At 41.5% G+C, this 288,358-nt stretch overlaps 3 protein-coding genes, 2 long non-coding RNA genes, 1 other non-coding gene and 1 pseudogene across 14 annotated transcripts; 2 read left to right on the top strand and 5 right to left on the bottom strand.

The window, feature by feature from the left end:
* Positions 1 to 80,818: 80,818 nt before the first annotated feature.
* DUSP6 (dual specificity phosphatase 6) lies at positions 80,819 to 85,387 on the bottom strand. The gene is made up of 3 exons (XM_058741833.1): positions 84,537 to 85,387; positions 83,454 to 83,891; positions 80,819 to 82,348 (listed from the first exon to the last, which is right to left on the bottom strand). Exons 1-3 carry the CDS (start codon positions 84,934 to 84,936, stop codon positions 82,041 to 82,043), a joined length of 1,146 nt encoding a protein of 381 aa, XP_058597816.1. The 5' UTR covers positions 84,937 to 85,387; the 3' UTR covers positions 80,819 to 82,040.
* A 209-nt stretch (positions 85,388 to 85,596) lies between these two features.
* LOC131519131 (uncharacterized) lies at positions 85,597 to 88,072 on the top strand. The gene is made up of 2 exons (XR_009265485.1): positions 85,597 to 86,843; positions 87,606 to 88,072. It is a non-coding gene; the product is annotated as an uncharacterized LOC131519131 (long non-coding RNA).
* A 5,734-nt stretch (positions 88,073 to 93,806) lies between these two features.
* LOC131519130 (uncharacterized) lies at positions 93,807 to 142,790 on the top strand. Of its 5 annotated transcripts, none has more exons than XR_009265484.1 (4): positions 93,807 to 96,756; positions 106,664 to 106,759; positions 122,036 to 122,129; positions 142,194 to 142,790. It is a non-coding gene; the product is annotated as an uncharacterized LOC131519130 (long non-coding RNA). The 5 variants fall into 5 exon arrangements; XR_009265483.1 differs by lacking the exon at positions 142,194 to 142,790 and adding an exon at positions 123,796 to 124,301; XR_009265480.1 differs by lacking the exons at positions 122,036 to 122,129; positions 142,194 to 142,790 and adding exons at positions 107,043 to 107,122; positions 108,259 to 108,357.
* LOC131484159 (U6 spliceosomal RNA) lies at positions 103,104 to 103,210 on the bottom strand. The gene has a single exon (XR_009248069.1). It is a non-coding gene; the product is annotated as a U6 spliceosomal RNA (small nuclear RNA).
* A 5,124-nt stretch (positions 142,791 to 147,914) lies between the features above and the next one.
* Positions 147,915 to 244,531, bottom strand: POC1B (POC1 centriolar protein B). Of its 5 annotated transcripts, none has more exons than XM_058741829.1 (12): positions 244,397 to 244,530; positions 243,651 to 243,735; positions 222,785 to 222,956; positions 217,953 to 218,132; positions 200,452 to 200,559; positions 200,201 to 200,316; positions 198,662 to 198,795; positions 196,423 to 196,491; positions 195,563 to 195,715; positions 188,120 to 188,200; positions 152,189 to 152,407; positions 147,915 to 148,279 (listed from the first exon to the last, which is right to left on the bottom strand). In XM_058741829.1, exons 1-12 carry the CDS (start codon positions 244,409 to 244,411, stop codon positions 148,175 to 148,177), a joined length of 1,437 nt encoding a protein of 478 aa, XP_058597812.1. In that variant the 5' UTR covers positions 244,412 to 244,530; the 3' UTR covers positions 147,915 to 148,174. The 5 variants fall into 5 exon arrangements, 4 of the variants coding, with proteins under 4 accessions (XP_058597812.1, XP_058597813.1, XP_058597814.1 ...); XM_058741830.1 differs by lacking the exon at positions 244,397 to 244,530 and adding an exon at positions 226,910 to 227,048 and having other exon boundaries at positions 243,651 to 243,719; XR_009265479.1 differs by lacking the exon at positions 147,915 to 148,279 and adding an exon at positions 184,193 to 184,378 and having other exon boundaries at positions 152,299 to 152,407; positions 244,397 to 244,531.
* Positions 238,349 to 243,379, bottom strand: GALNT4 (polypeptide N-acetylgalactosaminyltransferase 4). The gene has a single exon (XM_058741828.1). The coding sequence runs from the start codon at positions 243,104 to 243,106 to the stop codon at positions 241,358 to 241,360; it is 1,749 nt and encodes a 582-aa protein (XP_058597811.1). The 5' UTR covers positions 243,107 to 243,379; the 3' UTR covers positions 238,349 to 241,357.
* Positions 244,532 to 278,462: 33,931 nt separating the features above from the next.
* On the bottom strand, positions 278,463 to 279,268 carry LOC131483951 (small ribosomal subunit protein eS12-like; annotated as a pseudogene).
* Positions 279,269 to 288,358: the final 9,090 nt, after the last annotated feature.

The following is a 288,358-nucleotide window of genomic DNA, read 5'->3' as shown; positions in this document are numbered from 1 at the left end:
AACAGACCTGGGAGTGATAACAATAAAGTTGCTATTTAAACCCTGCCTTTTAACCTTTCATCTCAGGGCCGGTATCTGAATCCCTTGTCTATTAACCTGATAACGCCCTCACCACAGCTTGTCTTTCAGTTTTTCTGAATAACCAACCACCTAGGAGGAAGCACAAAGCACTTGCTCAGCCGCCATGGTGGTCTTTGGCTGTTCCGCCATCCCCAAATGATCTTGGTGGATGTACAGCTGCAGATATGACAGGGCTGTGTGTACTAATTTCAACTGTTGGACTCGTTATCTAAATTCTGAAAAATGCTGCACAATTGTGCAAACACATAAAACCTGGCAAATAAACTGCCTTCTTAAATATAATGGATTCTCTCAGATCCACTCGCCAGGAAACTATATGGTACAAATAACGATTACAGCACCATGGCTTATAGCCAGTGGCTTCCTCAGAATCTTCAGTCCAGTACCTTTTTTTTTTTTTTTTTTTTTTTTTTTTTTTAATTTATTTTTGGGACAGAGACAGACAGAGCATGAACGGGGGAGGGGCAGAGAGAGAGGGAGACACAGAAACGGAAGCAGGCTCCAGGCTCTGAGCCATCAGCCCAGAGCCTGACGCGGGGCTCGAACTCACGGACCGCGAGATCGTGACCTGGCTGAAGTCGGACGCTTAACCGACTGCGCCACCCAGGCGCCCCCAGTCCAGTACCTTTTAAAGAAAATAAACAAGGTTGCTAGAGTATTACGCTGGGAAGAATACCCTTGTTTGTACAGGAAGAGTGGAGTTTTTTGTGAGATATTTTTTTCCCTTTGTTTCTTTCTTAGAATATTTACATGCCTGGGCGCCTGGGTGGCGCAGTCGGTTGAGCGTCCGACTTCAGCCAGGTCACGATCTCGCGGTCCGTGAGTTCGAGCCCCGCGTCAGGCTCTGGGCTGATGGCTCGGAGCCTGTTTCCGATTCTGTGTCTCCCTCTCTCTCTGCCCCTCCCCCGTTCATGCTCTGTCTCTCTCTGTCCCAAAAATAAATAATAATTAAAAAAAAAAAAAAAGAATATTTACATGCCTGTAAACTCTTTATCTCACAATTACAGAAAGCTTACATGTTTCATTTCCAGTAGAAAACAAGTCAATAACCCTTCAATAGATAAGGGATTGAAACTAAGCAATTATCTAATAAAAGTGTTTAAATTAAATTGCTAATTAAGACTAATTTCATATGTAGAAATCAGGAGTTTATCATTCATCTATCATAATGCCTAGAACAAGTACATCATAATTACATAGTTTAGAGATATAATTTGTTGACTCATGTATATTACAAACAAATGCCCTTTCCCCTGATTTTAGGATCAACAGGAAGGTGCTGTGATTTTACCATTTACTTAAGTCCACTGGATTCATAAGTCACAGATACTTAGAACAGACATGATCTTAAAGGATTATCTAATCACAGGTTCGCTTTACAGATGAAGAACAAATCTTAGAAAAAAGACAAAATCCAGACTAGATTTCTCCAGTCTAACTGTACCTGTTTCTCTTTCTTCATCCCCCATTTTCCAGCTGCACATCAATAAAAGAGGGTGGTTTATCTACGTATGCTTTGGGAAACTGGTAACTAGAAAGATGTTTGAGTGATAAGAATTCATAAGGACTCCTAAAGAAGCAAGAATTGTTGGCTCCAAAGTGACCCACTGCCATTGACAACTTTTCGCTCATCTGTTGAAATGCAGTTATCTTAAAAATAACATTTTTCACTTGTCCCTAATTCATTCTTGTTAACAGTGACAAATGACTCATTGAGAAATTACTTTTGGCAGCTTCCAATCTCCTGGTGAATTTTTATAACTGCCTTTTACCGGGTCAAGGAGCAGCCATGTGTAACCCTTTGGGGCCATTACTGGGTGTAAACTCTGTGGCAACTGCACTTGCTACATCATACATTTAATTGGTTCAAGTCTAATACCAGGGAGACCAAAGTTAACATGCTCACAGACAGGATGCCTCATCACAAGCAGGAAAGAGAAATAACAGCCCTTGGCTCCAAAGAGACTCACATCAGAGAACATGTGGATAAATGGGAACATATCCACTATCCATAGTACAGCTCTAACCCAAGAGCATGATCTACTGACTGGGGGGCCCTTGCACTTTTATTTCTACATACAAAAAGTCTGCATACATATTTCCACAGAATTATACAAAATAGAATCCTTTGAGTCATAAGACTTTAAAGCTCTAATGTATTATTTCATAGTTGAGAAAAGAGATACAGGAAGTCTAAAGTATCCACTCAGGATCACACAAGTATTTGACAGTAGAACTCAGACAAGAACCCACTTCTCCTGATACTTATTCTAGTGTATTATTTTTCATCACACTATGGATCACAATAATTCTCTATTATTTCTAACAGGTTTGAGTGTTAAAAAAAAAATCTTGTGGGGTACCTGGGTGGCTTAGTCGGTTAAGTGTCCAACTTCGGCTGAGGTCATGATCTCCCAGTTCGTGGGTTTGAGCCCTGCATCAGGCTCTCTGCTGTCAGCATAGAGTCTGCTTTGGATCCTCTGTCCACCGCCCCCCCCCCCCCAACCCGCCCCCATCTCTCCTACATGCTCTCTCTCTCTCTCTCTCTCTCTCAAAAATAAATAAACATTAAACAATAATCTTGCGGGGCACCTGGGTGGCTCAGTCGGTTAGGCGTCTGACTTCAGCTCAGGTCATGATCTCGCACTCTGTGAGTTCGAGCCCCGCCTCAGGCTCTGTGCTGACAGCTCTGAGCCTGGAGCCTGCTTCAGATTCTGTGACTCCTCCCCTCTCTGACCCTCCCCTGCTCGTGCTCTGTCTCTCTCTGTCTCTCAATAATAAATAAGTGTTAAAAATAATAATAATCTTGCATGATGGCAACATTTAGATTCCTAACTGTATTCTAATCTAATTTTAATCTATTCTTGAAAATTCTCTTCTATTTGAACAGTACTTTTGTGGCTTATTGCTATAACTTCTCTTTTTCTCTTCACTAAAAAACTAGTTTAAAACAGAGTGACAACTTTATTGCCCTGCCCAATGGTGTTAATAATGCCTGAACTAAAATAAAAATTGTTTTGTCAGCTATACAAGGGATATATTTTTAATTTCCTTTTAGAATGTTTTAAAGTTGATCTCAAAATAGTTACCTTTTGAAATATAGCTTATGCTGTCACTTTGAAAATTATTATGGGATATTTCTAAGGAAAAGGGAGGACCTGAATTGAAGATTAACTTTGAGTTAAAAAGGAAAGCAAAGAGATAAGATCAAAGGCAAAATTGCCCCTAAGGGCTTCAGGATCTCTGGGGAAAATTGTTCTCTTCCCCCAAAATCTCATCAATTAGAAGAAAGCAAATGTACAGCTCTTTACTCAGCCAGATACAATCAAAGCATTACATTCTGTATCCATGAAACAGGAATTTCCACAAACCGACAGAACAGTCTGTTTGGATATAAGGTCAAAGGAGTTCCTTTTACGTTTGCTAGAACTTCTGTTAGTACAGTTATCTTTATCTCTCTCTCTCTTTTTCCAGAAAGTGGATGATTAAGACTACCGTGCTGAAGAAAAATGCCCCACTGAGTCACAAAGCTAAGGATGTCTGTAGTCACTGTCCTAATAGAAGTTTTTTTTTTTGGGGGGGGGGCGGATTTATACTTGTGCTGATTCACAGCTTCCCACACACTGAGGTGATGAGGAGAAAGTTTCCTCCTCTTCCAGTTAATTATAAAATGCATGAAACTAAATATATATATATATATATATATATATATATATATATATATCATATGGTTATTTCAGACGTTGGACTCTCTGTATTTATAGAAATTAAGATTCCCCAATTAAATATATTTTACAATGAGTCATTTTGGGATGGAGGAAGATAGACTGTGGAGAGAAGAGAATACTCCCTCTGGTTTTCTATTTAAAAAAAAAAATCACAAAAACAAATGCAAACCAAATCACACAGTTAAAGATTATCCCAAAGGATGAATGGCACTGGCAAAGAGACCCAGCCGTGACGAACATTTAAACATATCACTAGTTAATATGCTCTTTCCTTCACAAGCAGCAAATCTTCTCCAGGGTAAGGGAAGGGAAACTGACATTTATTTAGGCCTTACTGTGTGCTGCGCCTGAGGCTTGTACTTACTGGATGCCTTTTTTAAACCCCAGGTTAAGCCTGTAGTGGATGATTCCCCCCACTGCATACAGATAAGAAAGGCTCAGACAGGGAAAGGCGAACAACATATACTAACTACATTATGGACATTCTTTCAACAAAGAGTATTTGAACAATTAAGTCCACCTGAAGTCAGGAGATGTGAAAATAGACTGAGTTTGCCTAAAACTAAATCAACAGGGGCGCCTGCGTGGCTCAGTCGGTTAAGCGTCTGACTTTGGCTCAAGTCATGATCTCGCAGTTCATGAGTCCAAACTGTGCGGCATCAGGTTCTGTGCTGACAGCTCAGAGCCTAGAGCTTGCTTTAGAATCTGTGTCTCCCTCTCTCTCTCTCGCTCTGCCCCTCCCCTGCTCGCGCTCTGTCTGTCTGTCTCAAAACTATAATAAAACATTAAAAGAATTTAAAAAAATGAAATTGACATACTTAATATGCATGGCTCAGAGATACGAGGACTAAGGAAAGTATAAAACACCCATCTTAGTTTACCACCTACAGCATCAAGGATTATCAATCATGCACAAAATACATAAAAATGAACGAGTTGTTCAGAACCCACATCTGTGTGTGAAACCATTCAGCGTTGTGCACTCTGCAGTAAGAGCAGCCACTGGTAATATAGAGCAATTAAATCTAAAGTTAAATTATGTAAAAGTCAATAAAGTTAAAATTTAGTGCTTCAGTAACAGTAGCTACATATCAACTGCTCAACAGTCACTTGTGCTGAGTGGCTACTGTGCTAGACAGCATAGATATGGAACACGATCACTGCCGAACGTTCTCCTGGATTCAAAGCCTTCTAAATTAGGAAGAGAAATTAACACATAATCTTGTTTCAGAGGTTTGTGTTTTGTTGTTTTTGTTTTTGTTTTTGTTTTGAAAAATACTACTTTACGTCTCTATAGGACTCCCTGTTTCCCAAAGACTGGAAAAGATTATTTACCTGATCCATGCTAAAATTGCTCCCATACTGTGGTGAAGGAACAAGAAATCCAGAGAAGGCAAGTGACTGGCGAGTTCACATTTCAGCACCCGAGAGCAGAGGAGAATCTAGGTCTGTTAATCCAATATTTTCAAGGCATGGTGCAAAAATGCACACTCCAAAAGCAAATGTGGTTTTGTTTTGTGTGTGTGTGTTTTAACGTTTATTTATTTTTGAGACACAGAGAAACAGAGCATGAATGGGGGAGGGTCAGAGAGAGAGGGAGACACAGAATCTGAAACAGCCTCCAGGCTCTGAGCTGTCAGCACATAGCCTGACGTGGGGCTCGAACTCACAGACCACGAGATCATGACCTGAGCCTTAGTCAGACGCCCAACACGCCCCGCAAATGTGGTTTTGAATCTCAGCTCCAATACATACATACCAGTTTTGTGACATGGAGCACAAGAAGTGAAATACTTTTCTGGGCTTCGGTTTCCTCCTCCGGAAAACTGGGGTGATAACGACAGCCCTACACAGGGGAGCATCAATCACCAGATGGCTAACCGGATATGCTACCCAGTGAGACAGCGGCCCTCTTCTTGGACATCGAGCAAGATTTTTCCTTTTAATCTTAATTGACACTTTTCTTCAATGTTATATGCTACAAATAGAATCAACAGAAGTGGTTCACAATTTAGGAAGCTGATTTTAAGCACGTTGACATTTCCAACTGTTATATATACTCTCCTCCCAGCTGCTGTATTTGTGTTACCTCAGAATTGTTGTCAAGTTTAAACGAGAGTTTAAATAGCATATAAATCTGACATGTATATGTTCCATAAATGCAAGTTCCCTCTGCACCTTCTTCCTCTGCCTTAACTCCCTTTAAGCTTTCCAGGTGTCTGCTTATGGCACCACACAATTTAGGAAGCCTAGATTCTATCCGGAATGGACAAATGACTCAGCAAACTTGTTTGCAATCTGATAATGTAACATATAGTTTCCATAAGAATATAGGTCACATATTACAGTAGAAATCAGTAGTGAAATAAGATTGACTCTTCAGAAATCCATTTACAGGAAGCTTTAAGAATGTACCTGCTCTGGGCACCTGGGTGGCTCAGTCGGTTAAGTGTCTGACTGGCTCAGGTCATGATCTCACGGTTTGTGGATTCAAGGAATCTGACAGCTCAGAGCCTGGAGCCTGCTTCGGACTCTGTGTCTCCCTCTCTCTCTGCCCCTCCCCTGCTTGTGCTCTCCCTCTCTCTCAAAAATAAATAAACATGAAAATAACAATAATAATGTTCCTCTTCCACATATTGATTATCCAGCTAATGGAGATGTATGTTCTAAAATGTTTCCTCTATTTGATTTAGAAAAGCATCACAGGATGACCCTAAAGTAGGATTATCTTCCTAATTTTGTTGGGTTCAGGACATTAAACTTAATCTACATGCCCTAGGTCAATGATTTATAATTCTAGGTCAGCTCTGAATTCTTTGAGCAACTCCATTTTATTTCCCTTTAATTTTTCAAAGTGGATTTGTACTATATTGCTCCTCCAAAAAATCTTGACCCAAGGAAGTGGTGAGAGAATGATCAGCCCGAGGAGTAGATGCTTTAAGCATCTTCTGGCTGGTGCTGGGACCAGCTGGCCTGAGACTAGGTTGACAGATGTGAATCTATAAATGCCTGCCAACAATCTGTCATGGAGAGCTAACATTCTGCCTCTATGGAGGCTCCACATAGACATTTCACTGGAATGTGATACCGAGTCTGTAAAGCCTGAAGTAGGGTAGATATTATCCCATTTTTTCAGGTGAGACCCTGGGCATTCAAGAGATTATTATGTGGATAATTATCAAATGAGGACTAGAATTCATGTTGTTTCCTCCATATCTGAAGTTTTCTCCATCATCGAAATCACCAAATTAAGTGAAGCTCTCATAAGAATAGGCCTAAACATCCTACCTATATCTCATCCATTAAATTGAAACCAGTGTGCAGGGAGTGGCCACATGGCCCAAACCATAGATAACCAGGAAATGGAGCCCAGAGAAACCCACCGAGCTCAGACAGGCAGTTAAAGAGCATCAAATTGGAATAAAGTCATTTAGCTCCATCCCTCCAGCTTCATGATCCCTTTCATTTTCTCCAGCATTTTTACTAATCAATGGGAAGAACCATATATGAGCAGAAAGCATATTGAGTTTATAGATGGCACAAATTTAGAAGGAATGGTACGAATCCCAGTGAACAAAATCAACACTGAAAAAATTCTTGGGGCACCTGGGTGGCTCAGTCAGTTAAGTGTCTGACTTTGGCTCAGGTCATGATCTCATGGTTTGTGAGTTTGAGCCCCACGTTGGGCTCTGCACTAACAGCACAGAACCTGCTTCAGATCCTCTGTCTCCCTCTCTGTCTCTGCCCTTCCCCTGCTCTCAAAAATAAATAGACATTTATTTTAAAAAAAAGAAAGAAAGAAAAAATTCTCAATGAATGAACAACAAATCAAATCTAACAAAAGGGAAATTTTAGTGAGATAAATGTGAGAGCCTCCTGTTATGAGCTAAATCGTGTTCCCCCAAGATTCATAACTTGAAGCTCTAATCCCCAGTACTTAAGACCGTGACATATATGAAGATGAGGCCTTTAATGGGGGGGGATTAGGTTAAAATGAGACCATTCGAGTGGGCCCCAATCCAATTTTGATTGGTACCCTTATAAGAAGAGGAGATTAGAACACAGCTCACCCACAGACTGAGGGGTGACCACGTGAGGACACAGCAAGAAGGTGGCCAGGCCATCTGCAAGCAAAGAAGAGAGAGGCCTCAGAAGAAACCAGATATGCCAACAACTTAATCTTGGACCTCCAGCCTCCAAAACTGTGAGAAAATAAATGTATATTGTTTGAATCACCCAGCCTATAGTATTTTATTGTGACAGCCATAGCAAACTAATCCACCTGCATCTAGGCAACAAACAAACGGAAATACCTGTTGAGTAGAAGAGGGATGATGTCTTGCTTAACAGTGTGCAATGGTGGAGAGAAAGGGAGGCTTCCTTTAAGGGTAATCCCTGCATAAGTCTATGTGTCTGACTACCAACCACGGATAAATTAGTAAAGGTCTAATATTATAGGCAGCAAACTCTCTGGTGTCAGACACAACAGATTATTCCAACCCACTCATTTCTTAGTTGTGGTCTTGGGCAGGTCGTCTGTTTCCATGCTTGTAAAGTGAGAATACCTACCTACCTCCCGGGGGGGTCAAAAGGATCTCAGTATCAAGTGCTTAATACAAAGCATGGCATGAGAGAAGCAATAAGTGAAAGCCACAGTTTTGCTTATCAGTATTGTCCTCACCATCAGTGTGGGAGGATGAGAGTCTCGCTCTGCTTGATGATGATCAGATCACATCTGAGCATCAGTGTTGGTTCTTCAAAGCCTACTTCTAAAAACATGATGATAATAAAAAAAAATAACAGCAAATGCCAATTTATTTGAGTGTCTGCTCTGTGTCAGGTGTTGCATTTTGCCCCTTTAATTTAATCGTTCAACGCCCCTTTAAACCCTGTGTCTTTATCAACATTTGACAAAAGAAGAAACCGAAAATGGAACACATAAAGCCAGCAAATGGAGGAGGCAGCATTTAAAACTGGGTGTGTCTAACTCCAAATGATCTTCCTTTCCCTTTCCTGTGTGCCTACACCAAAGAGACTTGAAACAATATCTAATAAGAAAAATCACATGGAGATAGAGATTAAGAACACTCATGAGAACATGGCATTGCTTTTAAATATTATAAACTCTGTTACTGAGGAAATGGATTAGGTTTCGTATAATCAAAACTAGGGGTGGAAGTTATGGGGGAGGAAGACACCTCAACATAGAATGGTCTAGTAGAAATAAGCAAAAGGAGAAATGGATTCTTCAAGAACATTGACATAACCACTTGGGAGGAATGTTTTCAAGTATCAGCCAAGTAGTTGCAATCGGTGACTTCTGGGGTCGCTCCCAGACCTAAAACAATCTAGGGATCTATATGCATACACCAGGGATCCATAGGTAATAGGAATACTGAGAGAGGCAGAGATCTAAAAACCTGCAATTGCCAAGAATCCTAGAAAACAGTGATCGGCAAGAATATGTACTAGATACTCAACCACAGGGACTAAGATGTGCAACCCAGGACCCAGAAGAATCGGAATGGTAGACAGAGAAAGAGGGATGGTCACAGGGTGAAAGGGCATGGCCCAGGGCTCTGGCTACTGATCTATAGACAGTGGGCAGAGGAAATAAAGCAGGGGCCTGTCTGAAGCAGGATGGTTTCGTGGCTAAGAGCAGTGAGTAGTGTAGATTTAAATTCCTGTCTCACCACTGACAAACTGTGTGTTTTTGGCCAAGTTACACAGTGCATGCTCACATTATTATTACTCCTAAGTATAGATTTTGTTCCAGGATATGGAGCAGAGCCTAAGCTAATCATATGTTCCCCTTTCTCTGAAGACTATAGCGACACAGAAGTCAAGTCTTCAGTAAACCGTGGAGCACTCTACTTTAAAACTAGAAAATACGAAAAAGCTTGAGAACTTGTCTACTTCTAAGAACCAATACCTACTCACAGAAGTTTCTGAACTTAAGAAAGGATTAAGCTTAAATTGTGGTTAAAGTTTCCTGCCATGGTTCTTCTCTTATGTAAAATAGTTTGTATGCGTAACTCAATTCAAAATCCATTCACTGGTAGGGCGCAGTGGTTAAGGGTTTGGGCTGCACAACCACGTTTTCTGTGTTCAAATTCCACGTGGATCATAACTAGATGGATGATCTTCCGAAGTTATTTAAGATGTCTGGGCCTCGGTTCCTTCATCTATAAAGTGAAGATGGCCACTAAACCTACCTCAGAGGATTGTATGAGGATTTATAGAGCACTTACAAAATTGCCTGCCAACGCAGCAAGAGCTAGTTACCCATTATTACAATTGTGGTTAATTTTCGGGCAACATGATATGCATAAGAGACACAATAATAAATAAGGCAAGGTTTTGGATCCTAGAGGAGTTTCTGGGCTAGTGAAGAGACAGATTTATAAGCAGAATTCCAATAAAATATGCCAAGTGCAACAATGGCTTACCCTACCACCTGTGTAATGGGGGCAGAGAGAAGAGAGAGTTAATTTAACTTGGGAAGGCTTCCTGGAGAAGGGAATACCTGTACTGCCTTCCAGGTTGAGAAAATGGCAAAGTTCTGGGAATCTTTTAGCCTAAAAACATTTCACCCAAAATGTGAGCAAATAAAATCCGTTCCAATTGCCCTAATTCATTTAATAATAACAATAATGATAATAATAATAACAACCAGCCACTAGATTAAGAGAATTCGATCATAGCAGTTGAAGCAATCTTTTTGTCCGATTTTTAGCTAATTATTGCCCAGTGATTTAAGTGAACGGATTTTAATTGAGAAGTATTGCTCAGATAATTAAAAAAAAAAAAAAAAAAAGTCACTTGGAAAACATGTACTAATGCTCATATCTCAGAGTACTTGAGAAAGGAAAGAATATAACAAAAAGCTCATTTATATGCAGGTAAATACGAAATAACTAGTGAAATATAACCTGTGAATGAGCCAGTAAACTGGATTCTTCTTAAATTTTTTAATGTTTATTTTTGAGAAAGAGACAGAGACAGAGAGAGCACAAGTGTGGGAGGGGCAGAGAGAGAGGGAGACACAGAATCTGAAGCAGTTTCCAGGCTCTGAGCCATCAGCACAGAGCCCCACGTGGGGCTTGAACTCTCGAACCACAAGATCACGACCTGAGCTGAAGTCCGACGCTTAACCTCCATTATGGAGACACCCAGTTGTTCCTGGATTCTCTTCAAAGGCAGGGATGTTTCTCACTCTCTTTGTAGCCCCATTTCCTAATGCAGTACTTGGCAATACATGTTTGATTAACTAACATATGAACAAATAGTGTTGAATCACTGGCTGCTAAAAAATGAGAGTGATAAATCATCTTTGAAATGAACTCCATAATAATTACCAGCTTTTATTGACTGCTTATAATATGCCAGGCTCTGTACTAAGACTGCCTATGGGTTGTCAAAATTTAATCTTGTGAAGTTAGTACAATTTTTATCCCCACTTTACAAATTTATTCGCTGATTTAACAAATATTTATTCGGAGATTAATACTTTCGGGTACCGTTCTGGGAGCTGCGGACAGAACAGTGAACAATGGAGATGATGTACTTGTTCTCAGAGGTTGCATTCTAGGGAGACAGACAAACCATAGATAAGACAGTATCATATAATATAGAATGTAAGGTAAGGTAAGGTCATTAACAAAACAACCCAACATAATATAATGTATGGTAATGTAATTAACATAACATAGTACAGTACAATACAATATTGTTTCATGGTGAGTTCAGCAAGAAATAGACTGAGATGGGTGGGAGGTGGGCATGGAAGTAGACTGGGCAGAGCGAGAAGCTGAACTGTGATTCAGGCTGAACAAAGTCCTCAGCATCCCTGCAAAGAGCCTTCATACTGGAATGGCCTTGAGTCTAGGCATCTGGGCCTTTTTATCTCCATAGTCTTCAGATGCACGCTGCACTAGGAAGAATCCATGACCTTGGGTGAGGTAGCTCTCTTCAGCCAAGGGCAAATCCCAAAGTGGGTTGACAGCTGAGGGCTGACAGCTGGCAACGCTCCCAGCAGCTGGAGATAAGTCCCTCAGTCTTAATTATGATGCTCCTGACTCAGTGTCCATCTCTCATCCACTAGAATGTAAGCTCCAAAAGAGGAATGACCTGATTTTCTTCTCTGAGGTGTCCCAGGTGCCTAGAACAGAGTACCTGCACATGACAGGCTCTTCGCTGTGTTTGGCAAATTGATAAATTAATGGCAATAAATTATTGTACCATAGAACTTAAACCCAAACCAAAAGTTCCTAAAAGATAAGGTCAGTTGGAATACAGGATACTGTTAAATCATTTGTATTTATTATTGGCACTAAACTTTTAAAAGTATGCTTCTTTTTAAAATCTTGTTTAAAAATGTGATAAGTGATTTGAAAATCTGTTTATAAGTTCAGTTAATTTTTAGTAGTTGACTTTAATGGCTATTGTTATGGACTGAATTGTGCCCCAAATCCATTTGTTAAAGTCCTAACCACCCCCCACCAAGTAACTCAAATGTAACCATCTTTGGAGAAGAGATCTTTAAAGAGGTGATTAAATTAAAATTAGGTCTTTAGGCTGGGGCCTAATCTATTATGACTGGTGTCCTTATAAGAAGGGGACGTTTGGACAAAGACACACATGCACACAGAAAAAAACCAAGTGAAGACAGAGGGGAAAAAACAGCCATCTACAAGCCAAGGAGAGGGACCTCAGAAGAAGTCAACCCCTCCCCCCACAGATACCTTGATTTGAACTTCTAACTTCCAGAAACTTAAAGAAATAAATCTCTATTGTTTAAGCACTCCTATCTATGTACTTTGTTATGGCCCTGGAACACTAATATAGCTAAAAAACCAAAAAAAAAAAAAAAAAAAAAGGTACCCTACAGGGGTTCCTGGGTGGTTCATTCAGTTGGGCATCCAACTCTTGATTTCAGCTCAGGTCATGGTCCTTGCATCATGAGATCAAGCCCCATGTCAGGCTCTCTGCTGGGCATGGAGTCTGCTTGTGATTCTCTCTCCTCCTCTCCCTCTGCCCCTCCCCTCCCTTTCTCTCTCTAGAAAAAAAAAAAAAGGTACCCTACAAAGGCACAAATGCCCATTATACGTATAAACTTGGGGTGAGGACCATCAGACAACAAAAGACAAGAGAGACAATGAATGCAGGTGAGGATGTAGAGAAAAAGAAACCCTTGTACATTGTTGGTGAGAATGCAAACTGGTACAACCACTGTGGAAAATAGTATAAAGTTTTCTCAAGAAATTAAAAATAGAACTACCATATGATTTAGTCATCCCACTTCTGGATGTCTATCCAAAGGAAATTAAATTATGTCAATGAGATCTCTGTACTCCTGTGTTCACAGCAATATTATTCACAATAGCCAAGACATGGAAACAACCTAAGTATCTGTCAAGAGACAGCTAGATAAAGAAAATGTAGTATATGTACACAAAATGTAGCACAATTCAGCCTTTAGAAAGAAGGAAATCTTGTCATTTGTGACAACATGAGTGAACCTAGAAGGCATTATGTTAAGCGAAATAAGCTAGAGAGAAAAAGACAAATACTTTATGGTATCACTTTTATATGGAATTTTAAAAAATTGAACTCAAAGAAATAGAGTAAAAAGGGGTTGGCAGGGACGGGGGGGCGGGGGAGAGGGAGTAATGGGGAGCAGCTGGTAAAAGAGTGCAAACTTTTGCTTATAAGATGAATAAGTCCTTATGATCTAATGTATAACATGGTGACTATAACTGATAGTAACATGTATTGTATAATTAATGTTTGCCAAGAAGGTAGATAGGACTTGTGTTCTCTCTCAAACACACACACACACACACACACACACACACACACACAATGGTAAATATGTGAGGGGATGGATACGTTAGTTAACTTGATGGGGGGAGTCCTTTCACACTATATACATATGTCAAATCATCACCTTGTACATTTTTAATATTTGACAATTTTGTTTGGCAATTATAACTCAAGAAAGCTGAAAAATAGTGGATGTGAACCCACATTTTAAATAATATTCATGACAAATGAAAAAAAAAGTAACCTTACTTCTTCATTGATCTGATTTGATCATTTCCTCTTGCCATGTGGCTCATATCAGGAAAAGGCAAAAACACCACCATATTATTATTGTCCACTTGTGCCTACATTAATAGTATTCATTTGCAATTCATTTGCAAGGGGCATTTTCAATCCACCTATTTAGTGGACATTCATTAAGTTAAAACAAGATAGAATAATCTGAAAAGCCATTTACTAGACCCTACTTTAAAATATTCTGAAAACCAACAAAAGAGTGAGAATAATGGCCCCCTGCCCATCTCCCCCCTTGTGGAATTCTACTTCCCCACCTCAGTAAAATGTCCACACTTTTCAAGACACAAGGCTGTCTGACATACAGACCCAGGAAGGGTACGGGAGTACCAGTCCCAACCATTCTAATAATACGTGCTAGTAAGCTGAACGCCTTTTTACATTTTCAGATAAAAGTAAATAATAGTGCTAGTATTTTCTTCCCAGACCCCAGATGATGTCTTTAGTCAGCCTCTGGGATGCATGAACCCCCACCTTGGAGACCAGCCTACTTGAGTAAATGAAGAGAACAGCTGTTTCTTGAATCACTTCTCAGACAAAAGCCATCTCTGCCTTGTCTATTCTGTGTAGAATCACTGAGGCCCAGAGTGACCTACCACTCTCTGAAATGCCTCTCAAACAACAAATGCCAGCTTTTGCACTCCTTATTCAAGGGCATTCCCTCTCTTGTGAGCTGCGCCACCTGATTGCCCTGAAGTGTGTCCTTCCCTGGCAGATACAAAATTGTGAAATCACTCAGCATTCCCTAAAGAAAATCCAGGGTCAAGTGTTATTCTTTGGTATTTGAATCTCTGAGTTCAACCCAGAGGATGCACAATTTAGAAGCAATATAATTGAATTTCCTTTCACCAGCCTGCCTGGGCTTGTTGTCTGTCACTCATCAAAGCCAACATCTTTGTAAAGGGCTTTAGGAACCACATCTTAATGTCACTGAGCAGATAACATATTAACTGTTAATTGACACAGGAAAATGTTCCAGGATTGTGTTCCTGTCTTTGTTAGGAGAGGATAAGTGACTTATTATTCACCAATGCCATTTTTTCTTAGTTTTCAGCGAGGTTATGATCTTAACTCCCCCACCCCCTAAGTGTTGATTTAAAGCAAAGTGTCTCTTTTTGTGGCAACCTTGGTTTTATTATTAAATTATACTAATATCTTTCAGAGTTGAAATGATTTTTAAACTAATTTTCCCTTGGGGTGATGGTGTTTTATTTTGTTTTGTTTTGTTTTGTTTTTAAATAACACCAACAAAATTTCCCTTGAGAGAAATTTTCTTAAAATTCTAAAAAGACATGATAAAAAAATGTTCAAGCATTGTTTGTAAACCACTTATATTTCGGGGCGCCTGGGTGGCGCAGTCGGTTAAGCATCCGACTTCAGCCAGGTCACGATCTCGCGGTCCGTGAGTTCGAGCCCCGCGTCGGGCTCTGGGCTGATGGCTCGGAGCCTGGAGCCCGTTTCCGATTCTGTGTCTCCCTCTCTCTCTGCCCCTCCCCCATTCATGCTCTGTCTCTCTCTGTCCCAAAAAATAAATAAAAAACGTTGAAAAAAAAAAAATTAAAAAAAAAAAAAAAACCTTATAAAAACCACTTATATTTCTTCAAATTATTTCCCATTCTTTACTAAGCTCTTTATGTACATTCATATGAAATGTTATTTAGAGTGTACATACATGATCTTGTCTTCGGTTTTTTTCAATTAAATATGCATTTTTATGTAAATATCGGCTAACTAAATGGGGACCCTTTAGTTCCCCATCTTTAAAATATGAAAAATATCTACCTCTCAAGATTGCTTTGTGGATTAAATTATGCTAATGAAGGTGAAATCACGCACAAAATGAGAGGAACATGATTAAATGTGAGTTTAATGTAAATGTACAGACTCCACAAAATTATAATTTTAATAATTAATTCCCTCATTGTTTTGAAACAACTTATTTAGCCAGTTCAATGTCAATGCCTACAAGTGAAATTGCTAAACACATTTACTATATTCATAAATTGTATCCCACTTGCTTCTGAGAAAGATACAAAGTAACTGAAAATTGTCATCTTTGTTATTAATCTGTCAATAAAAACAGGAAGAAAAACTTACATATATAAATGATTTATCATTTAAAAATTTCTTATTCGCTTATTTGAATCCATTATAAACCTTATAAGGTTGATAGCTATTATCCATGCTTTACAAAGAGGAGATAATTGAGCTTCAGAGAGGCCACAGTTTCAGGTAGATTTCAGTCTTCACAATGCAACATTCTTTCCACATATAGCCTGGACACATGGCTCTCCAGAAAGAATTGAGCTTTAGGGTTTTCTTACTGTTGTTTATTTGTGTGAGATTAATAGGTTTTCAAATATGCCTTTTGTATTTCATTGTTTGCAAACAAAACTGTATAATTTGCCACATGTGAGCCTCCTGAATGTTCCATTATGTAAGCTGTCTATTCACGCTCTTTGAAGAGACAGGAAGTCGAATCTTTCACCACATCCTCTTTAGCCTGTATCTTTAGCCTTATAGTAAACAAAAATTCTTTTGCATTCCTGTCATGTTCAGTTACCTGACAATTATCTACCAGTGAAATTACATTGTTGGAAAAGATCTTTCTCACAAACCTAAGACGTTCAACAAAAGTTATGGGAACCAAAGCAACTAACAATTTGTCCTGTACCCTAAAGCCCACAGATCAGTGACTCTTCGGGTTTGGCTCCTTAGGAAGCAGAATGCTTCTTTCTCTATGGACCAGCCAAAGCCCCGCTATGTTAGTCCCATTTCTGACCATTTTGGCACTGCTCTGGATACCCAAACAGGTTTCGCACATGTCTTTCAGAGAGGGAATTTCCTAGAACCACAACTGACCTCCACTACCCCAGACTGTCTACACTCTCAGGGTTTGTCTGGAGCCCATCTGGCTTTTGAGATGGAGGAATGGGGGAGGTGGTCAGTTCCTGAGGGCAGTCATTCCATACTGTCTGATTCAGGGAGGGACTTTTTCTGTTGTTTGCTCCCAACCTGTAAGCCCCGCCCGCTTGCACATTTAAGCAGTTAGGCAAAGTGATGTTTCCCAAAGGGAAAAGAAGGGAAGACTGTATCAAGAAAATCTCTCTCTTTTTTTTTTTTTTAATTTTTTTTTTTCAACTTTTTTTTTTATTTACTTTTTGGGACAGAGAGAGACAGAGCATGAACGGGGGAGGGGCAGAGAGAGAGGGAGACACAGAATCGGAAACAGGCTCCAGGCTCCGAGCCATCAGCCCAGAGCCTGACGCGGGGCTCGAACTCACAGACCGCGAGATCGTGACCTGGCTGAAGTCGGACGCTTAACCGACTGCGCCACCCAGGCGCCCCAATCTCTCTCTTTTTTTAAACTCCTGACTTGATTAAACGTTTGGGAGGACAAAAACTGTTGACAGTCTTAAATATATTGAGCACAATAAGCCAAAATTAATTCTCAAAGCTAAGTCTTGGCTGTCTAACTTAAATGATTTGGTCATTACCTTTTGGAAAGGCCAACATGAACAATTGAATTTCAATAGTTCACTGAGGCCTAGAAAGAAACAAAGAATTGTTTCAGCAATAGAAGCTAGCATTGTAGACTATAACTGTAAATTTCTAGCATAACAATAATAGTGATAAATTATTTCTTGATTGATATTGGTACATTACCAATACGTTTACCATGGGCTGATATGCATCATCTTATCTGACTTTTGTGGGAAGTGTCGGGAAATATGATTCCTCTCCATTTTTTTAAATGAAAAAAAAACAGATTCAGAAAGTTAAGATGTTTTGTCCAAGGTCACAAGCTAGGCAGATACAAGACTAGAAACCAATTATAATGCTCTTATAAGTATTCTGATTCATCTCCTACCTACTAAAGGGAAACATGTTGCATATGTGTGTGAATATGTGTCCTTAAATCTATAAAACCTCCATCATAGCAACAACATACTTCTGTGTAGGTAGGTTTTTGTCAATTTTTTTTTTTTTTTCTCATTAGAAGCTCTTTTTAAAAGAATTATCTTTTATTTTTTGTTATTGAGAGAGAGACACTGGGGAACAGGGAGATTGAATCCCAAGCAGGCTCTGTGCTCAGTGCAAGCCCAACACAGGGCTCCATTGCACCAACTGTGAGATTAAGAGCTGAACCAAAATCAAGAGTCAGGCACTCAACTAACTGAGCCACCCAGGCGCCTCTAAAATGTTTTTGTTTCCCTGTCTATTAACACCATTATGCAGTGCTAATAGCACTCTGTGAAAAGCATTCATATTAGTTAAATAGACAAACAATTTGATTCTAAATCCAAGAGCACAGTCGTGATTGATGACGATGACATTACACAAGGGTTTTAGGTAGTCACTGCACAATAAGAAACATACTCATCACTGCTGTTTGAATTAGGCATGAATTATAAAGGATAAAATTTTGGGGACCAGTTTTTCCCCTTTCATTGTCATGGCTCCGTTTTCAAAGTTTTCCCTGTTTTACTCTAAATGCAGTCTTTTTGGCTGTGCTTTGCTGCTTTTTCCATTTCTATGTGAAAACTTAAAGAAAGAAAGAAAGTCATCTAAGTCTTTCCACCTTGGAAATTAGAGCAGTTTTGTTCCATCCTCTAGCATTCAAATTTTGTTCCTTCCTGTTTAAGGTGGACAACTTTTCACCTAGAGGAACTGAATGCGTTCCACCGAGTTCTGCCCCTGCATTCTCCACCATGTGCGGTCAATTAAATCCCAGCAGTATGGAGAGTTTTCATTTAAACCGGTGCACTTCCTGGGAAACAGCGGGGTTTACATCCAGTTTCTAAGTACTGTTGGATTTTGATGGGGACGATTTCTTCTCAACAGCCTCAGCACAGAACACGTTGAGTTAGACGTGACCTCACCTCTATCTAATTTGGCAGCAAATTGCTCTTAAGAAACCTCACTGTTTTCATTAAAGATCTCAGTCGTTCTTACTCGTCATAGATTATTTTCTGCAAATGCTTTCATGCAGATGCATACCTGGATTTTAAAGTGGATGCACCATCTAGAAAAGCCTATAAGAAATTACCCTTAGCAAAAAAAAAAAAAAAAAAAGGAACACAAAACCATGCCTGGAAGGCAATGATGACAAAAATGATGAACGTTAAATAGTAAAAGAGATTTTGCACTTATTTTAGAGGAGATTTTGTTGGTGGTAGTGCTGGTAAGTGTAAAACTGTCAAAATCAATTTTTAAAATATGATGGAGTGATACAATGCTTTGTGGTTCTTTTTGGGAAGGGTTCCTTAAATATGGTCATTGCAAAGTATTCTCTTTTGGTTTTAGACACTTAGTTAAATGTACCTGAAGTAACCTGATCGTCATTAGATTACACATAGGGGAAGAAGGCATATAATTTATATTGGAGAAGTATTTAAAGAATGTTTTTTACAATAAAACTGTACTAACATGGATTTCTCTCTGACTATATGCAGCCATGCATCCTGGAGATTTTAGCATTTAATAATTACTAACAAATTTAAGTATAAATTGGGTTTCAGGAAATATGTTTCCCTACTTAAAAGAGCAAACTGTATTCTAGACTTTGGCTCTTTTTTTATATTTATGTTTATTTGTATTTCATTTTATTTGTTATTTTTTATTTTCTGTTTTTATGCAGAAGAGCATCACTCATTATACTGGAGGGTCTGTAAATTTCAGCTGTTGCAACAAACAACCACCATGTTTTAGTAACACTTTATCTTGTATATGTGCGTTTTCAAGGAAAATTGTTTTTCTATTAAAATCACATAATCCCAATAAACCTTCCCTTTAAAGTGTTTCAATTAAAGAAGGTGCCTTGTTCCTGCTTTAAAATGGCAAGATATCAAAGAACAAAGCCAAAATAGGAGAAACATCAGCTTCTAACTAGAAAAAAAAATTTACTTAGCTCAATTACAATTGCATGTGTCCCCACACTTGGGTTAAAAGCCATGCAAATAAGAAGGTCAAATTAGGACTGATATTCTCAAGCAGTGTCAGAGTCCATTGGGGCCCTTACTCCATCATACAATGACTGAAACACAAAAGAAATGTCTTCAATACTGCTGATCTGAAAATAGTCTTTCCATAATAAACGTTTGCAAAGAGCTAAAAAAAAATCAGGCTTTTTTTTTTTTTTTTCTTTTTTTGAATCAGGCTTTTTGAAAGCCCCTATTGCTTGCTATGGTCCAGCAGCACTGGCATTCAATCTGTTCCTCAGTTAGGTCCAGCTCTGTCCCAGCCAAGCATTCCCAAAGTCTATTCTCTCTTCCTAGGATACTCCTATCCCTTCTGTTCACCTAACCAGATCTGGGACCTACTCTCTCCCCAAGTGTAAACATCATCTTGTCCAGACGTCTTTTCACACCATTCAATCCAAAGTGGGTTCGCAGTTAGTTTCTGTCATAACACCTTTTCTTCATAATACTTGATATAATGTATGCATACAACACCTCATCAAATTTAGAAGGCCGGCAATTGTTAGACATGCCACGGAATTACATATCCCAAAGGTGTGGGGGAGGAAGATGCTATGACACTGTCAGTTTTAGGATGTTTCCAGATACATTAAAATATGGGGGGGTGGGGAATGTGTGCCTTAGAATTGATGGGACATCATCTATGTGTATATGGATCTGTGACTCTCAGTGGTCAAAAGCGTCACCCTCAAGGGCAAAGAACACGTTTAATGAATAAATAAGTGGATGGCCAGATGGCCATGAAGATATTTTGTTGTGAAATAATATGTTGTGTGAGAAGGTCTGATTCTCATCCACATGTCCATATTTTTCACACTCTGAAATTATAGTAAAAGATATAGAAAATAGGAAATAAAAGGATTTCCTGGTAGCGCTCCTCTTAACAAACAATATCCTTTTATAGCATTATAATATATATTATGTAATATACATAAGACTTGTACTGTTTGTTCATCTCTAGTTCAACTCATTTCATAAGCTTACAGAACCTGATCAAAAGAGGTTAGAAAGGTAGTGTGGCGCAGTTAATTTCTTTAACCATAAACTACCTCATTTGTACCAAGGAAAGATTAACTTAGACAATCTCTACTGTCATTCTGAGCTCTTAGACACTGGGTGGTGCAGAATTTAACAGCTTATAGTTTACGGGTTCACTGTCTATTCCATGTTGTCTGCATTGCCTAAAAAAAAAAAAAAAAAAAAAAAAAAAAAACAGAAGAGGAAAAGATTATTCAGCCAGCCAATATTTAGACTCACACTGGCCTGTGGATCCATTTTTTCAGAGATTAGCTACATTTTCTTAATTACTTGGGCATGTTCTACCTGGGAAGTGAACATCTGATACCTCTGTAGCCCCCAAGGAATTCCCCCTGGAAGCTAAAAAGAAGTATAAATGCCTATTCAGCTTGTAACATTACTGCTTTAGCAAAATAAAAAAGCTCTTGGTGAAAATCCAGCTCTACTGAAACTTTCATCAATGTTCTCTAGACTTGACTACATGTAGGTATAAAAATACATATTAACAGGAGATTAAGTAAGTCATAGTAACAGCAGAAGGTGTGTATTTTGGCATCCTCTGTAATGATGTATTAATTGCTTTGTGGCAGCATGCCTCTCTTTCTCCTTATTTTCAGTCCATAAACCATGACCTCAGCTGATCTAGGACAGTCACAGAGGCAATGTCTTGCTAACATAATGAGGACAGCACCAACGAAGTTGCCTGGAAAAGATTCCAGGTTACTGGACCGGTTCAACCTAACGCTAATTTGGGCATAGAATTATTTTAAAGCTCTTCAGTATTCTTAGCTAAAAGGCAAGATGACAAGTATGGCAATTCAAGCATTATTGTATTGCTCCATTGCCTTTTTGCTAGGTGCGAGACAACGCTTTGCCCTGTTAAATCAAAGCAAATAATGTTACGAAGTCATTCCCAAATGTATAGCTCAACCCAGAAGTTTGATGCTTATTGGGAAGTTTCCAGAATTGGATCAAATTTTCAATTCAAATGAATAGAGCAACGATGCGTCCCATGCCTCATAAATCTCCAAATTTAACTTCAAGCCTGTTCCCTTCTTCCAGATGGCTGGGGGGAAAGAGGGAGGATTAGCAGGCAAACCCAAAGAGACACAGTTCCTGTGTATTCAATAATGTCTCCCTTGCAACTAGCTTGTATTGAAGTTAGGCATTACTAAACAGATATTACCCAGATTAACAATACATCTGAAGCCTGTGGAAGGTTTTAACCCCTCAGGGAGTGCCCTTCTCAAAGCCATTAAACGAGAGGATTTTTTTTCTTCAAAACTCAAATTTTACGTGGACAGAATCAACGACAAAAAACCATTTGCCCAGAAGATATGTAGTGTCACCTCTGCTCTGTTCTAAGACAGTACTTGTCTTCTCAGGGATGGCTTGTGTCCCCTCACATCAGGGACTGAGCTCAGGCCTTTGGAATTTTGTATGATGAAGAACCCTTTCTGTCACCCTTACTTCATGCCCCGAGGGAAAATGTATGCTAGGCCAAGGTTAAAGAAAGCATGAAGGGAAAGAGCAAAGCAATGAGGAGGAAGAAATCCAATATAGCCTTTTTCTCCTCTTCTATCTCCAAAGCTTTTTAATATCAAAAATATGTCATGGTGGGGGGCACCTAGGTGGCTCAGTCAGTTAGGCGTCCAACTCCTGATTACAGCTCAGGTCAGGATCTCACAGTTTTTGAGATCAAGCCAAGCATCAGACTCTGCACCGATAGTGCAGAGCCTGTTTGGGATTTGTCTCTCCCTGTCTCTCTCTCTCTCTCTGCCCCTCCCCTGTTCTCTGTCTGTCTCCCTCTAAAAATAAATAAATAATTTTTTAAAAAATGTGTCATGAGGTTATATTTATGCATTTGGTGAAAGTAGCAGACAGTGAAGATACGCGAGCATACGTACAAAAGATTTAATGCTTACTACTTGCCTTCTAGACTCTTCCAATGATGTTTTGGTCTTACATAAGCTCTATTGATTTTTTTTCTACATTTGCTTACTCTTTTTATTTTACTGTATGTTTCTCCCATCGGCATATCTTTATAACTCAAGAATCAGAGCCTCAAATCAGGTGGAGGAGATTTTCTCTGGAAGAAATTGAATTTCACTTAATTTTTTCTTGGGTGATCGAAATGTAACAAAATTCCCTCCGCAGCTCACTCAGGTAATCTTCCCCTTCTTTTCTTTGCCTCGTTCTTTATCTTCTCTTCCTAACCTTTCTCATGTTTCTTCTCCATGTTTCCTATCTCCAGAATCTTCACTGATCTCAGAACACTGTGCCTCATGAACATGGCAGATGATAAAAAGTTATGTGTTGGAACTGAGCACAGGGTGAAAAGTGGAAATATCACATGTTTCCAAACACATGGAGCAAATGGGATGCCATTTACTTCTGGTTCTCATTAGCAGATTGGTACGACAATGTTGGAAAACCATCTAGCTGTATCTATTAAAGTTGAGCATATGCATACTCTCTGACCAAGAATTTTATTCATAAACCCTCAATAGAAATGAACATGTATCCGTACCAAAAGACATGTGAAAGAGTGTTCATAGCGACGTTGTTCATAACAGCCAAAACCTGGCAATTGCCCAGTTGTCCATCAATAAAATGGATAAATTATACAATGAAATATCATATAAATATTGAAAGAAGTTATTGCTTCACATAACATGGGTGAATCTCACAAGTATAGTATTAGATTAAAGCAAACAGAAAAAAACAGTGAGTATTACGGAAAGCAAAGTTTCAAAAACTGGCAAAAAAATAACCAGTGAAGATAAAAAGTCAGAGTAACAGTTATTTAAGATAATGGGCATGAAGGAAGTTTCTGGGTTATTGGTGATGCAGTATATCTTAAACTGAATATTGGTTACTTGAGTATGTTCACTCTAAAAATTCAAAGACCCTAAGATCTGTACCTATTACTGTTTGTAAATTATGCCTTGGGTTTTTTTTTTTTTTAAGCCATATTAGCTTGGATTCTGGTTTCTCCACTATAAGAAAATGCTCTTTGTATCCCTCTCTTATAGATCTTCGAGGTGTAGCACTTGAATAAACTTTGTCTCCATCCTGAATTTCTCCCTAAATTGCACAGCTCAGAATTTGACCTATTATCTGAATGATCTGACTGGCATTGTCTCTAACGCAGATCATTAGATAATATCAGTTGACTTCCCAAGCCAAGCTTGATCCATGCATGGTGCTGAAAAGTAAAGATTATCTATGGTAATGAGCTAATAATTTTTAAGTGGAGAGAAGAAGGAGAAAGCAATCATCATAATTATACTGTACTTAATAAGTATTAGAGGGATAGCAGTCATACGTACAGATCGAGTCTATCTTCTGCCTCAAAGTAATTGGCTAAAACATCCTGAATTACGTTCCCCTAAAGAAAGGTTGAGAGGACGATGGTTGCTAGAAGTGAGAAAGGTAATGTGATGATGACTGCTCACATTAGCACCAGATGCCCGTGTTTATCCATCGTTGTGCCGTCTCCCCATCCTGCAGCGCTCTGGAATTATTCTGGCCATGCAGCATCCACACTTAGATTTATATATTCCAGTGTGTCATGTTTGACCTTTATCAACAACACTCCAATCCTGACTTATGCTCAGCTTAGTGTCTGCTCTAACGCCAGATCCTTTTCTGACAGAAAAGTACTTTTCCACAACAAATAATATAAAAAAGTTCATCATCGGAGTGGACTACAATACTGTGTCTGAGTGAAATTAATGTGTAGTTTATTTTTATGACTGTTGAATGTACTTCACTATTATTCAGATTTGGCTTCCAATCTAACGTGGGACTGAGGTGACATAGACCATTTTTGCTTCTATAAAAAGCGCATGAGGGCCAGTGGGCCTGCTGGGACACAACACATTCTTGAACGATACATATCATGAGGTTTACACTGTGAAAGAGCCACAAGAAATTTATTTTATTTTATCTTATTTTATTTTTCGTGTTTATTTATTTTTGAGAGAGAGACAGAGTGTGAGCAGGGGAGGGGCAGAGAAAGAAGAAGACACAGAATCTGAAGCAGTCTCCAGGTTCAGGCTCCGAGATGTCAGCACAGAGCCCGATGAGGGACTCCAACCCACCAGCAACGAGATCATGACCTGAGCTGAAGTCAGATGCTTAACCGACTGAGCCACCCAGGCGCCCCAAAAGCCACAAGAAATCTTAACCCTGGAATAAGTCTCCACCCACTACCATCATCCATTCTATAATTTAGGATATATGTCAACTAATACTGATATAAATCTAAGAAAAATATTTTAAAAGAAAGTTTCCTAAAATACACTATATATTTGCAAACTATATGCTTGCACATCCGAAGCCAAATGGAACTGATTTCTTGAAATTACCACGAACTGGGGTATATCCATCCCACTCGTATAAGTGGCTAACACAGATAATCAAAACAAGGTCAAAATTGCTTTGGTGGTAAGAATTTTTCTTTTCCCACCATCTTCTGGGTCCTTTTTTGGTTATTAGTTGTTATTCTAAACTATAAAACAAGAATCGTCTTATTCATGGTTCCAATTCCCATTGATAGATATAGTTTATTCTCAGAGTTACTCATATATACCCATATATAATACTCATCCTGTAGATTAGCCCCTTTGGGGCTTCATTATGCATTTCTTAACTTTATATTCCCATTTCCTAATTTTCCATATCTATTTTTTTTTTAATGTTTATTTTATTTTTGAGAGAGAGGGAGCATGTGTGAGCAAGGGAGGAGCAGAGACAGAGAGAGAATCCCAAGCAGGCTCCTCACTGACAGCAGAGAGCCCGATGAGGGGCTCAAACTCACAAACCATCAGGTCATGACCTGAACTGAAGTCAGACGCTTAACCAACTGATCCACCCAGGCGCCCCTCCATGCCTATTTTAAATCTCTCGTCACATCGCTGGTATCTGTGTAAACCATTTTACATCCTTTTTCTGGAAAATGGCAGTTGTGCCAACTGGAGTCCTCTGAGAAGCAGACAGCAAATGTGATCAGACACGGAAGAGACTTCCTTCGGGGGCATACTGGGGAAGGATAAAGAAGAGGAAGCAGAAGTAGCCAGAGAGAGACTTCCACTGTAAGATGCAGATACGACACATTTGAAAGAAAGGGAAAAGGAAGGCTCATTGGAGAAAGAGAGCGTCTGCCCGCACAGCAGCTCTATGAAAGTGTCAGCCAGATGAATGGGGATTTGCTGAGCTAAAACCGATCTTTAGAAAGGTCCTAGATCCTTCGTGCACCCATTGGCTGGAGGCAGCCAGGAGAGTGCGACCACTGTAGTCGATTCTAAGGCAGGTGGCTGTGGCTCTCCTTAGCTACGCTCCCCACAGTAGGTTCTCTTGAAGGAGATGTCAGTGGCAAATTTCCATGGCCATCACAGCAGTATACAAATAAACGAATAAATACACAAGAAAGTATTCACAGACAATCTTGCCTTGGACATTTTGAAGTTGTCACAGTGATTCTATCCAAACACCTATCTATTTAAACCTAACGTTTTAATGCTTTCAGGTTACAATAGATAAGAATCACCCTGGGATTTATAGTGGCTGAGCCATGTTCCAGTGCCTCCCCTTTGTAATAGACAAAAATCCGTAGGTCGTGCCTTCCTGACACCTGGGATATTGGATTTGTTGCAACGTGTAATTGTTCTCAGCTATTTCCACTGTGGTTATTTTTCATTGTGCCACACGGCACGATAAAAAAAGGAAGGGAATCTCAGGTTTTGCTTTCCCTTCTGTTTCCATGGACACAAGTTTATAATTTTATATGAAAGTCAAAATCTGTCACTCTCATTAAGTCTGCTCTTGGAGCTTACTTTGCTAAGAGCTTAGACTAATGCAGAAAAAAAAAAAAATTAGCAACCAGCAAAGAAAATACTCAAAACAAAGGAAAATGAGCCTCTTCTTAAAAATGAACGGGAGAGTGGCTGTGGAGTGAGCCCGTGTCTTGGGAAAGGGGTGAAAAGGCAATAAAGTACTTAAAGAATGCAAGTGTTACAGAGCATGGGATGAAATCTCAGCATGCAGTGTGGATGTAGTTTGCTTTTAAACCAGAAACAATAGAATTAATGTTCCTTTTAAGCATAACGCATCCTAATGGTTAGCACTATACCCACCTCCTACTGTCTCTTACACAAATATCTGAATGTATCAGCAGAGCAGTTTCAAGAATCTTGCCATCAAAACATTTACCATTCCAAAAAATTCATAATTATCTTCAGCTTAATTGATTCTGGCTAGTCTACCATTTTGCATGTACCAGCAGCATGGATCTGTGTCATATTATTCTCATCACGTAAGATTTACTAAGGCCTTACTGTGTGTGAGGGGCCCTGGCAGACAGACTACAATTTAACAGATTTATTTCACTAATGCCACAAAATTAAAATGACTAAATTTGTAATAGACAAACATCTATAGGTTGTGCCTTCCTGACACCTGGGATATTGGATTTATTGCAACATGCAATTGTTCTCAGCTACCGCTGTGTGCTACCCCTGTCCCTGAAGTGTTTGGTGTGGAACCGGTTTGTGCTGTTATGGATTCCTATATTCAGAGCTGCCACCTGATTAGGTCAGACCCACCCAAGATAATCTCTTTTGTGAGTAACTTAAAGTCAACGAATGTGGAACCTTCATTCCTTTTGCAACATCCCTTCACTTTTGCTATATTACTCCTAATCACAGGAGTAAAATCCACCATAGTCACAAACCACCCTCAGGAAAGATTTGGAGATTACACAGAGTACCTACTCCAAAGGCTGGGAATCTTGGAAGCCATCTTAGAATTCTGCCTACTACAGATGAAGACTAACTTCTCTTGATAGATAGTGTAGAATTTTATTGCAATAATGAAATCACAACTGGATTTAATTATCTGTCCAAATACTATGCTGCAGGAGCATCATTACACATTTTTAGCTAGATTTAGGAGTTCCCATACATATAGACTTTGATTAAAGGTAGCCATGGTAACTGGAAATTTCATTACAGTCTTAGTACCAGCATTTTTTCCCTCTGAGTATCATCCCAATCCTGAGACAGTGTGCTTATGTTACGTGTGTGTGCAGTATTGGGGGGTGAGGGTTAGGGGATGTATTTGTCCTAAGTAGAAAGATTGCTATTTAAAATAACTCAGAAACATATCACCAAATGCTTAACAGGTGACAAATGTTGTTCAGATAATATTTTTAATGTAAGAATCACTTCAACTTTTCTTCTTCAGAGAATATGAATGATCTCATCCTCCATATGAATATGAAGATATACATAAATATCTTCTATATACCATATGTATTGGGTATATGGTCTGTATGTGTGTGTGTATAAATATATATTTTTTTTCTATGCAAGTTTAAACACTACTCAAGGATTGGTCTTCATTTTAAGTTACACATTTAACACCCCTTAGGCTGAAATTACCTCTCCTTGAGGAAAGTCACTCTAACAAAGTTTCTCTGACATAAAACTTGCTGAATGGAATTCTCTATTAAAATAAGCAACATACTTTGCAACAACCTTTCAAACATCAGGGTTGAAAGTTCATCAAGAATTATTTTCGAGGGGCGCCTGGGTGGCGCAGTCGGTTAAGCGTCCGACTTCAGCCAGGTCACGATCTCGCGGTCCGTGAGTTCGAGCCCCGCGTCAGGCTCTGGGCTGATGGCTCGGAGCCTGGAGCCTGTTTCCGATTCTGTGTCTCCCTCTCTCTCTGCCCCTCCCCCGTTCATGCTCTGTCTCTCTCTGTCCCAAAAATAAATAAAAAACGTTGAAAAAAAAAATCAAAAAAAATAAATTATTTTCGAGACCTATTGCGTGACACTGTTCTAGGCTCTGGAAAATAGATGTCTATGTTCTAAAGAAGAATTTAAGCAAGTAAAAATAATAATAATAAAGAGACAGGAGAGTTGCAGATAAATGATACATGCTATGAAGAGAATAAAATGAGCTGATTGAACAGGACTGAATTAGGAGCTGCCGAGATGAGGGGAGGTTATTTAAACTATTTGTGACAGAAGTTCTCACTTGAGGAGTTTAGGTTGTAACCTGGAAGACAAAAATGAGGCCAGTTGAGAGAAAAGTTGAAGACAAGAACTTCCCGGTAAAGGAATCAACAGGTGCAAAAACTCATGGTAGAAATACTCTTGGTGTTTTCAAGGAATACAAGGAAAACCAAGCAGTGTTGGAGTCCAGTGAAGGGAGAAAAGAGGAAGAATGGAGGTCAGATTATGGACAATGATTGAGCTTTTGTTTATAGGTGCAATTGGTGACTATTGTAAGACTGATTTGAATTGCATTGTTTTTTTTTAAATCACTATGGATGCTGTATTATGAATGATATTTGATAGCACCTCATCCATATTTGTTGATTATAACTGAAAACACAAATGCGTTACTTGTCCAAAGGAAGCAGTCAATTATTTTGTTTTCACTATTTAGTACTTATTTTTGTTGTTTAACATACCTCTCAGTTAGCAAGGTATCTTCCTATTTGGCATAAATCCCATAAGAGTTATTTCTGATAAAAACCTTAAAAGGGAAGAAATGTTATAATTTTTTTTTTTCTCCACTGACTGTTATTTTAAAAAATCCAAAAGAGGGGCACCTGGGTGGCTCTGTCGGTTCAGCGTCAGACTCTTGATTTCAGCTCAGGTCATGATCTCACACAGTTCGTGAGTTTGAGTCCCGCGTCGGGTTCTGTGCTGACTGTGGAGACTGCTTGGGAGGTCTCGCTCTTCCTCTCTCTCTCTCTCTCTCTCTCTCTCTGTCTGCCCCTCCCCTGCTTATGCTTGTGTGTGCGTGCTCACTCTCTCTCTCTCTCTCTCTCTCTCTGTCTCTCAAAGTAAATAAAGTTAAAAAAAAATAAAAATAAAAAATCCAAAAGAAATGTGAAGCCCAAACTTGTCCCTTCATCAATTCGTTCTTTTTCCTCCATGGATACACTATAGTTTGTTATTTTAGAGCTGCTAAGGAGTACAAATATGATGATATTATGGCCTTCTCCTTTTTTAAGTAGAAAAACCAACATTAGTACATGTATTTCTCAGTGGAAAGGAATACAATTTTTTCATGATACAGGAAAGTCAAATTTGACAGGATTTTTTTTCTTTTTAATAGCCTGTTTCAACACTCAGAACTAGTTTTTCCGGCTCTATTTTGGTTGCATCAACATGTCCAGTTGTCCCCTCCAACAAACCTCCTCATTTTGTTCACTTTAAATAGTTAAGATTTTAAACATCCAAGCAACTTACTTTGCAGTGCTAAAACAAAACAAAACAAAAAAACCAAACAAGAATATGAGTAGATTTCAAAAGATTTTCACTTCTTCAAGCAGTATAGAAAATGGAGCCCAGGAAACCTAAAATCAAAAGTCAGAAACACAGGGGCATTCTCAGTTCAGTAATGGCAGACTACATACTGAGGCCAAGCTCTATGGTATAAATTCTTCCACCTAAAGACATTGAGGAACCAAAACAGCAGTGAAGAAGGACAAAGATCCAAGAGAAGGCAGAAACCCAGAAAGAATAATTCTGCCCTTTTAGGGGCCACTCGTTGTGCCAGTTCCAGATAAAGTGACCTCGAAGCTGAGAAACCGAACTGGACAGCTTTTGCCAGTCTACCAGAGCTTGGGGACAAAGTTTGGGGCCAGGATTCACCAAGGAGGAGAGCCCAGGTAAACTCTTCTTGCTTCTGTTAAGACCCTGAAAGACACATCTTATGGATGAATCCAGAGTAGACAGGCATTTAAAGGACTGCAGCACTCCTACAACTTACCATAGTGCAACCACAGTCAGAAGTCTGGGAGAAGAAGGTAGCATGATCCAAGACCTCACATTATTTTTATCAACAGTTGCACGCAAATACAACAAAATACAACCCAAAATAACCAAGCACAAGAGAAATAAAATAACATACACTTAAAAGACCAGAAAAAATAGACAATAGATATCAAGTAACAATGACACCAAGGGATTAGACTTACCAGACACAGATTTCAGAATAAGAATATTTGCTATGTTGAAGAAGATAAAAGTCATGAGTGAGAATTTTGGCAGAGAACTGGAAACTATTAACAAAGAGCCACATAGACGCTCTATAAACTTCACTGAAAAACACAATTGAACTTCAGAATGTAATGGGTGAGATTAACAACAGATTAGATGAGGGGAAGGGAAAATTGTGAGATGTAGGTCATATCAAAAGTAATATCCAGAATACAATGAGACATACAAAAATGTAGAGACGTAGCTGAAGCAGTGAGAAATTCTAATGTATAATAGGACTCACAAAAAAGATACAGACAGTTGGGACAGAAGCAATATTTGAAGGATAATGGTAAAAAACACAAAACCAAGCATTCAAGAATTCCTCCTAATGCTGCAGTATAATAGCTTTCTCTCTGAGACAAGACCCAAGACAATGAAGCCCCCTATTTCCACTTTTATTCAACATTGAATTAAATATTCTAGCCAATAAAATAAGGCAAAAAAAAAAAATAGAAGCTTTAAGAATAAAAAGGAAGAAACGTAGCTGGCATTATTCCAGACCTGATTATCTGAATAGAAAATCCAAAAGAGGGGCGCCTGGGTGGCGCAGTCGGTTGAGCGTCCGACTTCAGCCAGGTCACGATCTCGCGGTCCGTGAGTTCGAGCCCCGCGTCAGGCTCTGGGCTGACGGCTCGGAGCCTGGAGCCTGTTTCCGATTCTGTGTCTCCCTCTCTCTCTGCCCCTCCCCCGTTCATGCTCTGTCTCTCTCTGTCCCAAAAATAAATAAAAAAAAAAAAAAAAAAAAAAAAAAAAAAAAACGTTTAAAAAAAAGAAAATCCAAAAGAATCTATAGTTAAATTATTAAAATGACTGTACATACTCCAAGCTGAGTCACAACTACAAGTATTGGCTGAAGATCTCATGCTGATTCAGATTGTATCAGGCACTGTGGGGGCTGGAGAAGTGGTCAGAGTTGATCTTTCTTTACCAAGAGCTCACACTGTTTAGAGATGACTATAGATGCCATCATTTGCAAACCAGTGTAAGGTTTCATTTATTCACTTGGGCGTTTGCTCATTCAACAAAGGAATATCCACTTCCTGCCTATTGTGAATCGGGCATTTTTTCTGAGACACTAAGAAATATAAAGATGAATAAGACTTGTTTAATATTTGAAGGATCCTGATTTAATGCGGGACCAGGAGTGTTCAAAGAGCTAGGCCACAAAGCCCGATGGAAACAGGGAATGCTTCATGGAGGACACAGAACCCGAGCTAGGCTTTCAAGGGTGGACGGAATACGGATAGAGTCAAGACAAGGGGGGAAAAATGGAAATAGAGGTGGTGTGGTGACACCTGCAGTGTCCTTAGACCAAAAAGTCCAAAAGGAAATTAGGAGAAATAAATATGGCTTTGTTTTTTAATTAAAAAGCCTGGCAAAGGAGTGTAGAATTCAGGCCATACAGCAATGGGGATGAATTGTGGGTTTTTTACACATAAGTAATGTCAAGGCATACCCATAATTACCTTTACTCTCCATTTCCTAGCATTGACAAGTAGTCACTGCATATCTATTTTAGGTAGATGAGCATAGTGGTTAGAAACATGGATTCCAGAGCCAGACTGCCCGAGCTTGAACCGGCCTCTCCACTTACTAATTGTAAGGAACTAGACCCTTTCTTCATATGGAAAATGGGATAATAATAGTATTGCCTCATAGATCGTTTTTTAAAAGCTAAATGAATTAATCCACATTATGTTGTTAGACCAGTGCCTGGCGCAAAATAAACACTATATAATTCAGCTATAATAATAATTATTATTAACTGCTTCAGGTACAATATTACCACAAACACTGTGGTAGATGTATTTTTTTTTTTTTAAGTCTCTGCCCTCAAAGACCTTATAATTTGCCTGGGGTTCTGGGATTAAAGGAAGTTGCCACCAAAATGTATGATGAAGGATACTTAATATCATGAGGAAATGTTCGAATATATTGAGAAGAGAAAAAGACAAAAAAAAGGTATATTACAGGACAGAAAGTATAATCCCAAATATCTTCGAAAGTACAGAAAATATTCCTAAAATTTCAGAAGATTCCAGCTACTGCCTCTGGGCACTGGGATCACGAGTGATTTTAAGAAGCATGATTGGATTATGAACTTGAAAGAGAGGCAGTGATGTCCTGGAGTTCACAGGCTTTGGTATTATAAGGAAGTAAGTACATATCTCAGCTAAAGCTCTTATCCGTTCAACCTTGAAAGAGTTACTGTTCCTTTTGTTTGTTTGTTTTTAGCTTGGCCTCTGTTTCTTTATCTACAAAACGGGAGAGTGCCTGGCACCTACTAGATGCTTTATACACTGTGGTTATTTCTACGGGGTAAACTTAATTTCCTTACAGCATTCATTGATAGCGTTTATCACAAGTCACCCATACTTAAACCCTGTCTATACCAATGGCTACTCGTTGTAACCAGTGCTACACCATGATCATTTGGCCTCAGACATTTTAAAATATCTAGTGATGTCTAAGGCAGCAGAAGAATGCATTTGTTTCTTATTCGTCCAGAAAGAATTCATGTTAAAAACCTGAACTTGCAGTGCTAGGTGCTGGGTGGTCGATTTCGTAAACATCTTGCTTGTCACAAAGTATGAAATTAATATTCATTCCTACTAACATATTCATTCACTCAACAACTATTCGTGACTTGTGTTCACTATGCTAAGCAATGAGTATGAAATTAGTTTATCTCCAATTCATTTCTTCTAGTCTCTTACAGAAATTACATTTGGTTCTGCTTGTGGTTTCAAAAGGAGACCTAAAATTGTATTTACCTTTGACTATAAATAGCATTGGAATAAGCACAAGTCAAATAGATTCCCACTGATCAAATCCTAGCAGCTCCTATGTGACATTTCAATCCTACCATGCTGTTTTTGAGCTATTTGTGTTGAGGTATTTTGGGTTTGCTTATTTTAAAAGCCAAGATCAGATGCTGTCTCATATTTTGTCACAGTTTCAGGCAACATTGGAAGTAAAAGAAAAGTTTTGATTTAATCCAAAAGGCTGTTATTTAATAAATAGCCTTAATGCCAGGTAACCGGAACTTGAATGACATTAAAAAGAAGATATTTAGTCTTTTTCTTCACAGCAGTTTTTCAGATAATATCTATTTCAGAAACCCATACAGAAATAGAAAGATTCAAGAAATGTTCCTCCTGTGAAAAGTTTGCCATCCATTTATGAAGATATTGTTCACAGAGTTGTAGTAGAAAAAAGTTCAAAACAATCCAAATGCGTAGTAATAGAAGCCTGGTTAAAGGAATATGCAGCCATTGAAATGTTATAGAAAAAGTATTTAATGACATGGAGAGTTCGACCAGATAAATTGTTACACACAGATCACATTACAAAATAATATTTACAGGACATTTCAACCCCTCTGTTTTTGTCTCAGAGAAAATTTTGACCCTGAGGATGTTTGTAATACAAACACGGTGACCATATTAGGCCTATATTGATAAAATTTTCATCAAGAAATTGGCTCCCAGAGCGAATATCACCAAGCCAAAATATTTCCTTGATCAAAAGAGTATAATAACCATTTACAATGTATTTTTTTAATTTTCTTCTTTATTTAACTGAGATTATTCCATGGCCATTTGTTGTTTGCCATTTAAATTATAAAATTGCATTTCATTCATCAGTAAGTATTTTGTCATATCAGCTTTTATTGATTCCTTTCTATCCTTATGAGTTTTCCTCTGTGGTCATTATTCTTACTAAGTTCAGTATTGCTAGATGAGATTTTACTGATCTAAATTTTGTCAAGAAGATCTTGTTCTTCCATTGATTTTTAGCCAATAACAAATATTGCCATGTGCAACTTAAAACATTGTCAGTTTTATTCCATGGAGATTATTTGTACTAGTAATGTTTAATGCAAATATTGCAATTACGTCTCAGTTAATCCATATGAAAATTGTAAGCAACTTTTTAAATGTTTATTTTTTACTTCAAGAGAGAGAGGGGGGCACAGAGAGAAAGGGAGAGGGAGAGAGAATCCCAAGCAGGCTCTGCACCGTCAGGGCAGGCTCCACCTCACAAACCATGAGACTATGACCTGAGCAGAAATCAAGAGTTGGGGCACTTGGGGGCACTTGAGTGGCTCAGTCTGACTTCGGCTCAGGTCACAATCTCATGGTTAGTGAGCTTAAGCACCACGTCGGACTTGCTGCTCTCAGCACAGAGCTGGCTTTGGATCCTCTGTCCCCCTTTCTCTGCCCCTCTCCCGCTTGCTTTCTCTCTCTCTCTCTCTCTCTCTCTCTCTCCCTGTCAAAAATAAATAAACCCTAAAAAAAAAAAAAAAAGAGTTGAACACTTAACCGACTGATCCACCCAGGCACCCCTGAAAACTGTAAAGCAATTTAATAAAGAGGAAAGAAAGAAGTCAAAGAAGAGAGAGAGGATGGGTGAATGGCAGAGAGAATAGGTGAATGGAGAAGGCAAGAGAGAATGAGGAAAGGGAAAAACAAACAAAGGTAGATCACCACATCTGAATAGTCAAAACAGTGGGATCAAAATGGTGGGGTAGGATATGACAAAAATATAGCTTAACAACACTATCTCTTCAAACTTAATCATGCTAATGCCTTCCCTTGACAGATAAATTCCTGAAAGACTCCTACAGAACATTCCTGAATTTCTTACTTTCAACCTCCCTATCCACTGATATGTATCAGAGAAACTGAATTTGCCACATCAGTGAAGGATCTTTCCACGTGACCATATAATAACCAGTTAAAATATGTAACATTTAATAGTGTCTGCTCCACATGCTAAACAGTTAGCTTAAAGTTGTTTATCAAAATGACTGGGTATTTTGACGTTAGCCTGTCTGGGGTATGCAGAGGTTCTGTTGAATCCCCGATATACCATCTCTGAAAATATAGACAGAACTCCTCATGAGATCAAAGATCAGCCTAAGATCAAGAGTCAGTGAAACGCTGGATGTTGTTCTGCAAGTAAGGGTCAAGGCCATGGAGGTGAGTGAAAGAGTAAGGAAGAAAAGCACAATGAGGTAGAACCCATGAAAACAAAGATGGGAACCCTCCAACTGATATCCTAACTTCTCTGGGCCACCCCTGAGAACCAGGCAAGTTCTTGGTCTCTGCTCTGTCTCTGCTCTTATCACCAGTCCCCACACATTTACCTTTACTGTTCCCAATTATAACTTAGACCGACAGTGTTCAAAACTCTCACCCCTTCTCTGAAGGCACGGACTCTTAAAATCTTACAATAAAAGCCTAAATTTTGAAAGCAGGAAAAGTTACTGCTCTAGAATTATAATGGGCCATAAATGGAGCAGGGCTGCGGGAGTTGTGGGTCCCCTACACTCAGGTTCCCGGCTCCTTCCCGCTCCAAACATCCAACAGTGACCTCAGACAGGGTCCCACAGAACCCGGTTTGAACTCCACTAGCTTAGACTTTATGTGCTATATTCTAGAATCTCTGAAGGCAAATTCTGTGAGTATAGGATTCTAGGTAAATTCTGCAAGGACAAATGTGCCACTGATTTCACAGAGCCTCAAAAGGTGAACCAACCTATTATTTTTTTAGGGTTTGTTTGCTTGTTTTGTTTTCTAGCTAAAAATTTAAATCTGAAACATTTCTTTAAAATTCACCATTGAGGGGCGCCTGGGTGGCTCAGTCAGTGAAGCATCTGACTTCAGCTCAGGTCATGATCTCACAGCTTATGAGTTCGAGCCCCGCATGGGGCTCTGTGCTGACAGCTCAGAGACTGGAGCCTGGATCCTGCTTCGGCTTCTGTGTCTCCCTCTCTCTCTCTCTCTCTCTCTGCCCCTCCCCCACTCACACTCTGTCTCTCTCTCAAAAAAAAGTAAACATTAAAAATTTTTTTTAATTCACCATTGATTTTTACTTTAAATTATTAAAAATAATGATGATGGGGTACCTGGGTGGTTCAGTCGGTTGAGCATCTGACTTCAGCTCATGTCATGATCTCATGGTTCATGGGTTCAAGCCCCGCATCGCATCGGGCTTTGCCCTGACAGTGTAGAGCCTGCTTTGGATTCGCTCCTCCCCTCTCTCTCTCTCTGACCCTACCCCACTTGCTCTCTCTCTCTCAAAATAAGAAAATAAACTTTAAAAAAAATTAAAAATAATGATGATGATGAAGATAGCAAAAAATTATGTAGCACCTTCTTTTTTCCTGACAATGCTCTAAGTATTTACATATATTAAGATATTCTCTCAACACCGAGAGGTCAATACTAATATTATTCCCCATTTAGAGATGAAGGAACTGAGACAGAGAGAAGTCAACTAACTTATCAAAGATCATATGCCTTGTAAGTGAAGTGGAAATGGATTAAAATCATAATCTGATGCAGTCTCCATTTGCAGGAGATACACATTATGCTTGAAACCAATTATGGAAAAGTTTCTCCAGTGATTAAACAAATTATATGAAATCTTCTTAATAGTCCTTCCCAAGCAATTTCCGTAGAGTCATAGAAATTAATTCTCCTGGCTCAACTCATAGAAGGCCATGAAAATTTGGTCTAAGTGATTTGTAATCTTTGTAGGAATCTTTGAATTTCAGTAAATTCGTTAGATATGAGTAATCTATGGCAATAATGCAAGTCTTCTTTTACAATCCATCAGTAGAATAAAATATACTCCCAAATACATTGTTCCAAATATTTGCTAAGTGTCACAGGGGAAACTAAAGTAAAAAAATTGCCATCATTGGGATGTAACATAAATCAAGAGAGAATAATATGGGAAGATATTGTGACTAGATTACAAAATAATAAGTGCAATGGAAGATAAGTGGTATGGGTGGAAATTATCAATAGATAATTTACCTGAATTTTGAAGAACCTCTAGCATTTCATTAATGTATTTAATGATTAATACTTATTGAGTGTCTAACAACAATGAAAGCTTTAACCTTAATTTTGAAGAGCTATCATAATTTTATTATTCATTCAAAAATCAACAGCTATTTATTGACTAGCAATAATAATAACTAACACTGTCTTGGTAATACAGAAGTAAACCAAAAGATTCTGCTTTCTTGGGGCTTATATTCTAATGGAGAGGCAAATGATAAATGAATAAGAAAAGCACTGGATAGTGACAAGGGTATACAGAGATGGTGTGATATGACAGTCAGAGTCTGGGTGGCTATAGTAGGTAGATTGAGCAGTCAAGAAAAGCATCTCTACAGAAACCCATGGGGGAGGGGAAGGGAAAAAAAAAAAGAGGTTAGAGTGGGAGAGAGCCAAAGCATAAGAGACTCTTAAAAACTGAGAACAGTGATGGGTATTGAGGAGGGCACCTTTTGGGATGAGCACTGGGTGTTGTATGGAAACCAATTTGACAGTAAATTTCATATATTAAAAAATTTAAAAAAAAAAACTGAGAACAAACTGAGGGTTGATGGGGGGTGGGAGGGAGGGGAGGGTGGGTGATGGGTATCGAGGAGGGCACCTTTTGTGATGAGCACTGGGTGTTGTATGGAAACCAATTTGACAATAAACTTCATATATTGAAAAAAAAAAAAGAAAAGCATCTCTAAGGAAGTGATATTTAATCTGAGATCTGACTAACAGAAAGGGCCAGCGTTCTGAAGTTGCGAGAAACAGTAGGAATAGATAGCGGAAAAGCACTCAGATGTGGTCAAATGGGTTTATTCATAGAACAGAAAGAGGGCCAGTGGGACTGGAACAACCTAGTCAATGGCGGAGCATTATAAGAAACGAGGTTGTTTTTGTGAGCCTCCCAGAGCAATGATGAATTACATGTAGTGAGAAACGCTGATAAACAAATGAAATAATACTTCCAATGGATAATATGATACAGATAAATATGGACAGCATCCTATTAGAACATAGAAGCACCTAACCAAGACTGGGAAAAGTGATATTGACTTTGAGCCCTAAACATGAGAAGCAAGGCAAGACCAAAAAGCGTTCCAAAGAAAGTTCAGAAAAGCAAATAGGTAATTACAGCCAGAGCCTAGGGTTGGAGGCAAGAGTATGGTGAGTGATGACCTTGGATACACAGGCAAGGACAAAATGATAGCCACAAGAACTCAAAACACCCTAAAGTTAATTTTGTTTCTTTTGTTTCTTTTTTTCTTTTTTTCTTCTCTTTTCTTTTTTCTTTTCTTCTCTTCTCTTCTCTTTTCTTTCTGGCAAATAGGGAGTATTTACTTACTTATTTTAGCATTTTTTTTCTAAATTTAAATTCAAATTAGTTAACATAGAGTGTAGTTTTGACTTCAGGAGTAGAATCTAGTGATTCATCTCTTACATATAACACCCAGTGCTCATCCCAAAAAGGGGCCTTCTTAATGCTCATCACCCATTTTACCCATCCCCTCATCACCACCCCTCCAGCAGTCCTCAGTTTGTTCTCTGTATTTAAGAGTCTCATGGTTTGCCTCCCTCTCTGCTTTTATCTTATCTTTCCTTCCCTTCCCCTATGTATATTTGTTTTATTTCTCAAATTCCACAAATGAACGAAATCATATGGTATCTGTCTTTCTCTGACTTATTTCACTTAAATAATACCCTCTATTTGACTATGAATGGATAAAGAAGATGTGAGATATATATAGATATAGATATAGATATAGATATAGATATAGATATAGATATATACATACACACACACAATGGAATAGTACTCAGTGATGAAAAAGAATTAAATTTGCAACAATATGGATGGAACTGGAAGGTATTGTAAGTTAATTTTTTAACTGAGTGTGTTGAACAACAAGCACAATGAATATGAATGTAATACATACCTCAGAAAGTAGCCTTCAAGAGCCTACTGTTCTAAACAGTGACACCTGCTACCCTATTTCTAGCCCCACAGAAGAAATAAAAATAAAAAAGAAGATACTAGTTTTTTGCCAAGCTCAGTTACAAGTTTCAGCCCTTGTCTGGAAATTTCTACGTTCTGTTGACATACTGTCAAATGAAAGTCAATGAATCCTCACTGTAGTAGTTTGTTTGCCAAATATGCCAGTTCCCCACCCTGAAGTGTCCCTCCCTGAGGGAAGAATATACATCATTGCTCTGATGAACTCAGAAGTGACCAAGTGACTTGCTTTGGCCAGTAACATGTAGACAGAAATAATGTGTGTCTCGTCCAACCAGAAGCTTTCAGATTTGGCAAATGATTCCCCATGTTCCTTTTCGCTCTACTAAAGTGACCAAGTGTTCCAGACCGAGGCTGCTCCATCAGGACAGAGAGTGGAACAACAGCCAATCTGGAAAGGATATGGTACAGGAGACATCCATCTATAAGTCGTTGAAATTTGGGGGTGGGAGAGGTGTTACTGCTACTGCGACACAAATTGGCCTATCCTGACTAATATGTTCATAAACCCAGACTTCTAGAGCAGAAGGGGTGAGGCAAGACATGCTAGTAACACCATACACCTATAAGCCTTTGGTCAGGTGAGCACCTGGGGCTTACCCTACTCGGGAATTTCCCCCACAGATTTCACACCAGAACCATGGAAATGAAGCATATTGGATTTTACATTTTCACTCTCTCCCTGCTCGTGACCAAACAATTCAGTACTAATGACTAACTACTCCAACCAGAAAAAAAGTGTGACATGGGATGTAGGCAGCCTGTCTGTGCTCCGTTCGCACAGCCCACAACTATAAATAATACCAGTAGGAAAGCACACATTGCCTTAGATGGAAGGCACAAAGAAAAGCACTTTCTCTGATAGTTTAGCAACACATTCAGATTTCATGTCTCTAGGTAAAAATAGGCCTAACAAATGAATTAAATTTGGAAGCTGAGCCGAAGTGAAGAACACTGGCATTATAAAGATGCCGTGGGAGGGAGAAGAGACTTATAAGGTGCTGTATTCTCTCTGCCGGTGAGCAGGATAGAAGGGTGGAAAGAAAGGATTTTCTTGAGACATGAAAATAATCATCAAGAGTTTGAAGTTAAAAATATCATCTTTATTAAACTAGTAACCCAAAGGAACTCTGAAAACCATACAGGCTTCAGCAACGGATAAAATAAAACTCAACAGTTAGGATTTTCTTCGGTGCACTTTCAACGTTAAGAAAAGGGGGTGGGGGGAGGGAAATAGATCCAAAGAAAATAGATGTCAAATAGATGTCAAAGAGTGTCTAACAATACATAAACTTCCAACTTAATAACCCACATGGTTGGTTTGTTTGCTTGCTTGTTTCAATAAAACCCATCCATTTCTATTATAATTTTCAATGCTATTTTTTTAAGATCTTATTTTCAAGTGATCTCTACACCCAATGTGGGGCTCGAACTTTAAATCCTGAGATCAAGAGTTGCATGCTCTACCGACTGAGCCAGCCAGGCACCCCTCAGTGCTATTTTTAATGTCTCTGGTACTTGGGCAAAGGAAGCATTAGGAGATACTATATCTTCCAAAAGAAAAAAAAAGTATCAATCATCAACCTTTCTTAATGCTGTAGTCTAAGGCAAGTACACCTCTCTATCTTATAACATCTGCAAACAAAAAAAATGCTATATTATCTTTCTACATCAAAATATATGCTATTTATTTCCAAGTAGAAATGCGTCTAACATTAGATCATAAGCTTCTTGAGGGTATCTCAAGGCTGTCTTCTGCATCTCTCTCAGAGCCTACCTAGTACAGGGGGTAATACCCAGCAGGTGCTTCAGACACATTTTTTAATTGAATAGAGTGACTTTTCTCCATGAGCCCTTCTTTGCTCTAAGTAGCCTACTGTCAACAAACTATACCCTATGTTGATAGACAATTGGTGAAATCTTTAGGCCAGCAAAACATCAGCAGATAATAACAGCACATTCTAACTGTGTCCAAATCTGTGGCCTGAAATGTTCCCTAAACTGCACCGCTGGCATCATCACATAGTGAGGTTAACTCACTTGAATCACCTCCCTGAGCCACTGGAGAACTGCCTGCTATGCCAACAGTCCTATGGTCATGGTGATTTGGCCAGATCTCAGTTCCCCAAGGGTAGGCCCTGAACACAGTGAGGCCTTTCCAAGAGATCCAAATGGCTTGAGGATGAAGCTGAGATGACCCACAGCTGTGATCACAAGAATGCAGAGGGCCTTGGGTTTGTTGTAGATACAGGCCTGAAAAAACCTATTCTTGGATATACGCACAATTATTGGGGTCAACTTACCAAGAGTAAAAAATCTAAGTCATCAATCACCTCCTGCAGTCAACACTGTTGTGTAAGTCCTCAACTCCCACAACAATGCAAGGGCTTCTTGATTAACTTGTGGATAGTCCTGTTGTGCTGCTTTAAGACCAGCTAACATGTTGGAACAAAGCATTCTAATATCATAAACTGAAGTGTCAATGGTAAGAAACCTTATATTTTATAATTGTTAGAGTACTAGCAGAGACTTCCAGCCGGACACCCCAACTTCGGCAAGGCCTTTTTCTAGCTGTTGTGATGTGGCTCAACAGCAGGACCTAAATTAAGACAAAATAAAGCAAACTTGGTTCACAATCCTGGTTTTTGTGGTTTTTTAGAGTATACACATCATGAACTGTATAGTTTTATCTGGGGGTTAGTAACTTCAGGATCATTTATGCAAAGACTTCAAGCAAAATTGGAAGTTTCAAACTCACATTTCATACTGAAATAATTCAACACACATTAATAAATACTATAAGTCAAGTCGTTGGGTTGGCCACTAAGATATAATGATGCACAAATGAATAGGGTGTTATTAAAAGTATATAGCCCTGGGGTGCCTGGGTGGCTCAGTTGGTTAAGGGTCCAACTCTTTATTTCAGCTCAGGTCAGATCTTATGGTCATGAGATCCAGCCCCATGTTAGGCTCTGCACTGACAGCATGGAGCCTGCTTTGGATTCTCTCTCTTCCTCTCTCTTTCTGCCCCTTCACCCCTCAAATAAAAAAAAAAAATGTGTAGCCCTTGTTGAATGTTGCATAAGTTTATCTTCCATTGTTTCCGCAATCAGGATACCACCCAGAAACAGGCTCTTCACAAATCTATGAAATTTTCAGGTTGGCTTTTAGTTTTGTTGATTGTTTCCTTCACTGTGCAGAAGCATTTTTATTTTGATATAGTCCCAGTAGTTTATTTTTGCTTTTATTTCTCTTGCCTTAGGAGACTTATCTAGAAAATGTTATTATAGCCAATGTCAGAAATTACTGCCTGTGCTCTCTGTTAGGATTATTATGGTTTCAAGTCTCGCATTTAGGTCTTTAATCCCTTTTGAGTTTATTTTTGTGTATGCTGTAAGAAAGTGGCCCAGTTTGCATATGTTGTCAGGTTTCCCAACACCATTTGTTGAAGAGACTGTGTTTTTCCCATTGTATATTCTTTCCTCCTTTGTCGAAGATTAATTGACCATATAATTGTGGGTTTATTTCTGGGTTTCCTATTCTGTTCCTCTGATCCGTGTCTATTTTTATGCCAGTACCATACTGTTTTGAGTACTACAGTTTGGTAATATAACTTGAAGTCTGGAATCGTGATAACTCTAGTTTTGTTTTTATTTTTTAAGATTACTTTGGCTACTCAGGGTCTTTTGTGGTTCCAGATAAATTTTAGGATTGTTTGTTCTAGTTCTATGAAAAATGTTGGTATTTTAATAGGGATTGCATCAATTGAGTACATTGCTTTGGGTAGTATAGACATTTTAACAATATTTATTCTTCCGATCCATGGGCATGGAATGTCTTTTCATTTCTTTCTGTTGTCTTGAATTTCTTTCATCAGTGTTTTTTATACTTTTCAGACTACAGGTCTTTCACTCTTTGGTTAAGTTTATTCCTAGATATTTTATTGTTTTTTTTTTGTGCAATTATAAATGGAATTATTTTCTTAATTTCATTTTCTGAATGTAACAGATCTCTATACATTGATTTTGTATCCTAAGACTTTACTGAATTCATTAATCAGTTCTAGCAACATTGTGGTGGAATCTTTAGGATTTTCTCTATATAGTATCATGTCATCTGTAAATAGTAAAAGCTTTACTTTTTCCTTACCAGTTTCCTTTTATTTCTTTTTGTTGTCTAATTGTTGTGGCTAGAATTTCCTATACTAAGTTGAATAAAAGTGATGAGAGTGGGCATCCTTGTCTTGTTCCGAAACTTAGGGGGAAAACTTTTTCAGTTTTTCCCCATTGGGTATGATGTTAGCTGTGGATTTTTCATATAAGGCCTTTATTATGTTGAGGTATGTTTCCTCTAATCCTACTTTGTTGAGATTTTTTATCATGAATGGATCTTGTACTTTGTCAAATGCTTTTGATGTATCTATTGAAATGACAACATGATGATATGTGATCTTAGTGATATGATGTTTCAGGCTCAAAAAAATTTTGAAATAAAGACAAAGTTCAGACTTAACCTCAATGAATATGATTGCTTAGCTATCTATAGCAATATTATTACTATAGATAGTATACTAATAATATTAGTAACAATTAGACATCACTAATAAGCCTATGCAAGGTCAAATTCTGCAGAGACATGGAACCTAAAAGGAAGAGCAAAAAGTCAATTTACTGCAGTTTTTTAATATGGATTCATTCATTCATTTATGCATTTTTTTTTTAATGATTTTTTTTTTATTTTTTTATTATTTATTTTTTTGGGACAGAGAGAGACAGAGCATGAACGGGGGAGGGGCAGACAGAGAGGGAGACACAGAATCGGAAACAGGCTCCAGGCTCCGAGCCATCAGCCCAGAGCCCGACGCGGGGCTCGAACTCACGGACCGCGAGATCGTGACCTGGCTGAAGTCGGACGCTTAACCGACTGCGCCACCCAGGCGCCCCAACATTTATGCATTTTTAATAAATTCACTTATTCAACATATGTTTATTGAGTCCCTAATATATTTTTGACATTGGAATAACATCATAAAAGAAACATAAAGTCTTTCTCTCTTTGAGTTTATACTTTAGTGGGAGAGATAGAAATTATAAGGTGACATTTAGTTTCCATTTTAATTAGCAAAATATCAAGAATATTGCTGAAGCAAGGGGGCTACAGGAAGAAAGAACAGGCCCAACATGTCTCAGCTCAACTGTCTGAGACTTCCCAGTCCTCAAAGGGATGTCACAGCTGCCTGTGATTCTCTTCATGCAAGGTAGAGACTAGTGTTTTTTGCAGAACAAATTCAGAGTGAAGTAAAGTATTAATTAGCTTCTGAGATGCAAAATAAGATAATGCCCTAAGACAACAGCGTTACCAGACATATGCATTGGGAAAAGATTTTTTAGATCACTCTATGTTTTCCTGTAGTATATCAAGAATTGAGTTGGCCAGAGTTGTGGAAGAGACATTTCTCCTTCTATCATAGCTAAGTCATCCCTATGATAGACAGAGGATGTGTCATAAAAGAAGTAAAACAATGTTTATCCTGGACACAAGATTGGTGAAAAAGAGAAGAGAGGGGGAAAAAAAACCCAAACAAACAAGCAAGTAAACATGCATCTCCAAATTTGTCCCATCTTTGCTTCCAGCAGGAAAGAAGGCAATGTTACATAGACGTTACTTGGTCAGCAACCCCCAACTGAGACTCTGCCACTTAGCAGAATATCCAAAGCAGACTGCACTGACAGCAGAGAACCCGATGTGGGGCTCGAACCCGCAAACGGTGAGATGATGACCTGAGCTGAAGCGGGTTGCCCAAACGACTGAGCCACCCAGGCACCAACAGACTGGACCAATGTTAAAACATACTTTAAATTTAATTAAGTTTTCCCTAGAATAAGCAGGAAGACGTTCCTGGAGGAGACAGGCTAGGGGCAAAATAAAGGAGGTACATTTCTCTGCACATCTAAATTGTCGTGTGACTGAAATCTGGAATCCTGCCACACAAGCCACACATTTTGCCCAACCTCTCTCTCTAACTGCCTGTGGGGTCAATATGCCGCAGTTTGAGAAAGAGCTGCCGCCAGAGACTTGGGTCCAAAATATGCAAAACTGACATAATTTTTACAGGAGAGTTGATCATTCTATTCAGAATCAAGTTACTAAATTCCTTCTAAATACGTAAGGCAGGAACTACTTTCTGAAGCCTAGTTGTTTAACTGGTATTGAAAAATTTCTTCCACAGATCAGAAAGTTGGTAATTTGTACATCATTGAAGAGCCAGCACCTTCTAGAAATACAATAGGGGCCCCTGGGTGGCTCAGTCAATTAAGCATCTGGCTTGGCTCAGGTCGTGATCTCCCGGTTCATGGGTTTGAGCCCCGCTTAGGGCTCTGTGCTGACAGGAGCCTGGAGCCTGCTTCAGATTCTGTGTCTCCCTCTTTCTCTGCCCCTCCACCCCCTTTCTCTCCCTCTTTCTCTCTCTCTCTCTTTCTCTCAAAACGAAATAAACATTATGGGGTACCTGGGTGGCTCAGTCAGCTGAGCGTCCGACTTCGGCTGGGGGTCAAAGTTCGTGGTTCGTGGGTTCAAGCTCTGCGTTCGGCTCTGGAGCCTGAATTGGTTTCTGTGTCTCCCCCTCTCTCTCTGCCCCTCCGCCGCTTGTGCTTTCTCAAATAAAGAAATATTTTTTTAAAAAAAAAAAAAAAAAAAGAATTTTCAAACCCTCAAAGTCATGTATACCCCTTCCTTTTTTTTTTTTTTTTTTTTAATTTTTTTTTTTTTAACGTTTATTTATTTTTGAGACAGAGAGAGACAGAGCATGAACAGGGGAGGGGCAGAGAGAGAGGGAGACACAGAATCTGAAACAGGCTCCGGGCTCTGAGCGGTCAGCACAGAGCCTGACGCGGGGCACGAACCCACAGACCGTGAGATCCTGACCTGAGCCGAAGTCGGACGCCCAACCGACCGAGCCACCCAGGCGCCCCATGTATACCCCTTCCTAAAGTGATCTCCCTGGATCCCATTAAAAATAATAAATAAATAAACAAACACACACACACACACACACAAACATCAACAAAATTTTTATAAATAAAAATACAATAGATTCAGAAGCACTTGTTTATAAGAAAAATAGGTGGAAATAATCTGTTCTCCTATAACAAGTATCTCTTTTTGTACATTTGTACCTGAAATTATTTTCATTTCTTAATTTTAAAAGATCACAAATGAGCTCAAGATGTAAATAGAAAATATGCTCTCAAATATCAAACCCTATTGTGTGTGGGGTTTTTTTAAAGAGAAATGTAAATGTAATAATGAATAGGGGTTAGCAATGTAGGTGTGATGTTAGAAAAATCTCCTGACAATTAAAGTCCAAATACTAAGATAAAATAAGGTGAATATTCCTCTACTTAAGCAAAATGTGAAAATAGTGTTAAAAAAAAAAAAAACACAAGATTTTCTAAAACTAAGCGATTCTTCCTCTGAAGAGGAAAGAAAAAAAAAGCAGGTTCATAAATAACATTTTACAATATTTATTTCCACTATGCTTTTTCCAAAGTTGTATAAAACAGATCTCTGCTAAAATAATTGCAAATTAGCTTGCTGACCAAAACGAACTTTAGAAAGAAAAGAAAACAGACTCATACCATTGTCGCCTTATTATTTATGCCTCTTTAAAAAAAAAAAAAAGGCCTGTCTCCATTGTTCTTCTAACATCTTTTTATAATCAGCTTTAATGTGATATTATATTACATCTTTTTTATTCTTTTATTTTCTTTTTTTTTAATATTTTATTTATTTTTGAGAGAGAGAGATAGAAAGACAAAGGGTGAGCAGGAGAGGGGCAGAGAGAGAGAGAGAGAGACATGGAATCCTAAGCAGGCTCCAGTCTCTGAGCTGTCAGCACAAGGGGCTTGAACTCATGAACTATGAGATCATGACCTGAGTTGAAGTCGGACACTTAACTGACTGAGCCACCCAGGCGCCCCTTTTATTACATCTTCTTAAATAAAATAATTTATCTATCGTTTATTCCACAAATCAATCAGATGTAACATGTAGGTTACCCTTAATTAAAGGTTTCCTTTGTAGAGATACTCAGTGAATTCTCACGAACCCCACTGACAGAAAGCATCATTTGTTGTCAAGTAAGTCACTCGACAGAGCTTCCAGCTTAAGTTTTTAAAACACCCTCTCACCCAGCAAAACTTCCCATACTTGGTAAATCTTAGAACCTCTGGTAACCTTTACTACTTAGAGGTGAGGAGGTGACCGATCACCCACATTTTCCCAAAAGAGCCCCCTGCTCCTACTTGCCTGTAATGATATTTTAACATTGAACTCAATCTTCTTGCTCCCAAATTACAAGCCTATAACCATTACCTCAAGAGTGGCACCAGGAAACAAGAGTGCATTTTTACTACACCATCATCCCTTAACATTTCCAACTTACTCCTTTCATGCCAGGCCTTTGCAAGAGGCCTCATTTATTCATTCCCAAATTCCAGGAGCACAGGAGCTAAGAAAAGCTTTGTTGTATGGCAGAGAGCCCCAGATCTGACATTCACGGGAAGGGGAAATCAAATGGGACCATCCATTAACAGGTCAGTCCAGAATTGTTATGAAACCCCCTGCCTTTTCAAATGACCGATGGGCCTCTCGTCCTTTCTTGGTTCTGGGCCTCCAGACTACGGGCTGTTTGCATTCAGTCAACACTCCAATTTTATAGGCCTGTGGAGCCAAAGATTACAAGACTTTTGAACTCCAGGCTGCCTTCTGTCTGGCTACACCCTCTGTTTCTGGAGCCCAAGTCTTTTTTAACAAGCCTACAAAAACAAGCAGTTAGGGTAAGGTCTGCTAATCCTCTTTTCTACCTAGAAGTAATTACGTATTTTGAATCAACCAGCAAGGAAGCAGAGTGACCACTACAAATGAGTGGAGCTATTTACAGAAGGATCGTACTGTGCCTCAAAGGGGTTGATCGCTACTGACTCGAGTTCCTTAAAAATGTCCTGCTGTTGCTACACGAGAAGTTACATACAACGCTAGGCCTGGTTTTTAAGGAAAAGAACAAATGTACAAACTTAAATGAACAAAAGATGAAAAGAAAAAGTCAGGAAGACATTTTAAAAGGCTCCAAATATCCTGGAGCATCCATTGGTCTGTCTTCCTCTAGATAACTGCACATCTGGTTTCTCCGCACATAATTTCACGCCCCTCTTCTTTTTTTCTTAATTTACACCTTCAGTCTATCAACAGCTTTGAAGTTGCATCTAGGCATTTTATATTAAGAACATGATGGTCTTTTTAGTTACTCAAAATGATAAACACATAGTTCAAGAAAATTCATAGCATTCTTTTCAAAATCCGACGTTTAAAACTGCCTTTTACCTTTAGTATAAATTATTGCTTATACAATAAGCAGTTCTTTGTATCCCTGTGGACAAATATTTTGATATAAAATATGTCAATGGTCAACTCTCGTTATCTTGTCAAACAAGTCTGTAATTTTTCTGAAAAGGTTTTGCATTGATACCCAAGTTATACACTTCTTGGGACATAAATATCATAAATTGTAGTAGGCCTACCACTATCACCAAAAGAACAAGGAGTTCCCAATTTACTAATGGGTTGTGTTTCAAAACCTTTTTTTTTTTTTTTTAAGTGTTTAGAGCACAGGGGCGTCTGGATGGCATAGTCAGTTGAACGTCTGATTCTTGATTCAGGTTCAGGTCATGGTCTCATGGTTCATGGGTTCGAGCCCCTTGTGGGGCTCTGTGGTGGCAGTGCAGAGCCTGCTTGGGATTCTCTCTCTCTCTCTCTCTCTCTCTCTCTGCCCCTACCCTGCTCTCTCTTTCTCTCCCTCAAAAAAAATAAGATAAATATTTAAAAAAAAAAAAAAAGGTGTTTGGAACACAGAATGCATTTTCCCGTGGAAACATTGTTGTGGTGATTCCATTCAAAGCGATCTGCCTAACAGCCCTTCATTCACACTCTTTTATGCCCTGCCCCTCTGATTTAACTATTGCAACTCCCTCCTCCTGGAATGCCCTCTACCCCTCCTCTCCCTGATATCCATAGTCAACTCATACCCTTGACAATGAGCTTAAATGCCACTCCATACAGATTCTCGACAGATGGAACCCATCACTGGATCCTCAGAACTAAAGGGCTCTTCATGGCCCTTCTGTAGTAAATGTGGTTATTTCCCCCAACATCTGTTCTACTCCCCACCCCCACCCAACCTGTGATAACAATCATAGGGTTTTGGTGAGATTGATCTCATCCTTATTTCCTGGAACTAGGTCTATGCCAGTGAGGACAATCCTATCTCTCTTGACCTAGACATTGGTTCAGGTAACCCAGGTTTACACCAATAACTATTTGGCATTTTCTTTTTCTTTTTTTTTTTTTAAATTTTTTAATGTTTATTTATTTTTGAGAGAGAGAGAGAGAGAGAGAGACCATGAGCAGGGGAGGGGCAGAGAGAGAAGGAAACACAGAATCTGAAGCAGGCTCCAGGCTCTGAGCCATCAGCACAGAGCCCACACAGGGCTCCAACTCACAAATGGCAAGATCATGACCGTAGCTGAAGTCAGATGCCTAACCAACTGAGCTACCCAGGCACCCCTATTTGGCATTTTCTTGTCCACATGGACTGGTTTAGGTCCAATCAGAACAAATCCTAGGACTTTTGGCCAATGGTTGTGAGACAGAACATTTTCTTCCTGGATTTGAAAGTTAGAGATTATATGGCTCATGTTCCTATGGGCAGGCATTTTGTTCCCATGAAGGAAGTCAACATCAAGTCGATACCCAGAGGAGGGCAGAACTGAGGGAATCATAGAGAAATGGAGCTAGAATCTTGATAGTGCAAGCTCCTTGAACCTGACCTATCTCTGAACTTTTCAATTACATAAACCAATAATTTCATTCCCTCACATCATTTAAGCCACTTTGAGTTGGGTTTTTGTTACCTCTAATGAAAACATCCTACTGATACAATTCTTATCGCTTTCTACTTCATACCATTTTTTGTGTGTACCAGTTTTATATTGCCCGTTATACCTTTTAACTTTCTGAGACCAATACCATATCTTCGTACCCACCCTCAGTGCCTGGCATATACATCTGTATAGGAAAAACATAAGTGCGGGTTGGATTGAGCCAACTAACTCAGTATTTTTCAAGCGAATGCCAGTTATGTGGGATGTTAAAACATTTTATGGAGGGAAATAATTCTACCTTTAAATAGGATGGACAAGCACTGGGTTTTTAAAAGGGAGAATAATTTCTTTACCACAGTATTTCTTAAAGTCCTCAATATACTGCCCTAATGCACATGGTGACAAAAAGTGAGATCTAATACAGTATATGTGTCAAACGCATTTAACTCCTTATCTCTTTCATACTGCACATCTCGAGGAGCTAATGTTACAAAGAACACGTTACGGAAAATACTATAGTATGTCATAATGATCTAAAAACTCCAACCTGATAGGCTTCAAGGAGTAGAAAGGGAGAGGAAAAGGAAGTTTTCCCCACAATTTCAGAAGGGAAGGTCAGCCAGAGAACTTACTGTTGATGACCTCACCCCTGTCCACACACTGTTTACACAGCTCCAATGGTTTTCCCCCGAGAACTTACCTTTATGCTGATCCACACACACCAACTACCTCTGTAAGTTCTGATCTTCCAATCAAAATGCCCCTTCCTTTGCCCCTACCTACAATAAAAATTCCCTTTCCTTTCAAACAGGTAAGATGTCCAGAAGACCGCAATCTGACTAAATTGTGTCATCTTACATATGAAAAGTCAGCCAATCCTTCAAATCTCCCATTTTAACAGGTATTATACTTTTTTTCATATTTCTATTAACACTATCCCCTCAAAAATATCTCCAGGTAGCATAGAACATATAACAGTATTACAAACGGAAGTGTAGAGCGAACATTTTTTAACAGGTTTCATATTTAAATGAGATCATTCAGTGGAAGACCTTTGACCTTTATGTAGGAAACAAGGGACATTTTGGTTGTCAGGCTCATTATCACCATTGGTTTTAATAATAGTAATTTTTAGGAGAGCCTGGGTGGCTCAGTTGGTTATGCGTCCAATTCTTAGTTTTGGCTCAAGTCATGAGTTCACGGTTTGTAGTTCAAGCCCCACTCTCGGGCTCCACACTGAAAGTGCAAAGCCTGCTTGGGATTCTCTCTCTCTCTCCCTCTTTGTCTGCGCCTCCCCTGCTCGTGCTCTCTCTCTCAAAATAAATAAATAAAGTTTTTAAAAATAAAAAAAAATAATAGTAATTTTTAATAACCTCTTTAGTTACCCAAGGCGGGGGGGGTAAGGGGTGTGCAAAATGGGTGAAGGTGGTCAAAAGGTACAAACTTCCACATATAAGAAAAATAAGTCCTGGGAATGTAATATACAACGTGGTGACTATAGTTAACAATTCTGTATTGCATATTTGAGAGTTCCTAAAAGATTAAATCTTAACAATTCTTATCGTAAGAAAAAGAATTGCAACTCTGCGTGATGATGGATGTTAACTAAACTTACTGTGGTAATCATTTCACAATATATACATATATCAAATCATTATTTTGTATGCCCAAAACTAGTACAATGTTAGATGTTGATTATATCTCAATGAAAAATAATAATAAAGGTAATTTTTAGGCATTGTCTTCATAATTACCTCAATCACAACTTAGTAGTATTTCTTAGACCGTCCCAGTCTTCTAAGGTTGCTCTATTTCTATACAATTAGGTTTATTACAAAACCAACCACTCCAAAACTGAATGGCTTAAGCTTTTTGTGACCCAAGAGACTTCTGACCCACCAGTTCCAGTGCCATCCGTGAAGTCCTTCTAATCCTTGTGACCCCTGTCTCCCAATGCCCACCCTCCTGTGTCCTGGGAGCTGCCTCAGACCCAAGCCGCACACGGCTTTGATTCTGGAAGCCCTGTAACCACCACAGACCGTTCTGGCCCAGTGGACCTGAGAGCTGTAGATAGAACTTCAAAACCCTAGGCACAACACTTTCTCATGAGATCTCTGCCCACAGTCAAGACATAACAGCAGAGAGTATTTCTTGGTGGATTTTTATACACCGACTTCTGTTGAAAGTAAAAGGCAACGTTTTTCCCGAGACACTGATGTGATTAGACCTAATAAAGATTCACCGAATCACGTCTTTATTTTTAATCCATCCACGCCTGAGCCCTATTAATCTAACTTCCAAACTCGACCTTTATCCATTTAGAAGTGTGTGGCAGGTGCCACCTGATGTTTTTGAAGGTGTGTTAGCTTTTGATCCCCTTTGCTGTGAGGGGGAGATCAAGCAGCTTGCCTAGAGCCTCTCTGGAATCCTCGGGACCAGCGTACCACTCTCTATGCCTCTTTCATTGACTACATGTCATTGCCAACAGGCGATTCTTGTCTTACAAGTTTCTCAGGCTTCACGTCAGGCAACAATACCAATAACAGTATTCTGTGGAATAAAATTTATTAAAATTGCCTTGGATTGCTAGCTAATCATTCAGACTGTTGAAGCACGCAAAGATAGATTTTTAAAAAATCATTGTAGTATATAAGCCTTTTGACCTGGGTAGTAAAAGTGACATATTAAACAAACTACACAGTGAGTATTAAGTGGCGTATAGGGCCAATAATTTATTGTTTCTCTCAGTTCTTCTGACCTGGGTCAACCTGTCACCAATGGAAAGGTCTAAAATGATGACCTCACAAGACTGAGACCTCAGCCAGAACAGCTGAGAAGGTTGGCTTCTCTCTCTAGGTGGTTTCTCCTTCTCCGGGAAGTTAGTTGGGGCTTCTTCCAATGACAGTCTCTTTCGTTCCCAGCAGCAAGTTTGCGAGCCCCAATGCACACGTGGTTTTCAGATATCTACTGTATCACATTTGCTAATGTCCCATTGGGCAAAATAAGTCCTGAGGTTAACTTCAAATTCAAGGAGGAGAGGAATACACTCCCCTGTTTGCTGAGAGAGCGGCAAAGTCACATTACAAAGGGGCATTTGTGAAGGGAGGGAAGCAATCCTCATGGCCATCTTTGCGAACCGTCCATTTCGCTCCCACTGGCCACAGTGAAAGCTGAGATGAACAGTCCCAGCTGAGTCCAGCACAAATTGCTGACCCATACCGTTGTGCGCAAATACATGATTGCCATTTAGACCACTAAATTTGGGGAACATGGTCGGATGCCAAAAGCTAACCGGAACAATTTCTGAACCCATAAGGCAGGCAAAAGTTCCAAAATGTTTTCAGTTTTCTTTTTAAAACTCCTCTTATGTTTTAACGCTGAGGTATTTTAAGTACTTTGGAGGTATCACATGACTATTCCTTGCGATTTCTACTAGGCAGGATGGAAAACAGAGGGCTGTTCACATAAGAAAGTCAAGTATAAATCAGGTAGTTGAAATTTGGGGCAAGCCTCTCCTGCCCCTTCTGCACCCAACAAGCCAATGAAGAGACAGAAGAGAGAGGGTTTGATGGAACGACCACAAAAGCCAAACACACACATTTGATAAAGAAACAGTGTAGGAGAAACAATCATGTACCTTCATCCTTAATAGGACATAGTAAGGCCAAACCATAAGCAATGCACTTCCTTACAAAAGCTCTCAGAATTCATAGAACAGATTGCACAGCAAAGAAAAAGCAGGCAAATAAAGAGGCTGGCAACCCGGCTGTAAGTATGAATTTTAAAAGGAAACAGTCCCACTTTCCCCGCCCACCATGACTCAAACTGTGTTTCCAAACTAGTCCTCTATCAGAATGTAGCAGAATAAGTGCCAATCAGAATTAGGACGCCTGGATTTTCATTTTGCCACTGAGCAGCTGCCAGACCTCCAATAAGTCATTTGACACCTCTGGGTCTATGCTTTCACAACTATTAATTGAAAGGGTCAGACTAGGCGACCTGCCTAAAAACTGCTCTTCTAGAAATTAAATGCTCATGTCAGAAGGCTGGGCAGTGTAGCATGTGGTCAAAAACATGACCTCTGTCATCAAAAAGAACCATTTTCAGGTCCAGCTCAGCAACCGACTAGCTGTAGAATCTTGAGCAAGTGTCTTAAATTCTCAGTTTCCTCACCTGGAAGATGAGAACGGTAATTGTATGGGAATCTGCTAATTATGAGATACCACATATCACATATTCAACATTTGTCTGGCACATTAGGAAGTGCTCAGAAAATACGTCTTCGTGTTGTGAACAAGAACCTAAACCGTGTCTGTTAATTCTGCCAGTACTGTCATAATACACATAGATTGGTCACATGATCCACAAAGGAATCCTAAAGCTACCCTCCCCCCCACCCCCCGCAGCTACCTGAACCTCAGCTCCGCTTGTGTGTCCTGAGGACAAAGCAGAAGTTGAATATCCAAAATCACCAGAACATTCTGGAACTACTGCTCTCCCTGCCCTAGCTGTTTTACTTCCCTTTTTAAAAACTAACATCAAGTCTACAAGAAAAAAGAGATTTGGGATCCGAGTTTAAAGAAGAAAAAAGCAGTTTGTGCAGACAACTTTGACTTCCCTGATTTGTGGAGGATCTCCTAGCCCCAGTTCCCAGAGTATCTTTAGCCTCCAGGCGTCTGCTTGAAACAGGATACTCAGTTTAACCAGTAATTCTGGTCTCTCCATTTTCCCCCTGTGTACAAGGTATCAAAGGAACAAATAATGCCTAAAACATCAAAATGTTTTTATTCCTCACCTAAGAACAACTATATCCATGGGCGAAAGGAGAAATAATGGAGAGTAGACTTGGGCAGGAAGACTGCTATTCAGTCTTGAAGGGCCTCCGTTGTAATTGCTAAGGATGACAACAAAACAATAGCAACTGGGGGAAAGGGAAGAAGTGTTCAGCACACCCTACTCATGCCCTCCACCTCATCTAAGCCAGTAGACCCAAGAAATAACTTACGTGGAAGCAGGGCCCAGGCAGAAAAAGGAATGAATGCCCACATACCATACGAATAAATAATTAAAAGTTATAAAAGCAAGTGAACAACTAGGTTAAAATATATATACTCTATTTTCCTGCTTTGACAGCTATACCCTTAGTAACTAAGAAGGCCGGGTTGCCATTCAGAGGTCCACATCGAAACCTGGTGACACGGGGAGAGCCGTCCCCTGACCTCTGCCCACCCCTTCTCCATCTCCTGGTTCTATCCAGCACCACAAGCAGCCTCAAAGGCACATTTGGGGATAACTCACTCAGCACATATATCCGAGCAATTCAAACTCCTTCTGCCAGGTGGCCTTTGCCACCTCCATGGGCCCAAAAGTACACAATTGTCTGTGACCAGGAGGACAAACCCAGAGCAAATGCCCCAACAGGCACTGGAATCGGGCCTGGAGAGTTCAGGAGGCTGGGGCATCTGGGACGCCATCTCAAAAAGGAGCATAAACTTTAGATGGGTATATCCCCTTGGTCTCTTAGACTGTTTGCTCAGTATATCCCAAGGAAACCACCTGGGACCGTTTGCCTTGGACTAGGGGCAGCACTGAGGAGACCACAGCCTTCTCAGAAGCTTCTCAGACCTTATCCCCAGGGGTCATTCCTCCAAGGAAATGCCTCCACACTCTCTTCCACACACAGATGGGCCTCTTCAGCTTCCCCACAACCGTCACCGTAAGTCATAAACAAATGTCAAGCAACAGGTTTCTTTCTAATGTCTCCCTTTGGCATTCTTCAAACTGAAACCCAAGTTTCTCATTTTCTCCAAATTCAGAAGGCTTGTCTTTTCTTCACATGTTATCCTGCCCTCGGGTGATTCTACTCATCCATTATCTGTATCATAAAGTATGTGTCTCAGACGTGTACAATGTCCGTCTTCAAGTCATGACTCTTCCCTCACTTCGCATGAAATCAGGAAGCCAGGAGATATAAGAAATATGGAAACTAATGTCCCTTTTTTAAATGTTCCTTTTTAAAATTAGTAATTACTGATATCCAGCTTTGCTTCTTTTTTTCCCCGGGCCCTGATCATTTCCTGATTTTATTTGTATCCTTTTTTCCTTAAGGTTATTCTTCCCCGTATCCCCAAAACTAAAATCAATCCAGCCAAAACCACCAAAGTTATCATTCCGGCACACCTTTCTCTGAGCCCGGTGGGTGTTCCTCACCCCTCCGTGCCCAAAGGCCATCACAGACCCTTAGGGCACAGGATAGGCACTCAGGCAGCAGGCTTATTCTCTTTCAGTGAACCCTTTAATACCTCCTAGCTAAGACCAGGCCAGTTCTAGAAAGAGTAGAGTAAAAAAAAAAAGGGAGGGCCAGCTTCATGAACATGTAGCCCGTGCTTTCTGGGCCATGCACTTGGTTTAATGTTCTGATGTCACCATCTTAAGGGTCTCACTAATCCTGTCTTTGAACTTTTTCTTATAAGTGAAGTCCAAGGGGACAATGAGGCTTATGTGTGAACAGAGGCATACATACGCTGTGCCTGTCCGCCTTCATCACCACCCCATTCAACAAAGAGTATTTGCGATGCCCTGTGAGCTCAGAATTCATGTGGCTGTACCGTGTTTGGGAGTTCTGCAAGACTAAAACTGAGTTCAAGGTAAGTGTGTTACATCTGTAGCTGTGTAAGTGGGGGTGCTGACCACATCTGGAGGCCCTGTTTTCTATTCCACCCAGGCTACAAATACAAAAAGACAATGGGGTTCCAAAAGACCCAAACAACCAAGGAAACTACTTTATCTTTTGCTACTCTTGGTACTGCTCTGTAATAATCAACCATTCACCCTAAAAATGATGACACTGAAAAAAGAGAAAGGCAGGGCGACCAATAGCTCCTTGCCCTGTCAGTCCCTTCTTATTCATCAGTAGCAAAAAGAAGGGTACTGGTACATGTATATCAAGAAGCAGAAACAGTTGAGTTCGTTTTGTGCAGCATTTCCATTGTTCTGGTAGGAACAAAATCCATATGCAAGTATGAACTATAAAACATTGAAAGGCATAGTTTTGTGATTCCGTATACAAGTAAAATCATCTTATATTTTCATTTAAAACTGGCACTGCACACACACACAAAAAACTGGCATTGAACAGTATAGAAATGAATGGCAAAATTAATGATAATAATTTTAAATGTTAATGTCTCTTTACTGAGGATTGCACTAAATGGCAAATTTAAAACACTGCGCTAAATTGAAAGAGACGCTGCAAGAGAAAGGAAAAACTTTATATTTTAGTGTCTTTAACAGTACTCTATTTTTTCTTGCTCTTTGAACAAAAGGCCCTACATTCTCTTTTTGCACTGGGCCGTGTGTGTTATGTAGCCCTCCCTCCACCCCCATCCCCCCACCGGCCCCAGTGAACAATGAGAAGAGATTGAGTGGGACAGAGGTGGGCTAAAAGGTGTCAGAGACAGGTCACAGCACAGCAGTATGTAGACATTTGTCTCAGAGCGCTCTTTGATACCAGACCCCCATACTCAAACACCTCCTGTAGTGCCCTGTCTCATTCAGAGTAAAAGCCAAAATTCTAGCTCTGGCTCCATACCTCTGACACCTTCTCACCTTCCCCGCCCACCTCCCTGACCTCATCTCCCACCTTTCACCAGCTTTCTCTGCTCCACTCCTCTGCCAGGCTATCCTTGCGTCCTCCCACCTGCCAGGCATTCTCCTACACCAAAGCCCTTGCATATATCGTCACCTCCCCTAGAAAGTTTTGTCCCCAGTTTTCTGCAGCATCCACCTCGTCAAATCCTCAGGCATCTTATCAAATGTCACTGTACCAAAAAAGCCTTCCCTGACCACATCATATAAATGAGTAATACTTTATTTACCTTGCTTTGTTTTCCTCTTTTGTACTTCTCACCACAGGGCCTATCGCATAATGCATTTATTTCTTGATTTAAATTCTTGGTCTCAGGGCACCTGGCTGGTTCATTCAGTAGAGAATGCGACTCCTGATATCAGGGTTGTGAGTTCGAGCCCCACATTGGGTGTAGAGATTACTTAGATGGATGGATAGAAAGAAAGAAAGAAAGAAAGAAAGAAAGAAAGAAAGAAGAAAGAAATAAAGAAAGAAGAAAGAAAGAAAGAAACAAAAAGAAAGAAAGAAAGAAAGAAAGAAAGAAAGAAAGAAAGAAGAGAGAAAGAAAGAAAGAAAGAAAGAAGAGAGAAAGAAAGAAAGAAGAAAGAACGAAAGAAAGAAAGAGAGAGAGAGAAAGAAAGAAAGAAGAAAGAACGAAAGAAAGAAGAAAGAGAGAGAGAGAGAGAGAGAGAAAGAAAGAAACAAACAAACAAACAAACAAACAGTTTGTGGCCTCTTCCACTGGAATGTAAGCTCCATGAGAGTAGAGGCTGTCAGTTTTATTCACTGCTATCTACCCAGACTAGAACAGTAGAAATATTTGTTGAATGAATAATGCTAATACACTTCCTAAAATCTGAAGTCATTTAGATGGAGATAAGAAAACATATTTAATATGAAGACATAAAGCTGGATGCACTTTCATATTACAAAATAGTCTCTAACTTGGATCCACAAATAGTGCCTGATGTCCAAAGTCAGGAAGCATTCTGCTTAGGGAAAAGAAAACCACCCAACTAGGGCGCCAAGGGGCCCGAGGCTGGGGAAGCAACTCTGTCTTTAATAAGCTGTGCAATCATACACAGTAACTAGAACCTACCAAAACCTCAAGCCCCTTAGCTATAAAACGCACATGATTTAATAATTCCTGCGCTCTTTATCTCATAGGTTTTTGCATGTGGTAAATGGGACAATAAATGTAAACATCGTTTTGCAAAGCTGAAATGTTTAAGAAATGCTAGGGACTTGTGCTTGCCCAGCTAAGGAAGGAAACAGTGGGATGAAGGGAGGGGTTTGTCAGGGCGGTGGGGGAGGGATCACGGATACCAGGACTGTTGGGCCATTGAGCAAAGACTGGTATTTAGAGACCAGAATGAAAGAAGCAACGCAGAACAGCAGATGCCAGGTCCTTGTTGATCTTTCACACGGCGACCCCCATACGTCTCCCATTTGACATGAATGTCACTGAGCCCAATTAGAATTAGCCTTTCACATAACATTCAAATTCCTGCACTTCCGAGAACAGCCATATAAGGGATGAACAGACAGTGCAGATAAGGGGAGAGGAATGGAGAGGCAAAGGTTACAGAAAAACATGAAGAGATTTTTGCATTCCCCAACACAAAGGACAAGATGTTTCAACAAATCCTATAACTTGGGGGAAAGATTTAGCTAGAGAATATTTACCCAAGTCGTGGGCCACCCTCTTTCCCAGCATTCTTGTGTGGGTATTTTTTAATTAATTTGTTTTTACTTCCAGACCTTATTCTTGTTTTGTTTATTTGTTTTGTTTTTATTTATTTGCTTAATTTTTCATTTCCTTTTGCCGCACTCACTATGTAAGTTGATATATTCCCAGCACCAAAGCCACTCCGTGCCCCCTAATTTAGTCTGCTTCGACACAGAGAGGAACTCATCATGTCAGGCACTCGCCTCCGCTAGAATATATTTTTAAAATTCATTTTCATGCTAACAATGCCCCTGCGAAGATGGTGAGGCATAGAAAATCAAATTGTGCATGATTCTTAATCAGGAAACGGAAGCATTTTTAAAGGCACCCTTCGACGCCTGAAATGAACCTTTTTGGTAATTTCAAGGGTGCCAGATAACTTCAGCTGAATGGTTTTTAAATAAAAATAAAAATGCCGTGACATGTAACAAAGAAGGGAGGTAGCAGTGGCTGTCAAAAGTGGGCAGCCTGACAGCCTCCTGACAGGGAAACCCTACACTGTATTTTTAAACCAACCTATGTAATTTAGGAGAAAAGTCACCACATCTCCTGATAAAGCTTTTGGGGGCGGCTAGAGGATAAGTTTGCAGTGCTGGAAATGGCAGGGCCTCCCACACTGAGAGGCCTTGAGATTCTGCCTTTTTGCAGGAAGAAAGAAAGAAAGAAAGAAAGAAAGAAAGAAAGAAAGAAAGAAAAGGAGAAAGAAAAGGAGAAAGAAAGAAAAAGAGAAAGAAAGAAAGAAAGAAAGAAAGAAAGAAAGAAAGAAAAGGAGAAAGAAAAGGAGAAAGAAAGAAAAAGAGAAAGAAAGAAAGAAAGAAAGAAAGAAAGAAAGAAAGAAAGAAAGAAAGAAAGAGAGAAAGAAAAGGAGAAAGAAAGAAAAAGAGAAAGAAAGAAAGAAAGAAAGAAAGAAAGAAAGAAAGAAAGAAAACCCAAAAGTCTGTATTTCCTGAGTAAAATGGAAGCAGCCTCTAAGAGAAAACACAGAAGTTCCCAGATCTTGGAAATCAGCATGAACATCACCTGGTTAGCGTTGATAACAAGCAAGATGTGAGTGACCTGGTCTGAGTGAGTGACGTGGAGAAAAACTGGTAGCGGGTCATAAATAAATGTGGTCGTTTAACATAATCCCAGTGAGGAAGATGGAGTGACTTTGGCAGAATCTGACAGAATTTGAACAGTAGTGCCTCTAATACTCCCATATCTGGTCCTCAGGGAAATGGTGAGGAAGGAGATTCTTCTCCACAGGGAGGATGCGAAATGTTTTGGCAGAGAGATTATGGAATCCCACCTCCCAACTTTCTCACTGAGGGTGTACTCTTTAGTTATTTAACTCTCTGAGCCTTCGTTTTCCTGACTTATAAAATGGGACTGATGACATTGTACCTGGCAGGGTTGCTGTTAGCATTAAGGAACAGCCAGAATAAATGCCATTTAGTGAGACCAATAGTGAAGGGCACACTCTAAGTATCTGCCAAGCCCTGAATTTGTCAAAAGGGCGCTTAGTATGAGGGAAGAGAAGGGGTTTTCTGGGGGCGCCTGGCTAGCTCAGTTGGAAGAGCAAGCTACCCTTGATCTCAGGGTTGTGAGTTCAAGCCCCATGTTGGGTGTAGAGATCACTTAAATGAATAAATAAGAAGTTTAAAAAAGGGAGGGGGCCAAAGGGGGACCTCACATATTCTTCTTGGCCATCAAGTAAATGCCCCAACTGCCTCCTCTAACTTCTGGATAGACCAATGTCTGATCCCGACATAAGATTTGACTAAGTCTGTAACCACGCCCTTAACTCCCCCATTCAAATACCCACTACACACACACACACACACACACACACACACACACCAGGCTGCAGCCAAGAGCACACGCTGTGCCATTGCCCAGCCCTGGGTGACCGACCCTGACATAGGCCCCCGAAAGGGCAGTTGTTTGACTGAATGCAACCTCTTATTAAAAATTAATTTCTGTCAAACCCGATTACATATGAACACAGCCTCATTGTGATCACTACTGTGATTTCTGGAAACAAACATAGGCTCTACTGTTGCCAGAAGCAAGGGGCAGTTTAGGACAATTCTCAGTCTTGATCCATGAACATGGAGACACAGCCAGCAGATTCCCTGAGGCTCACAAAGGCATTTGTCCCCCAAGGACAGCTATCTGCCTCACCCTCCTCCTCCCGTTCCACCCTGCCTCACACCCACTGCCTCACTCCCTGGAGCAAACATGTAGAGAAAGAAAAGCTTGCTCCCTAATGCAAATAGATCCCACACCCAGTCCAGATTCTACCTCTTCTATTAGTATGTGCTTTCCCTTTGAGAGCTCAGGGTTCCTCCTCTGTAAATATAGAATAATGATGGCAACACCACTACCCAACCCATAGGGTTGTTGTGGTAGATTAAATGAGACAATATATATAAAGCACCTAGAATATAGCGAGCAGAAACTCAAGAAATACTCATCCTATCTCCTATTGCTATCCTGCCTTGTGCAATACTGTACTGGAATGCTGTCTTCTACAATGTTTCTTCTAAATTCAGGGCACAAAATTGGGCTGTTGTTCCTGGAGAGCAATGAGTTGAAGAGAATAGAGCTCTGTGGCTAACATACTCTAAACCAGATTTATGCACCCCATATATCTCTCATAAAATTAGTTTTTTTCCCCCTCTGCATTAATCATTTCTTCTACTTCCATCTCATGAGATCAAGAAGTTAGAGGTAGAGGGGCGCCTGGGTGGCTCAGTCGGTTAGGCATCCGGCTTCAGCTCCAGTCATGATCTCGCGGTTCACGAGTTTGAGCCCCGCGTTGGGCACCATGCTGACAGCTCGGAGCCTGGAGCCTGCTTCAGATTCTGTGTCTTTGTCTCTCTCTGCCTCTCTCTCTCTCTCTCTCAAAAATAAATAAAAACATTTTTAAAAAAGAAGGTAGAGGTAGAAAATCCACTGTGTCCTCCTCCTCTCCCTACTTTATATATCTTCACTATTTTTGCCATCAACTACTTTGACATGGCACTGCATGATCTTCTAACATGGTGGAGAGAACACCAGCTTCTAAAATGGGTGCTACCCTACTGACGTAGAAAGAATAAAAAGAGTAACAATGTCCAATGAGATAAGGGTGGCAAGTCTGAAAGAGGGCAAGCAGGCAATATGAATCAGAGATTAAATGTGTGAGATCATTGACCCAGTCATTCCACTTCCAGGAATTTATCCAAAGGAAATAATTAAGCAAGCATACGCCAATGGTTTTCATTATAGTATTGCTGATCATGGTGAAAAATTGTAAATAAGCTAATGTTCCTCAATAGGAGGTTGATCATGTAAACTATTGTACATTCATACAATTGAATACGATGTAGTAACTGTTTTAAAAAATGAAATAAAGCTGGGCTTTTGAAATGGAGAGAAACTCTCTATAAATTGTTGAAGTTGAAAAATGCTGGTTGCAGAAAAATATGTGAATATAATCCTGTTTATGTAAAAATACAAAAATCTCTTATGTATATTTACATAACCATTTGTAAAACCCAAACTATGCTTTGTCAGACTTTTGAGTGGTTCTTTCTGGTGGGAAGATCATAAGAGTATTTTTAAAAATGTTTTATAAACCCAGACATGATTTTGTAATTTGAGCCCCTACACATTTAGAATCATCCAAACAGAATTTTTAATACAAATAAAGTAAACAAAGAAAAGAAAAGAAATGCAAGTACACACCTAATAAGAGAGCAAAAATTGACAGAATTAAAGGGAGAGATAGACAATTCAATAATCAAGTAGCAAATTACCTCTCTCAGTAATTAATAGACCAACTAGACAAAAATGTCAGTAAAAATATAGAAGATCTAAACACCATCAAGTACTGTGAGCTAGTTGATATTTGTAGGACACATTTTCTCTTCAAGTATATATGTTATGTTCACCAAAATAAACTACATGGTAGGCCATAAAATGAGTCTAGTTTGTTTGTTTTTTTTAAGTTTGAAATTATGTGAAGTATATGCTTTGACCAGAGTGGAAGTAAATTAGAAATCAATAACAAACCATCTAGAAAAAAGTCCCAAATGTTTGGAAATCAAGTAACACACTTCTTTTTTTTTTTTTTTTTTTTTTGAAGAATGTCTTTTTAATTTATTTTATTTTAGGGAGAGAGAGAGGGTGAGTGGGAGGAGGGGCAGAGAGAAAGAGAGAGAGAGAGAGAGAGAGAGAGAGAGAGAATCCTAAGCAGTCTCCACACTCAGTGCAGAGCCTGACAAGGGGCTTGATCTCACGACTGTGAGATTATGACCTGAGCCAAAACCAAAAGCAAGACGCTTGACAGACTGAGCCACCCAGGTGCCCATCAAGTAACTAAGTAATCCATAGGTCCAAGAAGAATTTACAAGGGAAATTAGAAAACATTTTAAGCTAAATGATAATAATAACAATGGAATTTAAACTTTGCGGGATGCAGCTAAAACAGTGATTAGAGGGAAATTTAAGGCTTTGAATGTTTATATAAAATAAAGTCTAAAATCAACAATCTCAAGTTCCTACATTAGAAGCTAAAAAAAGAACAAAGTAAATCACAGTAAGTAGAAGAAATAAAATGATTCAAATAAGAACAGAAATCAAAGAAATGACAAACAGACAAAAGAAAAAAATGAATACGATAGAAATATTGGATGAAGATCTTTAAGATCCCTTTTTTCCAAACAGTGATGTAATTCTGAGTGCCATTAGGATATCAGATTCCCAAAGACTTTCTTCCCATCTGTTTGGGTGACCCGTCATTCTATTTTGCAAACATTCATTGATTTGCATGTTCGTCCTAGGCAAAGCCTCCTAGAAAATAAGCAAGTATATACACCTATTTAATGAAATGTAGTAACTCAGACCCTTTACAAACATGTACATTATAAATATTTATTAAGAACCTACAAAGTACATGACACCGTGTCTTACATATGATTGCATTTATCCATATGCACAACAGTCCTGTTTGTTCATGCAATATTTACTGAGCATCTGGTATATACCAAGCACCCTTCCAGGTGATGGGTTAACAAGAGTGTTTATAAGCTAGGTATTATTGCTCCCACATCACTGTGGAGGAAACGGAGTGTCAGAGAAGTTAAATAATGGCTCAGGATCTGAGTGTTGGTTGAGCAAAGATTTTCAACCCGTCTCAAAGCCTGGTTTTCAGCTATCCTATACAAAAGGACTCTAAGACACAAAGGTAAAGTGGCACAGTTGAACCAACACTTAGAATAGAATATGAAGTACTGTACAAGGGAGATGAAGACATATCACGGGAACATGTCAAAATCTGCTGAAAGGATTCAGAAAGCTTCCCAAAGGAGGGGGCATCAGAGCTGAGATTTGACGGAAGGGGAAAAGTTTGCCAAGAAAGCTGGCAAACACGTCAGCACATTTCGGCTGCCCAATAACCCCGGAAGGGTTGCCATTATGACTCTTTCATAGATGAGAAGACGGAGGTCAAGATTGCTGAAAGGATTTGCTTAGGCTTAGTCACTAAGGTATATGTCAGGTTCTGGGTCAAGTATCTCACAGCCTTTGGTCTCAAGACAACCCTGTGTTTCAGACACCTCTTTCCCCTCCCCCGACCCCTCCCCGGTTAACAGTACTACCACTGGGTCTTGCCTAGAGCTTGGCAACATCCTGTTCCTGGCTACACTCCCAGCTCAGCCTGACTCCCAAGACCAAACCGTAGGTTCTGTAAAAGTTTTCTGAATTATGAGTCCAAAGTCCTGAGTTCTGAAGAGAAGAGTGACTTTAGGAGAGAAAGAGAGAACATTCTTTTATTTAGGCACATGTCAAGAAGCTTGTTCTTCCCACCAAAATAAATCATAGGTGTACCTGAAATAAGATAATAAATAATAAATAAGATAATAAAATCCAAAACAAACAAACAAAAGCCTCTTTCCTTAAACCTCCCTTCTCCCGGCCCCTCCCTACAAGTTGATTCACGCACACTCTTTCAGCTAAGTCAGGAATGGCCTAATTCTAGTTTCCCTTGTTAGAAGGCGTGAATTGAAGCTGCCTTAGCTTCCTCTGTCTTTTTGTGACCTTCTGATGACCTGGGAGCTCCCCCCCACTTTGGTTGGGGCCTCTCCATGCCTCAAATCTACACATCAGTGGGATTTATTTTTCCTTTTGTTTTTAATGGTTCCTCAGAACCATACTCATTTAGCAATCCCACCCACTTCCTTTCTTGTTTCTTTGGCCTGTAGGGTTATAACCCACCTCTCCTCCGGGGCAGGCAGATTCTTAGGGGCCCAGGGTGATTGACTGATTTATAGTTCTCCTTATGTTTGGTTGTTTTGTTTTGTTTTGTTTTGTTTTTCCTTCTCCTATGGGGTAAAAAGCCAAATTGTGTTTTTCTTTCACTATTTACAACTTTGGATGTCAGCTAATAATCCTTCGATTTCTCTTCTTGTATTAGCCTTTGTTTTTTAGTATAATTATAGACCTCAGCACACCAGACAATCTGGGATTAAATTGGCCTATGTTCAGGCTGAAGAAATCATCTTGAAAAGTCAAAACCAGTACAGGCATCATGTTACTAAATTAACATTACTAGGGCCCAACACTAGGAGAAAAAGAAAATATTTTTAAAAAAAAGAAAATATTTAAGGGGGCGCCTGGCTGGCCTAGTCGGCAGAGCTTGCGACTCTTAATCTTAGGGTTGTGAGTTCGACCCCCAAATTGGGTGTAGAGATTACTTAAAAAAAAATAAAATCTTAAAAAAAAAAAAAAAAAATATATATATATATATATATATATATATATATATATATATATATCTTGAAAAGAAAGCAAGAAGAGGAAAAAGAGAATTGTACAATGTTTGACTTAGCCGGCTCAAGCATGTAGCCTTCCTATCCACCTTCACAGGGGTCAGAAAAAAGCCTTGGGTGAGCAGAATAACCACCAGCAGCAAAACTCTGTGATTCTGAGATACAACCATGCAATATGCCAAGTGCATTTGGCATAAAAGAAGGACGTTGCACAGAAAATTTTGTGGTTTTGTAAAGAATTCCACAGGTTGAATTAACTACAAAGAATGCTTGCAACAAGCCTTATGACGAGCTTTCAAAAGCCTGACATCTCTCAGTGGTCTCTAAAGTAAACAAATCTCCCCCACAGTAGTATCGATTTCTATGGATTTGAGTTTCTGCTCTGAAATGATGTAACCTTCTACCTGGGGCAGCTTACAACTACCAAATGACAGAGAAACCGAATTCAAGCTCGCTTCTTTCATTCCTTGAAGAGCATGCCCTGCAGGGCTGCACGTTAGTATCCAGCAACCAGGAAATATTTAGTAAACAGAATTTGCACTCCATTTATTCTGAGTTTACTTTAAGAAGCCACTTATCTCTTTTAGAAGGACTTCCCTTGCCAATCACCTTTTGGAAAAAGCCTGGGAGAGACACTCCCCGAGGACGTGCAGAATCCTAGTTCAACAGATTGTTTGATAGAAATAAACAACTAAACCATCAACATCTTAGGATCTTCCCTTTTCCTTCCAAAGACAATCATTCTTTTTAGAGCAACTGAATCACGTACACGGATGTACACGCATGAACATACATGCACAAGCGCACGGGTGCACCCACACGTGCACATACACACTGCAATGTCTCCTCTGATACATCTTAAGAAACAAGGCCACAATTTCTTCTCCAATGATGGCTTATGCTAAAATACCTAAAATAAATAATAATTTGGCAGGGGGGAAGGGGGTGGATAGGAAGCCCTTAAAAGTCACATTGTTCAACACTTAATTTCACAAATGATAAAATGGAGGCCCAGATTATGCTAAATTTCTTCCAAAAAGAATTTTGAGATAAGATTAGAATTTTTCCTTCTCTGATCTCTCACAGTGGGAAGATCAAAGGCTCTGAGGTCAGAGCAGCCTGGGTTCAAATGCTGGCTTTACCATTTACTGCCTTAGTGACCCTAAGTAAATTAATTTCTCTAAGCCTCCTTTTTCCCATCTACAAAATAGAGGTGATAACAGCTGATGGGATCCTGAATACACCACAGTGAAGAGTGTTGTTGTTTTTTTTTAATCTTTCTGAACTCCTCTTATTTGCCTAAAAACAGAGACTCCTCCAAGAATTCAAATGTCATGAATTTCCTTGCCTGGGGTTTCACCAGGAAAGGTTGACTCCTATCACTGGAGATTAGTCAGCACCAGGATAAGAAATCACCTAAATAGACATTGTCACAAAATTATCGTGTCTCTCATCTATTCTCCTAAGGGCCCATGTATTTTCCTAAAAGTCCTTTGTTTTTTCCATAAGTCCCCTTTCTCCCTCTCCCTTTCCCCTGTTAAGGTGGTATATAAACCCTAAATTCTCACCATCTCCTTGAGACACAATTTTCTGCGAACTCCAGCAAACATATGTGAATAAGAGTTTGTCTTTTCTCCTGCCACTCTGTCTTTGGCCAGTTTAGTTTGCAGGCCTCTGCTTATTAAACCTAAGAGATCAGAGAAAAAGCTTTCCCTCCCTGGCAGAGTTACCCACAATGAGCAAGACGCTGTTCTAAGATCATTTCGTGTATTAATTCATTTGCTTCCCACCACATTCTTATGTTATTTCCATTTTAGAGATGAGGAAACTAAGGCATAAAGAGGTTAGCCAACTTACTTCAAGTCAGACAGCTAGGACTGGTGGAGTGAGGATTCGAAGCTAACAGCTAGCTCCAGAGCCCTTGTGCTTAACCACTGTGTGAGAGTAATCTCTACCTCACAAGAGAGTACCGAAGATTAGACAGGATCCTCTTCATCCAGTCTGACACACAGGAAGGGCTCAAAAAAATGTAGATTCCATTTTTACTATCAGAAAAATGTGATGTGTTGGGGCGCCTGGGTGGCTCAGTCGGTCGACGGACCGACTTTGGCTCAGGTCATGATCTCAAGATTCGTGAGTTCGAGCCCCGCGTCAGGCTTTCTCTCTGTTGTCAGCATGAAGCCCACCTCGGATCTTCTGTCCCCCTCCCTCTACACCTCCACCTCTCATGCTGTCTCTCTCTTTCAAAAATAAATAAACATTTAAAAAAAAAAAAAAGAAAGAAAAATGTGATGTGTCAGTGTGCTGTTGATGAACCTAGAATGTTTCCTGTCTCTCATCAAGGGATTAAGGTAGAACAAGGAACCATAATGTATAGCTAATATTTACTATTTTGTGTTTCAATTAGCTATAGCTTGACAGTGTGGAGGGTGTGGGAGTTCCCAATGGAAGACAAGGACAAGAGAGTCAGCGGGTAAAACTCTGATAGGATTATCCAGCACCACCCAATGGACCCCAACATCCCAGTGACTAAAAAGGTGTGGGTTTTGTTTTGTTTTGCTTGTTTTACCACAGAACAGGAATATTTGTCTCAACCCTGACGGAACGTGGATGAATTATCCCACAAAGTCCCTGGACTCTGATTCCAGGCCTGTCAGCAATCTTGGAATGAGGAGTCCAGCGTGCCCTCCCCTTCATCCTGGGAAGGGAATGGCCCATGAGATGGGCAATACCCACATTGCTGTGGAGGAGTGTAAAAGCAGATGTTAAGAACCCGAGCTTTTGAAGTAAACAGACCCAGGAACAAAAATACCAGCTTCTCCACAACTTACCTGGGGGACCTTTGGCAAATTAAGCTTCATTTAAACTCTGAATTCCTATTTCCTCAACTCAAAGATGGAGATTGACTATCCCTACAAAATCGATCTCATAGGATAGATGGGCCAGCCTCACGGTAATAGCTCAAGGCATATTCTTCGGTAAATTTGTAAACTGACTTTGTGATTTATCAGCCACCAGCAGGGAGTCTTCCATGATTCTTTCCTCCCCCTCAGAGAAAAACCATCCCCTGCCCTCTGAATTCCTGCAGTGCTTCTCCATCGCTTTGGGGGAAATGGGTGATGTTCCTTTCTGTATGCCAGAGAAAAGAGCTAAGCACTTGACATGCATTTTTTCCCATTTAATCTTGATAACATTATGAGGTAAGTACTATTATTATCTCCTTTTTTTCACAGATGAAAAAAGGAAAAATTAAATGAGGTTAAGAAGCTGGTCGAAGATTACACAGGTAGCTAGTGATGAAGCTAATATTTGAACCTACAAGGGTCTAAATCCAGAGCCTGTGTTTAAGTTATGTTATGTTAACTTTACGTTCTCCGTTACTCTATACCTCATAATTATTTATATTCATTATTAGTTTCATTCTGAGGCTGAAAGTTCAAATTTTGTATCCAATTTATCTTTTTTATGGCACTCAGAACATTCTGTAAACACAATAGGAATTGTGTTTTCTTATTATTGAATGAATGAATGAATGAATGAATAAAAATTATATAATTTTTATTCCCCAGAGCCTGTTCAATCATAATTATTTGTACTAAGCACCTTACATCAATTGTCTCATTCAATCCTCACAATTCCATGAGCTAAGTGCAATTATTCCCATTGCTCAGCCAGTGAAACCCCAAGGCTCACCGAGACTAAGTAATTTGTCCAAGGTCGCATCGCTAAGTCACAGATCTGAATTCTCGACTGGGAAGATTGAACACCCTGACCAAGCTTGTAACCATCATTCCACAGCTGAGAACCAGATCCGAATGGAGGTGGCCTCATCAAACCACAGACACATATCGTGGGCCACTCAGCCAGCATTTCTTCTTTTAAAAGATTTTAACTCTTGGGATGTGTCTGGCTGGCTCAGTCGGTGGAGCATGTGACTTGATCTCAGGCTTGTGAGTTCAAGCCCCACACACTGGGTGTGGAGCCTACTTAAAAATCGATCAATCAATAACAAATTAAACTTTTTAACTCCTAATTGCTTTCGTCAAGGAGCAATGTTTTTAAAAATTTAATGTTTATTTTTGAGAGAGAGAGAGACAGAATGCAAGTGGGGGAGGGGCAGAGAGAGAAGCAGGCTCCAGGCTCCAGGCACAGAGCCCCACAAGGGGTCTCGAACTCATGAGCTGTCAGATCATGACCTGAGCCGAAGTTGAACACTTAATCGACTGAGCCACCCAGGTGCCCCAAGAAGAGCCTTAAATTTTGGATAGAGATCAGTGGCAATTTCAAATTTTCCTCATAGGAAGGGTTTGGGAATAGCAATTTCACTGTAACTGAGGTGGAGAGGGAAGGAAGGACAAGGAGTTTTGTTTTGATTATTATAAAGCTATATTTTCATAGGAGGCTCACTATTTTTTAATCAGGTTCTAGTGTTTTTTGTGCATCGCCAAGAGATAATTGCTCTTCTGTTTGAGGGTATATTTTAAAACGTGTGTTCCATGAATCTGTACGTGGACCAGTCTTGCTTACCATTTCTTTAAAGTGATTTAAACATCAATAAAGTGAAGTCTCAAATTTATAAAAAGACACCAAGGTTTTCTGGAAATTGCAAAACCAACCTGATAAGAATAAATGTCAAGAGGATCTCGTGGAGCTACATGAGTGGGCGGAGAACATTTGCGTTCAGTGGAGGTGGTTCACATAATGCCAACAGGAAAAGAGAACCCCCCTCGTTCTCGGGAGACCAAGGCTTTCTGAGTGCAGACGTGATCCAGGAAAAAGATGATGGCATCATTGCAGCCCATTCCCTGAAGAAGTCGGTCCAAAGCATTGTGGCAGTTACAAAAGCAAGCATCATCAGGAAGGATGTTAAAAACAAAATAGAAAGCACAGTCTTATGAGTGCTCGCACATACACACGCACACACACATACACACGGAGACACCAGAACTCATCTGCTACAGAAACACTGGGTAGAGTTCCAGTCATTAAACCTCCAAAATGTCATAATGAAACTGGAACATGACCAAAGAAGATCACTCAACAGTGTTAAGGTTTGTAAAGAAACTGGAGAGACTTTAAAACGCTTCAGCCTGAAAAGACAAAATATGAGTGAGCGTTGGTAGGCCAGAATCTAGAAAATCACAAAGGTATTGATAGAGTGACACCAAATCACAGCAGAGCAGACCTAGAAACCCTGGTGAAATTAGAATAAAGTATTTTTAGGGAGATTCAAGTGCTACTTTATAGAACAGGGAACAAACTAGCAACAACAACAAAAATAACTCTACGAGAGCCTATAGTAGTGAGCTCATGAAAACTTATGATGCACTTATAGCTAAACTATGGGTTCAACTTTTTGACGTCCATGTTATGAAAGACATCCATCAAGTTCCCTTTTACTCTATTCTTTGAAGACCCCAGGAGAGGAGATGCTAGAAGAAATTAGCTACTGGTTTAAAATCTACAGCATATCTGGTAATTCCCAAACTGGTCAATCTAAAGAATCACTTGTGGACCTTAAAACAAACCAAGAAAAAAACAAATTGCCAGGTCTAATTCAGTAGATCTGGGACTTGGAGACCCAAAGAGAAAAATCCTTTCCATAAAATAAAAAAAAAAAAAAAATTTTTTTTTTTTAATCCAGAGAGTAATCTGATTGACTGGATTTGAATCCTGTCTCATCCCTGAACCAATCACTGAGAGGGGAAACTGACACACTCTTCTTGCCCTGGCCTGGATCCTGTACCCTCCGGTATGGTGGAAGTGGGGTTCTCCCCAGAAAGAAAGTGGGTGATTAACATTCAGTCTCCCCTTTTCCCCAAGTAATAAAACCTCAAGTATTTTAAGGGAAGTACATGCCCAGCTAAACGTTTATATTCCCCAGTCTCTCTAACTATGGCCATGTGGCTAATTTTGGCCATTAAGTGCCTAGAATTTAACTCTGGTACAGGATTTCCAGGAAGCTTTTTTCAGGGAACTGACTCTGCAGGAAGCACACTCTTTTTCTTTCCTCCTTCCTCCTCCCTCCTGACTGAAATGTGGATATGATGACTAGCACGAAGCCACCATATTGTGACTGTGGGAATCAAAGCTTGAGTTTCGAATGATCCCATGAAGTTGCCCTTACCAGGCCAGCATTTCTCACCTCCTGACTTTTACAAAAGAGAATAAATCCTCGCGAGTTTTGACGACTTTTAGTGTTCATTCACTATTTTAGGCTTCTGAACCTAATTCTCCACTGAAACTGTAGGATTCTATAACCAGATGTTGTGGTATTATGATTTATAAGAAATACATACATTGGTCTCTGTCCCAGTCCCTGACACAGGGCTCCTGAAACCCTTGCAATTTCCTGGGTAATAAGGAGCGTCTTTCATTCTCGTGAGGTGACTCTGAGTGGGATCCTAGATGGCTGGTGGGTGAGGTCTGGTTCCAGGAAAGAAAAAGCCATGATTAGAAGTTTGGAATTTTCAGTTCTGCTTCCCATTCCCTTTACAAGGAAGAAAGGCTAAAAAGAAAAAAAAAATGGAGTTAGTGAGCAGTCATATGCCTGTGTGATGAAACCTCCATAAGAAATCCCAATGGCGTAGGGTTCAGAAAGCTTCTAGGTAGATGAACACATCCCTGACAGAAGTATGGCATGTCCTTATTCCATGGTTACAGAACCTTCTGCCCTTGGGACCCTCCCCAACTTTGCCCCATTACTTCACTTAGCTTTATCCTTTAACATATCCTTTTATAATCTAATAAACATGTTTCCCTGAGTTCTGTGAGCTGTTCTAGCAAATTCATTAAACCTGAGTAGAGGGTTGGGGAAACCTCTGATCTGTAGCCAATTGGGACAGAAGCTGTGTGTAACCTGCGGACCTGCTCCTTGCTGTTGGCATCTGAAATAGGGTGGAACCAGTCTTCAGGACTAAGTACTTAACCTGTGGGATTGGACACTATCCCCTGGTAGATAGTGTTAGAATTGAATTACATTGTAGGACGCCCAGCTGGGGTCATAGAGAATTGCTTCGTGTGGGGAAAAAACGCCACACATTTAGTGACCAGAAGTGTCAGAAGTGAAGTGCTCTGTGAGTAGTCAAGGAGACACAGAAGAAAGACCCACAGGAAGGAAGAACTGGAGTTTTTCCAGTTCAAGATGTAACTAACAAGAGAGGTGAGGTTCACCAAAACCACAGTTATTTTTACACTCTGCAGATTCTCTTTATTTTTTTTTAATGTTTATTCATTTTTGAGAGAGAGAGAGAGAGAGAGAGAGTGCAAGTGGGGGAGGGGCAGAGAGAGAGAGAGAGAGGGAGACACAGACTCTAAAGCAAGCTCCAGGCTCTGAGCTGTCAGCACAGAGCCTGATGCAGGGCTCGAACTCATCAACTGTGAGATCATGACCTGAGCCGAAGCTGGACACTTAACCGACTGAGCCACCCAGGCGCCCCTGTAAATTCTCTTCAAATGTTATCACTCATATCCCTGAACGTTCTGATTTTTGCTCTCTGTTCTATACTTTGAAAAATACTTTTGCAAGACCTTATGAAGAATTTGTCTTCTACTACTTCCAAAGCTAGCCACAATTCATCACCTACAACTCTAACATCCCTTTTGCTTCTCTGTGAAAAACCACCCTGTCTTCCAAAGTTGGTTCAAGATTTAGTCTACCCCAAAACCCTTCCAGACCAGCCCCACTTAAGTCTAAATCATCAAATGTAGCTATTCTTTCAACTCAATCTTTGTAACTCTGTTTCCATGTTTATTAAATAGATTCAATTAGTGGTTTTCAAACATTTTAAGCCACAATTCCCTTGATTCGAAAACCATGGGCCTCTAAGACATCCATGCAAGATTACGCAGGTTGGCCATGCATTTTTATCACTGCCTTTCTGATTGGCACCTTTTAGAGTTGTGCAGTGCACAATCCACCCCAAATGTACCTACATCCATCCCTGAGGGGGAACAAAGTTTGAAAAGCATTGCACTGATATTTTCAGTGCATATCATCCATGAAAGACTAGTATTTAGAATATCAAAGCACTGCTTATATCAATTTAAAAAAACCATAAATAACTCAATTGAAAACTTGGCAAGAGATTTGAATGGGAACCTTGCAAAATAAAATCTCCTTTGACCAATCAAGACAAGGACTCACCCTCATGTGGAATCCGATGATGAAAATTAAAATCATAATAAGTAATCACTTCATATCCACAAGGTCAGCAAAAAAAAACTAAGAAGTCTGACAATGGCAAGTGTGGACAAAAATACGGAACAATATGAAAACTCAAATATTGGTGGTGGTGAGGTGAATTGGCACAACCACCCCATCATCTGAAGTTGGGGATCTACCCAGTTTATGCCAATTTTACTCCCTGGTATATCCCAGGGAAATGTGTGCACGTGTGCATCGGGGTACATGCACAAAGATCTTCTTAACAGTATTGTTCATAATAGTTAAAAATGGAAAAAACTCAAATGCCTATCAAAGTAAGATGATCTACTACAATAGAATACTATGAAATACAATAGAATACTAGTTTGCTTGAAAACAATTCGCTGTCATTGCACCCAGTAACTTTGGTGTGAATCTATCTCAAACAACATTTTCTCTGCCAACATGAAAACATTAATATTCTTTTATAAAACTATTTCATATTTTATTTTAGGGTCAATCTTAAGGATTTTTTTTTTGATGGTATTGCTCTGTTGTGAATGTTAGAGACAGATGAAAACAGGGCTGGATTGAGAAAATAATGGCACCAGTTCTTGACAACTATAATGTTGATGAGATGGGATCATGAGACTAATCTGGGTCACTATGGCTTCTTAAAGTCTGACATTCGGTCTCCACATAAGATGTGGCAGACAGTGTTTCCCCAAAATGGCTACAACAATATTTTCCATCCCATATTCTCTTCCAGAATCTTACCCCACCTTCATCTCCTGTCTTAGAATGGCATAGATATCGGCATACAGCGGAAGTAACTTCGAAGACTAGGTCCTTTTTTTTTTTTTTTTTTTTTTTTTTTTTTTATTTTTGGGACAGAGAGAGACAGAGCATGAACGGGGGAGGGGCAGAGAGAGAGGGAGACACAGAATCGGAAACAGGCTCCAGGCTCCGAGCTATCAGCCCAGAGCCTGACGCGGGGCTCGAACTCACGGACCGCGAGATCGTGACCTGGCTGAAGTCGGACGCTTAACCGACTGCGCCACCCAGGCGCCCCGAAGACTAGGTCCTAAAAGTCAGTACAGTTTCCACCAGGCTCTCTCCCTTGGGGTCTCACCTATGGAACTCAGACACTGTACTGTGGGAAAATTTAGGCCACACAGAAAAGAAGCAAAGTCTCTGGCCCTAAGCCTTGACTGTGCTTCTCACTGACGGCCAATACCAACTTGCCAACCATGGGAATGAGCCATCTTGGAAATGGAGCCTCTGGCCCACAGTCGAGCTACTCTAGATAATAAGACTCTGAAGAGAGATCAGACTTCTCTGCAGAGGTCTGCTCAAATGCAGACTCAGGAAGAGAATAAATGATTATCATTGTTTGAAGCCATTAAGTTTCGGGGTGGTCTGTTACATAGCAGTAACAACCAGAACACAAAGGAGTGTTCCTGCTATAATTGCCCTGGGAGCTATGTGCTCCCCCAAATCCCCTTCTTTGTCCTGTCTTCTTTCTTCCTTCTCCTGTTAATATTTGCTGTAGGAATGAAACTGGACCTAATAAAAAAGGCTTAATGTAATACTTAGGTTGTCTCCAAAAGCAGGTAAGGGGGAATTCTAGCTTAGAAGAAGCTCCTTTTTTAGATTTGCTTGATGCTTAGCGTATAATCAAGTCTTGAATGGTATTTCTTCTTTTTTCCTTTGTGTGTTAAGGGTTCATTTTTGAAGATATAAGTGGTCCAAAACCTCTCTTTCCTAAAAAGCACTGGAGATAAATACACTCTCAAAAGGTATTTTCCATGGCAAGACAGGGAGGTAGGTGAGTCAAATTGCATACATGTTGGCTGTTAATCCTTTCGTATATAAAATATCATGTCTAAAATGTAATTTTGACTATTGCAGCCTGTAGGGACATACAAGGACCTGCCTGATAGTTCCTTGGGGGATCTGCTTTGATTTGGGACACTAGCAGAAAGATTAAGCGGTCAAACTTCAAAATATGACATTGCCTTCAGCCTTTGAGGGCTCGTTAAGTCTTCCATTGCCTTTGATTTCAACCTTGTTTCATCGGATCAGTGCAACACAGATCAAGGCCTGGATAAATATTTGTGAATTGTTTGAACTTTGTTTTGTGCCCTTAAATACTCTTAGGAGATCAATTTTGAACTTTAAAGAAGTTTGAGGATTCCATCAGCAGAACCGGACTGATTCAGGGCCAATTGAGATAAGAACACAAGAGGAGTAAGGGTATTTGAAAGTCCGCAGGATCTTCTCGAAAATGATTATTACTGAGTAACTGCAACTAAATTTATACCCCCCCAAATCCTTTTGAAACAGTTTAATGTCCAAAGAATGATTTTTTTTAAAGATGAATTTTCAAGAATACTTAACGCCAGCTACAGCTGTGTCTCTGTGTCTGTCTCCCTTTCTCTCTCCTCCCACATCAGCTTTCCTTCAGGAGGGATCAGAGTGAGGAAGTGAATTCTTTGGGGTCAGTTCACTGTGTAATCCTGAAAAGGGTGTGTGGGCAGGAGGGCGGGCCAGCTGGACACATGCTAGCCACCCTAGAGATCCTTAGGAAAATCAGTTTTGTAATTTATGTGCTCATGGACCCAGTATAGGGTAGGTTCTCCATGGAGGGAGAAGACGGGACACCACATCCCTCTGGTGACACATCAGCTGGGGCCCTGTGGCTTTCTCATGATTTTACTGTTGAATTTGGGTTTCATTTGGCAGGCCACTTAATCTCTGCTTCCTCCACTGCCTCAGCTATGAAACGGGGTCACCACTTCCTAGCCAACCCAAGGGCACCTTGTAAAAATGAGCAAAGACTGATGACAAACAGTTTATAACAAGAAGAGCTAAAGCTTCAAAGCTGCATTCTACCACTTGCCATTCGATGACTTTAGGCGTCTCTCTGCCTCCATTTCTTCAGTGACAAATAAGGCTGATAATAGGATGGATCCCACAGAGCTGTTTTGAGCATTAAGTGAGATGATATGGTGTATCTGATACCCTTCAGAAATGTTACTTGTTTTCGCCTGCTCCTCATCTCGTTTTATCATCTAACATGTGTCACCAATCCGTGACCAGAAGGCTGAAATTATGAGAGAATCCCAGAATGAAAGGTAAAGCCTCTCATTTTACAGACAAGGAAGAAGAAACTTAGGGAGGCTGGGTGACTGGCTCAGAGTATCTGGTTCATTAGTGAGAAAGCGAGAGTTAGAGTTCAGGTCTCCTAATTGCTGGGTCGGGGCAAGCCTCCAATTTTCACTCCTTTGGAGGCTGTGCGGATCTTTCTATCCCCAGATAAACCTTTCTTAGTCTGATTTTAATCTTAAGACCAGTAACCAGTGCACTCCCTAAAGTCTCCCACAGCCCCCATGAACCCTGAAGATAACCTCATCTCTGGAAAGGCGGCCTACCCTCCCCCCGACCCCCTCGTAGACCAGGAAAGGTAACGTTTTCTCCTGAGGAAGAGACCTGAGGAAGCCACTAATGGGGACAGCAGGTGAGGAGGGAGGCCTGGGAGCCGCAGCTGCTGGCAAAGGTTGCCCTAGTAACCGTGCGGGCTCCATTCAGGAAGCAAGCCCAACTCTAAGATGCGAAATGATCGCCTTCACCAGCCCCTGCAAGCACAAAGCAGCCGAGGGGACTGAGGTACAGCCAGGAGAAAGGCAGGCACAGTGCGAGGTGGGGGCCCATGCTGTCAGTTACAACCTTCCACCTTCCATAGAAGAAAAAGAAAGAGAACAGCTCTTTGAATCTTCTGGCCTGCGTGAACCGTAAAAACCACCCATTTAATAGGAGTCCTTTTGTGGCAACAGAGGGGAAGCGGGCACCACTCTGTCACCAGCCTGATGAAACAATATGCCAGGAGAGGGGGGGTAGAAATCCCAAACACTGCAACTTTATGGGGGCCCTAAACTCTTCTTGCTCCCTCTCCTTTATTCAGACTAATGACAAAGGCCATTTGCTACCGATTTATTGGACTCTTTTTTTCCCCTCACAGCTTGAGCTGCTTAAACGCGGGGAGCCCCTTCTCCCCAAATCGCTGTCAGACACTTGCTGAATGGGCCAGGCTCAATTATGCTCCCTCCACAGGTTCAGCTCACACTGTGACCCTGCATGGCTTCCTGCTATTCATATGTGTTACTTCCCCTTTGTGGTAATGGCTTGTGGCACTTGGCCAGAAAACATTATTAATTTCAGAAGTGCACTGACAAACAACAAACCCACAGTGAAACGAGGGGAAGTGCTGAGGAGGCCAGCTGTCGGCTGGAGCAGAGCAGTAGGGGACTCGATGTATGCAGGTTCCAGGAGGAAAAGAGATGATAATCCACAAAGAGGAAATGCACTAAAATTATCCACAGTCCAGAGTAAAGAAAAAAGAAAGGAAAAAACGAAAGAGAAAAGAAATCAGAGAAAAGAAAGGGGGAGAAAAAGCACGCAGCTACTTGAGCTGCAGCTGGACAGGAAATTGCTAACGCTGCTTGCAAATCCCTACTTTGAACAGGCAGTTTAGGGAATGCCAGGAGCGGAAACCGTTCAGAACTGGATTAACACGAGCCAAGTTGAACTGCAACCCACTTCTCCTTTCTCAGCTCTGGTTGACTTGGGGCACCCAAATGGGAAAGACTGAGTTGGTACTTTTCTGCACTGTTTGTTTGCCCTCTAAACATGCTTAGTTGCCAGAAGTCACCCTGGACTGTCTGATACGATTGCCATAATATCAGAGCCACTCGCCTCTCACAACGTAGATCACCAAATGATCCAACTGGCATCTCACACGCACCTGTGGGTGAAAAGCTCATCTCTCTCCTCGATGCAGGTGAAGGGGCTAAATTCATTTGAGAATTCTAATTCTTTTGATTTCCTACACCTGCCCTTTACTTTTATTTTTGGTTTGTGTATCTTTACACTTGGGACAAGGAGAGGGGATGTCCCAAGGAAAGACAGGATATTAAGCCTTTACCTCGAAAGGTACTGTTTAAAATAACTTCCACATAAGGTTCAGTAGTAGCATCTGGCCCACACTCTAAACCAGCTAAGCACAAAGCACATTAGAACAGGAGTGGCAAAGTTTTAGCTCAAGTGTCAATGTGCAATTTTAAAGCCCACATCCAGGCTTGGTGAGAAGCTTAGCTATGCCTGCCACATGTGCGGGAGCAAGGAAAGGGGAGACATCATTTCCGATTCCCTTGATATTCCGACACTAGGATAGCTTGCAGGTAGAAGTGCCCCAGTAACAAACTGGCACAACAATTGTCCCTAGTTCTCCCAGGCATGTGTATTATCGAGTAGAAGGCCCTGACAGGGAAGGAGAGAGGTTAACACTGTGACTATCTTGTTATTCCGGAACCCCCTCTTTATGACTATTCAGGAATAGCCAAACTTTATACTTCAGCAAGGTGTGCAGTATGGCTTCATTTTTCTTCAAGGGCATTCCTATTGTCTTAAATGAGCCAGAGTTGTATTCATAAAGTGTTGTCGGAACACATCATACAGCCAGTTCATTCTATGATGTCATCTTTATTTGAAGCAAGCGGTTAATGTCATAAACTACACCTGAAAAACATTCCTGGGATTGCTTAGGCGATGGGAACTTTGCCCTGCTGTTCCTGTAGTACTTTACAAGCCAATTTCACTTCCCCGCTGAAAAATTCCTTAAAAGTATCACTTCACAGGTAGGTACAATTAAAGAGAGATTAAAAAAAAAAAATACACATTCAATAGCCAAAATAGTCATTTATTAATAATTTAAGGTTTTACATTCTTATAATAAATTTCAGCTCAAAACTTTACACCATGAACATAATGGGGCAACTTGACTCTCCCTTTCCACAATCATATGCACTTCACCTATCAACCGGGTACCCAAGCTCACACACACACTTCCAGTTTTATACAAATTTTTTTTTTAAAAAAAGGAAAGAAACCAACCCAAAGTATTGCATTTGAGGTGACACTCCCTGAAGAATTTTGTACAGAGGTAATATACTGTTTAGCACAGCTGAAGTTTAAAAAAAAAAAAAAAGTGAGCCCATGATTTTGGTGTCTTTCCAAGATATCCCCTTTGAGACAACACAAGCCAAAATATTTACAAAGGTAAGGCATAGTCAAACTACATTAAGAAGGGAAAAAAAATCACAAGGAAGATATATGAAAGAGAGTAAAGGCTGCACCATAACAAGGTCTCAGTGAGAACAGTGTCCATGAAAACGTGATTCAGAGTTGGTGAAGTCAAGCATGCTGCAAATATACCCTTTGGATTAGAAAAGAGCAAACATTTCTGGTTTTTCTGTTTTAAGAAGTGGCGTACTGCTCTCCCTTTGGATGATTTCTTTTAAACCCATCAAAGAAAAAACAAACACAATTCAAACAAACACGGTCAAGTGATTTAAGATCAAATATTTACAATAATCAAATGGAGTATCAGATTTGTTTTCTTTATTATTACCTTTATTTATTTATTTAATTTTTTATATTTTTTTGCAAACTGATACTACAAATACAGAGCTGAAACCTCTCTTTGGCTCCTCTATATGCAAAATTGAATCCGTCTTCACTGAAGACAGTATGTAATCAGTTCCAGGCGCAAAAAGAAACAGTCATACGAGGCCCTAAACACATGCTCCTCCCCTACCATTTGGTCCTACCCTATATACCTGGTGACCCTACAATTCCAGTCCCTGCCTGGGTAGGCTGTACACACGGGCGTGGAGCGAACCTATGGCCCGTATCTATACAGCATGTTCTGTTCTTCCAACAAGAATGGAGCAAATCTCTCCCATGGTAATAACCAATTCCACACGTGGGAACCTCGTCTAATACAGACAACTGGTGTCATTCTGACACCTGCGGCCGTGTACAAAGAAAGCAGCCCAGCTGATGCTGCCAAGAGAAACGGCTAAAGGAACGGACACATCCGGTGAGGCGTGTGAGGCCTCTCACGTGGATTGCAGGGAGCCCGCCTGGTAGACGTTCTGGTTGGAGGGGGTGGTAAAATAGAGCTGCTGCGTGGGGGCCCGATTGTCACAGGGGCTGCTGAGTCCAAGCGTCCTCTCGAAGTCCAGCAGCTGGCCCATGAAGTTGAAGTTGGGCGAGATGTTGGATTTCTTCATCTTGACAATGTCATAAGCATCGTTCATTGACAGATTGAGCTTCTGCATAAGATAAGCCACAGTTACAGTGACCGAACGGCTGATGCCAGCCAGGCAATGCACCAAGACGCCACAGTTTTTGCCCCGGGCTTCATCTGTAAACACAAAAAGAAAGGCAAGCTTTCAGTAGACCGAAAACCACGCTTTGTGAATGATTAGTCTAAAAAGTGAGTTAAAAGAAAAGACAAAGGAAAGAAAGAAAGAAAGAAAGAAAGAAAGAAAGAAAGAAAGAAAGAAAGAAAGAAAGAAAGAAAGAAAGAAGAATCGTGTGTGGCAGCTGGACCCTGCAGGCAGCAGAAAATGTATCATTGAGATAAAACATGTACACTGGGCACAATTACATATTTCAGATATTTTCTGAAAAGGGAGCTTTTGTATTAAGTTTCTGCCAACAACAACAACAAAAAATCCTTAATGTGTGCATTCTTTGCCTCAGCATGTGAATACCAGAAACCCTGCAATATGGTCTTGAATGCCTTTTATACAGACAAGCAGACTGCAAGGGTCTATTAAATTATTCTCCAACTGTTGTGCAGCTAACAATGGAGGTATTCAGGCATTTTAAAAGAGAGAGGGAAGTCACAGGGGACAGCCCATTAGGAGGAACAGGATGTCGACATGGCCTGAAAATGAGTTCCTTTGTAATAGGAAATGCATTACAATGCCTGGAGATTCGCTTCTCCAGGCTTCCAGCCCACAGTCCTTCCTGCTGGGCTCAGGTTACCCTCACTGTCTCACTGTGAACCCGTATCACAGTAACATTCAACTGAATTACAACATCTAGCATTCATAGGGCTTTCCAACAACTAACCTGATGTCCTAAAATAACTGTCAGATCTTTTAAAATTATAAAGCAGTGCTAAAATTGCTGTCAATGAGGAGGACTTCTAGCTAGCCTTTTCCAAGTCCAAAGACTGTGAGAAAATTCTGTTGCCCGATAATACACAGCCCCCTCTCAAATGACTGAATTCAAAGTGTCAGAAAGCACCATTTCAAAGACACCTGTGGTCTGCAGCCATGTCAATAGGCACTTTTTCTTTCTTTTAGCAAGAAGATAAACCAGAATTCCCTGCTTGTAACATTAGAGACCTGCAATCAGACATGCTAACAAGCAGCAAGAAAGGTTAACAGCTTAAATTCTATGAATGGCTAGGAATTTTGCATTTAAAAGTCTGAGGAAGGACTCTTAATTAGTCTCACCTATGAAAGAAATGGCCTCAGGGAAAAACTGGGACAGGTTTTGACTCCAGTGATCCGAGATGGGGATCTGCTTGTATTTAAACTCTCCTGCGTTCTCAAAGAGATTCGGCAAATTGGGGGTGACGTTCAAGATGTACTTGATGCCGAACTCCTCCAACACGTCCAGGTTGGTGGAGTCCTTGGCACAGCCCAAATAGAGGAAGGGCAAGATCTCCACGGGGAAAGAAGGCTGGCTGTTGGACAGCGGGCTGCCATCCGAGTCCGTTGCACTATTGGGGTCTCGGTCAAGGTCAGACTCAATGTCCGAGGAGGAGTCAGAGCTGATCCGCAGGCCCCCGAGCCCCAGCACTGGCAACGGTGGCGAGCTGCTGCTACATGAGCCGTCTAGATTCGTCTCGCAGTGCAGGGCGAACTCGGCTTGGAACTTACTGAAGCCACCTGCCAGGACGAGAAAGGCAATAGTGTAACCTGAGATCCCGTAGTAGTTTTCACAGCTAGTGAGAGCCGCGGCCGGGCGCAGGAAACACCCCAGCACCCTACGAACCCCCTACACACAGACCCAACTATAACAGAAAGACACTTAAATGTGTACCCTCGGGAGTGGAACGAACAGGCCCGCCTTCCCTGGAAACCCTTCTTTTAAATCCGGAGATGCATAAAAGGGCAACTTTTAAAAATATTTTGAGGGACCAGGAGGTGCGATCTGCACACACACACACACACACACACACACACACACACACACACACCATGACCTCTCCTGTCCTGCAAATCTCAATTCAAGATCGAACGATAGAAAGCAGGGACAGGTGGAGGAGACTCCCGGTAGGCAGGAGGAATCGTTAGAAAGAAACAACCCGTGCCTGTGGCCGGAAGCTGGTGGATTCTGCGCCAGCCTGCTCGCGAGTGCGGGACGCTCGAGGTTCGCAGCCGGTAGCTGGCGGCCGTCCCCCGACCCCGCGGCGCGACTCAGAAGCGCCAGTCAAGCGCAGCAGGGCCACTTGCAGTCCTCGTGCCCTGCCCGCAGCGCACAGCCCCGCGACCGCCGCCCGGCCCCGCGCGCGGGGCTCCCCCGGCGCGTACCTTCCAGGTAGAACGCCCGGCAGCCCTCGTCCTTGAGCTTCTTGAGCAGCAATCCAAGCACCGACTCGCCGCCGGTGTTCTCGTTCCAGTCGCTGCTACTCTCGTCGTAAAGCACCACGGTGTCGGTACCGCAGCGCCGGGTGAAGCGGTCCCGGTCCTCGCCACGGGTGAAGAGCGCGCGCACCGGCAGGTTGCCCTTTTGCAGGCGCCGCAGCATGATGCCCGGGATGGCCACGTTGATGGCTGACTCGATGTGCGACGACTCATACAGCTCCTGCGGCCGGCAGTCCATCAGCAGCAGCCGCTCGTTGCCCAGCTCCAACTGCTCGTTGAGCCACGCCACGGTCTTGCTGATCGCCATTTCCGACGCGAAGGGCACGGGTCTGAGCGTATCTATCATGGGGGTCGAGCTACCGGAGAGGGCGGGGTGCCTAGCAGACGCCCCTCGGGGCAGGCATAGGCCGAGCGCGCTACGCGAAGCTGCCGCTCTCTGAGCGGGGTTTAATTCCACCTCGTCCTTCCCAGACCGTGTTAGCGGTTGGGGAAAGCGAGACAGAAGTGAAGCCGGCGGTTCCCGCTGCACCCCGCTGCAGCCGCTCGCTCTTGGTGTCAATGAATCTCTTTGAATGAAGCTGCCCAGACAGTTTTGTTCCTCCCCAGTGAATGAAATCCAATTAATTCGGACTCCCTGCTACTAAGAGGGGAGGGGAAAAAAAAAAAAAAGTCCAGCGGCTCCTAATCCCTCCCTTCAAGGCTGCACCTCAAATCCGCCCAGGCGTCTTTCTCCTCGGATTATTCAAACCTCGATTTGCTCACTCTCCCTTGGACTCAACCCTCGCACACCCCCTGCGCGAGGCAGCTCCTCAATGGATACAAACAGCGAGCGTCTCAATGGATACATTCTCCCGGCCAGCCAATGAGCGCGCTGCGGAAGGGGCTGTTGCCGTGGGGACGGGCCGGCTGGAACAGGTTGTGTTGATGAATTGTTAATGAGTTTGTCATTCACAAAAACGGAAAGGAATTTCCGCTCCGGATAAGCCCCAGTGCAAACAAGCTGCAACAGCGGGCTCGGCGGGAGGAAGGAGAAAGAAGAGGAGGCGGCGGCGGAGGAGGAGCGGGGCACATAAACCAGGGCACTTCAGTTGTCTCATGTTTCCTTCTGTTGAGAGTTCACACTTCGCGTCGGAACTTTTGCGCACAAATGGTGCAATTAGCAGGCACAAAAGCCCTTGTTCGTGACGCCTGTGTTCGCAAGCTAGCTTTAAGAAAACTTGTGCTTTTTTTTTTCCTTTTTATTCCCTTTAAACTCATTTGGACAGGAGTTCGCCCGAACCCCCCTCCTCCGCCCTTCTTTAGGCGGTGTGTGGCATTTGTTTGCCAGTTTAAAAAACCCAGCTCTGTTTGCTCTGATGTTCTTTTAGCTGAGGCTGTGTTGGGGCTGGTGAACTGCCTGGGCTTTAGTGACCGATGAGGTGTTAAATGCTAATCCAACATCTTTCGAAACAAACTAGGATTTTGTTGGAACATTTTCAAGCAAGCAAGCAAACAAACAAGTGCCTGGTTGTCCAGATAGGGAGGAAGGTTGATGGGGGTTTTTTTTTTGTTTGTTTTTAATAGCGTTTAAATTACTTTATTTTGTTTTTAAACAGTGGAGCCTGCAGAAACAAACTGGTTGGACAGTTCGATGCTTTTATTCCCCTCCAGCGGCCTGGGGCGTTATGAGCCATTGTTCCGGGGATCCAAGCCCTGCCCCCCCCCCCCTTCCTGCGGTCACCCACCGCGCGCTGGGGGGTTGCGCTCGTTAATCATTACTGGGCAGCTAGCTCGGCTTCCGACGGAGGAGCCGGTCTGGCGCGGTTGCCGGGTCTAGGTGCATTCTGGGCGCGCGGAGCCGGGCGGGCTGTCCCCACCAGCGGCGTGTCGTGGGGGAAGTCCTACCGCAAGGCCTGCGGGGGCCCGCGCAGGCTCCGCGATCGGCTACGGTAGACTAGAGAGGCCTGTCAGAGGGGAGCCTTCGGTCTCACCCTGACAACCCCCTCCACTGCGGGTCGCAGGGCACTAGCGAGCACCAGCTGCGCCTGCGCGCTGCGCTCCTGGCCAGCACCCGGTCGCCCCCGCCTCCTGGCTCAGCTGGCGCTGGGCGTTGGGCTACCCTGAGGTCGGGTGGGGGGCCGAAAGCGGGCCTCTGGGGTTCCGACGCGGCCTGGGGTGGGTAAGAGGCGAGGAGGAGTGCCTGCCGGGACCCCTTGCTCCCACGGAGAGCTGGGAGTCGCAGGGAACGTCTCGGCCGCTCTGCAGGGCCAGCAGGTAACTGAGGAAGTGCCGGCCAGGCGGGCTCGCTGCTTTCTACCGCGGCGCCGGGGAGCAGGGCGGGCCGGCCGGGGGCCGGATGGAGGCGTGGCCGGGTGGGGGCCGCGGCGGCGAGGAGGCGCAGACCCTGCGCGCAGAGCTCTATTGTTATATAAAAGTGCCGCGGCCTGCCCCTCCCGAGCGGAAAACCACCTGTGTATCGCCTGCCGGGCGCTGGGGGCAGGGGGGCCCTGCGGCCGGAAAGCGCGGGCCCTAATCCGGCCTCCCCTCCCTAACCCCCGGCGGAAAAGAGGCCGCGCATAGTCCCGCCGCCGCCCGGGAGGCGGAAGCGGGGGCAGTGGTTCGAAGGGGAGCGTGTCTCCCCAAGTGCCCCTCCCGGCGCCCACCGCGAGTATAGCGGAGGGCACCTGAGGTCGCGGGGTCTCCCCCAGCCAGACGCCCCGCACCCACGGGCCTGCCTGCTGACGCCCCGGCTCCGATTTGCATTTTTAGTCACCCGCCTCTTCCTTGGTTTGGGGAATGTAGGCTAAAATAAGGCGGCTGCGAGGCCCAGGTTGCCAATTTTGGAGCTGTGCTGCAAGCAGGCCGCCCCTGGAGGAGCGTGTTCAACGAAGGTGGGGGTTGCCGCGCGCTCTCCCCGCGCCTTTTTTGGGCATCCCTTGGAACAAAATTCCCATATTTCACTGGGTATCATCTAGTTCCAACTGGAGGAGGCCTGCGCTGGAGTTGAAGCCTCCGATCCACCCCCACCTGTTACAGGCCTTCCCACCCCAAGACGTTCCAGTCACTGGGTCCTGGGGCCGAGGCAGGACGCTCTGCAGTCGAACTGCGAAGGGTAAAATCTTTCAGCCTGGGATCTCCAACAGAAGAGACAGGGAGGGAAGTCGGTTGTTACTTAGCTATTGTAAAAGTGCACTACCTGGGCATGAATTTGGGAGGATAACCGCAACACTTCTCAAACCTGAAGACAGAGACGCTTAGTTTGACCTATGCTTCCGAATCCTACATCAACGGAATGTCAGTTCTTCTCAGCACTTTCTAGAAAATGCCATTCGGACCACTCGGTTCTAAGAAGAGGGGCGTAAAGGGTCTTTGAAGCGTGGTGGCCAGGGTTGAAATTGTGCCCCGATCACTTCCTAAACGTTCGGCCTTGGTTAAGTCATCTTTTGTAAACCTCATCTTCCATGTGGCATAATGAAGATAATAAAAATATCCACTTCATAGGTTCTCTGAGATGGTTAAATGGGTGAAGCTTCCTGGCATGATGGTGATGTGCTATTGGCTGTTGATGTTTTTATCGCTGTTAATTCCCAGCCTGCACAATGGTCTGAGTCCTTTTCATCCAGATGCCCTTTGAGGCCTGCCTAACAGCCCGCCTGGAGCTTGGCAGTCTACAGAAAAGCCCTCTGAGGAATGCCCCAGGCAGTTTAATCCATCCCAATTCAGCTGTCAAACAAAGCAGGTGCTGTTACAGACCAGTGTCAAAATCCTTTAAGATGGCTAACACAAAGTACCCAGCTACCTTTCTAACTTCTGCCTAACTGGTCCCCTATTAAACACCCTCTTCTCCAGCCACACCAAAATGATAAAATAGAAACAACATGTAGATTGCACATTTACTACGTGGAAGGCTTGGTTTTGATTTCTGTGTTTACATGCATGATTTTGGTCAGTTTCCAGAAAACTCCATGAAAATCATCCCCATTCACAGCGCTTAAGGAATTTGCACGAGGTCACATAGTAACAAACAGTGGGGTCAGGATTTGAGGTCAGACCATTAAGGATTAGCACATATGCGTTTTACAGGGTATGATGGAGCCCACGCACTGCGCTGTTCCCTGCCAAAATTTGAAGGATTGAGTTCTACGTTTTGAATTTTGACCACCAGGCTTTTTCAGCTTCACATAGTCTGTTGCACCCTCCCCATCAATGTCAAAGATCAAAAGTTAGACTTATTTCCCTGCCGTTTTATATCTGGTTATCTTCTTTGCACACACCTCTTCATTAGTCAGCCGTGCACTAAATGCTGCATATCTTTCTTCCTCCGAATTTGTCTTAGATTCTAATCCTGACAACTGCCATTACTAATCTAGTGTGTCAGCACTGCACGTGGGCCTGGGTTTAAACCTTAGCTCTGTTACTCACTAGTAGTTTGATAGGAGAAAGTCACTTAGCCTCACTGGCCTCCGTTCATTCGTTCATTCATTCGTTTATTCACTCATTCACTCCTTTATTCTGGGCTCCAGGAAATCAGGGAATAAAATGGGCAAGAATACCTACCCTTCCCCCACTCCGAGCTTACGTTCTGTTGAAGACAGACAATAAACAAAAGAATTATACAGTATGTTAGAAAGTGAAAGTGCTGTGAAAAAAAACAAGGGAATTCAGTAGTGTGTAAAATTTGGAATAGTTATACATTCATTACGGGCCTAGGAGGATTAGAGACACCCAAAAAGTGTAGGGCACAAAGTGGGTATTCAAAAGATGATGTTTTTAAAACTCACTGCCTTGTTCCTGCAGAAAGTTGACTCCCCGTTGCTGGTGATCTTGCCTTGATCCTCATCATTCTGGCCCTGTTGCCCAGGCTGTCAGGAAAAAGGCTCTCAGAAGAATTCTAGCATCAGGAAGAACTACAGGCTTTCTGATTTCCGGAGGCCCCAGTTCCCTGCTGTGGGTATCATTCATATGCAGAAAACGGTGTTTCCAGATTTGAGCATGAAGCAGGTCTTGCCTTACCCCTCAGAAGTGCACAGAAGCAATGTTACATGTCCTAATTTCTCTGTGTGTGTATGTATTTGTGTGAATGCACCAAGCACTCCCGCTTGAATTCTTTTCATGAAGTGTTTCCCCTGGAAAGCCCCTTGAAAGTAAGTCTTTTGTTTATGAATGCTTGCTTGCCTATTGGAGAAGCATTCCAACTTTGCAGACATTTTCCTGTGTTTGAGGACACTTGCAATTTACTAGACCCAGAAGAGTTAGCATGACTTTTAATCTTCTTGAAGTGATCTCTCTGTGAATACAATATTTATTAACACATTGTGTGAAAATAAGCTCAGTTTTCCGTCAATGAGAGTGTTTTGGAAGGTCTGACTTAAAATGTAGTCTTGTGGCATATTCAAGATTCACTTTTAGAAGTCCCAAGGAGGCCCTCAAAGTGACAGCCAGTGGCTTTCTGAACAGCTAAGCCTCAGAACAGAATTTCTCTGCAGTTGAGAAATGTGTTTGACACAGACCTGATTGAAAGGGCATATGGGGTTCACAAAACTCGAGCTGAACTCTCCTGACAGGTGCCTCACAAAGACAGCAAGTTCTGTCTGAACAGCAGGAACTGTGGAACACAAGAGGCCCACAGGCCTGACAATAGGAAACACACATTCTGCACACTGATAGGCCGTGCGTAGGGAAAGCCAAAAGGAGTTTCAAGCATGAGCCCCAAATTAAAATACCACGACTGCTGATCCTGGCTTGCAGTCAAACAGCCTGCCCCTTGATGAGTTGCTGAAGGGTCTTATTAAGCACAGGCTAATGATTTTCCCAAACAACGTGGAGGTGGGGAGAAAGGCAAGCTAGGTTAGACAGCAGCTAACAGGTAGGTAGGGAGCAGCAGTGCCAGAATTACACGTCTACAGTCACATCCAGGGAGTGGTTGGAGCTTTCCTAGAAAGGAGATGGACTTTTGCACCTTGCCAGAATGACATGACCCAAAGGAAACTATGAACCATTGTGAAGTCAGACCTTGGCCTCAGTCAGGCTAAGTTCTGAAAAATTACGGTCTTCATCGGCTCTCTTGTGTTTTGTTTCCCATCGCCCTGTGGAATGTACATTAATAGACATTCAGGATCCCATAGAGACATGATCTAGAATATTCTCCCGAAGCTAGACAGTCTAGTGAGGAAATTCGTTGAAAGATAAAATGTTGATTTCTTCTTTCAGATGCATTCGTCCCTTTCCTTCCAGTTGCATACATTCATTGATTCCTCCCTCGTATCCTTTATTTCAAAACGTAAGAACTACAAAAGCATATGTAAATGTGTATGTAAGAAGTCATCAGGAAGTTGGCATCTCTGAGCACAGCTAAGCTCACTCACTGTTTTTTTGTTACTGTCGTTGTTGTTTGGAAAAGAACGATGATGCCTTGCTTCCCATTGTACTATTTCCAAAGCCCAGCAATATCCTTAGTGGGAAATTAGGCTTTGCCTTCAGGGAAGGCAAGGGACTATGTGTAGCTGTCTTGCCAGAAGCTCCCCAGTCATGTCATGAAGCATCATTGATGCTTCCTGGGCATTAGCCATGCTGTAGCTACACGCAGAACATTTGCCTTGTGCCTCCTTGTGTGGGCCTTGGCTCCTCTGGCGACTTTTCGCCTCATCTTGTGCTCCTTTATTTATGCAGGTGTGAACAATACAAATAACTGTTGGGTAAGAGAACTAATTATTATTCTAAGTAGGTGCTATTTCCTCTCAGCCCTTTTGCCTCAGCGATCAGTAGAAATGATTATATGTGTCCACAAGACAAGCAAGGCACGCTTTAGCTTCATCGATTAAACTTAAGAACTTGCAGATCACCCAGAATACATTGAGGGAACCCCAGGGGCCTCCAAACTCCAGTGTAAGCAACACTGCTTTCGGCCATTTGAGGGGTTAATTACAAAAGTTATATTTGGGTATATTGCGAAAAACACAACGACAACATAAGGGCTACAATCTCTTCTACATCCAGCCTTATAGATGTTAAATTAAATCTAACTGCTTCCATGATACCTTTGCCAAGCAGATATACCGTTACTCCGGTTTTATAGTGGGGAAGGCTGGACTCAAATGTCAGGTAATTACACAAGAATCCAAACTTGCACCTCGGTCCCTTGGAAACCTGTCCAGTAGGTATGTTTTGCTCCCTACTTGATAGGTATAGCTCTAAAGCATGACTCCATGCAGACTGTTATGAATTCAACCTGTTATAAAATGGCAACTTCTATATAACTTGTTAAATTTTATTTTGCTTGTCAAGACTGGGAGTTCTGGATTGACTCCAGGACTGGGGTTGGTCTGAGACCAACCTGGATTCTAATCCTGACTCACAAATTTTCTAATCATGTGACTCTGGGGGAGATCACATAATCTCCCTATGCCTCAGTGTCCTCATCTGTAAAATGGGGATACTATATTACAGGGCTATTGTAATGAATGACTTCTCTTTGTAAAGGGGTAGGAACAGTCCTGAAACAGTAATAATTCATTGACAGTTACCTGTTTTTATTATTAACACGCACACACATACAGTTATTTTTTTTTTTTTCTTTTAGAGAGAGAGGGGGACAGAGGATCTGAAGGGGACTCAGTGCTGACAGCAGTGAGCCCAATGCAGGGCTCAAACTCACAAACCGTGAGATCATGACCTGAGCCGAATTTGGTTGCTTAACCAACTGAGCCACCCAGGCGCCCTCAACACACAGTTCTTAATGTTTATTGACCTTGCTGAAAGGGGATTATATAGTGGAAAACACGACAGTGTCCATTTGTTCTCAGGAATAGAAACTATCCATACAAGATTTTGAAAAAAATTTTGGAGAGTCAATTGCTTTACCTCTCAGCAGCCCGGAGATCACAGTTTCTGGTAAATTGGTGACACTGAGGTTGCTGCTGGCCTCAGAGGGACTGCCCAGCAGTCTCGGACTTGCCTGCCACAGGGCAGCATGTTCTCCCCACCCCCCGGCGCTGCCGGCTCAGGCCAGTCCTGTTGACTGCGTGTTCTGCAAGAGGGCAGTTGGGAGGTTACCGGCCCGAACAACGTAACCACCATCTCTCAGCGACCTGGGTTTGCAGTCTCTAATGGGAGAACCCATTTGTGTCATGGGTCCTCAACTTTTTAAGACCTCCTTGCATCTAAGAAACCTCATCTAATGAGAAGTTCCTTCTTTCCACTGACTTCCTGCCAGGAGGAGATTTTCGGATGGGGTAGAAAAAGGGGATGAGGCAGAGCCAGGTATGAGAGCCAGTGTCCTGTGGAATGGAAAGGAATCTTCCATTTGTGGGGGAAGGGTGCTGTGCTGGAGGACACAATATAGAACCCCTCCCCAGCCCTAAGTAAACAGACCAGTTGCTTAGCACAGTTTCTGTAGTGATTTTTGCACACGTATGATTCCAAGGCTATTTTTGTTAAACATCTGACAAGGGTGCATCTTTTGGTGAATTCCCATCGCGTTTTTCTGGACCCACCAAAACTTTCAGATTCTTTACCCAAACGCCAAAAGTCTAAATGCTTGGTAGGTCATGCCCCCCTCTTCCCACCTTTCCTCTCCTCGATCTTTTGCCTAAGCAGTTCCCAGGGAAAAAGACTCATTATTTATTGTTTGTTTGTTTGTTTGTTTGGAGAATCCCAAGCAGTTCTGCTCTGTCAGCACAGACCCAACTCAGGGCTCGACCTCATAAGCCATGAGATCGTGACCTGAGCCAAAATCAAGTTAGACACTTAACCGACTGAGCTACCCAAGCACCCCTTTTTTTGTTTGTCTGTTTTAGTTTGTAGTAAGAAATGTTTATTTCTAAAAATATATATATTTCTACTGCTGAAATTGGTGATTGTCAGAGGAAGTGTGATAGGACCCCCGATCTCGTAGCCCACCTACGTGTGTAACCATGTAGCCTCCGGCCCTGGGCCATGTGACCCCCCACTTTACCTAGCATCTTGCCCCCACAAGATTAAAACCCACTGGTTTTGGGCGCCTGGGTGGCTCAGTCGGTTAAGCGTCCGACTTCAGCTCAGGTCACGATCTCATAGTCTGTGAGTTCGAGCCCCGCGTCGGGCTCTGGGCTGATGATGGCCCAGAGCCTGGAGCCTGTTTCAGATTCTGTGTCTCCCTCTCTCTCTGACCCTCCCCCGTTCATGCTCTGCCTCTCTCTGTCTCAAAAATAAATAAACGTTAAAAAAATATTAAAAAAAATAAATAAATAAAAAAAAAATAAAACCCACTGGTTTTGATATTGAACATTGCTGCCTTTCCTTTAGGATGGCCTATTCGTGCAAGGTGCTGTTACTCAAAGCACTGAGGGTAGAGAGAAAGACCTTTCCTCAGCCACACACAGTTTGCATAACCACACTTACCTATTAAAACATGTATTTTTTTTTACTTGTTAAATTTGGTATGAGATTTACTTTTCTAGCGAGAGTGAGGTTGAGTGCGGTGAGAAGTGTCATGTAAACAGGAGCTCTAACCACTAGACACGTATGATTTTTGTCCAAAGATTTTGGCATTTATTCTATCCCCAACCTGGTTCAGAAGCAAAGGTTTCAAAAAACATAGGGGCCCAAGTCCCATCTCCAGTAATTCTGATTTAAATGATATAAAGGGGGTCCCAGGGTCTCAAAAATCCCCCAGAGAATTCTCATATGCAACCTGCAGTGAGAACGACTCACTCACAACACCTATCCCCCCCAAATCTCCTTGCCTAGGGGGAGGCTCCCAGCCAGACCAGTGGGTCTCAAATGTTTAGAAACACCTTGGAGGTACTTGCTCGTGGTCCACAGCCTGGCCTCTCACTTAAGGACCCTGATTCAGAATGTCTAGAGCAGGGCCCAGGCAAGTGTTTTATAATCCAGCAGTCAGGAGTGGCTCACACAAGTGGGCCAGACTTTGGAAAGCTCCGAATGATATCCCAGCCAGCCAGGCTCCTCACCCATCAGCTCTAGTCAGGAAGTATGGAAATGTTTTGGGTGGTTACCTGGAATCAAATAGTACACTGTACCCACAAACATCAGAACCTCATAACAGAAGAATGCAATGTTAAACATAACTAACCTGCTTGTCCTTGAAAGCTCTATTCTTTTTTTTTTATTTTTTTAATGTTTATTTTTGAAACAGAGAGACACAGAGCTCGAGCAGGGGAGGGGTAGAGAGAGAGGGAGACACAGAATCCAAAGCAGGCTCTAGGCTCTGAGCTGTCAGCACAGCTGACGTGGGTCTCGAACCCACGAACTGTGAGATCATGACCTGAGCCGAAGTCAGACGCTTAACCGACTGAGCCATCCAGGTGCCCTGAAAGCTCCATTCTTGAACTGGCACTCACTCTGATTTCTTTTCACGAGCCCTGAAACTGTACCCAAAACTGCCTGTGAATTTGCCTGAAGGAAGGTTTTTCTTGAAAATGGCATCAAGCGCAGGGAGCACCCGTTGTGTGTCGAACTGAAATGATCGCTGGGTTGTGTGGAGATCAGTCAGATTCAGACCCTGCTGTCCACAAAAAGTAGATTGGACTGGGTAGAATAGACTCATGTCCAGGTAGCTAGAATGTAACAGTTAATACGATCATTACAACAGAAAGAAAGCAAGAGGAGGAAATGGTTCCTGGGCCTTGAGTGTTGCAAAGTATCCCAGAGAAAACAATATCTGGATATGCAGATTTCCCCTCTCCCTCATCCCAGAGGGACAGGAGAAGAAAGGCACTCTAGGCCAGAGAGACAGGTGGCATGGCCACCTTGGAGCCATGGCCATGCATGACAACAGTACAGAGAGTGCAGAGCGGCAAAGAACACAAGAAAGGTAGTGTAAAGCCAGATGCAAATGGGCTTTGGATGCTATGCTAAGGAGTTTGGAATTTTTCATTAGGCGGTGAGAAGTCATCAGAGATATTTATACGAGGGTGTGACATGATTTCAGAATATGATTCTAATAACAAAGAGGTGAGTAGATTGCAGGGGAGAGGAAAACCAGGGGCAGGAAAACCAATTAGGAAGCAGTTGCAACTGTCCAGGAAAATGATGCTATGCCACCCAAATCATCCTGTTCTTAAAATAACGTGCTCATCATCTTGCGTCGTTTTATTCCTTTTATTTCTGGGGCTAGAAAAATCACTTAGGCCTCCATGACTCAGAATCCCTCCCTATTAATAGAAGATGACAAAATACTCACCTTACCTCACATAGGGAGGTCTGTGAGATGCTTATAATTGTAGCCAGGAAGGAGGGGGCAATGTTATTCTAAATGCCAATGGTTTAATTCCACTCCAGGAGAGAAACTGCCTTTTGCCTCTTACTTTTATTATAAAAATCCCAGCCCCACAGAAAAGCAGAAAGCCCAGGGAAAGCATCAGAAGTGCACCCTGGAGAGAAAAGCCACTGCAGAAGTTTCCGGTGCTTACCATGCTTGCAACATGCTCGGTTGCAAAACTGAGATTTTGTAAAGAAAGCCTGTCGCTCCATCGTTTCCCATTACAAGCAAAAGTGTAAGGAGTGTTCCTTCTATCGTTCCTGTTGTGGCAGCAGGGGTGGGGAGCATCGGACACTCGCCGAAGGAGTTAACATGCGGTCATTTAAGTGAAGAGCTGGGCGTGAGGCTTTCCGGTTGTGCTCGCTTTCTTGGGTCTTGGAGTCTGTCCTCTTAGCAATGGGCACCTGGTCATGCCTTTTCCATCTGCTACCTGGTCCTTTCCTGCAATGAGATCTCCAAATCACTGCCCCAGACGACATCCGAACTCTCTCATCTCTTTGGAAAAGTGTCACAGAAAGGACTGAAAATGCTGTAAATTTTGCCCAAATCACTTTGTCTTCTACCTCTTAAACAAATCTATGCTCGATATACCTGCTAAGGCGGTGCAAGATATTCTGAGGGATAAAAAGATAAGTCACATGGGGGACGCTCTCCCCTCCCAAAGCTAAAGGTGGGATTGTGACATAAGAGAGAATGTCTCGAACGTAGTATTCAGCATGCTCTTAGGACAATTCAAAGTTCTAGATCCAAAGGGACGGTCATGTTGGATGACCGACGTGTTCGTTCTTCCATCCACAGCACTTGTCTTTATATAGATCAACTACATGGTTACAGACTGATATAGTAAGGGGGCATGTCAGGACCACCTAAAAAGAAGATGATATATGGTGCTTTCTGAGGTGCATTCTCCTAAGTAATAAATGGTAAGTTCTAATGAAACACTTGATCTGGTACACTAAATTACTCTAATTCGTTTGTTCTCTCTTAACATGTACTTCTTGGAAAACTTACTGGTAAAATTGGTCACAAAGAAATTGAGACACTACAGCTTACAGAGAAACAAAAATTTTTAATCCTTACACAAATAGGATCATATTTTAAGGGCAGTTAAAATATCACAGTATCACCGTCTGCATTTACAGGTACTCGTCCATTACTCGTTAGATTCCTTTACTATAAAGGGCTCCGGGAAACAACTAGAAACATGGCTACATTGGTAACAAAGAATCAGTTATAAAGGGAAAGTAATAAATATTTATCCATTTACTAATAGGGTAGCCATTTGATAATTTCTGCTTCAGTCTTTAAAATTGTTTTTTTTTTTTTTTTGAAAGAGAGAGAGAGAGAGAGAGCAAGGGAGGGGCAGAGGGAGAGGAAGACAGAACATCCAAAGTGTGCTCTGTGCTTACAGCAGTGAGCCCAATGTGGGGCTCAAACTCACAAACCGTGAGATCATGACCTGGGCTAAAGTCAGATGCTCAACTGACCGAGCCACCTAGGCACCCTTCTGCTTCAGTCTTTAATTATTATTATGTTTATTTACTTTGAGAGAGAGAGACAGACAGACAGAGTGCGAGCGGGGGAGGGGCAGAGAGAGAGGGAGACACAGAATCTGAAGCAAGGCTCCAGGCTCTGAGCTGTCAGCACAGAACCCGACGCGGGGCTGGAACCCATGAGTATGAGATCATGACGTGAGTTGAAGTCTGGCGTTAACTGACTGACCCACCCAGGTGCCCCTTCAGTCTTTAAAGGTGACATTCATTTCTTTAAAAAAAAAAATGTGCAAGCCACAGACTGGGAGAAAATTTTTGCAAAAGACACATCTGATAAGGACTGTTATCTAGCATATACAAAGAACTCTTGAAACTCAGCAGCAAGAAAATGAACAACCTGATTAAAAAATCGGCCATAGACTTTAATGGACACGTCATCAAAGAAGATATGAAGATATGAAGACATTCACATTCAATGTCCTCAGGGAAATGCGGACCGAATCAACAAAGAGATACCACTGCACACCTATTAGAATGGCCCAAATCCGGAACACTGACAACACCGAAGGCTTGTGAGGATGTGTAACAAGAACTCTCATACACTGCTGATAGGAATGCAAAATGGTATAATCACTTTAGAAGACAGTTTGACAACTTCTTACAGAACTAAACATACTCTTACCATATGATCCGGCACTCATATGCGCCTTAGTATTTGCCCAAGAAGTTGCAAACCGTTCACACAAGACCCTGCACACAGATGTTTATAGCGGCTTCATTGAACATTGCCCAAACTTGGAAACAATCAAGATGTCCTTGAATTGGTGAAGGGATAAACTGTATTCATCCAATGGAATATTATTCAGCACTAAAAAGAAATGAGCTATCAAGCTATGAAAGGACACGGAAGAAACTTATGTGCATATTGCTAAGTGAAAGAAGCCTATCTGAAAAGGCTACGTACTCTGTGATTCCAACTATATGACGCTCTTGAAAGGGCAAAGCTATGGAGACAATGAAAATATCAAGTAACTGCCCAAGGTTAGTGGGAGGCAGGGATGAACTGGTGGAATACGAAGGATTTTTATGGCTATGAAACTATCTTCTTTTTAAAAACATTTTTAATGTTTATTCATTTTTGAGAGAGAGAGAGCACGAGCAGAGGAGGGACAGAGAGAGAGGGAGACACAGAATCTGAAGCGGGCTCCAGGCTCTGAACTGTCAGCACAGAGCCCAACACAGGGCTCAAACTCACAAACCATGAGATCATGACCTGAGCTGAAGTGGAACGCTTAACCGAGCCACCCAGGCACCCCGCTAGGCACACGAAGCTATCTTGTGTGATACTCTAATGGTGAATACGTGTCATTATACATTTGCCAAAATCCATAGAATGTACTCCATCAAGAGTGAACCCTTATGTAAAGTATGAACTTTGGGTGATAGTGATGGGTCCATGTACGTTCATCAGTTATGATAAATGTACCATGCTGGTGCTGGATGTGGGTAGTGGGGGAGGCTATGCATGTGTGGGGACGGGGGATCTATATAAAAAAAAAAAATCTCTGTACTTCCTGGTCAGTTTTGCTATAAAGCTAAAGCTGTTCTAAAAAATAAAGTCTATTTTGAAAAAAATAACAATGTGTTTGCTACTGTCAGGGGACTTGGAACTACAGAATGTGGTTTTCCCATGTGTTAGAAGAAAGCTCCTGTTCAAATGTCTCCACATGTTACATAGTTGTTGTTGTTGTTGTTTATCTAACTTACCTATTGATGGATATGGAGGTTGCACATAATCTTTTTTGTTATTGCAAGCAGTGACTGCAATGAATACGACCTTTTGCACATTTACCCCCTTTGTACACAGGTGTATCTGCAGTATAAAGTCTTAAATGTGGCATTGCTTGGTCAGAGCATGTGAATTTATAATTTTGATAGATAGCCCCCAAACGCCCCATTATACTGGTTTGCATTGCCACCAGTAGTGTATTTCCCCACACCTTAGCTGACACAGCGTGCTCGCAAACATTTTGCCAATCTGATAGATGATATCAACATCTCCTGTCTTGTATGCCGTATGGATTGCCTTTCCTGTGAACTCGTCATTCTCTAGACAGTTTTGACTGCCAAATAAATAAGTAAAATAAAAAAATCCTATTGTATTTTTCAGACCTTACTTTCGACCATAACATTAAGTCATGGTAGCCAGTGAACTTAAATACCATTAATGAATCGTTACTTTCAAACAGAAAACACGTAGAGGCACTTGGTAAACCCAAAGAGCATTTTGATACAAAACTCATTGATGCCTGACTTTTCCTTCTCAACTCATTCTAAATCTCATCTTGTAATTAAAACTGCTCTCACTCCTTAGAATTGCTCAGGGTCAAAGAGCCCTGGTTTTTGTTTTGTTTTAATCCCAGAAGGGTTGTTTGTTTTAAGCTCTGCCTCAGCCATTATTATCTATGCGAACCTTCCAAGGAATTTTCACCCATTAAAATAACAACCTTAATATACTCTCCTAGCATTCACAGGACCTGCCTTCCGCCCAAGCAGAAAGGAAAGAGTGATACCAACTAATCTTTCTGCACTAAATATCTAAAAGCTTTTATTCTCACCCCCCGGTTCCCTCCCTGAGAGGAGACTATCTGACCCATTAAACAGAGAAGTGAAAAAGTCCCTTTACTTCTCTTTCTCAGTCTGGGAAAGACTTGTGACACCAAAGTGTCTTGTTTACAGTTCCCAAATAGCACATTGCTCTTGGCAGCTGATGTTCTTTAGCTGCTGATTGAAAGATACATATTTTACACAAAAAAAGAATATCCTGAATCAAGAGGATTTCGAATATTACTTTGAACTGGCTTTATCACAAGTACATATCAGGAATCAGCTGGAAGTGAAATGGGAGGTAAGGACACAATGAAGGTAGAAGAAAGCATCAGAGATGATAAGATGGAGATCAGGAAGTAGGTTTGTAAATAGCAGGGTGGATATAGGAAAAGCGACTCTCTGTTGTCCTGGTTCTCCACACGGAAGTGGCCAGAAGCTTCTCTATCCAGTCCTATTGAGGTGAGAGAAAACTCACAGGAAAGCTAGATGAGATTTAGGAAACGTATCCTCAACCCAGAGACCCTTAGCTCTAGTTAACCTTAGTAGAGATTATGATCTCCACTCATCGGGAGATTTCTTATTGGGAAGAAAATAGACTGTAGGCAGGAGGTCAGATAGAAGATATGACGTGATTTTTAAATAATCATTGTCTTAGTAAAATTGTCTAGAAAGTAAAACCTGAGGCAAAGATCTCTTGCTAAGGCTCTGTTGGAAGGTACAATCCCAAGGCTTCCTGGAAGCTGCCTGGAAGACAGGGAGGGGATTGGCCTCGCCGGCACAGATCTGGGTCCTGGAGCCCCTGAGGCTCCGGTTGCAGCAGGTGAGATGCCGTCTCACCAGAATCACATCCTCAGGAATCTGTCCATTCAGGAAGAGGTGAAAGGTTAGAGAACAGGTGGGGCTGGCGACCCTCGAGAGGCACATAAATTAGTCTAGTAACGTCGTAGTTTAAAATCATGGAAAGTACAATTTTAAAGCTTTTTAGGATTCAAGAATTAGTGCTTTTGTTAAGGTTCAGATGAATGACTTTCAGATAAATGAGTCATCAAATCATAACGACTGTAAGGGCAGGAATTCTATTATTAATGAGACTTACGATTGATGAAATATTTTTTATGGTTATTCAGATTGGTTCCTGGACTGAGTTTACTCATTCTTAATCAGCTGACTTTTATTATTAAAGTTAATTTTTAAAGGAGTGTTCACGGGGCGCCCGGGTGGCTCAGTTGGTTGAGTGCCCGATTTCGGCTCAGGTCACGATCTCACCGCTCGTGGATTCTAGCCCTGCATCGGGCTCTGTGCTGTCAGCTCCCAGCATGGAGCCTGCTTCTGTGTCTCCCTCTCTCTCTGCCCCTCCCCCCCTCTCTCTCTCAAAAATAAATAAACATGGGGAAAAAATAAAGGAGTGTTCATAATTTTAAAAATGCTTTTAACCACAATGCTTTGTTTCCAAATAGTATGTAATTTGTGCTAAGAAATACATTTCAACTTCTAGATGTGTATTTTACGAAAACCCCTAATGCATCAAGGGGAAAGGTGACAAGGTCTAATCTTTCTGCACATTTGTGTGCTCACAGCAGGGTCCTATAGTCTGGATCTAGGGTAGGGAGGGCAGATGGCAGTGACGGAAGTAGGGAAAAATCAATGAAAGAGAGCCTGTCGATGAAGTGAGTTTCATACATTTAAAAAGTAAAATAACAATGACCCACCCTAGCACATACACCCAGATGACATCTGGAAATTTATGGAGAAGTAACAGGAGAGCCTAAATGAAGCCTTCTGAGAAAAGTTTTTCAAACTGTGTGTTCTCTTGAATTCTCAGGATTCTAGAAACACATTTCAGTGATCCAAGAGAAACAGCCACAGTTGGTGTCATCGCCATACATACGGCAAGAAGCTAACTTTGGGGACCAACACATGGGCACTTGTTCCTGAGATTGTAATATCTTTATGTCCTTTTCGCGCCCCCACCACCAAAAGCCCCACCAAGAACAACGTGTGTTTTCCTGCTTAAGGCATGTTTTATCCGAACGTAAATCTCCCTCCGGCTTCCCTATAGGCATTTGCTGATCCCTGATGAGGTCAGGCGTTTGCACTATGACATAGGAAGAATATTTATGTGCTTACTTCATATCCTGCAGGACAAAGAAGACGGTATGAGAAATTCTGCTGCCACTAATTGTGTGTAGTTTATCGCTTTATCTTTAGAAGGTTTAATGTCAAAACTTGGAGGAGAGGACAACTTGTCCAATCTGGGCCAGAGCCTGAGTTTTCTACTCTCCCTGGAGTTCAGATGTCTGAGAAGAATCCGTGTGGATGTGGGTTTGCATGTTAGCACCTGAAAGCGGGCACAGCCCCCACCTTGGAATGAATGTACTCTTCCACAGGATTCATTTCCAGAGGGTGGTGGAAGGAACAACAGAGACAGCAATGTGCCCACACACACAGCCATCTGCTATTCCAACCACATGTCTCTGCCCCCCGTTTCCTGCAAATGATTCATCTATTCTTTTTCTCCTTCTTCAAAGATAACTGTGTAGGCATTTAAGGAGGGGAAAGCCATTAAGAAAAGTAGAAGCTGGAGTTCTTGGGATGAGGTAGAGCCGATTAAACAGTCTGGAATTTCACAAAGCGAGCAGTGCGGGCGTGGACTCCGGGTCTCCTGTCTCCTGCGGCTGCATCATTTCATAACAGGTCAACACCAGCCGTCACGAACAGGTGAACAAAAATGGCTGCATGTGAAGTACACGTGCAAGAGCTGCCAAGGAGCAGGAGAGGATGGCAAAACGCAGGAGAAAGATTTTGGAGGGTTTTTTGTTTTTTGTTTTTTTTTTTAAGTAGGCGGGGCTTGAACTCAAAACCCTGAGACCAAGATCTGAGCTGAGGTCAGGAGTTGGAGGCTCACCCATCGGAACCCCCCAGGCGCCCCAGATTTTGGCTTTTCTAACTGGAGGCGCCGCTCCTCTCACCCACTGTCACACGTGGCTTCAGTCTCTAACTTTGTCTACTTTTACACCAGTGAATTCGATCTTTGTGACTTTTTTGGAAAGGTTTTTATTTAAATCCCAGTTAGTTAACATACAGTGTAATATTAGTTTCAGGTGTACAGTATAACGATTCAATGCTGCCAGACAACATCCAGTGCTCATGGCAACAAGTGCCCTCCTTTAAAAAAATACGGAAACCATCACACAGTTTTAAGTCATCCTTGCCCAGGGGCCGCACTAATCTTCTCCGTGTCGCTCCAATTTTAGTCTATGTGCTGCCCAAGCGAAGACTGTGACTTTTTAAATAGGTACACCAAAAAGCTGCCTCTGCGTCATGCTTTAAAGGAGACCCTAACCGGAACGCCTGGGTGGCTCAGCCGGTTAAGCGTCTGACTCTTGATTTCAGCTCAGGCCACGATCTCACGGCTCATGGGATAGAGCCCCATGTTCGGCTCTGCACAGACAGTGAGGAGCCTGCTTGGGATTCTTTCTCTCTCCCTCTCTCACTTTCTCTTTCTCTCTCAAAATAAATAAACTTAAAAAAAAAAGTGGGGGGGAGACTCTAACCAGTAGCCAGAGAAGGTGAGTATGGCCACGTCCTTGACACCAAAGGGTATTGGTGGCAACATGCTGTGTGGGAAGGGGATGAGCACGTCCGCAAGGAGGTGATCCATAGATATTGGTTGAATTGCGTCAAACTGGAGGTTCAAATCCTGGTTCCGCTTCTACCTTCTAGGACATTAGGCAGGTTGCCAAACCTCTGGGAATTTCACATATACGTTGAGGGATGAAGATACCTACTTGATAGGGTAGGGTGAAGACAGAAGAGGGTAAGGTATGTAAAGGGCTTTGTGTGGCCCTCACAGAAAGGAGACATGTAAATGTCAGATGAATAGGAAAGTGCCTTATTTCACTTCCATCTCTGCCACGTCCTACACCTTAAAGCTAGAAGGTAAAGAACTCAGAGGAGAAGTAGGGATCTCTGTCCAACACCAGAGAGGCTTTACCCGTCAGGAAAGGACTTCACGTGGGACTTGCCAGTACAACCGCATGGGACATAATCTCCTTGTTGATGTAAGGCATGGGGGAAGTGGGGGGAGGCAGGCAGAGCCTGATGACACCTTCGTCCCAACCCCCAGGAGCCACCACATCCCCTGTGGCAACGGAGGGGCCCAAGGAATGAGGAATGCTACTGCTGAGTAGAACATACAGATCCCAGATCAGATTGAGTTCTTAAAGATGTTAGCGTAATGCCTCCATTTTCTTATCTGCATAATGGGTGTTATAATAGCACTTACATCTTGGGTTGTTGTAAAGATGAAGATAACCTATGTGAAGGATCGAGCGTAGAAGCCCAGGACAGTGAGCAAGCAGCACACGGATGTCAGCTACTGTGATTATTTTCTATTTTTTGTCAATATACGGCATTGTCAACAATTACTTCACCCATTACCTTATTTATCAATTGATCGATCTGCATTTAATAAACCGTTGTTCACTCAGTCACTCCACTTATTTACCCTCAAATATTTATTGAGATCTTACATCGTGCCGGTACAATGCTGGCCTCGGGAGATGCCAAGACTCATTTGGCAAGAAATTCGCAGGCTAGTTGGGAGAGAGACTGGTAAAGAAAAACAGGACCAAAGTGTGTTAAGTGCCATAATAGAGAGTTGTATAAAGTGGTCCTGGAACCTGGAGGAGCCAGGAAGGGCTTCACAGAGACGATGTTCTTTGAACTGGATCCTGAAAGACGAGCAGCCTGGGGAGTTTGGGCTTACAAATTTCGGGTAAGCAAAAGAGCTTGCAAAAAAGGGTACAAACTTCCAGTCATGGGGAGATAAGGTACAGTGAGATGGCCACAATTCATAATGCTGTATTGTATGTTAGGGGCACCTGGGTGGCTCAGCCGGTGAAGTGTCCGACTTCGGCTCAGGTTATGATCTCACGGTTCCTGAGTTCAAGCCCCACCTCGGGCTCTCTGCTCTCAGCACAGAGCCTGCTTCAGATCCTCTGTCCCCCTCGCTCCCTGCCCCTCCCCCATCGCTTGCGCCCATGCTCTCTCTCTTAAAAATAAATAAACATTAAAATGAATAAATATTTAAAAGCTGCTGAGAGAGCAGATCTTCAAAGTTCAAAACAAAACAAAACAAAAAAGAGACGGGAATGAGGTTGTGACAACAGAAAGGGCTGGGAGCCACGAGGACTTGGGTGTGGGTGGTGTCCCGCCATCTGCCTGGCACCTTGCCCTGAATTCAGGCTCGACCTCTGGCTGGGGCCACAGAGCCCCACCTGCAGCTCAGCCCGAGCCCAGGTGCCGGCCCGAGTCTGCTCTAGGGCGGAGGAAATACAAGTAGTTCACCGGGCTCGTTATCTGGTCAGCTGAGCTATGGATTCTGTTCTGAGCTCCCGCTTCCCTTCCAGCTCTGAGATGTCCACTTTATTCCTCGTTGCAGGCTCTCCCTCGTACTCTAGTTCCAGCAACTGCATTCGACTTTTTCTTTCCTCCACATTTCACCTCTGAGAGTCTCTAAAACTGGAATCCTGCCTTTTCTTTTCAGCCCTCCCCAGAGCTTGGGTCTCCTCTCAAGCCCTGGCCTTGGCCCTGGGGCTCACTCCAGGCTGTCCGGTCCATCGATGGTCACTGCTTGCCAGATTCCTCGTCTTCACCCTCCACGGTGAACCCAGGATGGCCTGCAAATGGCTGAGCCATCTCTTTACTGGCTAAACAAAAACTCCCATCTACAGCCTGTTTCAACTGCCTGGCGGCACTGCCCTCAGGACCTTCACACCAGCAAAACTGGTTTGGTTCACCACTGATTGAATTCCTAATGCTACGACTACAGCTGCCGATGCAAAATGCATTCCCTTGGTATTAAAAGTACCACCAAACATGCACTTTTTAGGATATAGGTATGCCATAAGCTTTGCAAATTCCCCACAAGAATTTGGACTTACACCGGGTGCCCGATAAAAACTATTAGAACATTCGCTACCAAAGAGTCTTGGTTCTGTGGGCCCAGGCCTGCCTGTACTGATTAGCATTTTGTGGCATGTATCATTTTCCTTGACATCGCTCAGGAGATTAAGACACCAGTCATATGCTGCCAGCCACAACTTTTAGAAAACAAACTTGGGAATAAAGTCACAAGAGGAAATGAGGACCATTTGGAAATTTGAGAACCCACACGTTCTCTGCTTTTTGGTGGTTTTTTGTTTCGTTTGGGTTTTTTTGTTTTTGGTTTTTTTTGTTTTGTTTTGTTTTGTTTCCAGGAAGAATTTCAAAGTTTCAACCTGTTCTAACACTAGCCCATCTGGCTGCTTTATTAGTGACAACAGCAGCATCTTCTAATGCTCTCGTCTGAGGCCGTACTTTCCAAAAAATTACAGAAAGAACTTTTGGATTTGATGTACCATATTTTGTCTATTTTTTTTTCTTTGAAAAAATAAATCCCAACTGGAGAGCATTTTAGAGAGATGCTCTAAATTTCTATGTGCATAGAAATATTCAGTGAGTCATGCCTAGTGTTGTAGGTCTATTCCGGTGCGTGGGGTTTCCAGAACAATTACATAAGTGTTAGCATAGCCAGGAACTTTTGACATTTGTGGCAGCTTAATGGAGTTCTTTTCATTATTGAAAATATCCTAATTGTTGTTTCCTTAAATTTAAAATGCATAAAACTGGTGAAGCAGTATAAATTGATTTTGAGGCATTTCTATCAAATGTGCTTTGTTGGCAAAGAGACTGGAGAACATTTATTTGAAACGAAATACAGGTGATGAAGCTGTAACAAATACGATAACCTAATCATCCAACAGAAATCGCCTTAGAGCATAAAGGTACACGAGACACTTTTCTTTTTCCTTCTACCACCCATCAAGATTTCCTTTACAATCTGAGTGTCTGTAGCATGTTGTTTACTTAGGCGGCATTAAATATGGGAGTAATTCAATAATATGGTTTTGAAAATGCTGAGATTCCAAAAGTTACTAGAACATACCTGTAACTTGCTTTTATTTCTCAGAAGACTGCCTAGGAAACAGCGGGATATTTCAAGTACCACTCATATGTTTGTGAAAATGTTAGTTATCTCTTTTGTTTGTTTCTTTTGTTTTGTTTTAGGATCTGAGGTATCTTCCAATAAGAGAAACCAGAGAAAGTCCAACTAGAACTGTTATCAATTTATCTTTTCCATCTCAAAAGTGAGCTCCCCCTTCACCAATCCAGGGTTTGGGGGCTTTCTAGGGAGGATGAAGTCTTTAGTTCTTGTAGATGTTTGCTTAGTGTCTTGCACAACTCCCCTATTGGCTTATTTTCCTGCAGCTAAGAGGTTGTAGTTATGCGTGTCACCGTATTCGCTGGTTCAAAAGACTGGTACAAAGGACAGGCAGGCAGAGAGGGCATGGACTCCCAAAGGTTGTTGTCTGCTTGTCCTTTTGAAGGGAAAGGACAGTCCATCAAGTCCAACTCTGCACCCCCAAGTGCTGTTGGCTTCTTTCCACATGACCGCAAGTACTTGAACACTTTTCCTCTGTGGCAAAGCCTGTAAGCACAGAGCAGCCTGGGAATCCCTATAGGCGAGGCTGTGTGAACCGCGTGGGCTGTGGTTGTGTAGGTGAGAATGTAAATGGGATCACAAATGTAGTAAGTGTGCTTGTGACATACAGTCATCGTTAGAGTTTGCTTGTTGACATTGGAGTACTACGTGCTGTCCAGGACTGCTTCTAAGAATCTACTGAACACGTACCTCTGGGGCTTAGGAGATAAGATGCAAAGAGGAATTTGGTGTCCTTGCCAAGGTTTCTAGATAATGGGAATGACTTTTTAGGAGGAAATGATGTTCATCCCAGGGCTGGGAGGGTGGGGTGGGAAGAACTATTTAACAGTGTTGTCAGTGCCCTGTCCCAGAAGGAAGGATCTTCCATCATTCGTGGGGAATTTTTTTCCAGCCTTCTATCCTCTTTTCAAGATTTTGATTCTAAAGCGTGAGCATTGTTCCAGGTTGGTCAGGTGGCTGTTTGTTGGTGAGTAGAGGTTTCAGGGCACCTAGATTTAACAGTCTCCCTACACTTTCCAGTAGGGGAGAGGTAATCCTTCAAAAGGAAATAAAAACAGAATAGAACATGAATGTCCAAAAATCAGCATGTGCCCATGATATGTTGATTATAGAGAGGAGCACCAGTGCAATGGAAATATACATATATGTGTGTACACACACATATATATATACACACATATATACACACACACACACACACACACACACACACACACATATATATATGTATCATCCTGCTGTAGTCTGATAGCTTATTGACTTATCTCTCTTCCCCAATAGACACTGAAGTCATTGAAGGAAGGAACATGTCTTATTCATCTTCGTATGTCCAGACTCTCAAGACACATACAATAAATATTCGTTGTATGAAAGGATGAACCAATGTCTGTTTAAATGAAAGCTTTGTTTTATCTAGTCTATAAGCTTCTGAGATTACTTTATGGTCCCCAGGCTTTAGCGATCCTTCTTCCTGAGCTAACCTGCTCAAAGCTGAACTCAGTAGTACTTAGCCTCTCACCCTCTGGGTGCTCCCAAAGAGAGAGGTAGAGAACCAAGAGACTATATGTCAAATACGAGCTTCCTTCTGCTTCTGTTCGTTCTTCTTCTGTCACCATTTGGTCTTTAGGAACTCCTAACATGCATTTGTTCCTGGGATGCTTAGTAATCCTTGACGAGCTGATATCTAACTATTTCACTTGACGTAATGAATGGAAAGAATGTGTTTTGAAATCAAACAGATGTAGGTTCCAATATGAACCCACCAGTTACTAGTTTTGAGACCCTGGATTTTTTTTTAATTGCTCTGGATCTTGGATTACACATGTGTCCCCCGAAGATACTACAAGTGTAAATGAAATAATATATGCAAAAACACTTGTCAAAATGCTTGTCGTGTGACAGGTGTTCAGTGAACATCAGCTCCATTCTGTTTTGGTGGCTTATAGTGAAAGAGGCATGAGAGAAATGTGCAGTACTAGAGTAGGTAATTTGAACAGAAAGGAAAAAGAGGGAAAAGCAGAATGAACACAATGATTTGCTCTAGCACGAATCAAACTCAATTATTAACTTTTCACTGAACTCTGAAACATACTAAAGTTTAAAAAATGTTAAAGAGGGGTGCCTGAGTGGCTCAGTCGGTTAAGTGTCTGACGCTTGGTTTCGGCTCCGGTCATGGTCTGACAGTTTGCGAGTTCAAGCCCCACATCTTGGGGTTCTCTCTTCCCTTCTTTCTCTGCCCCTACCCCTCTTGTGCACGCTGTCTTGTCTCTCTCAAAATAAATCGACTTAAAAAAATAATAAATTAAAAATTTTAAAGAGTGGGCTTAAGGGAGAAACAAGCCCGTATATATTTGTAAAGCAAAAACAGGATTAGATATTCCCCAAACCAGAACCTGCACAGGCATAACACTGGAAGGGATTTCCTCTCTAGTGTGTGGCATTGTTTTGGTCCATTCCAGGATGCATTGGGATGAAGTCCTGGATGTCATAACTAGCTAGCTACCATCAGCAGAGAGGTCACTTATATGGAACCCCCAAGGCAGAATAGATCAAGGATTGGAGAGACAGCAAGCATTCAAAGGAGCTATTGCCTGGTGGGTGGGGTCCGGAAGGGGCTCTGCTCAATAACTTTTTCCCACTCCTCTGGCCCACTCCTTTTTCTGGTTTATCTCATCAATAAAAGAACATGTTAAACTATATATGGTATAACTAATTATATAATGTAATAAAAAATCATAGAGAGGTCAGTTCTAGAAAAAGGAATTAAAGAAACATCTTTGGCTGTGACTGTACTTTTGTTTTCTCTTCTCATTTAAGAAATCACAAATAAAAATTCAAAGTACTGCAGTAGAAATATAACTTGAGTTTCTCTGAAATTCATTTTTGTTAAAAAAAAAAATGGGTTGACCTGAGGAGAAATAAAATCAACTCAACAGCTCACAAGGAGGGTGTGATACCCACTTCTTTCTCCAATATCCCTCATCTTGCCCATTTTTCTTTTTCTTCAAAATTCTAAGCTGCTCATACATCGCAGATTGTTCCCGAGGAGGGGTGTATGCTCGCCCAGTGTGGGAATGCCTAGGGTGGGAATGCTAATTCATGGTCTGGAGGAGAGAGAAGATATGAAGTAGAATTGGAAGACAGTGAGCTAGAAATAGTATAACCCACCTCCACACCTCTCTCCATAAAATTGTACCAGTTCTTTCCTGCCAAAGGAGAGCCACGGTGCCATGGTAAGCCTGATACAGAGAGGCTTGATTTTTTTCTTTGGAGAATCACTTTTCCCTGATAGGAGAAATAGTTATCAATCATGGTACCTTCCCTTAACTCGGCCAAAGGGAGGATAGAGACATGATTGAAACTAGGTCTATCAGAGGCTCTTGACCTGGAATTTCGATGTCAAGAAAAGTGACCCAAAAACTCAGAATGGTCCCAAATCATTTACTCTGATAGCAATGGCCAAAGAAAACTCCATTATTCCTAACACCTGAATTCTTAGAGCTTCTCTCACACTTTAACAAAGCAGACTCTCAGCTTCTGCTGTGCTGTGAGCGACTCTATATCCTAACACATTCATTTGTTTGTTTAAGATCTCCAGACTTCACTTCTGTTATTTCCATCACAGAATTCAGACTAAAATAACTTCTCAGATGCTACAGGCTCCAATATACAATACTAAAGGTCAAAATTTGGAAGGTGGAGGGGAGTCACTTGGGGTCAAACATTTACCAAGGTACCAAGTTTAATTTTTCTCAGGCCATTCAAATCCCAGATGTTGGCTTAATGACAATTCTCACAAGCCTGGGAAGGCAAAGGATCCCCGGAGAACATTTTCCCAGGATTAACCTGGTCGAAATCACCAGTTTCCCTAATTCTGCCAAAGTAATTCCAATAAGCCTCACAGATTCTAGAGAAAAGGTCACTGGGGCTGGTCTAGATGGTTAAGTTTGAATCAGTCTTCTAAGAGGCAGAACCGAAGTTGCCTGGTGATTATATAACAGATTATGATGGAAAAGCAGCTACTGCAGTTAGGTCAGTAGGCATTTAAAAAAATCACTGCGTGGGAATCTTTTCAAACCACAATCCTCCATGAGGAGCCTACATTTCCCAGAAGATCCTCATTCCCTCATTCGGGCAGCAATTTTAGTCAGCTGGAACCACTGTTTCTGCACGACAGCAGCTGAAAAAGAGTCAGACCGTATTTTACTTTCCTATAAGCAACATCTCCTGGCAATGGCATTTTGTATCCCTAAGATGTCACATTCTTTTGAAGTTATTTTCAGTTTTGGTTTGAAAAGTGTCCTAAATTAGCAATAACCAGCCTTCTTCTCATGGAGTTTTGGAGTTTAGGGAGGTAGGGGGAAGGGGTACTTAAGAGAGACAGCTCTCGAGACATTTGCCAGAGTCCTCAATCTGTTGAAATTTCTTCTTTTCAAATTTTGTTTTTTTTTTTTGGGGGGGGGGTAGGTTGCACCTGGGTGGCTCAGTTGGTTAAGCGTCTGACTCTTGGTTTTGGCAAGGGTTATGACCTCATAGTTCATAAGTTCGAGCCCTGCATTGGGCTCCACGCTGAAGGCACAGAAATTGCTTGGGATTCTCTCTCTCTCTCTCTCTCTCTCTCCCTCTTTCTCTGCCACTCCCCTGCTTGTGCTCCTTCTCTCTGTCAAATAAATAAATAAACTTAAAAAAAAGAAATTTATAAAATTTGTTTGTTTTTGCTGCAGGTGCCACTCCAGTGTCCAAATGGGGAAGAGTCTCCATTATTCTTTCTTTCAACATTTGTTGAGTACTTATTAAGTACCAAGCACTATAATCCGTACCTGGTACTGGTAAACCAGATAGGCAAGGTGCTTACCTTTGAGGAACTTCTAATCCAATGTAGGGAGCCAGAAACAAACACAAGTTCAGATCTGCTTGGTGCATGGGCAGCCCCTGGGTCCAACCAGTGGGTTAAGGAGGAGTCCAAGTCCTGACTTTCCAGGTAGAAATTGTTGTATGTGTGAAGTAGCAGTTAGGTAGACAAACCCTTCAGACCAGAAAAGATCAAAATGGGAAACTATTGATTTCAAATAAGTTCAAAGAAAGAAAGGCTTTTAGGGAAGGTCTTGCTTCCAATGACATATTTCAGTTATTTCTTTGTTTTGCTCATTTGGAATCTTTTAACAAGTACCTTGCATTTGTAGAGTGCGCTATGATTTTGCAGAGCCCTTTCATTTGGTCCCGAGAGAAGGGCTGCACAGATATTATCATGATTTCACAGATGAGAAGACACAGGCTCATCCGACCTTCCCAGTGTTCTCAGGTAGCTTTCCTGACTGCAGCCAGGCTTTCCCCTTTTCTGCTGAACACCACGGCCCTCACTTCTCTTCCACCTGTCTCGTCGTCATCTTTTTCATCTGGCACAAAGTCTCTGCGACTTTGGGTTTGACTGGGATTAGCCAGGATATTTTGATTGGGACACAGAACATTCCTTCTGACATGCACACACTCCTAGAAAATGCATACCCCCTGGATTTGGTACCATCGTTAATCAAAAATTATTATTTTTAAACCTCTCTCTTCCTGGCTCAGAGACGACTGAGAAAAAGAACTAAATTTCCAGTGGGACATTTGCTTTCCCAGCAGGGATGGTCATACAAAGCAATCCAGAGAGGACACTACAAGCTTAATTATTGTTTTGCATCAAACACCAGAAGCAGGAACACTGATGCCATGTTAATAGCAGCAACCTCTGAATTTATGACAGTAAGAGTCTGGGCCTTCCACGATCCATTTGCCTGATTCATCCATCCCAATAAAAATTGATTAATTAAAGGAGAATAGGATAGAAACCACGCACAGATAAACCTTTATTATAATAATACGGCCTCGACTCATGAAAGGTAACGTTTAACGCCTATTGTAAGCCAGGGCCTACGCTAAGTGTTTCATGTAATTATCTCATTTAATCTTTATCCCAACCTGTTCAGGTAGAAACTATTATTATAACAACTGTACGGATGAGGAAATGAGGCTCTAAAGTTCACCGTGTGCTCAAGAAGACAAAGCCACTTAGGGGTGGAGCCAGTGTTTGACACAAAGGCTATCTGACTGCAGAACCCTCTTTTCTAACCTCTGTTCTGCCTAGGGGCACAGATCATTGGAGTTGGCCCTTCATCCAACTCCCGATTTTCGGCACAAGGGAACAGAGGCCCTGGTAAGATGAACGGCCTGCTTAAGGTCACACAATGTCTTCGCGAACAGAAAAGACTCTGCTTCTATGTTGCCCCTCCCAACTGCAGAAAAGCTAGAATGTCTTTGGTATTTGCCTATAAATTTACAGTGGAATATCTTTTAAGAGTTTGAGTTGAGTCCATGCCATGTAAAGTGGAATCCTGACAAACTTATACGCAAGAATCGAGTTATGCGGCTATTTATTCAATTATAAGAAATATTTCTAAACAATCATAAACTTAGCCATTTTCCAGCAGAAGTCTCCCCTTCCATTTGGAGGTGTTCTGAGAAGAGCGAGCCTTCTCGGATGATTATCTGTTTCATAAGAGTATATTTTTCTCAAGCTTTCAGGGGAGTCATCTTTGAAAAACTCATAAGCAGAAAGTTAATTTGTAATAAGCTGCTGGTGATAATACAGATTTTATTACTTTTGTTGTTTTGGTTGTCTCTTTTCTTCTTTTTTTTAAGAGCCCATAGCCACACTGGATGTTAACAATCCATTAGCCCTAGAGGGAACATTTTTAGTTCCCAGAAAACTCATTTTACCTCCCAAAGCTGAACCTGCAAATACAAAAGCTCTTTGTCTTATAAAAAGGATTAGTATTAGTTGTTTCCACAAGATTAGTCCCATTGATCTGAAGCAACTGTGCTTCTAAAAAATGTAGGACGTTATCAATTTTAACCATTTGTCCAGGAAGCTACGCTTAGACTAATGTTATTTGTCCAGCTGGGTATACTGACGAGGAGGGAGAAGATCAAAGCGGTTGGCGATCGTGTAACACCTAAGATCTGTCCCGATCATCAATCAAGCCTGGAGCACATGGACCTGATTACAAACGCCTTCATACACATCCTTTTGGGATGCTGAGAAGTGGAAGGCAGGGCTATCCGTAATGGCCACAATCCACTTCAGGGATTCCTAGGATCTCTTTTTAGGTCATTCTGTAGTCCTGCTTAGTTTTCCGCATGGTGAGCACACAGAAAGCCCAAGATGAAAACCCTAACATGCAATTTGCAGCAATGGCCCCTTGGGATTTTTTTTTTAAGCACATAAAAAGGGGTGTGGGAGGAGACCTGTGGAACTGTGTGTGCCACCCCTCCATGGGCCTGCCTCCCCTCTCTCCAGGGAGGAAGGCTGAGCTGCTCTATCCCCATTCCTGCCCCCACCTCCTCACTTGCCCTAATGGCAGGAAGGCAGTGGAGAGCAAGGGAAGAGGCACTGAGCAGGGGAAACAGTCCTCATGTGTGCAGGGAAAGCAAGAGGCTGGGGATGCGAGGGCCGGAGCAGGAAGAGGGGAAACACAAGATGGCTCCACAAGAAAGGAAACATAGAAAGAACAGAAAAATAAATCAATGAAAATAAACGTAATGTCAATACAAAACCCACAGGGGGCATTTACCTGAGAAGCAAGAAAGCTAAGGAGGCAACTGAAAGCAGAACAGTGTAAAAGTGACAGGCAGTGCAGGGAGCCCGGCACCTTCCCCAGCAGGACGGCTGGACGGGCAAATCCATTCCCACCAGGCACCTCCGAGCTGGCGAGCGATTGCGCTCTGAACGACACGGGCCTCGCTGGGATGCTTGGCAAGGGGCTTGGGAGAAGGTGAGAGGGAAGGGATTGCAGAGAACCTGCCGGCAGGCCCCTGCCCTTTCTGAGTTTGAAAGCTTCTCAGAGAACGTTAAAGGCTGACGGCTAAATTTAATCAGGGTTAAATCACTGAAGTGATGAAGACGTTCTTATGCAACACAAATGGAGAGTGAATCCGCCAGCGCTTTCCCTACAAGGTAATGTCACGGGCTCATCAGAGCAGCCCCACAGCTTGGAAATGTTTCCGAGTAAGGGGAGGCAGGGAACGTGAAAGCCTGCCTCACTGCCAATGTCTTCTGGGGACTGGAGTGCTGTAGGTGAAGCAGGCTGGGGCCACAGCAGGTGTTCTGCGTGGACAGAGCTCACCTGCTCTCTCCGTTCAGCAAAATGCTTCGTGCGAGACATCCTAACAGCGTTCTATATTTAAGACAGCCGTTTTTCCTGGGGAACTCCACACGTTTTCCGGAAAAAGAGCTGGCGTAAACCTTCCCACCGGGACTTGGACCGAATGACACAATAGTTTGTTTCAGGGGAGTTCAGCAATCTGACTCTGTGCCATTTCAGTCATTGTAGAAAGTGTACAGGTTCCGTTGTGGTTGAGACTGGCTTACCATGTGATTTGTGTTCTTTAAAAATCAATACTAAGTTGGGGCGCCTGGGTGGCTCGGTCAGTTAAGCCTCTGACTCTTGATCTCCACTCAGGTCATGATCTCACTGTTGGTGATTTCCAGCACTGGCGGCTTTACCTCTGTAGTCATCCTTCCCCAAACCCATAACCCTTGTCAAACCCTGAGAAAAACAGATAAACTCTATGAAAAACATCCTATAAATTACCTAACCGATAATCCTCAAACTGTCAAGGTCATCAAAAACAAAGAAAGCCTGAGAAACTGTTAGAGTCTGGAGGAGACAAAAGAGACATGACAACTAGGGGCACCTGGGTGGCTGAGTGGTTAAGCATCGGCCTCAGCTCAGGTCATGATCTTGCGGCTCAGGAGTTCAAGCCCCGCTTTGGGCTCTGTGCTGACAGCCTCGAGCCTGCTTCAGATTCTGTGTCTTCCTCTCTTTCTCTGCCCCTCCCCTGCTTGCACTCCGTCTCTCTTTCTCTCTCAAAAATAAATAAAAACATTTTTAAAAAATTAAAAAGAGAGAGAGACATGGCAACTAAAGTAGTGTGGTGTCCTGGATAGGATCCCAGGACAGGAAAGGACCCTAGGTAAAAACTAAGGGAGTAAGTATGAGTTTTAGTAAATAATGATGATTCTGTAGTTGTGACAAATGTGCCATGCCTGTGTAAGGTATTAACAATAGGGGAAACCAGGTAGCGGACATATGGGAACTCACTGTCCTATCTTCACAACTTTTCGGTAATTCTAAAAGTCTTCTAAAATTAAATGTTTATTTAAAAAAAAAACAAACAAATGTTAAAAGTTAAAAGTCCAAGCTCATGGTTCTGTAAACCCAGTCATTTGAATCCATTTCAGGTTTCCGCTTGTGGTTGGCTTAAACTCCTATTCCTAGTGTCCCATTATTACTGATAGAGTTGACCAAGAGGAAAGTTGAAACATAAAGGCAGGACTGAACACAAGGCGAGGGGCCTCTGGAACTCATCTGCTTCTCCACTCAAGCATGTGGCCTGTGAGGCTCGTCCAACTACCTCCTACCAGGATGCTGGGTTATAAAGGAGCTTCAGGTGACACCTTTTTAAGGGTCTATGTCTTCCAATAGGATACTTTGGAATCCTAAGGAATGATTTTATAATGGTAGAATTTCCAAAACAAGAAGCACTTGGTTGGGGATAAAGATTGGCTCCACTGGTCCTCAAGCCCTTTGTACTCACCAGGCCAGCCACTACTCAAATGACACAAGGTCAGCCAGTTGGGATTAGGGCAGTGGCCATAAATCCTGATTCCTAAGGTCACGAGTTCCTGGAGTCCATCAGGGGTAATACGACTTCTCTCTTGCTACGTGCCATACAGTCAGAGTGGGAGCCTTGCAGAGACAACCTGTACCTTGCTTTTTGATCTTTAATAACCTGAGATGTTGCTGCTAGCTATCTAACCAATTTCTGCAACTGCCACCATAAGAACGTGACAGACTTTGGACTCATAAAATCCTGAGTTCAAGTCCCTACATCCAAGTTGGCCACTCCCTAGCTTTGTGGTTCAGGTCAAGCTACTTAGCCTCACTGATCTTCAGGTTTTTCATCAGGAACAAGGCTGATCATTATCCTGCTTTGAAGGATTGCCGTGCGGCTTAACCACATGGAGTGTGTGAGAGCCCCTTGCCCAAAGTCTGAAATATAGCAGGCGCTGACCAAACATTCTTTTCCCTCTTCTTTCCCTTCCTCTCTCACACAGCCAGGACAATGGGGACAGGCACAGCCTGGACAGCTCAGCCCCTTCCACAAATGGCTCTCTCTGTTCTCACAAGATTAGTATCTCTAATAGGATCAGGAATTCTGCTAATTCATTGATCATTAATCCTGAGGTGTACAACTAATCTCTTCTGATTTGTGCAGATCCAAGCAAATGCTTTCTTAGGGTGTACATTTAATTTTTTTAAGTTTATTTATTTCGAGACAGAGAGAATCCTAAGTGAGCACCATGCTGTCAGCACAGAGCCCAACGCAGGGCTCAATCCCATGAACCACGAGATCATGACATGACCTGAGCTGAAATCAAGAGTTGGATGCTTAACCGACCTACGCCCCACGGTGTACACTTATCTATTGTTATTTTGTTGCTATCCAGTGGGAAGGTCGAATTTTATCCCACCAGACATTGTCCAAGCAGATCCCTTGTTCGACAATGAAAGTTCACTGAATCCAGGAGCTATGCAAAGTAGACACACAAAAAAGTTGTTTAAACCAAGATAGGACACTTCGCTGCAAACGATCCCACTGTATCTCTCGTAGAATTGTGGGAACAAATCAGTAAGAAGCCAGGTGCCTAAGAAGGCTACGAGTAGTGGGGAAAAAGAAGCCAGTCTATATATTTAAAATAAATTAATAAAATAAAGTAAAAGAAAAGAAAATGCGAGTGGCCAGTCAGGGTGAAGGAGAAAAGAACCCTCAATCTGAAGGTGCAAAGGCTAGAGAAAGTTCTGATCTAAAACCCTGATAGGGGCTCAGAAGGGAAAGTTCTCCCGACACACAGTCCATTTATATTTCTGAACGGCGGCCACCTTCCCCGTCAGTGTGTTTCTGTCATGCTAAGTGTAGAAGTGTCCCGTTCTTCCAGGCCTGGTCTTCTCGGCAGTGTGGCCTACGCGTCGTGCAGTTTACATCTAACTGATATAAGAAATCTTCTGTGTCTTTGTAACTGAGCCAGCGTTAAACAATCAGACTTGCAGTATTTTTATTTTTCACGGTCTGCGGTACAACATAACAGAGACAGCTATCAAGGAAGCCATCATTTAGACCAAACATGATCTTGAGAGATTCCACAGAGATGTTTTTAAACTTGACCCAAATGGGTCTTCTGAACCCTTGGGGGAGGCAGATCATGGATTTTAATGCTTTTACTGCCAAGTGTCCTTGCTGTGTTATTTTAGAAAACTTTTTAATCAAACAGGTGTACGTGTTGATGGTGAAAAATTTGATAGCTAAATAAATATCACCCGTTATTTCATTAACTGATGATAACGCTATCATTGTTACTTTCTTTTTCTTTGAAAACTATGCTTACAAAAAATAAAACCGTGTTTGTATTTTTAATGTAAAAGTTTAATAAAAAAATGTGAAAAGGAAGAAAAAAGCATCCATAATTATGCAACCTTAACTACTATCAGAATTTTGGTAATTTTTTGTCAGGTACTGTTTCCCTCTCTATGCATACTTTTCCTTCTTTAACATGGCAATATATATACCACCTGTATACAAACTATATGTACAATCTGGTACTGTGACATTTTTACCTGACATTGCCACAAGTTTTCAAGATTACAAGGTTTGTCTTCATCTTTATTTCTTTTTTTTTTTTTAATTTTTTTTCAATGTTTTTTATTTATTTTTGGGACAGAGAGACACAGAGTATGAACGGGGGAGGGGCAGAGAGAGAGGGAGACACAGAATTGGAAACAGGCTCCAGGCTCCGAGCTGTCAGCACAGAGCCCGACGCGGGGCTCGAACTCACAGACGCGAGATCGTGACCTGGCTGAAGTCGGCCACTTAACCGACTGCGCCACCCAGGCGCCCCGTCTTCATCTTTATTTCTAAAGTCACCCTAATATCACAGACTAGTTGTACTGTTGCTTGTATTTAACTATTTCCCTATAGTTTTTATATACATATATATATATACATATGTATATATGTATATATACATATGTATATACACACACATATATATATACATATATATATATGTATGTATAAAATTGTTCTAGATTCTGTTGTTAAAAACACCACTCTGTCAAACTAGTACAACCATATTATATTTTTTCTCTCTTTTTTTTTTTTTTCAACGTTTTTTTTTTTAATTTTTTTTTAATTTTTATTTTTGGGACAGAGAGAGACAGAGCATGAACGGGGAGGGGCAGAGAGAGAGGGAGACACAGAGTCGGAAACAGGCTCCAGGCTCTGAGCCACCAGCCCAGAGCCCGACGCGGGGCTCGAACTCACGGACCGCGAGATCGTGACCTGGCTGAAGTCGGACGCTTAACCGACTGCGCCACCCAGGCGCCCCTCTCTCTTTTTTTTAAGTTTATTTTATTTTGAGAGAGAGAGAGTGCATGAGCAGCAGAGGGGCAGAGAGAGGGGGAGAGAGAGAATCCCAAACAGGTTCCTCACTGTAAACACAGAGCCTGACACAGGGCTCAGTCCCACAAACCATGAGATCATGACCTGAGCCGAAATCAAGAAGTCAGACGCTTAACCAATTGAGCCACCCAGGTGCCCCAGTAACAATATAATAAAAAGAATTTTTTTAAGATCCTGGAAACGGTATGATTTTGTTACCTCAGTTGTTTCTTTTTCTTTTTTAATTAAAAACAATTTTTTTAAGTTTATTTTGGGAGAGACAGAGTGTGAGTGGGAGAGAAGCAGAGGGAGAGGGAAAATCTCAAGCTTGGGCTTGAACTCAAGAAACTGTGAGATCATGACCTGAGCGGAAACCAAGAGTCAGATGCTCAACCCACTGAGCCATCCAGGCGCCCCACCTCAGTTGTTTCTATTTACATAACAGACATGTATTGAGGGCAGGGTGCTGGGATACCAGAATGAATGAGCTATAGGCCCTGTACTCAGGAGACCGTAGTGGAGACAGGATATAGTGGAGACAGATGCTTATACGACATATTGTAGTTCACCTTGAGAAGTACAATAACAGAAGTTAGTGCCAAGTTCTATGAGCTAATGCCTAAAAAATCATTTGCACGATCCCCAGCTCACAGTAAATGCTCAATAACAAAGTGACAACAATGACGATGATTGTGGCCATCGAATTTCTGACAGGATCATTTACATGCTGGTCTCCATGATTCGTATTTATAGAAAAATAAATGAAAGCAAGACAGTAACAGAAAGTGCTCCTTGAATTATAAAACTTAATGATAACCCATATATGTCCAGCCTATGCCGGCAAACAGCAGAGATTATCACATTCCTTCTAATTGCTAAAACATAATTCCCCGTGGAGCAGAAGCTCCTTCCATAGAAATGTTCTAGTGCCGTGATGTCATCCTAGCTTGAATGCTGTCACACGGAATGGCTTTGCTCTTCTGAATATGACATGGGTCAGACAGAGCTATTTTCAGAGAAGAGGTCTTTTATTTCTTTTGGTTTCTTTAAAATATATATAATATATATGTTAGATATATATTACATATAATATATTTAAAAAATCAAACTTTGGCAAATCAAGGCAGATATGAGAACTCTAAAATTTTCCATGGATGGGATTTTTTTTTCTGCATTTAATTCCGGATTCCCATCATTGCCTTTAGCAGCCAGGTCTGCTGACCTGAACAATGGTTAATGTTTAAAAAGGTACAGCATGTTCTGGTTCACAGCCCTGCTCATTTCCTCTTCCTGATGGTGCTGTTGTGATTGCAGGACTCAAGTAAGGCTTTCATTACATGCGAATACATGAGAAATGATGCTCAACTCACAGCAAGTGGGAGATTAACGTTGCCTGAAGATAATGTATAGCCTTAAGGAAACACTTGAATGGGTTTGGACCTCTACGGGGATAGGTTTACTGTAGTACATGGAAATTGTCCACAGCCACCACTGAAATATGCAGCAGGATTCCCGGCAGGAAATGGAGGAAATGCTGCATTAAACCGAAAGCACAGTGGGATTTAAATAAGCCAAATATAGACTGTCTGGTGAGAATTTGATCAGGGCACTGCTGGCATTGGCTCACCCTCTCATCTACAGTAGCAAAAAGAATTACACGGCCTGCCCATCAAATCCAGAAAACAAAGTGCTTTTGAGTCCTCCAACTACCTCCTCTTTCGTTTATTGATCCTATTCTCGCTAATGCCCTCTGCGATGTTCCATGAGAGCAGCACAGGGCAGCTGCTGACATTTCCCATAAATGATGTGCTCAGTCTTCTTCCTACAGACCCAATCAGTTCCACACCCTTAAACTTTTACTCAACACTCAACTCTGCTGAGAAGCATTCCCTGATTACCTTGTCGTTCTTCCTTGTCACTGCCAAGCCTCAAGTTGTCTGTCCGTTGATTTGCTCCCTAATCATGGCTGGGCATTTAATATGCTCAGCATTAGGCTCAGTCCTGCGGCCACATGATGAGTAAGGCCCCAGTCACTGCCCTCACGGAGGTCACAGTCCACACACACAAAAATAGCCTAATAAAATGTGATAAGGGCAATGGTTGAGACAGGCACACGGAAACGCAAAGACATTCATTCTCTGGGGTGTCAGAAGGTTTCCTGAAAAAGCTGATGTTAGAGTTGGGTCTCCCAGGATAGGTAGAAGTTGCGCAGGTAAAGGAAGGTGGGGAGAAGCAAGAGGAAGGCAGGCCAGAGACAGGCAGGGCAGGCCCTGTGTGCCGCGTCGCGCGTGGGTATATTAGTCATCTCCTTGCTGATGAGACATCCTCTGAATTTGGGTTCTTTGCGTACAATTGAATTATAAGCTCTTCTGGGGACCATAGTTCCTACTTAGTTTGCCTTCTTCCCCACAGGTCTGCTCTTGGCCCTACTATTTTCTAAAACACTAAAGAGTGTGCTCCACTATCCTGGGCAATACTGCCCACTCGCTGGTCACCTCCTGCGCATTCTGTCCCCCAGCGCCGGCAAGACCGTGTGGCCGTGGAAAGATGCGTCAGGCTCTCAGCTGCAACCTAAGACCCAGGAAGACATGCACATCTGTGACTCAAAGCAAGTATGTGCTGCTTACATGGAGGGACCATCCAAACCACTTAGCCTGAAATTCCGCAGCCCTCATTAGATGCCTACATCTTTTCGCTCTTTCATATTCTTAGCCTTTGTGATAATTTACATTCTATATTCAAAACCTCTGCCCCAATAATTCTATTATAAGTTCATTGGGCAATTAAAAACATGTATTGAGCAAGTATGGAAAAGAAGTTTGAATCATCCTGCAGAAGCCAAGCGATCATTGTTTAAAAGTGGGATCTTAAAAGCCCCCTTTTATTGATAGGATTGCTGGCTACCTCAAGAATTGCAAGTGTTGGGTGGTCGCTGTTGTCTCTTGATCCACTTGATTTTATCTAAAGCTAGAAATAGGGGGCACACAGGCCGGTGTTTTACAAACCTTTGAGAGCTTTATGGAGTCCCTCTGCTTCACAGCAGGCAGACTGGATGCCTGAGACTGACAAGGGGGCGTGGGCTGTGTGCATTGCTCTGGCTGCGTGTTTGGCCTCTCGGTAAAAAGACCGCCACATTCCAAGATGGCAAAATTGCCTCTGTTGTGGATGGTTAAATCCTAACCCCTTTTCCCACTGCCTGGGGTCAGGGGTGGAGGAGAGACAGAGGCAGAACAACAACAACAACAGGGCAAACTCGGTAGGAAAAAAAAAAATGGAGAGAGAAAGCACAAAACAAGTTTTACAGGCTTTGCTGCTCCAACACTGTCATTTCAAGGTCATGGCTTTGGAATGACAGAGGCGGCAGCTTTCCATCCCAGCACTCCTGGATGCAAACAGCCAGGATCTAGTTTGCCTCTGGAGACAAAAAAGAAAAATCCTGGAACTTGGAGGCAGGTGGGGAATTTTGGCCACTGACACCAGAGTTTCTGGGATGACCGAATGCTGCTTGGAAACCTTTGTTTCTCATGGCCCACTAGCAAGGCCCAAGTCATATAGTGTGAAAATTAAACGAATGGCCGGTTTAAAATTCCCCAGCCAGCCTTTCCAAACCCGGGTGATCTTCTAACAAGCAGACACTTCACTCAGGAGGCGGTTAAATAAAGCCACGTGCCAACCAAGGCCTGCATCGATGAGCGGGAGAAAGGCACATAGTATTTCCTTACCCAGTTAAACTGCACGTGCCCAGGGAAAGTCATCCATTTCAAGCACATTAGAACGTGTTTGTGAGGGGCGCCTGGGTGGCTCCATTGGTTAAGCATCCGACTCTTGATTTTGGCTCGGGTCACAATCTCATGTGCGTGAGACTGAGACCCTCACATCGAGCTCTGAGCTGTCAGCATGGAGCCTGTTTGGGATTCTTTCTCTCCCTCTCTCTGCCCCTCCCCTGCTCTCTCTCTCAAAATAAATAAAACTTAAAAAAAAAAAAAAAAAAAAAGAACCTGTATGTGAACCCTCTGGCAAAGCAAATAATGCTTCCTGATTGGCTTTTGCTCCAAGCCTCAGTGTCCTTATTAGTATATCAGAGACGTTAACACCTAACTCAATAACACAGTTAGGAGACTGCACAAGATAAGATTTTCAAGCCCTCCCCTCCGTAGGCACCTAAGGGTGATTTGCTTCTACCTTTTCTCCTACTATTCTGACTCTTACTGCTCTAACCCTCTTGGCAGCTGATTGTATAACAACCTCAGGGCACTTTGTTCATCTTTTCTCACCCAGAAGGTTCTCAGAACTCACTGGGGACAGGAACCACGTCAGATGTACTTCCCACCGAGGACAGCACCAAGTAGAGAGACCGTAGGTGCGGGGCAGATACGCTTCTATACCCACAACAAATCTCTTCCCTCTTGTGTGACTTTTCAATAACATGCAAAGGTTGGCGAAGATGAGGAGAATAAAGGCAAGAGGAATGTAGATGAAGTTAAATTTCCTTACACCTTGCAGCCCACTGATGAATACCTGAGACGTGCAGGGTGATATTCCTCAAGGGACTCAAGCTGCCCTCATGTTAATGGTTCGCTAGAGACCCAAAGCAACCTTAGCCTGACAGTAGCCAGACCTCCAGGATCCTGGAAGTCTTCTTTAACATATGGAAATCCCTTTAGAGACTTCCATTATCTCTACCCACCCTCCCCCCACCTCCACGCTTAAAAATATATAAGCAGTCGCAGCCCACAGTCCCAGTGCAGCTCTTTCTGCCCACGGGCTCTGCCCCTGTGCTGTAATAAAAGCACCTTTCTGCACCCTAAAATGTCTCAAGAATTCTTTCTTGACTGTTGTGCTCCACAACCCCGCATCACTTGATTTCCAATACTCCCACCACCTTTCCCCACATTTAAAGACAGCAGGGCAACAGGAACGTAACTAGAAGGAGAAAAGCATTTCTTAACATGTGCTGATTTATTTAGAGGGTAACGCCTTTATCTCCCGACCAGGATAGCATTACCAGAAAAATTACCCTCTAAATGGCCTTTTACATTCAGTCCCAGCAAAATGTAAGTTCAAAGCAATTATCTGGCCAAAAGGGCATGTTACAGATAACTCCCCAGCTTTGCTCTCTAATCTTTTGCAAAATACCAGTACCCTTGCAGCTGCCTTATTGACACCAGTCAACCCCCAGGCAAGGAATGTCTGAGGACACTTGGACTTCTACAGATAGATGACCCCTCTAGACATACAGAAGGACATTCGAGATTGCCACATCTTTCATTTCACAGATGAGTAAGCGGAAGCCAGAGAAGTTATGTTTTGCCCAAGATCACAGGCTAGTTGGAGGTTGAGCCAGATAAAAAACACAAAAACAAAAACAAAAACAAAAACCATGGCCAGGGGTTTCTGGCCCAACTGATTGGTTCAATAAATGTTGATTAAATGTCTACAATGTGCTTAATATGTTGAAGAAAGAGACATGCATGACACGATCCTTGTACTCAGGGGTCATATAGTCTAAGAGGGGTAAGAGACAAGAGAAACAGCCAATTATACAACAATGGAGTCATGGATGTAAGGGGTCCTAGGAGGGCCAGGTGAGAAGAGTGAGGCACTCGGCTGGGGCTCAAAATTCAAGGGACCCCAAAGCCTCAGTAACCAAGATAAAGACTCTTATCATGCTAAAATTTGCTTCTGACTCCAATGTGGAACAACAAACACCATTGCTGCTCCTCTGTTTACCATGTTAATATTTTGCTCATTGTGGATTTTTGGCATCAGTGACGGTTGTTTAAAATATTACGTTCAGATATTCTTTATTTTGATGACTGAGTTTTTCTGGTTCCCCCCTCTGGAATTCTGCACCTTTAGACAAGAGCCTCATTCTAGTTTCCAGGGGAGTCTAACGGAGGCTGAGCGGGGAAGGGAGGAAAAGAAGGGTCCTTTAGGGGAGTTCCAGCAGAGGTATGAGGTTTCCAGATTCTGCTTCCTTGAGAACTACATGTTCAAAGACAGCCCCATCAGGGGAGAGGTAGGACGTTTTCGGCCAGAGCAGCTCAGTTTGGACCTGTTCTGTTTGCTAACATTTTGTGTAAGGGCTGGTCAAATTCCTAATTTGATAGAAAGGGATTCTTAGGTCTAAAAGCTGAAAAGTTCAGGGGCCCCTGGGTGGCTCAGTAGGTTAAGCGTCCCACTTCAGCTCAGGTCATTATCTTGCAGTCCCTGATCTTGTTGATCCCCGCTGACAGCTCAGAGCCCGGAGCCTGCTTCGGATTCTTTGTCTCCATCTCTCTCTGCCCCTCCCCATTTGCTCTCTGTCTGTCTCTCTCCCTCAAAAATAAATAAACATTCAAACAAATAAAAGGAAAATAAAAGCTGAAAAGCTCTTACAGCAGCGAGAAAATATTCGATTCAAATACATAAGGCCTATCACATGTGACACAGGGCCCAAGCGAGGGGCTGAAAGACAGAGTAGACACATGGATCAGGCAAGCATCAGCCCGGAGGAGAGACAGAGTGTGCAGAGCACATGGGATGCTGACTGACTCACCAGAGTCACCCTGGGTGGCAGAGGTCAGCTGTGGCACTCCTCCCAGGCTCCTTCTATAGCGCCTGTTAGCAGACTCGCTCGACAGACACGTCTGGTCATTTTACTGGACCAAATGGTTTGCATCCCCTTATTTGTCCACCAAAGAGAGGCTCTAAAAAGATAATTCAAAAAAAAATTGGCTATCACAACAGAAAGTCTGCAATCCTTAGACAAATGCTGACTGGATCACGAGGGGGAACGACAGAGCCCTTAGAAACGATTCCTAAAACTAAATCAGGTATAATCCAGCCAGATTTGGGGGGGGGGGGCACCACATTCCACAACTCCGGGGGGGGGGGGTGACTTCTCAGTGGAGTCTGTGTGAATGGCTCCCCCTGGAGTCATGCTATCCACAGTTGACGATACAGGGCCGCTCTCATTTATGACGGCTGCCTAGATATCCCCTAGGAGATAATGTGTCCACATTTGGCTAATTCGTGCATCCTAATTCAAACCATTTGGTTCTTTCGGTTTTAGTAAGCTAGAGTCTCAAATTCTGAAAAAATTCTTGAGCAAGACTGTTCGATTTTCACTCTTGGATCCCTGGAATCATTAGGGAAGAAGGAAGTACATATGCATAGCGACAAGCAATCAAAGTGACTTGGAAATCCAGGAAGTCACTAAAAGTAGTCAGCTAAGAAAGATTTCAAGGTCAGAGTCAAACTTCTTATACTGCTTGGGTTTTAAACACAACAAATTTGATAAGATCAAGTTTCGGGGGAGAAGATGTAAAAACGGACTCTCATAAACTCCCAGCAAGATTGGTATTTCTCAAAGGCTATGTGGGGCTATGTGTTTAAAATTTAAATTATATGCGTACCAATGATTTTAAAGCAGGTTCTAAAACTACATCTACAGTGACCCCACCAAAAGTACATATGAATACAGGAAAAGAATGTGTTTATATGCATTTAAATGATGGTTCTCCAGGGGCATGTGGGTGGCTCAGTCAATTAAGCATCCCACTCTTGATTTTGACTCAGCGCTTGGTCTCAGGAACCGTGAGACCATGACCTGAGCCAGGCTCTATGCCTAGGATTCTCTCTCCCTCTCTCTCTGCCCCTCTCCCACTTGTGCACATATATGCACTCTCTTGCTCTCTCTCAAATAAATAAACTTTTTTTTTAAGATGGTTCTCTGGGTAGTGTGGTGATGGGTGATTTTTCCCCCAGCTTTACTGAGGTACAATTGACCTAAAATATCGTATAAATATAAGGTGTACAATGTGTGGATTTGATACACTAATATATTGCAAAATAATTACCACCAGAACTTGAACTAACAACCACCGTGTTACATAATTACCATTTCTTTGGGGGAGGGGGTGGTGAGAACATTCAAGATCTATTAGCAACTTTCAAGGATACAAATACAGTATTATTAGCTATAATCACCATGCTACACATCTGATACCCAGAACTTGTAACTGGAAGCTTATATCCTTTGACAGACATTTCCCCATTTTCCCCACACACTAGCCCCTAGTAACTACCCTCTACTCCTTCTTCGATCAGCATTTTTAGATTTCACTTATAAGTGATATCATCTGGTATCTGTCTTTCTCTATCGGACTTACATCACTTAGCATATGCCTTCAAGATCTATCCCTATTGTCAAAGATGGCAGGATTTCCTTCTTCTTAATGGCTGAATAATAGGCCATTTTTTATTTATGGGTGTGTCTCACACCCCAATTCTCTTATTTTACTTTTCTATTTTCTAAAAATGTGTTCACTCAACATTTATTCAGCACCTGTCACTTGCAAGGGGCTGTTCCAGGTAGAGGAGATACAGTGGCCAAAATCATGGCATTTAGATTCTAACTGGGGGGGGGGGGGGGGGGGGTGTCTAGGCAACAAAGGAAACACATAAAATGTGTAGTTACATGGAGAAAATAAAGTAGAGAAGCACATCAGGAGTACTGGGGAGGGGCTGGCTTACAAATAAGTGTCAAGAAAGGCCTCAGAGAAAGGTGATATAAAGGTGATATTTAAGCAAAGGCTGAAAGGAAGAGACAGAGTCAGCCTTTTGGTGTCCGTGGAGAATGCGTTCCATGCAGAAGAAATGACATTGCAAAGGCCCCGAGTGGGAGGAGAGTAAATAAAGCAGGGGAAGCAACAGGACCTGAGGTTAGAAAGGCAAGGGGACCGATTATGTGAGATTCAAAGATCTTTACAAGAAGTTTGCTTTTACTCAGAGATGGAAAGCTACTGTCTGATTTTGAGCAGAAGACTTACAGTATCTGGCACATTCTTCAATGGTATCACTCTGGTGGTGTAGTGGATCAAGGGTAGAAACAAGACCAGTCGTGAAGATATTTCAATAATCCAGGCAAGATGTTCTGGTGGCTCAGACTAGAGTGATGGTGACTGCGGTACAGGACTGGATATATGCTGACAGTGTGGCCAACAGGATTTGCAAGTTTGAGAGACAAAGAGAGATCAAGGAAGGTTCCAAGGTTTCTGGCCTAGTGGGAGTTGCCATTGACTGAGGTAAGGACATCTGTAAGAGGAGCAGATTGGGACGAAGTTGTGCACATGTCAGTTGTGAACATGTTATATTTGCAATGTCAAGGGGTGGTGGGATTTGGAGTCTGGGGGGAAAGCAAGAGAAGGAGCCTAGGCCTGGAGTTACATTTGTGTTTGTCAGCATGTCTATGATGTTAAGGCCACGACACTGGAGACTGGGTTTAAACAGTGAAGCGATATCCAAACCCTGCCTCCTGGGAGGCCAATTCCTATGCAAGAGAAGGGAGGGCAGGGCTTGTGGCCATATTGGAAGGTGGATGGATATAGTAGTGGGGATAGTAGAAATGGTCTGGTTACATCTATTTCTTACTGAAATAAGAAGCAAGTATTGAGAAGATAAACAGGGAGGGTGCCCCTGGGTGGCTCAGACAGTTGACCGTTTGACTTCAGATCAGGTCATGATCTCACGGTTCCTGAGTTCGAGCCCTGTGTCGGGCTCTGTCTTTGCTGACAGCTCAGAGCCTGGAGCCTGCTTCACATTCTGTGTCTCCTTCTCTCTGTCCCTCCCCTGTTGGTGCTCTGTCTCTCTCTCAAAAATAAATTTAAAAAAAAAGAAGAAGATAAATAGGTATTAGTTAAGGACAAAAAAAGAAAGAAAGCTTAGATATGCATTAACTTTCACTTGGCAACATCACTTCCAGGAATTTTTGTTAAGAAAATGATTGGGGGTTGGGCAGGGAGGGGGGTTTCCTGTTTGGCTCAGTCTGTAGAGCATGAGACTCTTGATCTTGGGGTCATGGATTTAAGCCCCATGTTGGGGGTAGAGTTTATTTACAAGAAAGAAAGAAAGAAAGAAAGAAAGAAAGAAAGAAAGAAAGAAAGAAAGAAAGAAAGAAAGAAAGAAAGAAAGAAAGAAAAGAGGGAAAGAAAGAAAGAAGGAAAGAAAGAAAGAGAAAAGAAAAAGAAAATGATCAAGGGGGCACCTGGGTGGCTTAGTTGGTTGGGCGTTAAACTCTTGATTTCAGCTCAGGTCATGATCTCACAGTTCATGAGTTCGAGCCCCAGGCTGACAGTGTGGAGCCTGCTTTGGATTCTCTCCCTCCCTCTCTCTCTCTGTTCTTCCCCCACTCTCTATCTCTCAAAATAAATAAATAAAATTAAAGGAGAAAAAAGAAGAAAAATGACCAAGAAATTTTGCCAGGGCTGTTTATAAGAGTAAGAAATAACAATCTAGGAGACTCACAGTAGCAGATTGGTTATATTTAACAATTAATTAATGCAGCCTTTCCAAGGTATACATTGATATCAAAAGCTATTGACCATATATTTTTTTTTTTTTATTTTTATTTTTGGGACAGAGAGAGACAGAGCATGAACGGGGGAGGGGCAGAGAGAGAGGGAGACACAGAATCGGAAACAGGCTCCAGGCTCCGAGCCATCAGCCCAGAGCCTGACGCGGGGCTCGAACTCACGGACCGCGAGATCGTGACCTGGCTGAAGTCGGACGCTTAACCGACTGCGCCACCCAGGCGCCCCTTGACCATATATTTAAAAGAAAAGGAAAGTTTCCATGTTTGTAAAAAAAATTTATTTGTATATACCTATCTATATGTATCTACATGTTTAAAATAGATAATTCTCACCACATTGGATTCTTGATTACCAATTCTTTTTGTTGACTATGTTTTGTGATTTTTCTCTGATGAGCACAATGAGAAATTTGCAACGAGAAAACAACACAAGAATATGCTCAATGTTTCTGTGGCAACTTTAGTTTTTTTGTGATTCTCAAGATGTCCTGCAGCGTCAGCCCCTCTGAGCTTCCTTACATGTAAAGCGAACGCTGGTAAAGTCACAGGTGGCTACATTCTTACCTACACTCCCTGGTCAGCCACACTATTCCCACTAAAAGCACCGCAACTAAAATTAATGGGATATTTTTATCTATATGATAATTTCCTTTAAAATACTTTAGTACAGGGCAGCCTGGGTGGCTCAGTTGGTTAAGCATCTGACTTCAGCTCAGGTCATGATCTCACTGTTTGTGAGTTCAAGCCCCGCATCGGGCTCTGTGCTGCTGACAGCTCAGAGCCTGGAGACTGTTTTGGATTCTCTGTCTCCGTCTCTCTCTGACCTTCCCCTGCTGGTGTGCTCTCCCCTCCTCTCAAAAATAAATAAAGAACATTTAAAAAATTAAAAAAATAGAAAATAAACAAAACAAAATAAAACAAAATAAAATACTTTAGTATAGGTCCTTTGTGTGGGGGCATTAACTCTAATCAACAATGCAAGGGGTGACTAATTAGCATGTGGAGAGTCTGGATCAAAATCAACACCATATGCTTGGTTCTAGCACAGAGAGTATACTTACATGAATCAATACCTATGGGTAGTTAATTGACATAAGATGTTAGAAACACTGTTTATGGTGAAATTGTGAGTTAGCAGTGATGAAACAGGACCCATTGACCTTGCACGGGCCATGTGCTCATGGCCACACCCACTCAGCTCTGGGTCTTTCAGCCCTGGGTCCCTCCACTCGATGGAGGACGCTCTTGCCTCATCTAACTCAAATGTCACCTATACAATCCTATGAGTATGTCAGCAGGTCTGCATCAAGTAAGATGGTTTTCTGGTAAGATGCTGGTTGACGTGCCTAGTAGCAGAGAGGGAGCTGTCCAAAGCCATGAGTGTTCATGCCTGCCTGCTTGCCAGCTAAAATGTGTGCATATGTTTGCTTGTTTGAAGTAAACTCTACTCCCAGTGTGGGACTTGAACTCATGACTACCAAGATCAGGAGTCGCACGCTCTCCCTACTAAGCCAGCCGGGTGCCCCTGTGTGCATATGTCTGACCTATTTGCTCTGCGACTTGCTTGGATCATGACATACCAACTAGTTTGGGTCAAATAATGCCCACTGGCTTGTTAGAAGAAACTGCAGTTTACCAGGAAGTACCTCATAGTGTTTTCCTCTTCTTTTTTTAGTCTTTATTTATTTTTGAGAGACAGAGTGTGAAAGGGGGAGGGGCAAGGAGAGGGAGACACAGAATTAGAAGCAGGCTCCAAGCTCTGAGCTGTCAGCACAGAGCCTGATGCAGTGCTCGAACTCACAAACCGTGAGATCATGACCTGAGCTGAAGTCGGACGTTTAACTGACTGAGCCACCCAGGCGCCCTAACCAGGAAGCACCTCATAATCTCCGCTGACCAGATTGATTTAGGCCATTTGTTACAAATAGAAATAATCATATCATTTAATACATATAATGGACATTTTCTCAGTAATATATAAGGTGGATGTATACGCATATTTCGAGAATTTTACTACTTTTTTTGACTTGATGTATGCAATTTAAGTTTAAAACAATTTTTTAATGTTGATTTATTTTTGAGAGATAGACAGAGTGAGAGTGGGGGGAGGAGCAGAGAAAGAGGGAGACACAGAACCTGAAGCAGGCTTCAGGCCCTGAGCCGTCAGCACAGAGCCCAACACGGGGCTCGAACCCATGAACCATGAGATCATGACCTGAGCTGAAGTTGGACGCCTGAGCCACCCAGGCCCCCCGCATAATTTAAGTTTTAAAAGTGTGCTGCCTATGACATAGCTTTAAGACAACCCTCAGTCATCCCTCTTTTAACCAGATTGCTGTCCCAGACTCCTGCTCTATAGGGATTCTGGCACTTCCCCCACCCCCACAGGGGATTCTGAGTACTCTTTAGAGGGCCATCTGCCTTGTTTCCACAATGTGCCACTTACCTTTGAAACAGCTGCTCCAGAATTCAAATTTCCAGCCCCAAGTTGTCATTTCTCTGATCCATTTGCTACTTCTGCACTATTAATGTTTGGATTATACTAGATAAATTTGGAGGTTAAAATTGATTCATGCAAATGGATGACTGAATAAGCAATAAAAACATGACCTGGAATAATCTCATGGTTGATATGGCAAAAACATGTTTTATAATCTGTTTAACAGCAAACTTGGTACTTCCTGAATGTGTCAACCATCACGCACCCTTTTTTGTTAACAGGGAGAAAAAGGAAAACCATATTTTTCTTCTCAATCACACTCAAGGAAATTGTTAAATGAGAAAATCTGGTTGTCCTCAGTAATATACTTTCTTATGCTTTTCTTTTCATCCTGTCTTTTAAAAAATCATCTCCTTGTGCAAGACTGGAGCAAAGACAACTCTCATACTTGGAATGGTAGCATTTAACCTCATTTGTTATTTGAAATATACCTGCCTGATTCTGACCAGAAATCCAAATGAGCATTGCCAATAATGGGACAGGCTGACATTATGTTCCTTTAGTATGACACACAGAGAGGAACACAGCACCGCTTCCATGATATTCCTGGCAAAATGCATATACTATCAGAAAGAAACATCATACAAACCCATCCTGAGGGAAATTCTACAAAACAACCAGTGCGAGGTCTGCAAGAATATTGAGGTCATAAAAGATAAGGAAAGACTGAAGAATACCAAAGAGACATCAAAAGTAAATGTGACACATTATCCTGGATTGGGTCTAGAAAGAGAACAATTTTTTTTTTTTCTGTACATAACAGAACAACAGGTGAAATTTGAATGGGGTGGGTGGATTGCATGGTGATACTGTATAAATGTCAACTTCCTTCTTTTGATGGCTGAACTATGATTATGTAGGAAAATGTCCTTGTCTCCTAGTAAATACACATTGACATTTCTAATGGGAAGTTTCTAGTGTGACATTTCGTGTCTGCAACTTTTAATTATTTCAGGAAAAGAAATAGATGGGGGAAGGGAGAGAGAGAGATGATAGATGACACAGATGGATAGAAAATGGATGGGTGGATGGATAAATAGCTGATAGGTAGATATGAATGAATAGATATATAAAGAATGATAGATATATAGATGTTGATAAAGCAAAAGTGGCAAGATATTAGCAATTGGGAAACTGGGGTAAAAAAGTATATGGCTTGGTGTTCCTGGGTGGCTCAGTCAGTTAAGCGTCTGACTCTTGATTTTGGCTCAAGTCATGATCTTACGGTTCGTGAGATTGAGCCGCACATCGGGCTCTGCACTGACAGTGCAGGACCTGCTTGGGATTCTCTCTCTCCCTCTCTGTCTGTCTCTCAAAATAAATAAATAAAAACTTTTAAAAAACTAAAAAAAAAAAAAAAAAAAAAAAAGGAATATGGCATCAGGGCACCTGGCTGGCTCAGTTGGTGGACCATGCAACTCTTGATCTCTTGATCTCAGGGTAAATAAAAATCTTTTTTAAAAAAGTATATGGCTTCATATTATTTTCAACTTTTGAAATTATTTTAAAACAAAAAGTAAAAAAGAAAAGAAATATTAAAGAGTTTTATAAGGCAACAGCCATTAGGTTATTTGCCATTAGTCTTTTGATTATTTTTTAAGCTTTTAATAAAATTTTTGTTAACATGTATTCATTTTTGAGATTGAGAGAGGCAGAGCATGAGCAGGGAAGGGGCAGAGAGAGAGACACAGAATCTGAAGCAGGCTCCAGGCTTTGAGCTGTCAGCACAGAGCCTGACACGGGGCTCGAACTCGCAGACCATGAGATCATGACCTGAGCTGAAGTCGGACGCCCAACTCACTGAGCCACCCAGGTGCCCCAATTTTTTAAGCTTTTTTAGAAGTTTATCTATTTATCTTGAGAGAGACAGAGAGCATGTGAGTGTGGGGGGGGTGGGGGTGGGGAGGGTGGCGCGGAGCAGAGAAAGAGAGAGAGAGGGAGAGAAGGAGAATCCCAAGCAGGTTCCACGCAGTCAGTATGCAGAGCCCGATGCGGGGCTCAAACTCACAAAACCATGTGATCATGACCTGAGCCAAAATCAGGAGTTGGACATTTAACCAACTGAGCCAGCCAGGTGCCCCAGCATCATTACTCTTAAAATAAGAATGTTCACTATCACCATAAAACATGGCATATATCTCCATCTATATTATTATATAGAAGATACAGATGGACAGCATCTATCTCTATCTATCTTGTATATGTACATGTGTATAATTTGCCTGGGATTCTACAGATCTGCTGAATCAGAACACGGGGGCGCTCCGAGGGTGACGATGGCTCACAGCCAGCATGGCACATCACCCTTGAAGCAAGTCTTGTCAGCTTCTGTTTCCTGTCTTCTCTCGCGTCCTATTTCACTCCCTAAGGTGTAAGCGCCTGATGATGAATGGCTCAGGAGAGCTTCCCAAACTGTGTTCCTCAAAACACTAATGTGTCCTCAGAAAACAAAGGAAAATGAAACCAGAAACTCCATCTGGTCTCAGGTCATGATCTCGCAGGTCATGAATTCAAGCCCCGCGTCAGGCTCTGTGCTGACAGCTCAGAGCCTGGAGCCTGCTTCAGATTCTCTCTCTCTCTCTCTCTCTCTCTCTCTCTCTCTCTTTCTGCCCCTCTTCCACTCGTACTGTCTCTCTCTCTCTCAAAAATAAACAAAACATTAAAAAATAAAAATAGGTTTTTTTTTTTGAAGTTTAGTTGACAAACTTTCTGGACATTTATAATACGGATTCATTTATAAATGTTTTACAAATGATTGCCTTCTGCGTAATTGGATATTTTGCAAACATCGTTGGCCATGGAATGCTCTCCCTCCCTTTTAACGGTGATCACATAACATCCAGTGACACTTGTGTCTCTCCTGGCTTCCTTACTCCCAAGGGTGTGCACACCATTCAGGATGCTGATGAGAACCGCCTAAAGGTGGCCGGGCTTCAGGCAGGACTCGGCACAGGACATCTGTGGCTCTCACAGCTCTGCCTTCTTGCATGTGTCCCTTTTATCCACAGGGTGACTTCCCTTGTGCGAACTGTGCAATTTCAAAGTACCGTGAGTGGCCCCTGGGTCTGACGCTCCTCCCTTCAGAGTCAGGCAAAGAATAGATCGTACATGTCCTGCTCAGACTGGCCCCGATCCATCCCCAGATCTAGGGAAACCATCCATGGCTCACCCTGTGGCTGTGAGGGTCCCTTTCACATCTGGTGGCTGCACAAAGGATAGGTGGATAGGATGGATGTTTGGTGGAGGGTACCAGAATGTTCTCTGCTGTCAGCGCAGAGCCTGATGTAGGGCTTGAACTCACCAGCCATGAGATCATGACCTGAACCCGAAATCGAGAGTCGGCCGCCGAGCTGACGGAGCCCCCCGGGCGCCCCCGCAAAGTGGACTTCACACAGCAGAGAACCGAGGGCATTGCGCCTGGCTCAGGTACACCTCTCCTTACACGGAGCCTCCCAGAAGCTCACCGGCTCCTCAGGTGGCTCTATACCTCAGGTCAGCCTGTCCCTGGGTGGGAAGAAGGGGCCGCTGTTTGTGGTCCCCTCCTCCCCAGGCTGGAGCTCGAGGGCGGCCGCAGACCCGCCACCCCAGCTGCTGCTCCCCGACGAAAGGATAAGCATGGCATTGAGTTGCCTTGTCCATTGTTTTTTCCTCTCTTTATTCCTGTGCTTTCCCACCATTGAGTGTGTCTTTCTCCTTGGGGCCACCCAGATTTCCTCCAGCCCTGGCCTCTAGGAGCACACCTATTCAGGACACTTCTGAAAAGACCACTGAGCACAGATTGCTCGCCAGTCCCACAGCCCCCCCCCCCCATTGAATTCCAAAGGTTATTTTCTTTAAGCCTTCATCTCGACCTTTTGCCTCATAATTTTGAAGTAAAATCCTTCTCGAGACAGGTCCTCACCAAGTGCTAAGAACTAAACAATGAGGCATTATTCCACTAGCGGTGGTTTCCAAATAGCATTGGCGAAGTCGAGTGTGTGTAAGTGACTTAGCAGGGGTCAGCCAGGCTGCAGCGGAGGAGACTCGAGTGGGAGGTAAACCTCCGAGCTTTAGCCTGAGCTAATGCAAGCGAGGAACAGAAAATTAACAGAGGTCGAGTTTTCCTTCTTTTCTTGTGAACTCGTTACCGTCACAAGTCCAGTGCTTTCATGTAACTCTAGCTGGCTCTGAAGGTGGGCCATCCCTCATCCATCACTCAAAGGACGTGACAACTTCTAGGGCTCAGGCCTGCTCACTGTAGGACGGCGCCCGGCGCCCGACCCACGACAGATGCCCAGTGAGGTGTTCTCTCTCCGCTTCCTTCCTCCTCTGTCTTCCTTGACCCAAAGCGATGCCCCAGAAGAAAAGATCCAAGCAATCACCGAAAATTAATAGCAAGTGACTCCCACAGCTGCTCTCCTGTTACCCTTCTTACAATCATCAGTGTCTTATAATTAGGTCACTACCTAATTCATCGGATAAATTACTATATACACACGTACTTTTAATGTGAGCTCTTCGACAGCTCAGTTCAAAATAGTGACAAGAGCTGAGAACCTCGGCCTTTCTCCTCACCATCAAGTGCTTGCTCCTCTCTTAAGTCAACCCAAAAGGTGAATTCGGTTTGAGAGTTTTTAGGGTCACTTTGGGGTACAAGTGATCCTGTAAAGCCTACAGTTTGTCAAATATCTGCCTCAGAGAAGAGTCAGAGCCTTGCAGTTCTGAAAGTCTCTTGAGGCTCAAGATTCTTCAAGGCCACGTTAGACATGGGAGACTCCTCTGGTCCCAGAATTCCTTCTGCATTTACCAGTTCAGCTGATACAAACCACAGGTTGACAGAGTCTCAGGGTGGGAAATGATCTTCAATGCACTGTTCTCTATTCTAAGCTGCACATTCCCTGCCAAGTGGTAATCTAGCCTTCTCTAAAACATCTCCAAGAAGAAACTACTCTCTATTTCTTTTTTTCTTAATTGTTTTTAATGTTTATTTATTTTTGAGACAGAGAGAGACAGTGTGTGAGTGGGGAAGGGGCAGAGAGAGAGAGGGAGGGAGATGCAGAATCCGAAGCAGGCTCCAGGCTGTGAGCTGTCAGCCCAGAGCCTGAAGCGGGGCTCGAACTCGTGAACCTTGAGATCATGACCTGAGCCAAAGTCGGATGCTCAACTGACTGAGCCACCCAGGTGCCCCGGAACTACTCTCCATTTCTAAAGGAAGTCCATCTTGCTTTCAGATAGTACTGATTGTTTGAAAGTATTCCTTGGATCTGGTTAAAGTCTACTTTTCTATAGTTTCTACCTCCTTCTACTTCCTGAAATAATTTTTTAAATATCCAGAGGTTCTATGTAGCAAATACATAAGTTTCAAATACCTAGAGCCTGCTAGCTCCTACAGAAGAGCTATGGTTGAGCAGGTGGGCTTGCCGTGTTCCCCCATTCCCAGCCACGGGGAGCAACATACTTCCTTGTACCTAAGTGGCCATGTTCTGTGTGCCTCCACAGTTCTGGTCTACCTATGGGCTGATCCATGGCCTATGGGAAGCCCAGCACAAGTGTCTCACTAGGGATGATGATGATTAAATTCACCAATGAAATTGTTTCTCTCAAGAATTTGGGCTGGAAAAGTGGGGGGACATCAGTCAGATGGTAACATCAGCAAAGCAGAGACAAAACAAAAGTAGCCAAGTCATGTTAGTGCTGAAGCACCAAGAGTCGGTTACCTGTTCCCTGACACTAGTTACCTGTAATTATGACGTACTCTATCAATACAGTTCACATCCTGCGCTAGATCAAAGTTCTAGGCTCAGTTAGGCCCGGCTAGACCACATTTCCTTTTTTCCGACAAACTTGACTGGGAGCTCTTCCTGGGTTGCCATAATTCCCAGCACTGTATCTGAGATTCCCACCTGCTTTATTTTCACATAGTCTTCTAAAACTTTCTGCATTATCTGAAATGAACCAAATGAGTCTCTAATCCTTGAGCCTACAGAATTTAACTAAGAGTTCTCACATCTCCCAAGCCTCTTCTCCGGGCTAAAGATCGCCACACATTTGAACGATCACTATGAAATGGCTTCCAATCTCTTCAGCTTCTCTGCCTCTCTTTGTCCCATCTCCGGTCTCTGAATTTCTAAGCGCCTCCCCCCCCCCCCCCCCCCACACACTTTCTCACCTCCAACAGCCAGCATCACAAATTAAGCAGATCAAATGGCAGCCTATCCTAAGCATGTCCTGTGTGTCTCCAGCATAAGCACACGTGTATGAAATCAAGTGTGCATCTCTTTCCATTTCTGGAATGAACAGCGGGAAGATTTCCTTACTTGATCAGCCCCATGAAACCCAAAGATTGTTGAAATCAAACCTGTGAAACGAATTAAAATGGATGATTATTGGGGCACCTGGGTGGCTCCATCGTTTCAGCGACTGACTCTTGATTTTGGCTCAGGTCATGAGGTCAGGGTTCATGAGATCGAGCCCCGTGTTATGTTGAGCTCTGCACTGACAGCACAGAGACTGCTTGGGATTCTCTCCCTCCCTCTCTCCCTTTCTCTGTCCCTTCCAACTCTCTCTCTCAACATAAATAAATAAACTTAAAAATTTTTAAAAAAATAAAATGGATGATTATCTGCATGCTTTTAAAGGGAATATGGTGTGGAGGCTTCTATTCATCCCCTGACTACTCCTTTTCATTGGATGAGATGAAAAGAAGTTAAAAAAATCTAAGCTCCAGATAATGTGTTTAAATCGATTATCTGAAAGAAAATGTAAATGTTCTTATGTGTATCCACTTTTTTGGCTGCAAGCTATAGAAAACCTCATAATTACATAAACCATAGGACATTGTTCACTGGGGTATCTAAAACTGGGTCCAGGCTCTGGTGATTGTTGTTGTTGTTGTTGTTGTTTCTGTTTGGTTTTCCACTCAAGGTTAGAATCTGTAATCCTGTCTCCGGTATTTTGCTTGGCATTTGCACATAACTGTGTTTAAGACTGAAAATCCTGCAAATCTTGAGCCACCAGAAGACGCCCCCTTCTATCTCATTGGTCAGGGCACAGGCACTTGGCCAATCTGAGCTATAAGGGAAGGAAGGAAGTGAGTTTCTGGCAAAGGAAAGTAGGATTGTCATGACCAGGCAAAGCGTCTGCTTCAGTGTGCTCAGAAGGTTTAAAAATAGAGTTTTATTTTATTACAACAGTTAGCATATAATTATTAAAGAAAGTTTGGAAAATAGAAGAAAAAAAAATTCCCTAAGGCCCCTAACCGAAGTCTTCTCTCAATGCACTATTTTAACACCATTCTAATCATATTGTACACAGAGTATGATTTTCCTGTCCATTTTTTTCACTTAACATATGATTATTTTAAAGCTTTATGGGTTTTTTTTAAAGCTTTATGGTTTTTAAAATACAATTACCATTTGAAATAAAATCTATATTAAAGGAGGCAGCGTAGAACAGAGGAAAGAGGGCTGGCTCAGGAGCAAAGAGACTGTGCTATGTCCTGGGTTCTGGCACCCATTTGTCACTTTATTTCCGTTTCCTCAAGACAAAGAGCTATGTTTCCTTGGACCTACCATTTCCGAGTCTACAAGGTCTTGACAGCTGTACCTTTAGGATACACAAGCCCCACTGTTCAGACACTGATTCAACATAGCGCCAGGCCATGGAGCCAAGCAGACAGGCGAACTGGGAGGCTGCAGCCATGTGAAACTGGATGGCCGGCATAGAAGAACACAGAATACATAATATACGACGATAATGTAATACCAGAGCTTCCGATTTTTGAACAGACCCCAGAAATCTGGATTTTCATGTGAAATTGTTCCATTTTTTAAAAAATTTTTAATTAAAAACATTTTTTTTGGGTTTTAAGAATTTTTTTTAATGTTTATTCACTTTTGAGAGAGAGAGAGAGAGAGAGAGCGCCAGCATGAGTGGGGGAGGGGCAGAGAGAGAGGGAGACACAGAATCCGAAGCAGGCTCTAGGCTCCGAGCTGTCAGCACAGAGCCTGACATGGGGCTCGAACTCACAAACCACGAGATCATGACCTGAGCTGAAGTCAGACGCTCAACCAACTGAGCCACCCAGGCGTCCCCGAAATGGTTTCATTGTTAAGTCTCAGTACCTACTCTGAAACACTGCAGACTGGACCAAAACGTGTCTGCCGAGTGCTGGGTGGCAACCCCAGCTGAACCAGCTGCCGACTTGATCGACACCAGGTAAAAGGACATACAGAGGGGAGTTGCGAGGACCTGCTTGTAAGACATTCTGGCTATACAGCAACTGGGTTATGAGTCTAAAACACCGAATGCTTATAAGAACGGTGAATAAAAATAGGATTTTATCGGGGTGTCTGGGTGGCCCAGTCATTTGATCGTCGTTCTTCAGCTCAGGTCATGATCTCACAATTCATGACGTTGCATCAGGCTCACTGCTCTCAGCACAGGGCCTGCCTCAGATCCTCTGTCCCCCTTTCTCTCTGCTCCTTCCCTGCTTATGCTCTCTTTCTCAAAAATAAATAAAACATTAAAAAAAAGTTTTAATAGGATTTATCACCTCCGGTTTTTTACATTTGCAGTATAATTACTTCCCGTTGCTTATTCCAAAATCCCCCTGGGTATGAGCTGAACTTCCAAGTGCTCTCTTGAATGTGTACTGTTTTGGACCCTCCTTGGACACAACTCCTTTCATATGTATTTTTCATGATCTCATCTGGTTCCAAATCAAGTCCTGTGTCTTTTGTTTTAATCATGAAGTTCATGGAGAAAGTGGAAAGGAAAGTGATGAAAGTCTCGGACAGGTGTTCCCTTGAGTAGGAACTGCCGTCTCAAGTGGCTTATTCTCTTCTGGCCCCTAATGTGAGGTCTTCCGTCCCTCCTTATTAGACAAAGAATGATCAGCATCACAGTGGCGGGGAGTGCCCGCACCGGGCAGTTCTGACTCTCCACTCGCTGAGAGCAATGCCAAAGGATGATTTGACAACTTTTAACTTTTTCTTTCTTTTTTTTATTTTGAGAGAAAGAGACATAGCATGCAAGCAGGGGAGGGGCAGAAAGAGATGGAGAGAGAGAGAGAGAGAGAGAGAGAGAGAGAGAGAGAGAATCCCAAGCAGGCTCTGCACTGTCAGCACACAGCTGGATGTGGGGCTCGAACCCACAAACTGTGACATCATGACCTGAGCCGAAACCAAGAGTCAGATGCTTAACCGACTGAGCCACCCAGGCGCCCTGACAACTTTGAACTTTTTATGTGATTTTTGCCTTTGACACAGTTGTTATTAAGTGAGTTCTAAAAAAGCAACAGCCCCCTCCAAGAACATCGGTTTCTAAATGATTCATCTTCTCACAGACCTTGATATTCAATCCAGGTGTAGGAATAAACAGCATAGCCCTCGGGGTCTATCCTTGGGGCTTGGAAAGGCTTCAGTGAAATTCGATAGCAGAAGGCCCAGGCTCTTGGCCGACTTTCTCTTTGTTCTACTAACTTTTTATCTCTGAAAAGCAAAGGGATTTCCTTTGGGGATTAAGCGGAGGAAACAACCTGAGGTGTCGATAGTGTTTCACTAGAATTAGGAGATGCAAAGGTATCCTCAAGTCCAGGGAGCAAGAAGCCCTTTCCCCCAGTCTTGGGCCTCCTCCCTCTCTCCCCAGCAGGGGTCCACAGCCCCCGCCCCATTGAATTTCTCACTCTCCTTTCTCGGGGGCACAGGAAGATCTGGGGCAAACACAGAGGAGTCCCATCCCACAGTCCCGACATGCTGCCTTTCCCCCCTCCTTCTGTATTTTACAAAGTCATTTTGTAACAGATATTTAAAAATCAGAAAATGCCATTCCCATTCCTGCCAGGTCATGGTTTATGAGCCACTGAAAGGAACAGAGGTGGAACAAGGCAGCTGATGAATTTTCTTTACGATCCGTTTGTGCCAAGAACATGAGAAAGAGAAGAGTTTCCTGCTCACAGAAGGCCAGTGTGCTGCCCTACAAGTTTGTCCTGGTCCCACTTTTGATTCCAAACCAGGAGCCTGCAGAAGGATGAGGGTGCGACAGTCAAGGAAACGATTTGTGTCAGAGCATCTACACTAACGCCCAATCTACCCATCACCTGTCAACGCAAGGCCAGATAAAAAGTGCATACGTACTGCTACTCGAGAGCCATGAAAAAACTGAAATACACAATTACATAAATTACATCTATCACATTTGTTTCTCCGATTTCTTCGCTCTGACTGGTGGCTGACATTTACTTTAAAAATGTTCAATCAAGGGGCCCCTGGGTGGCTCAGTCTGTTGGGCGGCTGACTTTGGCTGAGGTCATGATCTCACAGCTCATGAGTTCGAGCCCCGCGTCAGGCTCTGTGCTGACAGCTCAGTGCCCAGAACCTGCTTCAGATACTGTGTCTCCCTCTCTCTCTACCCCTCCCACGCTCATGCTCTCTCTCTCTCTCTCTCAAAAATAAATAAACATTAAAAAAAATTTTTTTGAAATGTTCGATCGATCATAACCCGAATGAACAAATTCTGAGCTAGCCATGTTTTTACTGGATTACTTTTAAAGTAAAACAAGTTTTCTTCCTCCTTTGATTAATGACTAACTTTAAAATTTTCAAAGGGCCAACTATTTTTCACATTTTTTATTTGAAATTTGTTTCATTTTCCTTTCACTTTATTATGATCACTCCTTACATTTTTAGGAAGATACATGGTACACACCTTCATCATTTCGGTGGTATCCCACCTAATTTGACAGATTGATTTCTATTTGCATTTAAAAATACTCTCCTCTACATGTTGGGGCTTCTTCACTGGCCCAAATATTATTTTGTGGAGTTTAAGTTTTCTCTTTCATATTTTCTGTGTGATCGAACACTTTATTTTGTTATTCCTAATTGTATGATTTACTCTCTGGACATATGGAATATAGCGTTGTAACTTATCTGATATCATGTAGCCCAGAACGTGGTCAAATTTTGTTTAAAAATACACTTAGACAAAAAAGAAAATTTTCTTACATTTCCATGTAGTTCTTTGTGTGTATGTTAAGGCTGCCTTATTAGTTTTGTCTAACACTATGATAACACTAATAAAATTCTACTTCTATGGGGCGCCTGGATGGCTCAGTCAGTTAAGTGTCTGACTTCAGCTCAGGTCATGATCTTGCTGTCTGTGAGTTCCAGCCCCATGTCAGTCTCTGGGCTGATAGCTCAGAGCCTGGAGCCTGCTTCGGATTCTGTCTCTCCCTCTCTCTGCCCCTCCCCTGCTCACACCTCTGTCTCTCTTTCTCTCAAAAGTAAACAAACATTAAAAAATGGGGAAAAAAATAAAATTCTACTTCTGAACAGTTGGTATTCTCATTTGTGTTGCATTTCTGTCAATTTTTTCCCGCCATGTACTGTTTGCTTTATAAATTTAGAAATTTTACATGATTGGGCTATTTCCCTTACTGCTTTTGTTGTGAAATCTACTTTATTATGAGAAGAATCGCAAATCGGAGACTTTATTTTTACTAGGAACATGTTTGAAAGTTGACTGGGAAGAAAATTCAATTTTTGTACTTTGCAAAGAAAAATACTTGTGCACACCCTCTCCACCCCCGTTAACCTCCGCCTCTTGGCAAGCCACCGCCCTATTTTCCTAGTAAGCCCAAGCTGCCATTGTGTTACCTGAGTCACATTTGAGGCTTATGCAGGGCAAACTGGCAATTACACGGTGTTCCTAGATTCAGCGTACATTCATAAATCCCCTGGTGCATGGAGTCTAAAACCTCGTGACTTCATATGGCAAAAACATAGTGGAATATGAAGCATACAACGTCTTAAAGACACAATTCCACTTAAATATCTGTTCGAGACCCATCTATGCTTACCATCAAGTTTGCTCATGAGTTGAACATGATTATTCACCAACAACCTCCAAATAGGGGAATCATTTCGGCACCCAAATATTTCCACCCAGGGATAGAGGGTTCATCTTTCAATCCTCTTAGATGCACAGGATTTATCTTGGGAACAACAGACTCCAAGTTTGCTCCTCACGGGAATGAAATGTTAAGTGACGATCTGGACTGCTTTGTCTTTCAAGAAAAGGCAGAAAGTAAATAATACTTGTTCTCCAAATGTCAGAGGCCAAGGATAATATGAGTTCCGGGTAAGTCTTGGTCTTACTGGCACTTACTGGTTCACATTCCAGGCCCTTCTCCCACTTCCCACTTTTGCCCTGCCTTTATTGAGGGTAATTATGGCATTTGTATTCTCAGGCTGAATTCCTCTGAAGTTGCTCAGAGGCTAGCTTTTGGCCTGAACCTTGAGGTTTTCTGTGTGCGGAAGGCTAATTTCTTTTACGCATTTATTCTTTTTGTTGTACTTTTAATACATTAATTTTGGATTAAATATCACACTTCCATTCATTACCGCGCCATACCTGTATCCTTGCCACAGGTACAGTTGAAATAGTATTTGAAAATGCAGTCCGGGGAAACAAAATGATTAATAAATAGCAATAATACCCACCATGTATTGAGCACTTCACTCTGTGATAGCTACTGCGCTAATCATCTCACAAACATAATTCAGTTGTTACTGTCACCTTTTATAGGTAAGGAAACGCAGCTTTGAGTACCTTTCCTAAAGGTCACACAGCTAGGACCTACCATGTCACTGTTAAGCTATGCAACAAACAGCAAGTCAGAGCAATGCCCCCTCTGCCCCAAACATCAAGCATCTAAATTGCTACCTATGCTATTTCTTCCAATCCCCTCGATCTAGTTTTTACTGCTTTTGGCCGGAAGTGGATTGAACAACCAACATTTTAAAACCACTCGAATCAATGAAAGTTCTCATTTCCTCAACAAGTATCTGCCGAGTTCCTGTGCATGAGGTGATGTGCTCAGTGGGGCATCTGAAGATAGTGCTTGAGTTTTGAGAACCTAGAGCCACCTTGGAAGAGGCAGAATAGCACCTGTATTGCTGTCTACGTTGGACCGGAGACACGCAGGGAATGAGTGGAAGTGAATGATTTCACACTGGGTGCTCAGGGAGGGCACCTCTGAAAAGGCAGGCTGTGAGCGGGGCTGGAATGTTATGAGGGGACAGTGTTCCAGGCAGAGAGAATGTCAAGTACAAATGCGCTCAGGTGAGAGCTGTTTTACTTCTTCAAAGGCAGGCAAAGAGGCCGCTACGGCCAGAGGGTAGTGAGTAAGGGAGATCCAAGGCAGAAGCGAGAGCAGGTCCACGAGGAGGGGAGAGGGGTCACATCACTACTGTCAAGGCTTGAGCTTTGGCTCCGAGTAGGATGGGAAGCCCTGAAAGGTTTTGAGAAGAGCCACACATTTAAACTCGCTTTTCAGTGACCGCTCTGGCCTACTATGCGAGGAGGGCAGCAGGCAGGCCAGCCAGGAGGCACGTGTAGTTGTCCAGGTAAGGGGCAAGGGTGGCTTGGGCCCTGGCAGGTGATGGAGACGAAATCTGCTGAAGGAACGGAATGTGAGGTGTGAGAGAAAGGAGGCAAGCCTAACTCTAAGGTCTTCGGGCTGAGCACCTGCCAGGAGAGATGGGTAGACTAGGGGAGGAGCTGGCTGGTGGCTGGGGGAGCAGAGTTTGGTTTCGGACATATTCAGAAAGGCCTACTAGTCTTCCAAGTGGAGGTGTTGATGAGGCAGTTGAATACACAGGACAGGCTGGAAATCGGATGAAGACCAATTAGAAGCTAGAAAAAGGGGGAAGAGATCATAAGTGACTCTCTTGAACAAGTTTCAAGGCACTAAAAAAACCCTTTTTTTAACATTTATTTATTTTTGAGAGACAGAGACAGAGGACAAGTCAGGGAGAGGCAGAGAGAGAAGGAGACACAGAATCCGAAGCGGGCTCCAGGCTCTGAGCTGTCAGCACCGAGCCCGACGCGGGGCTCGAACCCACAAACTGTGAGATCATGACCCAAGTTGAAGTCGGACACCCAACCGACTGAGCCACCCAGATGCCCCAGTTTCGAGGCATTTTAATTTATATCATCACTGTTTTTAGATCCCTTACAAAGGTCTGTGATGGCTGTAAAAATACGTGGGTGTCATAAGAAGTGACTATAGCTTCACCACCAGTTTCTACAGCGTGGGCCTTAGGCCAGCCAGCATCTACCCCACCTGCGAGCTTCTTCAAGATGCAGACAGTTGGGTCCCAACCAACCTGGTGAGGCGTACACTCAGGGGACAGGGCCCAGGACACTTGGACAGATGCTCCAGGAGATTGTTATACACAGTTAAAGGTGCCTGAGCTGGATAAGAAGTTTAGTATTTCAAGGTTTAATCATTTAGAAAGAAAGGAACAACTTTTTTTTTTTTTTTTAAGGTAAAGTGTCTTTATTGTTTGAGGCTTAAGAAATTGTAAACAAAAAACATTATGACATTTCATTTCTTGGTCTTTTGTACAAGGTTATAAAAATACAATACCAGTTAGTCTTTATAAACTCTTGAAAATGTCTACAAGTTCACACTTAGTACAATACCAAAAGGCACTTAAAACACAGAATGAGATGATTTTTTTAAAAACCACCTTATAGATATGATTGAAATTATTTGGGAAAAATTTATAAATACAGACTCGTACATAAATAGGATTTGACTTTTGCTTCTTTTTCAAAACATTTTCCCCATGTTACCTACAGACAGCATAAATGTGACTGCCCTCTCCCACCTTCTTTGTTCTTGATTTAGGTTAACAGAAAAACAAGCTAATATTAATCTGTTTTTCTTCAATTTAATCCCTTGTTTTAGATAAAACAAAATTCTTAATTTGTAACCAAATCACCCTAAGCATTTTTTAGAATGCCAGGCTCAATTTCATTTTGTTTTAAATCACATTCATTTAAAAAAAAAACAGGAAGACAATGATGTGAATATTATACGGACTTATTACTCAGCTGCCAAAATCACCCTCAGCAACATTTCTGAAGCATGTGAATGTACATGTGTGTGTATTTGTAAATATCACCGTTGCATCTTTCAAGCTCCAGAGCTTACTGAAACCACTCTTAATGCTGGCTTTGTAAACCAGGGCATAGGTCTGGACACAACCCAAATCATTCAGTACACTCATCTACGAGAGGAAAGACGCGTGAGCTTCTCGCATTTTTAGCTCTTCATTTTCTTTCAGGTTGAGCAAAGGATAAGCCACGTACACCATAAGTTAAGTAACAACCCACCACCCTGTGCCACGTATGTGCTGTTGCTAATTAAAATAAGCGTGTTCTTGCTGTGGAAATTCTACACTTTGGGAATTTTGGAAGATCAGCATTTCAGGGCATTGTTAAGAAAGAATAAATATTTTTGAGCTAAAAGAAATATGAGTCAGAGCACTAACTCATTCTCTGCATACAGGATGCTGTTTTAGAGGTAACTATATTACTTCACCCCAACGGTGTTGTTCACTAAAGAAACACATCCATTGCTTTAAGGAATTGCCTGAACGTGATTAACTGCAATGATTTAACAATGAAACCCAAAGATTTGATTACTTTCCTGGCAGGATTTGGACTATAAATGAAAACTGGCATTTAAAATAATATGGGGGAAAATATAGAGCCACTTGAATACTTACCACTTTATTACTGCAATTATAATCAGTAATGATTTGAATTAGTCCTTGACATTGACTTGTGTGTTTCAATTGGTCGTTAATTGTGCCTTTTCTGCCTTTGGTTCTGTTGCTCACCCTTTTAAGAGATGCCATGATCATTATAACCAGCACACGGTTGTGTTGCATGAAGGGAGCGTCTCGTACTACCTTCCCGAGCCTATGTACCTGTGTTCGTTTATCATGCCTCTGCTCATACTTTTCTATTTAACTTTTCTGCTGGATAGCATTGAAAAGCCTGTGCTGATTTTCAAGGCAGTCTTTCAGCTTATCCTCTGTCAAAGTCAGTCGCTGCTCCAAGATTGAAACAGTCTGTAAAAGGAGGACAAAATAATCAATGCCTGGTGACCTGATGGTGAGGACGGTGATGGTAATCTCTGCATAGGGGATGCTTTTAGGAATTTGAATGTCCACCCTTTTGCCAGGAAGGGGCTCAAAATTAGCCCCAGAGCTTGTTCAGTTTCTGGGCTCTACCATGGGGCAAAAAGCACTAGCAAGCAATTTGAGGAAAAGATAAAATCTGATACCTTTGGTGAGAAAAAAGATGAGGACTCTGTAGACCATTCTTGTCTGGCACGGATGCCAGGGAAGAGGCCATACGAACCGTTCTAAGTGGGCTTTCATGCTACATGGCAGTGTGGGGAGTGGGGGCGGAACGCCACCCGCCCAGCCCACGGGCTCCTTAAATGTCATCACTGGCCATTCTGGCACGATCAATCCATGATGGACCATAGCTATACCACACCAGGGAGCTGGAAACCTAGTTTACTTTGAAAATATTGTAATGACTGGCATCAGTTCTCACAGCCTGAAAATGGTAACGGCACCTCACAGGGTTGTTAGGAAGACTGGATGAAATAATGCACGTAAAATGCTTATGCTAGTGCCTGGCACCCAGGACTTGGTGAATCTTAGCTATTCTAACTCCTTTGGCTAATAAATGAGCTTCTGACTAAACACACACACACACACACACACACACACACACACACACACACACACACAAATGGCTACTTTTAAATGTGCCAGATCCAATTTTTTGTGATATTGACTACTTCATCTTTTTAAACTTTTTATTCTAAAATAAAATGGATTCAGGAAGTTGCACAAAACACATGTCCCTTAGTGAATTCTCATGAGAAAAGTACCCTCATAACCAGCACCCAGGTCAAGAACTGGAACGCCGCCAGCCGCCCCAGAGTTACTCCCAGGTGCCTCGCAGAGTCCTCACTTCTGTCCTCCCCCAATAATAGCCACTTTCCTGACCAAATTATTTTCTTGTGTCTCTTTATGGTTTTATCTTTCAGGTGTACATCCCTAGACACTATAATTTCGTCTCACCCATTTGCAAAGTTTGACATGTCATTTAAAGTTCCTTCTAATCTACAGCTTCTCATCCCCTCTCCCTTTTTTTTCTTTATAATTTGTTTGTTGACAGACTCAGGCCATTTCAAGTAGAGTTTGCCTGTAGCACTGCCACCAGTCTGAAGGTGAAAAAGAGCACGCTGAGGGTACAGTCTGGTCCGTTTGGTTCTCTGTATGCTCTACAAATTGGCAGCTGGATTCAAAGGCTTGAGGAGACTCATATCAGATCTGTAAGACTACAGATCTACTGAGATCTATAGATAAGACTATAGGTAGTGGTCTATTTTGTTAGAAGCCATGTTAATAAGGTTTGATCATTTCTTTTTTCGTGATGTTGGGAACTGCTCAAGGCATAAATCTATTCATTCTTGAGGATTGTAAATGATGATATTCTAATCTCATCCTTTAAAAAAGTATTAGTTGGGATAATTCATTAATAAGAGACACTTTCCTCATCTACTATGTGGCTATCCAGTACTAGAGTTCATATAAGAAAGGCAAAACAGGGGCAACTGGGTGGCTCAGTTGGTTAAGCATCCGACTTTGGCTCAGGTCATGATCTCGCGGTCTGTGAGTTCGAGCCCCGCGTCAGTCTCTGTGCTGACAGCTCAGAGCCTGGAGCCTGTTTCAGATTCTGTGGCTCCCTCTCTCTCTGACCCTCCCCCGTTCATGCTCTGTCTCTCCCTGTCTCAAAAATAAATAAACGTTAAAAAAAATTTTTTTTAAATAAAAAAAAAAGGCAAAATAAATGCTTGGTTATTTTAGTAAGTTTCAAGATAATGAATTGATTCCCTATCACCCTCTGAAGGTAAACAATTTTTAAAATACCATTATTTACCAGCTTTTACTTTTATATTTCATACTATATATTATGACTAATTAAAAAATGATGCTGATAATATTTTTTACCATTTCTTGAGTACGTATATGGGCCAAGCATTTTGCCATATATTTTATACACATTATTCCAATCCCACTGAAGGGATTTATATGTATATTATTAATACCCTGAACACCGGTTAACTCCATTCATCTACCATATAAAGTGTAATTTTATTTTAATTTATTTCTAATTACAGTTCAGTACAGATAGGTTATAAACACTGAGTTAGATGTTCAGTCATCTGTAATTAAAGTGCATCAGAACATGTTTATTTTACTTGCTACGTGCCCACAGATTCAGTGTTTCTATTTTGCAAGTGTGCTGGGCTTGCTTTTAACCTCTTTAATTGTAAAAAGAAAGCCAGCCTTTCAAAATTAAAAGGAACAGTCAATAAAGCTTAAAGTGATTCATTTAGCCTTGAATTGGGAGAGATGGATCATGAGGCTAGAAGAATAGAGTGGACAGACTCATTTGGAAGAGTCTCTAAGAACAACCTAACATCGAATGCAACAGTATAGGTGAAGAAGTTGGGGCAATATGGGAAATAAGCCAACCCAAACTAAATCTGAAAGGGAAACTGCCTTTAAAGGAAAGAAATGTCTGACAAACGCAGAGAAAGTCACCTCCAGCACAATACTGCAAAATGAAAATTGGTGATTTTAATATGAGTTTCATTGAACAAATCGTATGATGACTCCAAGTTCTCACCTGGCTCTTTCCCACATTCTGACAGGGCCCCAAATCCACATATGTGCCCCTTGCCTCTAAAGGCCCTGAGATGTTATCCCTGGTTTTTAGTATTCATTTAATTAGTGGTTCTAAACCCTGGCCGTAAAACATAATCATATTGGGGGGCAACGAGACAAATGTCAGGGCCTTACCCCAGACCAATGGCAATGGATTCTGTGGAGATGAGAATTGGCCATCTGTATGCTTTAGAACTGTCCAGGTGATTATAACGTACAGCAGTGATGAGAACAGAATGAGATGATTTCTATGCAAGAGCTATTCCAACATGAAATATGTATTATGGAAAAGTAATTGACATCTCTCCAGTTCACATTATAGCCTCTCTTTCTGTATAACTTATAACAAGGTCTGCTCATTCTACGTATTGCAGGAACAATAAGACTTCTTCAAAGGAAACAATCAACAGAGCTGGAGGAGAAACCTTTGATGTATCCATTTCAACACACAACTTCTCTTAAATGACATCTATTATCTCCTGACCGAGAGTTGGAAGACCTTTGGTACATAAAGATCCATAGTATACCTTCTTTGCAAATGTAAAATGGCATAAACGGACAAGTTAAAATTCTAAAACAAGAATGCAAAAACTATAAAAACTATCACCTCCAGAAGAACACAACATCAATGTAAAAAGCTTTGAAATGAGGAAAGTTACATCTTGGACAGTGAGAATATCTGCTCCTTGCCTCTAAAGGGGAAGGGAAGAACTCTAAGGGAAGAACTATAAACTGTCAAAATTTCATTCTAACCAAAAACTGTTCACCATTTTTTCAATAGCCCTAAATATTTCTTTGATAATGTCCTAATCTGAACATACTACATCAAAAATCTTAGAGTAAAACGTTACTGAGCAGAATCAAATACATTTACCGCATGGAGTACCAGTGCCATTCTTTATAGACTCTACCATGCCCTCTGGCCTCCAGAAGCCAGATAAAGTGCCGTGGCAGGTGTGTGTGTGTGTGTGTGTGTGTGTGTGTGTGTGTGTGTGAGCATGTGTGTGTATGTGCACGCACGTGCACATGCATGGGCACACACACGCGTGCCCTCTGTAAGATCTTACTAGAGCAGCCCAGCAGAGCATGCCTTGCTATATCAATGGCCACCCTGAGCTTGCCTTTCTGAGAAAAAAGAACTTCCCCCTGCTCTGCAAGTTCTACAAACTACCGCAACCAGGATTATTTTAACTCACCCTGAAGTACACGTAAAGCACGCTAACCCACCTGTGTCAAAACACTGAGTTGTTCCATGATGTGCTCTAAAGCATCAGTCACGGCGAGTGGTATGCTTCTCTGGCTCTCAGAAGGGAAGTCACTCGTGTCTTCTGTTTTCTTTTTCGAGGTTGTTGGTGAACATTCCGATGACAATAAAGAAGGGTTCAAGAAATAACTGTTGATCTCTTCACCTTTGTCTGCTAAGGTTCTAACAGTGGTATCTGTTATCTTTGACATCATAGAAAAGATAGGAAGAGTTATATTTTCCAAGCTTTAAAAGGAGTTTTCAATATTCCTCTTCTAAATACCCAGCTTTCGTTTAATTATTTACCCTCAGTTGCAGTATTATAGAAATTACTATTGCAGGGAGAAAATAAAGCTAACAATGAATAGAGAAAATTTACTATTTTCCTTGGTATTTTAATGAAATACACTTTGTATGTATCTGTCTGAAAGAGGAGGCATTCTACCACTAAAAAGACTGTTAGATGCAGTCCAATTCTTAATTAAAAACAAATACCATATCAAGATGACTATTATTTTTACAAAAATCAAAAATAACAAGTATTGGTGAGGATGTGGAGAAATCAGAACACTCATGCAATTGCTGGTGGGAATATAAAATGGTGCAGCTGCCGTAGGAAACAGTTTGGCTGTTCCACAAAAAGTTAAACATAGAATTACCATATGATCTAACAATTCCACTCCTAAGGATAAATCCAAAAGAACTGAGAGCAGAGACTTAGATACTTTTACACCATTGTTCATAGCAGCTTTATTCACAATAGCCGAAAGGTGGAAACAACAGGAGTATCCATTAGCAGATAAACATATAAACAAAATGTGGTATACACATACAATAGAACATTATTTAGCCACAAAAATGACTGGAATTCTGATACATGCTACAACAGGATGAACCCTGAAAATACTATGCTAAGTGAAATAAGCCAAACACAAAGGAAAATAGTGTATGAGTCTACTAATATGAGGTATGTAAAATAGGCAAATTCATAGAGAAATAGTAAAGGTTACTATGGGCAGGAGGGACGGGGAGGGTGGAGTTATTGTTTGATGGGTCCAGAGTTTCTATTTGGAATGGTGAAAAAGTTCTCAAAATAGATAGTGGTGATGATTACACAACACTGTGAATACTTATTGCCAGTAAACTGTGCACTTAAAAATGGTTAAAAGGGTAAATTTTATGTTGTGTATATTTTACCACAGCAAAACAAAAAACATAAAAACCCTCCAAACAATTGGTAATGAACAACCTGAAAATAAAATTAAAAAAAAAAAAGCTCCATTTACAATAGCACCAAAAAGAATAAAATACTTAGGATAAATTTAATAAAAGAAGTGTAAGACTGATACATTGAAAACTGCAAACATCACTGAAAGAAATTAAGGATATAAATAAATGAAAAGGCATCCACACCTGTGACACGTTCATAGACCAACCAGAACACTTAATACTGTTAAGATGGCAATACTCCCCAAATTGATATGTACAGATTCAATAGAATTCCTATCAAAATCTTAGCTGCCTGGTTTGCAGAAATTGACAAGCTGATCTAAAATTCATAAGGAATGCAAGGAACCCAGAATAGCCAAAATAATATTGAAGAATAAAGTTAGAGGACTCACACTTCCCAATTTAAAAATTTACTACAAGACTACAGTAGTCATAAAGACAAACATATAGATCAACGGAATAGATCTATATGGCAGTGGGCATAAAGACAAACATATAGATCAACGGAATAGATCTATATGGCAGTGGGCATAAAGACAAACATATAGATCAACGGAATAGAACTGAGACTCCAGAAATAGTCCTTCCACCTATGGTCAATTGTTTTTTTTTTTTTTTAACAAGGTTGCCAAGACAATTTAATGGTGAAAGAATAGCGTTTTTCACAAATGATGCTGGAAAAAGTAGATGTCTAAGTTCAAAAGAATGGATTTGGACCCTTACCTCACACCATATACAAAATTACCTCAATATGGATCATAGACTTAAATATAAGAACTAAAACTATAAAACTCTGAGAAGAAAACATACAAATAAATTTTCCTGACCTTGGATAGACAGAGGCTATTTAGACACAACACCAAAAGTACAAATAACTGACTAAATAAATTGGACTTTATCAAAATGAAACACTTTTGTACTTCAAAAGATATGATCAAAAAACTGAAAAAAAAACTCCACAGAATGGAAGAAAATATTTGCAAATCATATATTTGATAAGAGACTTGTTGATGAACATATAAAGAACATATGAACTCTTACAAATCACATATAAAAAGAAAAATACCTCAAAATATGGTCAAAGTATCTGAATAGATGTTTCTCCAAAGATACACAAATGGCAAGTTCATAAAAAGATGCTCAACATCATTAGCCATCAGGGAAATAAATGCAAATCAAAGCCACAATGAGATACCACTTCACACCCACTAGGATGACTAAAACAAAAAAGACAGAATCTAAGAAATGTTGGTGAAGATGTAGAGAAATTGGAACCCTCAATATATTCACTAGTGCAACTGTATAAAGGTACAACCACTTTGGAAAATAGTCTGGGTAGTTCCTTGAAATGTTAAAGAATTACCAAAAGACCTAGCAATTCCATTCCTTGGTATATACCGAAGACAAATGAAACTTGCTCATGAATGTCATGGAGGCATTATTCATAACAGCCCAGAAAATGGAAACAATTCATATGCATCCAAATGCTGTGATAATGAATGGATAAACAAATGTGGTATAACCATACAATGAATGTTATTTACCCAAAAAGGAAAGGAGGACTAATATATGCTACAATGTGAATGAGCCTTGAAAACATTAAGCTAAGTTAAAGAAGCTATATACAAAGGCCATGCATTGTATGATTTCATGTACGTGAAATGGTCAGAATAGATAAATGTATGAAGACAGACTGAGATTAGTGGTTGCCAGGAGCTAGGAGGAGAGAAGAAGGGGGAGATACTGGTAGTGGGTATGAGGGTGATGAAAATGATCTAAAATTCTCAGTCACCTGGCTGGCTCGGTCTGTAAAGCATGGGACTCTTGATCTCAAGGTTGTGAGTTTAAGCCCCATGTTGGGTATGGAGCCAAAAAGAGAGAGAGAGAGAGAGAGAGAGAGAGAGAGAGAGAGAGAGAGAGAGAGAGAAAGGAAGGAAGGAAGGAAGGAAGGAAGGAAGGAAGGAAGGGAGGGAGGGAGGGAGGGAGGGAGGGAGGGAGGGAGGGAGGGAGGAAGGAAGGAAATAAAATGTTCTAAGATTATTTTTGGAGTGGTAAAATAGTTCTAAAATTAGATACTGGTGATGGTTACACAACTTTGTGAATATACTAAAAACCTTTGAATCATACACTTTAATAGGGTGAATTTTATAGTATGTGAATTATATCTTGTTAAAGCTATTGTGAAAAACAAACAAAAATCCAAATACATATCACAGAAAAAAATTTTAAAGCTTTTAATCAATTTTACATTTCTGGTTATCACATGAGAGTTCCTGAGAGAGGTCACCTCCAACATGTTACCTTAATGATGTTGATGATGATGGTGACAACAGGGCTTGTTTTATACTTGGTACTGTTTCAAGTACTTTTACACACATGAACTGATTTAATTCTCACAATAATCCCATCAAGTAGGTTCTACTAATATTCCCATTTTACAAATGAGGAAACAGAGATACAGAGAGATTGAGTAACTTGCCCAAGGCCATACATACACGTAGGAAAGATGTATGAGACGTAACCAATCATAAATCTCCATGATCCTTCCAACCATTTTTTTAGGAATATGAAAACTTTCAAGTTTCCTCTGTCACAATCTTACAAATTCACCACTTGTTGAAAATAATAAAAAACTCAAAATCCACCATTCACAATTCAAGTGTATTTTAAAAGTATGTATAAAATGCATCTTTGTACTCCTACCTAGCTAAGTGTATCTGGCTCAGGGTCTCTCTGTTTGTTCACTCAGCGAATAGTCCCGGGGCCCTGCTCTGTGCTAGGCACCATTCTAGGCAGTGAGAACCTAGCAGTGGGTAGCATGACCCAAGACTTGGCTCTCCTGAAGCTTGAGCCCTTCAGTCATTTGGTAATACATCTTTTCTACTTTTCACCCTCCGAAATTTATAAACTTATATTTTTGTTTTATTGTCTAGCAGGTTATATTTATCTTCAAAAACCATCCTGGTCACTGAGCAGTTTTGCTCTGTACCCCTATTTTCCCCCTTTGTGATGTGCCTGACAATGTTAAAGTGTGAACCCAAAACACCTGAGTGGTATCATTTTAGGATATGAAGCACTCATTAAAATCCACACCTCAAAACAATCCCATTACTAACCCTTTGAATTATTCATTCCACGTGGGGAAGTAAAGCTAAAATTGTCATTAAAATGTCCAGAAGCAAAATTCCTAGCAATCACAGACCATGGAAGAACAAGTTAACACAAAGGATTTTTAATGTTACTGATTAGCCAGATGCAACTATGACCCACTCATTCATGCTCTGAGCTAAGGGAAGTGGGAAAGAAACATACAGAATTTCTTTACCTGGGTCCTCGGCTAGTGGCTGGTGGCAATGATGGAAATGAAAGCCCCGTGAAGATGAGTATGAAATATAAAAAGGATTTGCTGAGAAGCCCTGCCTCACAATCACGGCCTGCATTCCAGATCCTGGGCAGTCATCTTACCGATCGGGAACAATGTGTGGATGGCCATGTACAACGCAATGATCCTCATCCCAAAATAATTCCTCCTCAAAGAACAGACTCTTTTTTTTTTTTTTTTAACATTGCTTCTGCTCTGCCTGCAATGCCTTCTCTGCCCTTCCAGCAGAACTGAATTCTTTTTGATCTCTAAATGTCGGCTTAATTGTCACTTCAGAAGGTCTTCCCTGACAACCTTCCTGAAACTGGACCTTCCATTCTCCAACATGGCATCCTGATGTTTTCCTCCATAACTGATCAGAGTTGGTGTCTACATATTTGTTCCCAGTTTACTGTCTGTCTCCCTCACTAGACTGTGCTATGCCCACTCCCTTACCACTGCATCCCCTCGACTGGGCAGGAACTTGAATCCTTTTGAATATGTTAAGCGTTTGTATGCAGATTTTATTACTGTTCTCAAAGATGGAAACCAAACACTCCATATGACCAAGGCAGTCTTTTTCACATGGGTCACATCACACCTACATAAGTACATGCAAATATCACTACATGCAAATATCACTCCCTAGACGGTAAAGGGAGGTCTAGGGAGTAAAAGATCTCAATGCAGTCTTAACAATGCTTTTCTTGTTGGGACCAGCATCAAATAGATTACTATGATATGACATGTGGAGATGAATAAAACACAGAAAAGGGTATGGGCAGAGAGAGGGAAAGAACTTGATCTACATTCTACATTAGCCACCTGACGTAGCTGTCTCTCAGAGGTTCTGGAGCCTAGAAATTAGCAGATTCTTTCCCATGAACCAACCCCAACTTTGCGTCTTATTTGTACAGGGAGAGAGAGATGCACAGCTTGGGGAAGTTTTAACACACTCATTCATAAAATAAAAAATTAAGAAAATGAGAAAGGCAAAAATATGTTTAAGATTCTGGGCCATCCAAAGTCCAGCAAGTGAGGCTTTGGTCCCTACTGCTCTCAGTGCATCAGGCCCTCCCCTACCTCAAAGCTGCTAGCATTCATTTCCTGGGTAAATGCTTCCCAAGCACCAACATCATACTAAGCATTTACCAACGTTAAATTTTATGTCGCCGACCAAAATGAATGAAATCTTGCTATTTGCAACAACACGATGGAGTCAGAATATATCATGCTAAGCAAAGTAAGTCAGAGAAAGATTAGTAGCATATGATTTCACCCATATGTGGAATTCAAGACACAAAACAGATGAACATAGGGTAAAGGAAGGAAAAATAAGATAAAAAGAGAGAGGGAGACAAACCGTAAGAAACTCTTAAATATCCACAAACTGAGGGTTTCTGGAGGGGTGTTGGGTGGGGGATGGGCTAAATGGGTGATGGGCATGAAGGAGGGCACTTGTTGGGATGAGCACTGGGTGTTGTAACTAAGTGATGAATCACTAAGTTCTATTCCTGAAAACAATATTACACTATTTGTTAACTAATGTGGACCTACATTTTTTTTTAAATTGAAAAAAAAAAATAAACGTAAGCATGGTGCAAGAGAAGTGTGTAAGAATTCTGCTCTCAAGAATTCTCTGTTGTGGTGAGAGAATGAAGACAGAGCAAGGCCCAGAACCCTTGCAGCGCCTGGCACATCACTTGCACTGCAGAATGAACAAGAAACACGGCAGACAAATGACTAGAAGACTGCAGAAAAGAGCAAATGCTTTGGTACTTCATAAAAGGAAGAAATCATACTATACATCATACATACTCTCTTTTATTGCTGACACGTGAAGTACAGGGAGGTAAGAAGAGCTCTTTCTCTGGCTGAGTCAGCAAACGAAGGCCTCCAATGGTAGGCATTAAAGCCACAGCAAAGAGCAAGGGAGATGTGGCACCTTCCTTCATGGAGCTTGCAGTTCTCCAAGGAACCGCTTCCTCCAAAAGGATGGCAGGACAATCACCACCCCTATCCTTGGATAGGCCCATGGTTGCCATCTCAAAGATGGAAAATGCAGCCTCACCAACTGCATGAATAAATTTGAGTGGCTGAGAAACCCTTATTTCTACACGTTAAAAGGCTCGACTCCCCATCGGAACATACAAAATAAAACAAGAGGTACAGAGTTGACTAATGCAAACAGCTTTGATGGGCTGGAGAGCTATATACAAAAGCTCTGATACTCTGGGGTCAAAGGGCTCTTAGCAGGTTGTGTAGATGTCATGGAAAAATTAATGCACAATTTTTCACTCGTCACTTAGAGAACGAATTTTTAATACATTAATAGAAATTGAAAACTGTGGCATTTGTAAGCAAATTTTTATCAGGAAATTAACCATGTGACAATGTAATCAAGGGCCCCACATCTAAACTATTACTATTTATATAATGAACAATGGAACATTCAAGATACTGTGGTGCTCCATTACACCTGGGAGATCATGTATTATATTCATCCCCTTCCTCTCCTCTCCTCTCCTCTCCTCTCCTCTCCTCTCCTCTCCTCTCCTCTCCTCTCCTCTCCTCTCCTCCCCTCTCCTCCCCTCCCCTCCCCTCCACTCCCCTCCCCTCCCCTCCCTCCTCCTCCTCCTCCTACCCCTCCTCCTCTTCTCACTCACTCCATCTGGGTGAGCAAGTCAGAACTAATCACGGGTGTAACTTCACTCTCATAAGTCATCATTCCTGCCATCAGTAGAACACTGTCATTTCTTGTTATATTTGTGTTCATATGTCTATATTCCCAACTAGTTTATGAGAGGTAGTCTCTTGAGTTCAGTGGCCATAACTTTATCTTTTTTTCTCAGGTGTCTAGTACAGTGCACGAGACACTGATAGGGCTCAGCTGTTGTGGAACTTTGATTGCGATTCACTGAATTCACTGTCCTATATCGGTTGAACCATGAACAAAATATAAATATTGATAATTTGACAGTATTTGGAGACAAGCAAAAACCCAAAGTTAAGCTAATGCCATTCTCTACTAAAAATTACTGTCTGAAATGCCTCTTCAGAGGCACAATAAGGGAGCAATGGAAGCATTTATCACTTAACTGCAAATCTGCAAATCACTTCTTGATTTTTACCCCCCCCCCCCAGCATACTTGATGGTTTCTAATGGCCTAGCATAAAGACTTTCTGACAAATAGGAATGCAAAAGTAGGCATGTCACATGTAAAGATAACCAATGACTTGGCCTTCAGATATATAATAAATGGGTTAAAATAAGTCAGTGTTGGCTTATAACTAATGATTTTAGTCTTGGCTTAATTCTGTAACTACAGAATAAAACAGACAAAAGTCAGAAAAGTCTATCCAAAGTGGTCTTGATGTGAGCTAATGTGAGTTTCCCATCATTGAAAATGCTAAAATAGACTTGCGATGGTCATTTGTTAGGGATATTATGAAAAATATACAAGCATCAGGTCAGGAAATTCTACTGAATGCCCTTCAAAGTCCCTTCCATTCTGGATATTCTGAATTTTTAAATATTTATTTATTTATTTATTTATTTATTTATTTAGAGACAGAGCATGAGCAGGGGAGGGGCAGAGAGAGAGGGAGACACAGAATCCGAAGCAGGCTCCAGGCTCTGAGCTGTCAGCACAGAGTCTGACGCAGGGCTCAAGCTCACAAACCGTGAGATCATGACCTGAGCAGGATATTCTGAAATTTTTAAATCACTGCACGCTCGCACACACACACACACACACACACAGTTATAAAATGCCTGCCTGAAACAGACTACGATAACAAAAAAATCTTTTGCTGGACAAAAATAAAGGTAACTATTATTTTTCAAATAAAGAATGGATTATTTACTTTCAATAACATTTAGAATACAAATGTGAAACTTCAATAATCTCTGTATGCAATCTAAAATAATGAAGATATAACATTCATTCAAACAGCATTATTTTATTTAGCACCTACACATCAGAGAAATTCTAAATGCCAGGGATACATAAGTGCATTAGTGTCCTACTGCTGCTGTGACAAATTACAAGTTTAGTTGCTTAAAACAACACAAATTTATTATCTTAAAGTTCTGGAGGTCAGAAGTCCAAGATAGGTTTTGCAGAGGTGCCAGGAGAGCTGTGTTCCTTGTGGAGACCCTTGAGAGAGTCTGTCCCTTGCCTTTTCCGGCTTCTAGAGACTACTGCTTTCCATGGCTCCTGACTGTATTACATTAATCTCTGCTTCCATTACCATATCTCCTTCTCTAATTTTCATGCCTCCTTCCTCCCCTTACAAGCAACCCAGTGATTGTATTGGGCCACCCGAATAATCCAGGATAATCTCCCCAACTCAAGATCCTTAACGCCATCACGTTTGCAAAGTCTCTTTTGCCATGTAAGAAAACACATTCACATATTCTGGGAATAGAAACATGGACATCTTTAAAGGATCGTTATGCTGCCTACTATAAGGAATGAATAAATGAGATCCCGCCAACATGGGGTTATAATCAAGTGGGTGAAACAAGAAAATAAATATACAGATATGTGACGTAATGTCAGGTAATCACCAGGGCTCTGAAGAGAAACAAGGCTGGGTAACGTGCTATCTTACAATATAGCTTCATTGATGATGTATTTTTTTTTAGTAGGAGAGGCAGAAAATAAATTTTAAGCATCTCAAGTTTGAGACACTTCCAAAGGGAATGAATAGTCATGAATGCCACTGGAAGTATAGGATTCTAGATTTCTGTGGAGAAGTTGTGGAGAGTGATAAGTGGTATCTATTTACCAGTTTTTATAAATGAACACCCAGATGAAGAGATACACAGAGCAAGGTCTGGGAAAAGTCCCAAGTACAGGAGCTTCTGTCTCCTTGAAGTTGGGGTGCTCAGCATATAAATATTATAGCCATGGGCCTATGATCGCTTGGGTGGGGGAGTCAAACAAGAGAAGAGTTGCAAAGACTTCAAAAGGCAGGAAGAGAAGGAGCAGGAAAGGTGACTAGTGGCTCATGACGTGGGAAGGGTGGTGATCCAAGTGATGGAAGACTTTCAAGGAGAAGGAGGGGTCACCAGGACCAAGTCCTGTAGAAAGCCTGAGATAGATGGATCGCTGGGGCCGTGACACAAGCAGAATGGTGGGGCCAAAAATTTAATTGAGGTGGATTCAGAAGAGTGGAAAATGACGAAATAAAGATTGAATATAGGCAGCTCTTTTGGGGAGCTCTGCTTTAAAGGGGAACAGAGCAACGAGACAGGAGCTGGAGAAAGAAGAGGGATCAGATGAAGTTTTCCTTTTTAAAGATGATGGAAAAGATCTAGTAGCAGAAGGAGAGCACTGATGTCACAGGGCCGTGAGGTGACAGCTACTCAGTGAATGAGTTGGCTAGGCAGTGCTGAGTGCCCTGGAACTTTGTGTAAATACACTTAAGGTGCAATCAGTCAGCATGACTGTCTAGTCAAAATCAGTTGCTTGGGTGTTGGGGCAGAGTAGGCAAAGAAATAGATTTAACCAGGTTGAAAATTTCTGGGTGAGTACAACAGAGGGAGGAAGGGACAAGAGCATGGCCGTAATAACGGACTACAGAATCTGAGGAAAAGGAGAGGGACGCAGACACAGGAGGTGGGCAGTGACAAGGCAGGAGGCTCAATGGATCGGAGACCCTTTTAGAGTTGATGAATTATCAAAATTGGAGGACTGGAGGAAGTGGTGGCCAAAGAGTAGGAGGCTTTACACTGAGTTTACCATCAGCACAAAGGATTCAGACAGTCACTGGGTTCATCTGAGATCCCTGACAGAGAGAAAATGGCTGTCTTTCAGAAGTGACTCAGAGTGTTGCTCTATCTTTAGCTCTCTCCTTCAGATCAGAAGCCTGTGCTAACAGGAGTAGATAAACCAATCAGGAAAACAGAAAAAGGAGCTATAGAGTCACCCATGTGGGATTGTCACAGGACCACAGCACAAGATTCATTCGCAACTTCTAAAATTGCTAGGAAGGAAATCCTGAAGGAGGTAACCACATCTCTTCTATTGTGTACATCTGCACAGCGTATTGTATAGCCTTGTAAAAACATACCCACCTGTGCCAGTCTTACTGGCTTAAGAGTATCTCTTGGATAAAATCAGAGAATGTCATGTGAAATTTGTGTCTCCCAAACTAAATTGGCTGAGCTGACAAAGACTTCTGCTTGTCCCTTGGGAGAAATCATATGTCTTTTCTTCAAAGAAAGAGCCTTCAGGCTTCAGGGATAAGGTTTTACAGAGGGTTTTGATTTTTTCTTCTTCAAACCAAATTGGAAATTTTGTTTTTGTCAGAAGACTTGAAAAAAACACATCCCCATGCAGCTATCAACTATAACATCTGAATGTTTAATTCAATCCCCTTGGAAAAGGCAGCTGTGGCAACAAATCAACTGTCTGTCTTTGTCTTTAATCTTCATTCTCATCTCTAGAGAAGCTTATTAACTTTGAAGGATACACGAACTTGCAGGATACAACGAGGACATATAAAATCTGTACAAAAACGGCCTTATACGATTTACCTCTTACATGATTAGGCAAACGCAAACTATGACACTTCACTCTTTGTTTAAAAAAGGTGCGTGCATGTGCGTGTATCTAAATTTTGAGGCAGGTAATAGCTTATGTTATACAATGATGTGTTTCTTAAAGATATTTTATATTCAAGTATTACATCTTGGAGAAAATGGAAGTTTGACGTGGAAAGCCATATTTGGTTTAGTTTCACCCACATGTCTCAAAAGAGCCATCTGTTCACCTTTTAGAAAACTGCCCTTCTCTGTGTGCACAACAGCAACCAAGAGAAATTAAAACATGAGTGAATAAGAAATGCAACCTCACTGCAATCCTAACATTTCTTTAGGTAGGCTCCATGCCCAGCATGGAGCCCAATGTGGGGCTTGAACTTACAATCCTGAGATCAAGTCCCAAGCTGAGATCAAGAGTCAGATGCTTAACGGGTGCCCCATTACTAACATTTTTGGATGAATCAGTAATCCTTCTCTTTTATCCAACTAGTAACTGTCTTTTTAAAAAGTGCCAACTATGCTTTAAAATTTTCAGTAAAAATGTATAGAGAATAATAAAGCAACCTTAAGAAAGAAAGCAGACCCTTTTCTGATCTATCTTCTTTCCTTTCCCTTTTAAAAGATAACACTATCTTGAATATGTTATCTATCATCCCAATTCATGTCCCTTTACTTTTTACCACATCTGTAGACATCCCTAAAATAGTACAGCTTTTGCATGTATTAGAACTACACATTTAAAAAATGCAATGCTACTGTATTATATCCTTTTAGAACTTTTTGTAAATCAACAGTTTATGATTTGTCTATGGTGATGCAGCCAAGTTTAGTTCACTTTCACTGTTAAATACTATTCCGCTGATCGACTAATCTACAACTTATACATTCTTTGTACTCACATTAAGGGTTACAACGAGCAGTCTTATAAATGTCTCCTGTATACAGGTGCAACCGTTTCTCTAGACTGGAAAAGTCATAGTTTTACCACATATTTTCTGAAATATTACCCAGACTTATTCTCATATGAGAAGACAATCTCCCCTTTTTTACAACATAAGTATTTAATTGTTAGACATTTTAAATTTTAACAAAATTATGGCCAGGAAATGGAATTCCATGGTTTTCATTTCACTGTGCATTTTTCCATGATTACTGGTAACTTGAGTATATTTTATATGTATATTATCATTCTTCTGCAAATTGTCTGTTTAAACCCTCTGTCCACTTTTTTTTCCCCTTAATACATTTTATTTTATTTCTTTTTCCAATATATGAAATTTATTGTCAAATTCGTTTCCATACAACACCCAGTGCTCATCCCAAAAGGTGCCCTCCTCAACGCCCATCCCCCACCCTCCCCTCCCTCCCACCCCCCATCAACCCTCACTTTTTAATTGGTCTACCTCTCTTCTTCCTAATTTAAGAGTTCTTTATACATTCTGGATACTAGTACTTTGTTGTTTATATGTATAATATGTCTCCTACTCTGTGGTTTGTCTTCACTTCTATTTTATGGGATTGTCTTTATTCATACAAGTTTTTGTTTTAAATGTAGTCAGATTTGCTAAATCTTCCTTTGTAATTTTTGCATTTTGTATTGTGTTTAAGGAATCCTTGCGCACTAGGAATGTATAAGTATATTCTCCTGTTTTCTTTTAGATGTTCTGAGTGTTGTTTTTTGCATTTAGGCCTTTAACCCCTCTGGTATTGATTTTTTTTGTGGCTAAAAGTAAGAAAATAATCATATATTTTTTCCCAATTAGCCAGGTGTCCCAGCAGCATCTACTGAACAGTCTATTTAGTGACCAGTCCATCTTCATGTGTCTGCAAAGCCTGGCCTTTCACGACCGACCATCTGTAATTGTGTGGCTCTGTTTGTGTGCTCCCCATTGTGGGCTCTCTGTCTCTCCCTGTAACAATACCACATTTAGAGCTTAATGAATCTCCAATCCTCAAATTTCTTCAAAACTGTCCTGTTCCAAAAATTGGCTATTTTTGGCCCTTCCTCTTCCATAGGAGCTTTAAAACCAACGTTTTAGGTTTCATTAAAAATCTTACTGGGAGGAAAATAAATAAATAAATAAATAAATATTAAAAAAAAAAAAAGCGGGGTGGGGGGCACCTGGGTGGCTCCGTTGATTGAGCATCCGACTTCAGCTCAAGTCTTAATCTCACGGTTTTTGAGTTCGAGCCCCACATCGGGCTCACTGCTGTCAGCACAGAGCCTGCCTGCCTTGGATCTTCTGTACCCTCTACCACCCCTTCCCAGTTTGCGCTTTCTCTCAAAAATAAATAAATCTTTAAAAAAAAATCTTACTGGGAGGTTTATTAGAATTGCCTTGAATTTGTAGATTTATTCGGGAGAATTAACATTGTAATGACATTGAGCCACCCTATCTACAAACATGACATTCCAAAAATGCCATGTAATGTTTTATTAATTTCATGTTAATCTGTATTCTCTGTATCATTTCAATCTTAACATATGTGCCTCAAAAGCAAATATATCACTACCATGTTAGTATCATAATAGTTATTCAGACAGTGCCCAATTTACGATGTTTCAAATTACAATTTTTCAAATTTATGATGGTGTACAAGCAATACACATTCAGTAGAATCACAATTCAAATTTTAAATTTTGATCTTTTCCTGGGCTATCAACATACATGGGGTATGATGCTCACTGGTGATTCTGGCTGGGCAAGGGCAATGAGCCACAGCTCCCAGTCAGTCACACAATGTCAACGGTAAACACCTGATACAATTTCAACCATTCTGTTTTTCATTTTCAGTACAATATTCAATAATTTACATAAGATATTCAACAACTCATTATAAAATAGGCTTTGTGTTAGATGATTTTGCCCAACCGCAGGCTAATGTGGAGTTAGCACAATTAAGATAGGCAAGGCTGAGCTATGATGTTCGGCAGGTTAGGTGTATTAAATGCAGTTTATCAGGATGTAACAGTGTTGGGAAGTCGAGAAAGATCTGTACACAGAAAGCCAACCAGATCAAGTCAAAGTATATCCTCAAATAACCATCCTCAGTATTTTTGTGAAACATAAAGCTATCCTAGAATCAGGGGCATTATTTGGAAAATGTTTTTGAAAAATTATTTCCTGAGCTTGCTTATTCTCAGAGATGAATAATGCCGTTTCCTTCTCACAGGCTCTATTCTCTGTTCCTCAAAACTCTTCAAGTGCCAGATTCAAAAGAAGTGAGCTGTGTGTTAAAAGTCATGAGATAATTCTTTTCAATTGTACACACAAAGTAAATCATGCTTTGCTCGCTTGAATAAGACTTTAGCTCCTTTACTGTATTTGTTTTTTTAATGCTACGAAGAGGCAATTTTAAGACAAGAATTTATCCAATCATTTAACAAAGCTACAATTCAGAAAACTGGCAAGCTTTACAGAACATCTTTTAGAGAGCAAATATTGTATTTATTTATTTATTGTTCTATTCATCATGTAGCATAATGTGAATATTATAGTACAATTAACAATAACTGTGATTATAACAGTTATATATATTCGCAGCTGGGTATGAGAACCACTCTTCTGTCTATTTATCATTCATTAAACCTTTCAAAAAACAGAGAGTGAAAGCTTTCTATGAGAATTCAGTATACACAGTGTACATTGTATTAGTTGACTTTAATTTGCATCTGCTAAATAGTGAAGTCTTTCCTTATCTTCCCCAAATAGATGAAATTTGCCCCTCATTTAAATCTCTATAAAAATTCAATTTTACTTCTTAAGACAATTAACAATTTTTCCTTGCATTTCTGCTATTTGTAACATCATGTAATTTTCTATGCTATAATATGGTGGCCATGTGAATGGGACATCAAGTCACACAGACCGTTAACCCTGTATCTTCTGTGTTTTAACTGTATGACATGGGACAAATTACTTGACCTGTCTAGGCCTTAGTTTCCTCATTTATAAAATGAAGACAATATTGAACTACATCATAAGGTTGTTGTGAAAATGTAGGTAAAGAGTTTAATACAGGGGCACCTGGGTGGCTCAGCTAGTTAAGCGTCCGACTTCGGCTCAGGTCATGATCCCACAGTTCGTGGGTTTGAGGCCCATGTCAGGCTGAGAGCCCAGAGACTGCTTTGGGTTCTGTGCCTCCCTCTCTCTCTCTCTCTGCCCCTCACGTGCTCACGCTCTTGTCTCTCTCTCAGAAATAAACATTTAAATAATAAATAAGTAAATAAATAATATAGAAGAGTTTAATATATAGTTTGTATTCACTTACCGACCATCATCAGTATTATCTTATTATGTCCTGTCCCAAATCTTATACAATCTAAATTACAAGCTTCTAGAAGGGCAGAAGACATAGCTACCTTTCTTTACACAGTGACACTTTGCTGAATAAGGTGTAAGGGTCACATAAATTAATAAAATTTGTTGAATTAAAGATATTTCTCTATCCATTATACTCCAAGGATTTCTTTTATACTCCTCTTTATATGTCTGGTTTCTCAAATGAAATAATAAGCCATATAAGGGCTGGTTGCATTTCAATAAATAAATGAATGAACCATAGTAAATAAATGCTATCTGATGGTAAATGAGTAAGTATATGCTGCATACACATGTAAAATTAAAATCACTGTTTGACAAATCAAAATAAAATATTAAGACATTTGCAGATGTAATTTTAAAAAAGAAAACAAACAAACAAACAAACAAGGTTTCCATTGTCAGGCAGTTGCCTGAAAAATGTATGTAATATTTTTAAAAGAAATTTAGTAGGCAAAGATACAACACCTATTTAAAAATTTGGTCTCTTCATTTTAATGGATAAAAAATGGTTTCCTGATTTTAATACAGGAAGCCAATCTAACATCAAACATTTAAATGTATGAATCTCATCTAAAATATTTAACCCCTTGATGAAGATTATATAACTGGACGTAGTTGAAAATTATGGCATAAAACCTCCAGGAAGAATAGCTTATGAGTAGACTATCAGTAACAAATACTTCATTATAAATAACTGAAAATAAGATGCTATGATAACAGTGTACTCTTTGATAGAGATACAATATTTTTCTTTGCTACATTTTTGTGTGTTGAAAGATGTGGGTGTTTCCCCTTTTCTTATTTTGCTGGTGGAAGAAATCCAGAAGCCAAATACAGTAAAAATAATGACTGCATTTATAGACAAAGATTTTTTTTTTCTTTTTAACTAATTACCATGGGGGGAAATGGCTTAGGGGAAATAACTTTCAAATACTGTGACAAAACTCACTTTCTACCCCTAGTCACTGCTGAGTAAGCATTAAGGTCTCCCTTCCTGTCCCATCATGCCTAAGTCAGAGTCTCCAAGAGTCCCAACAGTTGTGGAAGTTCTTTATTGGAGATGTGAACTTTGAAACGACCAATGAGAGTCTGAGGAGCCATTCTGAGCAATGGGGAACGCTCACGGACTGTGTGGTAATTAGAGATCCAAACACCAAGCACTGCAGATGCTCTGGGTTTGTCACATATGCCACCGTGGTAGATGCAGCCACAAATGCAAGGCCACACAAAGTGGATGGAAGAATTGCAGAACCAAAGAGCGCTCTCTCAAGAGAAGATTCTCAAAGACTTGGTGTCCACTTAATTGTGAAAAAGATTGTTGGTAGCATTAGAGAAGACATTGAAGAATATCACCTAAGAGATTATTTTGAACAGTATGAAAAAGTTGAAATGACTGACATCATGACTGACACAGACAGTGGCAACAAGAGGGACTTTGCTTTTGTAGCCTTTCATGACCATGACTCCGTAGACAAGACTGTCATTCAAAAATACCACAAACTCCACACCCGAAAAACAAATAACCCAGTGAAGAAATGGGCAGAAAACATGAATAGACACTTCTCTAAAGAAGACATCCGGATGGCCAACAGGCACATGAAAAGATGTTCAACGTCGCTCCTCATCAGGGAAATACAAATCAAAACCACACTCAGATACCACCTCACGCCAGTCAGAGTGGCCAAAATGAAGAAATCAGGAGACTATAGATGCTGGAGAGGATGTGGAGAGACGGGAACCCTCTTGCACTGTTGGTGGGAATGCAAATTGGTGCAGCCGCTCTGGAAAGCAGTGTGGAGGTTCCTCAGAAAATTAAAAATAGACCTACCCTATGACCCAGCAATAGCACTGCTAGGAATTTACCCAAGGGATACAGGAGTACTGATGCATAGGGGCACTTGTACCCCAATGTTTATAGCAGCACTCTCAACAATCGCCAAATTATGGAAAGAGCCTAAATGTCCATCAACTGATGAATGGATAAAGAAATTGTGGTTTATATACACAATGGAATACTACGTGGCAATGAGAAAGAATGAAATATGGCCTTTTGTAGCAACGTGGATGGAACTGGAGAGTGTGATGCTAAGTGAAATAAGCCATACAGAGAAAGACAGATACCATATGGTTTCACTCTTATGTGGATCCTGAGAAACGTAACAGAAACCCATGGGGGAGGGGAAGCGAAAAAAAAAAAAAAAAAGAGGTTAGAGTGGGAGAGAGCCAAAGCATAAGAGACTGTTAAAAACTGAGAAGAAACTGAGGGTTGATGGGGGCTGGGAGGGAGGGCAGGGTGGGTGATGGGTATTGAGGAGGGCACCTTTTGGGATGAGCACTGGGTGTTGTATGGAAACCAATTTGACAGTAAATTTCATATATTAAAAAATAAATAAATTAATTAATTAAAAAAAAAAAATACCACACTGTGAATGGCCACAACTAAGGAGAGCCCTATCTAAGCAAAAGATGGCTACTGCTTCATCCAGCCAAAGATGGCAAAGTGGTTCAGGAAACTTCGGTGGTGGTCGCGAAGGTGGTTTTGGTGGGAATGAAACTTTGGTCATGGAGGAAATATCCATGGGTCAGGTGGCTTTGGTGGCTATCAAAGTGGTAGTGGTTATGGCGGCAGAGGGGACGGCTAGACTGCATTTGATAATGATGGAAGTCATTTTAGGGGTGGCAGGAGCTGCAGTGGTTTGGGTAACTACAACAATCTTTAAATTCTGGACCCAGGGAAGGAGGACATTTTGGAGGCAGAAGCTCTGGCCGCTATGGTGGTGGAGGCCAATACTTTGCCAAACCACGAAACCAAGGTGGCTACGGTGGTTCCAGCAGCAGCAGTAGCTATGGCAGTGGCAGAAGGTTTTAATTACTGCCAGGAAATCAAGCTTAGCAGGAGAGGAAAGCCAGAAAAGTGACAGGGAAGCTACTGGTTACAAGAGATTTATGAACTCAGCCAAGCACAGCTACAGAGAAAGGTTTTAGACAATACTTATGTGTATGGGCAGAAAAGTCGAAGGCTATTTGTGATTAATTATATACAGGTTGTTTTACTGTCTGTCATGTGGACAATATAAGGCATTCCAAGAAAGGGTTTTAATGTAGGGTGTTTTTGTTGTTTTGTTTTGTTTCACCCATGCTGCAAATTGCTAAATGCAATAGTCTGATCATGGTGCCGAGTCAATGTGTCTTTTTTAAAAAGGGGTGTGTAAAGTTAGTTTACTCAGAAGCCACCTTGGTAAACTACCTCAATAATGTAAAGTTAGAATTCCTTCAGAGTGATACCAGGTTCCATTTGAGATTTATTTGCGATGTGCCTGGACATGGAAGCCACAGTCTCCAAAAAAGTTTGTGGTAGTTGAACTGACAGTTAATGTGTTGTGACCTGGAGTTCATGGTGAAAGGGTCACCCAAGGAAAGTCACAGAGTTGATTAATATGGTGATTAATATGATTGTTGGCACATCCTATGCAATATATCCAAAGTGAATTATGGTATCAGATAAAAGTATAGATGGGACTGAAATTTATGTATCATCCATTATCATGCACAATTAATAAACGACTTAATATCCTCCTGGAAAAAACAAATACTATCATAAAATTCAAACATACTTTTCACAGGTGCCATGAGTCAAAGAGAACATAAACCAGATTCTCTGTGTAAAAAGAGTGGTTAGCAACCAGGATAATCTGTGTGCGGACGTGCACTCCCACACGCACACACACGAAGAGGCAGGAAGTTCTTAAAGAGGAAGCTGTGCCACCACTAAAGCAGGTCCAATACTTACAGCCGTCAAACATGACCAGTTTTATCTGTTCCATATTTTAGTCACAGTATGTATCAGATAACCAGTATCTCTCAAAGAGAACAGTCTGCTAATGATCCCTCTTGAGGAATGGGGTAAGATTAACGCTGGTCATCTGTTCATCATAATCACTACAGTATTTACTACAGAGTGAAGTTTAGGGATCGCCCTGTGCGACCTTATGGCTTGATCAATCAATTAAAGATTCTCAAATCTATATCTTGAGAATATCTCAAATCTATTCTCAAATCTATATATCTGCTCCATACCCAACCAATGTCTATTTCCTAACTTGGTAAACATGCCATTATTTAGCCAGCGGCTCCAAATTTAAGATCAGCCACCTCTTCTTCATTCCCTATGTTACTGGTCTAGACCAAGAACTCCTCACTTTGTATCTGGATTACCACTGCAACTGCTCCCGAATTTTCTATGCCCTCAGTCTCACCTCCCTCTTCTCCCTCCCTTAACACATTTTCAGAGTATTCTGAAATTCAGATTTGCTCATCACTCTCCTACTTAAAATCCTTCACTGGTCCTCCAAAGATTCTTAGGGCAAATTCAAAAAGCTTCAAATGGTATTCAAGGTCATTCACGATCCAGCCAACCAGTAATGTCCACAGTTTTCTGAATTCACCATCCCCTCTCAAGCCTTCTGGTCTATGTAGAAACTGAGCTCTGTCCTTGCTCCCTGTATCAGAAAAATTCTTAAAGAATCTGCTCAAGTATCAGCCCTGTTTTGGAGGTTATTTCTGATTAAAGTTTCTGTCCCCAATCCTAATTTTCTAGTCTGCACATACATATGTGTGCTTGTGCGCACACACACATACACACACACATTCCTTATTTAGCCACTCTGCTCATGCACTCCCATAGCAACTTAGGCATATATCACTATTTTTGGACTTAGTCTTTCATCTGTACATTCTCACTGCTTGGTATATAACAATGCTCAGCAAATGTATTGAATAAAAAGGAAAGAATAATCTATTCTAGCTGTCTCTTTTGCTCACCCTTCCCCTTGTAGTCACTGTTCAACTCACTTCACACTGGCTTCCACCTGTATTACTCCATCAAAAAAGCCCTCCAAATCTCTGCTAAACTCATCAAACATTTTCCAGTCCTTCTCTTGGCTTTCAGCTATGTTGATATTACCATTTCCTTGAAACACTCCTCTCTTGGCCGCCAGGATACTACATGTTCCCATCCGTCCCTGGGCTCCAGCCTTCTTTTCAGTCCCTCAGGCATATCAGCTCCCCTGCGAGCCAGTCTCTACACACACAGTTCCCTTTGTCTAGGACCCTCCAGTACTTCTAACCCTCGCATCTCAACTTCAGCTAAAGCTTCAGATCAGTGTTTCCCATATTTCAATGTAAATCTTATTAAAATGCAGAGTCTAACTCAGCAGGTCTAGGATAGGACTGGAGAATCTGCATTTCTAAGAAGGTTCCTGGTGATGCTTAAGCAAACCACGCGTGGACAACATTTTGAATAGGAAGACGAGTCAAATGTCTTTGCAGGGGAATGTTCTGTGATTCCACCTTACCCCCCAACACTTGATGTAGTCAAATGCCCCCAATTCATACTCTGACCGTACCATGTAATTCCCCATGAGAGCTGTTGCTTACCATTATAACCTACATGCATCCTTCTCCCCAGACTCCTGCTTCCACTAGGACCTGGAATATTCATTTTTGAGAAATGAATGAATGATGCTTATTGAGCCCACTCCTCATAGGCCGAATCACTTCCCTTCATGACACTAACACAAGACTCACCACCCTGAGCTCGAGTCCTGCAGAAATCCAGCTCATCTGTGCTTAGTTCTCTGAGCGATCTTCTATTCCTTCCCAAGGGTCACTCAATTGGGGCCTGCTGACCTATGGCCAAAGAGTAAATGGTTCCATATGTACTGGCCTTTTTATTCATCATAACAAGTGTGATTTTGGCCACAGTTTCCATGTACAGTCGACCAGTACTCCAGATGCTCTTGTGCCAGGTATACAAGAAACAGAGTTAAAAAAAGCAAATTCTACTTATCATGGCCAGATCCAAATCTCCCGTCCTGGTGTGAGAAATATTTTGGCGCCAGCAGGGATAGAGGCAGGAGGAAAAGACAAAAACTTTTAGTACATTCTGATTTTTTTTTTTCCATTTAAAATTCATTGCCTAGATTCTCATAAAATCTCGATCCTTCTTGCGTTTAGGAAAAAAAATTGACTAAAAATGCTATTGGAAATATTATATAAGTTAATGGCTAGATACAAGAGCTAGACTATCTGCATGAAAGAATGGAAGAGCTTAACTGCGTAAGACACACGACAGGCAGGACCAACGTCACAGTTGCCGAGAGAACTGCCTGGAGGAAGTGCCAAAGCAAAAACTAAAAATAAACAAAACATAGTCTGAGATACAAACTCCACGGATGTCATTTCCGTTGACTAACGAATAGTTAAAATAGTACTAGCTCAGTCGCACAAATAAAAAGATGTTAACACTTCATTAAAATGTTAATAATACATCTCAGAGAAAATTGTTGCTCTCTAAATACAGAGTTTTAACTATACTTCAGAGAAGAGATAATTTATTTTATCATTTATTTGAAATTAATTTTTTTTCTCAATTCTGTTTAATAAACCTATTAGTATACTCAATTTGAAAAATGGTGATGTGGGGCGCCTGGGTGGCGCAGTCGGTTAAACGTCCGACTTCAGCCAGGTCACGATCTCGCGGTCCGTGAGTTCGAGCCCCGCGTCAGGCTCTGGGCTGATGGCTCGGAGCCTGGAGCCTGTTTCCAATTCTGTGTGTCTCCCTCTCTCTCTGCCCCTTCCCCGTTCATGCTCTGTCTCTCTCTGTCCCAAAAATAAAAAAATAAAAAAAAATTAAAAAAAAAAACGTTGAAAAAAAGAAAAATGGTGATGTATTTCTTTAATGATAATCTTATTTGCATTGAGATTGTTCGTGTCATTTAATTGTATACCAGAAAGTGACGGTTTTTCCCAGAGGTGGGAGTAAAGGCTGTGGCCCTCTGATATATTCATGCCCAAAATGTAAATAGCCATAGCTTTTTTTTTCTTTAAGTGGATTTTATTTATTTATTTATTTTTGTTTGTTTATTTTGAGAGAGACAGAGCCATTGTGAGTGGGGGAGGGACAGAGAGAGAGAGAGAGAGAGAGAGAGAGAGAATCCCAAGCAGGCTCTGTACTGCCAGTGCAGAGCCCAATGCAGGGCTTGAACCCATGAAGCTAGAAGATGATGACCTGAGCTGAAACCAAGAGTCAGATGCTCAACCGACTGAGCCACCCAGGTGCCCCGGTAAATAGCCATAGTTTTATGCATTTATAATTCACAGAATACTCACACATATAAATGATTTCTTAAAAAAAGAACAACATAACTTTTTAAATAGCACTAACATCTTGATTTTTTTTCAGTAATTTTACTGTGTACTGAATTATACAGAAAGTACACAGAATTTTCTAAAAGTACAAATCTGGGAGAGTACATTTCTTAGTCAATTTTTTCAAATTTTCCATTGATTTTCCCAAGCACACAATTGTCTTCACTTTATATTAATAATGCATTCCCAATTCTGTTTCAGGTAAGAAATTATTGTAATTATTTATCATCCCCAAGTTTCATTAAGTTATTAATTATTATCCCAAAGTTCATATTTCAGAATTTGGAATAACATTTCTCAGCATGGTAATTTGCCTGATACTAGACGTCACTTAAAATGAATTCATTTTACATAATATAATTTTACAGAATGGACAAAGTAGGGCAAAGATTCACTTTACTGAACCTGAAGCTTCAAACAGAAGTGGTCCAAGTGAACCACAAGACGTCCCCACCTATGGGGACAAGGTAAGACACTGTAACACAATTCTGTTACATAATGGCTCCCAAAGAGGAGATACGAGGGGGGTCTGAGGAGCAGAGAACGTGGAAGGACTGGATCCTTTGGAACTCTGTGATCTAAGAAATAATAACAGCAAGAGACAAAGAAAGTTTGGAGGAGACGGCTGGGATTCTGCAAATAAGTGTATAGCTGAAAAGGTGCCTCAAATCAATAGAAACAAACAAATAAAATATTCTGAGTTTGGGGAGACTTTCGAGCACTGCTCACAAGATTTCTAGCCCAGCAAACTAAGGATATTCACCAAGAAAACCTAGCTCCATTTAAAAATAAGTCAGTGGGGGGAAAAATATAATAAAATACATAAATAAATAAAAGTCAGTGGAAAAGAGGATTCACTTAATAAAAATCACATGTAACCAAATCTGATGGAAACTGATGTTATCATCTATTCTACAAAGGAAATAAAACCTGCACACACCAATAGCATTAACACCACCAAAGAAAACTTACACACTTACAATTCCTGCCACAAAGAGTATCCTTTCTTAAAAAACAATGAACAAAATAAAAATGAAAATCAGTTAATAGGATGAGGTTGTGGATCTGGGGTGAGCAGGAAAAGAAAGCTAACAACAAAGCCCTGTCAAGGAGGTAAAGCCATAATATTATTATAAACGGGATTTAAAGATATGATAGCTCAACTGTTCTTACCAGGAAGCTATATCCACACAATCAGGCTGGAATAAGCCATGATGAGCACACCATATGGCACACCTCCTGGATAATCAATGACAGTGTGTCTTAAACACAATTCTTTTTGGTGAGGATTCTAATACTAAGCTAAGGATGTGTGTGCTTGCTAAAGTCTGGTATATGCAGAAGATTTAAGTACTCAGGCAAGTGGAAATAGGTAATGTATAAAATCCCAAAGTAGGCTCTGCAACCAATTGTTTGTAAGCATTGACACTAGGGCTATTTCTCCATATGCTCCCAACCAGAGGTCCTCAATACTTGTCCCCCTTCTCTCCCCGCAAAAATACTCGCTAGGCTTTTTTGACTACTATATTACAGGACAGTGAAAACATATTTACAGGATAAGCCATGTTGATAACAAGGAAGCTAAAACTACGATACAAAATGACAAGTCATGTGGTCTGGGTAGCCTAAGTATTTGGGGAGAAGTAGAGTGTAGGAGGTCAGAGTTTGAGCCCCGGATTTAGTCCCATCTTGGCCCTAGCTTGCCTCCATCACTTCATAGTTGGTGTGACTTTGGTTACTTTAACCTCTTTAACACTAATTTGTGGAGAGAGTCTATGTGCATTCTCAAGAAGGAGATAAAATGTTTAGTCGTACATAAAATGGTGGCTGTTTTTATGGAAACCACAGGCACGTAAGGAGAATGCTCCTAATGTCTATAATACTATGTATGTCTATAATACTATATACCTGGATGAGCAAACACAAGATGGTAACGTTGGCAATCCTTTTCAAATTATTTTATAAATGGAATGCAACACCCATCAACATTCTAAAAGGATGTTTTTGGAGAACTGACAAAATAATTCTAAAGTTCATATGGATAAATAACAGGCCAGAATATCCAAGAAACATTTGAAGGAAAAGCTTGTGCACTATATTTTGAAGAAATACTTGAAGCAACAATAATGAAAAAGGTATGATAATAGATCGAGAACAAACAGATCAGTAAGACAGAAGACAAAGTCTCAAACAGACACAAGTATATGTAACAGTTTAGTTTTAAGAAAGTACAAATCAGTAAGGAAAGCAACAATACAAATGGAAGATAACTTTGTTAACTACAAATCTGTACCTTATGATCAAAATTAATGGATTTAGAATTTAAGATCTAATTGTCAAAAATAAAACCTTAAGAAGAGTAGCTAGAGATATATTCGGGGAGTAGGGAAGGACTTCATCTGCATCAATTCCAAAGAAACCATAAAATTAAATTAATGATATTTTTCAAGAAGTTAATGAAACTAAACCTATCAATAATCAGAAAGAGAATTCAAGGGGAAATAACAAAGAAAACATACTGTAGATAGCAAAGGGGGTCAACCTTATTAATTAAAATGACCTAAGGATCTGGGGCACCTGGGTGGCTCTGTCAGTTAAGCATCCCACTCTTGGTTTCTGCTCAGGTCAGGATTTTGCAGTTTGTGGGATCAAGCCCTGCAACTGGGCTCTGTGCTAACAGCACAGAGCCTCCTTGGGATTCTCTCCCTCCCTCTCTCCCCTGACCCCTACTCATTCTCTCTCTCTCTCCCACTCTCAATAAATAAAATAAACTTAAAAAAAAATAAAATGACCAATTTTAAAATGAACAAAACAATAGAAAAATGGCCAAAACATACAAATAGGCAATTCTAAGAAATACAAATGAGTAGAAAAATGAAAAGAAGTCAAAGCTCACAAGTCACGGTTCTTACCACACACATCAAAATGGTAACCATGGGAGACAACAGATAGGTTAATTATTTCGACAGTGGTACTCATTTTACAATGTATTGATATATTAAAACATCACATTGTACATATTATAACTATATCCAGTTTTTGTAAAAAATGAATATTTTTCAAAAGCTCACAAGTTGTTAAAAAATAAAAATTAACATCTATTACAAAGACTTTTTAAAAATTAAACAATTAATAATTAAATAAATATAACACCTAATATATATGTTTTAAGGTATGGGAAATGGGCACTCCCATATATTATTAGTGGGAATCCAAATTTGTATACACATTCTAGAGCGAACTTGACTTACAGTTTGTTTTTAAGTTCTTATCCTTCTTTTTTTTTAATGTTTACTTATTTATTTTGAGAGAGAGAAAAAGCGGGGGAGGGGCAGAGGAAGAGGGAGAGAAAGGGAGAGAGAGAAACTCCCAAGCAGGCCCTGTGCTGTGGGCACAAAGCCCAAGGAGTGGCCCGATCTCATGAACCATGAGATCATGACCTGAGCCGAAATCAAGAGTCAGAGGCTTAACCCACAGAGTGCCCCGGGAGCCCCTAAAGTTCCTATCCTTTGATTCAGTAATTCCTCGCACAGAGTGTGCTTCTTGGTTCCAAATCCACCATTCAAACTTTGTTTTGTGATGCTGACACTGGGCCCCTCTGCAAGCTACAGCTTTCTCTTTCCAGTGGCTTCCTTGGTAGGCTTTGCCAAAAGGAGGCCGGAGGTCAGAGGAGAGAGATTCTTCCCCCTGTTTGATTGCTGCTTGAGTCAGCCTCTTCCCACAACAGCCTTGACCCTGACCGAGGCACGAGCGCCAGGTGGCTGTGCCCCTCACAAGTCTGGGTCCGCCTCTGCTGGGTCTGTCCTCTGAGCTTGGAGGGCAGGGCCTCTTCTTCAAGTCTCTGAGCTTCTAACAGCAGCAACCTTTTCCTGGGAGACTATATTTTACATGTTACCAACAGTTGTCTCCTGGTAATTTTCTGTTTCTTGTATTTTGTGTGAGGGTGTACATGTGTTTTCTCATTTTTTTTTTTTTACTACTTTTCATTCTTTGTATAATTAGGAAAAGTTACTACTTTTTTTTTTTTCAACATACATATTCACACTACACAGTGGTTAAAAGCACACTCTCTAAAGCTAGATAGAGTTCAAAATCCAGTTTTGTTACACACTGACTGGATGACCTTGGGTAAATTTCAGATGCCCATGTTAGTATAAAATACATACAAGATGCTAAGAATTCCACTAAATGGATAAAAATATTTGTTTCCCTTGACAAAATTAGAATCATATTGCTCATAATACTTTTTTCACTTAATACAAAGATAAATAAAATTCATGTTTAAAAACTTTGAAAACTAAAAATCACACTTCCCTATAAAGATATATAAGTGATTTTTAACTCTCACTTTGAAATAGTTTCAAACATACAGAAAAGTTGCAAAAATAATGAAAGGGACTCTCATATATCCATCTAGATTCATGTGCTGACATTTTCCCACATCTGGTATATCATTATCTATTTAATTTTTTTTTTCTGAATCTTTTGGGAGAAGCTATAGACACTATGCCTCTTTTATCTAAATTACTGTAGTGGATATTTCCTAAGGACAAGACCATTTCCATAAATGGAAATTTAGCATTGATACTATTATCTAATATTCAGCCCATATTACATTTTTGCCAATTGTCTTAATCATGTCCTATATAGCAATTTTCCCACTGACCAAGGATCAAATCCAGAATCACACACATTGTATTTAGCTGTTGTTAAATATGGTATGGCTATATAATAATCCATCTACTAAAAAAAAATAATAATAATAATCCATCTACTGATATATATACTATGCTTTTATTTAACTAATACTCAAGTGACTTGTATGTGCTTTAGTAAAATAATCCAAACAAATACATGAAAAGTAAAAGAATTTTGCCACCATAAACACTGAAACCTAGCAAAATCCTGTAGCAATTTAGAAGGCAATTTAAAATGTACATGTAATACACAAACCGGGCTTTATGGCAGCCATCATTACCTCATGCAAAGGAAAGAGAAAACGCTGGAGGAATTATTTTTTTTTTAAAGGTAAATTATACTAAAACATTCTCTAGTTGTAAAAATCCATTTGAAATGCAAATGATCAGGGTCGGTTCAAAGCAACAGAGTTTTACCTATGCTTGAGCATGTATGACATACCCACAGTATGGGACCTTCTACTGATGCTTACCTCAGAAAGTAAAAGAAAGGAAATTGAAAGACACAGAAAGAAGCAGACAAGGACCAGCACTGGGCCTTAGTAACCAGTTCACTTGGATTATAAGGGTTTTTAAGCCCTAACATATTTTACAAGTCCTAGTTTCATAAAGTCCAAAGAAATGACGAAAATTCTTATTAGCAGACTTGCTGACTACTTCCGCCAAACAGTTAACTGCCAAGTGACTAAACAGAGAGAAGGACAAAGCCACCTGGCTTTACTGTGTCTGCAGCACCCAACAACTCAAAACCAGACAGGTAGAGATGTACAGAACCGCTGAAAGCGGAGTTCACGGTTTTCCACGAAACTCTGACAGACCCACAGGTGGCATTTACTCCACAGTAAATCATCCTCTGGGTCAGCAGCAGGAAGCTCATTATGGGCTGACGGTCCAAGAGACTGGGCACTTTTCAGAGTGCTACTGTAGTAATTTCCTGTGTGAAAAGCTCACTGCTGTTCTTGCATTCCTCAGGGTGCATTTCTTCTCATCTCAGAGGATGTTCCTCTTCCACAGGAAGAGGAAGGAACCAGTTGTTACTGGATGTGTGGGCAGAGAGAGCTGTTGGGCATTTTCAGCATGCCTCAGTCTCAGCTGTGGGAACTGGGGGTGCAGCTTAGAGCCCTAGACTCGGACTGAGCGTAGTCCTGCAGCAGTTAGGAGTCATAGCTTACAAAGACAGCATTTTTGACTGACTGGGTGTCATGGGATCTACCCCCAAAACCAAGAGCACACTATACACACTGTATGTTAGTCAACTTGACAATAAATTATATTTGAAACAAGAAGGAGGAGGAGGAGGAGGAGGAGGAGGAGGAGGAGGAGGAGAGAGACAGCAGCTCAGGAATTTGGAAGGCAGAAATAATACCTGGAACTTCACACCTCCAGTTCCTAGAAATGTGCTAATATTCTGAAGGAAATTCTAAAAAGTACTCTGTTGGACTCCTAAGTAACGTATTTTATACAATCTTTTTGGATAGAATCTCTTTATTTTTGTTTGTTTGTTTTTACATTTCACAGAGAAGAGTTTAAGTCCTAAATCATTTTCGTTGAAATTTAATTAGAATAACAGTTTTTGGTAAAAGGAAACCCTCATTAATGTAAGCTTTCTTTCCTTGTGACCTGGAAATTGGGAATGAAGCTCAAATTAGTATATTTTTCAGTATAGCTAAATCAAACAGTTGGGACTTATGGCCATTATGATTTTTATTAAAAACTACATTTTATTTGAAAGAAAAAAAGAAAGCTTCTGACCCACACTATTAATCTCTTTTTATAGTTGTACTATCTTAGTAAATTTTACAGACGATGAGATCTGTGTCTTCTAAAAAAGAAAAAAGTCATGTTCTTTTAACAGACTAAAAAGTTTTAGTTGGATCCTTTTTTTTTTTTAATCAAAAAACACATTTTTTAAAGGTCAACTATCACATTCACAACTGTTGGTAGTTTTTATAACATATGGGTCATGATATACTTCAAAAGCAAAGATACGGCTAATTGAAAATAGTCTCTTTCCATCTCTAATATTTTCGCTCCTATCTCTAAAATAACTTGTATCTGGAAAAAAAAAAAGTGGTCTTTTCTTTTAAATGGTAAAGGATCTGTGAAAACATTTTCTTCATTACCTCTGTTGATTATCATGTATGTCTTATTTGTAAAATGTCTTTCGTAATTACTTCATTTCTTACAATTTCAAAGGGCAATGTTTTAAAATTATTTCTCAGGGCACCTGGGTGGCTCAGTCGGTTGGGCGTCTGGCTTGGGCTCAGGTCATGATCTCACAGTTTGTGAGTTCGAGCCCCGTGTCGGGCTCTGTGCTGACAGCTTGGATCCTGGAGCCTGCTTCGGATTCTGTGTCTCCCTCTCTCTCTGCCCTTCCCCCACTCATGCTCTGTCTCTCTCTCTCTCCTTCAAAAATAAATAAAAACACTAAAAAAAAATTTAAAAAAAAAATTATTTCTCAACCCTGATAAGAATTCTTTTGGTTCTACTAAGCATCTTAGAGTTACATTTAACTTTTTGAGTTACTGGATTAAAAGAAAAAAAAATTACTGTATCCTACTTGACATGTTCACTATTGTCGAAAATGAAGACTAAAAGTCTTTTACTAAAAGAAGGAAAACTGTAAAAGGTACCAGCTAGTGAACCCGAATACAGATTCTACAAACACGTATGTTCATTTCCTTTCAAATGCTTAGAGCAAGGGCCAGGAGAAAGATACCCCAGGGCCACTAAACCAATGCCCAAGGATAACATTAAACTGTTTTTCTAAAGCTTAGTAAGCAGCAACAAAATTACAAACAACACACCTAGTTTCAGAAATCCTATGCTAAACTTGCAAATCAAAAGCCACCTTATAAAAATATTGCAAAGTTTAAAAACTTAAAAAAGAATCTCACCTACCTCCAAATTTAGAGGCGGTTTATACGTAAAACCAGCAATGTTAGCGTACAGAAAAGTAGTGAAAGCGGGAGGCTTGTGCAACCTGATTTTTACGGATTTCCCTGGAAAAGTAAATGGGAAATCTGGGGACAATAAATTGCATATTACCATTTTACACTTTCAAAGTGATAAATTTTAGTTTTGAGACATTTAGGTTTGCATACACTGTGTTCTTTCAAGTAAGTCTTTCCAAATCTTTGCTTACATAAGCAGTTAGGAACTGGAATCACTCTGAACTAGTTATGCAATGTTGTCTAGTAACCAGGACAAACTGTTGCCACAACATCCGTGGAAATATCCTCTCTGTATCTGCAAGTTTACTCTTTGTATGTCCATATATTTTGTCAATGCATTAATATTTTTCAGAGAGCATATACTGTATGACTATCTCCATGAAAGTGGGTAGCATTTTTGTTTCTAAAAATATGCTGAAGCACAAATCTTTCCAACGGGGAAACCAGTGCACTTTGCTGAAAAATACAAATCTAAATGACATCTAGGAAGGAGTCGTGTGTTTTTTACCATTGCGCTCACTTCCTGAAGTCACAGCAATAGCAGAGGATCTCTTGCACTGATTCAACTGATCACTTTCCTGAGCCTAAAAAAGGATGTAGTAAAACCACGGTTCTTTTTTCCCTCAGCAACCCCTCTGGCAGAATGATGCAGAGCCAGGAGATAATCTCAGCTGCCCTGAGGTTCCTCAAGGGTACACCTTACTGTCCCTGGGGAAAGGAGACAGGGAATCGCACAGCTGACATCAAACCTGTCAGGAAATCCTCTTGGCTCTGCCTTTAAAATACATCCAGAATGGATCACTTATCACCACCTCGTCTGCTACCACCGTGGGTCAAGGGAGGCCTCTCTGCTGACTATTCATTAGCTTCCTAACCAGCAAGTCTTCTTGTTCCTCCCCACCCCCATCCCCAGGGCGATTCTCCACATGGCGGTGGCCGCGGTGAACACATTAAAACCTAAGTCACACAACTCCAAAGGAAAGCCTCTGGAGGCGCCCACCTCACTCTCAACTGGAGCTTCCAGCACTGCTCCCACTTGCCTCGAGTGCCTTCCCAGGTACCTGTGTGGCATGTTCCCTTCATTCCTCACGTCACCTCTCGCATGACCCTTGTTCTGAACATACTACCTAAAACGCACCCTTAGTCCTGTCTGCCTTTAGTGCTTTCTAAACCTTTGCATGTTTTGAGCCTATATGCGCTGGGCTCTATTATTTAACCTGTGAACTCCCCGTCTTCCCCACTAGAATGTTGAAAGCCAGCTTATCTGCCAGGTATTATTGTTCGCTTTTTCTAAAGTCAAGAACAGTGAATGGCACAGAACAGTCACTAAGTGCAGGCTGAGACACACGTGTGCTGCAAGCAGGCACATCCCTGGCCTTTCACTGCAGGGGCTACCCGGTGAGGCAAGCAACTTAAAGATCCCAAGCTAGACTGATGTACTTCTATTACCGTGGTACGTATTTTCAACTATTTCTGAGGTGTATACTTACAACTTGCTTTCCCCAATTGGAATGTCCCTATCAAAATCCTATCCAACTCTGGTTAGGTCAAGAATTGGTCAAAAGTTTCCTTCTAGAGGAGTCCTCTAGTTTTCTCCAGCCCATTAGCGATCTTTTCAGAATACTTCCATCAATAATCTCTTATGGCAATCATACATACTTTTCATCTAGTATACTGAAATTGCCACTTGTTTCTTAAACTCTTATTTCTATTGGGCTAGGTTGTAAGTTTCTTGAAGTCAGGTAGGCAGCTTGACAGGCCACTGAGCATCTCATGTAATGCTTTCATGCACTACAATTTTAAATATCTTTGCTGGAGCACCAAAACCCTTGATTTTTTTTTTTCCTACAATACAATCACAAATTCTCCATGTATTATAAAGATTAATTTGACCTGAAATATTGTCCCCAATTCTAAGGAAAGACATCCACATTACGTTCATCTTCTACACAGTGGCCAGAATGAAGAGGAGAATCACTTTGATTCTCAGAAGAGAGTCCAGTGTTTCGACAATCAGAAGAACGTGTACAAGATTATCAATTTCATTTTGTTCATTTGTAGGACAAATAATAGTAAAATCAACACATCAAACCTTAGGAATATAGTTTACCTAAAATATTTTAATAACTCTAGAGTATTTAAAACAATATTTTTTATAATCAGTATTGTTTTTTTAAAAAAGACTTTACATTAGGATTCAGAAGAGAAATTCCTATCTTGCCTGCCTTTTGCAGGGAAGGAGTGACGATGGGGAAGGGTCTAGAACATCCCATATCACATGTCAATGCCAATGCTAAATGCTGTTGTACAACTTTGATGATAAAATCTTGGTCTGGTTCTAACTGAATAAATGAAAACATTAAAAGACTCAATGGAATCTTGCAAAACCCTTAGAAAATCAGTATATAATAAGTAACAATGTAATGAGAATAAAGATTCAGGAATGTGAGATCAACATTTTAAAACTATATCTATATGAGAGCCAGTACAACCCTTTACAACCACCCCCCTCTTTCTTCTTCTTCTTTTTTTTTTTTTATTTAAACAATTAAGCTTTAAAAAATGCAGATTGGTAACAGCTTATTTTGATGCTGAAATATTGTATCAGATTTCCTGCCTGGCATTAGAGGCACAAGTGCAAGTCACAGAGCTACCAACTGTTACACTGTATGCCACAATTTCTTCTCTGTAGTAAGAAAGCACCAGAGCCCAGATATCAGTATTCTCAGATCTAGAAATCATCCTGAATGTAACAGTAAATCAGGTCAAAGAAGCAACAGAAGCCAACTGTTCCCTATACCATAACAAATCTGCTCGCATCCTACTAGGAAATTTGACAAATTAAGGTTTCAAGAGTAATCTTTTTTATGCCTTGTCTTGAAAATTTCTTCCAGTCTTCCACAAAAACCAAACGAATAAATACCCCAAACAAGAGTGATCACAATAACAAAACCCCAAACCACCTGTAAACACTATGTGTTTTGGCTTCTAATATTTCTCTGGGTTTTAAAATTACAATGACATGCAAAGTTCACATCACGAATACTCAGCGCAGCGGTGCTTCATGCCACAGTAGACACAAATATCCTCTACAACTATGCCTGATTTGTTGTGCAGAAGGAACAGAAAAGCATCCGAAGTACAGAGGGGACTACAGATTAAGACTCGCCAGTAGATTAATGGAACATGAACATTTAAAGAGATTTCACCATAGTTTTCTTTTCTTTTTTTAATGTTTTTAATGTTTATTTTAGCTTTGAGAGAGAGAGAGAGAGAGAGAGAGAGAGAGCGAGCGCACAAGTGGGAGAGAGACACAGATAGAGGGAGAGACAGGATCTGAAGCAGGCTCCAGGCTCTGAACTGTCAGCAGTGCCCGAGGCGGGGCTTGAGCACATGAACTACGAGATCATGACCTGAGGCAGTCAGATGCTTAACCAACTGAGCCACCCAGGCGCCCCTCACCATAGTTTTCTAACCAATTATCTAACAGTGAGCTAAAAGAAAGATATATACCTTGACAATTTAAAGGAAAAAGCGTTAAAGATAATCTTTATAAAAAGATGCTTTATGAGCATCTAGTTTTGTCTTTACAGAATGTCCTAGTAAAATAAGTAACATCAGGAGTCTTTACACCTTACCTGGGGGCAACCAGCTATCTTCCAGATTGTAAAAGAATCTACTTAGAGGGGATTTCATTAACCTAATGCTAAACCAATTTAGGGCAAATATGTTTTTGTTTTCCTATGTTTTGTTTTATTTGTATGAAGCATCAAGCACACAACTCAAAGTAACAGTACAGTCTTCTTTGTAATGTTTATATGTTGGGTTGAGCCATGGGGAAATCACTGACATTAGACCATTTTTGCCTACAGAATGGCAATTTCATATAATCCCACCTAATATTATCCCTTATGTGGACAATAATTGTACTCTTAATCTTATTAGTTTTGCAGCATAGATGCAAACTTGTGCATTTATCATACAAAATTGTCCTCTCAAAGTCCCACATACATCATAGTCCCTGAGTTAGGGTCCTATAACATGGACTAGTTGACTTGGGCACCCTTGGATTACCATCCAGGGACAGACACCCTGCTATCACTTGCTCGGTGGCAATTATGCCACTTCCATAGCATACTCTCAAAAACATCTGCATCATTCATGTCATGAGACCTTGCAAAGCTTGAAGGGTACTGGCAGGGAGAGTGTAGGCCAAAGATTTTGGATGATCTGTGATATTTTCTAGGTCAGGCATGCCCAACTTTATAGACTGATAACCTCATAAGAAGGCCTCAAATCTCAGAAACCACCTACCTTTTTTGCTCCTTTTACTACAGAGGCAAAACCCCAACCCATTAGACTTTATAAGTTTCAACAGCATTCCTTTTGAGTAATTCATTGAACAAACATGAATGTATTGAGCACTATTACAAGTCACCAATCAATATGGCAAGAATTGGATGTCTAGTTAATTTTTAATGTCATAAGTAAGCTACTAATGCAGAAATGCTAGGAGGGATATTTTATAAACATGAATATTGTAAGAGACAAGACCACAGGCCTGCTTGAGGTTCTAGGTGTCACCACTGATTACTGGACTTCCTTCCCTCTGACAATCATCCCCTTGGTTACTTGCCCTCCTCCCAAGCCCCCAGGCTGATTTCTTGTGGGTGGAACTTCTCATGAGTGATCTATGAGTATTCTCTCCCTGGGATTAACACTGAAAGAACCCTTTAATACTTTAATAAGTACAGTTCTTTCTCGTACAGGATAGATTCAGGATGGACTAGTCCTTCTGCAGGATTCCTCTACAAAAAATACTATTCTTGACATATGCTGGAAAGTGTACAATGTCATAATGTCAAGTGTTTTGGTTTATTTCCTTTCTTGGCCACACATTAATAATCTCTCCAGAATATTTAACTATACTGACACCATCCGAGTAGTGTCACCAAAGACCATGCATGCAATGCCTCCCATTCATTCTTAGGACTAGTTGTGCATTGACTAGCAGGAGTTGATGGCAACGATGATTAGCCTTGCAAAGGCTAACAGACTCCAACTGAAGTCTGAATCTTTGACTTTACACTGCGCAAATAAATTATATGTATGTAGTTTTTATAAACAAAATTGCAAATACCAAAAATACTTAATCTCTGGATAATCCACCATAGGGATTATCCACTAATAGGGACAAAGGGAAACGGCTGCTTTACTTATAGCTTCTATGGAGAAAACTAGGAAGTGAGTTTAGCATCTCTGAAAGGCAATTAACAGAGAAGAAAATCTGTTCTGTGACAACACAGTGAAATATCACCTGGATAGCACCCTAATAGGAAATGAGACAATGAGTAGGGATTAGACTGAGCTCAAGGTTATCAAAGTAAAGCCTTTTCTGATAATTGGTGCTGCTCCCCCTTGTGGCGATTTAGACATATTGTAAATATGACTTTTTGTACAAGGTTTTTTTTTATGCTAAAATGTTAGGCTATTTAGCCCATTTTTTATCCCCTCTCCCACACACTTTTTAAGGAAAATGGATTCTCCAAATAATTATATCCCACTTAAATGTCAAAGAAAACTTACTGTAGTAGAATCAAAAGAAAGGATGTCCATAACAGGGGGAGAAGAAGTCTGCAAATCGATTACCTCAAGCTTTGGATTAATCTGTGTATATATACAAGAAAAGTTAACATTAGTTTTTTCTACCATAAAAAACGGAATGCTATTTGCAATAACCTAGAGGGTATTCCTAATATATTCTAAAAATTAAAATACATTGCTAAATTCACTAACATGAATACAAAAAATTTTAAGTACAATATCAGCCTATCAAGTCTATCAATGTATAAGAAAAGATCACTATGACCAGGTGAATTAATCCCAGGAATAAAAAGTTGATTTTACATTGGAAAATCAACATAATTTACCTATAAAAGGATTTTTTTAATAAAATAAAATAAAATGACCCACCTCAGAAGATGCAGAAAAAAGTCCTAGCCAGTTCATTAAAACAAGAAAAGGAAATAAAAGGTGTTAAGATATAAGAATTGGAACAAAAGAAATAAAATTGTTATTCATATATAATTATCTATGGAAAAATTCCAAGAGAATCTACTGCTGACTCATTAGGAAGATCCAAAATTGATTCACACAATCAAGTGTACGTCTGTACTTCAACACACAGTCAGAAAATGTAAATTTATGGGGTGCCTTGCTGCTCAGTCAGTAGATCAGGTGACTCTTGATCTCAGGGTGGTGAGTTCAAGCCCCACATTGGACATTAAACAACTTTTAAAAAGAATAAAAAGATATCATTTATGATACCATAAAAATGTAAATACATCAGAATAAACACACAAAGGTTGGTGTGGGAAAAATAATAAAACTAATGTAAAATATATTTTAAAAGACCTAACTAGGGGAGCCTGGTTGGTTCAGTCAGTTGAGTGTCTGACTCTTGGTCTAGGCTCAGGTCATGATCCCAGGGTCGTGGGATTGAGCCCCACGTCGGGCTCCATGCTGAGTGTGGAACCTACTTAAGATTCTCTCTCATTCTCTCTCTCTGTCTCTCTAAAAAATAAATAAATAAATATATATATATATATATATTTATATATATATATATAAAACAACCAATTTTTAAAAACTTCATACATCTGATTACATCAAACCCAAAAATTTCTTTTTAACAATGGACACCACAAAGTTAACCATTAGAACATGGAAAAGGAGGATAGATTATGATGTCGGAAACTGAAAAAGTAGGTTTTTCTTGCACATCTACAAATTAACGTGAAAGACAGTGATCCCAAGAAAAAATTATGGAAGAGAAAACCTAACAGTTGACCAGCATATTGAGAGATTTTCAGAAACATTAGTAATTAACACAGATTAAAGCGAAATACCACTGAACATCTATTAGGTTCCAAAAATGAGAAAGCTCAGTGATGCCAACCTTGTTTATGGCAGCACTGTTTACAATGGTGGAAAAAAAACCCACACAACCAAAGGCCCCCAAATATTCATCCACAGTGGAAAAGACACATAAATCGTGCGAATTACTACTGTGCTAAATTCATTGGGATCCTACCCAGCCGTGAGGATAAATAAAATACAATATGTAACAACATATGAATGAATGAATAAATGAATGAATGAATGCAGAATCCGTATGTAGGATTCTCAGGATTTTAACGTTAAGTGTAAAAGCGCTTATAGAGAAATAGACTCAGTATGACTTCATTTGTATAAAGTTTAAAACCATCTAAAAGTAAATAACATCTAATTATAGATTCAAATATATATAGTAAATGAAAAAGAAAAGCAAGATTGGCTAACTAGATTGGCTATTATTTCTGAGGAAGGTCACTTCAGAATTCTAGAAGATGAAAGAAAAAAATAAATAAAACCACATCATCATCAATTATTTATTAAAGATCATGAATACAAATTGGTTAGCCAAGGGAAACACAGATAGCAGAACTTTGTATCAAATGAATGGTCCCAGCAGTGGGTATATAAGAACCTCAAAGAAGAAACTGTTGACTTCGTGAGAAAATCTTCCCCATGGAGAAAACACAGGAAGGGCTTAAGATGGATCTTTGAAAGAAAGGTTTAGAACACAAAAGCCGAGAGACACAGAGGAGGTCAAGAGCATTCCTGAGCACAGAGGCAGAATGCTGATGTGATACCTTTGCACAGGGTAGTAACAGGAGAGATTGCAAGGGGCAAATTGTGACAGGTGAGGGAATTGGGGAAGGCACAGAAAAGATGGGGCCCACGACATGCTTTAGCAAGACGGATCGGACAGAGGCATGTAGGGTAACAGTGAGGACACCATTGCGACAGCCCGGGACTGGGGTGATCAGGGCTGAGACCAGCGGAAGAGGAGCTGAATGATTTTAAAAGCACTTATCACGTTTGATGGGTAAAGCTGTAGTTTGGGAAACATTAAGAGGCTTTTATAATTACCCAGCCACCTGCATCAGAGGTGCAGGCCCCAGAATGCCCACACCACAGAGAAGGGTTAGCACAGCGAAGGATGCAGAAGAGGGCCTATCGGCCCAGCCTGCCAGCACCTTGGTTTCTTTCTGGCTGCTCCAGACAGCAGAAAACACAGCCCCCTCCTATCAGCTCTGAGTCCACACTGGGGGCCGAGATAAGAAACCTGAGGATCAGTCACCTTCCTTCCAGTCTCAGCCTAGCCAGCCACCAGAGAGATTGCCTGCAGACATTTTATTCTCTTTTATCTACTGCCACCTAGCGTACACATGAAATCAATTACGTACGAAAAATACAATCTGGTTTTACCATCTGAAATTGGAACTGTTAAAAAATCTAAATCCCATGGAAATAGCCTCTCTCGTGGGGAAATCCTTGAGCTGCTTTCTACAAGTTGGAGAACTCCTGCTAGAGCTAACAAGTTGCTGACACATACATTAAAATGGAGCAGGACGTTCTTTAAGTAAAGCCTTACAGTCTTCTCAAAAAGAGAATATGTGGAGGGGCTGGTTCTGTGCTAGCTAATCTCCAGGAATATTAACAGTACATTCTAGCTCTCCATCCTTATTAAAGGAAAGGACCCTGTAATAACTGTGCTCACCTTGAAATGGAGTGGGCTGCCTTTTGAGGGCTGAGTGTTCCATCACTGAACAAGGACACGTCACAGAGGGGTTCGTGCATAAAGAAACCCTCACATGCACCACCCACTCTGGGGCTCTGTGAGGAGCACGAGGACTGCTACTAACAAATTCTGAAGGGCAAGGAATACGCACGCCTGTCTTGTTCTTTGTTGCACCCTCTAAAGCTAGTACAATGTCCAGCACATAGATACTCATTCTCTATTAACAGAATAAAATTTAATTTTGATTATTTTGAAGCATTCCATCAAAATGGTTAAAAGCACAAAACAGAACCAGTGCACCTGGGTTGAAATGCTAGTATGGCCACTTCCTGACTTTAAGCTTTAACTTACATGTGCTCGATTTCTCAAGGAATAAAAATAGCACTTTGTAGCGTTTTAAGGAAGATTTAATGACAACTTTTAGAAGCCAATTAGAATAGCTTTGTATGTATTCAATAGTATTATTATTATTACTACTAATATTATTATTATGTAATCTCTGAAGAACATTTATGGAGGCCCAAAACAATGTAAGTATATGCCATGGCTAGAAATAAAATATACAATTTGTAGAGAAGTGGTCATTTTTTACCTGAAATTATGTTTTCAACCTTCAGAGAAGATTAAAATAAAAACCCAGTCTCAGACTTGAAGACTTAAATTGATCCATTCTCAGGAGTGCCTGAATGGTTCAGTTGGTTTAGTGGCTGACTTTTGGCTCAGGTCATGATCTCACAGTTCATGAGTTCGAGCCCCGCATCAGGCTCTGTTTAGACAGCTCAGAGGAACCTGCTTCAGATGCTGTGTCTCTCTCTCTGCCCCTCCCCAACTTGCACATGTGCACGCGTGCACGCGCACACACACACACACACACACACACTCTCTCTCTTTCTCTCTCTCTCTACATAAACATTAAAAAAATGTTTTTAATTGATCAATTTTCAACAATGAATCATGGGAAGACTATCACAAAATACTATTATATAGATGTTTGGTTAAGTTAAAGGAATTTTTCCTACCTGTTAAATATCACACAGAATTTCCTGTGCAATTTATAGATCAAATTCATCTCAAATGGCCATTATAAAATTAAAAGCCACCAGAACAATTATTTTATTGATAATTTTTTTTTAGCTAACTAACAATACTCTCCTCCAGTAATATTCTGTAATTCTCCTAGCATAACTATTTTGATGCCTGTTGCCCTTAGGATGGATTTATTGTCTTCCCATTAACATATGCAAAAGTCTAGGGTACTGCACATACACTGCCTGGGGGCAGAACTGTGTGATTCAGCTCATACCAGTTTGAAGAAGATAAAGCCAGCACGAATTAATGACGTGCCATAGCACAGAGTGGTCAGAGTTAAGTTACCTAGTTTTCAAATTTGGCTTCTTTCCCACCAAAATGAGAAAAAAAGCTGTCCTCATGTTTTTATTTAAGATGGGAGTACGTAGGGGGTGCCTGTCTGGCTCAGTCCATATAGCATGCAACTCTTGACTTCAGGTTGTAGGTTCAAGCCCTACAGTGGGTTTAGAAATTACTTAAAAATAAAATTTAAAAATATGTATTAAAAAAAAGAAGATGGTGTGCCTAGGCCAGGAGTGCTACAAAGGATGTGCAGTTAGGTTACTGGAAAGGACATAGGAGGGGTCTGTTTCACATAGCTAAAGCTAGGATTGCGTGTTTCATGCCTTCTTTCATGCGGCCTTCTCTCATTTATTCTAAAAGTAATCTGTGATCACCCTCTCTATCCATGGAAGGATTAGCAGTTTCCATATTTAGTCAGCTGGTCCCCAAGGTCTAAGACTGCAGGACGCCCCACCTTCTAACCAGTGAGGCACACAGAGCTGGCAAATAGGGGCTTTTGCAAAAGGCTGCACGATTTCACCCAGAAGACTGAGGTTATGCCATTCAAATGAACCTCACAGAAGACACAAAAAACATAAATCATGGGAATACTATGATGCTTCAGACTCAGAAATGGAATCCTCACGGTTACTGTACAAAGAGCAAGTTAGGAAAATTAATTAGATCACTTAGGAGCCATTTTTTCCACATCTCTTTATCCTGTTAATCATGAATCTTTACCTCAAAAAAAGAGAAAAGTTTTCTAATTTTCAAATATTTCCAAAGTAGCGTATGTAACCTGCCTAAACCTTTGAAAAGAAATGAACCCCCCAAATTTAGTAGTTCAAAGTAAAACTTACTAATCATGAACAGACACAATACAACGTCTATTACGATTCAAACTCTTCCATTCAAGGTGATATTTTTAAACTAACAGTCTTTTGGTTCTATGAGGGATCCCCAGACATTAACTTGGAGCCTTCAAAAAAATTTGATATTTAACATTTGTTTGTAATATTAAAGATGTCCTCTGTCCAGAACACTTTACACCTTTGCTTTATCATAAGAGCTTTTTAAGGGAAAAAAACAAAAAGCAAACAGTTGGTTGTTCACAGGCAGCGTCCTATCACTTCTGTGGCATTCCACGTCACATGAAATGAAGATGTTTTGCAGATAAACAGTCATACCATGTACTTAATTTATGCAACGTGAGTGCTTACAGGTAATTGAAACTGGGTACACGGAGGCTGACATTCTTTAGGACACAAACAATTCAGTCACAGTGCTCACTTTTCTGTTTAGTATAAATGAACTCTAATTCCAGGATGAAAAGATGGTTTTGAATAGATTTTTCAAGTGTGCATGTGAAAAGCATGGTCGAGGGTGGCTCTGCATGGCCCGGGTCACCCTGACCTCGCCAAACAAAGGAACCCCGCCACTGCTACTGCTTTCTGGCTGCTGCGTCAGAGCAGCGCTTCTCAGACAACTTGTTGACATTTTAGAGAAAGTCCAGAACTCTTAAGTGGGCCGGGGCTGGCGGGAAACCACAGGGAAAATGGCTTGGCTCTCTAAGGTGGGGGTGGCGTGGTGTCACGGAGAGATCGCTGAATGGGGAGCCCGGGTCCCCATTCCTCAGCTGGCAGCTCTACCCGCGCCACCCTGGGAAGGTGACTGAGTGGATGACAGGGCAGCGGCAGCACAGAGGACCAAGCCCGGCCAAGCCCCAGACATGCCAGAATAAAACACACCATGAGTCAACAAAACCAGCTGGGGGTAAAACAAGAAAAGAGAACTTAACCTAAAATATGTCTCCCAAACATTTTAGGTGAATATATGCGATCACAGGGAATCGACAACTACATCTATCACGGCAGACGCTGAAAACAAAATGTGACGAACCACAAATTATATTACATTACTTCCTTCAAACAAGTAAAAAAATGATGATAGAGTAATAATGATGATATAATAATGGCACAAAGAGGTACTAAATACTTTGTTTAGAAGAACTGGAAAGATGGCCAGAAGGTAGAAAGGACAAAAATTATAGCAAAAAAACTGAAAATAAACACCAGCAAGAAAAAATGACGACAGAAATCCCCACATGTGGTTAAACAAAATCTAGAAAAGAATCCAAAAAAGTTAACTTTTAAAGACTGAGGGTACCAAAACCCAAGAATCAAAGAGCTGACTGGGGTGGAAATGCAGGGACCTTCCGTGGAAGGGAGTACGGGACCACCATGTAAACAGTGCTGGTGACTGAACTGTCACTCAGGAGTACATGTTAAGAACTCAAAACAGCTACTCGAAAAGCAAAGCAAGGCTCTGTCAATGATGAAAAACCAATTCAGATAAATAGGTAATAATGATTTCTGATATCAGTTCTTGGAAGAGAAAGGGGCTTACGAATAATCATGCAAAATGGAAAGAAACACACTAATACCAGCCAAGTATCCAGAAAAGATGAATTTTGTCTTTGAAAAGAGTAGAACATTTAAATCTATAGGACCTGAGGGAACTTGTGAAGCAAAACCTACAGCTACATAGATAATTAAATATTTCAAAATATATGCAGGCAAATAGTAAAATGGTCTCAACTATCAGGTTTAATGCCTACATCTCTTCTTACTGTCCACGAGATTTTTTTCTTTTTGCCATTAAAAGGCTTCACGATACCTATTCCAGTGACTGTTATAAACATTCTTGCCCTTCAGCCCTGTTCTTACGACAGCCGTTACATACTCTTCCTAAACACACAGGAATACAAAGTTAAGTCAGGCTTCAGGGTCACCGGCCTTACGTTTGATTTCTCATTTCCTACTATTATTGACACAATTTTTAAGCTTTATTTCTAGGCTTTCAAGAAGCAAATACGAGAGGCTTCAGCAGTATTACACGCCATCACCATTTATAGTGTTATTGTATCCGTCAACATAATTGTTTCTCAAAGTGATGTTTTAAGGCCTAACGTTTTACAGAATGAAGTCTAGTTGACCCAAAGCCCCAAAATGTACACTTACAAACAGTAGAACAAATATGGGCAAAGTACTCACTTCAACAGTCTCAATTTTTCCTTCATGGGGATGTGGTGTTCTTGGGTATATATCAACAAGATGTGGTGATGAATCAAAATGTAATCTTTTGAGATTTCTTTTAATAATGTCTTTACAATTCAAGCCATCAAAATTAGTCCTCCATAATAAGACCTTTAAAAAATTAGTATGTTGGCAGTTATCCACTTGCACGTAAAAGCACCAGAACTGATTTTTATTTTTACAAAAACCAATATACATAATTGTCCCTTATAATAGGAGAGCTAGATGTATATTTCAACAATGCTATTTTTTTTCAATATTATTTGTCAAGTGTGGAAGGGAAAGATTTAGCACTTGGAATTGCCCTCATGCCCAATTTGAAATTCATACTAAGAAACAACTTACTACTTTAAATTCCCTTTTATTTTTTCAAAGTTCAAAATCATGCTTTTGGCTTGATAGTCCACCTTATTCAATAAATCTGCCTATGTATGACTTTGGGTCATACATAGGCAAAAATGCAAATTTGCTACATTAATTTATATTTACCATCCTCTGAGGAGCTTAACATTTGAAGAACAAGATGTAGAGATAAAAGATGAGGCAGAGTTCAAGTGGAAGTGCCACACCAGTATTGGGAATTCAGTGAGTTACACATATAGTTGTGTCCAGATGAGCTGCTGTTTGAGTTCCAGAAAGTACCAGAACTGGCACTATTTCAGCCGGGAGACAGCAGACTTCCTGGCATTAAGTTAAAATATAAACTCATTGATAATCCTCTTAACATATACAACAGAGCTGATTGTAAAAACCTTAGCTGAGGTCTTGGATTCCTTTTCCCTAACCAAATCAGAGAAGGAGCTGAAAGATTTACAAACCTGTGCATCTGCACCTCCGGAACTAAATAGGTCTCCACCTTTTGAAAATGAAACAGTAAAGACAGGTCCCTAAAAAAATAAAGGGAGATTTTTTTTTTTTTTTTAAGCACTTGGTATTGTTTTCTTATGTCCAGGAAGACTATTCATTTTTCATCCTATTCTATATAGACTATTTATGCAATAAGTCTGATAGAACATATCCAGTTGTTGGTAACTAATGTAGGCAGAGTGAAGATTTCAAAGCACCAACCCAATTATATTTGAACACATATAAATGATACTTGATTTACAAAGCAATACTAATAAAAATATGCAATACACGTTTTTCCCTTTAAAGAAAAGCTTGTACATGTGTAAGTTAACAAGAATGTCTCTGTGGTTAAGTCTCCAACTCTTGATTTCAGCTCAGGTCCTGATCTCATGGTTCGTGAGTTTGAGCCCCACACCGGGCTCTGTGCAGACAGCACAAGGCCTGCTTGGGAGAATCCCTGCCTGTCTCTCTGTCTGTGTCTCTCTCTCTTTTAAAAAATAAATAAATAAAAATTAAAAAAAAAAAAAAAAAAAAAGACTTTCTGGCTTTGGACTCTTTACTCAGAATAACAAATCACTGGCAAAAACCGAATGACAAGTCTGTAGGGAAGACGAACAAAGCCCCTTCCTGACCACCACAGGCTTCACTGAGTTCTCTCTTCACATGGGCGATAGTGAGTCACTGAAAGTTTTGCCAGCAGGACACAGACAGGAGGAGAGCTGTGACTGTTGAACACTGAGGTCACGATTGTGAGAATGATGAATTGGACTGAGAATGAATGGTTGGAGCCAGTTAAGAAATTACTGCAATTACCTAGGTGAGAGGTAGTGAGAACCTGAAATTAAGCCAGGACTCTGGAGTTGGACAAGTCACAAGATGTCCAAGGACATTAAAAACAAACAGAGGATACTAATGCTTTTTCTATATAAGAAAAATTTGGGGAAACCATCTTGTATTTTTCAAGTAGATCATCACACAGACTTAGGTTATTATAGCCTCATAAATATCTTTAGACTGAAAAATTCCATCGTGTGCAGTGTTTTCCTCCTAAAATATTTTGCTTATCTTTTTTTCTATTATTCTGTACTTCTTCCATGGATATTTTGATCCTTGACCACTTCTATTGGTTGTTTCTTCAATCTAAATCCATGGATACACATATATCTGAGCTGGTTAGTGTCTATTTCGGATTTGCTCTAACACAGCTGCAGGACAAATGATAAAGCAAAGCAGGAAGCCAGGCAGGATACATGAAGGCAGAAAGAAGTCCTTCTCCCCTAGACCACAAAGCCTATTCTATTTCTGGAGATAAACAGCTTATAATTGGTTAAAAGGAAGTACCTAGGACATCTTTAAAAAAAAGAGAGAGAATGCAGGATGCATTCTAAAAAAACTTAGAGAAGTTTGTATATTTACCCAGAAAGGAGGAATACTTTATACACTTAAGTAGAGTTTTTATTTAGTGCATTATATGCTGGTGAGTGTGTGTGCGCGCGCACGCGCGTGTATCACTGAACAGGCTCAATAAATAGCAAGCCTCTTCCCCACAGGATTCTAAATCAGTTGAAAAATAAGACACAGGAATATCATCTTCCTTACTGGTAAGGGCTTTAAAGAGAAAATGTGGCTCTTTATCTGTGGGTAAATGGGCTTTCTAGAACTGAATCCCAGTATGAGTCAGATGTGAGTACCCAGTCATAGGCAAGACCGGACAAGGGCAAGCCTGCCCACAAGAAATAGCAGAGAAAAACACTGAAGACAGACTCCCAAGAGTAGAAGGCACTGGGCTCTACTCATGGAATTTCTCCTTCTAAACTCACCAGTGAGATTAGTGACAAGGAGGGAGAGGGTGTGAGAGGCTCAGTGTCAGAGCTGTGGAACAGCCTCCACATGAGGGGAACGACCAGAGTAAGGAAAAGGCTTATCCACCGCCATTTGACCAGTCAAACCTATGCTACATACTGAGGAAGACAGCAGTGGGGGATTAATTTCACAGCCATTGAAAGACACACTGATTTTGACAAGAATTACAATAAATAATATTTCTAAGAGTTGCTTCCAGTGGATAAAAACCAAGTCCTGAAAGCAAACATTTTTTGTGATACCAACAACATGTGCCACACTTGGAAAGATAATAAAGACATAAAAAATGGATCAACACTTTAAAATATACATAATTTAAAAAGCACAAATCTTAGTGTCAAATACCGTATGTCCTTGAAGTGTGTATATAAGTCTTCCTTCTAAGAGATCCAGAATCTTAAGTGTGCCATCTGAAGACGCAGTGATGAGATAGTTACCCGAAGGATGGAATGACACACAATTAACTCCACCGCTGTGAACTGATTTACAGAAAACAAAAGCAAAACGTTCAGAGAACAATTGTCAGTTCTAAAGATGTTCTCTTGCCCTATTAGCAATATTAGGCTGGAAACAACAATCAATCAGAGACAATGTCTCCACAACACCAAAATTCCATGTAGCTCACTAAAACAAGTAAGTAGTTTGCCATCATACAGCTTAAACTTCCAGCTAATGAGACAGAATAGCTTTAAAAGTGAAAGTGTGACATGGAAAGATGATCTCGTTAACCATGTAACTCTAAACTCTTCAGATACATTACCCATATAACGTAGCCAACAATTGATCACCACCAGCTCACATAAGATATACAACCTAGGGGCACCTGGGTGGCGCAGTCGGTTAAGCGTCCGACTTCAGCCAGGTCACGATCTCGCGGTCCGTGAGTTCGAGCCCCGCGTCAGGCTCTGGCCTGATGGCTCGGAGCCTGGAGCCTGTTTCCGATTCTGTGTCTCCCTCTCTCTCTGCCCCTCCCCCGTTCATGCTATGTCTCTCTCTGTCCCAAAAATAAATAAAAAACGTTGAAAAAAAATTTAAAAAAAAAAAAAAAAAAAAAAGATATACAACCTAGCCTTAAATCAAATTTCATAGCCAATTAGTGGCTTGAGGCTCAGGAATGAAGAGTATGGAAGTACATTTGTAGGAGCCCATGGTCTTGCCAGCTTGTCCGAGAATTCATTTCTGGACACCATCCTTCCAACAGGAGGCAGTACGACACAGCCATCAGAAGGCTGTTCTTCTGAGTACTTTGTAAACAGAAGGCCCCAAGCTAGTTCCAACAATTATTTTAGCACGTTACTTACCCTCCTTAACCCTTAATTTCCTTATCTTTAAAATGGGGACAATAATAATAATACTCCTGAGGGCTGTTGTAAGGATTTAACACAGTATCTGCCACATGGTAAGTATTATACTTATTTTAAAAGGAAAATGTGGATTTAATAGAAATCCAATAAAAAAGAAACAAGAAATCAATTCATTTCTCTTCTAGCTTCAATGCACAGCCACGGCAGGATGTTGTTTTCCACCAATTATAACACCTATTTGTGCCCCTAGAACTCCTTCTGACTCAGAATTCAGAGTCCAATTCTACCCCCGACCTCTCACGTAATGCAGACAACCAACGTGTGAACAGCTTTCAGTAACTTCTTTAACCGCCCCGGCATCATTTTTAAGGTCCCTCCACCTCTCTCTCCACTCTGACATCCACACCAGCTTCTCAGACCACGCTGTTGATGCAACTAATTGTCCTCTAGTCAAATCAAAGGCAGCCCGTGACCCTGTCTGAGAGAGCCACACCCCACTGAGAAGCATAGGCTGCGGGTTGAAGAGTTTCCTGGAGTAGGCCAGGCAGCACCTGGACTCTGTTGTCATGGAAACTGTTACCTTGATAATGCTGGAGCAATTTGTTTACTCTTATATCCCAGATTTTCACGGTATGATCAGAACCTGCTGAAGCTATGCATGTACCAGTAGGGTTAAAACCCACAAAATTTGCAAACCTAGAAGGAAAGAATAAGATAGTGTAATATTTTGATTTCTTCACCTTTATTTCCTTATTTGAACTTAATAATTAAATGCCTCTTTAGCAAACTAACCCATATAACCACATAAATGCCCAAAGAGAATGGACTTACCCTACAGAATCTGAGAAGTTATTAACACACTGCTTATTTGTGGTATCCCAAATTTTAATAGTTTTATCTTCACTACATGATACAATCAGCCTTCCATCAGGTGAAAATCTGGAAAGCACAAGAAGATTATCTTTGTGAAAGGCTCCTGACAATCACCCCCACCCCGTATACACACACACACACACACACACACACACACACACACTCCCACACACACATGTCAGGCTGTACATACATTAAATACCAGAGACCACTGCTAGCACACCATGCAGCAAAGTCATATCCTACAACCATCTTTCCAAGTAAAAATAAGCATAACAAATTATAAGCACAATGACAGACCGTTAAAAAAAAAATCAAAATATACTATATAGACCAGCCAATTTTCTTTTTTCCTTTTCTTACTTTAGTTAAATGATTTAGTTTTATAGCACTTGTTCTAGGTCTTTGATTCAACTTTGCCCTCCTCCTAAGCCAAGTACCTTGTTGTTGTTGTTTTTGTAAGTATTCTTTTTTCAAAAAATATTTATTTTTGAGAGAGAGAGAGAGAGAGTGGGGAGGGGCAGGGAGAGAGAAGGAGACACAGAAGCTGAAGCGGGCTCCAGGCTCTGAGTCAGCATAGAGCCCAATGAGAAGCTCGAACCCGAGACCACGACCTGAGTCAAAGTCACACGCTCAACCAACTGAGCCACCCAGGTGGCCCATAAGTATTTTTTGTCTCTTTCTTCTATTTTTGTCATTTTCTGGTCTTATCCATGTGACCTAAGAGAGCCTTTACTACTCATCCCACTAACCCTGTACTGAAGCTCTTCAGAAGAAACAGATTGGCATGTTGAGAATTAAAATTAAATGATACTACCAACAAAAGCATCAACCCCCCAAGCCTGTAGTTTCCTGGACCTTGGGAGGCCCTAAATCTCCAGTGGATAGCTCATTTATACAGAACTGAAGGTCCTGATTCATGGACACACCTATCATCCACATGTCTCATTAAAAACAAATGAGTGCATTCTCAGACATTTCCTCTACTGTTTTTATGCACTCTCTTCCTTTAAGAATCTTTCCAAAGTTCGTTCTTTTTCCCCTAAGTGGTAGGAGAAAAACAGAAGAGTAGAAGACCAAGAAAAAAAAAACTGAAAAATTTTAGACCAAAAACTATGAATAGTTTTTTATTATTAATATTTTAGTAATAACAACAAAAAATGACAGACTTAGGTCACAGACCAATTATGTTTCATTTTTATTTGTACTTTCCCTCTATGCCCAGATTACTATAAAGGTCATCAGTTAAGGGTGTGGATTATAATTGAAGGGGGTGTTTCGTGTTCTCTCACTCCTCTCCTCCCTCTCTGTTCTTAAGGCTAACCTAAAAATAATTCTTCCTGACAGAAACTTTGAATCTGTCATTTATGGATTTACCATATAAAAAAAGGGACATAGGAACGTAATTAAGTTCTTTGTGAAATAATCTTTTAAATTCAGGCAAGTAACCTTGCAAGAAAATGTCTTCCGAGCTGGGTAGTTCAGTTTGATTTTATAATAACATAGTATGTTATTAATCTTTTCCTCCAGAAAATATGTGAGAAAGATTAACATATGAAGGACAGTATTATAGAGAGGCTTCAAGTAGATGAAGCGTATGTTATACAGACCGGGGAAGAAAAACCTGCTCAGTATCCTCATGAAAATATAATAATACATAGTAATGCAACTAATACACAGAATCAAACTGTTTCTTTTTTTTTTTAATTTTTTTTAAAGTTTTATTTATTTTTGAGACAGGGAGAGACAGAGCATGAACAGGGGAGGGTCAGAGAGAGGGAGACACAGAATCTGAAACAGGCTCCAGGCTCTGAGCTGTCAGTACAGAGCCCCGACGAACACACGGACCATGAGATCATGACCTGAGCCGAAGTCGGATGCTTGACCGACTGAGCCACCCAGGCGCCCCTCATTGATGTTTCTTAATGTTATCTTTTTTTAATGTTTATTTATTTTGAGAGAGAAAGAGAGTGAGAGCATTAGTGTGGGGAGGGGGAGAGAGAAGGAGAGAGAGAGAAAATCCCAAGCAGTCTCTGCACTGTCAGCACAAAGCCCAACATGGGGCTTGATCCCACGAACTGTGAGATCGTGACCTGAGCTGAAATCGAGAGTCAGACATTTAACCCCCTGAGTCACACAGGTGCCCCAACAAGTTATCTTTTAGAAATCACTTAATGTGAGTATTTTAAATAAGTATTTCTAAGAGATTACTTGATCCTTACATTTTAAGAAGGCCATGATAAAAGAAATGTTTAATATAAAGATGAAGTGATCAAATTAAAAACAAAGTATAAAAATACTCAACTTCGACATTATCGGCCAAATACCACCACCTCCATTATCATCATTATCCTGCCTACATTTATTGAGCACACATGTCCGAGAGTGGTTCTTAACACATTACCTATAACAACTTGTTTAATCCTCAAAATAATCCTACTCAACAGGTGCTACTGGTAGCCTCATTTCACAGGTGAATAAACCAAGGCACATAAAGGGATCGATAAACTGCCAGAGTCACACAGCAGGAAGATTTGAACCAGGCAGTCTGGTTCCACAGCCAAACCTCTCAGTCACTCTGCTTAAGTCCCTGACAGAAAGGCAACTTTCTTCAACTGGCTAAATTATTTACAGCACGGAAGTTCAGTGTGGCTTCTGGGTAACCACAGAAAGTTCTAAAGTGGAGGGAAACCATGAGGCAGGGCTCTTAGGAGGCCAGGTGACTGGGCTCTACCTGACAGGCTAACCACTAGACTATCCTTTAATAAAAACCAGCCTCTGCTGCCATACATTGTCAGTGTCCTTGGGGAGTTTATGGGGGAACATATTCATTCATTCAAATATTTTATACCTCCAAAACCAGGCACTGGGCCCTGTCCTGGGTAACTGGAATACAGTGGTGAATGAGACTGGTAAGATCCCTGCCTTCATGACATTTGCACTCTAGGAAGGGCACACAGCAGCATTTTAGATAGTGCTAAGAAAAGAGTTTGAAACAAAAAGGTGCCAATTTGTCAACAGAAGTTCCACGAAAGCAACAGGATTTTTAAAAAACTTGTGAATAAAGGGGGTATCTTGGCCGGCTAGAAATTCATCCTGAGCAGGAAGGGCTATTGCCCCGGAGAACTTCTAGGTACTAAAGAAATGAAGGGGATGCAAAAGTCAAATAAGTGGAGGGAAAGGAGGGGAAGAACCTGTGAGGGGTGGGGTGGGGGGTGTTCTACCCCAGCTCAACATGACCAAAGGGGGACCGGAGATTAAGGCTGTCCCCCTCCTCCGGACACCACATTATAATGCCTGCATATGTTCTCTATATACGTGTTTTGTTTTGTTTTGTTTTGTTTTGTCTTCTGGGGGGGTTGCCTTGGGAAGGGTTATAAGTGAGGCTGGTGGTTTGTATCTTCTCTTCTCTCCTTTTATTTTAAATTAGATACATCAAAAATAGGTTGGCACCAATAAAAGAGGCTTCTCTTTGCCCTGACTTCGGTCAGTAAAGGACAGTCCTTTCCTTTGTCAGGGCTTAAGCAACATCTAACTGGGTTATCAATTTTAAGAGTGTTAAGAGGATATAAAATTTCTACTGAGACATCACCAGATTTCTAACTCTCTAATTCAGCATCACTCGACTACCTTTTAAAACTTCCAGAAAGTGTGTCATAGAGACAGACATTATATTAGTCAATAGTGACTGGCAGATGAGCAGACAGGAACTGTCTGTAAGGCATCTGGGAAGTTAATTGAACCACTGTTCAATCTCTTAAATATACTGGTACTTATTTGAGAGAATCAGGGAACTACTGAACTTCTTTCTAGAAAAACTGGTTCACAGGTCATTGAGAATAGCCCTGTGGCATAACAGGAGTTCTTTAACTTGGAATCTATGGAGTTCCTGCAACTGTATGTAAAATTGTATTACCATATGCACAGCCATAGAGCTATTCACATATTAGAGAGCCAAAGGGGTCCATGAACCATGAGAAGTTTCAAAGTGCTTTCATAAGAAACCAAAAACTTCCTTTGGAAATCTCTTATCATTGGAATAAATGTTCTATAAAAAAAACATTTCCAGCCCTTGGGCTTCTGACACCAAACAGAGTAGGCACTGTTCCATGTCTACTGAGAAATACATAATTAGTAATTGGACTTTGAAGCCAGCAGCTATTCAATAGGAGGGGGAAGCAGTAAAAAATAGTGGAAATAGACTGCCCAGTCAGTACACGGTCCTGAATTCTAGGGCCAATTCTGCAACTGTCCGGCTATGTAACCCTGTGAAATTCAAAACCACACTGGCCACTGTTTTCTATTTGTATAATGAGGGTGTTTGGACTGCATTCAGAGCTAAACTTTCATAGACTCATTAAAAAAATATATTGGCAGTCTCAGAGTTTGCTTTGGTGGGATTCTGTGTTTACACACTGAAGGTGAAGTTCAAGGCAATAAGCAAAACATTTATACTCTTTTAAGTGTTGGTCAGCATCAGAAGAGACCCCATCTGTTAATTGCAGTAACAGGATTCATTCCTACAGCTGCTGAGAGACAGAAAGCAGATGAAAGAGATATAAAAAGATTTAAGTATGCCATGAAACATGTTAATTATTTGTTGGGTCATTTACCATTTATATGCCCAGACTTCTCTCCTGGGATCTCCACCCATAAGTGTAACTGCCTACTGGGCGTCTCCTCTTGGATATCCTGCAGGCACCTCCAACTCTGAGCTTGTCCAAATCTGAACTCATCGTCTTCCTCCCTAAACTGTCCTTCTCCAGTGTTCCGTTTCTCAGCAAATAGTCCCTCAGGCCAGAAGCCTAGGAGTCATGCTTTGTGCCTCTTCCTCCTCTACACCTCCACACTCCACACATCAGTTCCTGTCTCTTCAAACCACAGTGGGAACCAATGTCTTCTATCCTCCACAAGCAACAAAAGTGGAGCAATCTTTAAACATTGAATCCCATTTCTCTGATTAAAACCCTTTGATGATTTTGCATTTCCCTTGGTGAAAAGCCTAGCATCCTTACCACTGCTTAGCAGGTCCTTGGGGTCTGCCCTCCGGTCCCTTTATCACCCTACTCTTCCTGGCACACACCCCTCTTCTCTCAGGTCCTTGCTCCTGCCTCGGGCATTTCCTCATGTGCTGTTCCCTGCGCCTCAAATGCTGCCCCCTACTCTTTATCTAGTTTAAAATACATAAGAAGATTTTACTCATCCTGCAAGTCTCTGCTCAGTGTCACTTCCTCAGGAAGGCTTCCAGACTGCCACCCCCTGACCCCCAGTAGGTTAGTTCCTCAGCATGTGGTCTTAGAGTAGCTCTGGTTCATACTTAGGTCATCCTTGCAATCAAGCATTCTGTTTACTTCCCCAACACATGTAAGCTCCAAGAAGACAGAAACCATGTCTGTCTTGTTCACTGTTGCATCCCCAGACACCGTGCATGGCACGGAGTAGGTACCTAGGAAACATTTAAGACAGTTAAAAAATTTGTTTAAGATATTTGGGTCTAAATATTAGAGCCAATGAAAGCTGCTGTTTAAAAGCTACAGTTTGTTACACAGCATGAATATACCTAATGACATCTAACTGTATGTTTTAAAATGGTTAAAATGGTAAGGTCGATTATATACATACATACACACATACATATATGTATTATATGTATATATCTCTTGCCACTACAAAGAAAAATCTCTGCAATTCAGATGGTCAAAGATCACTTGTAACACTACAACAACTGAAAATTAAAGGTAGACTTTTCCCCTAAAAATTAATCCTGGAAGAGCAATAATGTTGGACAAGTTGGCTCAATAGCCTCTACTTATTTTTGATTGAGGACACTATAAAAAAGCACACATTATCCAAGAATATACATTATTTTTAAAAATACAGGGCTATAATAATTTTACCTATTAGAAAATTTCTTTGCCACTAAAAAAAGATAACATATATATAATGATCAATGTTTTCTTCATTAGTCATTAAAGAAAAATTTAATGGTAAAAAAAGGAAAGTACAGTAAGTAAAAAAACAGTCCATAGTGCCATCACTCAAAATCACACTTAACCATTGTACGTATGACAGGTACTTTATCTTTTATATTATAATCCAGAGTTCTGAATTTTGCTCCCCACCCCAACATGAACATTTTCATGTCATTACTTGCATATACTCTCCTTTTAATGGCTACATAATAGTATAAATTTTTTGAAATAGTTTTCTTTATTTGGAAAATTGGTTCTTTCCAATATCTCACCATTATAAATTATACTGAAAGCAATACCTCTGAATTCAAAGCTTTTTCTTTTGCATACAAAAGGGTATTTAGAATACATTTCCAGTTGTGAAGTCACTGCACCAAAGACATCTGATATAGTTTGCAAATTGATTTCTAAAAAGACTATACTAATTTATATTTTAAAAGCATGAATATATTTTCCAATAGACAGCATATCTTAAAAATATTTCTGTGAATTAAAATGTATCATCATAAACGACACTACTCCAAAGAACATAGCTAGTTATTCATCACCTCCTACACAAATAGGCACCATCTCTATGCCACAGAGAATAGGTCGAGGCTCCAAGAACAAACTTATGGTAAGTACTAAGCACAGACAGACACAGAATTTTAATTACTTAAGTCCACGGTGTATGTTTAAAATTCAAATACTAAAGGGAAAAACAATTGCTCTGCTAACCCTCTACATTCATTTCAATACACTGCTCATATATCAGGAGGAAGAGTAGTATCACTTGAACAATTTTTAATGTTTAGTTGTTTAATTCATCTACAAATTTGGTAAATGTATGGTATGCAATAGAAATCCCACTTATATTTTTCCAAACAGAAATCCAGTTGTTTTAACTTTATATTAAACAGTCCATCCAGTTCCCCACTGATTGGAAATATCATCTATCATAAAACATACATGGGTATGCTTCTAGTCTTTCTATGACCTTTTTTTCCTAATATTATACAATTATCACCATATTTTAATTTCTATAATTTTATTTTATTTAAGTTTATTTATTTATTTATTTTGAGAGAGAGAGGGAGAGAGAAAGAGTGCATGCATGTGCACAAGGAGGCGGGGCGGGCAGAGAGAGGGAGCGACAGTATCCCAAACAGACTCCACACTGCCAACACAGAGCCCAATACACGGTTCGAACTCACAAACCAGGAGATCATGACTTGAGCCAAGATCAAGAGTCAGATGCCCAACCGACTGAGTCACTCAGGCACCCCTAATTTCTATAATTTTATACTGTGGTCTGACAGCTGGGTTGACAAGTTTCTTCTTATTCTCTTTCTTGTCATTTTTTTTGTTGGCTATTCTTACACGTTTAACTCACCCATGTGAATTCCGAAATTGGCTTGGTAGGCTCCAATAAATTCCTTTGACAGAAGTTTTAGACAGAGGGATTAATGGTTATCAGACTTATTCTCCTATGATAAACAATCATACAACTGGGCAAAATATATGAAGCAACTGTTTTTAGGCACCAGAGAAGAGACAGCACACGGTTGTGAATCGTGAGAGGCAGATAACGCATACGAGGTGAACACCAAACCTATCCCAGATTTCTACCCGGGAGTATTTTCCAAACCATGGTACAAAGACATAGAGCCCAAGGAGACAGCAGCAGTCCAACTGAGCAGAGGAAACAAAAATCAGAATGCAGAACTGGGCTAAAGGGCTGGAAGTTTGAAGACAGGGTGTGAGAGAGGAGCTATGAAGAGCAGAAACCAAAAAAAATCTGCCTCTGAGGCCCCTTGAGTTTGGTCAAAAACAAAGCTGCTAATGCTCTGGGCAAAAAGGCTTGGCAGAGAACAACCACTGGAGACTATGAGCTGAACAAAGATGCCAGAGGTTACATAGAACTGAGAGATGTTCAAGTTCTGGGCAGATTTTGCGGAATGCTTCAGACATTTGGTGGCAGCCCCAGAAAGGCCACTAGTACTATAGCCCAAGTGTCAAGGCTACTCTAAAACAGTCTAAATCCAAACCTCAAGAGAATCTAGTTGAGCCATCAAAGAGTTAAGTGCTTACCAGAACAAAACTCAACACTTTTTAGAGATGATAGAGTACTTTATGTTCTCAAACACTTAGCAATATTTGGGCACACAATTTTATTTTATTATTATTTTTTTAATATGAAATTTAGTGTCAAATTGGTTTCCATACAAGACCCAGTGTTCCTCCCAAAAAGTGGGCACACAATATTTAAAAAAATCACATGATATACAAAAAGCAGAGAATCTTGACCTAGATAGGACATAGATGTTAGAATTAGCAGACAAGAACTTTAAACAATTATTATAAATATGTTTAGGATTTAAAGGAAATGATGGACATAATGAAGAAACAAATGGGGAATCTCATCAGAGAAATGGGTAAGCTTACAGTAGATTAGACATTGCTGGAACAGAAACACCAGGGAAGTTGAAGATAGGCCAATAGAAACTATACAAACTGAAGCGCAAAGAGAAAAAAAATTTGAGAAAATAAGCAAAGCCTCAAAAAACTATGGGATGATATCAAGATTCAACATATGTGAATTTGGAATCCCAGAAAAAGATGAGAAAGAAATGAGGGCAGAAAGATATATGAAGAATAAACAAAAATTTACCAAATGTGATAAAAATATCAATCCTTATATCCACATAGCTCCATAAACCATGAGAAAAATATACAAAACCATAGGTGGGCTCATTACAGTCAGATTGCTATAAAAAAAAAAAAAGGTGCATTACATATAGGAGAATAACAATAAAAATGACTGCTGCCTTCACATGGAAAAAAAAGAAAAAATGCAAAGCAGAAGACAATGAAAGGACATCCCCTAAGTCCTAAAAGAAAAAGTATCCACTAAATTAGAATTCTACATCTCAGCAAAAATATCATTTAAAAAGGATAAACAGGGCATATCAAAAATAGCTATTTCTCATACAAATGATTGTATAAGAATTTTTGGAAAAATTTTTATCATGTTTCTTGTCTGATTCCAAAGGGCCCATGATTGCCCTTTTTTGTAGTGTTTAGTTTCCATATATGAATAAAACTTATTAAAAAAAAAGAAAAAAGGATAAACAGGAGTGCCTGGGCGGCTCAGTTGAGGGTCTTGATTTCAGCTCAGGTCATAATCTCAGAGTTTTGAGATCGAGTCCCACATCAGGCTCTGTACTGGGCATGGAGCCTGCTTAAGAGTCTTTCTCTCCCTAACTTGTGCCCTCCCTCTCTCTCAAGATAAGGTAAGATAAATCAAAATGGATAAACAAAAAGAGAGAATTCATCACCAGGAAACCCACGCTACAAGAAATAGTACCTGAAGTTTTTTAGGTTGAAGGGAAATGATACCAGGTGGAAACTTGGATCTATTTACACAAAAGATTAAAGAGCCCTGGAAAAGTATATGAGGGCAAATATAAAGACTTGTTTCTTATTTAAAAGAAATGAATTGCGAGTTCATACCATATACAGATGTAAAACTGTTAAGAGTTGGGAAATTGGAGATAAATTTTTGTAAGTTCTGACATTAGAACGTTTATAGGTTCTAATATTATACATAAAACTGCACAAATTAATTCAAAAGTAGACTGTGATATATTAAGGATGTAGACTGTAACTCCTAGAGGTTACCACTAAACAAAAACCCAAGACAAAGAGTAAAGCTAAAAAGCCCAAAGAGGAGATAAAATGGGATACTAAGAAATAAGCAATCCAAAAGAAAGGGAGAAAGAAATAAACAAATGGGACAAATAGAAAACACAGAGTAAGATGGTAGACTTAAAACTAAGCATAGGAAGAGTTACATAAATATAAATGGGTTAAGCTCTCCAATTAAAAGGCAGAGATTTTCAGACCCAAGTATTTAGAAATAAAGTTACCCTCTGATAGTTAAATACATGAAGTACAGCCAATGGATAAATAGTAGCTACTTGTGGTAGCAACCCCAAACACTGTGTGCAAATGTGCAAAATGACTTGGGAACACAACCTAATTGATGACTCCAGTAAATCTGTAGAAAGAAAAAAAAAAAATGGAATATGAGGGAGTTAATAGCTGACATGAACTGACACTTTATATTCATTCACTTTAATTTTCACGAAGACTCTATGAGGAAGATACCTCTTTGTACCCATTTTATAGGAGAGCAGACCAAGCAAGGCTCGGAGAGATTGAGTCGTGTTCCCAGGATCACATGCGAGGGAGCTGTACTGCAGGGCACTGCTTCTCTGCTGAATCCAATCAACTGTACTGCAGCACTTGTTACCAGAGAGGAAGCACCGAGCAACCGCCAGAGGCAAGAGTCGTCACTGTGTCTCCTGCTTGGCCTGGGGGAGGGGGCGCCCGACCAGCTGATCATGCAGTTTCCTTGGCAGGTGTGTGCATGTGGCAGAGATGGCCCCATTGCTCTATTCAAATCTGAGAAAACTGTCCATCAAGATTTTGTTTTTTCAACAAACTTTCTTGCTTTCGTTCCAGGGCCCACTGACTCTGTCAGTGAAGGAGGAAGGCCCTGACTGAGACAGACAAACATTCTAGTCCCTTTGAAAGTTAGTGTTGTTGTCATAAATAAATAAATTGGCATCTGGCTTATGTTTCAGACTCTCCTAAGTTTATTAAGCATGACTCAGTGCCCCCTGAGCATTCTCACCTCTGAGTAAAAAGTGAAAATGGGCCTTCAGAACTTTGGAAGAAAGTCCTGAACTGGGCTGACCCTAGCAAGGCTAAGTTCTCACAGGAAGCTGCACAAACACTGCAGACTGTCAACTGGCCTGAGTGGGCCTGAGTGGTCAGTTGGGCCCTCTCAATGCTCCTGTTGTCTAACTACAGTAGCATGAGCCAAGGAAAAAAAGATTACAATAAACACATGAGGACGAATCTCTAAACATGTTGTAGAGCACACATATGGAAAGTTGCCAAGAAGATCAAATCCTTACCCATTCGATTTAACCAAATTATTTATCAAAGAACATTCCTCCAGAGAGACCCCGGAAGAGTTTCTTACTGTTTCACTGATGCCAAACAGTAAGAAAAGAACTGATAAAAACAAAAGAACAGAACCACAAGGCACCAGAGAGATAAAGGCATTCCATTAAGAGTAGGCAAGCTCAGTACAAAATTGTCAATCTGAATAGGGATCGGCCGAAACGGACCAACAGTGAAGCCCCATAAACATTCTCCTTCGTAACATGCATGTACAGTCCTCCTACATTCGATATTAAAAATCCACAGAAATGACTCTTCCTTGAAGAAGCCCCTGGAAAACTCCTACCAAAACTACCTGCACACCCCTCACTGATTCATTCAACCCACATTTTTGCACAACTCCTCTGAGACTTCCCCACCCCATTATGACACTGCAGTGCTTCTCACACCGTCTGACTCTGCCTCACACCCGCCTCATCAGCTCCCTCCCTTCAGAGTCACCTGAGCAGGGATGTCTTCCCTGAGCCGTGTGTGAAAGAGCACCTGCCAACCCCATCACTCTCTACCTTGTGACTCCACAGTATTTTCCTGCAGGGCACATATCACTAGTACATTTTTTAATTGTCTATCTCCCTTTGGTAGAAGGAGCTCCACGAGACTGGGAGTTTTGTTTTGCTTTCTATGGTATCTACAGAATTTCGAACAGGGCCTGTCAAGAGAATACAATCTGAACAAAATACTTACAATTCAAAGTCTAATAGGGAAGAGAGGCCTAAGCAGACAGGACCTCATAAGCAAGACAATTCAGTGGCATAGAGGACTCGTAATAAGTGGGGCCTGGGAGAACCGTAAACACTTCCTGCAAGGAGAGCTGCAGAGCCGCATGGGGAAAGGGGTGGTGGATTCGGGGGCATTCCAGGCACAGCGGGCAGCACTTGGAAAAGGCACAGAACACAGCAGAGCATCACACACAGGAGCTCAGTATAGCTGCAAGAAGGGGATGGGGAAGGGGACAAAGACAAAGTTGTGACAGGAAGGCAGAGCAGACAAGCCAGGGCAAGGAGTCACCAATAGCTTTAACCTGAGGAACAGTACAACCAGATTTGCATTTCACAAAGGTCTCTTTGGAGGCGGCAGGGCGGTGGGGGGGGGGGGGGGTGAGGGTGGGAGAATGGGGCAAATCTGAAGTTAGGAAGACCATTTAGGAGGTTACTGCAAAAGTGTCTACGAGAGCCCCTGATGCCAAAACTAAGACTGTGGCACTGGGGGTGAAGATAAAACAGATGTCTTGAGTGCACATCACTGGATGTGAGAATAACCCCCACTTTTCCCAAACTCTGTTCTGCTATCAAATCTTACAGAAAGTGCCTCTTAAAAAAAAAAAGTGAGAGAGGGGTGCCTGGATGCTCAGTCGGTTAAGTGCCCGACTTCGGCTCAGGTCACGATCTCACAGTTCGTGAGTTTGCGCCCCGCGTCGCACTCTGTGCTGACAGCTCAGAGCCTAGAGCCTGCTTCGGATTCTGTGTCTCCCTCTCTCCCTGCCCCTTCTCTGCTCACACTCTGTCTCTCTTTCTCTCTCTCAAAAATAAATAAACATTAAAAAAAAAATTTTTAAGTGAGAGAATTTTTAAGGCTCATTTCTCACACACACACACACACACACACACACACACACACACACGTACACACACAAACACATGTTAATAAAACCAGGTATAACTGTATCCAGAAACCATACCATGTAATCAGATAGCAATTCTTTCTTTCTCAAGCTCACAGCTCTGCTGTCCCCTGAATCACCACCACTCTCAGGTCAACTGTTAGCCAACGGTGTCCCTCAGTAACCACAGGTTTCAAAAAGCCCAAGGGGCGCCTGGCTGGCTCAGTCGGAAGAATACGAGACTCTTGATCTCAGGGTCATGAGTTCGAGCCCCATATGGGGTGCAGAGATTATTAAAATAAATAAATAAACTAAAAAAAAAAAAAAAGAAGAAGCTTAAAGTAGCAATCTCAGAGGAAAGGCCTGCTGTTCTAACAAGACTCACTAACTCCTGTAGGAGGGAGATGCCCTGTTCTGGATGGCAAGCCTGAGCTGAATGCCCTCTTCTGGGACTGGAGATCAGGCCACACCAGTACCTATACACATACAGAGGGACTGTAGGGGAGGGCTCAGGGAAAGCTCAGGGAATGCTTGGGCACCGTCACCAGAAAACAGAACAGATGCTAAGCAGACAGAAGTGCAGGGTTCCACCACTGTCTTCTCCTCTCTAATTGATGAGAGGTTTAAAACCAAATGCTGGGCCCTTCCCCAGTTCCTAAGTCTCTCCCTAATGTTACTCAGCGGGAGGTAGGGCAGGCTTGTCGCGTCACGCAGTCCTGAACACTGTATTTCTCATCCTCACGACAGTCCAGTTGAGAAGCCTGGTTACCCTCACCTCCCGCTGAGGCTGAGAGCCATGGACTAACTCGCCCGAGGGTAACGATGTGGCAGGCATGTGAATCCTGACCTATCTCACGCCAACCATCTAAAGCAGTCATGCTGTGGGTTGTAAGAGCATTTTACAAAGAGCTCAGGAACGATCATGCTTCTTCCCGATCCCAAGCCCTCCAGTGTCTCCGTGTTACTTGGAGGATGAAGTCCAAAGTCTTTTCAAAACACCCATGGCCCTGAGCCTTCCCCACCTTTCCTCTCCCTCATCCCACTTTACTTCCTGTGCCAGGCAACAGCTGAAAATTTAACATTCCCAGAGCACAAAACATTTTCCCAGGCCACAGAGCTAACTCCTGCTCCTTTCCTCTGTGAGTGGCTGGCCACCAGTCCCCAACTGACGAGACGGCTGCAAGCCTCTTCTTCTCCTGTCCGTTCCTCAGTGCTGGGCCTGCAATGTCCTCCTTGGCGTTTCCTCACACAAGTCCAGTTCAATGCCCCACTGCCCTTACCCCTTGTGCGTCATCTTCCCATAGGAGACATCATTTTATACTTATTTTGTATGTGTTTTGTTTCCATTGAACCATAAAACAGAAAAGCTCCTTGAGGCTAAGACTGCAGTTCTCATTTCTACCTACTTGACACGCAGCACAGATATGTGGTACAAAGCAGGAACAAAAAAAAAACCCAAAACAAAAAAGAATAAAAACTTTTTTTTTTTTTTAATTTTTTTTTTTTTCAACATTTTTTATTTATTTTTGGGACAGAGAGAGACAGAGCATGAACGGGGGAGGGGCAGAGAGAGAGGGAGACACAGAATCGGAAACAGGCTCCAGGCTCCGAGCCATCAGCCCAGAGCCTGACGCGGGGCTCGAACTCACGGACCGCGAGATCGTGACCTGGCTGAAGTCGGACGCTTAACCGACTGCGCCACCCAGGCGCCCAAAAAAGAATAAAAACTTTGAAGGACTGACCAAAAAAAAATAAAAGGAATATTTTGAAGACCAAAATTTTATATTATTGGTGACCTTTTCAACCTTTTATACATTCCTCTGTCTTACAGTAGCAATACCTTTTCTTAGGCATTTTCAAAAAACATTTATTTATTTTTATGTTAAATGTTTAAAAAAACATTTATTTTAAAAAACTGGAGAGCGCAAGCAGGGGAGGGGCATAGAGGATCCGAAGCAGACTCTGCACTGACAGTCTGAGAGCAGTGAGTCCGAAGGGGGTGGGGTGGGGTGGGGCTCAAACTCACAAACCGGGAGATCATGACCTGAGCTGAAGTCAGACGCTCAATCGACTGAGCCACCCAGGCGCCCCTTCTTTAGCATTTATATTATACATACATGCTTCGGTACAAGGACAAGGAATAAAATATCTCCTAGAATCTTCTACAGGAAAAATTTTCTCTTATCTGAACAACTTGTCGGGATTCCTTTTTGTTTAAAAACATGAAGACATGTCAGCCACCATCATTCCATCAATCCCTTGGTTGCAGGAAACTCAGGCTAAGCCTGCCAAATTTGCACTACCCAAGGTGACATGGTTCTACATAGAAATGTCTCTTCATTCCCTCTAGTTGTATGGCATTTATTATAAACCACCTTAAATTATTTCAGGAAGAAAACAGACACATAGGGACCCACTGGATAAATAATGGCTATCATTCAATGGTTTTGCTTTTGATGAGCCACCTGATAAAGGTAACAAAAACCAGTGTCTTTGCCAAACATCTCCAGAGTCAGTCCTAGTGGGGGCTAAATAATGACTCCCAGTACTTGGCCTAGCTTTTTGTGCCTCTGTCTGTTCTCTGGGATTGATCCACTAGATGATAGATCTCTGTGTACATCACTTAATACATAAATACAAGTGATCTGACCAGCCTCTTGGGACCTTCACATATGTCACCTCCTTAGGTGGGAAAAAATTGTCAACTCAAGTTATATAATAGCTTTAAAAACAAAACAAGATTGCGATGTCCAATGAGGATGAGGATGATGGTTAAGATTTGTCTAGTGATTACTCCATGGGAGGCATGATTCTAAATGCTTTATGTATATGTACTCATTTAAATACCATGACAACTTGTGTGGCAGGTTACTATTATCATCAGCCTAATTTTACAGGTAAGAAAACTAAGGCACTGAGAAGTTAGGTAATTTTCCCAAAGGTCACAGAGCTGGTAAGTGCTGGGGCTGGAATTTTAACCTATATATTTAGGTCCCAGGTCCATGTTCTTGACCACACAGCTATAAGGCATATATAGAAATAATACTTTCTGTATTTCTTTTGGCCAGAGTCAAAAGTAGCTGACAACTCTAGAAGAAAAAAACTATTGGCTAAAAGTAGAACCTTTTGTCTTCTTCTTAGACTCACTACCATAGATTATAATCAGCACCTGAACAATAATGTCCCACTAAGAGCATGATGACAGCAGCACGGGACAGAAGGCAAGACAGAGCGAGGCTCCCACTACCACTCCACCACGTCAGAGCTGAAGATGCCTGGCACATTGTTTCATACAGTGTGCACACGGTCGGCTGGCTGCAGCCTGCACAGATTTCCCCCCAGGGACCACGTCGATGCCAGCCCCCTTCTTTTAAGAGCTGTCCTCTCTGTCCACCACCAGAACACATGGTTGGTATGCCCTCTCACCCCTCAGACTGGGATGACTGGTCTCTGTCAGGTGCCTGGCTAACCTGTGACAGCCACAGTATCTTACTCCCTGGTGAAGGGATGGGCACGGGATCCAAGCTGAGAGTTGCCCATAGTTCTTTTCTAACTGGAGGTAGGAGATTTTTCTGTTCAGTCGCAAAGCTATGAGGACTTCGGCTTAGAGCTGGCAGTGACCTCACCACCAGGGCATTTGAGAGAGTAGAGCCGGCATGTAGACAGTCTCTCTCGAGGCCTGCAGCCCCTGGTTCTCTACTCCAAGCTCACCAAACATCAGCCAATTAACAACTTGGAGAGGAGAGAAATAATTTCTTTGGGCTTCTATCACTTTCAAATAGACAAGTTCTAACTTTAACTCTGAAACTCACTTCCTTCAGCTGCAAAACAGGGGAAAAAAACAATAGCCCTAAAAAAAAAATTTTAAACAATAATAATAAAAAAACCCACACAATAGCCCTACTCTCCCAGGGCAGTTCTGATAGGGAATTATTTTAGGTACTTAGGTGGTGTCTCTTGGAAATAGAAAGGGCTCCATGGCTGTTAGTTGACATTCTAACACAATAGTACTTGTCCCAATAGATTGCCAGATTGTGGAGTCACTCTTAGTTCCTCCTTCCCTGTCACATCCAATGTAACAGCAAGTATGTTGGTTGTATCTGCAAATGGCAGGTGGAATCCGACCACTTCTCGAAATCTCCACTGCCAACACCCTGGTCCAAGCTGGATTTGAGCTACTGCACACAGCCTCCTAACGACATCCCCTGCTTCTGCCCTGACTTTGACAGCTTTTCTCCGCACAGCAGTCGGAACTATCGCATTAAAATGTTATTCAGAGAGATGCACATGCTCCAGTGGCATCTCCTGTCGCTCAGAACATCCGTCAGCTGTTCCCGACCCAGCTGCAGCCTCCCTCCCTGGCGCTCCTGTTCCTTCCCCACACTCTCCTCCACACCAGCCTCCTTGCCGGTCTTCAAACAGCCACCAGCTCCCACCCCAGGGCTTCTGTACTGGTTTCCTCTGAGACAGGCCTTTCCCAAACATACGCAAGCCTCACCCCCTGCCCTCTGTTAGATCTTTGCTTAAAGGCCACCTTGTCTTTGTGAGGCAGTTGCTGTTTAAAACTGCAGCCCTCTTCCAATCCAGCTTTTTTTTTCTCCACGGCACTTACCACCATCTGACCTACTGTCTCATTTTCCTATCTGTTTATTATCTAGCTCCCCTTTCTAGAATGGAAGCTCATGACAGTAGGGGGTTTTGACTGTTTTGCTTACTATTATTCCCAGCACGTGGCAGGCACATGACAAATACTTGCTGAATGAAAGAATGAATGAATTTGTCCTTGATCTCCTTTTCTGGGGGTTGGGAGGTAAACACAGACCATAGCAGGAAAAAGAAAATGCAGAAATCTCATTAGGAAAGTTCACACTTACTTGGCACAGCGTACCCAGTGGGTATGTCGGTACAAGGAATACAAGAAACGCTGGCGATACATGTTCCATACTTTGATAGATTTGTCTTCAGAAGCTGTAGCTAGAAACTGGCCATCGGCTGAAAAGTCTATACTTCGAACTGGAGCTGTATGAGCTTTAAATTCAGAGGATTTTCCTCTCCTGGAAATAAACAGGGTAATATTTATAAAACTTGATTTAGGTATAATCAATATCTAATCAGTATACAGTCTTTGAAACATTTAAAACAGTTTAACTCCTGTAAAAGAACTGATGAAAGTATGAAAAGTTTCTTCATCAACCCTCTTTAAAGCTAGTTTTATTCACTGAAGTCACAACTGATACTTAACAAGAAAAGACCCTCATGGTCCCACCCAGAAATGCACTTGGTGTTTTTGTTTTAATTAGAAGGTACAGAAACAGTATTTTGGACAAATCTCTACCATGAATTTTAAGTTCCTGTTGTTCCTCTAGAAATAGCAGTAAACAGTTTAAGAAACCTGCAACCTAGAAAAGCTAAGATCAACTTAGTGAACAGCTCCAAGGAAGTGTTTTCAAACTGGGGTCACGTGGAAGTTGTGTGGACTGGCAGTCTGGGCTGGGAAGGAAGAGACATCCCTTCTGCCATTTCCCCCTTTACAGAACCTCTCTAGGTAATCTCACTCTCTGACTCACCGGAGTTTCCACCTACCAGCAATGAGAACTCAGACCCCTGGGGCATATCCAAGGCCTTGCTCACCCAGGGCCCAATCTTACACCCACAAGCAAAATAAAGGACAAATGGTAACAACCGTATTCCAATTCTCAATACTTTGAAATTTCAGCTGCTGCTGCTGCTTTTTTTTTTTTTTTCTTGGCTAGGATGGGAAAAGGAGAATAGGAAAAGATGGAGAAAATAATGTGTGGCATTTAAGGAGAAACACCAGAAAAAAAAAAAAAAAGTTAAAATAGTCAGGGGCAGGCTAGCAGACACCCTGGAGTTCAAAGGTGGCATCTGGGAAATACTACTTGTGTCAGGACTCCAAAGTTCCCCCAGATACTTCACTTTATACTACATCCACTTAGCAATTTTTTTCTCCATTCAGAAAGTTGTATTTATACATAACTGTTTGAAACACATCAGGCAACAGAATTTGCAGAGCCTGGAAATCATACTCAACCACTCCCCCTTCTCCTCCCACATCCAATAGGTCGACAAAACCGATTTAGTGATAGAAATACTGCTATCACTTGCCAGATATCCTTTCAATTCTTCCTCTTCCACATCAGCTCTGCTTACATTCAGATAGATACACCCTACGTATCCTTTACCTAGATTTTTGCGAAAGCCTCTTAACTGGTCTCCCTGCTCTAATCGTTTATCCCCTCCAGTCACCTACATACTGTTCTTATTCCCTCGCTAAAAGCATATTCTAAGCATGTAAATCTCAGTGTAAATGTGTCACGGGCTACCTTCCAAGAAAAGGTACAGTGACCAAGTTCTTCCACAAAGCATCCGGCTGTTACACTGAACTTTGGACTCAGAACAGTCCCAGAGCTTCAAACACACCTCTGGCTTTGCACTTCCTGCTTTTTCTCACCCTGGATTAGTTCCCCCACCCTAACCTCCTTGAGCAACCCAGGCAGGCTTAATTGCTCCTTATCTGCTACATCTATTTTGCTTATTACATTATACAGTACTTAAAAAAAAATAGACCTCTTTCCCTTCTATTAAGCTGTGAGTTTTTCTGAGGACAGGAATGATGATTTATTTATCCCTATAAGACCAGCACCAAACATTAAAAAAATTAATTAATTTTAAAAAGGGGGGGGTGGGGAACCTGGGTGGCTCAGTCGGTTGGGTGGCCGACTTCAGCTCAGGTCATGATCTCACCACTCGTGGGTTTGAGCCCCTCACGGGGCTCTGTGCTGACAGTTCAGAGCCTAGAGCCTGCTTCAGATTCTGTGTCTCCCTCTCTCTCTGTTCCTCTCCCTCTCTCTCTCTCTCAAAAATGAATAAACATTAAAAAAAATTTTTTAGGGGTGCCTGGGTAGCTCAGTCGGTTGAGCATCTGACTTCAGCTCAGGTCATGATCTCACAGCTCATGTGTTCCAGCCCTGCATCAGGCTCTGTGCTGACAGCTCGGAGCCTGGAGCCTGCTTTGGATTCTGTGTCTCCCTCTCTCTCTGCCCTTAACCCACTTGCATTCTGTCTCTGCCTCTCTCAAAAATAAATAAACATTAATTTTTTTTTTTTTTTTTTTTTTAAGATCAGCCCCTAGCACAATATCAGGCATATAAAAAAAACTAGATACATTTTGTTGAATTCCACTGGTGAGAGTCACTACTTAAAGGTTACTAGATCCATCCTGGCTTATCCCTCCAGTGGTTTGTAGAAGGCAAAAGTGACCTGGTAATAAATCTCCATCACCTGATATATATTACTCCAGGAAAAACAAAAATTGATATTTAAAGAAATGGGATGGAGCATTCAGAGCCTGGTTCAGTGAGGTTTTAAGGGGAAGTTCTAGGAGTAGCAGTTAGGAGGAGAGTTTGGCCTGAATTCAAGAACACGGCCTAGAGAAAACAAAGACAAGACTGGCATCTGCTGTGACTGGGAAGCCAGGACACAGTCCACACTCCAGCAACCTATCCTGCTTGCCTTCTTTCTCAGGGGTTTTCTTCTCGGCTACAGCCTAGTCCAACCCCTGGATCCGGTCTCAACCGGATATAAAAACCCACGAAAGGAGTGCCTTGTGTTTGTTGTGCAGCTGTTTAACTGGTTAGCAGTTCCCCACCTTGCCTTGGCATTGGCTCTCTGCCTCCCACAAACTTGCCTTCGCTTTCGGCCCAAGTTCTCTGGACTGCCCACTGTGACGAACTCCAGGCTGGAACTGCTTCCACGCTTGCTCCTACTCTTCCTCCTCAGCCTGCCAGTCACCAGCCGTAATGTCTGCACATACAGCTGCCAGCATCCCTCTCATCCCTGTACACACACTGCCCGCCCCCACCTCCCAGGAGGTGGATTCTACCGCTTTCTCCTCCTTCTGAATCTGGGCTGGCTGTGGCTTACTTTGGCCAATAACATGAGGCAGAAGTGACCCTGTGGAAGTTTCAGACCTAGACCTTCAAAGGGCCTAGCAGCTTCCATTTTTACTGTCCTAGAACCCGGCTGGCACATGATCAGAAGTCCTTATCCTGCTGGAGAGAGGCCACTGGAAGACCGGATGCCCCAGCCAATAACCAGCACCAGGCCCCAGGTACATGAGTGAGGTGCTTAATAAGCTGCATGAGTAAAGCCAACATCAAATGGGGCACAAGAATCACCCAGACAACCCACAAAATTATGAGAAATGACAGTTATTGTATTAAGCTAAGTTTTGAGGATTGTTAAACCGCAATAAGTGATATACCAGCTTCCATCCCACTGCCACAATCCACGATTGCCCTGGCCCCATATGATTTGATTTAGAAAGAGGAAACAGAGACATCTCCATAAGCCGAACTGTCGCACTGGGATCAGCCACTACAAATAATGACTCAGTGTGCTTTTGGCTCATCTACCCTTGTACAGTTTGTTCACTGAGAGTTCCTAGAATTAGTACTGGGAGCCTGAAGTTATGATGTGCTGAAGACAGCAAAACCACTAGCCCTAAATCCCCAAAGTTAAGGATTTTAGAAAACATTTTCCCTCTTGGACCCCAAACCAGTCTCCCTCCCTCCTAGTTCCCTTCTACATTGCCACCACAGTGTCATTAGGACACGTCACTTCTCTTCAGTAGTTTGTGCTACCATTAGGGTGATGTTCAGATTTCTCAGCTTGGAGATTCTCTTGGGTGGTAGCAAAAAAAAAAAAAAAAAAGTGTCCACTGCCATGAAGATGCCCCATGAACTTTCATTTGGGAGTGCCTTAGCCTGTTCAGTCACATACCACAAATCAAATCCTGCCACAAAAGACCCAAGGAAAATGCTCAAATGCTTATTCTCTAAGATATTTACTGGGGGATATGATATGATGTGTGGGATTTGTTCTAAAAATAATCTAGCTAAAAAGGGGGGCAGGGAGGATGAGTGAAACAACTGATAGCTGTTGGATCTGGTTGATGAGTATGAGGGAAGGGAGTGTTGTGCTATTTGTTCTATGTTCATGTGTGTTTGAAAACATATAATTAAGAGTTCAAAAAAAAAGTTCAAAAGCTTTTTAAAATATCATGGCTCCATAATGGCTTAAAATAGACAAGCTATCAGCTAGGATTTAAAAAGCCTCGTATAGAGAGATTCGTCATAATGATTTGTCAAATCGGATTTAAACATCTTTCAGAAACTTTCTTCAGCAAGAAAACTCCAGAGCCCAATAATGAATTATATGCATCAAAGAATAGTTCTGGCACAGGGATTAATAGAGATCCAAAGGCCCACGGAAGATCCACAAACTGGCAATAGTAGATTAATAAACTATAAAATTTCAGTTACATATGTAATTGTGTATCTCTCTGGGGAGATAATGTGAAGGTTACATCAGATTTATAAAAGGGATTAATAACCATCCCCCTGCCAAAAAAAAAAAAAAAAAAAAAACCTAAAGCATATTTCCATGGTTAGAAATAGGTTTCAAATAGAAGAGATAATTCAGAGTTAAAGATGAGGAAAAAATGGTATGAAATAGTTTGCTAACTTTATGACGAGGGCAGTACATCTTGCGTGTGACTCAGACTAAGAACAGCGCAGGCAACTGGGGGTTCAGGCATTCTAGATCAGTGCAGAAGGAACAGCCAGGCTTATTTTCTTTCACATGCCTAAATCCAGAGTATATCAGGTTACTTTGTTTCTCTTACTTATCAGGAATCCAGAGTCTAATGGTTCTGTCTCTTGAAGCAGATGCCAGTAAGTTTCCAAGTGGGGAAAACTGCACGCTGGTTACCACATCCTTGTGACCCACATATCTGAAAGCTCTAGCTTGTGGCTTGCAATTCCATAGCATGAGGAACGTATCCCAAGAAGCAGTAGCTATGAAGAAAGAGAAGAACAAACCACTGATTGTTAAAATGTGAATGTAGGCACGTCTCATTACAATGGACAGGATATCTAGTAACACGATGTCCAGGTAACAGAGGGGCTGGAGATTTTTAAGCCTGACCAGGTCATGGAAAAAAATATTTTTTAAAGTAACTCAAAGCTACATCACTAATGTGCAAGCTTGGCTGTGTTCTATGCAGCCACAAGTCAGGATTACTGGTCCCTGCATCTGGCTGGAGCTCAATGACTATTTACTAGAAGATAGCAGCATAACACAGGCCCTCGGGACTAGGAGTAGTTCTGTCTCTAACTCTCAGGATAACTGGGAAAGTTACTTAACATCTGTGTCATGAAGACTGAATGCTTTTCCTGAGAGAGCTGAGAATGACGATTTTTTAAAAATGTTTATGTGAAGATAATTTCACACTTAAGAGGAAACATAAGAATAGTATAAAGAACATTAATATACCCTTTGCCAGATCTTTTTTTTTTTATTTTTTTATTTTTTTATTTTTGAGAGAGAGAGAGAGCAAGCAGTGGGGAGGGACAGAGGGAGAAAGACAGAATCTTAAGCAGTCTCCCTGTTCAACAGGAGCCTGGGGCAGGGCTCAATCCCACAATCCCGAGATCATGACCTGAGCTGAAATCAAGAGTAGGAGGCTCATCTGACTGAGCCACCCAGCAACCCTACCCTTTGCCAGATCTACTTGTTGTTAATATTTTGCCCCACTTGGTTTATAATTTACTCTTACACTCACTTGTACTCACTCTGTATACATGAACGAGCTTGCATGCTCACATAAGTGCGTGCGTGCGCACGCGCGCGCGCACACACACACACACACACACACACAGTTGTTTTTTTTCTTTCCCTGAACCATTTGGAAGTGAATACATTATCATGGTGACTTTATTCCTAAATACTTCATTGTGTTTTTCTAAGAATAAGGATGTTCTCTTACATACCCATAGCAGTATCAACTTCAGGAGATTTATTACTGACAATACTTTAATCTACCAACTATTTTCCAATTTTGCTAATTGACCCAGTGATGTCTTTTATGGCTGGAAAAGGTGGTCTTGAAAATGTTTTTCTGCTCTGACATTCTACAATTAATAAAAGAATTGTGTATGTCAGACATTAGCTTAAGGCTTTAAGGAAATAAAGACAAATGCAATCAATGGTGGAAATAAATGCCTTGGACAAAGAATGAACAAATAAACCAATGAAAGCTAGATCTAATTCTTGCCCCCAAACCAAATTTTATACATGTGCGTAGCCCCCAAATTACCCCAATAATAGGAACCAGGTCAATGAGAATCACTAAGTCTAGACTGCAGAATCTTAGAAAAAAATACGACTTTATAAACTTGAAATAGAATTAGCATTACTGTTAAAAGAGAATATAAAGTCACTGAAAACCTTCTCACTTCTTTAGTCATAGATAAAATTCATTGGACTTAAGTATGCACTGTTTCCAGTTAACTTTAAAAAGTTAAAGTGAGTTTTAAAGTTTCAAACTATAATGCTGTATACTACCCCTTTCAAAAAATATACAAAAAGTTGATGCTCCACCACAGTTCATAAAATTATTAAATATTTATATCAGAGTCTAAATTATCTGGAGCTAAGGGAGACCAAATAGGGAAAACAATGAATTATCATGAGCATTACACTATTTAAGTTCTAAAGTATTATGCTACAAATAAGATCTATAAAAAGAAGACAGAATCCCTTACCTCAAGGAATCACAACATCATAGGGGAGACAGTTCATTAATAATATCATATATATTTGCACCCCAATGTTTATAGCAGCACTATCAACAATAGCCAAAGTGTGGAAAGAGTCCAAATGTCCATCGACGGATGAATGGATAAAGAAGATGTAGTACACACACACACACACACACACACACACACACACTGGAGTATTACTTGGCAATCAAAAAGAATGAAATCTTGCCATTTGCAACTACGTGGATGGAATTAGAGGGTATTATGCTAAGCGAAATTAGTCAGAGAAAGACAAATATCATATGACTTCACTCATATGAGGATTTTAAGAGACAAAACAGATGAACATAAGGGAAGGGAAACAAAAATAATATAAAAACAGGGAGGGGGACAAAACAGAAGAGACTCTTAAATACAGAGAACAAACAGAAGGTTACTGGAGGGGTTGTGTGAGGGGGGACGGGCTAAATGGGTAAGGGGCATTAAGGAATCTACTCCTGAAATCATTGTTGCACTATATGCTAACTAATTTGGATGTGAATTTAAAAAAATTAAATTCAGAAAATATATATGTTCAGAGGACTTTTAGAAATTATTCATCCATTTTCCATACCTCCTACTCCCCTTCACCTACTGTGCCCAGCCTCCCAGCCTCCCCACTGGCAAGCACAACGTTTTCTTTGTACTTATCGTTTGTTTCTGCTTTTTTTGTTTGTGTTCATTCATTTGTTTTGTCTTTTAGATTCCACCTGCAAATGAAATCATATAGTATTTGTCTTTCTCTGACTTATTTCACTTAGCATAATTATCTCTGAGGTCCACCTATGTTGCCACCATTCCTTGTTATGGCTGAGTAATATTCCTGTGTGTGTGTGTGTGTGTGTGTGTGTGTGTGTGTGTGTACCACATTTTCTTTATCTACTCATCTACTGATGGACACTTGGGTTGCTTCCATATTTTGGCTACTGTAAAAAATGCTATAGTAAACATAGGGGTGCATATATCATTTTAAATTAGTGTTTTTATTTTCTTTGGGTAAATACTTAGTAATGGAATTACTGGATCATAAAATTCTATTTTCAATATTTTGAGGCATCTCCATTCTGTTTTTCAGAGTAGCTGTACCAATTTACGATCCCACCAAGTGTATATGGAGGGTTCCTCTTTCTTCACATCCTTGCCAACACTTATTTCTTGTCTCTTTGATTCTAGCCATTCTGACAGGTATAAAGTGATATCTTGTTGTGGTTGTGATTTGTATTTCCCTCACAATTAGTGGTGTTGAGCATCTGTATATATTTCTCTTGGTCATACATATGTCTTCTTTAGAAGTATGTCCATTCAGGTCCTCTGCCCATCTTTTAATCAGATGATTTGTTTTTTGGGTGTTGAGTTGTAAGTTCTTTATATATTTTAGATATTAATCCCTTATTGTATTCATCATTTGCAAATATCTTCTCCCATTCACTAGGTTGTCTTTTTGTTTTGTTGGTGGTTTCTTTCACTGTGCAAGAGCTTTTTTTTTTTTTTTTTTTTTTAGTATAGTCCCAATAGTTTATTTTGCTTTTGCTTTTGTTTTACTTGAAGATACATACCTAGAAAAATGTTCCTATGGCTGATGTCAAAGAAATTACTGCCTATGTTTTCTTTTAAAAGTTTTATGGTTTCAGATCTCACATTTAGGTCTTTAACCCATTTTTTTCCACTGAAATTGAATTTTTATTCCAAATGACTGTAAAAGCTGAAAAGACAACAGACAAAATTGAAAATTACTTGTTTAACTGGAAATGAGAAGTAATTGATTTGCAGGAGAGCCAATGGTGTGGTGAGAGCCTGCCACTGATAACAGTTGTAATTAAGAAAGCGTAAAAATAACCAGTGTCTTTTAGATATGCAATCTGGATGTGCAGCATGTACAGCAAATAAAATAAAAGGAAAGTAAAAAAAAAAAAAGGGGGGGGGTGTGTGGGGAAAACCCACAAAATCCGAAACCTCAGAAATTAACATTCATTTAAGAACATAGTAGTGAAGGCTTTTCATAGCAAAATTTTCACAATTCTTAAAATGGAAGTCTTCAAAAGAACTTCTTCAAATTGAAAAGCTGAGAACAGTTACGCTGGCTTGGAAGAGCTGCTACCTGTCACAAAGATAAAGATGACACTCAGTCCTACTTTCAAACACAGTGATATCTGATGAACCCGACGAACCTGAGCAGAACAGAGAGGCGGCCTGGCGGGCGCTGACATCGCTCATTGCGAAACAGTTCACTGATAGTATCACAGATGTTCACAGGACTTTTATATATTCTTCACCCTTAGTGTTGTACAGAGCGGTTAGTGATCCTTCCTGAGGAAAAGGTATTTGAGCAGAGACCTGACTGCAGTGAGGGGTGATTCAAACTGACATGTGCAGGGAGAACACACTCGGGGCAGACGGGACCCCACGCATGACCACCTGAGACAATAACATAGTTAAAAGACTGATGAGTAATAGAGAAAGAATAGTAGAGGGAGAATAGTAGCTACAAGGGAGCACAAGGGGGTACTCCTGGGGGCACTAGTAATGGTTCTTGCTCTGTTTGTTAAGTGGGCACGTCACATTGTGAAAATTCATCAACTTGTCCAATTTGGGTACATATCTTATACTTCGATAAAACATTTAGAAAAAATGTTTAAAAATATCACCCTGCTCGCTCTGTGCAGAATATACAGGGTGTAGGGGGGCAGAATGGAAGAAGAAAATCAATTAGGAGGCTACTGCAATAATCCAGTCAGGAGAAGGTGGTGGTTTGGACTAAGCTGGAGGCCACGGAAGTGGGAGAAGTGGTCAATATTTGGTATGTTTAAAGGTAGAGCCTGTGCAGGCAGCTACTGGATTCGATACAAGGAAGAAAGAAAGCGGAAGCAACCAGGCCAGGCTTTCGGACGGGGCACCCAGATGAATCTCAGGGCCATTTAATGATATTAGAAAAACCAGAAGAGGGGCACCAGGGTGGCTCAGGCAGTTAAGTGTCTGACTCTTGATTTTGGCTCAGGTCACGATCTCACGGTTCATGGGTTTGAATGCCGTGACGGGCACTGCGCCGACAGTGAGGAGCCTCCTTGGGATTCTCTCTCTCTCTCTCTCTCTCTCGCTCTCGCTCTCTCTCCCTCTCCCTCTCCCTGCCCCTCCCTGCTTGCACTGTCTCTGTCTCTCAAAATAAGTAAATAAACTTTTAAAAAATAATGTGTTTAAAAGAAAAACCAGAAGAGATGGAGGTTGACAGTGAGGCAGCGTGGGGTGGGAATCAAGAGTTCTTTTTGGGATGCAGTAAGCTGAAGATGTCCATTAGACATACAGGTGGAAATGTCAAGTATGGGGGTGGATATACCCACCGAGAGCTCAGGGAGAGATTTTAAGTGTTCACTGTGGTGGTTAAAGGAGCAAACTATAGAATTAGACTCCCTGAGTCAAATCCAAGCTATCGTCTACAAGCTATGTACCCTTGGGCAAGTTACTCAGCCTTTCTATGCCTGCGACACTGAATCTACAAACGAGGTGTTTTAAATATTACATGAAATGATACTTGTAATCGATGCCTGTCACACAGAAGACGCTCAAAGGTACCCATTATTACTATCGGTTTTCTTTGTGCCACCGTCAGCAGCAGCTGCTGTGTACAGAAGGACTGGACACTGCGTAGGATCACTTGGGGAGTGAATCTAGATGAAGAAGAGGGTGAAGGTACCTAAAGGAGCCGTAAATGAAACAGGAGGGGACGAGCAGATTTTGCTGTCCAGGAACTCAAGAGGTATTCAGAGAGCGTGACAAGCCGTATCAAATGCTTTCAAGAAATTAGAGTAACATCAGGCCTGAAAAGGACCCGCTACATAATTTGTGGGGCCCAGCATCAAATGTCAATGTGGGGGTCCTCGTAGAAAAACTGCTAAGAATTTCAGGACAGTGATAGCAGGGCATTAAACCAGTCCTAAGTGACTACACAGGGCATATGCTCATAAAACTGGCCCTGGGCCCGAGGACAAGTTGTTGATTTGGCAATAAGAACTGCGTCCGTGAAGTGGTGAGATCAGAGCTGGTTGGTGTTGGTTGATGAGAGATGGGAGGGAGGCTGTGGAAAGAGTTAACGTATACAACTGATTCATTAATTCATTGAGGGTTTACAGGGTCCCTAACACTTAACATGATAAGAAGCAGGAAAAAATGGTATTACAGGATCACGGTGACTCAACAATTAATGGGGTGAGGGAGGTCAGAAGGATAAGAATATGAAGCTTAAATGAGAAGGTGACACAGGACTCGAGACTTCACATATTTTGTCAGAAAAGGAAAAGAGCATCTTAACCAGAGTGGATGCTCAAAATTAAAAATATAGAGTCGATGGCTGCATGCCCACATTAAAGCAGCACTTGCTTGCTATCCTGGTGTGAAGCCCGGTGAAGAGAAGTGAGACAGCAGAAGGAAAAGGTGGTTCATAGGACAGGGACAGCCTCACCTTTGGGCAAAGGGGCACTTCAGAGGCCTATTAATTACGAAATACCAGAAGCCAAGATGTCCCAAGTACCACTGTGTGGCTCAGGGTACACTATTTCTTCCACATTTTTCATCGTTACTTCCTTAACCTTATCCACTAAACTCTAATACTGTGATAATGAAAGGTACTGGACTACGGATATCAATGTTGTAAAGTGTCAACGTGGAATTTACTTTCCTTCATTTCCACTGAACCACACCCTAAATAAACACCACCACCTCATTTCAAATGCCAAAGCTTATATGATTCGTCATCCAACTGGTCTATTTTGAGATAAAATGTCAAAGGGAAGAAGTTAAGAGAAAAGGTTAATTAGTAAATCTACCCTTGAGAAAATGATTTTTATCCCCTAACAATAATTCATGGTTTCAGGAAATCTTCATTAGGACAAAAGACAAAACAAAGTCCATGTGCACCCAGGCCAGTGCTATGTCTCTGGAGGTACCAAGGAACGCACCAAGGAGAACATGTTTGCTTTCCATCACGTCCAAAAGGCCAATAGTTACTGTGTCACCTTAACTAGCAATAACTTGAGCCACCCTAAGATCTCTCACTCCTTGTTTTATCCAAACCTGCAGTCACTTAGAGGTTTGCTCCAACAGGAATACTATATCCTTAGAAAGAAACGGCAGTGCCTCCAGTTTGTGAGCTTGCTGTTAAATTATTTTATCTTTTCAATTGGTAATAAATGCACACGTTATCAGTATTTACCAAAATCTCCTTCTGGACCTTGGCCACCTAGCTCCCCTTCCTAGAGGCAAACCAATGTTAACCATTTCTTGAGTACCCTCTTATGTGCTTAAACAAATATGTGCCTATTTACATGTATTTTTTATACAAATGGTAGCATGTTATTTGTCATTCTGCATTTTGCTTCTCTATCTTCCTTTGCCAGCCCACTTAGTACAATATGTTGGGAGATCGTGATGTATTAGTACATAGAGCTGTCTTATTCTTTTCCTATTTTTTCATGTTTATTTATATTTGAGAGAGAGAGAGACACACACACACACATAAAGCACAGAGGCAGAGAGAGATGGAGACAGAATCTGAAGCAGGCTCTAGGCTCCGAGCTGTCAGCACAAAGCCTGACCCAGGGCTTGAACTCAGGAACCATGAGATCATAATCTAAGCCAAAGTCAGACACTTAACCGACTGAGCCACCCAGGTGACCCATTCTTTTCCTATTTTTAATAAAACCTTATTTTATTTTATTTTTATTTTACTTTATCTTATTTACATTTATTTATTTTTGAGAGAGAGAGAGCACAAGTGAGGGAGGGGCAGAGAGAGAATGAGACACAGAATCCAAAGCAGGCTCCAGGCTCTGAGCTGTCAGCACAGAGCCCGACGCAGGGCATGAACTCACAAACCATGAGATCACAACCTGAGCCAAAGTCGGACGCTTAACCAACTGAGCCACCCAGGTGCCCCAAAACCTTAAAGAAAGATTTCCTAAGCCATTTTTTCTCTTTATTGACCAGATACCCTTAAAGACTACAGACCTGTTATTTTTGTGAGATGTTCACCAGTTTTTTTCTGGATGTTCCCTCATGATTAGATTCAGGATACGTATTTTTGATAGGAATCCACAGGTTGTATTGTGCCCTCATCATAGCAGGGTGTTTGTGTCTGTTTGTCCCGGTATCGGTGAGATTTACTTTGACTGCTTGGTCCAGGTGGCATGTTGCTGCTTGGGCTCTGCCTCTTGGCTGTTCTGCAGGAAGAGTGCCTCCGAGAAGGAAGCCAAGGCGGCTGCGGGCTCACCGTGTGTGTTTCCCTTCTGCCTCGCAGGGACTGTTACAGTTCTGCACTCTCTGTTGCTTGATGACTGAATTCACTTGCCTCATATAGGTTGCCCCATTTTACAGTTGTTTTTAGGCTGGAGGGCAAGTTTGGCTACCAATTACTCTGTCAGGACTGGAGGGAGAAGTGTGCTTGATTCTCTTTAATAGCTACATAATATTCTATTGTGTAGCCACACCTTAATTTATTTAACCAGTCTACCCTATTTACCCCTTCACAAATGATGCGGTAATATACATGAGTCATTTCTGATGTGTACAAATACATCATTGTGATCAGTTCCCAAAAAAATTATTGATGGGTCAAAGAGTACATGTTTTTGAACTCCCAAAAAGGTCTATGTTCACAATATAGTGTCTTTCACAGCTTTATACATTTGGATCATCTCCCTCTCAGGCCTTTCCATCCCATATTCAAGAAAGTCCTAGTAATTCAAATCACCTTCATATAGAAATTCTTGAATTTTTCAACTATTTCAGGGGTCCTTCTATGTATTTTGGACTCTGATTATGTCTCACTTATACTCCACTACCAGAAGTTAACTCAGATTTCTGGTTTGAGGGCACCATGACTTTGTACTTCCTATAGCATTTCCAGGTTCATGCTGGTCTTTAGGTCACAAAAGAAACTCTAGATGGCCTTCTTCAAGGAAAAATAAACAAGGACGTATTCTAAGGAAATCTGTGAGGAGATCTCTATGACTGTTTTTTAAGAAAAAAAATTATCACTCCCAAGCATACACATCTATAAATTTAGATAAAAGGGAAAGGGCTGCCCAATAAAAAGATAATATTCTAATCTTCACTAGATAAACTTTCATCTCTATCTAGTACTTTCAGAGTTAGTTTGTGCTATCCAAGCACTATGTAATAATATAAATAAATGATGGCACTAACTTAAAATTCCTCTGCCCTGAATGAGGGAATATTTAAGCATCTTTTCCTTCTAGCTGACACTAAGTCATTATCTTGCTAGTGTAAGCATGGTCTAAAAGGAGCTGTGGGTGCTTTAAAAATAATCTTCAGTAATGACAATCAGGAGAACTTAATTTAACTTACTCAAATTCCACATCTCTAGGAGGATGGACAATCACAACAACATACACCTTTACAGAGTTGTTACTAGGGGCCAAATACTTTTATAAGCATTATTTTATTTAATCCTCACAACGAGGCAAGTAATTATCATTATCCCTCTTGTTCAGATGAGGAAATGAGGCTTAGTGAGGTTAAGTAATTTGTCCAAGGTCATGGAGGCAGAAAGCAATGTAGTCCATTTTTAACCCAGTTCTATCAGTCTCCAAAGCCTCAGTCTCCAAAGCCTGGGCATTTAACCAATAACCCAGTGTTTTGAGAAGCACTGGGCATTTATGGATTATCCCTATTACAATTACTGGGAACCTTGTTTAAAATGTGTACTTCCAGTAAATTAAACATTCTTTGGGGTGAGACTGAGGAATCTGATTTTTTTTTTTTTTTTTTTACCACTTTCTCACTTAATTCTGATGTACCTTGGAAGTGGAGACATACTGTGCTCTGCATCCACTAACACTTAGGAATAAGTTTTTGAACTGTAACAGTGGGAGAAACTTTAACGAAGCTACTACACAGGTTGCCATCAAAAACCATAATAGGAAAAGAATTTCTGGCAAACTTTTATTATGGTTTCACTGTGAAGAAAACAACTTAGAACTTCCAAATTTCATTCTGCTTCTATTCAATGAAAAAAAGAAAGAAATTAACTTGTTCTTTACCATCATTTATTCTACAAATAACCCACAGGCTAATAGGGATTGGGTCCATGACAGCATAACCTTGAAGGGAAAAAAGGGAGGAAAGTGACAACTTCAGTGTTAAAATTATACAATTTTAAATGGAAACTTCTAGAGTGCGGCTCGGGTTCTACAAACCATGTGACAGTACTTTTAAACTCTTCTAATGTTTGAATAAATTTGAGTGCTGCCTTCGGAGAAGCTGGCCTAATGGAAAAGAATGTGGCTCTAGAATTAGACTCCAATCCAGGCCCAGCCAGGCTGTGCTGCTTACTAGCTATGTAGCTTCAGGAAAGTTCCTGAACCTTCATCCATAAAAAAGGATGGAAACACTTCACAGGTTATTGGTTTTTCCCATCCCCTCTCCTCCAACCACCTCCCAACCCACCCTGTGAAACCCAAGAGCCCAGCACCTTCTGAAAGGCTATCAAGTATAAATCCACCATACTTTATGTTCTGTTTCTCCGAGTCACGACCAGAAGTTTAGGCCTTGAGTTCCTCCACTCATCATCCACATGCTCTCACTCCTATAACTCTCTGGATGTCAGCCCTAGCTGACCCTGACACCCATGCCTTCTCTCCTTCCCAAAAGCCGCCAGTGGGCCAGGGGGACTCCCAGTAGATGATCTCCCTATAACCACATCCTCCTCCTTGAAAGTCCCTCCTCCTCAACCACTTACGCTTAACTTTGCTTGGGAACCCCAAGTTCCCTGAAACCCTTTCAAGTGACAATCATTTTCTCTTTCACATTTCACCTACCTCACGTCACAGTTTTCCTCTCTAGCTCCTGATATTATTAGTTCAGTCAACAGATATCTCACCCTTACACCACATAAGGCATTGTGGGCCGGGCAGGGGAAGTCCTAAGGAACAAAATAGGCAAACTTTCTAAATGGAGAGCTGACACTCAGATGAAGAGGAGGAAAACAAGTCAACAAGCAGGCAAACATGACATCTTAAATTGTGCCAACAGACACGAAAGCTACATCAGGAAGTCATAAGGAGAATTTTGTGTGGAGGTAGAATACTTACTTCAGATGGAGTTATCAGTAGCATTTTAAGGAGAGGCAGAAGGACAAGGAGCCAGCCAAGCAGAGTGAGGAAGTGAAGAGCATTTCAGACCAAGGGGACAACCAGAATGCTCCAAGGCCCTTTTCTTCCACGCTTCCTTGGCAATTCATTCCGTGGCCACACCCTGCATCTTGTCATCAGCAGAAACCGAACACTTCCCAGATCATGAATTGAAGCCTGCCACCCTCTGACAAGCTGCTTTCCTTACAGTTTAGTCAAGTAATTTCTATATCACTCCAATACATTGACCCATATTCTCCATGGAGGCTCTCTTTTCATCACCTTCATTTCTCTCTTTATCCTACTGATAAGCCCCCTCTCACACATATATTCAATCCCCTGACTCTCCCTCCTTCCTTCAAGTTTCCCCAGCTAAATCCCAGTCACTCTGGCTTTTCTGGACCTATATTTGTACCAGTGAGAATAGCTAGACACACCCCCAAACAGATTAGAAACACGGTAAATGTATAACCACTAATGTCACCTGGATCTCTACACGGCCCAGTAGTGCTCAATTCTGCAATACTTCCCTCCCTACTCTCCTAATGACTATTTAACATCTCCTCTCAATTCCACATTTCTCCCCCACCCTAGACCTTGGCTTTCATGAGACCCTACTGTCATGGCTTTCCTTCTATCTTTCTGATTATTTCTTCTTAGATTCTTTTGCCATTTCTTCTTCTTGTCTAAAGGTTTGGGATCTTTAGGACTAAACTTGGGCTATTTGCCCTCATGGTTCTATGTTCTTCCCAGGTGATCTCAAATATTCCCATGACTTTGCTGAAGTCGAAAACAAATGGAGACCAGCCTTGAAAATTCCCTGAGTAGACAAAAACAGTTTAATCACACAAACAAAGATTAATTTAGCTTATTTTGTCAAACTAACTTGACCTAGGTCATTTCTTGCTTATGTCTCTGGAAATCACAAGCAAAAACTTGAACTGTTTCCCAAGGTAACTCCTGAGCAACACCCTATCATTTAAGAGAATTCTAATATTACAAGCAATCAATGTGAAGAATAAAGTCACTGCTTTCTCACTATATAAGCTGCTTTGTAACATACCCCTGAGCCTCACTGCATGTTTTGAGTGTTCCCAGTTTGCAAACTATCTTTATGGTATGTGCACAATAAACTTTAACTAATTACTATTTCAGGGATTCCTCAGTTTTACTTCTGTTATTTCTGAACTTCTGACAACTTTAAACACCATCTGTATGCTAATAACTCCCAAATTTCTCTCTTTCCCAGAGCACCACCCTAGTCTGAACCATCATCAACTCCTGCTGGTATTACTAAAATATCTCCTAATTGACTTCTCTACTAATAGTTCAGTATCCACAGAGCAGAGTGATCTTTTTGAGGTCTAAATCAGATTATGCCATTCCCTTCCTTAACACTCTTCAACAACTTTTCACAACTCTCAGAACAAAATCCTAAAACACGGCCTCCGCCTTAGTTTCCTAGGGCTGCCATAACAAATTGCCAAAATCTTGGAGGCTTAAAACAAAGCAAATTTATTCTCGTACAGTCCCAAAGGCCAGAAGTACAAAATCAAGGCATTGGTAGGATTCTCTCTAATGTTCTAAAGGAGATTCCATTCTTTGTCTCTTCCAAGGTCTGGTGCCTCCAGAAGCTCTTTGGCTCCTGGCTGCATGACTCCAATCTCTGCCTCTGGCTTCTTCTCTTATCTCCTCTGTGTCTCTCCTAATAACACTTGTCACTGGATTCAAGGCTCACCAAGATAATCCAGAATGATCTCTTCTTGAGATCCTTAACTTAATTACATCTGGAAAGAACTTTTTTCCCAAACAAAGTCACATTTACAGGTTTCAGGGACATGAACATATCTTTTAAAGGGCCCCTATTTAACCTGCTCTAGCCTCCAAGACCTTACTACCTCTGCCTTCCCCTGCAACTTCATCCCCTAAAGCTCTCTCTCTCTGCTTTCATTTACAGCCTCTACCCCTTCTGGCCTTTCTCTCTCTCTCTCTCTCTCTCTCTCTCTCTCTCTCTCTCTCTCTCTCTCTCTCTTTTTTAAAGTAATTTTTTTAAGTTTTCCTGTTTATGTAATCTCTACACTCAATGTGGAGCTCTAACTCATGACCCAAGATCAAGAGTCTCATGCTCTTCTGACTGAGCCAGCTAGGTGCCTCTGGCCTTCTTCTATTTCCTTAATCAAGGACAAGTTCTTTCCCACTCTTGGTTTTTGAATATGCAATTCTTTCTCTAGTCTTTGCCTGGCTAACTCCTCCCTCAGGTCCTGAGTTAAATCTAACTTCCACAAAGGAGTATTCCCTGACCCCATAAACTTATGTCGCCACTGTTATTCCTCAAAGCACTCTTCCTTTTCTTCACAGCATGCACCCCTTTTCCTGTTTCAGGTTGTACCTGCACACGATTTGTGTGTTTACTTGTTAATATTTGTCTCTATCATCAGACTATGGATTCTTCACACCATGTGAAGAAGCACACCTGTTTTGTTCTCCTCTGTGTGTGTGCACCCAGAGCATAAGCCAGCATCTGGCATGCTGTAGCATTAACTAAATAAAGTTCCACTCGATAAATGGGGAACTTTTATTTTTTATATATCATTCCCCCTTTGAACAGGATCAGATAAGTGCAAATAAGAGGGTCAGAATGGTGACCAGACAGCCAAGGGCACTGCTAGCCTTCAGTGGACAACTCTCCTGGGCCAGCCTGAGAAAGTGGTCGAGCTTGGCATAAAAAAGGAAAAGTCATGTCTGATTATTAGCAAGCTGTAAGGACTTGTCTACTCTTCACTTCTACCCTGGACAACTATTCAGTTCAGGAATTTATTTCACCTTTTATAATAATCCCTACGTCCTGGTCAAAACGATTTAGGTTTTTCTGAAATTTTAGGAAAAAATTCCAATACAGATTCTCACTCATGGTCTAATTCACATATATATCTAACTTTCTTAACTCTGTTAAATTACAAAATGGCTCAAGTGTTAATAAATCCTGCTGGCCGGTTTTAAAGTCTGGTAGGCACAGAGGGATATAGAAATCTTTTTTGGAATACATGAAATTCTCCAGCCTCTTCTTTTCCCCTAAAGATTTTTTTTTTTTTATAATTGAGATGTAATTCATATACTATAACTTCACCCCTTTATAGTGTATAATTCAGTGTTTTACCCAAAATTGTACCACCATTGTCACTATCTAATTCCAGAACATTCTCATTACACACCCACCCCCTAAAAAAACCCATCCTCATTAGCAATCATTCTCTATTCCTTCCTGCCACAGGCTCTGGCAAACACTTTGTACTGTCTATGATTTTTCCAGTCATTTTTTACTTTCATGAAACTGAAGGTGGGATACAATGATTTGCACAAGGTTGCAGTCAGTAGGACAGCAAGATTCTAGCATATGTATTTACAGTAACTTTTTAAACTATACATTAAAAAACCCCAAAAGATCAGTAAAAATATGTTTAGCTCAACTGTACATATCCTAAATGCGGCTATTGAGACATCTGATGGAGAAAGCAGAGTCTTTACAATAGTGATTCCCAAGAAGTGTCTCAGGCACGGGAGAGGCATGGGCGTGGGGCATTAGGCAGAATCACTAAAGAGGAAGAAGAGATGTGGCTCGTGGAAAGGAACTGCCCTTCGGATGGGGGGATGCAGAGCGATGGTTGAGGGAAATGTGAGGCTATGTGGTTTACAGAATAGATATATTTCTTTTTAGCCAAAGGTTTTGAAATTCATGTTAATGTGCCCAGGTGTTCACTTGCTTCCTTTTACAGAGCCCCCAGTGGGCCCCAGAGCTCCCCAGTCATTTCCTGTTTGTTTATGAGTAGTAAACGCAGACATTAATAGTGCTAACACCACTCAGAATACTTGTAGGGTAATGACACCTTGCAAAATAATGCAGGAACTTTGACTTTTTAATATTCTGTCTGTATTTTCAAATAAGCTAAATAATTACAAGCTTAACTCTCTTCTGTTACCATCAACAAATGTGTACATAGAAACAATGATCCCATAGACTAAAATCATCAGAATCCATTTGCAAAAATAATTAGCAATGCATTTTATTTTATGTCTTAATATTGCAAAAAATCATTAACAAAAGAAAAAAAAAAGGATGGGAACTGCTCAACACACAGAAAAAAATTCATTGTTCAAAAGAGATTAATCTGAACCTCAACCTTTTTTGGGCTCATTTACAAATATTATTAAAACAGCAATTGAAAGGGACAAACTAGGGATGCCTGGGTAGCTCAGTCAGTGAAGCGTCCAACTTCAGCTCAGGTCATGACCTTGCACTCGCTCGCTCACTGAGTTCAAGCCCCCGCTTCGCTTCGGGCTCTGTGCTGACAGCTCAGAGCTGGAGCCTGTGTCTCCCTCTCTCTCTGCCCATCCCCCGCTCACTCTCCGTCTCTCTGTCTCAAAAATAAACAAACATTAAAAAAAATTTTAACAAAAGGGACAAACTAATCGAAACCAAATATTTTATTAGTTAAAATTGAGATCCTAAAACCACTAACACTATACAACTTAAAAATAACCTCTTGGCTCCAACCTAGAAAAGTTTGATTTGCCAACATACAATGAATATGCAGGAACCTACTACTACTGAGTAAACAAATTGTCTTTCACAAACAAGTTACTGTGAGTTCTAGAGATCCTGAAGATGATCATTATCATTTGTCTGAAAGACGACTGCTAGAAATGCCTACTTAGTTAATGTACTCATAGAGCTGGACACTGAATGGCATAACGACCATTTGAAGTAGAAACCTCTTGTCTACCAAATATTTTACTGAAACTGATATTAATATGTAAACTAACTTAAAAAGTCAACTCTTAACTGTCTACAGCAAAAGAGAGCTTTGGTACCAATAAATGGGAATTAGGGCGTCAAAATAGACATTGTTTGTAGATTTACAGTATGTTTTTTTAAATTAAATTGGCAATGCCTATAGACAAAAGCGTGAAAGTCTCATCCTTCTGTTACCTACACTACATGAGGAATGAACAACCAGACTCTTTCAAGTTACTGATCTAAATAAAGCACTATCCTAAAATTTCTTCCAAAATAATTAATGGGTCACATCCTACAATTTAGCAATAGGTAAAAAATTAAGTACTTTACTTTTCAATGCCCCCTTTATCTTTTGACAGGAGCAGCAAGATACTGGGGTAAAAGTAATTCCAATAAGTACTTCCAGAATAATCAATTTTAGTTTTTCCATTTGAAGGTGGGGGGGGGGGCGGCTAACAAGAACAAATAAGTAAATAAAGGGTGATTTAAATTAAAAAGTAGACTGGGCAAAGGGAGACAGTAAGTTTAGGAGAACAAATGCTGTCAAACAACCATTTTTGCAAAATGCAGAGTATTATTATAAATCCTTCTTAAATTACACCCAGGGCCATGTACCTTGCACATGAAATTTGGATAATTCTTTGATAAACCTCAAGGTTGCTAGATAACTTCACGAAAGTTATTAACACATTTTCATTGTGAGAAGCAAAGGAGAAATAAAAATAATCAAGATACATAGCACTTTTACTTTTTGAAATGGCTATCCTAAAAGTTTTTCTTAAATTCCGATTTTGCAAAGTTCCTTCTCTCCAGTCATCAAGTACACACTGAAAACAACTTTACTTATGAGTACTGTGGACTATCTATGGAGTATGCATTTTTCATAAATGTAGACCAAAGTGAACTAATTGAGATTTGGTTCTAAATTCAGCCTGTGATTCTTGGATATAGCTTTGGAACAAAATGAGTGGTGTATATATATATTTAAGTATAGTTACTTCTTAATTTTGTTGGGAAAATATTTATATTCTCAGCCCAAAAGATTACTTTTAGAGTTTGAAAGATTAAAGATAAAAACAAAATTGGTTCAACAATTGTCAAATAAAATGAATACAAACACTGACCACAACAACTTTCCACTCAATCCAAAATAAACCACTTCAGTTGAGCTCGGCTCACTTAATTTTAAAAGTATCCCCCTTTTCCAGATTCTTAACTGGACTGATTATTGCCTAACAACATTATCTGTGTTAAAAGTGAAGAGATAAAAAGTGTTGTAAAGACTGCACGAGTGATTGTAATGTGTAATCACGTTTCAGAGCTGGAAGGGATCTTTGAGATCTAATCCAGCACCCACATTTTATAGACGAGAAAACTGAAGCCCAAACGGAGTCTTTTGGTCAAACGACATGACCAAAATCACATTCCATGGCTGAGCCATTCATTCATTCATTCATCATTCATTCACCCACATACTACTGAAAGCTGCGTAAGTGCCAGGCTTGGCGCTAGGTGCTGAAAACAGGCTGCAGGGCAGCAATCGGCAGCGTCCAGGCAACAGGCAAGCTTTTTCCTTGTTTTAAGAGAAATCCTTCAATGTCCTCACCAGGAAGAACTCCTAGAAGACTTCCACAGCCTTTGCAGCACCGGGCCCACTTTCAGTTTCACACATTTCAGTAAACACAGTTGGCTTTAACTTTGCAGAGTCCACAATCATGTTTACTTTAAACAATTAAGCATTAACAAAGGGAAGCACAGTATTGTGAATGAGTCCCTTTCCAGTACATTCATAACTTAAGGAAGTGCAATCAGAAAATGCCCCCCCTCCCCAACACACACAAGAGTTCACAGAGAGGACAGCTTACAGAATCAGAGAAAATGAGGTATCAATACAGGCCAGTTAAGTCTAATAGCTCAAGTTTACCAAGTGTGGAATGTAAATCTCTCCCCGTTTCATTCAGATGTGGGTATATTTTTCTGAGATGTCTGCATGTTAAAAAGACCTCTAAACTCACATTCAAACTAATGCCCTCTTCCAATGAAACGTACATCTAAACCAGGCCTTTCTCCTTAAGATCAACTTCCTTTGATTTCTAGTTGATTAAAGGAAAACTAAAATAAAAAAATAAAGACACCTAATGTGTTGGCTAAAAGAAATTCAAATCCTCATACAATAAGAATAGCAATAGCTCAAACTGCACATTTATGAGTTTTGTTTTTAAAGAGATGGGCAGTGAACTTATCTATCAACATAAATCATCGCTCTTTCTGCTTGGACTTTTACAGTCTTTGATATTAAGTCTGGCACTTAACTGTTTTGTGTATATCAATTCACAGTCAACTTCTTTGAGGAGAAAAAAACCATATTGACAAAGCTTTTAAATAAAACAACCCATAAGTAAGGCACTTTGAAATATTAAACAGCAGCTCTCTGTGCACCCATTTTCAGCATTCTATACCAAAATGAAACACAGCTTTCACAGAGCTCTCGCAGATGACCAGTGGGTGATTTCTGATAAAACACAACCTCACTGAGGCTCTTTAAAGGCTCTTTGACTTTCTTGAAATGACCAGTGGGTGATTTCTGATAAAACACAATCTCACTGAGGCTCTTTAAAGGCTCTTTGACTTTCTTGGAGCTATTGTCCATCCGCTCAGGAAGAAAGTGCTGTTGTGCTCTTCTATTTCTCAAACTTCCAGATCTGTTTTTTATCTAGAGCATCACAAGTTCTCATTTGAACATCAGGGCGACCCTCAGGTGTCCGAAAAGCACTAAGGCACAGTCCCGAGCGGGGATGAAAAATGGTTCCATCTTCTTCAAAATGCCAAATAATGTTTGCTGGAATGGGGAACCCATCTTTTGGACAATTTTGCATTCCTACATAATTTTTTTGCTCAGGAACCTCTGCGCATAACTCTGTCACAGAGTTAAACCTTATTTCCTTGTTTGAAGTGTATTCAAAGAATTGATTGCCTCCTTGGCCGTGGCAGCCAAACAGTGAAAGGTTGGCACCTGTGGGGTTACTGTCAGGAGAGTTATAATCTAAACATTCGGAAGAGATTCCCATACTGCGAATAGCTCCGTGCCAGCCTGGCCTATCCTCTGGAACATGTAAATTAGAAAACACATTTTTCAAATACCAGTCAAAGCTCTTGCACTTCAGCCGTTCTCGTAGTAATTTTCTTTCAGATATATCACCATAAGCTTCTTTCCTTGCTGGAGGGTTTCGATTGTAGAAATGCTCTTTGTACTGGTCCATCCACACTTCCGCTGCCCGAGCAGTATTCTGTAGGAAATTGGGCCGAGCATATGGCGCCCGCTTGGGGAATACATGGCCCACGTGGGAACACGGGTGGATCTCCAGTTTACCTCCACACTGCCACACCCTAAAAGATAGCTCCAGGTTTTCACCCCCCCACACTTCCATTCCAGTGTCATATGTTCCAAGGTACTGAAAATATTTCTTGCTGACAGCAAACAGTCCTCCAGCCATGGTGGGAGATCGGATTGGGTCAATTCTCGATTTCCGTCTTTCCCTTTCATGTTTGGGGACTGAATGCCACTGGAAGGTTAAGCGCCAGTCAAATCCACCAATCATGGGCTCCCCGGTCTGCATATAGAACTCAAAAGTATTCCAATCAATGGTGTCTATCACAGGACATACAATTGCTGTTTCATCTTTCCCAATTCTTTCCAAAAGTGGTTCCAACCAACCAGAATTACACTCACAGTGGCAATCCAGGAAAGTGAGGACATCCCCCGTGGCAAAAGTGGCCCCAATCAGGCGGGCTCGAACCAGCCCCTCCCGCTTATTTGTTCTAATCAAGCGGACTCTATCGAGATTGCTGATGTAAGTTTCAAGCTGTGTCTTCAAATAAACTCTGTCACTCAAGTCATCCACTAGGATGATTTCCTTCAAGAGGACTGCAGGAGAAGTTTCTAAAACACTGTGGATGGTGCGGAGCAAGGTCGACCAGGCTTCATTATAGAAAGCGATGATAACAGAGGTGGTGGGAAGTCTCCTATAATTAAACTTCTGGGATTTACACTCATACATTCTTTTATCCTCTATGTGGCGGTGCAGGGAAATCCTGTCGCTGAGATAAATATTAATGGCATATCTCTCAATAAGTTCTTCTTGCTGCTTTAGTTCATCCTGGCTGAGCTGGAGTTTGCTGGCTTTCCCCCACTCCCCAAGTGCGTGGAAATCTGCAGGGGGCTTCTCATAAAGCGGTCGAGACAACTCCTCTGCCTTTTCCCAGGGGCCTGAGAGCTGTTTGGGCCCCCTCTCCCTGGCAAGGCCGGCTGCTGAGGAGGCATGGAAAGTAGAGACAGAGAGTTCCACCAGGATATAGGCCACTGTTAAAAGCGCCAGCAACAGGCAGCTCTTGCCTGCCCAGGTCCACCTCACGGCCATCCGGATCCTCATGGTTAAGGCGCAGACGCGGCCACCAGAGCCACCACGCAGGGGAAGGACTTCGGACCAGCAGATTGAGGTCCCGGCTCAGGTAGGAGCGAACTTCCGAGCACGTCCCTCCTTTCACGCAGGCGCTCGGCTTCTTTCCAGCCACAGGGGCTTCGCAGCGGTCACCGGAGACCTCTCGGTCCTTGGCCTCCGGCACAGCCCCAACTCCTTTCTCCCCGCTTCCTCCACTTGGTCTCACAACTTTTCACAAACTCTCTGGCCAACACCCCACCCTCCCTGGGCCGAGGACAAACCCCTCCCCTTCCCACTCACTCCTCCTGGCGGTTAGTTCGAGAAAGTCGTCGGCCAGGCCCGGGCCTGGAGGCGACCCGGCGGGGCCGGGCTGGGGGCCAGGACGGGCACGACCCAGGTGCCCGAGGCTGCGGCGCTCTCAACCCCCACACGGGTCCTCGGGGGCTCTCCCGCGGCCCCGCGTGGACAGGAGGCAAGGTTTCCGACCACCTGAGCCTTGGCCGCATCACAAAGACGGGGAGAGAATGAAACTTACCAAGTTGTTTGCCGTTGGGACTGAAGTCCACGGACGTGATCGCAGCTTTGTGGCCCTTAAAATACCGCTCCAGAACGGGGTCCTCCTGGGAAGAAAGTCGTCGGGTTGTGAAAGCAGGTGCAGCCGTCGGACGCGGGCGTCGCGGGGTCAGCGCGGCCGCCTCCGCCGGGGCCCGGCCCGGGAACCGCCACACGGGCGCTGGCCTCGCGGAGCCCGAGGGCCCTGCGCCAGCGCCCGCTCGGACCCCGACTCGGCGAGGCCGAGCGCCTGCCGCCCGCGCGGAGCCCGCCCCCACCGCCCGGGCCGCTCCCCAGAGTCGGGCGCCCGCGCGGGGCCACCGGGACGGCTCATCGGAATGCACGTTCCCGGGCCCCGGCGCCGGAGCCACCGGCGCGAGGCGGGGCCCCGGCTCCGGGGCTTTTGCAAACCCGCCAGGTGATTCTGACGCAGGCGCTCCACTGGAACCCTCCGAGAATTCTAGGGGCCATGGGGCTGCCCGGGCTCCGTCCCGAGCTCCGGGACGCCGGGAGGAGAGCCCGGGATCCGGCCAGGTAGCGTCAGGATCTCCGGCCCGGGATCCAGGGATTCCCCCGGAGCGGAGAGTGAGGCGTGGACGTCCCCGGGGCGGGGGGCGCGGGGCGAGCGGCTCAGCACCCGGCTGCGGACGCTTGCCTCCACCTCCCGCCAGGTGCTAGCGCGGCCCCGCGGCACCAGCTCCGGGGAGGCGCCCCCCAGCCCCTCCTTACCGGGGCGGAGGCCATGGGAGGAGCGGCCGGCGCCGGGCTCCAGCCGGCGGGGGGGACCGGGGGAAGGGAGGGGACGGGACGGGAAGGGGGGACCGTGCGGCGCCCGGAACCGTCTGCCCAGAGCGGCGGCGCCTCCCGGTCACTACAACAACGGCGACCCAGTCAAACCCCGCGCTCCAGGCGTGGCCAGTCGAGCCCCGAGGCGGCGCTCGCGCAGGAGGAAGCCGTGCCAGGGCCAGCAGGCAGGCGGGACGCTCCAGGGTCAGGTGTGACAACGCACGAAAGCCAGCGTTTACTAACACTCGCACTGCCCGCGGCTTGAAACCGTGAAAGAGGGCAGTCACCGCGGTGGCAAGGAGACCGAGGCGAGGGAGAGGGCAAGGAGTCTGTGATCGATGCAATCGGAGTTCGATTACACGTTAAAGAGACAGCGCCCAGGAATTTGAAGAGGGTCCCCGACAGCTTAATGACTGGGGAAGGAAGTTTGGGTCTGAAGAGGGGCAGCTTGCTAAGTATTCATATACGCACAGGAACTAAACCTCTGGAGGACAGATTTTAATTTACTTTATCACTATTTTTCACACAATACCCTTCGTGATATAAATGCTGGAGAGATGAATGAATGAATGAATGAATGAATGTTGTGCATCTACTTAATGTTTTTTCTGCTATGTGTTTCTAATCTGCTCGTTAGTGTATGCTTTAGAGCAGCCAATTTCCTCGGCAACAAGTTTAAAGTCTGCAGGAAGCCTTAGAAAGAAACTTTTTGTTTTGTTTAAATTACTAGGCTACATAGTAATATAGCCATTTGTATAGCAGGCTTTCTTACACACAATATCATTGGCGTTTCGGCAACGCCATGGCGCTGATGCAATTATAAAATGTTACCAACGTTTGCAAATTGCAAACTTGATTCCTAGATAGTTTACATATAATTGTCAAAGATTACAGAGTCAGATCTTCCAATTCTAAACCCATATTCTCTTTTCCCCTACCTCAAAGCATGAAAGACTCGGCTGAAAATTACATATAAAGTAAACATTCTTGGCAGCAAAAAAATGATGTAATAGACCACAGCCGGTAAGACACATATTCTATGTAAATGAAAGGTATAGTACACACCTTAATTGCGGGTTCTCTAGTTGTCTAGTGATAGAATTTAGTTTTAGTAAATACCGCACATAGCAATTAAACAGACAGGAAATAGCTTTAGGTTTCAGTATTAGTTCAAGTATAAATTTGCTGACTATCTCCTGTTTGGCTCTGAGGGGTACGCAGGTGACCGAAACATTTTCACTGCCCTCAAGAACTCAACAGACTAGGTTTCTGAGTCTCATATTTTAGTATGTATAACGATGATTTAGGGGACCCCATTCCCAGAGATGCTGATTCAACATGCATAGGGTGGGATCGGGGCTCTATAAATGTAATAAAGAAGTCTTAGCTGTGTACATTGAGAAACATTGCTGTAGTCTAGGAGGTGATGTATCAAGAGTGTCGATACCAGCAACTTACCAACAAACTGTGACAGGACTCTGAGCTTTGCTGCTTATTCCCAGACTAGGTTTGACTTCAAACAAACAAACAAACAAACAAGACTGACATCTGACATGCTTAAAAATAATGCTGGATGCTGGTTTGTGTGTAAAACGTTGTAGCTCTGTGGAAAACAGTTGTGCAGTTCCTCAAAAAATTAACTCCTAGGCATATAACTCCAAATATATTGAAAGCAAGGACTAGAACAGATACTTGGACACCAAGGTTCACAGGAGCGTTGTTCACAACAGTCAAAAAGTGGAAACAACTCACATGTCTAACAGTGAATCTATAAAGAAAATGTGGTATGGACATACAATGACTGTCATTTGGTCATAAAAAGGAATGAGATTCTGATACATACCACAACGTGAGTGCAATCTGAAAACATTATGCTAACTGAATAAGCTAGACACAAAGGCTAGTTGGATTCATAGAGACAGAAAGTGGAATGGCGGCTGCCACAGGTGCGAGGATAAGAAAGAATGGAGAATTACTGTCTAATCAGAACCGAACTTCTGTTTGAGGTGATGATGTTCTGGAAATAGAGATGGGTGATGGTTCAAAACATTGTGAATGTACTTAATGCCAGTGAATTGTACACTTAAGAATAAAGTTTACATTTTATTTTAATGTATATTTGACTACAATAAAAATAATAATTCTAGAAACTCTGAGGAATGACCAAGACCTCATTATTTCTCATAGCCAAGATATGTCTGATCTTGGGTATAGCAGATTACCAGAAAAGGAAAAAGGTAAAAATGTAGAAACTAGTTCAAAAGAAAAGTTTTAAAGTACAGATTTTTCTCTAAGTCTTTTAGTAAAAATACAATTAAGCTTTTTTTCTAGTTATCAAAAAATACATCACCTATTGGGCCATTACCTAAACGTAGACTTAATTATTATTATTATTATTATTATTATTATTATTATTATTTTTCAGAGCGCTTGCGGGTCTCAGTCAGTCAAGCAGTCTTCATGTTTGGCTAAGGGCTAAGGTCACGATCTTGCAGCAGCAGTTTGTGAGTTCCAGCCGGCTCTGTGCTGACAGCTCAGAGCCTGGAGCCTACTTTGGATTCTTTGTCTCCCTCTCTCTCTGCCCCTCCCCTGCTCGCACTGTCTCTCTCTCTCTCTCTCTCTCTCAAAACTAAAAAAAGAAAAGGAAAAAGAAAAAAAAATTAAACAATTTTTTAAATAAAATACTTTTTTAGTATACTTATGGTGTGCTCACTACATGCTAAATGCTCTTCTAAGTACCTTGCAAATTTTGACATTCAATCCTCATAAGAATCTTGTCAGAGACGTGCTCTAATCACCATGTGCATTCCTCTATGAGGAAACTGATATGCGGAGACATCAAGTTACCTGCTCCAGGTACACAGCTAGGCAGTGTAGATTTTAGTCGGTGCCTCCAGACCCCATTCTTAGTTACTAAGTCCTGACGCCTTTTGCATGGTTGCAGGCATATTGCGAACATGTAAAATTCAGTATCCTAGCCTAACAGTAAATTTTATCCACCCCCCACCAAAAGGAACTTCTTTGTTTCCATTCCACTGTTCTCTTTTATTAGTCCAATGGCCCCTCCCATGGTTCTTTTCCATATTTGATTTGATTTTGTTTTGTTTGTTGTTCCTCACCTTTGCAAACCAGCAAAATGTCAGAGATAGATATTTAGAAACATGGCCAAAGTTGGGGAGATATATATATAGATAGATAGATAGATAGATATATTTTTTTTTCTAACCTCAAGCCTGCTTGAATTCATGTAATAGCACTTGTCACAATAATTTGGGACCACTCCCAAATGGCAAATTTATTAATCTGGAAGAAAGCCACAATAATCCACAAAATTTAAAAATCTATAGGCTATCATTGGGGGCAAGGTACTGCATAAGACAAAACTGATCCTTTCATTAGCTCTCCTTTTCCAGATTCCCTTCAGATTAGACGCTGACCATCTGTACTTGAGCACTATAAAAATTTGTTTTTATGTTAGCAGGAGTCATTCCTGGGTTGGTTTCCTTCGCGGGTTGAAAATTCAGGGATAGCACACAAGTGCCATCTACTGTTCACCTTCCTGTGTGGTTACTTGGAATGAAACTACTTTGTAGCCTGTTTGCAGGCAGTGTAACTTGTGGCTACAGTTGCTCCAGAGTATAGGAGCGTACCTAGAAAGGAAGTACCAGATCTGTTTGAATCATGAAAGCATTAGCCTTTTTTTGGTTTTGTTTTGAACACCACCAATGATTTATTTCCACCAACATTCAGTCTCCAAATCCTATCCATGGTATCCTCCCAATAGAATTTATCTTCCCATCTTTCTGTCCTTATGTCTTCTGCCCTGCTACAGGCCGCCCTCTTCCTCTGCCTCCCAGATCATTTCAGTAACAAGAGCAAAAATTAATAAGTGAGACTACAGCAACCTAAAAAGCTTCTGCGCAGCGGAAAGAAACAAAATGTAAAGGCAACCTCACACTGTATTGGATCCTTGAAAGTTGACACGATAGATAGTAGAGCTTCAACGTTTTTACCATAACAGCAACAACAATAAAAACAAAATGGTAATGATGCGTTGGAGAGGATGTGTTAACCAACCTTATGGTGGTGAGCATTTCAAGTCGAATAGCAAATCATCACATTGTACACCGGGCAGTGGGCTGGACCTGGGCACTCAGGGGCTCCTCCCCCTCTCCGCTGTCCTTGCAAAGCGGGTTCTGCTTGCTTCTCCCACTCCCAAGGGATGCTCCAAGGACAGAGCCTTGAGAGGGAGATGTGATGTTGAAAACACCTGCATGGTATATATAACAAACCAGCGAGGGCCTCTTTATAAGCTTTTAAGATTTGGAGGACGTGTCCAGGGATCCCGTTACCCTGCTACCACCCAAGACAAGCCTCTTATCTTTTCCTTACCACTTTTTATTCACTTATGTACATTCCCTTTGCTGATATTATAATTGCCACCTACCTCTTTCTTGGGTGTCTTCCTGCCCTCTGCATATGGGAGCTGGTTTCAGCTTACACCAGGAGAGCTTCAGAGAGGGTTGCGAACCTACATATACCTTACAAGAGCTCAGACGGTAGCCCAAAACCTTTCATTTCCATTAAAAGAAAGGAGAGCCATCCCTTTTAGAATTTAGCAACACAGAGATAATATAGGTAGTATTACCACCTGCTGCCTGGCAGATAGTAAGTGCTTGTTAAGAGTTAGATTCTTACGCCTCTGTCTCCTGACCCTTTCAAGGTTTGAGTCAAGACGTTTCATCAGAGAAGGCAGAGGGGGGCAGGCCAGACAACAGCACTGTGATATCTTAGCTTCTGCAGCCCCACAGACTCAGTCCGAATCTCACGAGAGGGGACACAGGAAGAAACTGTTTTATGGTCAAGTCTGGTGAGACATCTGGCATAGGCCACACTGCTTGGGCAGCCAGGAGGCTAAGTGGGAACCAGAGTGACAAAGGAGGGGGCTCCTACCCAGGTCTGCATGGACAAGAGCATGATTTTGGCACAGTGAAGATTTCAGAGACCTTACTCTACTGGGTTGTTGTGAATTATTTAATTCAATTGGATAATTAAAATCAGTAGTTCTTAACTAGGATACCCTACCCCCACCTCACATTTGGCAATGTCTAGGGATGCTTATGGTTGTCACAGCTAGGGGTATGGTACTTTTGGCATCTGGTAGACTGGGCTCGGGGGTGCTGATAAACACCCGGCTATGAACAGGACAAGCCCCATGTCAATAGCACTGAGGCTGAGAAACCTCGATTTAAATGAAAGCACTTAGCACATACATGCTCTGTAAATGTTGATTCACCCTTACGGTCTGATCTCCTGGTGTTCACAAGGTTTCAGATAATTAGCAATCCCTAAATGTACCATATATAGCAAAGTTTCTTCATTATAAGACATATTTTTTATTAAAAAAATCATGGTTTTAGGATAGTAGTTACACTTGCGGTGAGCATAGCATAACGTATGGAGAAGTTGAATCACTATGCTGTACACCTGAAAATAATGTAATACTGTGTGTCAACTATGCTCAAAAAATAATAATAATCACTGTTTTCGTTTTTGAATTCACTTGAGATGGGATAATTTATATATTTTCCCTCTAAGTAGCTGTTATCAAATCATGGTGGGTGTCAGTTAATGACATCTTAAACTACAAAAAAACAAAAAACAAAAAACAAAAAAAAAAGTAGTATGCTGTATACATTTCTAAGGTTCTATGCTTCAATTTCCTGTATTAGATCAGAAGTTCTTGAGATAGAGCCTGGGGTCATGAAACAGCAATCTATTCATATGTCCACTGATTCATCATCACCAATTACATAATCGTTAGTTGACTTTTCTCCTGGTGCTGCTGACAAATACCGATGTCAAATTCTGCACACACTAATCTTTTTTCTGTGATGAATACACAAAACAAGAAAGAAATCAGAAACATCCACTTTGCTAGAGATCCTGGAGAGCAAGTTGATCAATTCCTTCCATGAAGAGATGGGAAACCAGGGCTCCAGGAAGGCTCATTGGACATGCCCAACTTCGTGAGTGACCCAGTCAAGCCCACAAGCCGATGGTCAGGAATTCCAGTCCAGGAATAACCACAAGTGTGTAATCTTTATTCATGATGAGCTCAGCAAGAGGTTACCACTTTTTTTTTTTTATAAATTTTTTTTAACGTTTTATTTATTTTTGAGACAGAGAGAGACAGAGCATGAACGGGGGAGGGTCAGAGAAAGAGGGAGACACAGAATCCGAAACAGGCTCCAGGCTCTGAGCCATCAGCCCAGAGCCCGACGCGGGGCTCGGACTCAGGGACTGCGAGATTGTGACCTGAGCTGAAGTTGGACGCTTAACCGACTGAGCCACCCAGGCGCCCCAGAGGTTACCACTTTTTATTCATCTGATGAGACTCAGTGACATTCTTTACGGGACAGAATTTTGGTCCCCAGACTATATTCCACAAACATTATTGATTGAGCACGCCACCAGGCTCCAGGAAGTATATTAGGTATTAAACACACAACGATAAGTAAAAATGGGTACAAGGGTAGGAAACTTACTTACCTTCTAAACCCAAGCAGATAACAAGGATGGGGGCAGGGCTAGACCACAGGGTTGCCAGATACAGTATGAGGTGCCGTAAATGAATTGCATGAATTACATAGGACATACTTACACTAAGAATAATAAAATCAATGTTTATCTGCACTTCACCTTTAAACTAGACATCTTGCATTTTTATCTGCTAAATCTAGCAACTCTAGCGAGCTGGTAATCTGGGCGAAGGGGAAAGTGCAGGCCTCTTCTAAAGGGGGAGCTGCTGCACAGCATCTCGGGAATGGTTTCCATGAGACATGCAGCCCCAGGGTTAGCAATCATTGGAATTATTATGATAAGCTAGAAATCCAAGATTTCAGTTAAAATGTCCCTAATTTTAAAAGTTGTATGCTGGGGCGCCTGGGTGGCTCAGTCGGTTAAGCGGCCACTTCGGCTCAGGTCATGATCTCGCGGTCCGTGAGTTCGAGCCCCGCGTCGGGCTCTGTGCTGACAGCTCAGAGCCTGGAGCCTGCTTCCGATTCTGTGTCTCCCTCTCTTTGACCCTCCCCCGTTCATACTCTGTCCTCTCTCTGTCTCAAAAATAAATAAACGTTAAAAAAAAAATTAAAAAAAAAAAGTTGTATGCTGGGGGCACCTGGATGGCTGAGTCAGTTAAACATCTGACTTCGGCCCAGGTCACGACCTCACAGTTCGTGTGTTCAAACGCCACATTGGACTCTGTGCTGACAGCTTGGAGCCTCGAACCTGCTTGGATTCTCTGTTCCCCTCTCTCTCCGCCCCTCACTCCCTTGAGTTCTCTCTTGCTCTGTCTCTCAAAAATGAAGATAAATATTTTTTATTAAAGTTGTATGCTGATTTGGAAATTTTTAAAGATTTATGTGGGGAAAAAAATAATTTCTGTAGCTTGTGATGGTATTTAAGTGAGCCCTAGCGAAGACCTCTCTTTCCCACCAGAATAGAGAAGCAGCTGAATGCTACAGGTTTGTGACCTGTAGATGAAAGTCAAACGTCAGCTATGATACTGACGATACAACAATGAAGGATTTGGCTTAAGAGTACAGCCAAACATGGGGCGCCTGGGTGGCGCAGTCGGTTAAGCGTCCGACTTCAGCCAGGTCACGATCTCGCGGTCCGTGAGTTCGAGCCCCGCGTCAGGCTCTGGGCTGATGGCTCGGAGCCTGGAGCCTGTTTCCAATTCTGTGTCTCCCTCTCTCTCTGCCCCTCCCCCGTTCATGCTCTGTCTCTCTCTGTCCCAAAAATAAATAAAAAAAAAAAAAAAAAAAAAACGTTGAAGAGTACAGCCAAACAGGGCTGCTAGCAGGCTCCTCAACTGAACTAAGCCTCCTCTTCCCCCACCCAGCTTTTCCCCCCAACAAGGCAGAGTTTACCCTACAGCCAAGAGAGCAAACAAGAACATTCCCACTTTGCAGACAGAAGGATGTGAAGAGAGGAGAGAGTGGCAGAGACTGAGCTGAGTGGGCTCCCCCACTCTCTCCCCAACTCTCGGGAAAACTCTACCCCCACTCCTCACCCCCCTCAAGCCTACTGCCACCCCAGGACAAGGAAAGCAAAAGGGGAGAGGCCAGGACTATTCCTCCAAGGCAGCCCCTCCTTCTATGGAAACAGGAACTGGAGAATAAGTTCTCCAGGTCCCTCAGCCAGTTGACTCTGGTCCACGAGTTTCCAGTTCTGTCCACCTGACTCGGTCACTGACTTTCAAAGTTTACAGTTCAGTAGAAGAATTGATATAATAGAGTACACTGATGTACTACCAACACTTTAATGCACATCTGTGTGGGATCTGTCTCCACCCCAGTTCTACCTGGAGTAAGGTGCATATAAAGGTTATGATGCTGCCGAGGGAGACTTCCCACCCTTTCTGTCTCCGTTTCTGCTGAGGCCCCAAGACAAGAGACGGTAGGCACCCCACATTCTAATGGGAAGGGCTGGAACACCTATGCAGGACTTGGAAAGAAGACGCAATAAACCAGTTGTGTGTCTAGAGGCTGAGTTTGGAAATAAGAGGATTTTTGTGGAGAGAGAGTCAGTGTGTTTGTTCCTCACCCCCCTTCCCACCTATCAGGGGAGGGTAAGGATATCTCTCCCTGCATTCAAACCTACTGAGAGGAGATTAGAGTATCTTCCAGATATGTACCTCTTGGGATCTGCTCAGCCCAATGATGCCCTGTGACACATGCCTGTGAAAGCAAAAGGTGAGAGGCTGTGGTTGGCCAGTTGCTCTGTGGGCACAGACCAGGCTGCCCTGAGCAGATTCTCCCCACTGGGGGCAAGGATACAAGAGCGTGTTTCCAGGACCAGATGTGACCTGTGGGGGAGAGAGAAAGAGGCCTGCAGCGTGACAAAGCCTGAAGCGAAGCCATGAACCCAGTAAGAGGATGGACTGCCGGCGTCCCAGGAGCTGGAGAGGCCATGAGGGTGACATGCGGAGACAAATGCACCGTTCACGTCACAGGGAGCACAGCTGAACGGTCCCAGCGAGGTCCTCTGAGAACCCACAGTAGTGCCCGTGAAAATGGTTCTCTTGGGGCTCAAACCCAGGGAAAGTTCATTTTAAACATTTAAAGAGCAGTGTCCAGCACCATATTACTTTCGAGTAAGTTCTTCCTTGTTTCATCCGTCTCCTCCCTCCAGTGCTTTAACTCAGAAGGAGCCAGAGACCTCGCAGCAGATGCGAATAGAATCCACCATCCCCTGTGTTACATGGGGAAACATTCCACTTCCCCATCCCGCACCCATTGCAGCTCCTAGGGGCTGGAGTTTGGGGAGGAGAGAGGCTTTGTGTTGAATGAATCACAGAGGTTGATCTATCACATCGAAATGGATATTTTAATTATCGAAATAAAACTATTTTGCAATGAGAAGGAGCTAGAAGATATTTTCTCATCAGTAAGACAACAGATAAGCCATAGAGCCCCCCACCCCCACCCCACCTTGCACCGTACCAATATTTCATCCAGGGACAGGTGAAGAAGTAACCTTTAGGGTGCTTTGAATGAGCAGCAGAAGAAAAGGAGTAAGATGTTTTCTAATTGCACCGGGTGAATTCTGCTTTTGTGTCAACACAAATGCTACAGATAGTTTTAGTTTGTAACACTGAAACCAAACAGGCGTAAACAGATTCGGAAACAGTTTGATCAAAGCCACAGCTCTGTGTCTCAGGGGTTCTCTTGACTCTGCCCTCCCTCCCTGCTAGCTTCTTCCTCACAATAGCATTCTTCTTGGCTACAGGATGGCTGCCAGCAACACCTGTAACTACATGCTCCCTCTTCACTCTAACGGGGAAAGCGTCATTTCCTGAAACCAAAAAAAAAACAAAAAAAACCCCCAAAACTCCTGCATTTCCTGTGGAGTAGGACACCTGTGAAGAAATCCCCACAGTCAGGGAAATGTCATGTACTGGATTAGGTCGATATTAATTAATCCAGTCAACGCTGATGAGGGAGCTAAGGCAAGATGACACCAGCAACACCCCCTACCCTCTACCCGACCCCTGCACCCCCCCTCCCAGCTCCTTACAGCAGTGGGATACTTGACCTTCCTCAGGCACTCCCAGCCACCCAAGAACAAAGGAAAAGGGAAAACAAATAATTAACTCCTGGAGATCACAGTCCTGCAGGACAAGAGTCTCCATCAGTTTACCAACATTTTAGTAAATTACAAGAAAAAGACAATCTTATCGATAGCTTAATCTCTAGAAACCTATAGACTCAGTTTCCTACATCACCCTCCCCTCCATAGTCATGTGGGGAACAAAGGCAAGAAGGAAATGGCAGGTAAAATTAAATGTCTGTATAACCGGCAGCTCATTGACAAATACTTGAAGCAAATACACAGCATACCTATTCTCCGGGAACTTCCTACTGTTTTCATGTTAATGCCTTATTAGAGGGAAAATAGCCTCAGTTTGATGATAGCAAGGCCTCTGGTATTTTCTGAGTCCTCTTTAGCATATCAAAGTCTTTTTGGGGGCCTCCCTTTTGCCTTTCCCTCCCCTCAACTCCAAAGTATATAATCAGTTACCCTTCACAACCCCAGTGCAGCTCTTTCTGCCCACAAGTCCTATCCCGGTGCTTTAATAAAATCACTGTTTTGCACCAAAGACGTTTCAAGAATTCTTTCTTGGCCATCAGCTCTGACTCCCCCAAAACTCCAAAACCCCGTCAAATGCCAAATAATTAAACTATGCAGGATCCTCCACAGTCTCTAGAGAAAAGGTAAATCCAACCAAAATGCAAGGCCATTACCCAATAGGATAGAAATGGCAGGATGCCAGTGAGATTGAGGGAAAAACTATGCACCACAGGGGATAAGGAAGGACTAAATACAAGACAAGGCCATTTAATCATGGCCTTTAAAGAGGAAGAGGGACTGGGATCAGGTAGGGGCCAGGACGGAAAACGAATTGTAAGGGGGGGGCGGACACGAAGTATGTAGGGGCATTGCAGATGGACAAATTAACGTGAGTATCCTGGGACAGTAAGCAACATGATTATAGCACAGAAACTATATAAGTAGTTGGTTGTTGGAACGCGGCGTACTGGGGAAGCGAGGCAGAGAAGAGACTGCTGAGCCAAGGAACTTGGACACAGTGTGCACGGAATCTGGCAGGAAGCAGATGACACACTCAGAGGAGGAGAGCTTACTAAAGGGACGATTTACAATGGTGTAGGCAGGATTAAGGGTAATAGCTCATGTGGTGCTGTGTCCTAGGGCTAGCAACAGCAGGGAGCCTTTTCCATCCCTAGGTCTGAAGAGGTAGTGAAGCCAACACTAAGACCCAGAGATCTTAGAGTCTGCTTGGTAGGGGCTGTGGTCTTTGGTGGAAGGGTATTGTTGACTCTAAGCAAACTAGCTAGGAGGGATCTGGGGAAATAATACCCCAGTCTCTCTCTCTTCTTCCTCAGTGCTGTTGATTTCCATTGGTTAAAATAAACTGGAAGTCAGGGGGCAAGGTAGCCCACAGATGCAGTCTATAGAGGTCAGCATCTTGGGGCCCAAAACAGAGTGGAAAGGACTGGAGAGCAGATCCAGAGGGACAAACAGAAAACACCCAGCACAGAAGGAGGCAGTTGGAACACACAGAAAATACCAGAAAACATCCTCTGGGGCCAGGGAGGTCATTGAAAGTTTCAAAGTCGGAGCACTGCTGGCCTCTAGAGGGAGCCCAAGGATTTCTTTTCCTCCATCCCCTCTGCTGAGAAGGAACATCTGCAGAGACTGAGGACCAGACTCCAAGGAAAGAGCTCTCCTCTAGGAAGGGAACTAGGAGGTGTAACGAGATTGCTCCCGGAACAGGAAATTTCCCCCTTTGTGCTTCGATTGGCTACATTTGGGTTGATTTCTAATAATAACATTGGAAATAATCAAAGCTAACACTAAGCATTCACCGTGTGCCAAGTTCATGACTCTCCTTTTAGTACACCAACTCTTGGGGGTAACACCAGGGTCACTGCTATTTTATAGATCAGGAGACCGATAGAGCCTGGATTTGAATCCATATTACACTGGATGGCTCTCTACTCTTCTGTCATCCTGTTCTGCTGGTTTATTCAGCTGGAGCAGAGGTTGCCCTTACTTAGAAAACCCAGGGCAGGGTCCACAGACAAGGAGACCTGAAAAGAGAGGAAACTTTCTGTGTTAGCATTTGTCTGTATTTAACAATTTTAAGAACACAATTAATGATGAGCACTGGCTACTGAAAAAGAATGCCGTGAGAGACAGCTGTTGTCTTCCATTGATAGGGGATGGTGCTAGAACAGGGTTCTAGTGCCTGGAATGTCCCTCCAGCAGGAGCATCTGAGCAGGGCTCGGAGGTCCTGAGTGTAGTCACAGACTAAGGTAACTAGCTGGCCCAGTTTGTTCAGGACTGTCCCGATTTTAACATTGAAGTCCCACATCCCAGGAAAGCCCCCAGTCTTGGGCCCAAGCCAATTTGCTTCACAAAGCTTTTCTCCCTTACAACACCTTTTTAAAAATAAGCAAATAAATTAACTATGAAATCTGACCAGTAGAGGTTATTGGTTTTGGTTTTCATAGCTCAGCCAATTTCAGCCTGTGAAAATGCACTGTGCTCTGTCCCACTGCAATATGCCAGCCTTATATCCCCAAAGGTCTCCCTCACCCCACAACAGCTGACTGCATCGCCCTCTCCTTTCTCAGCGATTTCCCGTGCTATATCCATCGAAGTCTTAGCAGGGAACAGATGGCACCCTCAAAAGGGTTTAACTGAAAAGCATTTCGTGCAGGGATTATTTACAGAGGCATGATCAGGGTTAATGGAAGCAACAAGATCTCGGGAGACACCCAGGGATTAGCCCTCACCTCTGGAGACCTGCAGGGACAGGTAGGGAATGCTGTTCCCAGCCTGGTAAGAGGTGGAGCTGAGGCAGACCGGCCTGGGACTGGGATTCGGGGCCTGTGCTGAACTGTGGAGAGAGCAGGAAGAGTGAGGAGGAAGGAGTAAAAATCCCTGACCTTGCTGCCCTCCTCCTGCACGCTGGCCTCTCACCAGCGCCTCGTTGCCAGAGGACAAGGAAAAGCAAGTGAAATGACAAGTTTAGTAGCGGTCGGCCTCCCAGGCCACAGAGTGCGGCAAGAAAAGGCAGAGAAGAGAGCCGAGAATAACCAGCCAGGCCACCCTGTTGTCAGTTTCCATCCTAGTTTCCATCCTAGCCCTTTACGTAGCTGAAGAACCTCAGCTTCCCAACACGAGAAAAATAACAAAATCTCATCCACTACTGAGTCACTGAGGGGTGTCAGAGTTCAGTCATCCTCCTTCCTGGAACCTAAACTGTCCACAGCAGTCACCGCCGGGATGTGAAGCAATAAGGAAAGAGAGAAAGGGAAATAATTGCAAAAAGACAGGTCTAAACTGATCGTCTCAACTTCCTTCTCCCACCACTCATCCCAAGATCCCCTTGCTCTCAACCAGCACATCAGCAGGGAAGATGCTCTTACCTGATGGGGTGAGCCAGACCCGCGCTCCCACAGGACTCAGGTGCTTAGTGGTTCTGTCTTTATTGAGTTGCTGCTGCTTTCCATTGCCCACTGCGACTAGAGTGCCATGAGAGTGCCATCAATCCATGGGCTCTAGACAATGTCCCTATTCTGCAGCAACAATCCAATTTCTCCTTGATAAGCAGAATCGATCCCACTGCCCCATATGCACACCAAATGCATGAACGGGCTGAAATGTCCAGGGGGCATTCTCCGTGTTGTCTGGTGGAAACAATCCCCTCTGGCAGGAGGATAGACCTCAGGCTAACTAGATACAATGTTTCGGGGACAGGAAGAAAGTATTCTTGAAGCGGGTTATTAAGTATAACTGAGGGAAGCCACTTCCACCTTCACTCGTGGGTTTCCAGAACAATCTACACTCTCTATTAACACTGACTTGATCACTTAACGAAAAATACCCCAACCTCACAAGATGTTGTCTCCCAGCTGGAGCCACAACTGAGACTTCAGTGGCTATTATTCCATCAAGCCAGCTGCTTCCAGGTGGTGTAAGAACAATGAATTCCATCGTGTGAACCCAACGCCACGGCCCTTTTACTGCAATGAGTTCTTCAGTCAGAGGAAATGATGTGCGTGATACTGTGAGAAAGCAAGAATGTCCTGTCTCCTTTAAGGTCCTTCTAGAGGGACTGAGGATCAAATTGACATGAGACAGATTAACAGGAGAAAATTCAATTCAATTTCATATGTACAGGGAATTCATACAGACATGGCAATTTCAAAGACAGGCAAAATAAGATATATATGTCATTTTGAACTAAGGAAAAGGGAGCAAGGATCTGGGATTTCAAAGAGAAGGAATGCAATTCACAGGAAGATGAAAAAGAGTAAATATTTGGTAAACAAATGCTTGCTGGGCCAGTCTGGCTAGGCTCTTCCCTGATTCCCATAACTAGTTTGTAGTATAATGTAGTTTTTCATGGTGATATCTCTTTTCCTGGAGCAGGTCCTCTATCTAAATTCTTTTTTAGGTAGTTGTGGGGGACATAAAGTGATCTTGAATCTGCTGGGTTTTAATGGCTTTTTAACTCAAAATAGTCTTCATGGCAAAGTTGTCCATCTTGGGGCAGCCTGCCCTCAGTCCCTACAATACCATGGTTGTGAGAAGGCAGTTTATCAACCATATCTCGTGGCACTGGTGAAGTATCATGGACAGTAAAGGGAAATCAGTCTCCAGAATATGCAGCTATGTCTTCCCATGAAGACAAATTGTTGCCCCTTCTATAATGGAACAGTCTAAAGCAATCAACCTGGATGGCTGGTGTCCCCCAGGATATGGTGCCCAATAAGGGCTCAGTGTTGGCTGCTGTCTTAGGAAGTTGGGCACTCAGCAGCAGCAGAAGTCAGATCACCTGTGGTAAGAGGAAGTCCGCATTTTTATTCCAATTTATTGCCTCTCTCTGTTTCCAAGGCCACTTCGTACATGGGCCATTTGTGCAAGCATAGAGATGGCCAGAGAGGAGGCTCACCGACAACCACATATGAGTCATATTGACCACCTCCTTATTTTATCCTTCTCCACAGTTGGATGTCCTCTGGGGAACATTTACATGGGGCTCAAATAGCTTCAAAGACTGCCGGCCTTCTCAGAAGTCCATGATATAATTTCTCTTTAGGTGATCTTAGCAACAATCTTCTAGTCACATTTAAAAACTACCAAGTCCCTGGTAGCTTTAGGGATTTAGACCAAAGCATCAGCCATGGCGCATGAATCAGTGTATTTCAGGAAACCTCAATTATCTCTTCTTTCACGTCAACCAGATATGTTGCCCGAAGTTCTGTCCATTGGGAGATCTCCCTCTGACTTGTGGAGCCTACTTTATACAGATATACCCTTAAACGAGACAGCGTCCCCTGTCATCTCATTAATTGGTCCTGGGGAATTCCCAGGGAGGCCAGAGGAATGGTTTGAGGGAAAGGCGGGAAGTAGCGGGAAGTCTGAGTCATGGGCTTCTGCAGGGAATAGAGGTGCTGAGAATACAGCTGGGTTGTGACGGACAAAGAATAACAGCTCACCCACACATGTGCTAGTTCTTTACTCTGAAGTTTAAATGGAGTGATTCTTCAGCAAGCTTCTTACTTTCTGCGAGAAAATCTTTACCATTATAACAGCATCAGTATCATAAGCCAGTAAGGCAATAAAGAAATATCTTAGCACTCGACATATATTTCTGACAAATAACATTTCACAGTCCTTCCTAAGTGTACATGAGGTAAAGGAAGATGCATCTAATACCTATGTTTAATCGATTTTTCCCAGAAAGTGTATCTTGAAATGTGAGCCTCTGATAAATTCCTTATGGGTATACTTTCTAAGACAAGTTCCATTTTTGTATTTTCTTTGTCAGTGAGGGGAAAAATCAGGTTAATTCTATAAGATTAGTTTCATAGAAGCATTATTGAAAGTATTTAAATCCCAATGCAGAATTTTTTTTTAATGTTTTATTTATCTTTGAGAGAGAGGAAGAGAGAGAGCACATGCGAACAAGAAGGAGAGGGCAGAGAGAGAGAGAGAGAGAGAGAGGATGAGGATACGAAAGGGGGTCTGCACTGACAGCAGTAAGCCTGAGCCCGACATGGGGCTTGAACCTGTGAACCATGAGAACATGACCTGAGCCGAAGTCGGACGCTCAACAGATTGAGCCACCCAGGCACCCCCCCCCCAATATGGCATCTTTAAAATAAAATGTGCTCAGACCAACCTAGAGTGTTAGAATTCAGGAAGGGAAGCATGAGGGAGCATCTCAGGGCTGGTATTGTTTTATCCTCCTCAGGGTATTGGTCCTGTGGGAGACTTCATTTTGTGAAATTACAATAAGCCGTGCACTTAGGACAGATGTACTTTTCTATCTGTATATTGTATTTCAGTGAGAAGGAAAAAATGACACGTGTTTTATATAATGGTGACCTGCTTGCAAGTTTCCATGAACTAGAAACAATATGAGAAAATTGCATGAGGGGCGCCTGGGTGGCGCAGTCAGACTTCAGCCAGGTCATGATCTCGCGGTCCGTGAGTTCGAGCCCCGCGTCAGGCTCTGGGCTGATGGCTGGGAGCCTGGAGCCTGTTTCCGATTCTGTGTCTCCCTCTCTCTCTGCCCCTCCCCCGTTCATGCTCTGTCTCTCTCTGTCCCAAAAATAAATAAAAAACGTTGAAAAAAAAATTTTTTTTAAAAATAAAAAAAAAAAAGTTGCATGAAATGCTGCCCAATTCAGGCTAAACAGCCCTTCAAAATCATTTACTGAAAGCCTGCAGCGCAAGGAACGGCATTAGATGCAGACCGCCGTCTTGTGAGGAGGGGGACGTGTCTACGTACAATTAATTCACAAAGCAAAGATTTATTGATCACCTATGACATAGCAGACACTAGTCTAGCCACCTGAAATGACAGGAAATACCGGCAAAAGTCCTCTCCCTGTGGAACTGACCCTGGTGAGAGGAGGCTGACAGCAATAAATAGATTGCCCTGAACACTGAGTAGAAGTCACCCTTTTGTGAGAAATAGTTACAAGCTTGAGGGAAATCCCCATTTGTAAGGGTGTCTCCTTCTCAGTACCAGGAAAAGGAGGATGACTAAAGCTCTAGAAACTCTTATCAATGGAGAAGGTGTGGACTTAAATCTGCATAACAACCATATGCTTGTTTACTGAGCTGTTGCCTGAAAACCTGGTTCTCCCGCCCAACATCTTCTTCTGTCTTTAGCTAGAGAAGGTATATAAGGTGGCAGCTTGGGCCATTTTAAGGAGTTACTTAGTTCTCCTGGAGCTCACTCCTGTACACAGGAAGTATACATGCTATTAAACATCTGTTTGTTTTTCTCCTGTCTTCTCTTATTACAGGGAGCCTCAGCCAAGAACCTGGAAGAGAAGAAGGAAAATTATTTTCCCTCCTCTCCGAGAGCTAAGAAGCCAGTGTGATTAGGGCGAGGTGAGCAAAGGGGAAAGGAGGTCAGGGAATTAATGAAAGGAAAGGTCATCAGAAGCCGCGGTGGATACTGGTTTTTACTTTCAGTGAAATGCGGCACCGTTGCAGGAATTTGAGCAGGGCGTGGGGTAAGCTAAGTTACATTTTCAAAGGATCTGGCTGCCATTTTGAGAAGAGACTGCTGGGGAGAAGGATAGTAGCCGGGAGGTTATTCTGGAGGCTGCTACAATGATCCAGGTGAAAAATGGTTGTGGCTCGGACCAGGCTGGTAGCAGTGGATTGCAAATAACTGTCAGAATATGGGTATATTTTGAAAATTTGAGCCCACGGGGCTTGTTGACGGATTGGATGTGAGAGTCCAGAAAAGAGAGGGGTCAAGCACATTGTTGAGGCTCAGGGCTCCAACAAGGGTGACGCTGTCCTCCGCTCCGGTGAGGAAGACTGTGGATAGAGAAGGCCTGGGGAGGAAGATTAGCGGGTCTGTGTTGGGCACATCAGTTTTGAAGTGTCGATTAAATATCCTAATGGAGGGGCAGCTGGGTGGCTCAGCCAGTTAAGCAGCCGACTTCCCTGTTCACGGGTTTGAGCTGTGCACTGGGCTCCCTGCTGTGAGCACAGAGCCCACTTCAGATCCTCTGTCTCGCTCTATCTCTCTGGCCTGCCCCCCCAAAAAATAAACAAACATTAAAAAAAACCCACACACACATCCTAATGAAGAGGTCAAATAGGCAGTTAAATATATGTGAATTTTAGAGTCCATGATGAATGTGTGGATGCCAATGTAAATTTCAGATTAATAGGCAGAGATTGTATTTATAAGACGGGATGAAATAGCCAAAAAGAAAGCATAAAATAAAGACGGAGCCAACAATTAAAGCCTGGAGAACTCTAAGAGAGAGAGAGACCCAGCAATAGAGAAAAAAGGAACAGCCCATTCTGTCCTAGGGTACTCTGAGCCTGCCACAGGACTAGTTGACTTAACACCACTTACCACTGTAATAATTACCTCCCAGGAAAAATAAATCCAAGGACATTTTTCCAGTTTCTATGCCAACTCATGATCATGAGTAATTGCACAGTGACTGGGACATAGTAAGGGCTTCCTAATTATTGCAAATTGTTGAATGAATTATTTCAGGGCTCTGAGTATTGGCCAAATCTCTTGAGACTTGAGCCCTTAGTAGAAAATTCTTGAATTATAAATACATTTAGACGTTCTTCCCCTATATCTCCTCCAGGCACATTAGGGACTAGATGGGTAAAGGTGGTTCCTATCTGGGACTTAGCTAGAAACCTATAGGCTGTTCCACACAAAGTGTCTGCTCTTCATCCCTGACCAACTCTTTCTGGATCCTTTGTGTTTTTCTTGTCCTTAAACATCTGTTCTGCTCTAACCAAGCATTCTTCTGGCCCAGAGTCTTTCTCACTGTCTCTCATTCTGGACCATCTCTACTTTGAAGAGTGTACTTCACCGAAGCCTTTGCTTAAAGTCCCCTCTTCAGAGAAGCATACTATCACCATTCGGCCTCAAACTCACTAGTCTCTTCCACTTACCACTCTCTTTATACCACTCACTATCAACTGCCATTATATAATAGAATGGTTTTGATTTGTTTGGTTGGTGCTATGGATTGAATTGCATCTCCCCTAAAATGTGTATGTTGAAGACCTACCCCCCAGGGTGCTATACGTCAAGGAAGCTATATCCCAGGAAGGTTTAAACAAGGTCGTAGGGAGAAGCCCTGATCCAATACGATTAATGTCCTTATAAGAAGATACCCCAGAAAGTCAGCTCTTTCTCTGCCATATAAGGACACAGTTAAAAAGTGGCCACGTGCAAGCCAGAAAGAGAGCCCTTGCTAGATACCCAATCAGCCAGCACCTTGAGCTTGGACTTTCCAGTCTCCGAAACTGTGAGAAAAAAATGTGTATTGTTTCAGCCACCTTGTCTACGGTATTTTGTTATGGCAGTCCCAGCTGACTAAGATAGTTGTTACCTTCTGCCTCTCCCACTAAAACAATCTCTTTCAAGCAGGTAATGTCTTTTGTTCTTTCTTTATCCCCAGTGTAGACATCTAGAACAAAGCCACGTCCAAGGCAGGAACTCATTAAATGTTGATGAATGAATCCACCCTCTCAGATCTGATCAAGACACGGCTTAATTAAATAATTATATGGATTACCCACCACCGTGTGGAAGGATCTATGCTCTGTGTTAGTAAAAGTGAAGAATATGTGATCCCCAGCTCTAGAAAAGCCTGCAATCTGTTTGCTCTGGGTTAGCTTGTTCTCTTAGGCTGATAGCAGTTCACTTCCCCAAGCTCCAAATTCTGTTTCCTGCCAGGCTCCTGAGAGGAACAGCGGTGCTGTGGATAATAACAACCCTCATGTTAGCACAGATTCCAAGGTGTTTTCCATGAGAGTCATCTCCGGACAAACAGAGCAGGTTTTCAAAGTCAATTTAGCTTCTCATTTGAGGTGAATCATCTGTGTTTTGTCTTATAAATCATGCCCAGCAATCCTTTTCTCAACCTCAGCCCTTGAAGGGTGGAAGAAAACGGTGTTTCTAACCAAACCAGTTTCAGGATGGGAGTCTATTATGAAGCCACTTGCAGCAAAGGGTTTGGAGGAAAACCCATGATTCCCTTGTCAGGAGCCTCTCAATCTTATATCCTTGGTTAAACTCTGACTCTGAAAAGTTCTCAAAGTACACACACACACAGACACGGATTACTATATTCAGACTGAAACCAGCTGATACCGTGGCACATTGTGCAGAGATTGATCTTTATTGTGACCTGACTCCACGGACATGGATATGAGAGCCAAAACTAGCTTTTTCTGTGGGAAAAGGTAATGATATTATGGATCCATGAGTGCATAAAAGAACAAAAAAGAAAAGAAAAGAAGAAGACAAGCAGTAAGAAAAGCTTTCAGAGTCCCACAGCTCAGTCCGCTGTTAGGAGGTAAAGGGTTTTATTTCTGTCTCAAGCGTAGGCTTAGGCAAACCCAAGTCATGCCCTTTGTGGTGGGCTTCTGAGCAGGGTAAGTGGAAAAAGGGAAATTCCTGGCAAGCCCTGGCTTGGAGATGGTACAAAAGAACCTCAGTGAGTATAGTGTATTTCCTTCTTTTCCTGAATCCATACTAACTTGCCCAGTAAAACTTTCTTTAGTCCTTTACTGATTCCAAAACTTATTTTAATTCTTGCCTTTCACTTCTTATTTCCTTTCCCACAGATGGTACTGGGTAAAATATAAGCCTGTAAAAAGTGAAGCTTAAAAGACTTTCTTTTCTTTTTTTGGCTTTAGAATGTTTCACATGACTACATGATAGTCCCACCTCATCCACCCACACTTACATTTTTCCTCTTCCTAGCATTAATAGGTCTAAACATTCAGTTAGGCAGGAAATTTAGAATAAGGATCTTCGTCTATCATTATCTTGCCTCTTGAAGGAGTTTTTAAAAATATTGAAGAGTAAATGGAGTAAACACATTCATTCCACCCTGCCCCTCCCACTGACTGCAGCTATAAAGCCTGGATAGAATACATGGGTCATCTGAGGACTGTGAAAGTAAATACTAGTAGGCAGATTGGAAAAGACAAGCAAATTGGTGAGTTTATCACTTTTACCCCTCTGATATCCCCTGAAATGAACTCAGGGCTGCTGAAAATCCAGAGTGGGCACCCAGGCACAGACAAAGCTCCAGGAGACATCCCCTAATTCTGGCTCAAAGAGTCCAAAGGGGAATTCCTAGGACTCAGAGGTACTGGAGGAAACCATTATTTTCATTTGTTTTCTTTTCTCCATTTTTCTTTTCTTTTTTTTTAAATTCACTTGTCCTGCTAGAAGTCCTGCAGTAGCAGCCGTAACAGGAGCATATGGGAACCAAAACTCTGAGAAAGAAGCACATTCCTCTCCAGTTGGACGAGCTGTGATCCCGAGGGGGTGAGGCAAACTACTGTGGTTTTGTCTGTCTCTGTGTTCGCTTATCAGTTGGCCTCAGATGTGGGTCAGTTGCAGGCAGTGAACAACAGAGTAGAGTTACCAAAACCCCAGCTTTCTGGCCACAAGACCAAACGGGGAGCCCCAGAATACCCGAAGGTACCAAGGAGATCACAAGGAGAAGAGAGTTTGGGATTGCAACTCCTTCAAGTTGTTTATGAACTCTTGAGCTTACTCCTGGGTTGCACATGTACAGATCTGACCCTAAACTGCATGAACACGGAGAACTGAGCAACAGGCTTGACCACTGCCCAGACCCTGGACTGGATACTGGGTAGCACCTACACGAGACAGATCTGAATAGTACTGCAAAGGCTTTATAAACTGGACTGACACTGGAATCATAAAACACATACGACTGGTTGGAATTTGCCACTTAAACCCAACCGTGTCAGTTGTCTGCTAAAACAAAAATATCGACATTCTTTGTAAGATTTATCCAGAACCTCATACTGTAGTATTCACAATGTTTAGAATACAATCCAAAAGTATGAAGCATAGAAAGTACCAAGAGGATCATGACTCATTCAGGAAGAGACAATCAAGAGATGCCAACTCCAAGGCGACATAGATGTTGGAATTATCAAAGACTCACTAGTGGAGCTCTTATGAAAATGCTCTACCAAGTAAGGAAGCAAACTCTTATATAAGTGGAATGATAGAACTCCTCCGCCAAGAAATAGAATATATAAAGAAGAACCATTTGAAAATGCTAGAACTGAAAAAACATAACCTCTTACAAGTGAAAACTTACTGGATAGACCAAATAGCAAAAGAAGTTAACAAAGAAAAAAAGTGAACTTGAAGATAGATCCAAGTATCTAGTTTGAACAACAACAAAAAGATTGAAAAAATGATTTTTTTTTTCACTGAAGAAGTGAAGAGATTCAGGGGCCTATAGAACAATACCAGAGAACCTAACATCTGAATCATCAGAGTCTCAGAAAGAGATGGAAAAGGGTGTTGTGCAGAAAAATACTAGAAGAAATAATAGCTGAAAACTTCCCAAGTTTAGCAAGAAAAATAAGCTTACAGACTCAAGAGTCTCAGCATAACACCCAAAAGATAACCCTCAAGAAATCCACTCCCAGACGCACGATGATCAAACTGCTAAAAGCTAAGCACAAAGAAAAAAACTATCGAAGGAAATCCTAGAAAAATGATATACATGACTTACAGTGAAATAATGATTTCAATGATTCTTCGTGGGGAAAAATGTGGAACATGTTTAAAGTGCTGAAAGAAAAGAACTGTCAAACCAGAACATTCCATAACTACTGAAAATATCCTTCAGTAATTATCAAGGGGGGGGGGGAGGACATTTTCAGATGAAGAGAAACGAAGAGAATTCCCTGATGGCAGGCTCACTCTAAAGTAACTGCTACAGAAAGTTCTTCAGAGTGGAATGATACTTGAAGGAAAACTTAAAACATCAGGAATGAAAGAAGAGCAACAGAGATGGTAAATATCTTCTTTTACTGAATATTTTAAACTACATTTGGTGGTTGAAAGCAAAAATTATAATACTGTCTGATGGAGTTTTGATGTATATAGGGGTAATGTATGAGACAGCAACACAAAGCAGGAATGAAAAAGAAATCTATGTGATGGAAAATGTTTTATATTCCACAACAAGTAGTAAACTATCAATTCTAAGTACATTTTGAAAAGTTCAGTACGTGTATTGAAATTTATGAGGTACAGTAAAAACAGTGCTTACAGGGAAATTTATAGCAGTAAATATTTATATTAGAAAAACAGAAATGTTTCAAATGAATCATGTAAATGCCCAATTCATGAAACTAGAGAAAAGAAAAGCAAAATAAACCCAAAGCAATCAGAAAGAAGAAAATAAAGATGCAATGACATATCAATAAAATTGAAAACAGAGAAAAATAGAAAAGTCAATGAAAACCAAAGTTGTTTCTTTAAAAAGACTATATATATTTTACACACACACACGCACACACACACACACCCCTCTAGCAAGACTAAAAAAAAGACACACTTTAACATTAACAAGTATGAAAAGGTATAACACCAGACTGAAGACATTAAAAGGATAACAAGGGAATACTACATATATAAATTTATCAACTTATAAAAATGGATTAATTCATGGATCAACAACAAAAAACCTTAATACTCGAGCAAGAAAAACTAGGTAACCTGAATACTACTATAACTATTAAAGAATTTAATTCCTAACTAAAATCCTTCCAAAAAGGAAATTGCCAGGTGCAGAAAGTTTCACTGGTGAATTCTATGAAACATTTAAAGAAATAACACCAATCACACAAAATTTCTTTCAGAAAACAGAAAAGGAAATAATACTGCCTGATTGATTTTATGCGATCAGCATTAGTCTCATTGAAAAAGGTACCTGGGTGGCTCAGTCAGTTAAGCATCTAACTTTGGCTCAGGTCATGATCTCACAGTTCGTGGGTTTGAGCCTCACATCGGGCTCTGTGCTGACAGCTCAGAGCCTGAAGCCTGTTTCAGATTCTGTGTTTCCCTCTTTCTCTGTCCCATCCCTGCTCACACTCTGTCTCTGTCTCTGTTTCTGTCTCTCTCTCTCAAAAATGAATAAACTTAAAAAATTAAAAAAAAAAAAAAAAAAGAAAAAGAGAGTTCCAGAAAAGAATACTGGAGACCAATATTCCTCATGAAAATAGATATAACAATCCTCAACAAAATCAAATTCAACAATATATAAAAACAGTAATATACCATGCTAAGTGGAATTTATCCTGCAAATGCAAGACTGGTTCAATGTTGAATATCAGTCAATAAGATACACCATTTTAACAGCCTAAAGAGTACACACACACACACACACACACACAAACACACAGACACGACACCCAAAATATGATCTATAGAGGAAGAAATCAATACATTGGACTTTATGAAAATTAAAAACTTTTGCTCTGCAAAAGATATTAAAAGCACAAAAAGACAAGCCACAATTCAGTAGAAAATATTTGCAAATCATATTTCCAGCAAAGAACTTTTATCCAAAATACATAAAGAACCCTCAAATATCAACAATAAGAAAACAATCCGACTTTAAAATGGACAAAAGACCTGAATAGATACTTTACTAGAGAGGATATATGGGTGGCAGATAAGCCCATGAAAAGATGTTTAATATCATTAAAAACTAAAGAAATGCATATTAAAACCACAGTAACATATCTATTAGAATGGCTACAATAAAAGTAAAATACTAAGTGCTGGGATGGATACAGAACAATCGAAACTCTCAGACTTTGCTGGTGGGAATGCAAAATGATACAAGCAATCTGGAAAAAAGTTTGGAAGTTCCTAATAAAAGTAAACATATTTACACCCACCATATCCAGCAAACCTACTCCGAAGTATTTACCATAGAAATAAATATGCTTCCAAAAAAACCCAAAAGCAAATCCCTTTGTACATAATTGTTTTATAGTGAATCTAGTCATAATCATCCAAAATTGGAGACAACCCAAATGTCCTTCAACTTATAACTAGATAATTGTAGTATATCTAAATAACGCAACCCTACTCAACAATATAATGCAACCTACTCTCGAATCATGCAACAGCTTGGAAGAATCTCAAAGGCATTAAGCTGAGTGAGAGGAGCCAGTCGCAAAAGGTTACATACTAAATAGTCCCACTGACGTGAAATTCTCGAAATCACCGGGATGGACAACAGATAAATGATTACTGATCTTTTAGGGATTAGGGCATGGGGGAGACATTGAATGCAAAGAGATAACACGAGGGAGTTTTGGGAGTGGTAGAACTGTTCTGTATCTTGATCCTGGTGGTGGTTGCTTGAATTTACATGCGTGTTAAAATTTATGGAACTATACATATAGAAAAGGTACTTTTTTTTTTTTACAGTATGTTAATTTAAAAAATAAAACTAGAAGAAACACAGAAGATTGCACAGGCATGAAATCATCATTTTACTCCATTTTCCTTTTCCATTTATCTTGGATAAGAAACAGTTTAGGCAATGTACTTTCAGATTTAATACTCTACATGTTTGTTCATTCCCAGCTTCCATCAAAGTATCCATGCAACTTGAGTCACTAAGTACAGATCTGGAGCAAGATAGCTGGGGGAAAGGACAGGCTATCAGAAAGTTAATGACTTGGCCTGATGCCATCTTTTAAAGGAACAAGGAGGACATTCAAACCTTAATGGAAGTATTCAGTCCATGGGACAAGGAGACATGCTTTAGTTTTAATCAGCTTTTCCTGCAATATGTTCCAAGAGATTTCTGGGTCTGCAAATGACCAACTTCAAGTTCTTAACCTCACAAGAAAGACAAACGATTACCTTTCTGTGTTCCTCAAAGCAAAACTCTATATCCAAAAGAATTGTGCCACCAGACTCAAAGAAAGACTATAAGTTTGATTGTGCATTTTTGGTAGCCTAATGGTCCCTGAGATCTTATCTGCCTTATGTATAGCTGTTCCCAGTGTCCAGCACATAATAGATGTTCACTTAGTGTTTATTGGACTCAGTTGAATATCAGATGGTAGCTTTTACTTGCTAAGAGGATTCTAGGATCCCTAGTTCCAGACTAGATTAGCAGTCGTAGTAAAAATAAGAGGAAATTACCTGGTAGAAAAAGGAGGGCTGGTGAAATGTTTTTCATGGTGAGGACATCATGTTCCAGGTCAGAAAAGGGAGGAAGCATCTGATCTAAGTCAGGGGAACTGGCCTTCACTCCATCCTGGGGTCTGGCTCTCCAGTACCTACAGTGTAGACAGCCACGGGGCTAGCAGGTGGAGACAGAGTCTTACCTGTGCCATGGGGAGCAGAAGGCGGTATCTTGTGAACACATCAAGAGTGACCTGGGAACTTGTTTTACCTTGGCTCGATTGTTTTGTTTTGTTTTGTTTTGTTTTTGGCTTGATTGGTTTTCAAGTTACTTCAAGAAAGGCAGGGCGCCTTTGGAGGAGTGCATTGCATTACCTCAGAGAACAGTCAGCTCGCGAATGGAGGCAACACCAGCCTAGACCGGCACTGTCTCAGCCTATCCGCTGGGCTCAGCTGTTTGCTCCACTTCCCTCTCTACGCACAGCATCCTCTGCTTATGCATTTGCTCCTGTTCCCGCTACTATCAAACAGATCTTTCAGAATTTTCTAGTTCCCATGGGTTACAGAATTTTATGGGGCTATAGTAGTACATCACAGCCAAGCCAGTGGATGGACCGCCCTTGGGTCAGAAACGCCCATACTTGGGAACACAAGGTCCAAATGTGGCACAAAAAGTCCAGGACTGGGAGTGAAGCCGTTTCCTTCACAAAGTGTGTGTGAGTGGTAGGAGTTGACATTTCAAGGACAAAAGTTTCTTCTGGAGTTTGGGGCTGGGGTTGATAGTGCTTTGGTGCCATGCTTCTTATTCATTTACACTACACAGCGGGTACAGGGGTGGGCAAGGGAAGTGGCTCTCTTACGGCTGGAAGGACAAACTCACGAAGAAAGATGGCAGCACATAGCTCTTGTTGGCCCTCAGGTCCCACGCAGAGATACACTGTTGCTCTCCTGGCATTTGGGGTGTGGGATGCTGCAGAAGTCCTTTGGGGAGACAGTGCACATGGTGACTCAGAACATGATAGAGGTTATCTTGGGCTCTGATCCCAGCATGGCCACTTGCTCTGCGATTTTGAAGAAATAATCTTGCACTCTGAACTTCAGTTCTCTTACTTATAAAATAGAAATAATTATCTCTTAGCTTGTCTAACACAAAATCGTGAACATCTTGTTCTGCTACCTAAAATTCTACTACCTAAAATGGTTTTCCGATGCTCGGAATCACATCCCAAGTCCTTACTAGCTGACAACGTCCTGAGCAATGTCTGTACCCTCCTTCTTTCTAGGTGTTCACCCCTGTCTTTCTCTTCGGCAGTCACACCAGCATCCTGGCTATTCCTTGTATGTTCCTGTTGGGCTACTACCTCGGCCCCTTGCCATAGCTGTACCTTTGTTCTAAAAAACGTTCCATCCAGATAGCTTCAAGATGTACTCCATGATCAACTTCTGGTCTGTGCCCAGACAGTACTGTTTCAGTAAAGTTTCCCCTGACTACTCCATTTAAAATTATAAATGCTCACTCTTTCCCCTGCATTCTGGATTCCACTTGCTCTGCTCTACTTTTCCTCTGTAACACAGGCCATAATTAATTATTGATCTTGCTTATTTTCTCTCTCCCACAGTAGAATAGAAACCCTGGAGAATGCAGATTTGGTCTGTTTTCTTCACTGATCTGTCTTCAGCACCCAGAACAGAGTAAGCAGTGTAGGTGTTCAACCAATAATTTTGAATGGATGAGTGTGTGTATGTCAGCTGCCTTCTAGCTTCATTTCTTTCCATTGCAAACTAGACTTCTGATAATTATTTGAATCTCCTCCATTCATTCATTTATTCATTTGTTGCTTCAACAGTTATGTATGTGTCCATTCTGTACCAGACATTAGAGATAGAACAATGAGCTCAACTAAGTAACTGCCTCCTTACTTGCCAGGAAGGCAGGCAATAAACACATAAATAAAAATGTGCTATGTTAGATGCTGTAGGATACCAGAATATGCCACCCCGAAATATGACTTTAGATGACCAGAAGATGCTCCAAAATATGTCTCTTTGGCATAATGATTATTTTGAGCTGATGGCTTCAAAAAACAGCAGATACAGAAGCTCTGAAAACAGAATAGAAGTTACCCTTTTGTGAGGGAAATTTGCATTGATAAACTACATCTCCATTTGTAAGGGTGTCTCCATCTCTAGGAAGAGAAGGATGAAATCACTACATTCCAAATCAGAAGAGACTCTCAGCCCAGGAGCCAGCACCTATGTAATAGGTGTAACAAAACCTACCCTTGTTTACCATAGTTTTTCTAGTCACTTTCCCATAACTTGCCTCCCCACACCTTTCTTCCTTTGGTTTAGTCCAGGATGGTGTTTAAGCCCAAATTCGAAACCATCTCTTTGAGTTTCTCTTCCTTGAGTTTCTTCTGTATATGTGAGATATACATGTTAATAAACTTCTATTTGTTTTTCTCTTGCTAATCTGTCTTTTGTTACAGAACCTAGAAGGATAGAAGTCAGATTTTTTTTTCTCCCTTATGGTGCCATAATGGGCTAATGAAAATATCAAGCAGGGTGAGGTAGGGTGGCCAGGGGGACATTCTTGTAGAAGTGACATTTGAGGAAGAGTGTGAGTGAAGTGGGATGGTGAGCCATGTGGCTCTGGGGAACAGGCAAGAGAATAGTGAAGGCAGAGGCCCAGCAGCAGGGGCATGACTGGCATGTTGTAGCACTCACCCAGCCCAACATCAGGAGGAACTTTCTGCCGTCACCACAGCCATGCCTGATCAGCCGAATTCTGCTCCCTCCAATGGGCCGACTGTGGCACTGCGGATCTCGCCTCACGTCTCAGGTGGGTTCTCAGCACTGCCAGGGCAGCTATTCCAAACATTCACACTTCACTGAGCCAGAAATAATATGAACAACAATAGCAACAACTAACCTTTATTCACACATCCTATGGCTGGTGACATGCTGAGTTATTTTTCCTTGTTTTTCCTCCATACATTCATTTCACTTAATCTTCACCTCGAACACAGAGGTTAGGTACTGTTCTTTTATAGATGAAGCTTAGAGAAGCTTAGAGAGATTAAGCAACTTGACCAAGGACCCTGCTAGTAACTGGTGAGCTAAGAGTCAATCCATAGCCAAGACTGTACTGACCTAATCCAAGTTCCAGCCCCGTCCCTATCAGCAAACTACCTTATCTCAGCCCCTATTTCATTTGCTCAGACAACTGAACGTGGAAGTGGCCAAGCATGAAAGCGCTCAGATTACTGGCATAATTACCAGCCAAATTTCAGCAACTCGAAGAGACTATTGATTGTAAAAAGCACCATTAATTCATATAACCCTAAGAAAAAACATTGCAAATAAATCGTGAAACAATATCAAGACAATTGCTATATAAGAGATTTTCCAAGGTGAAAATAAACCTTTTTCAAGATTCAAAACTTGGTCATTTTTTTGTAAGTTTATTTATTTATTTTGAGAGAGACAGCATGAGTGGGGGAGGGGGCCGAGAGAGCCCAGAGCCTGAAGCAGGGCTCAAACCCACAAAACCATGAGATCGTGACCTGAGCTGAAACCAAGAGTCAGACACTTAACAAACTGAGCCACCCAGGCACCCTAAAACTTGATTATTTTTAAGGGTGGTGCATCTACACCCATCAAAACCTCTTTGTCAAAAGATGAGATGTCACTCCCCAAGACTAAGACCTTCTTCCCATGTTGTTTATTCTCTCTTCCTTGACCTTTTTCCATTGAGTTTTCCTTTCTCTCCAGTGTGTTCAACTCTACCTCCCCCAGACTAAAAACACTTTCAGGTCTATTTCATCCTGACAATCCTCTGCTCGACCCATGCTGTGTTATCCTCTAGTTTGTATTCCGTTTTTTCTAATTCTCTTCGTATTTCCTTTTCCTTCCTGTCTTGTACTTATTTATGTTGAGATTTATAAAGGCTATGACAGAGACATCAGATATTTGGCTCCTAATTACAGAGCCTCATATTTGTTTGCAACACTTTGCTGTGGTCATATGTGGTTGTGGTTCTCTGCCCAGCAAACCTTCTACTGGGAAAACAACCTTCTTCCACATCATCAAATAGAAATACTGTTCAGTTTATATGGTTCAAGAGGACTGATTACCCCAATCTCTTCCTCCAGGAGTGGGCACACGATCCAAGTCTGTCCAGAATATTACCTCAAGATCGGCACTGGCCTCAGGTCACAACAAGGGTAGGGACATCATTGAAGCTAGGCCAATCAGAATTCTACCCAACTTTTCTCTTGGAGCTCTCTGAAAGATGGTCTTTCCGCTAAGATTGTTCTTGCACTGCTGGTGGCCATTTTGTTTACCGTGTGGAAGTAGCTTAAGAGATGGTGAAAGATATGGGTCCCTGATGTCATTACTCGATCTCCTAGATCCAAAGATGCCTAAAATCAGACTGCTCCTAGATTTTTCAGGTACATAAGCTAATACATTACCTTTTGTTCATGCCGTTTGATGTTTCTGTCACTTGCAATCAAGAGTGCTAAAGCAGCGTCCTGTTTTTTCTTTGTTTTATTTTATTTTTATTTATTTTTATTTTTTATGCAATGGTCCCTCAAGTACAGCCACAAAAGGAAACACAGGAAAGGCACAAGAAAACAAAGTTTATTATAATAGGTCTAGAGTATAGCAGGGTCACCTCTTGCCCCACAGGGTCACAGGGGAAGGGCCAAGTTTTGGTTAGGTGGCAGAAGACAGGAGCAAAGGGAAAGCTGAGGCTAGAGCCGTTTTGGAGTTTCCATGGGGAAGGAAAGGCAGGGCAGAATAAACAGTCTAGGATTGGCTAAAATGTTTGAATAACTTCAGCAGGCTATAAACTGTATGGGTGGTCACTAGTTGCCTGACACCTGGCCCTGGGATGATGGAGACAAAAGACTATTGTCTCCTAGGGTGGAGGGCCAGATAAAGCAGATATGGCTCTGGATTGGTTAGTTTGTATACCAAAAGCATGCTCCTAGCTGAGTACTTTGCTATATTTAAGAATTGGCTAGCCTCAGAAGGGACAGGCTATCCCCAACCAGAAAGGTGTTTGTTTTTGTTTTTGTTTTTAAGATGTCAAAACATCATAATATACAGAAAATTAAAAAATATATATACAATACCTAAAGCTTGACAGTTTTCAAAGAGCTTTGATATGCATTATTTTACTCGATCCTATGTACTGGTTACAGCACCTGGAACACAAATTTATTCAAGTATTATTTGCTGAATGAATGAGACCTAAGACAGTAGCCTAGGTTGGAGGATGGAGAAGAAATCATAGATTACAGTTGACTCTTGAACAACATGGGGGCTTGGGGCACTGACACCCCTGCCCAGTTGAAAAACCATGTATAACTTTTGACTTCCCCCAAATGTAACTACTAATAGCCTGCTATTGACCAGAATCCCTACCAAAATAAACATGTAATGAACACATATTTTGTGGGTGATATGTATTATATACTGCATTTACAAGAAAGTAAGCTAAAAACAAGATAATCATTAGGAAGAGAAAATAGATTTACGATACCGTACAGCATTTATTTTTTAAAAATCTGTGTGTAAGTAGACCACACAGTTCAAACCAGCACTGTTCAAGGGTCAGTTGTATTTTGTCTTGTTAGAGTGGAAAATATGAGTAGTTAGACTTCGAGAAATTAGGAGATACACATCTGGAATTCAGGAGAGAGAAAACCTAAGGCAATATCAGTACACTTTGTGAATTTAGTTTATTCGGAATGACTTAAAAATCAAAGTAATGTGGAGCTGTTTCATGACTACCATTGCTATAAACCTGACTTTATTAGAGAAAAATCCTCAAAAATCCATTTAGATTGAAATTCTTCCTCAGTCTGGCAAAGGCAAGACGAATTAAAATGTACTAGGTTGTAAGGATGATGATAAATACATACATAGCACCTTCTGTGTGCCAGGCACCCTTCTAAGCCCTCTGCCTCCATTAATTCATTAAGCCTCATAATAACTCTATGAGGTAAGTGTTATAATCATCTCTATTTACAGATAAGAGACATAAAGAACCGAGCAAAAGCTGCTTGCAGCTAGGTGAAAGAGGACTGGCTACCTTAGCATAACTTCCTATTATGGGACGTTCTTGTCCAAGCAGATAAAGTTGCAAACTATTTGTTTCAAGAACATCCTGAAAATTTATTTATCTGAAGAATAGACTGTTCAACTGTGAAAAACAGAATGCTTATCAAAGTGTTGTTTACTTATCGAGAGTTACTTCAAAACCCAAGGCTTGCTGAGTTCACCAATCTTAGACTATTATATCACAAACTTATTAAATCTCACCTTAAAGCAGACTGCCTAAACCTTATCAATATTCATCTTTGAAGTCCTTCTTCTGAGACACACTAAAATTTTATCAAGATGGAACTCTCCCTTACTGCAATAAGCAATGAACTTGGCTTTGCTTGACCAACAGGTTATTCTGGTGGGCTTTTCAGGGAGTTAGTAGTTAACAGAATCGAGGGATTAATGTCTCCTGTCCAGTGTTTGCTAACATGTCCATTGATTTTGTGTGGAGAAGGAAATAAGTCTAGGATTTATCATCCAAATGGACACCCACCTCACTTGGGTAAAGTAGGTTAAGTTTTAAGTAAAACTAAGCAGAATTCTTTGTGTCTGTTACAGAGCCCAGCATAGCATTAAACTGAATTAAATATGAACATAGACTAAAAGACATAAGCATATAATTAAAAGAGTAGAGCCAAAAACATCATCCCAACTGGCCAGCTGACAATGAATGTTAGGGTGGAGGAAGGTCCCAGGAAGTTTCAGGCACAGAGATTAAAAATACTACAAAGGGGGGAGGGGCGCGCCTGGGTTTTTCAGTTGGTTAAGCGTCTGACTTTCAATTCCATCTCTTTATCATGAGATCAGGTCCCGCGTCAAGCTCTGCTTGGGATTCTTTCTCTCCCTCTCTCTCTGCTCCTACCCCACTCATGCTCCCTCTGTCTCTACCAAAATAAATAAACATTTTGAAAAAAGTATTACCTTTGAACTCAGAGATGGGTTTAAGTTTCTGGCTCCACTATTTGCCAGAGATTTGACAAACAATTAATTTCCCTGAATCTCAGTAGCTCACCTGTAAAATAGGAACAATGTTTGTACCTACATCACTGAGTTAATATGACTGAAAGGGACTGTGTATGCCAAGAGTTTATCACAGTGTAATTGGTGGTATTTATTGTTATTATTATAATTCACTGCAGGATTTTAGGGCTTGGGGAGAGGGAAGATAAGATCAGTGATACCCTTGAAGGGGAATGGAGAATTCAAAGAGAGGTAACAAAATGTCTTAGAAGCTTGGGATTCAGGATAGATTTTTCCAAAGTCATCTGGTATTTTTCTAGGAAGACTGGTGACCAAGGCCAGAAGGGTAGTTTCCCAGCTAAACTCTCTCTCCATGTATTATAGCACTGTTTACCTCTCCATAGGGCTGCCTATGCAGAGTTTAGGACTGTAGCAGAAGTTTGACCTTAAAAGTTTAAGAATCTAGAACCCTGAGAGAGAGATGAAATCTGTCAGTGAGAAACACCTAAGTGTTTTTGTGGGGATATGTAGGTGAGTATTGTTGTTTTTTAGATGTTATCACTGGTGATGCGAAACAACATGAGCTCACTGAGTCCAAGGTTGTTCTTTTCCAAACTTGCTTACTCACCAACCAAGCCAGTCCTTCCCAGAAGTATGGAGAGGAGGTGTTAAGTGATCCCAGTGCCTACTGCTTGCCACACCAGTTTGCTATCTGGCCTCCATCAATGAATAATCTTGGGGAGGGAGGTCATACTTCTCATTATTTGTAGAACTACAGAGCTAATGTTTATTTTGTATTTACCATGTATCCCCAGGAGCTGCTGCTTGGTGTGCATCAATGATTTATTTTCATTTTTATTTATTTATGTGTTTATTTGAGGCACAAGAACCAAGTTTTTTATTTGTTCATTTCTTGAATTTGCAGTATTCCTTGATGACATCCTTGCTTGGCCTGAGATTCTTTGCCATAGTCATCAACCACCACATGACTGCAACCAACCACTTTGCAGGGTTTTCCCTCTTTGTCAGTTTGACGGAGGCACACTTGTTCCCCTAGTTTTTTTATGTCATTGACCTTAACTAGGTTGCTTTGGTGTTCAGCACAAAGGGCCTCCGCCAACTTGACAGACATACAGCCTCATCATAGTTGGATGCACGTTCACAAAGATGGGCTTGATGCTTGTCTAAGGCTTTGGCAGCTTTGCAAATGCCACGTGGTAGGCCATCAATTCCACGTGCTTGGCCATCGTGGATGAGGGTGGTCTTCAGCACCTCTCATAAAGCAGTATTAATGCCCATTACACCTCCAGCGGCAATGTCTTCCTCAGCCATGGCAAGTGGGTTAAGGCTGGAGCCAAATCTTGAGTGCCCCCAACCTTCCACCTGCGTGTGACTGGCAGGGGCCGGGACAGAGTGCGTCATCTCATTTAATCCTTCTCACAAAAGTTACCAGTTATTATTACCCCCATCGTTGAACTCCTACTTGACTTGTGGTTTCTTATGAAGTACTCCCAACTTGGTGAAAGAGCCCTGGGGTCAAGAAAACTCAACACTTGTAAGCAGACAGGAGAAACGTGGTGTGGTATTTGCATGCCGGAACAGAGAAGAGTATAGAGAATCAACACTAATGAATTCAAAGCAGAAGTAACAGGGTAGAAGGATGGCAGGGTGAAGAAGAAAGGCTAAGGGCTTCTATTTTAACAGTGTGGCCTTAAGCAGTACCTACACATTCAGGGAAGGGTCTCTAAGCATAAAGATGGGAAGTCATGACTATGAGACCGGAAAGGGTGAACTATTGTCTGATTCTAATGTCCCACTTGGAAAGTTGAACAGTTTTCAGGCCCTAAATGAATTATTGGACCAAGATAAAGGTGTAAAATAGAATACTTTTATATTTATTATATTATTATATTTATATAATTTATAATTATTTTTTAAAATAATTAGGATTAGAATAAATCTTAAATTAGAATCATTAGAATATTCTAATTCTAAATCTAAATTAGAATATTTTTATGTTTATTATATTATATTTATATAATTTATAATTATATAAATTATATAACATTATTATATTTATTGCATTTATATAAAACTTTCAGTTTTATCTTGTATGACTTGCCTTTTAAGTTAAAACCATCTTAAGATGCAGTTCACATGAGCCTTAATAGTTTTAATTCCACCTCTCATCTCTTTATAAGAAATAGGAGAGTGATTCATTTCTGTTAGTTAACACCAAACCCTTTCTCAGCAATATTTAAAATGTAAATAAAAGTTCTTCAAGAGTAACCCAAAGGCAACAGCTGAGCTGTGCCAACGTTGTGAGGTAAACATAAATCCTTCCACAAATGTTCTAACTTGTTGAACTGTGGATTTCCAAGTTTCAAATGCAAAGGATCCATTAAGCAATCTTAAAAGAGAGGACACCGCCTTAGAAAAACTGAGATTTGCCAAATTCTTCATACCTCTTTCAGGAACTTACCTGACATTCCTGAGAGTCTTCTATGGGCAGTGATCTGTGCAAGCCTCCATAGGGATACAGAAATGGATGAACATGAATTTGGACAAAAATTACAATGCAAATTAGAGAATGAGTGGCAAACTATACAAAGTTTAAAAAATTAGAGAAGGGAGAGAGTGTTAGATGGAAGGCCTTAGAATGTAGATGGGATTTGAATTTGGTCTTTGATGGGTAAGTGGGTTGAGGTGATGGGGTGGGGGGCAGGGGTAGGGGTTTGGAGTAAGTAGAATGGCTAGCTTATTTTTTGTTTGTTTGTTTATTTATTTATTTTGAGGAGGGGTGGACAGAGAGAGAGAGAGAGAGAACCTCAAGCAGGCTGTGCAGTCAGTGCAGAGCCCAATGTGGGACTCGAACTCACGAACCGTAAGATCATGACCTATGGCAAAATCAAGAAATGGACACTTAACTGCCTGAGCCACCCAGGAGCCCAAACAGCATGTTTTGACTGAAGTGGAAATTATAGCTGTCTGGCCCCGATGATAGTGTGGTGCTATAAACTCACTGGTTTGCTTTCTAAAGTGAGCCATTAAAAATTAGGTAGAGTGATTTTCTTTACTGTCACTGAATAATGTGAAAAGTGCCGTTGCCAGATATATCCCTCTGCCCTCTAGACACACTCTCCACCTTTCTTCTCCTCCAAAGACTGGTGTTGAGGATCTTCCTTACCTTTTGGTTTGGTCAGTGGGGTGACCTGTAAAAGATCCAAGGAAAAGAGGTGCATGTAGTGAAGGAATTTATTTCCCTTCTTGCAGGGTCATCCTGGACTATTTCAGCCCACACAAGAATTTCACAACACCTTTTGGCCTTTGGGTTCCGAAATCCTTCTCCTCTTCTGGTCGGGTGTAGGGGTGCAAATATCCTAGTACTACTGTGACCCTATTCCCTACACCCTGTCATGCCTTTGTAAAGAGTCCCTTTATTAAACCTTCCTCAAGTTATCCTAAAATGAGCATATTCTCTTTTCTCCGCGGAGACCTCCATCAGACCGGAGCTACAGATACACCGGGCCTCTCCTCACCTCAATCCCAGGAGGAGCACCAAGGGCCTCTCTTTATGCTACGGGGTCCCACACTCCAGGCCAAAGTTTATTGGAAGGATATATTGACACCTGAGCAAAATTAGATCAATCGGATATTCAGGGGGAGTTTACATTAAGAAATTCTTCATATGGACTAGAGGAGGTGAAGCCCTTTTTGCACAGTAAGTGGACTGAGAGGCAGAGAAAGTTGGTCTGTAGAGACATTTTACTTATTGAAGTTGTCTGAGTTTAATGGTTTTTCAGTCCTTGGTTCCAGTCCCTCTTGACAGCCAAGTAAACTCTTGTCCCCAGGTCCTGTGAGGTAACTCTTATTTTCTTATAGAAGTACCACGTACACACATTCACGCATGCGCGCACAAGCACACGGTTTTGTTGGTTTCAGCACGTTCAAGTTATTTGCTGTTACTTCCAGCCAGAGACACTTAACTAATAGAAGACTTGCTACATACAATCCCAGTTACCACTTACAGAGTACTTCGTGTACGCCAGACTCCAGCATGACTTATCTTGTTTCATGTTCTCACCTTCTCTGAGAAGTTGTCCCGTGACCCAGACTTTCACTTTCTTGGCTTAAAAGTTCTTTCCAATGACTCCCTCTCAGTGACCCTCATTTTTTTTTCTGGGTGTCTCTCCCAAGGGGTGCCTCATTAAATGGTTTCTGATGGCCAAATTCTGAAGGGAGAGCTTTCCCCATACCACCAACACGCACTTCTCAGACACAGGCTGGGTGTCCTACAATGGAACTCAATTCTGACACCATCCGGCCCCAGAGATAGCATCCGATCCCACAGGTAAAGGGCTCAGTCCGGCAGGATCATCCTCCATTTCAGACACCAGTTGCAAGCCCAGGTTGTTACCTGTACTTCTGACTGACCAGCTGTAAACTAGAGGTTCTCAGTGCCTCCCCCTTGGGTTGGATCCATTTGTCAGAGCAGCTCAAAGAGCTCGGGAAACCCGTTTACTCATTAGATTACCCACTTACTGCAAAGGATTTTACAAGATACAAATCAACAGCCAGATGAAGAGAGGCATAGGCAAGGAATGGGCAGAGCGCGCAGAGCTTCCATGATCTTCCAAGTTCACCTCTTCACCGAATCTCCTCGTGCTCACCCATCCTGAAGCTCTCTGCACCCTGGCCTTTGGGTCTTTATGGAGCCTTCGTTACACTGGCATGGTTAACTAAATTTTTTGCCATGGCTAATTGAACTCAATTTTTAGCCCTTCTTGCCTCCTCAATAGGGCGGTGGCAGGGGGCGGGGGGGAGGTGCTGAAAGTGGCTGAAAAGGTTCCAACCCTTAGGCATGGTTAGTTGCCTTGGTAACCAACCCCCATCCCTAGGTGCTTTCCAAAAGTTACCTTATTAACATAAATCGGGGGTGGTGGAAAGGGGCTTCTTATGAATAACAAGACATCCATTTCACCTTTACTGTCTGAAGCGATTTCATGAATTAAGGACAAAAGACCAAACGTTAAGACAAAAGGTGCTCCTACTGCTCTTATCGCTCAGTAAATTCCAAGGATTGGGGCTGCCGTGAGCCAGGAACTGTGGATGAAGACCAAATATATAGTCTTCTCATATGATGAATTCTGTTCTTTTTCTTCATCACAGATGTCACTGCACACCGTGAAAATGACAACAGCTACATCCAACATTCCATCTGCGGATGCTACCAAACATTCTAGTCCTCAGGGTGCCCAAACATTCCTAAGTTTGATGAAAAGAGAGAACGTCTTGTCTCCCTCTGTGTCAACTTGGCCCTTTAGCAGTTCTCCATGGGGCCAGAGGCTCCTAAATTCTCATGAGGAGATCCACGAGCTAATTGGTAGAGCTTCTCAACCCGGCACCGCAGCACAGGTTATGTGGCATATTGATTCCCCTGGCCCCTGGAACAGCCTGATGGGGACCGGCTGACTAGAGCCCCAGCACTAACCTTGAGCAGTCTTAGTTCATCAATCCCAGTGTGGTCTACAGATGTTACCATTTTCTGTAAATACCACGTCAGGAAACTAGCCATGCGCACAAAACCCCTACCCTGTGCCAGTAACAGGAGATGCAAATCCTGTCTGGACCAGGTCAACAATAGGCATTGCGCCGTTACTCGATGCTTACCTCTTCTGTTTTCTGGTTTCTCTTCTCTGTTAGAAAATGAAACTTGCATGCAAATGAAGAAGCAGATTGTGGTGTGTGTACGAGTGTGTGGATGTGTATATGTATGTATCATTAGGGAACAAGAAAGGTGTTGTCTGTACTGCCATTAGCCAGCCCCAAATGCCTTATTATATATACCGTCCCACTCTGACCAACATGGAGACAGTCATGGAGAGTTAGGTCACCTACCTGATGTTACACACTAAGTCAAAGATCCGGGATTCCAGTTGAGGCCCGCTCAGCTCTGGCGACATATGCCCCATTCCACATTATTGCCACATCCCATCTTTCTGGTGCTCCATTGATTAGGCTAAGACCTTCAACTCTCCATTTAGAGAACAGACTCTGGGGCGGCCGCGGAGATGCCCCCCTTAGAAGCCTCTTCAAGAGGCAACTGTCACAAGGAATGCAGTCAGGCCACAGCCTCCGGCTGCAGCCACTTTGGGGTTTGGCGCAACGCTTGGGGCAAAGACGCACCCTCTCCCGGTAGCTCCGGCCAGTGACTGAGCATGCGTGGCAGCGCTACTGGGGCCCCGTCCCCTGTGTTCAACCTGACACTCCTCTGGAGGAAATCTGTGAGCTGGAGCCCTTGTTGGGTTGGTCAGGGTGGTCTTAGACCTGCACTCTCGTCAAAAGGCCCGCTGGGTGGGGCTCCCTTTCCCCTTTATCATTCATAGGCATTACCCCCAACAGATCTCTTAGACTTCTGACTCTGTCTCAGTGTCTGCTCCCTGACACAGACTCCCTGAGGGAAGGGCCGTGCCACAGCACCTAGCACAGTACTTTGTACCTAACGAGTTTCATGGAGCTTTTTTTTTTTTTAATGACTAAGCATGGTAGCAATGAGCAGTTCCAATGTCTTCTTGTACTAGTTCTGGGGAAACACTGTGCCCAAAGGCCCAGAATGCTACAGGCCAGGAAGGCTTTAGAGCATCGGGCCACCTGCAGCATTTAAATGAAGATCCCTGGGTCCCATGCTCAAGGATTTTGCCTCAGTGGCATGTAGGGCCAGGACACTCCATGTTTAGCAAGCACCCCTCATGTGTTTAAAGCCAGGCGGTCCTCAGCCCTCTCTTGAGAGTGACTACACAGCTCTAAAGTTCTCCCCTTTCCCCACCACTACCACATTCGGTGGCATGGGTGTGCCCATGAATTTGGAGACTCTTGGCTTATTCTAGCATTAGGATTTTCTTTATCTCCTGGATATGTTCCAGTCTGCATTTAAAAACGAGTACGGGGGTGCCTGGGTGGCTTGGTCGGTTAAGCGTCCGACTTCGGCTCAGGTCGTGATCTTGCGGTCCGTGAGTTCGGGCCCCGCGTTGGGCTCTGTGCTGACCGCTCAGAGCCTGGAGCCTGTTTCAGATTCTGTGCCTCCCTCTCTCTCTGCCCCTCCCCTGTTCATGCTCTGTCTCTGTCTCAAAAAGAAATAAACGTTAAAAAAAAAAAATTTAAAAATGAGTAGGTCCCCAAGGGTAGAGTGTAAAGATTGCCTTGAACTTGGAAGAGACACTCATTGGCGGTACTATCAGCTGACATCTGGATGTGGGCTGGGATTAAGAAAGGTAAGCAAGGCAGTTAGCCTCAGGTCACAGTGTGGATCACTGACGTGTGAGTCGTGGATGTAGGAGTTCAGTCTAGTCCAGCCCCACTTTGTTATTTAAGCAGAATGTCTTCCATTCATCTCTATCCTTCCTTCAGAGGTGACCTCAAATACCCGTTTCTGGTTCCTCCAAGTGCACACCTTTTCCCAAGATCCCCTCCCCCTCATACTTCCTTCCACAACAGTACATTATACTTAAATTGCTTACCTTACGTATCTTTCTTTACCCATGCCCGTGAAAATTCTTTGGGATTGAAGTACAATTCTTTTCATCTCTTCATTCCAGTGCCTACTTCAGGTGGTACTTAAAAATGGGAGGAGCTCCACTGATGGGATGGAGGGGTGGAGGGAAAGATGGAGCATGGGAAAAAAATCAAAGGTCAGAGAATGAACGCAGGAATGACCTCAGACGGCCAGATACCTTCATTTCAGTGCTTCATCTGACTAGCTTCCCACACACATCTCCAATATCACATTGATGTAAAAATAAGTGACTATGAAATATATATTTATTTTCTTTGTGGTTTCAACTGATTTGAATTTACTTTAAGCAAATTGAAAATATTTGTGAGGACATTTTTTTAAAAGTAAAATTTAAAAAATGCCTAGTCAAGATGAAAATTTGGATTATGGGAGGTAGTGTGTTAATAGCAGGCTTTGGAATCGATTAGTCTGAGGTTAAAATCCTACCTTGTTATTACTTACTTATGTAGCTTCAGGATCCTCATATGTAAAATGGGATCAGTGATGTTTCTACTGCAACAGTTATTAAGCCATTACAAAGTGCTTGGCACATAGTAAGGGCTCAACGAATATTAATTACTTTCTTTTCCTTTGGCCAAAACTTAATCAGATCCTTGTATTTGGAGACCAAATCCATTTTGTCATTTAAAAAATTTTCTAAATGCATACACATGGATCAGATGCTCATAAGTACATGTTACATGAATGAGAACATTGTTGCATTGCTTCTGCCTTATTTCAAATTCTAATTTTAGTTCACTTCAGTGTTAGGAAGTGAATTTAAAAGCATGGCAACATGATTCAAGAGAATAAGATTTTCTATCCAGAAATCTTGATTTAAATCTTCACTGGTTGACTTTTCAGAAGAGTGCAAATGTTGGCATTATCTTCTTTATTAGCAATTTGTAAAGAACTGGGATCTCACACAGCTGTGTGCAGCTCAAAGATGTACCAAGCAAAGAATAAATTTCCTGCCCACGCAAACTCAAGGCAAAAAACCCACAAACTGTCTTATATTATTCTGACAGCCTGAGCAATGTTTCTTATTTTTCTCATAAAGCAGCTTGACAAAATTACAAGAATTTTCCACTTTGTAGAATTTTTACCTTGTGGGATGGTTAAAGCTGATGATATATTTGTTTTAGGAGAGACTAAAGGCTCGGAGTCGCAGAAATGTACAGATTTCACTCTAGCAATTTAGCAAATAAAAATTCCTCTTTTAAGCCTCAAGGTGACCAGTGATATGATCTGGACCAGGTCCACTCAGGCACCTCTCCAAGATGCATTCCAAAAAATACAAGTATTTCGTACTCACAATTGTTGTGTACTCAACACTGTGGCCGGGGTCAAAGGGCGCCAGGCTTCCTCAAAATCCTGCTGGAACCCACCTCTTATTTAAAATGTACACCAGTGGAGGGGCGCCTGGGTGGCTTAGTGGGATGAGCGTCCGACTTCGGCTCAGGTCATGATCTCACAGCTTGTGAGTTTGAGCCTTGTGTCGGGCTCTGTGATGACAGCTCGGAGCCTGGAGCCTGCTTCGGATTCTGTGTCTCCCTCTCTCTCTGCCCCTCCCCTGCTCATGCTCTGTCTCTCTCTCTGTCTCAAAAATAAATAAACATTACAAAAAAAATTTTTTTTTAAATGGACACCAGTGGAAATAAGGAATTCAACAGTGGTCATTCTGCTTACGTCACCATTTACTGGACTCTATCAGTGTAGAACACAGAGATGAATGGAGACATCTAATAGTCTCAGTAAAACCAAGTGCCAGGCAAGGACCAAGGTATCTCATATATTGGGCACTAATTCTGTGAGAGATGCTTAACATTATTGTGTATTTATATATATTTTTTACTTATACTTCTTTACGTTCTGGAATAGTTGTTTCCAGAACCACTTGTATTTTCTCCACCCTACACCCTCATATCAGTCATTTTTATAAGAGGCCCTGGTTCCTTTTATTGGAGAACATATCACCTTTTACAACCTGTCCTCAAGCCACATGGTTTCTCCTTGCTGGTTGAGTCACAAAGTCCACCCAGGTTGAAAGGGGAAGGGAAATGGATTCCATATCTTGATGGAGGAGTGGAGGTATTGCACTGTTTCAGGATGAGAGTATTGTTATGGCCATATTTAGAAAATACATGCGGTCACAGGTGATCTGGATATCTCAGTGGGAAGGGAAAATTTGGGCAACAACTTAGAGGAGGTGAGGAAGTCAGCTTATCTGTGGGAGCAATGTTCCAGATGGAGGCAACAGTCAATGTAAATAAAAAGGCCTTACAATGAGACTATGTGTTAAAACACTAATGTGTTTTAAAGGAACAGCAAAGGGGCCGCCATTGCTAATGGAGGTGTGGTGAAGAGAGTCCTAGAAGAGGAGGATGGTGAGGTAAAGGGAGGACAGATGGGATTGATTATAAAGAACCTAGAGGACATGGTGAGGATTTGAGTGAATAGCCATTGCCAGGTATGGAGTGATGATGGGATTTTAAATATTTTATTTTAACTTGGTCACCCTCAACATTTGAAACGTTGATCACCCTCACCAGGACCACCCTGTTGTGACTTGACTTCAGAGGACAAGGGTGGAAGGAGGTAAGGCGGTCAGGATGCTGTCGCAGTAATCTACTACACGGGGGTGATGGTGGTTTGGACCAGGGTGGTAGCAGTGGAGGTGGTGCAGAGTGCTTGGATTCTGAACAACTTCTGAAGCTACAGCTGACAAACTTTCCTGCTGGAATGAAGATGGAGTGTCAGAGAAAGAGGAAAACTAATGATGACGCCAATATTGGCCTATAAAGCTGCCAGGAAAGGTTGTTGTCAGTTGAGAGGACTATGGATGGGAGAGAGATCAGGAGCTTATTTTTGGAAATGCTGATTTCCAGATATCTGTTGGACATCCAAGTTGAGAGGTCAAGAAAGCTTTGGGGATACACATTTGGAATTCAGTAGAGGAGTCTGGACTGGAAATATACATTTGGAGGTGATTGCATCTAGATTTGTGTTTCAGGTCATAATGGCATCCCCAAGGAAGTGGGTAAATATAGAGGAGAGAATCGAATATAGAGGAGAGTACCTCAGAGGACTGATCCCTGGGGTACTCCACATTAAGAAGAAGGAATCGTCAAAAGGGATAGGGAGTAACCAGTAAAAGAGAAG

Source organism: Neofelis nebulosa, chromosome 8, assembly GCF_028018385.1.
Source record: "Neofelis nebulosa isolate mNeoNeb1 chromosome 8, mNeoNeb1.pri, whole genome shotgun sequence".
In the NCBI taxonomy this organism is placed as follows: domain Eukaryota; kingdom Metazoa; phylum Chordata; class Mammalia; order Carnivora; family Felidae; genus Neofelis; species Neofelis nebulosa.
The sequence above is the reverse complement of the archived record's forward strand: the minus strand, read 5'-3'. Positions and strand labels throughout refer to the sequence as shown.

Excerpts from the sequence above, each read along its gene's own strand:
- DUSP6 (XM_058741833.1), bottom strand. The coding sequence starts at position 84,936 with ATGATAGATACGCTCAGACCCGTGCCCTTCGCGTCGGAAATGGCGATC. Across the intron at positions 83,892-84,536 it reads CCGGGCGTTCTACCTGGAAG|GTGGCTTCAGTAAGTTCCAA; the intron begins GTACGCGCCGGG and ends TCGTCCTGGCAG. Across the intron at positions 82,349-83,453 it reads TGAGGCCATTTCTTTCATAG|ATGAAGCCCGGGGCAAAAAC; the intron begins GTGAGACTAATT and ends TTGTGTTTACAG.
- GALNT4 (XM_058741828.1), bottom strand. The coding sequence starts at position 243,106 with ATGAGGATCCGGATGGCCGTGAGGTGGACCTGGGCAGGCAAGAGCTGC.
- POC1B (XM_058741829.1), bottom strand. Across the intron at positions 218,133-222,784 it reads AGACTCTGGATTCCTGATAA|GAGAGGAAAATCCTCTGAAT; the intron begins GTAAGAGAAACA and ends GTTTATTTCCAG. Across the intron at positions 195,716-196,422 it reads CCGGAGGTGCAGATGCACAG|GTCTTATTATGGAGGACTAA; the intron begins GTTTGTAAATCT and ends AATTTTTTAAAG.